The sequence below is a fragment of the Melospiza melodia genome, chromosome 3, assembly GCF_035770615.1.
Source record: "Melospiza melodia melodia isolate bMelMel2 chromosome 3, bMelMel2.pri, whole genome shotgun sequence".
Classification (NCBI taxonomy): domain Eukaryota; kingdom Metazoa; phylum Chordata; class Aves; order Passeriformes; family Passerellidae; genus Melospiza; species Melospiza melodia.
Window position 1 is genome coordinate 59520336 of NC_086196.1, and position 288358 is coordinate 59808693.

Consider the following 288358-nt stretch of genomic DNA (forward strand, 5'->3'; position numbering starts at 1 on the left):
GTAATTTTCTCAGAAATTTGTCTGGTTGAACTTCTTTACCATTTAAAGGCTATTTTCAGTTAACTGCATTCAAGTGTAGACCTCTAGTTCAGCATCCCTTTATCAGAATAGCGACATCAGTGTAGTTCTGTAGCAGGGGAAAAAAAATCTGCAGATGCCGATGTATCAATTGTACATACTCATAGAGACACCTATTTCCAAAGGACTAGAATACATGCAAACACTCGTCTGATGACAAATATTGACTAGGAAACTAAAATGTTGTTCTGAGCTCCAGTAAATATTTCTTGATGCACAGTGTGAGAAAGTTTTCTTGTCTATGCCTAATATAGCTTTACAGAGTGTGTGGGCAATTAGCGAGGTGGCTTTTCATAGTGTGAAAAAGGAAAGTCCTTTTTTTTGCTGAAACACGTTTGAGCTAAATAGCAACACACATCAACTTCTACTAAAAGAGGTGGCAGCGGACTATAGAAACCACCCTAGGTCTTTTTGTTTTATGAGAGAAATCCTAGATACCAGGGATCTACGAATGTGGGCATCCCAGCGACCCTGTCCATCGGGACCACAGAAGAGATTCGATTTCTGAGCTCCGGTGCTGGCTGAGCCGCTGCGGCGGCGGGGGCTTCCCGGCGGGACTCGGACCTGGACCGGAGCCGAGCCGGGGCTTTGGCCGGCTGGTCAGGCGAGGTGCGCTCCTGGCTGCCCCGGCGAAAGGGCCGGCAGCTCGGTCTGCTGACGGCCGAGAGAAGCGGGAGCCCGTGCCCAGGGACGGAGGGAGGGAGGGAGGGGACGCGGTGACGGCGAGGTGCTGCGGAGAGGCCGGCGCGGTGACCCCGGCGGCCGCAGCCCCGCAGCCCCCGGCGGCCGCGGCGGGGCCGGGCGGGGCGGGGGGCACAGCCCAGCCCGGGATGGGCCGGGCAGGGCAGCGGGCGGCGGCCCCGGGAGCCTCCGCCGCGGGCAGATCGGACAAAGGCTTCCAGGAGAGGGAGTGGCAAGCGGCCGCCCAGCCCTCGGCGGGCTGCGGGCGGGTCGGTGCCGCCGGGACGAGCGGGGAGCGGACGAGACAACTTCCCCAGGGGCACGGGGGGCCCAGGAGGGCGGCGGCGGCTCCTGTCAAAAGGAAGGGGCTCTCCCGTGCCCCTGGCTGCTCCCCCGAAGGTGGCTGCGGGGAGGGGAGGCGGGGGAGGAGCCGGGCTCATCCCCGGGCGGGCGGCGGCCCCTCCACTGCGCCAACCTGCAGGCGGGCTGGAGGCGGCAGCCCCGCCCGGCCTCGGCTGCCGGGGCCGCGCCGCCCCTCGCCTCCGTCCCGGGCAGAGCCGCAGGCAGCCGCTTCCCGCTGCGTCGGTCCTGGACTGCAGCTTCCTGGCGGCCGGGGCAACAAGCAGCGGCATCTTGGAGCGTCTTCTTTCCCGAGTGCCCCTTCATCTCTCCCAGCCCGCTCCTCTCTCGTACCTGCAGCCTTTCTTTCTCCCTCCACTCCTACCTTATTTCTGCTTGTCTCCCCCTTCTCTTACCATTTGCTGGTTTTAAGGGTTTTTTTGATTTCCTTCTCTTTCTTCTTCCCTCATCCTGTTCCATTTTGGACCATCTTCGTTTAGTACCTCTTAAATTCTTGATTTCTTCTGATTTTTTTTCCTTTGGACTTTGCCTTGTCATGTCAAGATGGAAGTCAGGCATGACTGGCTCTCCTCATCCCCCCATGAGGGCTTCGAGCAGATGAGGCTGAAGAGCAGACCCAGGGAGCCTTCCCCAAGCCTCACCAGAGTAGGTGCGAACTTCTACAGCACTGTCAAGCAGCAGGACTACAGTGCCAGTGTCTGGCTGAGGAGGAAAGACAAACTGGAGCACGTAAGCCAGCTTCTTTTTCCCCCCCACTTTTTTTTTTTTTTTTTTTTTTTTTTTTTTTTTTTTTTTAATTTCTTGACCTCTGTCTAGGTACTCTGTTAGGCTGTCTGCCAGCTGGGACTCCAGAAGAAAAGTGTTGCTCCAGTAGTTGGGCATGGCGTTTCCCAAATGATAGAGAAAGGAGCTATTTAGAGGTCCCATAGTGGTCAGATCTGAGGTAAATGGGATGCCAGTACTGTTCCAAACGACATGCAAATCCCCTTCTAACTGGAAATATTTTTTAATGTTCTTGGCTGATGCCTTCTTCTACTTCAGCAAATTCAGCACTGATGTGGGAGGAGAAAGATTGGGATGGTGCAGATGGAGGTTAGAACATTTATCTCATGGTGATTATAATGTAGTTCTAGAATAGCTTAAAAATAGCTGCTGGTTGGTTTTTTTATTTATTTGTTTTGTTTTTAATTTTAGATGTAATTTTCATTCTCCCCCTCCCTCATCTTTTTCTTCTCCATGCATGGGACTTTGAACATATTCTACCTATGGGGGGGGTAGAGATTTCCTTCAAGACTTTTCTTGTTGCAGCAGTAGTACATGACTTAACTGTGTTTGAGGCCACAATAGGACTGATACTGTGGATAGCTCTAGTGAATATTTTATGAGAATTTAAGGTGCTTCAAAGTGTTTCTGTCTCAGATGATGTTTGAAAGCATTCTTCATGTTACTTGTAACAGAAAGGAAATGGATTGAGATGACCTGCATGCTATGTAAGTTTCCTGAATAACTTATTAGGTGAAACCCATTGTTAGAGTGTACTGTACAATCAAGGCAGGAAAGTAGCTGCATTTACAGGGATGCAAAAGAATGTGGATGGGCTTGCATAATGCAACAGTCTGCTATTCTTTACATTAGTGAGTAATTTGCAATCACAGTCACATTGACTTCAAGAGGCACAGGAAAATATTTCTTCTGGTACAGCCACCTCAAGTCTCTTTGAATAGAAATGGTCTGATAAGAAGGATAAATTGTCTTTATTACATGAAAATCCTAGATGACACAGTAGAGTCCTTTGAAGAGGAAACCTGAAAGAAGGTCCTTTACCAAGCAGTTCATGGACTGTAACCCCCCCTTCCCCCTAACCTGCAGAGAGTATTTTATCTCTCTTAGTGAAATGTTAAACTTGAGTTGTTTATACTTCTGGGGAAATGACAAGAACTGATGATCTTTTGGAAAGATCACATTTCAAATGTTGAAGAAGGTATTGAATTCCATCTGCCTTTTAACACAATTTTGTGATTCTTCACACTGACAACAAAGCTTCAGTAGTAAGCTTGTAAGTGAAGTATTCTCCCATTGTCAATCAAGAATAAAGGTCAGTGCCTTATCTCAGTACAGCTAAAACATTGATAGCACAGAAATCTGAGCTGTGTCTTTTGTAACAGATTTTGCTACATGTTGATATCTGTGATCAAATTAATAATTATTAATTGCAGGGGGGATTAATCTGTCAACAGTTTGGTAGCTGAATGGTCAGATACCTGTATACCTGTATATTAAACCTTATCACAATATTATCAGGAAGAAAGAAAATAGACATTAACTTGTTTAAAGATTGAAAGTGCAAACCCTTTATTTTGTGTGTGGTTTTGTTGCTGGTTTTTTTTTTTTTTTTCCCCTTTGGTTGTTGTTATTCCCATTGTTAAGTCTGTATTTTGTTACAATAGTTGTTTTCAATATCCCTGCAGCATTTGTGTGAAAAGCTTTCTCTGTAATGCATGTTCTTGTGGGGGTTTCCCTCTCATTTGATGCAGTTATTTTTACTCCCACAGCCTATTTGAACAATGCAAGGAGAAAAAAATTGGAGCATTGATATCCCTTCCTTGCCATAAAATATTTATTTAATTTACATTTATTGTGACTACCCCAAAGGACACTGATATGCCAACAGCAGATACATTAAAATACTTTTTTTATGGTTTAAGGCAACTGCATTACTTATGAGTGTTTTAGCAGACAGGCTATTGCATAAATAGAAATAAAATGTCTGTTTATTTATAAATTCTATTTTGCTTATACAGTTTTAGAGCAAGTTTGTTATTTTTTGTTTTCAGAATAATTTTTGAGGGTTTTGAGTGTTCTCTTGCTAGAGAAGTTATTTCTTACACTCCACTCTTCCACTCCAAGAGACAAACCAATTTCTTTGAGATGCATCATTTTGAATGGGATAGTCATTGACATATGATCACTTATGGCCAATAATGAAGATATTCATATCCTCCATCCACCTCACAAAGTTTGCACAACATTTCATTACAGCTCCCTCTGAGATAATCATGTTACTTGAAAGCTGCAAAGAAAATGAAAATCCAAGGAGTGAGCATTCATGGAGGCACTGAATTTAAAAGTGTGTAATCCTAGGCTTGATGCTGCACAATGACAGGTTAGCCAGAAGAGGGGTATATAGTGAGTCAAGGTACACATGAACACATTTTGAAGTCTCACATGTACTCTTTCAGCATTGTGGAGGACACTGAGTTTTGTTTCATTGAAATGATTTCTTAAATTGATTTCAGTTGTAACAGGGATGAAACTGGGCCAGCATATTTTGTTCCTTACTCACAGTAAGACCTTATAGGCCACAGTATGTATTTTATACTGACTTTTTGTTGAAGTGAATAGCCTAACTTAATCACTTGCAATCCTTACTAATGCACATACAGTTTGATGGGTTAAAAAACATATTCTGAAGCCAATTTGTATCAAATTGTTTATGTAAAAAGATTCTCAAATATAGAAACAGTTTGTTTCTAGATCTCAAAACTGTAGCAAAGTTGTGGGTTTTGCTCTTGTGGGTTTTGGTTTGTTTTAGGCTTTTTGTATACAGATGTCAATTTGAGGACTGTGGTAAGGAGGTTCAAGAGTGTGGTAAAGAGGTTCAAAATTCAACTACTTTACCTCTTCTGAAAGCACAGAACAAGTTCAGATGCACAAATATGATCAGGCTTCTTTAAAAGTGATCAATATTTAATTATTGACTGACCATAGAGGAAGCAAAAATCTGTAACATCCTGCTGGTGTCTTGCTAATTAATTGTTCTTCAAATGGATCTTAATATAGTGTGGCTTATTGGCTAGCTGGTTTTGTAGAGCTTTCTTTATCCAAGTACCAGCAACAGAGATTGTACTATAAAATATTTGAACATAACCCACCTCTGTTCTTTTGTGAACTCAGATGCTGTATTTAGGATTAAATGAATTTGCTGTAACATATTTGAAGGCCCAATGAGGAGTTTTTGCTGAAGTGAGACCTCAGGGTACATGCATGCTCTACCCAGTGTGCTGAAGAGGCATATTGTTAATGGAGGAATTTGCAAGAGATGTGAGGAACTCCAACACTGTAGATGTGACCTCAGTGATGTTGCAAACATTTGCTTGAAATCCCTGCAGAGCTGAAATTTTTCAGATTCTATATATTTGCTTCAGCTAGTTCCTTGTGCCTCTTCGTGAAATTGTTTGCCTGGTATTGGACATGTTGGAGAGAAAACAGATGAGTGAAATAGTCTTAAATTCTTCTTTGCATAGTGGTTTTTAAATTTTTTTTCTTTCTCTTTGTCTGGTGTTGCCTTATTTAATTAAATGTGAATTCATTAAGAGAAAAAGGAGGTAGGGATTGGGGAAAAGTAGCTAATGTGGTAAACTTTAGCTGTTAGGAGTTCTTGGGTCTGGTTTAATTTGCAGCAGCTCTCCATCATGTCTCTGCATGCCACAGTAATGATGGTTATTGAATAGCTGCTTTCCTGGTACCTCAGCAAAGAATTCTAGAGAACTTAATTTTAAATAATAAAAGCTTCAAAACTGAACAGATTTCTTTCTAAGCTACAAGAGATATGCTTCAAGCATATATTTGTTTTTGAAAAATATAGGTATTCTTTCTCAAGGATGTAGTGGTAGTCTTTCTCTAATAACATCTAAATTTAATTATTTGCCTAATTATTAAAAGATTTAAAAAATTCTCTTTTAAGAAACTGGTTCAAAACTAACTTTTGGGGAGACCTGTCATCAGGACAGTGTTAATTCCTGGCAATTCTCAGTCTGTTATTTTTGAAGAATCATAATTAGGAGAAGTTATTGACAATTATTGCATCATTTTTTGGGGTTTTCTTACTGAAGATCCGATCAGCAGCAAGGGCAATGTTGGGGATTTTCTGATTCTAAGTGCTGTTATTTGACCAGTTGATGTTGTTGCTCAGCACACTGCTGTGTCTTGGCAGCATTGCTATCCAGGGAGAAGAGTGGCCATGAGGTACAGGGATAGCAGTGTCACTTGGCAGCAGAGGCAGAAATCTAATATGAAACTGTTAGGCTTAAGACAGTTTACAAAAGTGCCTGACAAGCGTGACCAGATTATTTCTCAGAGCTGCATGATCAGATCATAAATAAAATATAGCTTTAATTCACCTGTCATAATACCTTTCTAAAAGTTGAAATTCCAAATCCCATTTTGCCAGTTCATTTTATTATTCAAAAATTAGTAAGTCTGTTAGGCAGCTTTTGTTTTTCTCTTCTTTTTTTATGATATTGGAAATTTTTAACAAAACAATTGTTGGACAGTTTCCAAGTGCACTTCTACTCTTGCATTAAAATTAACAGTAATGTTAAAAGTCATAAGACAGATTTGTAATCTCCAGAAGGATGACAGGAAGACACCATGTGCATAGCTATAGCCGGCAACACCTAAACAAAGAAGGTGGACATAGTTTGATGTAAAGCACATAGTAGGAGTAGAACCCAGTGAAGCCAAATCAGTTGCTGGACAGTGGCAATGGCTTCAGTTTAAGGAAGAATAAGGCAAGGATGTAAATCAGAAATCAAAAAACATTCCCATATTCCCAAAACAGCCCTAGTCTTGAAATAAATGCAAACAAATATCTTTTTCTATGAGTTCACAGAATCACAGACTATCCTGATTTGGAAGAGATTCACAGGAATCATCTACAGGTCCAACTTCTGGCCCAGCATAGGACACCCTAAGGAAGACACCAAGTATCTGAGAGTGTTGTCAAAATACTTCTTGAACTCTGTCAGGCTGGTGCTGTGACCACTTCCCTGGGGAGACAGTTCCAGCCCAACCACCCTCTGGGTGAAGAACCTTTATCTAATATCCAACCTAAACCTCCCCTGACACAAGTTCAGGCCATTCCTTCAGGTCCTGTCACTGGTCACCAGAGAAAAGAGCTTGCTCCTCTACTTTCTCTCATGAGGAAGTTGTAGATGGCTTTGGGGTCTCCCCTCAATCTTCTCCAGGCTGAATAATCCAAGTGACCTCAGCTACCTTTTTTATGGCTTCTCCTCCAGGCCTTCCACCCCTGCCTTCACTGATCAGCGATGCTGTGCTTGCTGCACAGTTGTCAGAGTCTTTTGTACTAGGCAGGTATAAATAATTTGTCATCTGCAATAATGTTGGATACCAAAGTGAATGGCTTGTGCCATCTAGGAAGGTGCATAGACGGGGAAAATTCAGAGGGTTCTAGAGAATTAGTTTCCTATATTTCAACCTTTTTGATGGTGTAGTTGCAGATTATAATTCCAAATAACTGTCTGGTCCTGGAGATGGATATCTATATTTAGGTTTTGTCATTAAAACCAAAGGAACAAACTCAATTAAGTTAGAGGGATTTGGGCTTTTTCTCAACAGGGGACTGGTATGTGGATTGCCTGCCTGGAGCAGTGGTACTTAGCATGAGTTGTGATTCTTGCTGAAGTAGTAGCATGCAGTTTTCTTCACTGCTGACAGACTGTGTGTGGAGGGGAATTTTTATGTCGAAATGCCGTTTTCCTTGCAGGTGTCTTTCTCCAGTAATGTTCTGTAGACAAACATAATTAGAGAAAATAAATGTTCAGAAAAGTGGAAAAAAGGGACCAAAATAATTGAGCAGTGTTGGGAAGTACTGAATAACATTTGAAAGGAAAAAAATAGAAAATGTTTTCTTTTGAAAGTGGTATGGGGAATTTCAAATCCTGAGTAATTTATTACTGTAGTTACCACACACAAAAGTAATTTTGTGTTGCAAAGCAGTGAAAATATGATACCTAATAGTATTTTTTCTCTTTTTAGCTGCAGTGGGTTAACCTTGGTTTTCTGCCAGCTGCCTACTAAGCCATCCTCTCTCTCCCCCTCCTCAACAAGAGGGAGAACATAGATAAAAAATTTTTTAACTTGAGATAAAGATGGAGAGATGACCAATTACTATCACAGGCAAAACAGACTCAATTTGGGGAAAATTAATTTCATCTCTTTCCAATTGAATATAGGATAGGATAGTGAGAAACAAGGACAAGACTAAAATCACCTTCTCTCCTCCTCCCCATTTTCCCAGGCTCAGCTTCAGTCCTTTATTCTTGAATCTTCAACCTCTTTCCCATCAATCCCCTGAGTGGCACAGGATATTGGGAAATGGGAGCTGCAGTCAGTTCATAACATTTTGTCACTCCTTCTTCTTCACAGTTCCCTGCTGTGGTGTGGGATCCCTGCCATGGGATATTGTCCCTGTCAAACTGTTCCAATGTGGGTCCTCCATACAAGCTGTAGCTCTCCAGAAACTGTACCAGCATGGATCCTCCCTATGGGGTGCACTCCAGGAATGGACTGCTCCAGCAGGGGTCCCCCATGGGCTGCACTTCCTGCTCCTTTGTGGGCTCTCCACAGGCTACAGCTTCCTTCAGAGCACATCCACCTGCTCTGGCATGGGCTGCAGTGTGGATAGCTGCTCTGCCTCCTCTGGTGGGGTCCTCCATGGGCTGTGGGGGCACAACCTGCTCTCTTCGCGGGCAGCAGCAGAATCTCTGCTCCAGCAGCTGGAATGCCTCCTTGCTGTTCTCCTTCACTGACCTTGCTGTCTGCAGGGCTGTTTCTCTCACATTTTTCTTGCTCCTCTTCCATAGCTCCTGGGCAGCAGAGTTTTTTTCCTTATATGTGTTATTGACAGAGGCACCAAGCAGTCCTATTGATGGGTCCAGCTTTGGCAAAGAGCAGATTTGTCATGGAGCCAGCTGGAACTGGCAGTGTCCAGCATGGGGCAGCCACTGGTCTCACAGAGGCCACCTCTGCATTGTTTCCTTGTCCCCCCCAAAACCTAGCCATGTAAACCAAACACACTAATCCTAGGAGCAGCTCTTCTTTCTGTGGTGTATGAGAAAATCATTCAACGTTGCATTAATTTAACACATCAGTTCTGATGATTTCAACATCAGGCACTTTCAAAGTCCAAATCTTTAAAGCTGAATTTAAAATATTTCAGATGCATTTTCACTATGGCAAGCTTAATTTATAATGTCTGACTTTATACTGTTTCACAGGAATACAAAATAAAGTTTCAAAGTTGCTCTTAACATTAATTTTTATATGCATATCTAAATTAATTTATAATTTAATTCAGCCTATTCAAGACTTCTTAGAAATGAAGATTTCTGGTTTCTGAAAAATATATCTTAGTCTACCTTTTTTTCAGATGTTAATTTCAGTGTAGGTATAGGAAAAGTGCTTTCCCCTACATTTCTTGTTCTAATGCTACCAGCATTAAAGAAAATACAAATTAGTTTTGTGCTGCTGTCTTCCTTTATTTTAACAGTGTTTACCATCTTTGTTTAAGCATTTTGAAAAAGGAGCTGCAGAAACTTGCAACTTAATCTCCTTGTCTGTTACACAACCAAATACTCTGCAGTCTTCAATAATTTGGTCTTGCAGCTGACCATTGACTGTGACACATCTAAGGGCAGTAGGAATACTTAAGACACTAGGAGAGTTACGCTTCATTAATATCTCCTCACAAATGCTATCAGTTCAGTCTGTAGACAGTGCCCAAAGAAGCTAGTTGCTATGGCTGATTGTGTGTTAAGTTTAGGGCTTCTTCCATTCCATAAGCAGGAATGCTAAAATACTGAAGGTAAAATAACTTTACCAGACTATCAGAAGGATGGAAAAAACTGGCCAGCTCATGTCAATAAAGCCCTGCTTTATTGCCGTTCATGATGGGAAATCATATACTGTTCATTGTTCCTGAAAAAGAAAGTCCTCTGCTGGCAGTAAACTCTCTAGATCTGTCTCCCCTGATGGAATGTTTTCTTGAGGTGCAAGAGATGGGTTTCTAACAGCCCACCTCTTGCTTTGCTTTTTTTGTAACATTATTTCAGGTCTGATTTACATGCCTTTTTATGGTTTCGTTACTGAGAGGAAAAAAAATAGGCACCGTGCTAAGGTCTTACAAGGTCCATACATTCATATACACCAAATAGCTCCTCTGTTGTATTTCAGAGTCTGAAAAGAGATTTCTTTAAATTAAATTTGGACGGAATTTTTAAAATTTTTGCACTCCTCGATGACAGCTGGTAGAGCGAAAAAGTGTAACATTCATTTTCCCATGCAGTGACGCTCCTTCAATGTCTGTAAGATTGTGTAGTCTGAGTGGACAATCAAGTTGTTTTCAACTTGCCCTTCATGGTTTCTGGGAACAAAAGTAGATTACTTGAGGACCTATCTCTGCTAGGCAGTAAGTGTGTGCTGGGATCCATATTCCCTGAACAGCCAAGTCCAGGACATGTGCTGCTGCTTGCTTGAGACCTGCCTGCCCATGTGGCAGAGATGAGCTGGGTGTGTCCCTCGGGGCTCCCTAGCCTGGTGGGGATGCAGTTGTTCCATTCACTGAGAAATGAGGCACTCGCAGGTTCCCTGGTCATTTGTGTTTCAAGAGAAGGCAGTTAACCCACTTGTCACCCTCAAGTGACAAACGCTGGGCTTCTTGCGGCTGCTTGTGGAAGAGTGGCCACTCAGCTAAAGAAAGTGTGCAGGGAGTTGGGAGAAACTCAGAAATTCAGGAGTGGGAAGAGAGGAACTGAATAATACATTGGTGCCTGTTAAGTGAACTGATTTAATGAGAAAATATTTTTTATTAGATTGGAAACTGATTCCTAGGGTTTGAGTGCTTATCCATCAAAACTTAGTCTAATTTTTTTTCTTAATAGGATTTGCTCCTCAGAATTCTTTAACTTCTATAAAGGCTTTCCAAATATAACATAGTATTTGAATATTTTTATAGGGATTTGTCTTCTTTTGTTTTGATCAATGCACTGTGAATTTGACTGTGTAGATAGCATCTAGCCCTGGACAAAGAAATATGAGAGTGGTATTTTTAGTAATACTACTTTGGCTTGCTCCCTGAAGATGAAAAAAATTTCCCTATTTTTCCCCACTTTTGCACAACCTGTGAAATCTTCTATGTGCAGTATTTGTAGATGAACAAGGTGTATTTTGTTAATTTCTCATCTTAAAACCAAGATTTTTTGAGAGAACTTAGTAAGTTTCATTTTTGGCTGCATGATGTCAACATAATCAGCAGCTTGTTTTGTAACTGATAAAGTTGTTGCAGCTCATAAATACCAGTCATTCTATTTTTACTTTTGTTGTTATTCATGTATGTCTATTTACAGTTGTAATTAAAAATTTAATGGAAAAAAAAAGCTTATATTGTATTTGAGAATTGCTGCTAATAAACCAAATAGTAATTTAGATAATTCCTGCCATTCTGATACATTAAATAGGCTGGATTTCCCCAAGGCATTTTTAACTGTTTGGAGCAGAACCAAATGTGGAGCAGTGATGAGATAGTGATAGTGACCAACTTGAAATTTGTGACCCTGTTGTTACTGCAGGAAAGGCATATGTACTTGGGGTTGTACTCTCACTTAGTTTTCTAAAAGGCAGTTTATGCTGTAAAAAACCTGCCACAATGAGCAGATTTGCATTTGTTTTGGAACACAGGAGTGTGTAAAAATTAACAAGGTCTTCAGCACTTCCAGCCACAATAAACATGCCTCACTCTGCTTTTCATGTTGCAGAAATTCTGTTGCTGTCCATTAAGTTTCATGACTGATCTTTTCTAGGTGGAGTTTTTGCTTTTTATTTTTTTTTTTTTAATTTAATAAGGGAATATGCTTTATGGGCTGAACAAACTTCAGGCGTTACCTCAGTGGAGGCTATTTGCTTCTGAGAATGGTGTTTAAGGTGACACTATTTCCTAAATGCAGCTTGTGCACTTTTGTTTGATCTTGTTCCAAAACCACTATCCATTGACTTCATTACTATAGATTCAAGTTGTACATGAACTCCTTGAGAAAAGACTGTAAAAATTGTACATCAACTTGGCTGTCATGGATTTAGAGCTAAAAACCAAGTTCAGTATCTCATGCTACGCAGTTGGAGGAAAAATCTGTCTTGGAATCCTTACCTTTTCCTGAGCTTTAAGTCTCTAGATCTTCAGGCTGCTTGCTGTATAAATTATTTGAGAACACTTTGCACTTAGCACAGGGCTATCAGAAGAACAGAAGGCATCGTAATATAACACAAGGGATGTAAGAAACTGCAATATTTATGTGAATATGAAAAGATTATATAGATCCAGTTGTTCACCATTTAAGCCCACCTTAAGGTGTTTCAGAAGAGAGAATATACAAGTAAGTCAGGTGGGTGCTGGGTGCAGTTTGAAACTGCAACTATGTGCCAAGAGTAATGAATGGGTATCTTAAGAAAACTCAGCAAAACAAGCTACCTGGGAAATTATTTCTTTGTTCCCCAGTAGAATATTTCTGTACTTCTTTAGGAAGTGTAAGTGAAAAACAGTGCTGATCATGCTGAAAAACAAATCAAACCTAAACTGAAATATTATTTCAGATTAATGATAGCAGGTATAATCTGTTTTCATGTTTTGTGCTAATTTAAGTGGAAATGTGCACCTGCTTCAATGGTAATAATTGGAGAAAAAAAAGATAACAAAAACACTAAAACACCCTTTTGCCTCTTGTGAAAAATTTAATTAGATGAACAAATAGAAGATGTCCATTGGAGTGGCTACAATAAAGATGGGGACTCATGTCAGGTTCTACTATTTCCCCATAGTTATTTGTTAGAGAGGACCCATGAGCATCTAGAAAGGCTTGTATTCCTGGAATATTAAAAAGAAACACAAGTGATATGGGGTCTTTTAGAAATTCTTGTGGCTTTCTGGCAGCTGCTGACAGAAATTGGCGTGTTTAGTCTCTTCCTGGGCAGTGATAAAATAGCCAGCATAGAAAAGGTTGGGAAGATGAGTGAAATGAAATAAGTTTGAGCTAATGCTCTGTCAGTTTGCTATAGGGCTGGAACAGCTCTAACAACCTCTGCAGTACAGTGGGTGGGGATTTCTGTCTTCTCAGATAGAAGTTGATGTGCATTTGTGACCCTGTGCTGCCCATTTGCTATTACCTCATGGAATAAAGTCTTGAAAAGGTTTCAAGCCAATGGGTTGGCAGAGAGCAGACTGTTTTCTTTCTTCCCCTGAATCAGGACATTCCATAACTTCTTCCTCCTGAGTAAAGAATTGTCTTAGGCCTGCAGCCATGTGTTTAGTCCTATAAGCTCTAATACTGAAAGCAGCTTTCTACTTTTGTCATCTTGGATGCCTTGTGGAAAAGTAGTTTCCCTGAGTTTTCAGCAGGATACATAGTGCTAAATTTGGGTAGGATATTGATACTTGTAGCATCATTTAGAGATTGCTTCAGTCATGGTTTAAAGTGTTTGCTAAACTGTATAAATTCTCTATCTTTTAATGGAAAACCAGTAGGTTGTGTGACATCTGACTTTTGCTATTGACTAGGTAAAGAGTTGTTTGGAGTCATGCATGCAGTGCTGTGCATAAGTGCTACATAAAACAATATGGGATGAAGTATATTTAATTCTGCTTCACTTTTTAGATCCTCGAGAAGATGCATCTTTTGAGTAACTCCTGTTACATCAATAAAGACTACATAGCTCCCCTGGTTAGTGCAATGGATGGGATGGTTCTAAGAAAAGATGATAAGGAAATTACTTAAGCAGACAAAAAGATCAATGATGAACAAAACCCAAACAATTTTGAAATTATTTGCAATTTTAAACTATTTTTGAGGGAATTATTTGTAGAATGTGAACTAAATCTATGATGCTGAGGACTGATTGGTGCTTAATTGGGATATTGTGAGCATCAAAATGCATCAATACACCAAATGCTGTTTTCAGGCTTTTACAGTGTAAACAATTTATTGTCTGAATAACAATTTCTTTGTGTATAGCATGAAACAAAACCCTTAAGCGTTTTGGAAAACGTTACCCTTTTGAACAATGCAATTTCCTTTGCCAGTGTGAGCTGCTGTCCCTGCAGACTTTTCTTTCAATTCCCCACTGGGCTTGTGGCAGGCAGCTAACCCCTTCTGTGTTACTTTATCCCATTTTCTGCAATATTGTTCTCTCTAAGCCTTTTTGTCATGGCTTAGCTGCATCAAACTCCTGCTGCAGAAAGCTGGAATGTGCCCCACTGTATTCTCTGGCTCTTTGTATGTGGTCTTAATGCACATCAGCCTAAATCAATTTGTTTCTGCTACCATATGACAACTGAGACCTTAGTCTGCTGGAAATTTCAATTTTTAAAAAATACTTTTTTTTTCAGTTTGTGCCCTTTGTTCCTCTAGTGTCTGTCTGTGCCAGGGCTCTTTCAGGCATTCTGTTTGTCTTTAAATAACTGTTGCTCATATCCATTTTTTACAAGACACTGTGTTGCACAACTGTTTCCCTTTTTACTTCTCCAAGGTTCAGTTTACCTACCTAAGGCCCTTGGTTTTTAATTTTTTTCCTATTTATGTAATCTCATCAATTCTTTCATGATGCTTATTTTTAAATTATTTTTCTTTATTCCCTTGTCCCCATGCTCTTGCTCTGTCATCTCAAACTCCTCTAACAAATCCACAGCCTTGTTTTGGTATCACATGCCACATTCTGCAATGCACATTGTGTGAAACACTCAAGGAAAATATGATGTGCAAAATATATGTAGGATTTGCAAGAATGCACTTCTCTTATAAGGTTTATACATAATTTTTGTTCTGGCAGGGCAACACTTTCTGAAGTTCTTAAGTGATTTAAACTCATAAATTCCAAATATGCACTTCTGAAAACCCTGAAATTGCAAGGAAGATGGAAGTTTCTGAGTTGTGAGTGTGAGTTGGCTGACAGCCTTGCAAGTATGGTCTATGGATCTGATAATATAAAAGGAAATGATTACATGAAGAGCAATAAAAATTGTCACCACCAGTGTGACTTCGTCGTGTCAGCCACCAGCACGTTCTTTCAGAATGTCTTTTCTTTAAGTAAATAAGGACTCTAAAATTTTTTTGTGTGCAGAGAAATACAAGCAATTGTGCCTTTGTGTTTTGAAAGGGATGAAGAAGTTGTTTCTTGTTCATATGGTATCTGTTTTTAAAGTGATTGTACATTTATTTCTGTTTTTCAGGAATAGAAAACTGAGAGTGCATCTTTTCAAGTTAGTTTGTGCAGGTAGTAATTAGGATTTTCTCTGATCAAGTGAGAAATTTGTAGCAGATGTAGAAAAACCTCTTTATTATAGAAGTACTGCTGTATAGTAATACCTTCTGATTTACAGGCCACAGTACCTAAGACACACATGAAGTACTTAAAATTTTAGCTCTCAGGTTACCACTGTATGTTGAATTTTTGTTGTTTTGGTGTTTTTTTTAATACATTACCTAAATAAGGGAGGGTGAGAAGTATGGTTTTTTTTGAAAGGCTGTAAAATCCCTTCTTGTTTGGACTAAATCTGGTTGTTGTATTTAAGCTGATGCTTTCTATGATTTCATTTTTTTGCTAAAAGTCTCTCCCTAACAGCTGTTTGCATTTTGGGTTTTTAAAATGTGTGTTTCTCCAGCATTTGCAAGATTAAAAATAGATTTTATTTAAAAAAAAAAATAAAAAAAATTTATAAGAACCTTTGGGAATTTGCTTTGCTTTGTTTATTTACTTAATGAATCTGTGTGACATCAGATGTTCTTGGTTTATTTCTGGGCATTATTAATTTTTGATAACATATCTGGCTAATTTATTCAGGCTCATAGTGTGGAACTCCTGACTTGAGTAGAACAGCTTGATGAGGAACCACTTACTGATGGGTGTTCAATTGCTGCCACCACGAAGGAAACAGCTTCCCAAAACACCATTCAAGATAATAATTGTGTGTCTAATTTGAGATATGATGATGGAGATGTAGTCTGAAAACAGCAAAGCTCCTGGTAGTGGCCTCTCTTCTGTGAGTTACTTTGGTTTTACAGTAGCTTGTTCTAGCTCTGCTTAATTAACTTAAATTTCTATATATGTGCATACCTTTAACTATTGAGCATGATATTGTAACAGTTAGCTTTGTTTAGTTGTATTTATTGCCCATTTACTATTCATCGTGTTGCTTTCTTCCTTTAAAAAAAAACCAAAACGGCGGCTTGGCAGCAGAAGAAAGGCTTCTTGTTATGTTGTCCTGGCTGCTCTGCTATGAAGGGAGAGATAAGTGATTTTTGAAAGCAACTGAGCCATGAGGCCCAGAGAAACTTTTATGGTGCAGGTGGGGCAAGCAGAGAGGGAGAGGAACAATGAAGCTTGAAGAAAGCAAGGGAAACCATAGGCTGGAAGATTGCTGAAAGGAGCAGAGAACTTGGTTGTAGGAGTACACAGAAAGATGGAAGCTCTTTTAGGATTCTGGAGTGGAAAACATGATTGTTCAACTCAGCCTTTGAAAGCTTTTGACTTGGGTAGCCAAGTCAGAGGAAAAGACCTGCCATGCAAGATGAGAGGGCAAAAATCTGGTTTTTTCAGATCTTTCTATGCAGTGGAGTGAGTTCTGGGTTCTGTATTAGCTTAGTACTTTTGCGCAAGCAATTACAAATAGCGTTCTGTAGGTTTGTTTTTTTCCTTCTTGCTGTTTGGTTTTGTTTCTTCTTTTGCTATACTCACAATGGCAGACACACTGATTTCCCCTGAAGTCTCTGCCTGAAATGAAGCTCCATCATGAATCTCCACATACAAACTGGCCAAATATTGCAACAAGACAAAAACAGCAAAAGCAACTTTTGTGGTTGAGTCCTTGGAATAGTGGGGTCTAAAAACATACATAGATGTTGATGCAGAGATTGATTTTCTTTTTTCAATGTAATTGGTATCATGGACACTAGTATTTTCCTGAGACATGTGGAGTCATTGGCTCATTGAACTAGCTTCTGTTGTATACCTTTAAGTGAGGGATGTGGAAGCTACAGAAACCACCAAAAAGGGTAATGTTAAGTATTTAGAGTGAATAGGGGTCACTCTTACTTTCTACAAGCTGGGGATATTCTGAGTTAATTTGATCAAAGTCGTAATGCATCTGACAAGTTCTTTAGGATTTTCTGTTGGTTAAAATTATTTATTTGGAATTTGCTGTGTATGATTGGACACAAAGATGCTGTCTTCACCTTGCTCTCTATTTTTTATATTTTCTGTTTGTAGAGAAGGCACGTGAGTAATTTCTAGATGGCCATATGAACCCTTTAGACAAAAGTCTTTCCAATTGTACATTTGCACAAACATTTCTGAGGTGAGTTTTTTTTCAACCCAAAAAAAACCTCATTCCAAAGTTTGTATTTATGGATGTCACCTGAAAACAGAGGTAAAACATAATGGTCTCACCTGATTTGTTTAAACATACTTATTCTGAGATACAGGATTTTTGGTTTCTTGCTGTGGTCTTCATGTCAGGCAGGTTGCCATTTATTTATGTAAAGAGTCAAGCAGTTTTCATACCACTTTGCAAAGAAAAACTGCATTAAAAGTAGAATTCCTTCCTGAGGACTCCAAAGCGAAGATTACAGAAATTAACTAATAGTTTTTCTTTGTTATTCCCTACCATATTGTCTGTAAGGTTGTTGTTCTACTTGAAGCATGTAGGAAGAACAATGCAGTCACTACAGTCATGATTTTTTTCATGTCAATAACCCATTACATGCTATGACTAGTGTCTATTTGTCATTTGAGTGACAACATTGGCTTTCTGAGAGTTGAAATGCCTCCCTTTCTATTGTGTTTCATGAGCACTTTCACTTGATAAGGGAAACAGGAGTTGATGTTGATATTTCAGATAATCAGGAAGCTTTTATTTTCTTCCTTCTTCTATATGTTGTGGGACAGGAAGATATAAAGAGTACAGATAAGAACATCAGATCTGATGGAGAAATGTGTTTTATGACCTGGAGCTGCCTCCATATACAGTATCAATGCCACATATGGCAGTAGTAAGAGTTTCAATTCTTACATAACTTTCACTAAGTTTGCATTTTCAATAAAATTAATTGTTGGTTGCAGATAAAAAGCATTGGATTTTTGGGAACTTGAAATAATACCAGTTCTTTCCTTTTCTCTCAATCCTGATTCCTGACTATGTATGCATCCTAATGGACTAATTTCGGAGGGAGAGGAATGTATTATTTAAAGTCCAACCTGTTTGCAAAAAGTTCTTCAACACTCTTAGGAAGCTGCATTTTCCCCTGTGAAGGTGTGGATTTTAAACTGGCCTTTTCCTTTTGTCTCATCTTTTGGGATCTTAAACATCAGACTGGTGTATTTTCTTTAATATTCTAGAGGCAGTGGCAGATATCTTATTCTTGCAGACCTCAAGAGAAGTTATATACCACTTAGAAAACCTGTTCCTGAGCTTTTTTAAAGATTTTGTTAACTGATTTAATTTGGTGTGACTTCTAGAGTCTGTGGTGTTGTCACACCACCAAAACCTTTTATACTTGTAAGATTATATGGGAGACTGCCAGAAGCCTTGCCAATGTCCAGCTATGCAATATGATTGCTTTCCTCTTGTCCACGGAGTTCACAGTCATACTGCACAGAAGGCATTCAGGTTAGCTGAATACAATTTTCTCTTGGTAAATCCAGGTGATATCCGCATCATCTTCCTCACTTGTTGCCTTCTCTCTTCAAGTATGAAAAGTCTGGCCTCTTAGTCTGGCCAATTCCTGAGCTTGACCTCACTTTGAATGTGGGAAATGTTTGCCCATTTCCAACTCTAATAAAGAAGTGGGTGTAATTTCTCCCCTGCACCTGCTCTTAAGTGCACCTGACTATTATCTTTCTGGGATTACTCCCAAGGCAAGCTGTCTGCAGTTAGGCTGACTGTTACTTTCCTTGAGAGATTTCAGAACATATTCATGACTAATTCTTTTGTAGTAGAGAAAAAAGTATCTAACAATAGAAGTTCTTCTTTGAGAATCAAAATTTTGACCCAGTTTCCTCATATGCCAGAAGTTTCTTCTGTTGCAAAGTTAGCTTTGCTTAGCTTCCCTGAATTTTCCAGGAAAATGGCTAGTCTTTGAAAGAGCAATGGAAATAACCAGAGAAAGTATTACTCAATTTTCACTTTATTATGCTTTCATATTCAGTTTCTAGATTCAGTCTCTTGAAGTTGGCCTAGTATAAAGAAATGTTTTGGGCATAGTCAGGGAATAAAATCTCAGGGCAGCATCTCAGGATTACTCCTTTTAAAGATAGAGTGGAAACAGGTTTTTTGTTTTTCTTGTCACCTTGGAAAAGGTACCATACTCTTACTGCAACTTGTTTCTCTCTATGTATAATGGACTAATAGCATTACTCAGCTTTCGGTAAGGGTTCTGGGGACGTATCCAGTAAAGATGATAAAAGATACTTTTAGACAAGTTGCAAGCCATGTGAAAAGTCACCAGCTCACCAGAATAGATGGTACACTGGAAATTTTAGATGCAGTTTTAAGCATGTGTCCTCTGCAGGTTGATAAAGAAATGGAGTTAGCCACATTCCTTGTGTGGCTGCTGGTGATCTTGTGACCAGAGGCTGAGATGATCAACTTGCTAACTTTTATCGAAAGTTTAATTAGTTTTCTTGCCAAATGGAATTGCTTACTTTCTTTCAGATAGGTGAAATGATCTAGCATTCATGTTGCTGAAGAGTGAGCAAATTTGATGAAAAGAAGGGAGCAGGAATGTGAGAACAGGAGAGGAAATGATCATAAACCTCCCTTTTGATGGTCGTTTGAAATGCAAAGCAATTTGGCATCTTTAGAGATGTGTTTGACTTTATCTTGGCCTCACACAGAGTATGCTTTTTGGTCTCTTTTTTTTTCAGTGTCGGAACCTGGGTGGATGGCTGTGGCAGGCTATTGCAATACATAATGGTATTTGAGGACAAATTACTTCAATTACTTGTTTGTTCCATGTCAATATCAACATTAACCATTAAGCAATTAGCTTTTGTAAAGTGAAATTTTACTTACCCTAATCTAAAAGATAAAATATTTCCCAAAATGACAGGACTACGTGATTTTTGTAGATCTGCCTTCTGACTTTTGAGGTAGGGCTCTGATGTGCTTGGGACTTTTTGAATTTACAAGATGTGACCTCACTGCATTGTGGAACTTGGGGCTAAGAGCAAATTGAAGCATATAATTGTGTTCTGACAAGTGGAAACTTAAATGCTATCATAGTACTTTTTAGCATTTTGCTAGGGCTCCTTCTTAGGCTTATTTATCTGAACAAGAGCTTTTGTTTGGCTTTAGGGTAAAGGACAGTCTAGGTCCTAGTTTTGAAAGACAATATTAATATGAAGAATTCTTAATAACAGCTGCTTCAGAGAGCCTTAATGTGATGTTATGCAAGTTCAGATTTCTTGTCTTCTCTCATACTGATTTAGCTATTGTTTCCTTTCAGGAAGGGTGAAACTTTGAGGCATGTGTTATTAGACTTTTTTGATTAAACTTGCATTGCTAGTACAAATTCATATTACTTACCAGTCACTTCATTTCCCACATAAAGTGCTTCTTATCTGTCTCCTTTGAGGAGTGCACTTATTAAAGCATAGGCACACAGAACACACACGCTCCAATAACTTTTATAGCATTTATTAGTATTTGCATATTCTGTGTGGCCATAGCTTCACACAGGTGGGAGAGCTTATCCTCAAATACTTGGATAAACAATGCAAGATGTCACTGGACACCACTGATAACTCTGTGTCCACTGTCTTTACATCTGCTTCTCTTCAGACCTTTTTACATACTGATAAATTCCCTTAACTGTCTTCTTCATGGCTCTTTGCTTGACTCTCTCCAGTATTTCTGTTGTACTGGGAAGCCCAGGATTGGACACAGCACTGCAGCTGTGGCCTCACCATGGCCGAGTAAGGGGGAAAGATCCCCTCTCTTGACGTGCCAGCAGTGCTTCTTCTGATGTAGCCCAGGATACTGCTGGTCCTGCTGGCCACAAGGGCATCTTGGTGTCTGTCAGCATCCCCAGGGCCTCTTCTGCAAATCAGCTTTCCAGCTGACTGCCCCCAGGACATACTGACACAGGAACTGCTGAGGTTGTCCCTCTTCAGGCACAGGAATTTGCAGTTCCTTTTGTGGAACTTCTTAAGGTTCCTCCAGGCTGTCAGTGTTCCTCTGGATGGCAGCACAACCCTCAGGCATATCAGCCACTGCTCCCTGTTCTGTATCATCTGCAGACTTGTGGAGGCATTCTCTGCTCTGTTATCGACCACCACTCTCTGGGCTTGACCCTTCAGCCTCTTTTCAGTCCTCACTGTCTGCTCATCCAGCTCATATTTAATCAGATTCCCTATGAGGATCTTGCAGGGGACTGTGAAAGATCAAGCACCAAACCATGTTTATTCTTGAACAGATCTGTGAAATGGCAACAAATTGCCAGCTCATTTCATTTTTCTCAAGTCATTTGAGCAATTTAAACCAACAGGTGGTCTTTAGGACATAGTTATTAAAATATTTAATTACATTTCTTTGTAATTTTATAAAATACATTTTTTTTTCATTAAATTGTAAGCTACATTTGCAAAAAGTGTGTCACACAAAACTATTTACTATTAAGCTGTAGCACTGATCAGTGCAACAGCTGATCAAACTCAACAAAAATAGATGTAATAGGTGTATTTTCTGAGAATATAAAGGTTGCTTTGCTGGGAAATGGAAAAGAAGAAAAATTGCGTAATAAGATAATCTATATACTTTCTGTCAACTTTTACAGTTGTGTATGTTTTCCAGTTGGATCACTGGAAGCATGCCCATGAAATATGTCCCTCTTTTAAGTCAATCATAAAAAACAAGACTGAAAGGAAGGTTGGGAGTCGCATAGTCCATGCTTATACCTCTGGAATGCATTAGCTATAACTAAGTGTAATACTAAATGATGGATAAAATTATGTTTTGTCATCAATGTAATGACCATCATCAGGTTAAAGACTTAAAATAGTGGTTTATTGTGCAAAAATATTTAGAATTTGGTATTCTTGCATTTTTGCCAGAGTTATGAGTAATGTATCTAATCTTTTTCATTACAGTTCATATAAAAATGGTGATATTTTGTTCTTTGCTTACAAAATTACCAAGTCCCTGTAGGTTATAATACATTTATTATTACTTTTTATGTTTGCTTTTATTGTTTTATCTTGAAATAAGCTGAAGATCTGCAGTTCAAAGAAAGTTGCACGCAAATGTAGCCTGCGGTATAATTGTATTAGGAGTTTGAAATAAAGCAGGTGTGCAAATTGTTTCTCAGGAAATAAAGTAAGCTTATTCTTACTGTTAATGTGTTTTTCTGTTACCTTGTCTTATATTCCAGTCTGCCTGTGCCTGCTTATTTCTCTAGGACATAATCCAAAGCCACTGAAAACTCTGCTAATTCCAATGAACTTGAGATCAAGGCCTTAAAATTCTCAATTTTAAACTTTGTGGGAAGAAATGTTGATGGCTTATGTAGTGCTGATTACTGTGGAGCCCTTGTCTTGAGGGCTTTAGGCTGTGTTTCATTTCTAAGATTATATTCAGCACAGACACTGACTTGGTCTTTAATTTGTCATAGTTTGAAATGGAGTCCTTCTCTTAGTAAGTGTGTTGCATTACAGTTGGGGTTGGGGCTTTGGTAGTGGTGTGCTTTTTGCTTTTGTTTGTTGGTTTGTTTTCTTGTTATTTGAACATGAATGAGTAACCCTGTTCTTAAATTATACCTTTCCCCCTCTATTAAAACACTTTAACAATAACAGAAAGCCACAGAAACACTTTAATAATAACAGAAAGCCATGTTTTACGTGAGGCTGTAAACCAGAAACCTGACATAATTACATTACCTTTTTTTTTAGAAAATGAATGTTACCTTTATTTCATTAAACAAAGGATGCTAGGGCATATAGTTTTAAGTATTTTTACACTTCTGTGAGTCTGTATGCTAAAGCAAGCAAGTACTAGTTTGTGATTTTAAAAAATAAAATTTAAAAATATAGCAAGATTACCTGTCCTGCCTGCCTAACACCTACCTTGAGCTCTTCAGGTGATTTATAACCTGTTTACATTCTGCACTGTTTCCCATCTGGAGTCTCAGTGTTTCCAGTTCCTATAGGTTTGGATTACTACAGAGTAGGGGGTCATTATGCAGTAGGTGGAGGACGGTATAAATCAGGCAGTATTCAAAGCAACTTTGTAGTGGCTGCCCTCCTGTTCTTCAGAGAGATAATTCTGTTTATTCAATTTTTCAGAAAACTGATTCATTCAGTCATTTTTAGTAAGATGGAATTTGAAAAAGCAGCTTGGTAAAAATGTATTGTTATCAATCAGCAATTGTAGTTTTTGTCTAAGTAAAAAAAGGTAGAAACTAGGTAAAAAATGCATGAGTACAGTAATTCAAAGAATGATTGACTGTCTTGGGTTACCGACTGCAACAAATATGCTTTGCTACCAAAGTGTATCAGACAATACCTGTTTTATGTTCATTCTTATCAAACTTCTATTACAGAAAGAGTGGTTTTTCACTTTTGTTGTTGGGATTTTTTCATTGAAGACTAGTGATTTGTTTTACACCTCTGTGCAGGCACATATGCCAGTTAAAACAAAAACCAACCATTCTTGTCTCATTTGATAATGCTGTCAGACAACTTCAGGTTACAGGCTTCCTTATTCTTCCCTGTTTTTAAGGGTGCATTTTCCCTTTTTTCTTTTAAATTTTTTTTTAGAGCCTGTTAAAGATATCTGTGCAGTAACACAGTGTTTGACAGTTTTTTACATTACTACAGATTTGACCATGTTGTGGTAGATGTCCAAAGCACAATGTCACAAATAAAGGCAGAAAAGTATGAAAACCATGCCTTTATTTTGGAAAGAAGGAGAATCTGAACAATTTCAGATGATTCACTTTATCTTCACGTTAAGAAAAGCTCCTTAGCTCAGGAGGCTGTGATAGCCACTTCATGTAATATTTAGTATGTATTCAGTGGTTGGAAAATGGGAAGGTTACCATTGAAGCATCTGCCTGTTTGGTGAAATTTTTTCTGTTTTTTTATTCAACTGCAAAAGTTGCTTTGGTTCAAATTGAGTGGTAAACCTGCATTTAACTCTACAAATTTGAAGATTTTTGAAGGTAGACATCTATCATCAGTTTTGCACTTCTAGTGAAGATGGAAGAACTTGGCTCTGGGGTTATCTTTTGAACACATTCAGAAATTTGGACTAGTTTCACAGGTCATAGCAACAAAGTTGTAGTTTGACCCATGTGACGCATGCTCACTGAATGACACAATCTTAATTTATGAATGTATGTATCCTAATGACACAGAAATTGAGTTGTCTGAAAGCATGTAGAGATAGTTGGAGATCACCTTTATATTTTTAACAGCATACTGTATAATGTGGATTAGCATTCTGTACTGAAATTAGGGCCTTTTATGCAGTTTGCTGTGCAAATGCCATGAGAGGCCTTGTCAGGAAGGCTGAGGAAGTGAAATAAAGGCAGAGAATGGCAATTTGTCTCAGTTTGTTTGGTTTGGATTTAAATTAGCTTGCTGACTCCTAGATTAATGTCCTAGCCACTATATTTCACTTTTGGGCTTGTCTTTCTTTATTTCAAGTGTCTGTAAGAAGAAGCATGCTGCCCTCACTTTTCATCTGGCCCTAGCACTTGCACAGACTTATGTTTACAGTCACAAATAGTAGAGAAGCAATATAAAATATAAAGTACAATCATCATTTAGCTAAAAATAAATTCTTCAAGAAAACAAAGAATGGTTTGCATTTGCATAACATATCTTACAATTTCAGTTCATGGAATTGAAGCTCTGGTCCTTGGATTGGGGAGGATATGGTTTGTTTTTTCCACAGAAATATATTCTGTTTTCATCTTAAATCAGGACTGAGTTAGCTGGAGATTCTCCTGTGTTCAGAGGGCTCAATAAAGTTTTGAAAGCAGCCTACTGAAAAGTGGGCAGAAGAGATTTCCAATGGGAGTATGTCCAAGTATAACTTTTTTTTTTCTGAGAGACTGGTTTTCATGAAGTAATGAACTGCCTTGTTTTGAGAGAAAGAGATAGAATATAGAACTGGTGTCAACAATTCCCTTCAGATTATAAGAGATCAGAATATAATCCAAATGTAGTTAGTTTAATTGTAAAGACATAGCAAAGGAAAAATTCAAATATTTAGATCTGTGGGAAGAAATTTGTAACTCAGACTAGTCTGATTTGTGGTTTTTAGTAGTTCCTGTAAACTATGTGTTCATGCTGTGGCTTTTTCTCCAATTAGTGGTCAAATTATTTGTAGCAGATTCAAAGGCTGATACTCTCTTAAGTAAATTTATATATACAGGAAGCTTTATTTTGTTGGCTACATAAACATTACATGTAATTCTTGTAAATAATGAAAATTATTACATTTCCCTCTCTCTTCTGCCTGTAAAAGACTTAGCGAGGTAGGAAATATTATATTTATCATACAGAGGGTTTTCATTGATTTTAAAATTAAGTCTGAGCATTACATCTTTGAAGTTCTTTTTTCAAGAAGATGCCTTTAGGGACAAGCTTCTCTCTGCTGTAAAGCAATGTGTGCAGAAACCAGGTGGAATGAGGATGTATTTCCCATCACGTTTTTACTATTCAGATGTCTGACTTGTGGGTTCTTCAACCCCTTGTTTGAGTTATTTGGGTCTGTTCCCACTGAAGCTTATCCAGTAGAGGCTGAAAAGACAACATTAAACAAATGTAATATGGAGAGCTCTGCTGGATGCTGCTTTAGTATGCTGTTAAATTTAGTAGTCGTAGTTTTTGCATGTCATCAGGGCAGAATCTTCCAATACTTTGGAAGTAGTGGTGGTATTGCTCTTGCAATATATGGCATTTTCTCTGTATATTTCTCAGTCCTCAGTTTTTCAAAGGTTATTTTTTTTTCCTGGCAGGTGACTCTTGATCTCACCAACACCATATTTTTCAGCTGAGTAAACAATTGGAACATAGCAACAAGTGAAACACAGCCAAAACTACTGAGACTGCTTGTGCACTATGGCAGCAAAGAATTGGACCAGGAAGAATACCTAGGCCTTAATTACCTCTGGATACCTTAAAATCATTAGATGATTAAGCTATTAATGAACTTAAGCTGTACCTTTGATTCAGTTTGACCAGTAGTAAGTTCATTAAGTTACTCATCACCCAACATTAAATTTCAGCTACACTGTTAAAATGTGGGTATTCATTTAAATTACTGTAAATGCATATTATTCCTTTATTCCTCTGCCAGTACAGTGTAATGACTGTATGCACCAGGCACAGTATATTCTTGGTTTTGTATATTCTTTATTTGTCTCTTGCTGCACTGCAAATTTTTTTTACTTTGCTACTCAAGCACTATTCCACTGTCTGGTCACTTCCTGCTAGCCTGAAAAACACGGCCTTGCAAGCAGGGATCACTTTTCATCTGGAAGATGTGTCCAGAGAAGTCAAGCAGCTTTGATTTTGGCTTTGGGTTTTTGCTACCTTATTGATCACTTTTCTTTCCTAACTGAAGCTCTTATGTCATCCTACCAGCTGACTCCAGAGAACCACTAGAAAAATTTCATTTGAGAAGTAAGCAATGCTTTGGCAACAAAGAGCAAGACTGAGAATGTTCATGTATGAAGTTATATCTGATTTAATAATTTATTTCTCCATAGAGTCTTTTGAGCTGAACACCAACTCCATCTATGGTGGCTTCAGGCAGGTTGCAACATTCTCTCTTGTGTTAAGTCCATATTATCCAGATCGCTCTCTTTTTGTGGTTGCCTGTCCTGAGAGTCAACTCTCTTGCAAAAAGTTGTACTGTGTCCAGCTGGGATGTAATTAATTTTTTCACAGTGCTGTGTGGTACTGTGTTTTGGATATATGGCTAAAACAGTGTTGATAATGCACTAACTGGCTGTTGCTGAAGAGTGCTTGCACAGCACAGAGGTCTTTGTTTCTCCATCTCCCCTCAAATTCAGTAGGAAAGAAGGGGAAGAGGTTGGGGTGGGATACAGCTATGACTGCTAACTTGGCAGTAGAAACTGGGGGTAAAAGAAGGACGTTGTGGGGGTGTGTGAGTGTTTTCTATGGTGGTTGTTGCTCGAAGGGTATCCACACTTGTGGGAGGCAGTGAGTGACTTCAAGTCACTTGCTGCTTTGGAGATGGTGTGTCCCCTCTTTACCTAACCTGTTAAGCTGTCTTTATTTGATCCACAGGTTTCCTTCCTTTGTTCTTGGTTTTGTCTCCTGTGTTTTGCCTCTTACTTCTCAGGACACTGAATAATCCTTCTTGTGATCCTATGTGAAATGGACAGGTTGTAAGCTTGGTCAAATGAGTGAAAGATTTAGTCTGTTGATCTCAACTGTATTTGGCCCTAATTAGTTTAGGGTAAAACCATAACTCACTGTTCCTCCATCTTTTAAGCCAGTAGTCCGTTCCTTAAATCAGTTTTCTCCTTTTTGCAATATGGATAATATTTTGGTTAAAGAATTTAGTTCAGAAGCTTGTGCACAGTTTTTAGAAATTTTTCAAAGACCTTGCCACTAAAATCAGCTCTTCCCTATTCTTCCTACTTGTATTCTTAGCACAAGTGAGCCAGATTGTCATCCACTGCTATGATCAGTTTTTCAAATGATCTGTCATTTCCAGAGATTGTTTCTGTTTAGCTGTCTGACCACTTGCTGTGTCTTTTCACAAAATGCTGTCAGGTAAGGGGGATATTGAGCTTGCATATGTCTTTCAGCACTGTGCAGGTCCATTTTTTGCTCAGCCTGTGCTGGAGATGCATATTGTGTACACCTACACTTCTCAAGTTTTCACAAATCTGTAGCAGTCATTTGCCTGCTTGATTTCTTGCTCATGATTCTTCATTTGGAAGTGGGTTTAAATCAGCATCACCTGATTCGTAGTGTCTGGTACCTGAGCAAGTGGTGGTGCTGTTCAAATACTTTTCATTTCTATTTTAAGATTGGTTCCTTCCCTGAGAACCACTTGTGCAGACTCACGTGTTGTTCTTCAAAGTAGGTTTTATCTGTCACTGAGCTTTTTACACTGGAATAGTTTGGCACTCTCCTGGCCCTGTTGCTTGGGATTTGTCATGTCTGACAGGCACTGTGTCACGCAGGAATATGAGCCTTAGACATCCAGTGCCTTTCTGAGCAGTTTCTCATCCATATGACTTTGCAGTAGTACTCTGCTGTGCCTCCCATTTCATCTGAGGTGTTCCAGAGCCACCCATCTCTAGCATGTGTGTCAGGCATTTGCCTTTTCAGGACAGTTTTGGAGAGGTGTCATAATCAAGGAAGTCCAACAGAAATAAGTCACCTTTATCTATAGTAACCCTGAGGTCACAAAAAGCCCTGAAAATCTCCTTGGAGGTTGCTCCATTTTCTCCACTTCTGTATTTGACTGTTTTCAACTTAGTGGTAGCAACTTTTCTCTTTCTGCTATTTCATCCCTCTTCTACCAAAGTTTGAGACTGGCATTAGGCAGAGTATTGCAGCAGAATGAAATGTCTTTTATGATCCAGTAAAATCATATTAAGTGTAATTTCACATGGAAACAAAAGGTAATTACATCAACACAGCTAATGTTGTTACACGGGAGGCCAAATACTAATTGGCTATTTTTAGTGTCTGCGTTACGTGGGCTCTTTCCATAAAAACGCTGCCTCGTTAAGCACTCTCGGCAGCCTGTGTGGGGCCGCTCTTGCCCCGGCTGGGGCGGCGCTCCGGGTGCCGCTGCGGCCGGTCCTGCGGCCGGGCCCGCCTCTGCCCGCCCGCCGCCGGCAGCGCCCGCGGTGCTGCACCGCCCCCCGGCGGCCGCGGGCCGAGCCGACCGCCGCCGCTCCTGAGCTTCCCAGATGGAATGCGGACACGGGCCCCTGCGCCCCTGCAAGTTCGTAAAGGGAAATGCTGTCCTGGCAACCGCATTTCCCAGTGACCGAAAGGAGTTGTTTGCTGAGTTACGCTGATTGTGCTCTCAGTATTTAAAGGGTGTGTCCGATCTTCACTAACGATGAAAAAAAAAAGCAAATTTTTGTTTCCTTTTGCCTAAAATAAGAGGATCATGCTCTTTGTACTTGGCTTTTCTGGTAGAAACACCTCCTGAGCTACTTTGTGATGGAAGGATTGCTGCAAACTGGCAAAATAGTGATCTCTGATTGGTGCTCAAAACACCATAAACTTCTTTAAATGGAACTCCTTCAACATCTGCTTTTGGCTTTAAAATATGATTACAGTGTGTGCTAATTTCAGTGGTTAGATCAAGAAACGCTGTGCTGCTCTGAGTGGTTTGGCTGCAGCCTGCAGAGAGACAGTAGCATCCCCTCTGTTGACATTGATGTCAGGAAGTGGAAGCTGCCCACTCTCTCAGAGCAGCTCTACATCTCACTCTGTGCCCTGTCTCCCCCAGCCAGCTCCCTGGAGTGAAGTGGCTCTTGTAGCCCACCTGGCTGCTCCAGGTGGAGAAGTGGTGGGAGACCAAGTATCTGCGCAGCATTCTCGGGACCTGTGCAGAGAGAGGGTCTATTAACTCTGTTTTCCTTTATGAGATGTTGAGGGCAAGCATTCAGGTGCATATGAGAGAGAGAAATGAATTCAGCTCTGTTTTGAAGCCGATACCTGTCTGTGTTGTTTAGGCAATACACAACACATGCTCAAATCTATTGGAAACCTGAGCTGGGTAGGTGTGACCCCCTCAGAACAGTGGCAGAAAGAGAATGTAATTGTTGTTTCTCAGCCCTTAGAGATTTTCTTGGCCACTGAATCACTGTAAAAATAGAAAGACTTGTTCCAGGCAGCTGGACTCTGGGAGGCAGCACTCATATGTTTTTTCAGCTGCATCAGATAGATAAGGAGGCTTTCTATTTCTCTGTCTTCTTTTTTTTTTTTTTTTTTTTTTTTTAACACAATGGACTTTATTTTACAACTGTTCTTACCTTTAACACACACCTTCAGCTCCCCCAAAATAAAGGGAAAATATTTCTTTGAAATGTGTAAACATTGTTTGTGCCTGATGGCAATGACAGCCCATCATCCTCTGTGTATTGATACTGCCCATTTAAGTAGCTGCCACCTGCTCCAGTTACAATATATGAGCTGGCACATCAGTTTAGGGCTGGGTAATGTTAAACATCCAGGGCCATGTTTTAATCTTTGGTTACTGCTTGAGCAGAGTTGAATTGGTAAGGACCCTCTTCTATTCTGTAGATGCTGTACCAATTTCATAAGATCTGAATGTATTCTTGCTGCGTGAGGTCCAAACCTCTACAAGCAGAATTTTGCATAAAAGTTTTCTTTTCTGCAAGGCCAGTAGAACATCTTAATCTTTTTTCTGCTTCAGAACATTATTTGAAGTATTTGAGGCTATGCTTTTATAAGTCCTCTTGAAGAATAGGATTTTACCACTGGAAAGTTGCATGGATATTAATATATGAATTGTGAATGAGTGATTTCAGGATGTAACTTATATCTGAGATTTTGGTAAAGCTTCTTGCAAGGTGAAATACTGCTGTGTTTGTGGAAGAGTAACAGACTAGGTGGGGATATCAGGCTTTGATTTTTAGTGTTGTTGGTTGTTTTTTGAGCTAGCTATTTATTTGTAGATCCACCAAGTCTTGAAGATGGACCACACTGAGATAGGTGAAGTTCTGCCCCTCTCTGCACCCTACCCTGCCTCTGCCAGCTCTCTTCCATCTTTCTGCTTTCTCTCTCTTTCTTTCCTGCAACTTATTTTTTTCCTGCAAATCCTGTTGCTTTTCCATGTTGCTAATGAAACTGCTGAACAATGAAGAGCTGATACTGGCATTTATAGTTGTGTCATTTTGTTTTGGAGTTCCTGTTCTAGTTAGATTTTTGAAGGAATGGAGAATTTTTGTTTTCAGTTGACGTTTTTAGCCCATAGAATTGCAACATTTTACCAATTTACACTTAGAGTGCACTTTGGACATATTTCTTCGCAGCAAAAAAAAATCAAAGTCTTTTATTGATAAATTTCATGCTTTGTCTAGGTGCCTTTGAAGTTTTGTATCTGTTTTGTTTTGCTGACTGTGGGAACTCAGCACATCCCTCCGGATGTCCAGAGTTGCTGAGGACTCCGTTGGAGGGCTCGGAGACCCTGGCATTCTGCCCAGAACACCTGGTGGCTTGATTTTGATCCTTCCAATGAATTGCCAGCTTGGCATGGGGGTGTGAAAGCCACACAGGTTTGAATGGTATAAAAACAAGGTGTTCACAGGGTGAAAATGTAAGTTTTAGGATTTTTGGTATGGGGGTTATGGGGACAAGATGGAGGAATCAGGGTGTGTCTTAGTCCTTCTTCTTTCTTCTTCTTGTTCTCCATTTTCTGCTGTGATGTTGGCACTTGGGGATTGGTTTCGAATAGAAGTGCACTGTCTAACATAGGTGATAGGCATTGGGAATTAAAAGTAAATATGATATATGTAGTTTGTGGTATAAAAGGACGACACCGCCTCGGGGGTGGTCGGAGTGCCTGTGGCTGCCTTGCTGTGCAGACCTCGGCTGGGCAGAAAGAAAATTTTGTAGATAAGAAATAATAAACAACCTGAAGACCAAAAAACAAAGAGTCCAGACTCGTTCTTCGAAAGCGCAGGCTGCCGCAGAACCATCCCACGCATCTCGGGGCAGAGACAGAGAGCCGACCCGAGAGCTGACTTTTAGAATTCCTGCAGACATATATAATCTTGTTTGTCTTCATTCTGTAATGCCAAATAATATTGCATGTTTTTGTCTCATCACTTATCAAGCTGTGGTTTATTTTTATCTATTTACAACAAATTGTTTCTAGATACTTCTATTATTTTTTACACCTTATGGGGAGAGAAGATGCCTCATAACTCTAGGGACAATTAGGACAGACAGAGTGCCCCAAGACAGCCATAATTGCATGTCCCTGAGGCTTTGTGACATCTCAGGCAAACCCAAAACAACTCATCAATTCTTTATTTTAATTTATTAGGATTTTTCATTTAATGAAACCAGATTTTTTTTTATACTCTTCTCTCCAGTCAACAATCAAATGCCAAAATAAAAGAAATTCTGTCAGGACGAAAATTTAGTTCTTTGATCAGTTGCTTTATGTTTGGTACCCGTTAGTACAACCATTCAGTCGTTGCAGATTGAGGGGTCTAGTCTGAATGGTTACATGTTGCAAAGAGCACTTGTGAAATAACTTGTATTGCCATATCTAACCTATTTTCATCACAAAAGATAGATTACTTTTAATCCAATTTAAGTTTTTATAGCTTTATTATCCATTCCTTGATCATTTAGATTATTCAAGGGCATCTTTATGTCGTCTAAATAAGTGTTTAAATTATGTAGCCTGCTAACTACATTTCTACAGGGGTCTAAAAAATGTCTCAGATACCTTTCAGAGCTTTATTTTTATTTTTGAAATAGCCTCTGAAGCAAGGAGCTCATGTTGGCAGTTAATATGCTGAGAGGGGTAAAGTCTGGCAATAGGATTGTAACCAGTAAGCAAGGATTAAATTACAGGTTTTTAACTCAAATTTGGGAAGGAATTGGTTTCCTCAAACAAAAGGAGAAAATCTGGACCTTGGGAAGATTCTGGAAGATGTAAGTTCCCATTGCTTGTGGATTCTTCAAGAATTCAAGGGAGAAAAAAATTCATCTTTAAGGGTTATAGATGTTGAAGTTGGGGTTCACATTTAAACTTTTGCAGTTATATCAGTACATAACTCTTTCCCTTGGTGGTCACTTCTTTTTCTGTGTTAGTAGGAGTTCAAAGTAAATGGAAAAGGGGGCTTTGTTTTGAAGTATGTGTGTTAATGCTGAAGTAAGTTAGTCAAACTTACTTGTTTTTTTCTGCCTGTATAGGTACATGGTAGCATTTTTTCTGTAAAGAAATATCTTGTAGTTGAATTTAGGAGGCGATATTTGTGCTTGAATTTAGGAGGTGCATGTTTTAATTGTGAGATGACTGTGACAGAATTCATTCTGAAATGTATATGCATTCAATAATTGAATTACTTTTCAGTAAAAAATTGAAGTATTCTGCCTTCATTGACTGAAAGGCAGAGTTCAAGATTGTTTGTGCATATGAATAGGGCCATGCTGTCCTGTCCCATACACATTTTGTGTAGAAATATGCAGGAACACAACTTGGCTGCATGTACTTCTTCATATGTGGCATCTGATCGCTATCCCAGCAGACATCTTTGTGAGCATAAGGGTTTCATAAATTTCAAGGATTTCAGGAAAGGTTTGTGTAGACTATTAAGATGACTGAAAACTTTCTGATGGAAAAGTTTTTACATGTAAAAAGAGCAAGACCTCTGTAGCCAGATTGATTGCAATCGAATTGTTTCACAGAATTCTCTGCTGGGTCTCAGTGATATTAAATGTGGAACCTCTCTGATGGGAATCCCATTAGCAGTGTGACTAACAAAGCAGTGTGAGTTGTTTATGGACACTGCCCAGGTTCTGGTGTGGCACTGGGCACTGACCAATTCGTGCATCTTCTGCTCCTTCCATGCTGCTGATGTTGCTCATGACAGGGTATGTGTAGACAGCTTTCTGGTCAAACAATGAAACTAGGGCTGTCTACTGATTTTCTTTGTCCTGTAAGCTATCTTGTATACTGCTGCCCATTTTGCTGCCTGAAATTTTGTCTCTCTTGGTTTCATAGAACCTGATTGGCTTGTTTTTTTACCCTTCTATCTTCTTAATCAGTCTTACAGTACCTCTTTCGAGTTCATCTTGCTGTTTTTCTTAGGGATTGAACTGTGATCCTTTTATTTGCATCAGACAAGCTCATCTGTAAATACAAGTCAAATTCATCTTTGCCATGATGCCTTGCAAATGAATTTTTGTAGCTCTGGCTGAAGAAGAAGGGTCTGGAGTAAAGAGAGGTTCTTGTGGCTGTTCAGCTAGATGTCAACAGCTCAACATGGCTAAAACAGGCCTCCTGCAGACTCCTCTCCTGCTGCTTCCTTGTCGCTCTAGAAAACAGCCTAATCTTGCCATGGTGTTCATAACACGTCATTTATTACTTTGTTCTTTCTCTAAGTTCAGAAATGACACTGTCAGTGTTATTGATTAAATCTTATTTTTTAATGTAATTTCTTAAAGTAAGTTCATTGCAGTTTCAACAAACATTTGAATATTCCATCCAGCTCTTCTTCCCTATTAAACAGGCTTGCCAATTAGTCCAGCATCCTTTTCCTTGTGTTCTTCAGGTCAGTCCTGCACTTTCATACCCATTCAGATTCAGTGAAAATTATTATTCTTTCAGATTCAGTGAAAATCATTATTGTTTCCTTTGCAAACAGAATAGAAAAAAACCCCACAGGCATCTCTTCTGAATTTATTTTCCCTCCTTGCACAGAACATATTCTTCACTTTTCTAGACCTTTATAAATCCTTAGTTGTTGCAGAAGCATGACTCCATCCTCTATCATTATTCATTAAAATTTCAGGCTCAGTCTTATGCTCTCTTAGTACAATAATGTACTTTTTTCTTGAGAGCATCTCCATGGTAGTCTCCATAGCCTTTTGATACTCCTTTCTTTAAAACTCTTTATTGTGAGACCCAAAAATCTTGGGAATTATTCTAAGTGCTTGTTAAACTAGCCAGAAATCTGACTTGGTTCCTTTTGCCTCCCTCTTTGTCGCCTCTTACTGTGAGGTGTTATTTGATAACACCATGGAGTCAGGACTGCTTGTTTAGTTAACTTTTGGGTTTGTGGGTTTTTGTGGGCCTTTTATTTGTTTGCTTTGTTTTTGTTTTGTTTGGACTTTTAAAAAATTTTATTTTATCACACAAAACACAGAAGCATCCTGAGCTACCATTGGAAACCTTAAGATGGTTATAATGTTAACTGAGAAATTAATCATAATTGTAGCATTGCAGGGAAATTTGCTGTGTGAAATTTGTTCTTGAGAAGAGTGGCAGTAGAAGTGCCAGTTGATCATTTCATCCCTTTGGAACTTACCACCTTGTCTTCCCTAGGGAAAAAAGTGTTAAAAAGAAAAAAAAAGAAAAGCTGACAAAGAGCAAGCACATTGCAAACAAAAGATGCTCTTAGCTAATCTGAAGGGGCATTTGGCTGCCTCACAAAAACACTGTGTATTTTGGCAGTTAGGAGCTTTGGCTTAGGAAGATCCATGTTTGGAATAACAGGGTGTGTTGCAAGTCAAAATTCAGGTATCTTGGCTGAGATGTATGAGTAATCTGGCATGATGCCTTTCTGCACTGTGCCTAGCTATAGCAAATGCCAAAGTCCCTTGTGAACAATATATGAATCTCATTTTAGGGGAAAAAAAAAGAGAAGGAGGGAAAAGGGAGCCAGAATTTATTTTACCATTTAGTGGATATAAAAAAACAAGTATCAAGAAGCAAAACATTTCCGTGAAGCATTCACTGTGGAAATTCTGCAACTTCTTGTTGCAAACCTCTTTATCACTGATTTCCAGAGCATCAAGGCTAGGAATTGAGGGACTGAAATATAATCAGTGGTGATACATTTTAACCACATAAAACATTCTCTGCTTCCAAAGCCTCCAGTGTCTCTAGTAAGCAGTGCAACAGCAACAGCTCCTTGCTGCTGAACTCCAGAGACGTGGAAAATACTGGATCAGGATGGTAAGAAGCTCTTTATTTTTTTTCATCAAATCAAGGTTATTACCCTGTAAAAATGTTTAAAAGATGATGAAATTAGTAAAGTTCAGTATTTAAAACAAAAAAACAGTGTGTAAGATGCAAAGGAATTACGATTTTTTTTGCAAGAGAACAGCAATGCAAGTTGGTGACAAATATATCTGGCACTGAACATGTTGTGCAGCTTATATAAAAGCTTTTAAAACTGGGAAAGATTGCTGATGAGTATTTGATATAAATTGTAAGTCTGTCAACTTGGTTTATTTCAGAAGGACAGCTGTATGGGCTTTTAAAATTATTTTGGATTAATAATCTCTGACACAGACTTTATACATAAAAATATAAATAAACCTATGCCAATCACTCATGCAGGCTGTATGTTTATATGGTTACTTTTGTAGCGGTTTGGGATTTTGTTTTTTAGAAAGAAGCAGATCTGCTCAGTACATGCCTTTGACTTTAAGGGAGCTATGAAGTTTTTATTTTTCTGGGTTTTCAATCCATGAAAATCTGTAAATTACATTGTTTCTCTAGTGCATTTATTTGGTGGGAAAAATAACCAGGGAAAGTTTTAGTATAATGATTTTATTATTTGTACCAATTTAAATATTCTGATCTAAGCATGAAAACAATAGAAGTAGAGTATAAAGCATATAAATGTGGGATCTAAATATAGTGTAAATTGATACCAAAGCTATTAATGGTTTAAAAAATGCCTGAGAATAGGATAAAAATATGCATAATAGCATTTTTCTATGTATTAAAGAATTGGAGGGAGGAAATGTATCTTGGGAGTGTTTACTCCCAAGACTCATTGTCAAGACTGTTTTGTTGGGGTTTTTTGGGGGTTGGGGGTGGGTGTTGATTGAAATAAACATCAAGCCCAATCTCCTGTGTGGAAACTCAGGCATTCATTTTAAGGGCATTCTAAGTCCAGGAATTTATTGATTAGGACATTACAGTACGTCAAAGTGAGAGGAAAACAAATTGCTAAATAAGTCTGAGGGGCACTGAAATACATTTGCTTGACAGTCCAGCTTGATGTGTAGGGAATTATTCTCTTTGTGATTCAAATGGAAGAGGAGATTTTTAACAGAATAACTATGAGACTTTGAAAAGTGTACAGCAAGTGTGAAACAACATTTGATTTATATTTTCTTTGTTGTGTATTTGTTCCTTCTCAGCAGTACAAAAATTAAAAAACCCTAAAACTATCACTAAATTCTTTCTGATCTTTTCCTTTTCTAAGTGGTTTCACTGAAATAAAAGTCATTAAGCTAATCGTGTTATCGTAGCCTATATGTTTCATGTTAGACATTGTGCTTTGATGTGTTAAAAATTTATGATTTTCTTCCTTAGCATGCAGAATAGATTGCAAAATCAATAATTGAATGGCAACCAGGCTGTAAGGTTCTTGGAAAGATGATTAGTATGAATCTATGTGTGGTGGTGGTTGTTGTTGTTATTATTAATATTTGTTGATGTTATTAATATTATTATTGCTTTTTTTTGGACAAAAATCCCCTATATTGAGTAACCATTAAACAGTATTGTTGTACTGAAGAGACTTGAATATATTATTGTTTCTTGTCAGAGAAGACTGTGCCCATAGTTACTTTTATCTTACATCTAAATTTTCTTTCAGGAAAATGCTGGAGGTAGGATATCAGGCTGCATTTGCCTATTGTGGACACAGAACATAATTAATAACAAATGGTGTTACTTATATTTCCACTTTTGTGGTTCTCTAGTTCCTACATAAGTCAAATGCAGATTATGCTTTTGTACCAGCAAGTTAAAAACATTTCCTTCTAGAAAAATAACATTCATGTACTGCCACATACTTGCTTCTAATAAAGTTTTAGCCAAAGTAAACTAACATTGTGTCTTGCTTGACATGGATTAGTTCAGTAACTAAAGCAGTGAGTTCACAAGGGATCTATTTCTTTCAGTTTGGATGGCCTGGGCAAGGATCTTGCATAAGTTACTGAAGGGAAAAAAAAAAAGAGACTTACACCACACACATCCCCCAAAGATGTACCCTTAATAGTAGTCAGCAATGTAATAAATTACATTAATAGTCCAGAGGGAACAGCCTCTCACTTAAAATTTTTAGATGATATGATGTTTTGTAGAATTTAAATAGTAAATGGTCTTAAAGAAGCCCAAATTGCAAGCTGTCAAATGCATTAGATATCAGCTTTAATTATTTAAAGTGTTTTTTCTAGTAAGTCTAAAGAACAAAAGTAAAATTATAAATAATGTACTGGCTTTACCAGAAAAACTAAAAAGTTATAGACATGACTATCACAGTGCTAAATTCTAATAAAGTATAATTAGTGAAAGGGATATGTTTGGTATGGCAAAGTTCATTTGCAGTGTCTTCCTGGTGCAGAATTTAAAAAAGCTTATTCGACAATTGGATGTATTATATCTCTAGATTAATTTAGGCTAAACATTTTTTTTTCATTTCAGTAACTAAATTGAAGTCTGATAATCTGCCTGAAAATGTAATCCTTTTTTAAAGAGGTATATTATAAATATGTCAGCTGTGGACTTTATATAAAATAAGTTTAAGGAAAGGAAATGGAGCTTTACATCTGCTATGAACTTGATTCAAGATTTAATAATATTCTCAGGTTTTGTTCTTTTATGTTATTCTACCAGTTTTCTGATAAAAAAGAAGTTTGTTCATTCAGAAGTACTCATGCTGACAGTGGTCAGAAGGAATCGGCTGCAGTACAGCTTTGTGCATGTGTTTGGTATTAACTTATGTGTCCCAACTAACTTTTGGCACAGTTTGGTTTAGGTTAAAAAACTGCATTTCAGGCTGATTACCGTGCCAGTAAGTCTGGCACTCTTCTAGAGTGAAATACACTCTTGCATGCTCCATAAATATTGTTTGTGAAGGATGAAAATAAATCACATTGAAATTTCACTGAAATGTAATGTTGAAATATTTCCATATGTATATATGTATATATATGTATTAGCATTTACTTGTAATGAAGTAAGTTTGTATTTTAAAATCTCAGCATCTATGTTTATGGAGCCTGAATACTTTCAGTGGATAAAATATGTCACCAGGCAAGGTTTATGCAAAAGTAGTTCTTTAGGTGGTGGAGGATTATGTTTTTAAGCCATTTGGCCTTTGATTCTACAATTAACCTACTATGCAGATCAGGTTTTGCTCACTGAAATCCATCTTTTAAGCTGTGCCATTACACTGGTAGTATAACTTAAAATGAGTTGCTCTCAGGAAGTTTTAAATTATTTACTGTGTTTTACATAATGGATTGGCATGCCTGCTGCATCTGTGTTCAAGACAGGGTTTTATTCCTTCAGCCATGGGATATATGAAGAAACTATTGAAAATGGATGCTTTTAGCATTAGTCAATCCTTTTGGCTTTGTTCCTGTCATGCCATCAGAAATGAAGTTGATGAAAATGAAGGCAGGGAAAAAGGTCAGTCTGGTCTCTAGGTGAAATAATTGATGGGAGCAGCTTCCAGAGGAATACAGTTGTAGTGAGAAGGTGGCTGGATAATACATATTTTTCTACATCTGCTTAATGTTTGCATCATGGCATTTGCAGTGTTCTGAAATATCAGGACAAAATTGTGTTTCCCACATATCTTAGGACCCTTGTAGCAACATGGTATTTTGCCTCACATAATTGTTCTTGTGCTTCATGACTGTACTGAGAATACTGAAAACAATTAAGGTTGAGACTTACCATGGACTTTTTATAAAAGAAGTCTAGAGAAGATAAAAAGGTACTGACAACTTTATACTCACCTGATACTGTGCAGATGCAAGAAGAGCAAGTTATAGAGCTGTGCCCTGAAGTATAAGTTTCCAGTGCTTATATAAGGAATGAGCTCTAACCAGAGCTGAGGATGGGTAATATGTAGTGATGGCTAATATGTAGTGTTGGGAGACATGGTACATTTTGGGTAGATTTCCTGGTTTGCTTCCCTACACAGAGTGCTGATGAGAAGCTGCCATTCCTAAAGGAATTCTCTAGACATTGCACTAGAGGTTTTAGTCTACTGTAAATCTGCTGTTATGAATATTTCATTTAGATGTTTTCAGTGTTGTGGTGTGACCTGGGGATGCACAGCCCATAGGCAGCCCTATTGTATCTTTGATAATGAAGTTTCAGCTTGGAGGCGAGAGCTGTCTACTCTCCGGCCCTGTGTTAGGGCACCACTTCATTCTTGTCACCAATATACACCTTGCATATCTGACTAGAGGTTTTGGATTCACAAAAATTTTTGGAACCTACAGCAGAAGGTTGGTAATCTCTGGTGTTGATCCGTACTCAGTCAAAGATGGTAGGTAAATCTGGTGGTGAAACCTTCTGACTCCATTACCATAATAGGGCCCTTTTTTTAATAGCCGTGGCTTTAGCTCCATAGTGGCAACCTTTTGAATAGCTCAGAGAATTTGAGATCTTGTGTTGCAGCCTTTTCTCCCCTTATGTGATGTGGCTTTCATGACAGGATTTTTGTGATAATTTTCCCTGTCATAGGACAGGAGATGGTGCATGTGTGTCAGGCTAGCAGACTAGAGGCTCTAGAGGCTGCCGACATGTTCTTCCTGTTAACTGGATATGCACATGCCTGGTAAGAGGGAGAACTCTCTCTTAGCCATATCATGGGAATTTATTTGGTCAGGTGATGACTAAGACTACATAGTCATTTGGAAGAAATGTCAAGAAAGAGTATGTTATAAGACTACACCTCTGATTTACCTTCTTTTCCTGTAAATACCTACTTTTAGCACTTTTTGTTATGGTTCTTTCTTTTCAGAAAGAAAAAATCTGTCTAATGTGGTAGAGATTTTACCAGCAGTAATTCTGGAGATTAAGTTTTGAAAAAATATATACTTGATTTGGGACAAACATGCTGTCTGGGCCATTTGATCTTGACTAACTAAAGAGCTACTGCAGACCTCTATATCATTCACATAAAAATGATCTTTCAGCAACTCAACTGGCCTACAAAATTTATGTCAGAACAAGAAATGTTCCTCTTGTATTTTTTTCTTTTCATTGAAGAAATAGAAGGGACTAATTTTAGAGAGTGCTTGTTAACTTAAGGTCTTTTAAGTCAAACAAACTTTTAGATTATCTTTTGACTAAACTTGTATGCACTAATGTTAATTTTCTTATTTTTCTCTTGGAAGGACTGTCAAAAGTGTTAGGCATGTTTAAAAATATTTTTTTTTCTTCCTACTCCTCATTCCACTATTACAGGGGATCAATCACAAAATCAGCACTTGCATCTAATAATTCCTCTGCTGTGGCACAGGTAGAAGAAAAATGGTTTCCTTGTACATGCAAAGCATGAAAAAGTGAGTTCTGTGTGAAGGATGAATACAACACACCTAGGGATGTTTTAGGCAGAATATATTAAGGTATCTACTGGCATTTGTTTGCTGCAGAGATTGTCATGAAATGATGCTTGTAGCTGGCTGTTACCTCTTTGTGCACTGGGGCTGCTCATGGACTGCATTTCCTCTGCCCATCAGGGCTGGTGTGGTCCTGTAGTCAGCAAGTGGAGCTCCCTTGTCTCCAGCTATGCCTTTTGTTTTCAAGGTCATTCATGTATTCATCGTCCAAAGGCAACTGCATAGTTTGGTCTGCTAGGAAGTTGAAGAAGAGCTTGAAAGACTGGGTCCCAAAAAAGTTTTCTGTCTCAGTGATCCTGGTGGATTTGACAGGTTTGAGATTGACAGGTAGTTGCCATGTTGCTAGGTGCTGAGAAAGGAGGCAGTCATAATTCTGGGTTTAAGTGTGTTAAAACAAACTAAAATTTACTAGGAAGCTGGTATAGTGTGTATAGCTTTGTAGGGATTGAGAGCAATGCTGTAGGATGGCAGCAGTTTAACCCTTTGGTGCTTGCAATTAACAGCGTTTGTTGTGTGCCATAGAACAAATGTGTTGCTTGTTCTTTCCTTTTGAAGAAAAGAAAAACCAAACACCTCCACAAGTTTAATATTTGTAACATTCACCAAATGTTTATTTAGGTATTTTACTTCAGATAGGGATTAGTTCCATGGCCTAATAAGACACATTCATTTAGAGTGAGTAGCTTGGAAAAACATAGATTGAAGAGTGTACCAGCATAAACATGAATCCTTCTACTGCATCATTTTCAGAACTCCTTGAAGTCATGGCAAGTGCAAGCCAACTGAACAAAACAGTTTTGGTGTAGTGCATCATAACACAGAACATGCAATTTATAAACTGTTATAGAAAGAATTTTATTATACAATATTTTAAAATTTTATATGACTTTGTGAAACATTAGTTTTTGTAGCAGATTTGGGGTTGTCAGCATATCACAAGTCCCCAAAATGCTATATCTCTTTTATAAATTTACTAATGGAGTTGGCTTCACTGTTGATTAGAATCTCTTTTTAGTAAAAAGAAATGTAAAAATATTTGTGGGAGGATCTAGAAGGTGAAAAAGGCTAAAATACTTTAAATTCACATTCATGTAGGGTGAAACTTAATAGTTTTACTGGTTGTTTCAGCCTCATAGGTTTTCTAGTCCAGATTCATTGAAGTCATGCGTTTGCTGTGGATCATTTTAATGCTCCAGTGAAATATTCTCTCTGATCTGTGTCAGTGGGGGTAGGGAAGCACATAAAATATATGCTTCCAGTCAGTGATGGGAGAGTAGGAGGATTTTTCATGAACAATATAATTAAATTCATGCATGTAAAAGATACCTGCAAGATGCTGCTTGAGAAAGTACTTTATAGCAATAGATAATTATAGGGAAAAAATTACTTTCCTGGAATGATAGTACATAATACTAATTTATCAGTGGTATAAAGGTTTTCTAAGCAGTTTGTTTCCCATATGTAACACAGCATTTTTTTTCTAATAATCTTTGTCTTCAAAAGAATTTTTGATCAAAATTTTTGATGAACATATTACACTGGAATTTTAATACAGCCTTAATATAGACCACTGTTGTAAACATTTATTTAATAGCTTAAAAGTTATTTGCTCTTCCAGAAGTATGAGAACCATGGAATTCTCCAAAGTTTAGGTTTTCCTGTCTGTTTAATACAGTTTTAATTACGTGCATAGTTGCCACTGCTGTGGATCATACCCATGTTTGTTTAAAGGTATCCAGAAGAGGTGATGATATTAATTCACCTGCTGCTAAATACTCTCATACTTACAAAGTAGTGTATGACTCAGACAAGAAATGAAAACAGAGTCAGTTGCTTAGGTCAAGTGATTACTGCTGGGTATGGTGTGTTGAGAGTTTTCTGGGATTAATCTCATCCTAAGCCAACAAAAAAAATTAGTGTTCAGTTCCCCTTCCTCCTCCCCACTTCTTCTTCACTTTCTGTGGGAAGAAAAAGGCTTCAGTGGATTTTGTTTTTGCTGTCTCCAAACGAAGCTGTAGGCAGTGTGTGTGGTAACATTTTTGTAAAAATGGACAGCTTAGATACACCTGGAAATTCTTGGTCAAAAATACATGTTGTGGGCTGTGCTCTTGGTGTTGCCCAAGAAATCCTTGTTGTGAGGAGCTGGACTCTCCTGGGGGTGCTCTCTGATGCATTGACCCTCAGTTAGGAGCTCTGACAGGATATCAGGGGCCAAGGCTGCCGCTCTCTGCCCTGACCCTGCCTGGACCCGTGGCTGGGGCATCCTCACTAAGAGTTCACTGTGGAACATTTTGGTTCTAGGCCTGATTGAAGAAGTTCTGTGGAGAGTATATGGTGAAAAGTAATTGGCACAGCAGTTAATCTTTGGGGAAGGTTCACTGAGAGATGTTACATTGAGTCAACATTAATTTCAAGGAGGAATCCTCACCAAAACCATGAAGCTGATTTTTTTCAGGTATTAACAGGTTTCAAAACCTAAACCTATGTAGCCATCTCACCTTAAAAAAAGTCAGTGCTGTTGGTTTTAATGGTCAAAGTGAGACCCACAGCTGAATATGACAAACTTGCAGAATCTCTTCTATTTTCAGTAGTGACATGTATATTTTCTCCTGAGTCTCTGATCTCAGACTATGTTGTGTAAATGCAAATGTATTTTTTTTTTAAATCAAAAGCACAATTTCTGAATGGACAGTGTAGTCTAAGGAAATAGATATAGCAGAAGACCATGCTTAGCTTAAGATTTTTACTATCTTTAGGGCCTGGCACTCACTAGGCTGCAGAGAGAAGCATACTGTTTTTTGTTATAAACAGCCTTCTATGTTAAATTCTAAAATAGTTGTTTCCCGGAGGAGGTTTGGAATAGAAACTGATGTACCTGATAGTTAATTAAAATTCAGTGTTGTTTGTTCTTGCTTAAATTAGTGAAAAAACCCCCAAACCTTACAGGAAACACCACAGAGAATAACATTCTGAACATTTCAATTTATTTTTAAAGATGAGAATTCCCATGGCTTAATTCTTTAAAGAGTTGGAACATAATTCAAATGCTTCTTTTCCACCTGTCACTTTTTTTTTTTTTTCATTTTTAGCATGTGTATTTTCTTTCATAGAGAAATAAAGGGAATGAACACCTCATTTCCCTTTTTACACAGGTTTTTTCTGAATCCTAGTTACTGAACTACATGTACACATCACTTCTATTATAACACTGAAAACCACTTGCACAAATGAAATGCATACCTAGCATTTGTTTCATTAGGTTACACCAGAATCTGGCTGGTATTGTTGTACAAACCAGAGAAAACCATGTGTAACTGGCTTTGTTTGTAATGCAAAGTTGCTGATTAGCCAGCTAATATTTTCTTTCCCATGCTCACAATCTCCCACACACAGAAAGATACGAAAAACTAGTATAAAAATAAGGTTTTAAGCTACGACAATGAGATCTCCAGATGTCTGATTCCTTGGTTTAGAAAACTGCACAAGAGCTTATCTATTCCTGAAATAAAAATGATTTAGATAGTCCAAACCGTCTTTCACAATCTCCCATCTGCTAGGGTGTGCATTTCATTTTCATGTAAATAAAATTTCTAAGTAATTCTTCAAATCCTTGCTGTACAGTTCATTACAGACATCTCATGCTTGTTAACACTTACTGCCAGAAGGCAAAAGGACTGATAAAGTATGTGGGGCACTCATAGGAGCCTTACAAGGCAGGAACTCCCTCGTGGAGAGGGGAATATTTCAGTGGATTTATGTACAACATTAACCACTTCACCTGTATTATTTCCCTGTTCTCCCTTTCAAGAAATACAGATACCTAATGAGGGGGATGGTAAAGGAAATTTTCCAAGCTTCATTTTTGGATTTCTACCATGCTAAATCAGATAATTGGATTTTAAGCTGTGCTTTCATGTCATGTACTCTCTCACAGTGGACTGGATTCCTACCTGTGTTTAGGCAGGCAGGCCTCTAGTCTTAAAGCTTAAATAGAGAGTCTTACATTGTTCCGATTTTTGAAAGGTCCCTTTAGCTTCGGTCTGACAGTTAATGGGTGCTGGCATGTTGGCAAATTGAGCCCTATTTTTACTTTATACTGAAGTCACAACTGGAGAAGAGGAAGAATTGTACTGACTTATTTTTCCAAAACTGGACTGATTTGCTTACTTTGCTAGAGGTGCAGTTAATCAAAACAGCTGCAACTCAGAACACCTGGAAGTTGTGAAGTTGTGCAACTCTTAAATGTCTAAATGTAGATTTTAAGAATCTAATTTTAAGCAGGCAGATTTGATCAGTTTGCCCCATGGTTACCCAGGAAACCACTTAATTACTATGCCTTTGCTTCAGCCCTCTGCATGTAGCTTTTAAAACATTTTGTTAAAATTTTTCTTTTCTTTTGTCTTAAGCTAGTGTTTGTAGAAAGGGCTGGCTTGACAGCTCTGGCAAATGAAATAGTCTGCCTGCCCACGGAATATGTGCTCCCTAGACAGTGGCAGTCCAAACTTCCACATGCTGTTTTTTCAATGTGCTACAACTTTTCTTGGGGGAGTGGAGACAGGAGGGAGGAAAGAGGGTCCTTTTACATTCGGGTCTTTGCCACCAAAACGTGCAAGTGTCGTCAGGAAAAGTGGCCTGTATTTTCCTTCTAGCACAGAAGACAGGCGGCTAAAAAAATGCATGAGCTCAAGCTTTGGAAAACCCATATGTTTTCTGTAAACTGTCGTCAAGATCACAAATTCAATCCTGCTGTGTTGCAGTTAGTGCTGATGACCAGTGATCTCATGAACTGAACAGAGTTTTCCTTGCTCAGTGCCCAGACAAAAGGATTTTTAAAGAGTTTTGAGTTCTGCTGAGCCTTCAAGAAAAACTCCGGGAATGATATTTGCATGGAAGTGGGAAATAGAGTAATTTAAAATCTCAAGACTGGGTCTTCTTGTGTTTCCCTTTAAGAATGTTAGTCTCAGCACATACAGTTCATTACTTCAGTCTGTCTTGGTGATGACTTTTTTTGAGATACATGTATTAGATGAATTGTGATAGCTGTGAATCACCTAGGTTCCTGGAAAAATCACCCAAGACAGTCAGTCTTTTCAGCACAGGACTGTGTATTTGATTTCCAAGTGGTTTACAGGCCTCCTGTAAACCACTTAGCTAGTGTAACCTCATTTAACTAGTGGCCTGAAAATCGTGGAAGATCACAGACAGAATCATACAGGTGCTCTTGAGTGAGCAATGTGAATTCACAAACATTTCGACAAAAATTGCAAGGCATTATGAATTTACCATATCCATGACATCCTTTAATTTCAGAAATCTTTGCTCTACTATGACCTAAAATGGAAATACAGAAGGACCATTTATATAATCCAAAATAAAGCATCTGGGTTACATAGCTGCAATGCTTCATAAATACTTTTGTTCTCTGTAGTTACACAAGAGGTTATCCAGGAATTTGTCATCTCTACTCAAAGCAGCTGAAATGATCCAGTCCAGGCTCATGTTGCTGCCACTCCCCAAGCCGTGCAACCCCATCCTTTTCCTCCAGCCAATGCCATCACTTGTAATGAGCCAATTCCAGGAGCTGCTTGCCTGAAAGCTAAATGTGAGGTTTGGACTTTTGGGGTGAAAGACATTGTCTGTTGTGAGGAAGAGTTTTGCAGACTTTGATTTGGCAAGGAATCTGTGATTGGGCTTGTAAAGGTGAGAGTATTGCTAAGCAGAAATGAAAATGGCAGTATGTTAAGACTGTGAAAGCACAAAAGAAAACACTGGAATTTATTCTCTGGTCATGAAAGTCACTTGGCGTACTTTTGTTCTCTGAATGCTGTTTGGACTTACAGAATCGTTTCTCATAGCTTTTTGTGTCAGACTATGCTAGCAGTCTGAGAAACAGATGGAAATTCTACTGGTTTTCCTTCTGCAGACTGTAAAACAAAGCTGCTTAAATTACTGGTGCTCGAAACTAATGAACCTTTTCAGCATCTAAGTCCAAGATTCATTGCTGCTTTTAATGTTACTCTAAGAAATTAATGGTTCTTTTATAGAACTCTAACTGTGCTGTCAGCATTGGTCTTGTACATGCTGCTCTCCTTTAAATGAAGTAGGGACAGTGCATAGGAGAAAATGGAACACATCTCACTCATCATCTGGATTAGAACATCTGATTCCTACCTGAAGAATCAATATTTTAGAAGACAAAGAGCACTATGCTTTGCTGTCTTGATGCCTATGTATCATTCTTAAGTTTTAGAAACCAGTAATCCAGAAAAGAACTACAGAGTGAGTTTGCATTTGAAGGTATAAAGCATATGGTTCTGTTGTGGACACATTAGAATGTATTTATAAATTAGAATTGAGATCCTGCTTCATGACATTAAAATTTTTCATTTTTGAAACGTAGTAAACCCTTTTTTGTGTGTGCGTGAAACTGATTTTTAAATTTAAATTTGTTACATTTTTCCTGTTTTTAAATAATTTTATTTTTTACGTAGTTGGTTCTCCGATTCTAAAATTGTGGCCAAGTAAGCTCTGAATTATTCACAGAAGTGATGTAGATTTTGTGTTTTTACTGCTGGCTGGTTTGCCTACTCTAAATACTCCTCATACCTGAACGAGGAAGAAGGAGACTAGATTTAGAGCACGGGAGTGCTGAAGAATGCAGAATAGTCTAGAATATCTTCTTTGCTTTGTTGAGATTGGCTTTAAGAAATAACCAGAAATTGCCCATCTGCAATGGATTTCCTGTATTTATTTCTCCTGTGTGTTGGTCAACCATCAACAGACACATTTTACAGAGCCATAAGATGGTGATGACAGTTTTCTTCCCTATGCAGTTTATTAGTTGCTAATTCTGTTTAGTAGGAACTTGGATCAATTACAGCCTTGTCAAGTTTCCAGTGGGACTAGCAGATCTTTTTCATTCACTTTAATGATATTGACATAGTGAATTTTGTGCCAGTTCCATTAATTTCAGTAAAACTTGCTTTGCCCACTGACATTGAGTGTATGTTTTGTCCTATTTGCTGAGACATTTACAAGCCTTTCATAATTATACCAACTTAAGGAGCTTGAAACCTATCCTTTTAACTTTTCTTTCCCAGTAGAGATGAGTATCTCTTCCTTTTGTTGTAATCAGAATCTATTCAAAATGAGCAAAAACTGAGTTTGTAAAATATGTACTATAGGCAAAATAGAGAAATCGAGACTTCTCAGGTGGCTGTGGGGTACTGCCAAGATTAATTTATCTTCTGTTGTTATTTGGGAAAGAAGAGCAGGCCATATAGCCAAAGTACACAGCACCTTTGTGAATGCAGTTATTGAGACTCATTTGCATTGCTGCTTGTGTTTATATGAAAGGTTTATATATGAAATCACATAAATCCATAGACATAAGAGCTGTTCTTATGGTGGACAAACACTACTTTTTCTCAATAAACTTAATTCTTAAAGTAGAAAGCAAGGAGAAAATCAGTCTGCTGTCCTCATGAATCTAATGTATTTGCTATCTGGAAGCTGAATTTTGGCGCAGAACATGTGGCAGTGTGTGGCACTGGGGAGCTCCAAGGTCTTGTACAATAATAAAGAAAAAGTGTCCTCCTCTGAAAGCTAGGACTAATACATTAGTAGCTGGATTTAGATTGATACAATTTCTTCTTTGATATATAATATCAGATGTTGTTTGCATTACATCAGAACAGTGTTAACTCTGGCTTTATCTTTTAACATTTAAACCAGTTTGTTAAATTCATGTTGGTGCTGTTTGTATGTGGTAATTGATGTTGTTTTTATTGAAGTCATAAACTTTAATGAACCCATACAACACTTGGCATAAATTAAATACAAATGGTCTTAAATTTTGACAGATTTATGTAAAGGAGTTTCTCTGTCTTCCTTCTCTTCCTATGTCACGAATAAAATTTAGTGATCAGGCCTCAGTTTTAACTTTTTATGCAAGTATTACATCTCCTTTGTAATGGTGACTGGATAAAGCTGACAAGTTAATGTTCACTTTACAATGATGTGCAGGAAGAAAGTAATCTTGAAAATGTTCTTCAGAATAGGTATGCTGGAGGCTAGGAGAAGATATTTCCATGAAAGCCTCCTGGACAGTGACACTTCAGGCTGACAAAAAGCTTAGCACACTGATACCTAATGAACACTCTGAAATCATGAGAAATGCAAGACAGTTCAACTGAACATTTTTTGCCATTTATTGCAATCTCAAGGCATAGAAAGAGTGTGACTTCATTGATGTGCTTAGGGCAAATAATTACAGAATTAGATTGTGTGGTCATTCTTCACTAAAAACATTAGGGCAGCTTAGATGTCATCACTCAGCAGTGAGATCTCTGGATCCCTAAAGCAGGAGCAGCTGAAAGCTCACTGTCACCAATGACAGTGTGCAGTGCAGTAACCTCTCCCTCGTGCCTGCAACAACGTCTCCTCTGGTGCAGATTTTGAGGGATCAATGACTGCATTGCCTTGCTGTGGGAGGTGTGGGCTGATTTGTACAGTGGGCCCCACTGGCCAGGATGCCGCATGTGCCAGGGGCACCACTGGGAAGCAGAGTCCAGCAGGAATGGGGCTCTTACTGGTGGGGGTCTGTCAGGGCAGGGCCTGATGACCAGAGCCCATCCCAGCAGCCCAGCCAGGGAGGAGGGCTCCTGGGGGGCAGCCCTGGTGCTCCCATCGTGCTGCAGGCAGCCCTGGCCCAGCAGTGCCCAGGGCAGGGCTGTGAGGAGCTGCAGCCCAGCCCTGCTGGGGCAGGGACCAACATCTCTGGTAGCTGAGATGGGCTGCTAGAATGTGGGCTGGTAGGAGGAGCTGCGAGGTCTGGCTGGGACATGTAATGTTCTGTTACATTCCTTGAAGGTCTTGAATGCAAATTCTAGAAAATTCAGTGTTTGTATTTTTTGTCATAAGTGACTGTGTTACTAATATTGAGCAGGCAGTGTGTCTTACAACAATACTGCCCTAAAGTACAGTCTTGGAGTGTTCAGCCAGAGTTGTTCTCCAGGGAAGGAGTACCAAGGACCTCAAGAGTAGCTGAATTGTTCAGGCTAAACATCTGGCCAGCCTTGCATCCTATCTTTGATGGGACCTTGGCACACCGGGGAGAATATAGGCTCAATCACGTAATTTCCAGTTCCTGGGGTTGGCATTCCTCTTTACTAGCTCCTAGGGCTTTATTCTATTAAGAAAACCCAAAGATACTCACTTTCAAATCTATGTAAGCTTCTGTCAACTATGTGTCTCATGGCATGGGGTTCTACAGCTTCACAATGCCTTGAGTACCCTTTTTTGTTTGCTCATTCAAGCTTGCCAACAAAATTAATTTAATGCCCTCTAATGTGTTTATTGGAAGAGACAGTGAAACTGTTTCATAGTCCTCTTTTCCATGCTGCTTATGAATTCATAGTTCTGTCACATTCCCCTGTTAGTCGTGTCTTTTTCCAAGCTGAAAATTACCAGTTTATTTAATCTTTCTTTATCTAGACACATTCTATGCTTTGATTGTCCTTTTCACCTACTTCTATACCTCTTCCCATTGTTCTGTAATTTTTGAAATGAGTGAACCAGAACTTTGTGACTTTTAGGGTTTGGGTCCGCAAATGTATAAAAATTCACAATGTGAAGAAATTTTCTTTGGTGCTCTGATCTCTTTCTAGTAAATTCAGCTTGCCTTTTTTACCTCCAGACACTAAGTTGATGTTTCCATAAGTTTACTTGCTAAATCTGTCATCTTGCTCATAGATGGTTATAGTTTAAAAATAATTTTGAGGCAAATAAATTCAGAAATGTTATGTGCATTTTTCTGCATGATAAGTAGCATAGAGTGTTTCGATATTGGACTGGTATTTTGGAATTAGGTGTCACTGCTGCATAGGTTTTTATATGTTGTTATAGTCTTAATAAGAGCCATAAGAGCTGTGGTCATAGGCTGGGACATGCTGAAACTATTGGAAGTTTCCAGGTGTTTATTGAAAATGACAATCTAAAATGGTAGATGGAAATTTCTTATGCTACTCCTCCTGTTTTGACGCTGTCCTGTATTCTTAGCGGACTTTGATGTTGTTTTCTGACACTTCTGACAGCAGTCAAAAATTTTTTGTAGAACATACTGAAGCCTTCCAGGCTATTTGAGTGAAGGTGTTGAGGCATGCTACAAAGCCTCAATGTATCTTTATTCTCCTGTGCAAAGATATCTTTTCAGAGATGAGACAGGGAACTTGCTGGAATTGAGGGAGAATCAGTGAATGGTAGCAAAAAGATAATAACATTGCAGAAGAAATAGCAAAATATACTGTGATTGTTAAATGAAAAGATTGGAATTTATTCCTTGGGTGTGCCAGACGCTTATGAGGGGATATTTTCTGAAGATATATTTATAGAGGTATAGCACACACAGATAAACAGGGGGAAATAGATAAAAGAAATTTGAGCATAGCTTCTTTCTGGAAGAATTCTTTGAATATCAGAAGCACCACAACAGGATTTTTTTTCCTTCATATGCTCTATGCTCCAACATCAAGGCCATGGAGAGTGAGCACAGGTTCAGTAGTTCCTGTGATAGTGCTGAAGCCCTCATCTTCGGCATCCTTGGGGATACAAGCATGTGGCTTTAGATCTTTTGCTAGATTTGCCTGGAGGTCAATGTATCATTTTCAGGGAGATTCAGCAACAAATACCACTAATATTTTTGTAGTGTTTATCTTTTCACTTTTTTAAAACTAGTTCTTTAAATTACTTGCCTTGTCACTGTAGTTAGTGAGCTCCAACTTTTGTCTTCCTTTTCTCCTCAATCCCATAGACCTGTCTCATTCTAATCCACAGAACATGGTTCTGTCAGAAAGTCTGAAAAGGATGGTTTGGGACCTTTAATTTTACATACAGGAACCACATTCTTGATTTTTCTCGCTCTGTGTGTACCTTGGAGAAATAAATAATAAAGATTTTTCAATTTTTTTTTCTTAGCAGCACTGGCTGTTACAGACAGCCCACTACTTCCCATCTCAGTTTTAATCACCTTGTACAATAAACCAAAATTACTGTTCAGAAAGATGACCTTAAATGACTTCATTATCCTAAACTGCCTTTGGAATGCCATCATCCTGGTGAACATTAATTCACTTTGATGACTTTTGGTGTTGCCCCAAAGACATTGCAGCTCTTTGAATAATGATGGGGCAGGGCTATTCTCTTCCCCTGTCTTACCACAGCAGAGTGGCTCAGTTTGTCTGCACATTAGGTACCCTCCTTGAAGCAGCCCTGTGAGCTTTATGGCAGCTCAGCATAGAGGCTGGAGAGGACACAGGGCTTGCTTTTCAGAAAGGGTGCCATCCAAATCATTAGTTAAATTTTTAAACAACTGTTGGACCACATGCTGTGTTCAGTCCTGTGATTAACTACAGTAAGAAGATGACTGCAATTTTTTTCAAACTGTTTTTTGGGGGTTTTTTTTGGTTTTTTTTTTTTTTTTGGTTTTTTTTTTTTTTAATTCTGTTAAAGTTTTTTTTTTTTTAACCTTCAGACTGTTTCTTTTCTCTCTCAAACATGTAGATCTTCATTTCAGTCAAGAAGGTTACCCCGGTGCTTTCTTTCAGCTTGTGATTCTTCAGAGTCTAGCAGAGAACAGAGTACTGGAAAATTCTTGCATCAAGCCAAAAAACTTGAGATGCTTTTAGTCAAGTAATCATTTACAGTCTCTGAGCCCATTCTTACATAGCAAAGAGATAAATTGCCAGTCTTGCCATCTACAAAGCAATTTGCACAGCTACAAAACATCAGAAAGGGAATATATTAATTTCTGCAGATACAGCAAATAGATGCAATGTCCTTGGAGGGATCTCTGGATAAGCATGAGCATATTTATTGAATTTATAAATTGCTAGGTAATTTCTTAGTTTGAATTATTGTGGCTTTGATGGAAATGAATTATTTTTTCCCCTCATGTTTAATAAAATAGTTTATATGCTTCTCAGGCAGGACTGCTAAGCTTTATAATAACCTTTTGCAAACTACTTAAGTTTATTACTAATATGTAGTTGAGATAGCATGTGCATGAGATAGCAAGCTTAGTTAACTTCCAGTTTACCCATTGTTTGTTTTTTTTTATGTAGGAATTGAGCCGAAAGCCGTGCAAGAACCAGATAGATCAGAATGACATGAATTAAAATATTTTCATCTTTACTAAATAACTGTAGAGAAGTTGCAGCCATGAAGGCGCTAAGAAGAGCAAGGGCTGAATTCTGTTCATGTTTACATTAGCACAAATTTTGAAGTAAGTCCATGAACTTTGTAAGGTTAATATAGCAGTACCTATAGGATAGCAGTACACAGTTGCAAACAGAAAAAGGAGTTACTATAACACTTTATTGTTCAGGTTGTTCTCAGCAGCTGAGTGCAAAACTGATGTTTATAAAGAAATTGAGCTCGCAGTCCTAGCAGACAAAGGGAGTTGTTTTGCCATTTGGTGTTTCCCCAAGAGGAGCAATCTTGTCATATGAAAAACAAAATCTAGAACTTTTGCATGTTGTGGAAAGTTCCCTAAAGAGTATAGAGAAAAAAGGGACAAAGAAAACTGTAAACATGTTAGTAAGTCTTAGCAGCAAAGGAAAATGAAATCGCAACCTATGCTTGGTAATAGGTTATAGGGTAAATGTGTAATAGGATAAAATCTAAATATTCCATGAAATACCAGATGCTTTGAAGCATCAATTAAATTTTGATCAAGTCTTTTGTAGCCAAAGTATAAATCAAGCTGATGAATTTACACCATATCTAATAGTGTTTCTTTATATATTTAGTGCAATCTCAAAATGGGATCAAGCGGTTTGTCTAGCAGAGAGCCATGTTAAACAGAAATGCTTGAGCTATGAGTGTGCTACCTTCCTGTAGGATATGACTGTGGCCAAATAAATGTGGAAGATCATAGCCACAGTTTTATGTTCTTGGCAAAATCTGAATTTGAGCTCAGTGACATGGATGAGTTTTAGCTTGGGCATGTATCTAATTGTACATTTAGGGTCATAGGGAACACTGGGGTTTTCATAGACAGAGTAGACAGGAGAAAAGGCAAAGAATTTAAACAATGAATTGCATATTACCCCTGAAAAGGTTGTTTTGAATGAGTGACTTTTATGTGATCGTAGTCTGCATTTTAATGCCCCTGAAAAAGAAAGACTACAGTTTTATTATTTGAAGGAAATTTATCACATTTTTATAGTGTATTTATGGCTTTTGCAATATAAATCCAACTGTATTCTTTCTGAAGATTGATCTAAGTCTTGCGCCTTTTAAAGACAGTGGCAAAATTTTATTATACACAGAGGCATTTTCAAAGCCAATAGCAAATTCAATACCAAAGAAAGGTGGGTAGCCAAGAAAGGCAGGAGCAGATGGGCAGTTTGCCATCAGAATAAAAACAGAGAACATGAGAAATGTCATAGATCATGGCTCATACTGTGACTTAAATCTGCTTTGGGGAGGGCTAGCAAACGTGGTGGCTGTTTAGTAGGTAAAGACAGCTCTTCAGAGCAACCCTCTCCCCAGTGACTCCTTACTGAATGTAACAAGTGTGGTGAGCTTACTGCAGAGCAGGTGTCATTTTTAGTGATAGAATATTTTAGTGTGTTTGTGGACATTTCTGTCTGTAATGCATGCACATGCACATATTTAGGTCAAAGCTGCTACAAAATTGTGTCCTTTGCTGTTTATTTAGAATACCTATTCCAAGCATCTCTGCTGTATGTTTGGGGAGTTAGGTTGTAGTGAGGTCTGTGCATCTTCCCTATTTCTCCGTAGATACAAGAAAAGGGAATTTTGACCCTAGATCATTAGGCTCTCTCTGTGAAATTTGTTTGGATGTAGTCTGGACAGCACTGATGACTTACAAAAGTTATGTTAAGTGATCTGTAGCTGACTCTCTGAACTGTATTATGTATTACTCTTACTTGACTTTCATTGCAATTGCAATTTTGAAATAAAAAAAATAGTTGTGGGTTTCCATTGTAGCTCTTGATGTCTGGCAAGGTTTCAGTGACCAAGAAAGTTTGGGAACTCTTACATGCTTTTGATATACAATGACATTAGCCCAGAAATAAGCTGGTTGATTTGCATGGCTACCAGTAGTTCATTCAGTGCATGTTGGTCAACAAAATGTAACTTTTTTTTTAGGTTATGGGGCAAGGCTTTCTGTGTAACTGTTTTTGTGCAAATCTCTTAATAGATTAATATGGGAATAAATTCCTGTAATTAAAAAGTGATCTCTACATAGACATGAACATAGAGTATCAATCAGCTGATAATATGACCAGATGTGGGCTTTCATATAGCTTCTGCAGTAAGTCTGTTTTGTCCGGTTCAAATGTTGTCTGTTATCCCAGAAAAAAATAAGAATAGTTTATTTTGAATGTGCTGTGGAAGAAGCACATACCTAGTGTTTCTATACCACTGGAGAATTTATTATTGTTTTATAAGTAGCTAGGACACCAAGAAAAGCAATTAGAGTTGCATTTCCTATACCAAGGGAATCTGTATGTGAAGAATTATGGGAATCACTGTTGTGTCAACAAGTGTGTACAGGGACACATGGTGACACAGAGTAATCTGAAAATGTTACCAGTTTATACTATCTGAATTTGCTATTTTTGAGAAGTGGAGTGTCTATGTACATTGCTTAAAATTATACTTGTTAAAATATTACACATTCAGAAAACAAATATGGACCCAATTTTGCTTGAATTTCATAGGTTACTTTACCAGAATACACAGTAAACACTGTATTGATTTTTATTCATATGGAATATATTTAAGCCTTAAGCAACAAATGCAAAAATTATTAAGACTAACGTTTTTTTTTGTAAGTACAATGTGCATGTGTTACACAGCTACTGCTTTCAGGAAATAACTTAAAATGCAAATTAATATAACAGTGTAAGATCTGCATATCTCCAATTGCTTCCAAAATGCTAAAAATTAGTTACCATTTTGCTTCTCTCTGAGAAATGAGGAAACTTCCATATTTTGAGACCTCTTTGAACATTATTTTATTAACATTTCTGATAGTGTGGCAAAATAAATGCAGATGTCTGTGTAAATTTTAGAGAACATGACAAAATGGCTGCTTTCTTCAGTGAAAGCTTCTAATAAATTGTTGCTACTACTTCTAGACTGGGAATGAGTCTGTCACCCTGAGACTGAAATTTCAGAGATAAATCTCTACCTTTCTCTGGATGCTTTGCTGTGTTAAGGCCTGATACTGTATTGAAAACTTAAGCTGCACTTTATTTTTCAGTTTAGAAAGGGCTTGTAAAGTACTTTAAGACAAACCTGTGTCCGTAACAATTTTCATCAGTTGCTAGCCTGCCATAAGAGGCTTTTTCCCAGAAAATTTAGTTTCTTTTCCTCCTAAGAAAGTATTCCCAAAAAAGTTCATTGTCAAAAAAGAAAGGGAGGAGATAAAACACCTGCACCAAAAAAATATTGGACTTCAGAGTAGGATGAGAGGTGATAATGGTTTGTGGCACTCTTTAGCATGAGGTCACTCTTTCTTGGAACTCTGTCTGGTCCATCACCATCTCTGTGGTGAGGTGCAATACACCTCCTCTGCTTTCAGGAGCATTGAAACCTCAGTGAGGGATTTCTACCACCGCCATGTCAAATTGCAGTGTGGCTGTTTTATATTCAAGGTTTGTCTTCATCTCTCTCACTATTTTTACTTTTCTGAGATTATCTGCTATGGAACTGAGAATAAGAAGACAGAATTTCACTGTACCTTCATTCCATGTTTTATTTTACAGAATAATTAAAATTCCAAATTGGCAAGTCTTGAAAAAAATCTGTAGTGCTTGCCTACTCTAAAACAATAATAAAACTAGACACACATTCAGCTAGACCAGAATGTTGTATGGTTTTCATGGAAACAGCCATCTCCCTGAATAGATATTTTAATTAATTTATTTTTAACCAGTAATGTATGTTGGATATCATATTTAATCTCTAAGGTTGTCTTCCTTTTGAACTGAGAATTTTGTGCTAATAACTGCGCATGTAAATATGTATATTCATGTGCATTCATAGTTTTCCTTCTAAATAGCTTCTAAATTCATAGGTTGACTTAAAAATTATGTAATACAAAGGAAGAGTTCTTCCAGACATTTTCAAGTCAGATGTCATGATATTTGAAGGTGATATGAGGGAAAGATATTCTCTGCCACCTAGTAATGGGAAATGTTTTACATAACTGGGCTGTGTTTTACCTAGTTTTTCGATTATTTAAATGCAAAAAACATTGAAGGACAAATAGAAAATGAAGGAAGCCAAGTTAACATTTTTTATGTCTGCCCCATCAGTTAAAACGTTGATAGATTGTTATTACATATCTTCTTGAGGAGATTTTTATTTGTAAAAATGATTTTATTTATCCTATAAACAGTCTAAGAAAATGAAAATAAATATTTTTACTCCATAGTAGAACAATAGGCAATGAGCCCAATTCAGTGGAATGCTGTAGTAATATATTAAACAAAGAAAGGAGGAGGACAAAGCCTTTTCCGCAAAGGTAGCAAATGAGAAAAACAAGCTGTGAAATAAAACCTGACAAAGTGCTGTAAATCAGGACACCTTGATATCTCAACATACCAGGAGGAGTCTGACCTTATTAATATGGAGATAAGGGAGCACAGGAAGGGCAAACAGTGGGGAGCATTGCTGCTGATAGAAGAGGTATCTGGTAATTCCAGTGAGAGGTGAAAAGTTAATCAGAGTACAGTAGTTTTCACTCTGCTGCTGCAATGACCTGTTTACAGCTCTCTCTAGAAAAATAATCTCTTTGATCCTTCAAAACTAGATCCTGCTGGTGCTGATTTTTTTGTTCTCCCTTCAAGATACCTATTATCTTCTGCTGGTTCTGAAACCTGGTGTCCATGTTGTGCAGCTTTTGTCTGCACCATATGAATGCAGGAACGTGTAAAATGGCAGAATAGAGTGGGGGTTGTTAGTTGGAGTGAGACAGTGACAGCGAGGAATTGTTTTTTGCTGTTTGGTGAAACAGGGAAAGGGGAAAAGATGAATATAGCTGAAATAGTGAAAAAAATAAAACATCCAGAAACAATTTACTTTGCCCAGTTAACTTGATTCTCTTACCTGTATCTCCTCAACCCATAATGGTGTGTGTCAACTCCACTAGGAGTAGAAAAAATACTTCTACAACAATGAGCACGGATCTGGAACAGATATCACACAGAAAGTGACTGTGGTAGAGGGATGTAAAAGATGGAGGTCTTAAATCCTGCTGCTGTTTGTTTCTTGTCTTTATTTCTCTTGGTGCTCTTTTTTGTTTGCTTGCTTGGTATATATTTGTGTGCTTTTATATATATATATATATATATGTATATATGTGTGCTTATAAATTTATTGAATTTTTAAATATTCAAATATTTGTTCATTTCTTGAGATTCAGGGAAGCTGAAGTCAATATGGCAGTCCTATCTTTACTTGTAATATTACATATTATTCAGCCAGTAAAGGAAATTTCAGTCAAGTGGAGTTACTTAAAATATAGTATGAACATTGTCATTTAATTCAAATACAGAATTTTGTAGGATAAAAACCATGGTACCTAAATTACCTCTTGAGTCTTTCACAGGAAAGAAAGCATAGATCGGATACACTTAATCACTATAATTAACTAGTTTACCTTTATATCTCTGATTAGCTGGAGATCATAAGCCTCTGTTTTCCTTTATATCTCTTTACAGTAGAATATATATATTCCTATTGTGAATGTCACACTGGTTGTGCTCTTTGTGACAATGGAATTAACTTCTTGGCCAGATGGCAAATCTATTAGTTCAATATGTACTTGCAGCGTAGTTAAAAATTCAGAATGAGCTAAAATTAAATGCTTCCCATATGAGATAATTTCTTTTCCTGAACTTGTGTTAATTTATAACAGAGTTAATAGAACTTTTCTTTAAGTGAATCTTGTCAGAATGAGTGAAAGCAAACTTTAAAAAAAAATTAATTTGAAATATTCTCAATTTGCAGTTTACGCTTTATGGAAGAGAAACCGGCAATTTGTGGTTTATATAACAAAATTTGTTAGTACGTCCAGGTTCAGTTGCACCACCTGCCCTTGACTGTAGAATTATTGCTTTGTAGGAACTTAATGTGATAATGCTGTAATTGATGGTAGATACATTCTTAGCCTGTTCCAATCACCGGATTAAATGCTAAAGTCTAATTGAAAAGCTTTAACGTAATGTATTTTGCCTTGTTAATTTGGATAAGATGACACATACTCCAGGTAGAGTGATGAATTTGTAATTCTACAGAACTGCACTTGAGCTCAAATTTGTGTCTAACATGCTCCCTGATGGAATCTATGTGCCAGTAGCCACAACGTTTTATTTTTAGTCTTTTTTTTAGGTCTTGTCTCATTTTGAAAGTATCTTAGCAAAACAAAGCTGTGTGCATGAAGCTTGAGCAGACTGTACATATGATCATTTAATGTGCCAAAAAGGACGTATGCAAACACTGTGAATAAACTTTCTTCATTGCTTTAAAATTTCACTTAGTTTCTCTAAAAGCTTTATTAGTAGCACTGTTATATAAAACTTTCTTGAAAGAAAGTGACTTGTAGTTGAAGCTGTGCTGTCAGCATCTTGCATTACTTAACTGAGTACATTACTAGAATTTTTTTCTGCAGTTACTGATCATACAAAAGTAAATTGTAGTTAACTTTGAACATAACAGAGGCATTTCCATTTGTAAATTATAATATTGTAATGTAATGTAATTGTAATGTAAATTAGTGTAAATCAGTGTATTCATCTGCATAGAGTCTGGTCTGCCTTCATGCTGCTACTTCGCACTGCCTACTTCTAGTTTCTCCTTGTGATTTAGAGACAGATTTATGTTAGGTGTTAATGGTCATTATTACATGTCTGTTTGTGTGTATAAATATATATATTTAAGAATATAGATATATACACAGACACACACACAAAAGTTAATAACTGTTCTGGAACAGGATTCTACATTACAAATGCTCTCTGATTTCAGGAAACTTGGCAACATGTGAGTAAGACACACAGAGATGTTTTGGTGCTTTTTTGGCTGCCTCAGTGATATGGAGTGATCTGTCACAGATATGCTTCCACTGATATTGTTAGGTTTACTGTATTTTCTTTCCTTAGCACATAAAAATTTATTTATCATGTGCTCAGAAAATAGCTGCCCAACATTTTGCTGATCTCCTTTGTCAGGGAGTCTGAAACTCTTTGATGTTGCAGTGGTAAATGCCATGGTTTGCCAGAGCACACTCTGTCCTGTCCTCTGTTCTCAAATGCTTCCTGTCCTGTATTCAGCCTGTTCAAATATACTGAATATCTGGATGTTACCATCTAAACAGGTTGTCTCTAGGCTGGAATGTGCCTCAATAGCATGGCAGGGTTATAGTTAAAATTTAGAATATTTATAGCTGTTATACCAACTATGTTCTAAATGTTTAGAACATTTATAGCTCCTTTAGGAGCCTTACCTGTAAAGCTAAAGCTGTCTTAGTTATTGCAGTCCTGCCCAGTTTGGTGCAGAATTATGCTGCCAGAACAATATTTATTAGACTGATCGAGAGGAATTGGGATGAAGTCACTCTGGAATAATTGTAGCTAGTGGACACTTCTGTGTTCTAGCTCACTTTTGTATTCAAAAGTGACCAGATGAAAATAAAAGCTGAAATAAAACCTGAAATAAAAGCATGACTTCAAGTACTTCAAATGTAGGATGTCCTCCCTTTTCTGGTGAGACATTTAAAATTAGTCTGAAATATCTAAGAGGAAAAGTTTTGAGCATATTTAATGAGCAACTAAGAAAAAACAATTTTCCCCTTCTTTTTGACTTAGAACGTTCTGTTGAATTTTCATAGAAATATAGTTAATCTTTAGATTAAAAGTTGAACATGTACAATAAACAATTCATTCCATGAGAGATTTAAGAAATTCTTGAGTCAGAGTTAGAACAAAAATGTGATTTTGATGAATGCAAGCAAAGTATGGAAAAGACAGTATTACTGTAGACTATTTTTTTTCTGCCTGTTGATTTTGAAAACAAGGGAATTGTTGGCTAGGGACAGATGCAGTATGGCAAGTTACTGCAACTACTTATTTTGTGTCCATGGAAAATTCTGATTTTTATAGATTCTGATATTTCCATCTAGTTTTTCATTAGGAGTTAAGACTGTCAAGATCAAAATTAAACTAGGTGTTGAGAGAAGTAGGCCTACAATTCAGAGTATGGCTTTCTAACTGCTTGGTTTGCATGCTGTAGAATCCAGAAAGGTACATAGAGGGTGTAAAATTTGAAAGAGCAGTTTCTGCAAGAAATTTGCCTTCTACACTCTAGGCCAGTCTTTTTATCATCTGCTATATACCCCTCAGCCAGCTGTCCTCTGATGATTGTAATTGATTTCAAATGGACTGTTCTGCAATATATTAATGATTTGCATCTTCATGTGGTTATTAATTTCATTCTTTCTCAAAATACTGCCTTATGGGATCCAGCTCTTGATGGGAAATAATAGACCAAATGTTTGTTTGCTCAGTTATTAGTTGCTGAGTTTCACCTGATTTCTGAAGAGTTCCATTTTTAATTATATTTGTAAAATAAAATTATACATAGAAAGTCTGTCTGTACATAAAAGATGTAATATATTAAAGTACTGTATGTGTAACACAATTTTTTGTTCTATTTTTTTTTATTTTGTCCTGGTGAAGTAATGGCTGTAATGCTAGCTGTGGTAGGAGTCCTTACTTAGCGGGTTCAGGTTTAAAAATGCACAAAGAGATACTGGAATATAGAAATCTTATGCTGTTTTTTCATACTAATGAAGTATTAATAATCTTCTGAATTGGCTGTTCAGGCCAGATTCAGATTGTTCAATACCTTATTTCTTTTTCTCTTTGCAAGAGACAATAGATTTGAGTAGAGTGTTATTTTTAGGGTAGACAATGGCCTTTTTTTGACATTGCCAAATGATAATACTGCCATACATTATGCTGAAGGCTGAGTCGATATATCATGATGAGAAGTCAGGGCCCAATTTCAGGAAAATGGCACATGAACACTTCAATGTATTCAGGCTTTTCATCCCTTCTCTTATGCCAGTTTTGGTTGACAAATTGCATCAGAGGTTAGTTGGTTATGTGCTGGAAACCTTTTTTTCTTACAGACGTCACATTCTGAATGCTAATATCTTTCTGCAGTATAGAACCCTGCGTGGAGGAGGTCCAGATAAGTAACCTCTAAAGTCCTGGATTTCTTCCAAAGTAGTTTATTGGTTTTCTATTTATAGCCTTGTGCCTGTCCATGTGTTATGTGCCTGAGCTGTTGGATCAAAGGTTTGTTCAGACAGCAGTGAAGCCAAGGCAGCTGCTTCACTGTGTGTGCTCAGGGGCCACAGCCCCCTGCCCAGGGCAGGGATTCCTCCCACCCCTGTTCCATGAGGCTGTGTGCTCCTGAGCCCTGGGTGTGGGGGAAAGCAAACCTTTGGACTGTCTTTCCCTTGGTAGAGGCACTTATTTGTGTCTTTCTCAGCCAAGTCTACCTGCATATGGATCTTCTAAAATTTCAGATTATTATATTAATCTTTCTCTATAAATCAAATACAGATTCAAAAGACGCTGGGCAGACAGGGATACTGCTGGATAGTGTGTCTTCTTGTTTGCTTGGAAAACACATTAAAGAATGTGTTCTTTGGAGTATTAGTTGGTGATTCTCTTGTTTTGGTGGGTAACTATGGAACTAAATATTTACTGTTGATTCTGCATTCAGTCTTGAAAGGTAAACAAAATACGCCAATGTGAAGTAGAGGCTGAGGATTATTTTTGCCTTGCATTCAGTTCAGGCATTATAGCAGGATGTAGAGATCTAAGTCAACACAACGATCAGGTTGTTCTCTGCTATAACTCTTGATTCCTTCTGTGGAAAAATTGAACTATTTAAGAATGTAGAAAATACATTCTGCAGCTCAGACTCATGGTGTGTCTAGTCCTGTACTGTGTGCCTACCAGTGGGCACTGGCATGTTTCCATGCTTCCCATCATCTCTAGCAGAGGGTGCATCCCAGCCTTTTTCTCTAACATCAGATGAGAATGTATTTTTGAAAGCTTTGTCTAATCTCTTTTTAAACCTCTGCTAATCTCTTTTTAAACTTCCTGCTGCTGTTTGCTTTCATGGCCTCCTGTGGCAACAAATTCCAGGTGCTTAATATCATCTTCATAAAAAAGTACATTACCTTTTGGGAACTTAACTCCTGAAGTTTCAATAAACATCCACTATTTCTGGAATTGTAGTACTTGGTGGATAATTCTGCCTTCACTATACCTGATGTTCATGTGTAGGTATTGTACCCCTTGGTCATATTTCTTCTTCTCTCCAAACTACGGACTCCTGCCATTTTTTGTTCTGTCTTCCTAAAACATCTGTTCCAGCCTGTTAATAGTTTTGGTTATTCTTTTTCCTAGTGGTTTCTCAGTTCCTGTATATGTGCAACTACTTGGTCCTACCTGCTTGTAGCTCTTTTCCTTTATTGAAATTTATCTTGTTTTTGTTGACATACTCTCTAAAGAGTCAAGAACATTTTTAAATTTTAACCTGGTCTTCAATTTGTACTACTTTGGTTTTGACTGAAAACTTAATAAGAACTTTTTATTTCTATTCCAGAATTTAGATTGTTAATGGAGACATGAGCAAAACCAGATACAAAGCAGAATCCTCTGAATCCATTCTAAATGCTGAATCCATTCTGCAAAATGTCCTCCCATTTTTTCAATGAGCTCGATTTTTCAATCAGCTTTACACCTCTCCTGTGATAATCTGGACATAGTTGCTGTGGTTTGTAGGAAATTTTTTAATAGAGGTGAGAGTATACATTATTTTCAGCTTCTTCAGAAGGACAATAGGGCTTGTAACTAGGAAAGATAGAAATCAGACTTGATCAATGTCATGCAAAATCATGACTTTTGCATGATAAAGCTTTTTACCATTTACATATTTTCTAGAGACTGAAGCTAGAATAACTAGCTCATTGTTTCCCAACCTCTACTGGCCGATCACCATTTTTTCTTGAATATGGGTAGCACTTTTGCTTTTTCCAGGCTTCTGATACTTCACTCAAGCTTGTGAGTTTTCAGAGCTGAGTCCTAAAAGTTCTCTGTTAGTTTCAGCCACTACCTTAAATATCCAAGGATGAAACTAACTAGGTCCAGCCAATTTAAAAATATTTAACTTACTTTAGCAATCTGTTCCTTTTAAAGAAAATTTGAAGTGTTTATTGGCATTAATCATACCAACTGGGAGATTCAAGGCTGCAATGAAGATTATTAGTGTATGCAGATTGCAGATTAAGGGGAAACAGTATTTATAGTAATGTTTTTCTCTAGTAAACGCATGACCAAGGGTAATCCAGGAATGATTGCCAATTCTTGAAGTCCAGCTCCTTGCTCTCTTTGGCAGGTGTATTGCAGCACCCCATAGAACCTGACTCACAAACAGCTCTTTAAGGGCTGTCCAACAGTTACAGGTGTTGCAGACGAGTGCTTCTGTTGTCACATTTGTGTTTACGGGCGTTGCAGGAAGGGGCAGACTAATGAAATGACCAGAGATGTGAAAGCCTGCCTCTTAGAGTCTGTATTAGTGTGGTGTATAAGTATTGCCCTCTTCAGTCTGTAAATAGGTCTTAAAAAATGAAGCACAAGTTCAAAGCCATGACTTGTTTTGTTATGTAGTCAGTTTTATCAGTAGATGCAGCAATAGCATTGCAATTTCATTGCTCTTTTTTTTGGGAGAAGACATTCTTGTACTGCATTGGAGAAAGAATAAATTCCTGATTAAAATCTCAGTCTCAAAGAAATGACTGTTGTTTGAGAAGAAACTGAAAGCTTCAGGAGCCAGTGAAGTGTTCTTAACAGCTTTTGAGCAATGTGAGTGCAGTAAAGATGGAGGCCTTTTTCTTGCTCTTGTTCTCAATTCTGCATGGGTATCACAGGCTCTGATAAGCTTAATTGGCATAGGCTATCCTTTTTCTTAATAATAAACAAGCAGGTCCTTCCCAGATTAAACATTAGTCTGAATAGTACTGTACTGAATAACCATTGTGCAGCTTTTGGCTTTTCTTCTCACTCTCTCCCTAGAGGTATAACAAAATGAATGAATTCCCATGCTTTGTTTTAGTAATGCAGTGTTTTGGTGGATTTATTTTAAGTTAGATATTGTTTAAGCTAGTTGAGCCAGGTGAAAGAAACACATTTTACTCACAGTATTTTTTATAGTCTTTGTTCCTGCAGGAGTTTCTTTTCCAATCTTCTTTAAGCCCTGAACAAATCTTTGTCTCATGCAAGAGAATTTCTGGGCTTGCCTGTCAGTACAGTCAAACTTGTAGGGGGTCTGGCCTTGGGCCTCTTAGCATCTCTATAGCAGCCTTTAAATATGTAAGAGAGAGAATGAAATGCTCTGTTAACTGTTTTCCATGAGTACAGGAAAGAAAAAAAGAGTTGTTGCAGCATAAGAGACTTAAGTTAGGCATCAGTCAGGTGCTTAGATAAGGGATGGAGTTGCCTGAAAAGACTACAGGCTCTCTTTCGACTCTGGATTTTTGAGGACAGGCTAAACAAATATCTATTGGAATTAATATTTGTACAAATTAACTGTATATGGACAGATGGACTGCATAAGTTTTAGAGACCCCTGTATTCCGTGATTTTTTGGTTGAAGACTGAAAGCCTGAAAGCTGAGGCGTTTTTGTGGAGGAAACAGAAGGATAAGTCTGAAAAGCTGGGAGGGATCCCAGCTGCCGAGGGGGTGTGCAACAAGACAGCATCAAACGAGCAGTCTGCCCAAGGCCACTGACACAGAGGTCTGAGGAGCAGCCCAGCAGGTCCCTTCTAGTCTGCCAGTGGTGTGAGCTCATTGATTTTGGATTCTTTCATGATGCCTGCTATTCCTTGCACATAGATGCACACAGAGGCATGCACGGATGGTATAATAGAGCAGGGATATGGTCTATCCTAATCCGTTTCAGTTAGGAAAATGTTATTTGAAAATGGTCAGTTTTATGGCAAATTGTGTGAAAATAAAGATTTATTACTGTTGTGAAAAGACTTATTTCATGCAAGTTGCTGTTTTTTATTCTTTCTTTTCTAGTATAAATATGAATTTTAGTTTAAACATTTTCCAAACATTAACTATAATGTAATATACAGATTGAAAAGCAATGAAAAAAACCCACCACAGCAGGAATAAATTCAACATGAACTATGAAACTTTTAAAAATCTTCTTTACTCTCTTTAGTTTTTTTTTACTGGTCTTTACTTGACCCTTCAGACCTGTGACTGAAAATGTAGAGTTGGGAGAATCACAAACTTGGAATTTTTGCTTTATTTTATTTACTATTTTGTGCTATACTTAGTTCAAAGAAAAACTGTAGTCACAGGGGTGTTTTTAAATGTTGATTTAAAAGGTTCCCTATGCTATTTGTAACCATACTGTTAAGCTGGTACTTAGGGAAAAGTGAAATAATTAATCCATTATACTTGTCAAAGACAACTGCATATTATAAAGGATCTGTGAAATAGGAGCAGTAAAATAGGTTTGTGTGGTTCTGTCTTTATTTTTGTGTTTGTAGAATAGCAGTGTTCTTACTAATGGTACTAAGCTTGTGCTGCTCACAGTGAGAAGTACTCACAAACTGCAGAGCTTGACAAGCTGTATCCATGAAAAAACAGTGATTTAAACTTCATACAATTTTCAACTACAACACAGGGGTCAAGAAACCTTGAATATATTCCCCAAAATTATGTGGAATGGAAATTAATGTTTGATTAGGGGGATCCATTCAGAATTATTTTGACCTCCTAGAAATTGCTGCCATAAGATTTCCTGGTATTTATCTTTAAGCATTTGTTCCTTCTGCCCTTTTTCCCCCACATCCCCTCCTCCTTGTGATACCGTATGATTTCTGGTACTCTGTAGATTTTATATTGATTTGGCCTTCAAGCTTTAAGCAGGCTGAGAGGTTTCCAGAGGTGTGTTATGACTTACAACTCTGTGGCCACCTTTCAGTGAAGCATTGCCTGTTGTCTCTGTGAGTACTGGCCCAGCCTCAAAGGCTGATGTGGTTCCTGCTGGCCCAGTGGTCCCGCTGCTCTCTGTGGTTGCTGTGCAGCTCGCATGGCAGCGTGACAAGAAGATGGGAGTCACTCCCTGGAGCAATAGCATGAAGTCTTTCACACCATGTGGCAGCTAGGATGCTTTTGCTTCAAATTTATCCAGAGTAACTCAAAATTAGTCCCAGTGTGTAGAATAGTGGCAGTTAGCCTGATTTGGGAGGAAAAAGAGCCCTGTGGTTGTGAGCCCTGCTGGGTCACATCCCCTGCTCCTAGAGACTAGAAAACAAGCCCAGGCTCTTTTTGGTTTGCTGGTTATGGGAATTGCTTTGCTGCCTTGCTGCCATGGTGATACATTCAGTGCATGGAGGAACCTGCATCAAAGTGTTTCTGGGAGTGCACTTGCAGTACTGCAAAAAACATTGGTCATCCTAAAAGCAGCCTGAAGTGTTCTGATGAAGAAATGGCATACAGCAGTGTCCCAGACCTGAATGCCTACTTTTTTTTGGCAATTCTTAGTTTTTCTTGCTAGTAGTATGAGGCATTGAGAGTGTTGAACAATTTTCTCTTACGTCCCACTGTGCAGCCTTAGTTCTGGACACCCAGGTGCAGTAATTTACAACTCTTTTCAAATGTTGCCATGATTCTACCTAGGAGCAGGAAAAAAAAAAAACTTTCCAAATGTATTTCTTTAATGAGTTAGCTTTGTTATGGCTGAAGAACATTTTCTTATGCTGCATTCTGGTAAGATTTTAGTTACTATAATAGAAATACAGATTTAAACATATATGTGAAATGTATAAAAGTGTATAATATGCATTATATTTAAAATATGCTTATAACCTGAACCACGCATTTGGTGTTACTGATAAAGGCTACATTTGTCACTAAATTTCAGATTAGTTTTTCCTGTTTGTCTGAAGAAATTGTTTGCTGTGTTTTGTTTTTCATTGACTGAAATAAAGTGTTTATATCTGTTTTATTCTGAAATGAAACATGAGCATATTTCTCCTGAGTAGTACACTAGCTGGGAAGTATTGGAATTTTTTTTTTTTTTAGAGAGTTAGACCTTTTCTTTAGGTGTATGAGAAAATGTTCTTACTACTCTGAAACCTGTTGCTTCTTAAACAAAATATTTGGAACAATGGAAATACTGTGAAATTGGTTATCAGCTTCAAGTGTGATGTTGTTTCCTTTCCCATACATTTTTCATGCTTTCCCACTTTCCCATTCCTTTATGACGCATTTTCCTACATGTGACATTTTAATTATGGAGCAACAATGATAATTAAGAAAATGACTATTGCAACAGAAGTTAGACATTGATGTTTTTATATTTGGATGTGGTCTTGTTTAAATTTACTTCAGTAGGAAATTGCACATTATATTTGTTTGAACATTTGGTTTCAGAATGGAATATACTTTATGCAGCTATGTAAATTTCATGTCAAGAGACTGTCTTTAGGAGATTTCACATTTATCTAGGGGGTTACCAGCTGCATCTGATCTATTACTGCAAGATTTCATAAGGTAGTGCTATGCCATGTTTAATATTTAATCTGAGATGTGGAGGGCATTGCCTGTTGTACTGAGCAACAGTTTCCCATTGTTTCCTTGAATTCCATTTATCATCTATGAATTTGTGTTCATTATATTATAGATATTGTGGGGCAAGGACTTCCCAAAGTGTCTGAGTGGCTGTGACAGTCATAGTGACAATGTCAGGTACTTTTTGTAGCAATAGGAAAAAAAAGACTTTGCTCTTCAGTCTTCTTGCAATGACATGTTTTGTTCAACCAAACACAACAAAACTTTTAAGTGCCATCCCAAGTGTATACTTTACCTGTGAGCCGCAATCAGAAAATACTTAGTTAATGTAGGAGTCATTATTTTAATGCATAATGCTTTCCTTGTGGTACAAACAGAAAGCAGTTTGAATTATGAATATTATTTGTGACATGAATTATTAAACAGTGTCTGAGAGATTTAAAATACATCTCAAGGTGATACATGAAGGACAGTTTTGAGAGTGTTTTCATCTTGAGGTGTGTTTCATGTTGACAGCTATTGCAGTAAGGTCTTCAAAGAAATTTAGATCTTATGTAAAAGTTTCAGAGTCTCAAGTCGTTGACTAGAATGTGCTCATGCCATTAAAACTTTTTTAATCTTAATCTCTTTCAGTCCCAGCAAAGATGCATTGTGATCTTTGCACTGGTATGCTGCTTTGCAATTCTGGTTGCACTGATATTTTCGGCAGTGGATATTATGGGAGAAGATGAGGATGGACTCTCAGAAAAGAACTGTCAAAATAACTGTCGGTAAGAGGTAACAAACAAAACTTCTCTTTTGGGGTGGAGAGGAACATATGTGTGTTACGTAAGGGCATGAAGTAATTGCCATGGTCCTGTGGTATTATTGGGAAGAGTAGCTAACAGAGGAAGAAAATGGTTTCTCATTTTAAATTTCTGGTTTTGGAGGTTAGTTTAACAAAATTAAAGCACACTTTTTGAAGTTATTTTTGGTGGTGTGTTTTGAGCAAGACCTTTGTGTTAGATCAATTATTTTGTAAGCCTGAGCCAAAGCCCATTAAGTTTCAGTAATTGAGTACAGAGGTGGATCACATAGTTCCCAATTCTTTCGTGTCTATTTCTCATCAAGACCGCTTCTTTCTTTCTTTCTTTCTCCAGAAAGGTCACTGATGCCTTTTGACCTAAGATTGCTGTCCCTTCTATGTAGGGGGAGCTTTTCTATTTCCTGTTTGATGCATTCCTGTTATAGACACAGTGGCTTACCTGTGAACTGTAAAGGAAATTAATTATATGATCAGAAAGATGAGTGTTGACAGTGTTGAATTAAGATTTGCCTCAGACACCTGCCATAGCTGTGTATATCTTTTAACTTTTGGTTCTGTTAGTTTTAAGTAAGTGATTAGTTTTTTGAGCCTTTCATTTCCTGACTGTGAATCTCATTTTGCTGCTCCTTACTGTCAGCTTCCTCCATTAATCGGTTCATTAGTGATGACCAGTGTTTTTCCTGGGTCGTCTTCTGGGCCTCTTCTGTCCACCAAGCTGATGTAAAAATCATTTGTAGGCAATGGCTGGGTATACATTGGGTAGGAGATAATTGACATTTGCATTTTAGAATAATTTATGAAAGATTAATGTTTCTTTGAGCTTTTGATCCTTATTTCTGTTACTCTTTGTTCATTTTGTGCGCAGACTCTTTAGGGACAATACCTTTTTATGCTGCACCTGTTACATTACAGACAGCACTAATACAGAATCCAGAAATTTTTGTAATGTCTTTTCAATTATAATGGGGTCTTTAAAATATTGTTTGCATGCTGCTTAAGAAACAAACAAAAAAAACCCCAAAAAAATAACACAAGAGGATTCTTTAAATCTGTATCTCCTTCCAAATGGAATATACTTGCAGTATCAGGTAGCTTTGTCCTGAAACTGACTGTCCATATGGCACTTTTTGCCATAATTGTTTTTAGGTTTGGTTTTGTTCACTTCATTGTACTCCTACAGGTCTGGGCAGGCTTCTGATATCTTCTCTGAATTTTCTAGAGTTGAGCCAACTTTCAGCTTTCCTTTCCCCATCAAAGTTTTACTGTGAGATGTTGCCTTCCAAAATTTTTGAAGATACTGCATGTGTCACCTCTACACCCACTGTCTTCATGTGTGAATCTTTGACAGAACTAGGTCAGATGAGGGGAAAGTCTTTCTGCTCATTGGCTTCAGTGCACTGCACACGACTTCAACACAGTCAGAAACTACTGCACCATGTTTCCTCTTAGTTGTATCAACTCATGGTTCCCATTCTGTTCTGGGTAGCTGTGTAGGCCTAACCAAGGAAGGACTTCACCTTCTTTGCTTTTAATTCTTCAAAGGAGAAAACAAATCAGAGTAGAAGTCATACACAGTACTAAAAAACGGGTATATTCATTTTTTTCTGTGAAAAACAAGAGATTGATTTCTTCTGTCTGTATGGGTTTCAGCAATCTGTGTTTCCAAAGAATACTTACCTTTGCTCGGTATTTTGTTGTTTCACGTGTCATTCTTGTCCCCTCCTGGATTGTGTTAGAGGAGCCTGAGACTAAATTCAGCCCCTTGACTTTAAACATATGAGTCAATTAAACTGCTGTGTGTTTACAGGGCTAGGAGTGAGCCCAGAGCCCAGCTCTATTTTAAGGTGCCTTTCACAGAGTGATCAAGTGCGTGATCTAGCTACTAATGCCTGAACCAGAAGGCACATGAATGCTGTGCATACAAACTGCCGAAGCCAGTGCTAATAACAGTATCCAAGTGCTGGCAGCTGCTACCTGCTAACATTGAGTCCTTCTCTACGCCATGAAACTGGGGTCCTTTATGTGTTAAATGCATCACAGAAGTGTCACATTAGCTGAAGTGTCACAAATCAATGTCTGCCAATGGCATATATTTAGTACTTGGGCTAAGCACTTTTAATAAGACAAGAGTTACTGAATTCTTACATTTCTGCTGCGTGAGTACTTTCCCTGGCATTCAGCAAGAGGTGCTTACATTTGCAGGATGTGCTGAGACAGAATGGTAATAGATGATTTTTAAACTCTTTTTATAATGAAATGTTTGTCAAATGTAAGTTTATATGCCTGAGCCTATAACTCTTTTTTTGGTTTTAACTGATTGAATTTATGAAGAATGTCGTTGGGAAAGGATGCTGTGGATTTGAGAAGAACTTTGCTGATGGTTTTTAGTGGCTGTTTTCTTTGGAAAATTTAATTTCTGTGTTTTTTGTTTTAAAGGAAAGTACAACTGAAATAGAACTGTGGTCTGGAAAATTTCTCTGGCTAGAAATTTTTGGAGCTTGTGTGAAAAAATAGAATTTTAAAGAGAATGTAAGAAGACTTTTTAGAATCTAGAGGTTTTGCAAGTGGTGTTTTCAGTAAAGCTTACATCTTTCTTTGTTGTTGTGATTGGTTGGTTCAGGAACACAAATGCAGCTTTTCTGATCTGCTTGCAATTCATCATGAATTCCATAAACCATTCCTTAATTACATGAGGAATACTTACTGCATATGTTCCCAAAATGACCTTACTCTTTATCGATGTATTTATTTCTCTTGGGGGCTTTGTAACAAAAATAAGTCAGGGAATAGGAAATCAAGCTTTTTTACATATATTCTCTGATTGCTGGATTGATTCTACCCATCCTCTTAAAAGGAATGTCAACGGATTGAAATTAAAGGAAAAAAAAGTAGCAGTGACTATGAAAAGTTGAGGCTTTGCAGTTTGTGCTCGGTATGTGATGGAAATTATTCTCTTGAGACATCCACAGTAGTGTTGTTCGGCAGCCCTGATGGATGAGACTGGTTATGCTTAGCAGTCTGGGAATGTTGCCTGTCTTGCTGTGGGTCCATTAGACACCAAATCTATAAAATTAGATTATTGTAATTTGAAAATAGTACATTTTAATGGCTGATCTATTGTGAATAAATCTTGGCTAGCTTTTGATGTAACTCTGTGTCAGTTAAAACTTACTTTACTTTGTTGGAATTGACTAATAAACTCTAAAAATTGCAATTTGGAAAACAGAAGAAATTACAACTATTAAGAGATTGGCTCTGCTATCCAAACTATTTGAACCAAGGTTGTTTTGATTTATTAATGGTAACTTGAGCTGTTCAAGGCTCAACTTGAGCCTCTTGTCCTGCTTGTTGGTGCTGATAGGCATACTAGGGGTCCTACAGAGTTTGCACATGCCCTTAGTTATCCTTGTCTCACTGGCCTTGCCAATATCCATTGAAGCAGTGGTAGCAGCTGGCACAGTTCCTACCTCTGGCTGTGGGTTTGGCCCTGCCTCTTGAGAGGGACTACAGAACAAGGAAAAATGGGAAGCAATGGTAGCTACTTTCCATGCTTACCAAGCTAAAACTAAAACTGTTGTCATGATTTTTTTTCAATATTGCCTTACTCTGATGATAATTGGAAGGATTTTCTTGCTTTCTGTTTGTGTGTGTTTTCAAGGCAGATTCTGTCTTGCATTCTGTTCTGGTGATGCTGGTTTGGTAATTTCTCTTCTCCTCAGAGTCATACATAATGAAGGCACTTGCTCTTTTGTGTTTGGATTTATGTTGGAAGAATTTACTGTTGTTTATGACAGGAGTGGCAAAGCCTATTTAGTTCACTTCTTGATTGTAGGGAGGCTTTGACCAGTGCTGCCCTATAACAAGTAGGCCATGATACCTGAGCAGTGTTTGTGATTTCTTTAGGTATTGTTTGGATTGTTTTGGATAAGGATTGGTATCCTGGAAAGGAGCTGAATCTTCCTGTTGAAGTGCAAAGCTTTAGAATTCAACAGTACCCTGCAACACTGAATTTTAGAGATTAGATCTAGTTGCATACAATAATTACTTATATTGAACAATTACTGTGTGTTGCATGCATTGCTTTCAGTTTCATTAGATGATTATTCTCTGGTTGTGAAAGAGGGCCCACAATTGATTTTTTTTCTGTTGCTTTATAAATCATTCTTTCAACTACTCTGCTATTTCACTAAGTAGGGTTTTGCAGCACTGTTAAATAAGCATACTGCAGCACATGCTTACAGTCATTTACCTTGGAAGTGCTTTGCCCCTGGCTTATTGTGGAGGAGATTTTCTGTGTGCTGCGTGGGTTCTGCACATAGCAAGGTTTATATTGACTGGTTTCTATTTAATAAACTATGACAAGCATAATAGTTAAGTGTCTAAACAGAACAAGATGCTCAGATTTTGAAAAGCCTGTTAAAGAGCAACTGAAGATTTCTATTTACAAAACAACTACTCCACTTGGCATAAAAATGCTTTCTGTCAACATGATGGACTGGAGCATCAAGTCTACCCTCAGTCAGTTAGCGCACACACACCGATTATTGAGCAGGAGTGTTGATCTTCTGGAGGCTCTGCAGAGGAATCTGGAGAGGCTGGATCAATGGGCCAAGGCCAAAGGTATGAAGCTCACTAAGGCAAAATGCTGGATCCTGCCCTTGGGTCACAGCAACTCCTTGCAGCACTGCAGGCTGGGGCAGAGTGGCTGGGAAGCTGCCCAGCAGAAAAGGACCTGGGAGTGCTGGTTTACAGCAGCTGAACATGAGCCAGGCTGTGCCCAGGGCACCAAGGAGGCTGGTGCTCTGTACCAGCAGTGGTGTGGCCAGCAGGACCAGGGCAGGGATTGTCCCCCTGTACTGGTGAGGCCACACCTCAAGTGCTGTGTCCAGTTGTGGGCTCCTCACTGCAAGAAGGACATTGAGGTGCCTGGAGCATGTCCAGAGGAGGGCAACGGAGCTGATGAAGGGTTTGGAGCACCAAGTCATGGCTGAGGGAGCTGGGATTGCTTAGTCTGGAGAACGGGAAGTTCAGGGCTGACCTTATTGCTGTCTTCAGCCACCTGAAACAGGCTATAGCCCAGTGAGGGTCAGTCTCTGCTCCCATATGGCAAGTGGTAGAGGAAATGGCTTCAGGTTGTGTTATTGGTTCAGGTGGGATATTAAAAACTATTTCTTCACTGAATGGGTTATGAAACATTGAAACGAGTTGCTCAGGAAAGTGGTAGAATTATCATCCCTGCAGGTATCTAAAAGAGATATAAATACACAGCTCAGGGATGTAGTTTAGTGGTAAACAGGGTTAACAATGGTGATGGGTTAATGGCTGGACTTTGTGATTTTAAGATCTTTTCCAACCTTAACAATTCTAACTGTTTTCTTTTTGGTTTTGGGTGATACAGAGAATGAGCTATAAAACCTCCTAATTTTTAAGATGATGTCTACTTGTAGTAATTTTTATTTTTGCATCTAAAGAAGGAATACTCTTTCAATTGAAGTTTCTTGGCTGGGCACTGCAAAGCCCTGGTGTACCTCCTGCAAGTCCATTCAACGTCTGAAGCCAGGGAAGGAAATCAAAAACTTGCACAAGAAGTTCTATTTATCCTACCTTTTATTTTTCATTTTTTGAAATGCATTTAAGTGGAGAAGATAGTGTATTAACAGTTCAGTACCTGTACAGAGTGCAATTTTTCTCCTGTGTTTCGGCACAAAATACAAAAAACAAAGAATTTTTTTTGTTTGTTTTGCATTTATTTTCAGCTATAGAGAGTGTCTTCACAGATAAAAAAATTAGTGACAAAACTCATGATTGTGTAGATCTTTTTCTGTCTCTATTACTCCCAGTAGATAGTTCATGGTTAATTACGTTATATGGGCTTCCACTCATTTTATTCAAACACACAAACCTATTATTTTTCCTACTCTTTGTTCTGTCAAATCAAATTATTTTCTGTGGAGTTTAGGTCAGAGGGCTTTAGAGTCTCCTTAGGGCAGCTTTTCCTGCCGTGATACATGTTTTTAGGATGTAAAACAGAGATTAACAAGTTTTGTGTTCTTGGAAGTTACCTTTTAAAGTATGTGTTTATTTCTCCTTTTATGACTTACGGTTTGTGAATTGATAACAGAGAAAATGTTCCAAGCTAATAGAAATCAAGTTCCAATTACTTTAAAGTTCCTAGATAATGCAGGTGAGATAAAGGAGCAATTTATGTATTAGAGTATCCTATCTCCTGTGTAGTTTGCTGAAGCTTCTCTGTGATTAAATCTTTTTATTTTCTCTTTTTTTTCCTCTCTTTTTCCCTTCTGAGCTTAATTTGTTCTTTTCTCTTTTCACCTTAATGTCTTCAGAAGACTGAAATTACTTCATCCGAGCAGAACTCAAAAGATTTCTAAGGTCATTTTCTATACCAGATTGTAAGACTATACTAAACAGAGTCATTAAATCTAAAATTACTGGTCATTCTCTTGATCTTGAAAACTGATTTATGACATTTCAGAGTTTTTATTCTGCCTGGTGAGAATAGCCACCCAGTTTAACAAAGCTCCCTGATAAGTCGTTCTTCCTTTTGCTTGTGGGAAAGGCATTAAAAGTAGCTAAAAATTGTAGTAGAGTCTGTCTGAATTCATGCTCCATTTCAGGGTGACTTGTTCGTTCAGCCAGAGCTGACTTTGCATCAGATCCTAGCAAGCACCTGTTCCAGTGACACCATTTATTTTTAATTGCTTCTCCACCCTCAGAGCAATATATGAAAAAGATACTTATTATCCTGTCAGGTTACATTAGATGTATTGGGTTCTGCAGCTAATCCTAGGACAGCACTGTGAGTGTCCTCTGGGCTAGCATGATTTGATACTCATCAGGGGTGCAAGTGTATTGCGCTGGATGATTTCTGTGACCTGCTGAGCAGGAGGCTGAGCCTGCCTTTCCGAGCACCGTGGCGGTGTCACGTTCAAGGGGAAGCAGGTGTGGTGCCTGCTGAAGCCCAAAGCCTTGTGCAGAGTGGTGGGCCTGGTGGGCTTGAGCTGGCTCTGCTGTTCAGCCACGTGCAGCTCACTTTGCTGTGGTGGCCCGAGGCTGCGCACCGAGGGCAGCAGCTCCTGGCATTGATGTCCTGCTGGGAGGCGTCAGGGAGAGCTGCTGGCTGCAGTTTGCTAGGGCTGGTTTATCCAGATGCTCTTTACATGTACAGGTAGACAGCTTTTGGGGAAACGTTTGGAGGTTTTTCTTTGTTAGTCTGAAGATTTTCTTCCTGGTTTGTTTTCCTCTGAACACATGGGTGAAGTCTAGGTGAAGCCAGAGTCACCTCTCAGTGGTCTCTGGTATGGTGTCCATATGTCAAGGTCTCTCTAGTTAGCTGGAGCATTGTTGTGAGTAACACTTCAGATACAGATTGCTCTTGAATGTTGGGCAAGGTGTCGATCGCCTGTGTTAATCAGGAAGGTATGAGTTTGCTTCCTTTATTCAATTTACCCACATCCAATTGTCTTGACCAAGGGTAAAAAATACACTGGAGAAATGTTTCATTACCATTAGTATTTTTTCATTTTATGTTTTAGGGTTGTTTTATTTGGTTTTGGTTGGTTTTTTTTTCCCCATAATTAATTTGCTTCCTCTCAACCAGACTGAAAAATAAAATAAGGCACAAAACCAGCTTTGGCATGTGCCAGATGCAGATCTGTGACTTGTTCTCTATTTAATGACCAGTCCTTTCCAAATAAGATTATTTCAAAATTATTATACAGCTGAGAGTTCTTATGACTGACAGCATCACAATGTGGTAGCTTTAAAGCTGCTTTCTTTACATACTAAGTGTTGAAATGGTTCTTCTGAGAAGCATCAGTGATTTGCATGCCTTCTGACATGAGGGGGAGGATTCATCTTGCCTCAGACTAAACTTTTGATGGATATTTGATAGCACATTTTAAGCGTTGGCTTTGACTTTTTACTCTAGATCTGATTGTAACTCTTGGAATAAGTATGTGACGCATATATATGGCCACATATGTTATCTGATATCTTTTGTCAGTGTGGCAAGTATAGAGTTAATTGATTTTCACTGATTTATCAAAATATTTCTTTAAAGAACCTCTTGGGAAAATGAAGTGATTTTTAAAAATTTCCTTTGTTGTCATTTATGAAATAGCTCCTCAAGTTAGCTGGGCTTGAATAAGAATAATTTTTAGAACTTTTCTACTGGCTGAGTATTGGAGAAAATGCACTTTTACCAGTATTTTAGCAAAATATGAACATGCATAAGCTTCACTACTGATCACGACACTTTAAGGCAAGATGAATGTGTCACCATCATCAGGCAGGCAGCCGTGATTTGGATTTTGTTCAAACACTGTCAGAAACCCTAGTTCTTTTCTCAGCCAGTTTTGGGTCACTTGTATCAGCTTGGCAGTGCATGTTTTGCAGTTCATTGCAGATGCTGGTGGAGAGTATGATTCAATAAATGCATTAGAGGATACTTGAGGGGATGTATTTGGGCCAGTGGGGACTGAAGTGCAGGACTAGTGGAAGTGTCTCCTGAAAGATGCAGCCAGTGCCAGTGGGACAGTGACAGACTGCAAGAGCTGCCCCATCTGCTGTGTTTCATAAATCCATGTGAGCCACCTCAAAGATATCCCCACAGACCTTCCAGCCTTTGGGCCAAGACAGGCTGCCAAAACTGGAGGCAATCCATCACTACAGCAGCTTTGGGGCATGATGCAGGAAAGCAGAGATGTAACCTCTGTATGACAACAGGCAAGCTGTTATTTTCCCTAGTGGCACATCTGTTTGCATGCGAAAAGACTTCTTCAGGACTGGCTAGAGAGGAGAGAAGAGTGAATTTTTCAATTTGCTCTTGAGAAGAATCATGCAAATACCTAAAATGGGCAGCCAACTGATCCTGTGTCAGAGGCACTGCTCTGGCCATGTACACATGGTAGAATTTCCAGAGAAAAATGTGCTTCTGATATTTGAGGGGGGTTTTATGTTTTCAGACCTTTTCTGAGAGTCAGGATTTTGCTGTTAAAATGTGTTCCATAGGGTAAATACCAATAAGTCAGTTAATGCTTTCTATTAAGAGCTAAAGAGGTGTTTTGTTGTTTGGTAGTTTTTTGGTTTTTTTTCTTTGGTGTTTTAAAACGCTGCTTTATCAATCTAGATATCTTGTGTCTCTTAGGGAAAGAGGTTCATGACTCTGTTCACCTTGGCCAGAAATGTACTCATCAATTTTTCTTTTTCCCTCCCCCCCCCCAGTTTTAACTTGAATACAACAAGTTTTAAAGATGCATTTTTAATCAGATGCAATTCTAGATGGAACTAAAATTACCATTAAAAAAACACCAACAAACTCCACAACCAAAACCAAAATTAAACCAACAACAACAAAAGAGAAATACAAATAGATACTATGTAAAACCATCTGACAGTAGTTAAACCTATCTTAGTACTCCTGAGGTGCCCTGGAACGCTTCCATAGGTTCTTGCCTCTGTAATTTAAGCACTGCAGTGTCCTTTGGGAATGGATACTTTAGGTACTTTATTCTTTTCATCTGTGGATTTTTATTACTGTTCCTACCTTGACTATGTCTGCTGAATTTGCAGTGCTGATTTCAAATAGTTGCTGACTAAAGTTTTTACCTTCAATTTTCCTTTGTTGTTTTGCAAAGCAGTTTTGTTTGTTCTTGCTGGGCAGGAAGGGCATTAATTAAGTTTAAGGTATTGTTGGATTGTATAAATGCCAACATCATAGAATATAATTTAATTTCTATTCTGGATAAGAGAGCTCTTACTTAGAAAATTCTCATTCAATTATTAACACCATAAAATCATGCTTATTTATGAGGAAAAATAACATTTTGATTCTTTATTGGTTTCTGCAACCATAAGCTAACACATTTATCCATTCCAAGTCATACCAAGATAATCAGGGCCTTTTAGAAAGATGCATGGGCCAAAAGAAAAAAAGTAGCAACCAAATTCCCACTTCTTGTGTATTGATATGTGATTATTCAGGCCAAATTAATGTTGTTCTTTACAGTTACTAAGTGTCCATATGAGAAGATCAGAGGTGTATGGAAGGAAATAAAAAGGCAACATAAATTCTGTTATTTAAAAAAAAAAGCCTGTAATAATTTGGCGTATTCAAGCCATATAAAAAGGTTTAATATGAATATAGTCATAAACTGATTGTAGAAATAAAATAAAAACATCTGGTTAACTAATTAATGTATATGAGAGGGCTATTTATGCAATATTTGTTGTTCTTTTAAAGTTGTTATGTTAGGATATTTTAGTGTGTTTTACAGATGGTTGAACAGTGAATGGGCTGCTGCTTTAAAGAGCTAAATAGGCATAACAGCTGATGAGGGGCTCATGTGGCTGCTATATAGCTTTGTACAGGATTGCCTAAATACCTCAGCTGTTGAGTTTTACATAATTTGAAAGTCATGGTAATGGTATTAACTCAAGACTTGAACATGGTACAAACAAAGGAGAGAGGCTGAGATCTTTTTCAGTGACTAAACAGGTACCAAGTGAGCACTTACTGTTGTGCTGGGAAGGCTCAGCTCCTGATTCCTGACTGATGCGTGTGCAGGCTGTGCCCTGAAGTGTGCAGCTGAGTTTCCTTAGCCATGACAGGGGCAAGAGTGGCTTCACTAAGGAGGGCAGCATTGCTGTCCTCACCTCTGTCGGGAAGGAAGCTGCTGTGGGCTGGGGGCAGAGCTTCTCCAGCTGCCAATTTGGGTGCATTGCCTGGAGTCAGGGAGCAGGCAGTACACATGGACCAAACCTCTGTGTGTTGCTGTATTTGGAAGACTTTTTCTATAACATTTGTAGAGAGTAATCTTGAAAATTAAGAATTTTCAAGATTGAGAAATTTACGAACAAATAAGATCTTGAGAAAACAAACTTGGTAGTACAAGGGGTTTTTGTGTATAAACTGAGGATATGTTAGAACTGTGGCATCAGACTGAAGATATTTAGAAGGACAGGAATAAAACTAGGCCAGCCTTTCCATATTCCTGGTAAGGGGTCAGAAATCTAATGGGCAAAAAGAGATTAAATAAAATGGAAATTGGCTGGTCCTTTCTCAAAACTAAGAAGAAAGTGGGAGGGGTAAAATAGTATGTTTAGCAACTAAAACAGGGGTTTAAAAAAAGTTTCTGTTCTGATCATGTCCTTGTCCTTTTATGTCTAAAGATTAAACATAAACTTTTGAAAGATGTAGACAACGCAGTTGTGTGGGTTTTTTGATAAGCATATCCTGGAGATCTTCAATTACTGTATGGTAGTGAATAGAGAAAACTAAATGATGTAGTGCCTCTTGGTTAATGGTATATATGGCATTCTAGATAATAAACAGACATGACAGATAGATTTCTTATTCTAAATTCAACAGAATTGGGTCACTGTTTCTTTTTTTCTTTGGTAGAAGTTTTGCAAAATGTACCTTATCTTTTTTCATTTCAATTCACCTCAGATCCTCAGGATCCTCATGTTTTTGCAGTTTGTCCTTCAATGTAGCACCTAGCTGTCTACAATGTGATAATGTGAGCTACAGATCTGCTTTTTACAAGGGTGAGTTTTTAATTTTTTTTAAAGCACTGAGTAATGTAGCACCTTGATGTTATGAAAACAACAGAGGCACTGTGGCTGTCACATAGGCAGGATACTGGCAGGCCTTAGTGCAGGGAATACCATTTCTCTCATTAACATCAAACCTGAGAACCAAACTGGATTTCAAGAACTTTCATGTGAGTGTGGATGTTTTGAATAATGAATGGTGGTGTGTTAAATTGTTAATACTTTATCTACATACTCTGACTTGAAGTAGTTCATCTTACCGCTTCTGTGTATTTCATTTTTTGTGGCTTACACAGTGATTGAATCTTGTCATGCAATAAAGATGCTTCCTCATTGCTTTCTTATTTCTTGCGCTTTTTAAAATTTATTTTTCTTCCCCTTGACAGACATCTGTAACTTGTTTTTCTTCTCTCCTTTACCGTGGCATTTAGGTTTGGCTTTGTGAGATTCTGACAGTGCTTATCCTTCCCTTGGGCTTTTCATCACAGGCCTCCTTGTGGTCTTTCCCTATCCCCCAGTGATTTAGAAAGTGGCATAAACTCCATTCCTTGGAACGTTTCCAGACTGCCTCCCACACACATGCGCGTTCCCTGCCTAGATGAGCTATCTCCAGTCTATATTTGGAGACTGAGAGTGTCTGGAGGATAAATCTGTGTTGGCCACAGAGCTGCAAATATCAAATGAATTCACAGCTTTAAGTATTATGTTAAGACAAGAATTTGGCTAATTAGCTTTGGTGTAATTATTAGAAGAATGTGTCATAAGATAGTTAATCAAGTGAATATGCTTATGTGATGCCGGTTTTATTAGACTTGAAATCAAAATATATCAGCTCTTCTTACACCTGAGAAGGATTATATTTTATGACAGCAATTAGTTGGGTTTAATAAGGTGTACTGACTGAAACAAGGCAGACTCTTCTTGAGTTGGCCAAGGGATGTCTTTTGGGGTGAAATGTGTAGGATTAGTGTTTATCCAGGAGACACTGTGGAGAAGACATGCTATTCTGCTTTAAGCAGAGGGAAGTGTGTTTAATCCCTACTTAGACTTGGATTCCTGAACTTAATTCACACTTTGAAACTGAGCATCCAGATGCTGGTAATTCCCCTATGGAATGGCAGCTCCTGGTACTGCAATACTCCTCTGGCTCAGCATGGAGCTCTTCCAGAGAGATTCCATGAGCTTAGTCCCTGGCATTGTTGCCACCTCTCACTCTGCCCCTCACTTGCACATTTAAATAATGTCCTTTGAAGAAGCACCTTTAAGTCAGCCACGCTGCTGTCCCCATGCCCAGGAGAAACTTGGGACCCTGTGGTTCTCTGATTTTGCTCTTGCTTGCAGTAGTTACTGGGATCTGTGAGTTAAACCTGATGTACTAGGTGCAGCTTATGGGAGTGGAAGTTGCAATTGGTTATGTTTTTGTTCTTTGAGGAGTTCCTACAGAAAGCTGCTTATTTTGCTAAGAGCAAAAAAAAAAAAAAAAAAAAAAAAAAACAAAGTAAGGATTTTAATGTTCCTTGCTACACAGAGCCCATGGATCAGGAAGGGCCTTTGTTTTGGTACACTCACTGGAAGTGAAAGGTGCTGTTTGAATTTTCTGTGGAGTGTGAAGACTGGTCAGGTCAGCTGGTTTCTCCTGCCTCAGCACCCTCAGGCACTTGTCTCTCAGCAATCTGCCATAAGAATCCGCTGACCAGCTCTCAATTCTCCCCACAGCTGCAAAACCCATTAAAATCTTGTAGTGCTGACAGGCAGAAATGCTGTAAAAATGCAAATTTTCTTGTGCTGAAGGGCAAGATGCCAAGAAATGCTTTTCAAAATGTTTCACTGCTGCATAAGGATTTAGGGTGGTTGATACAGCTGGAATGCTAAGTTTTATCAATGGGAGGGAACCTTTTACCATTAGTAAGTTCACTAGTATTTTGGATCTTCAGTCACCTGGGGACTTTGGTGCAAAGGGTTTCCTTTATGTGCTTTTTTTTTTTTTAGTTTTATTTTTAAAGAGGAAATAAGAGGCTAAGAGGTGATGTTCTGCTCTGCTGGCACACAAAGGAAGGACTGCTTCCTAGGCTCACAAATGGCACTGAGGTCACCTGCCTACATGCAGCACTTAGAAGCTCTATAGAAGAGCCCAGGATAGAAGGGTCTGCTGTGTTTCAGCAGATAATTTAGCTACTTGTACCCACTGATGCTCTGTGGAACAGTGGCCAAGTCAAATGCACACAGTGCTGCCCATGACTCAGTCAGTAGAGTACTGAGCCAAGGAAATTGTTTTTTCTTTAAAAGCATGATGCTTTAACTAAGGTAATTATGTCTTTTGTTGCAAAAGAAAGTAGTGGTGAGTGCTTTGTGCAGATTTTAGAAAAGACAGTGACAGATCAGAAAATTTAAAAATTATTTTCCCTTTATCTCTCATCTGAAATAATGAACAGCTGTGTAACAGTTGACTATCAAGACTGTTTCAAAGGATGTTGTTTTCTTCCCTTAACTACGGTTTAAAAAAAGGGAGGAGTTGATGATATTTCTTATTTTTTCCCACTGTGGTAATGTACTTTCTATTGAAACAATACAATAATTTCCTTCTCTGCTAGTCCTCCTTTGCCCTGAATGAGCTGTTCAGGCATAATATGCATGATAAATTTTCTCTGAAGTGCAGTCATCTGCATTGATGTGCTGTATCTGTGTTGCTGTATTTATGTTGCTGAATTTTGTCTTAGCTCTCAGTTTTACATCAGATGATGCTTAACAAGGACAGGTAGCATTTGGAAAGGGCTACTGTGCAGTTCAGCAAATTTTCTAAAGATTGTCACTATCACCTTCAGAATGCTTTACAGAAGTGTAAATAATAAGCCAAAATAATGTATTTTCTGTGTACTTTCTTATAACACTACTGAAGTGCATTCTGAGTGTTTAATGAACATTTCTTAATTCAGCAATATCAAGAAACAGGAGCTCTTTGCAGTGAAGTTTCTGTAGTGACCTCAAGAGTACACAAATATGGGATTAGTATGTATACCTTAGTATTATCTAATTTTAATCTGAGTAGTGAAGAAAGCAGGATACAAGATTCTCAAAAGTTACTCAGACAAATCTAGGTCATATAGAGCTGTCTGCAGTGTTCCATGCACAGTGTGGAAGTCCCATTGATATCAGCAAAATATGAAAAAGGTAGAAAAAATTGTACCCTCCTCCAGGGGAATGAAACTGAAAAATATTGAATGTGGGATGTTTAACACTGTTTGAGAAGCTCAGTAGTGTTGGCACAAATGTATCCTGAAGGCGTGCACTAATTACAAAGGAGTAGGTTAGCTTTTTTTGATCTCAGCCACCACAGACTTGCTTATTTTTTTGTAATCCTTTGGTAATCAAAGATCTATCAGCTGGATAATCTGTTGCTGTACCAAACTTGTTTATCCCTAAGCTTATCTGAACAACCATATTGCAAGATAGAGGAGTTATGAGTGGGCCTGACTGAAGTTTAATTATCTGTCTTATGGTATTAAAGTTGTATGCATTATCTTCATTGTCACCCTGATATATTTGTGAAGCATTTGTGTGTTATAATTTAAAAAAAATTCTTTACGTTTTCCCTATTTATATTGACCTAGTATGCTATTAGATAAATAACATTTGTGAACCAATTCTAAGAATGAGTTAGTTGTAGATTCTTTACAAAAACCTTAGGTTTTAGTTGTTTCTATGTTATCTTTCATCTGGAAGTAAACTGGAACTGCCATGTCTAGAGCCTTAACTCACAAATTCTGACTTTACTGTTTTTAAACAAGATCAGTTTATTTTAAAAAAATACTAAAGGTAATAAAAGCATTTCATCAAATTCAAAGACTTATCTATAAACAACAAATGGTTTACTTTTAATTTCTTTGAAAGTCACACAGGTGCAGTGTTTAAACAGTAACAAAAATAAGAGTAAGCATCCATTTTCTAAATGCAACCTTTTATTTGGAACTAACTTATTTCATATGGAAAGTAAATTGTCCTCATAACAGTCTTTGTTGTTGTTGCATCTTCTCTTTTCCTCTCCTTTGCTCTCCAGATCCAGCAATCCATCATGATGATGGTATGTACCTTTTTTCCCCCTCTTCCAGGTTTCAGGTAATTCCATTCTTTGAACTCATACTCTTGCTAATAACGTGACAATGAAGAGGGACATTTGTTTGACATATTCAAGCTTAATGGACTTCCTATGTGTCTTGCCATCTTGCAAAGACACAAGGCAAGAATGCTGATTGGCCTTTTATTAATAATGACTCTAATGTGGGATACTCTTCCTACACATAAGTGACAAATTAGGAATACAAAATAACTGGAGTTAGAGTGGAAAAACAACTAACCTTTGGTTATTGCTCCTCAGTCCTCAGGAAATATTCTGTGTTAGGCTTTGTTCAAGGTCAAAAGCAGTGGCAAAGCATTGAGCTCTCCTATCCATCTCTCTTTTTTATAATGAGGTGTGTTGTAAATATAATTCTATAGTTTAGTGCCAATGTTTTAGAAAGCTAATACTAGAAGGTCATCACATTGCATGCACAGTGACCAGCCTTGAAATTGTGCAGAATACCTGATTGCATGAAATATAGCTAAATAAAAATTACCCATCTCTGTATCAGAAAAAGATGAAGAAAGGATCTTTGCTTATTTTCTGAGGAACAAATTCCCAGCAGGGATTTCTTTACTGTTAGAATTAGTTAAAAATCCAAGAAGGCTCTTTTCTGTTGTGTAAGCAGCTCAAGTTAACTGTTCTGAAAGCAAAGCACTGCTCACCTCACTCTAGCTTGGTGTGATGTTGGACCCATACTGGTATTAGATGAAAGTAGGTAGGATAGTAATCAACGAGAGCAGAGCACGGAGAGGAGTAACTGAATTCTCTATCACATTGCCAATGAGGCAATCCTGGTTGTTTATGTCCCTCTTGAGCCTTTAAATTTTACTGCCAGGCATTTTGCTTCTTTGGGGATCTGTGGTCTCCTCTTTCCTAAAGTACTTCTCACAACTCCCCTCCATCAGATCCATGGGTAGGAGAGGAGTGTGACTGTAGGAAAATGTGCTGTGACCGCTGCTCGCACCAGCAATGAGTTGGGGCTCCTTGTCTCCATCTCCACCCTTTGGGTGCTTATTTCTTGTCTCTGAGTCTCTCTCTGCTGGGGTATTGCTAATTATCTGAATCTGGAATTACCATGTTTGAATGCAGCAACTCCTGAGTTGAAAGTTGAAAATACTGCTGCAAGTCTGTACTGGAGTAAAGATTCTGATTGGTCTCTCATTTGAAGAGAGAGTCTACATCGCAAACTACTTCTAAATTAATCTAAGACACCTATGTTACCAAGTGTTTTCATTGTTTGAAGAGTTAATCTCTTAAATTTACTTTTTTCCCCTGCATCCACAAATTTACCTTATTTTGAATACTTAGCTGCTGCTTTTTGGGGGATTTTTTTATTAACATGAGAGTGAAATGAATACTTTTAATAACAGCGTTTTTCTCATGAAGACTAAAATTCAGTTTAATTTAGGATTTATTGAATATGCAAAGCATTTGTCATAAGCTCAGCACTATTTGGAAGTCTCCATTTTAGCATGGCACTAAAGTAGTGCAACAATAACACAAATTTTCCTATTTCATTGATCATTCAGTAGGTTTTTAAAAAACATATCCTATTTGCAGTGAAAAAGAACCAATTTGAGATAATAAGGTAGAAAACATTTTCAAGCTGATGAAACTTTACTCTGCATTTGAAGACAACAGTGGGAACGTGATTTTCATTACAGATGCCATTATTTTGTGTATGACAACTAACTAGCAGCAAAAAAGCTTCTGCTAATGCTTAGCAGTATCTTGCTGAAACATTGCAGTAATTTTCTTTTATTCACATGTGTTCATTCATGATTTTGTTGCTTCTTGTAGTACAGTAAAGTCCAAACTCCAGGTAGTTAATAATCAGCTATTCAGTTTTTGGGGTTTGTACAAGAAGGTGCTTTGTGTGTGTAGTTTCTCAATTTGGGTGTTGATAATTTTTCACAGAAAAATGTCTTCTGATGTCTTCTACCTACAACATATATTTTTTAAATTATATCCTCATGGAATGCTTGGGAACAAAGGCACTGAAAAACCCTAGGTCAGTCAGTCAGCCAAGTGCAGCTCAATACAGTTTTGATGTGTCACCAACACAGACTTAAACTGATAAAAGGTCCCCATTTTAATTTGTACAGAGCTAGTTGTTTTGAGGGGTGGCACATGGAGGGGAGATGTTCAGCATTTATTATAATGTCAGGAAGGCTTCTTAGTTGTTTTTGTTGTTGATGGAGGCTTTTGTGTTTGTCTGGTTTTTATAACAAACAACTATAGTTCTAATCCTCATTTTAGTTGCTTATTGTATTTTAGTTATTTGACTTGTAGTAGCAAGCTTGCAGTGTTTGATTTTCATACAGTCCCACCCTCATGGGACAGTCTGTTTATGAGCTGAGGAGAAGACAACAATGCCTATTTTTGGTTTTCATATGCTTTGAAGCTGAAGTAATTTCTTTTTCATGAGATCATTCTGTTATGGCTCACTGATATAATTCATAACAACAGTGTAATTACAAGCTATGTGACTATTGCTTCTTGGTTTTGGTAGATGAAATGACAAAATATAATAATGAGTAAATTTTTCATGTTCCCATATTTTAACAAAGATGGATTTACACTTAGCAATGTGATTCTCATGTATTCCAGTTCAGACTCTCTAGGGCTGAAAACCTGGCTAAAACTTCCCTCCATATTATGCAAGATAGGTGGTTATTTTAATTAACTAACGTATTACTTCTTTCACCAAAGCTCTTGAAATTACAATAGCAATGCTGTTATTAAATACAGAATTAAAATTCAGCAATAATGAAGGAGCTAAGGAAGAACTGTCTAGAAGATATATAGAGTTCATAAATGTAAAACAGTATTAGGAGCTTTAGTTGATACTGAAAACTACTTTTCCATATCAGGAGCAGGGGAATAATACATTAAAATGTAAAAACCAAACTAAAATGCTTTATCATTTTTTTCATTTAATTTTAATTTTCCAAAAACACTACACCTGAGTTCTGTTACCTAATTTTTTCTAGATGAAATGTCATATGTTTTTTAAAAGTCAAAGTATAACCTACAATATTTGGAGTAAATTTGATTAAAATATATAAAATCCTTCTTTGGTCTCATGCATGAGGCCTACAGGAAATCTTGCTAAGCATGCTACTTTGAAACGAAGAATTATTGAGATTTCTTTTACATAGAAAAATTATTTTTAAACTGTCCTTTCACTATTTTATTCTGCTGTTCTTGGGTTTTGTAGTATTATGCTATACTCTTAAGTTTTATGTTTGAGACAGCACAGGTGTGCTGTTCCTTTTTGGGGTATCATTAGAGGTTTATTTATTGGAGTCTGAGCAAGTTTAGGGATGTTCATTGTCCATGCCAAGCTGTGCTCATGTGTGTCTAAAAGACAAAACATCACTTTCATGCTACTGAAGACCATCTGTATTTTTTTTTTTACTGGAGTCTATTTGCTACTGAAAGAGTACGGTATTTTTTAAAGTATTTTTTAGACAAAATGTGCCCCTCTGTGTCATGCTGTTCACAGTGCCTCTAACTTGAGTCTGCATCTCATATTTCTCTGCTTTCATTGACGCTGCAGAGTGGAGAGTAACAGGAATAAGCCAAATCCATTTCCAAGTGTCAGCACCTAAAAGGTTGGTCCTAAACTTGAAAGCTTGAATGTATCATGGCAACTGGGAGTGCACATCTGGCTTCTTATGCATTCTGCCTGTGGGGTTTTTTGTGGGGGTGGAAGGGTGTTGACAGTGTTTGATTCAGATCTGTCCTGCTTTCCCTGCTTTTTTTTTTAGTAACCTCCATTGGAATTTATAATTTTGTAGTTTTCATTGATCTTATTGATCAATAGACAATAGTTACATGTTGACCTGTTTTTTGAGTTTTGTATTTACTTTAACTTTGTTCTTCCAGGGATCAAAGTAGTTTCTCAAAGATTTAGTAATTTTCCAGACATGCAGTTATAGACCGATAGCTATTTTTGTGTGTATGTTTGTAAGGTGCCAAAAAGCCCCTTTCTGTTATAAATAGGCTTGTAGTAAAAATTGTATTTTTCTGATTGTATTGGAGCTAGTGGCCAATAAAACAGTGATTTTATTAATCTAGTTACTCTTTGAAGCCAAATAGAAGGAAAAAATATACAGAGTATAAAATAAGAATAATTGAAATTTTTTATATCTGTTCTCTAAGTCACAGTAATGATTGTGTTATTATCCAAGTGCCCAGGATAGATTTTTTTGCCCAGGATAGATAGATTTCTAGAATGAACTTTCAAAACCTGGATAATCAAATAAAGCAGTGAGAATGTGCCAACATAAACTTCTGAAACTGAGTTGGTGAATTAATGTGTATTTGAGAAAGAAAATTGGGAAAGGAAGGTATGTTGCAACATAACTGGGGAGAAAAGGCAAAACCATTTTTTGGCAAAGAGATGTAACTTTTGACAAGCATTCACCATAAAAATTGTGATGAATTCAGTCAATACAGCTAATGGGGGAGAGAGAGCAAATAGGATAAAAGCTGTCCAGTCAAAGGAGTATTGTAAATTATTTATTTCTCATCTCTGCACTACTCAGAACATGTAAAACCCTAATTACCCAAGACTTGGTCATGATACTTTAAAACAAGTCAGTGGAATATTTTTATAAATTTCCCCAGACACAAGAATAAGTCCTGTCCTGAACAACTCTTTCAACTGAATTAGAATATATTCCTTTCAGTATTGTTTTTTGAAGTTTTTACTCCTGTGGCCAAGAAGTTTTTCACCATTTGATAATGCCAGAATGAGACCAGACAATCAATATACAGTGGTGGGTTGGCCTTGGCTGGATTCCAGGTGCCCACCAAGGATACTTTATCACTTGTCTCTTCAGCTGGGTGGGGAAGAGAGAATGAGAATGTAACACTCATGGGTAAAATAAGGACAGGGAGAGATCACTCACTGGTTACTGCCAGGGGCAAAACTGACCCTACTTGGGGGAATCAGTTTGATTTATCGCTAATCAAATCAAAGTAAGATAATGAGAAACAAACCCAAAATTTAAGAATGCCTTTCCCCCACCTCTCTCTTGTTCTCAGGCTCACCTTCACTCCCAGGTTCCCTACCTCCTTCATCCCAATGATGCTGGAGAGTGGGAAAGGGCTGTGGCCAGCTCATCCCACATTATCTCTGTCACTCATTCTTCCTCAGGGGGAGCACTCCTCACACTCTTCCCCTTCTCCAGTGAGGGTCCCGTTGGGTCACAAGTCCTGCCAGCAAACCTGTTCCAGCATGGAGCTCCTCTTTCCACAGGTTCACAGGTCCTGCAAGGAGCCAGCTCCACAGGGTAACAACCTCCTTCAGGCACATCCACCTGCTTTTCCCTAAGGTCCTCCATGGGCTGCAGGGCGACAGCGGCTGGGGAATCTCACCTGTGGTGCCTGGAGCACCTCCTCCCACTTTATCTCCACTGACACTAGTGCCCGCTGGGCTATTTGTCTCACATAGTCTCACTCCTTTCCCCAGCTGCAATTCCTCTTGCACTTGTTTTTGCCCCCCTTCTTAACTGTGTTATCCTGAGGTGTAACCACCATTGCCTTGCCTAGTGTTGGATGCATCTTGGAGCTGGCTGGCATTGGTTCCACATCCCAAACCACACCTTGTGTACTGAAATGCAAACTTTGCAGAAATTAGGAGCTAAGCACAGAGTATAATCTATGTTGTTGGTTGTTTTTTTGTTTTTGTTTAATCTATTAAAAAATTGCTCTAATGAAAAATGTATCCCAACTAGGCAATATTTCTTGTACTCTGCATTTCTAACACTGCTGCCTTTTTAGCAGAGTTCTCCATCTTTTCCTTCAGCAAAATTGGGTTTCACTATTAAAATACTCGTCTGGGCAATTACTCATCTGGGAAATATGCTCAGATAAAACCAACCAGAGCTCACACCACTGAGCTCATGACCTCTCCTTACCAGGTGAGGATGTTTATGCCTGTCTTTAGAGAGTGAGCAGTAGCTGGAAAGCAGATGAGCTGAGCTGTAAGCTTTTCTTTGCTTCTCCCCTTTTGGATGGGTGTTTTAATCACTGTATCAGGGATGTAGCCAGGTGTGTGGGTTGTGGTGTGTTTTGTGCTGTCTGTGGAAACTGTGGGTAGGAAATAATGCAGAGGTCACAGGACCTGTCGAATGAACAGCTGTGTAAAGAGAAAGTGAGTGATTTATTAAATTTTGTGTGTGTGGGCCCACTGATGAGGCTGCTCCTAAGTGGATCCTGTCTCCTACAGCAGATATTACACAGCCTCAACTGTTTTTTTTTCTACAATGCTTTTGATTATCAATAACCATTTAAACTAGATTGTTAAAAGCATTCACTTGCAACTTTAATTCCTTGCAAACTGAACATTTGTAATCCTTCTACATACTAATTATTCATTCTTTTTTTTTGTATACATAAAATAATGAGGCACATAAAATTGCTGGGCCAGAATTAACTAAAGTTGATTATTAATGAGATCAAACAGACAGTTAATGGATTTGAAAAGTGAACTACTACAGAATTCTTTATGTATATTTCCTGGAGTTTATTTAAAATTAGGAAGTTAGTGCTAAGTTCTGTTCCAAAGGAAATGTTAGGCATTTTGTTATTCACTTTAGGGAGCCTAGATTTTAATTTGTTTTGCTTCATCACAGTCCACCATCTGCCTCCTCAGGTGAGGGACACATGAGGGATCTGTGAACATTTTCCATAAACAGTTGGCTTGCACCTGGGAGGGCTGAAGGAAACCTATCATTTTTGTGAGAAGTTTTTGTTTGCCAATGGACAAATAGGAGAGACAAAGAGGTGATACTGTGTTACCATTTTTCTTTCTCCCATCACAATTCCTATAAAGTTTTTTAGAGTCTTTTGTTCTCTGTGGTTTTGGCTCCATTTCTATCTTTGGAGCATCAGAAAGGAGGGCTTTGTTTTGAAGCTGCTGTGCAGGTTATCAGTAATTAGTGTTATTTATTGGTAGTCACTGAGACCAAGGGACAGAGACATGCTTTGAGATGTTTTTCCTGCCATAGCATCTCCCTTGATATGCATAGTTTGATTAAAGAGTGTCATCAAAATTCTTCCTTCAGGACAGATATTATTAAAAAATTTATAATCAGTTATAACTGAAGTAGCACCTCACAGAAACAAAACTCCCCTGCTCCTTCTCAGCCCTGAGTTTTCTCTGGGTTTGGGAACAGAGATCTGAAGTCTTCAGAACAATATCCTCTTTCTAAAACATCATCTTCCATAGTGGGAGACTGGGAAAGTATCTTCAAAAGATTGTGTGACAGGGTAGGCATCTGCTCTGAATTGTAGGTTATTTGTTATGGCTCCAGGTATTTTTACCAGTAAGGCCTAGGAACAATAAATTAGTCCATTTGTAACCTATTATTTTTATCTGTCCTTTCATCTATCTTTCTATCTTGACATAGTCCTAATATGTCAATATGCAATGTATTCTTGTCCAGGATGTGTTCGATACTGCACAAAACCAGGAATGACACTATCTATAGCTGACAGTGTATGGCCTTGAACTTGTGAGAATGTTGGATGTAATAACCTGTCATTGTATCTCTAAAGTATCCACCAGAGGAATTATGCTAGAGTGAATGTAGCTCCTGAGAAGATTGACATGGAGCAAGGCAATTCCTATCTCAAAATGTTGAGTTTTCATCAGATGTTTCTATTTGAGAGTGGAAAAGTAAAATTTCAGCAATGTAGACTTGTCAGTCTTTATTCTTTGAGTAAGCATGGATAAATTGTTTACTAGAAGAAACTACAGCACACAGCTTATGAGAAGTATTAGAGACAGAATAAGAAGAGAATAAGTGGTACTTTATTCTATATGGGTACTGCAGGCAGTCCTGCTGAACTTGCCTTTAGTTGTCTTAACTGAGAAACTTTAGGTCCACAAAATACCAGAAATGGCAAAGTTAAATAATACTGAGGGGTTTTTATAGGGAAAGGATTAGTCTGAGTAATGAGTAACCAATAAATGTGGAGGTTTTTTTCTCTTTTTGAATCAAGGTAAGATGTTGTCATATCTAATCACTTTGTATTAGGCAAAATAATAGGACATTTTGTGTTCCTCTGATCTTGAACCTATTTTTATGTAGATATTTCTAGTTGTGAATGTCCAAATTAATTTATAAACACAAATGCTGGACTAGAGTATGTTAGGGAATATTTCTGCTTTGCTAGTTAGTGTTCCTATTCAAGTTCCTTTGAAATAAGCTTTATTTTTGGTTTTATGTATCAACCTTTCTTGTCTTACAGTTGGTTTTGTTCTGTAATAATTTAATTAATCAGCTTCATACATCTCATTCTCTGTCGCAAGTGAATTTTCTACGTCCCATCTGTATTGCTTTAATTTACTGATTATAATTTACTCATTATAATTTATGATTAAGTCAAGAAAAATTCTTTCATCTGTTGTGATGAAAGTCTGGTCTCTTTGGAATAGGTTACTTGAAATGTATGCTTCCCCAGGTAGTGTTTATAAGTTAACATATCTTCTGCTTTAAAAAAAAAAACCCAGCCTGTAAATTTTACTTCAGTGTTATACAATCCTTTAATGCAGATGTTGGGAAGAGGGATTAAAAATTCCCTTTATTTTGTATGAGGTAGGTTCTACCAGACTAACGTATTTCCAGTGATAAGGTAATTGACTACTTTAGCAAGGTAAGGTAGTAGATGTACTCTGTATTAATCTGAGCAAACCTCTTGGTGGGTGGGAAATTACCACAAGGGAGGGCAGCAGTGCTGCTGTAACATCATGAACAGGGAACATACAGCAGCATCTTTTGAGAATCAGTGATGCTCACTGTTGCATATAGGTAAAGCCTTATAAAATTATAAAATAAGGCCCTTGTTACCATTGTACAATCATGGCTCAGGCCTGCTGCTTCAGCTAAGTAGAAGAGGACTCTGGGAAGGTGACTCAGCTGAGAGGTAGAAAACAAGTTATAAAACCATTATGTGTTCTCATTGTGGTGTATGGTAGTTGGTTAGATTATGTTTGTTATGATTTAAAGCTATGTAACTGATAAAGGCCTGACTGCTTTAAAAGGCCTGGATTTTGCAATAAAGCAGCTCTTCTTTGCACTGCCTGGGGACTGCATTGCTCTACGTCTTACAGTTCACTATCAGTACCATTTCATATTCTAATGAGCGTATTTTTTGCTCAAGGATAAGGATGAGAAATATTGTGACTTTTTGGAAGAATTTGGGAGTTCAGGATAATATCATAGAAGGCAAGAGGTGATCTTATGGTCTGGAGTTATAGAAAAGTCACTTTATACTGCAAAAGCACAAAATCATTCATTTGCAGATGAAAAGCAAGAATGGGGATTAGAACAAGGCATCTTACTTTATTATTGACACAGATTCTTGGACTTTTCATATACTGGGATTGAATGAAGAGCCTTACTTGATTTCTTGGGTTGCTGGAAATTGCTGCAAACATTAACCTTTATCATAGGATCTTGTTCTTAAATTTAATTTTTTCTCCATTGTGAGAGTGTTAAATATCAAAAGAGATACACCCAGAGAGGATTGTGTAATCTCCATCCTTGGAGATTCGGAAAACTTTACCAGACAAAATGATGAACACCCTGTTCTAAGAGGACCTGCTTTGAGCAGGAGGTTGGCTGAATGACCTCCAGGGGTATCATCTAACCTGAATTATTTAATAATCCTATCTGCTGTTTTATTTGCTGGATTACCAGTTGGAGCTCATTATTCTCTTCTGCAGTGGTATTCTTCCTTATAGCCATGTGAGCTTTTTATGTGAATTCTTGGAGGAGTGTTTGCCTTCCCTGCAATTCAGTATGACGGAGCTAATTCTGGCAGTCGGTAATCTCCTGTTAAGGATTAATCCCAGATCTTTTCAGCACAATTTCTTAATGTTTTGGGGTTTTTTTCCTGCAGATCCCATCATGCAATTTCTTATTGCATGGACTGGGTTAACACCTCAAAGTAGTTCTTCACAGATTGTCTGTATTTTTACCTTCTTTTTGTTGTCCCTGCTTAACAACATGTCTCCTGTTTCATATTTTGTGGAGTTTATCAATCCTGAAGTTCTGAGGTTAGTCTGATCTTGAATTAGATGAAAATAATAATAAACATTCTCAGAAGCAACTTGGAGGAAAAGCTACTTCATGAGTCAGCTGTTTTATTGGAACATGTTGCTTACAGTTTTAAAACAGGGCTGTAGAAAGATTTTTTTCTTATGCCTGTTACACATCTCAGCATCATCTGGCTTTAGTTGTGTTACTTCTTTAGTTTCGAAATCTTTTTGCTTTATTTTTCTCTTTGAACTTTACAAACTACAGCAGTCATGCAGAAGCAGGAAATGACAATAGTAGGGAATGGCAGCTGACTGTAGAGCCTCCTGAAGATACATTTCCCTACAGAGATCATTAGAATTAAATTTGAACAACAAATAATTTTTTTTCTGAAGGCAGAAAATAATAGAATGATCAAAAAATGCCCTTTTGTCATACTGAGAATAGAAAAACACTTTATTCAAATTGTTGAATTTGAAAATTCATCTTTTGGTTTCTCATGGGGATATAAGTACCACTTTGGTTAACAGCTCAATTTTTGTGACTCCCAAGAAGTAGTCCATCTGACATTTTACTAGATTTTACATCTTTATGCTGCCTAAGGGAAACAATTCCTTAGGGAAACATTAATAAAAAGAGATAGGATTGCTTAGAGGTAGATGCAATGCTATTTATATCTGGCAAGAAAAGTGCCAAGTATTTAATGCCATTTTGAAAGGCATCAATAAGTTTTAATCTGGAATATTGTGTGTAAGTGACCATCAGTAATCAAGAAGGTGGAACTCGGGCTTAGTAGGAGAAGGTTCTAGAAGTGGAAAGTTGCTTTAATGAGAAAGATGCTAAAAGCACTTGGCTGTGCAGGGTGAAAGCTAAAAAGCGAAATTATTGTTATCTTTGAAAATAGCACAGGAGAGAGAAATACAGAGTGGGATCTCAGTTATTGAGGATAGAAGCTAGAACAGGTAAAAGGATATCAAATGAGGTAGGTTTCTGCCTAGGAAAGCAGCAAGATAAAAATATTCCAGTGTGACAAGCAGTGGTAAAAACTCTTGCTTGTCCTATTATCTTTTTCTTATCTGCATGCCAAGGTCACGGAGTCAATCCCTGTAGAGGCCATTCACTTAAAGTGTTGCACTTGATGGTCCTTGTGGGTCCCAAACAACTCAGAATATTCTGTAATTCTGTGATAATTTAAGAATGAAAGCATATGAAACATTGCCCAAAATAGCAAGGAGAGAGACTTGGTCACCCAGGAAATCTTCTCCATTTGAATTTGGAATAACTTCTTCAGGTCCTACACATGGTCCACAGGTTCCATTTTTAAAGCGATGTATTTGGTTTTGTATTTGCTACAACTAAAGGAAAGTTGCAGGAAACTTCCAAAGAGTTATCATTAGAAATAGTAACTAGAAGTCTTAGTTGTTACTACTGTGCTTCTTGTAATTAGAAAGCTGCCAAGTTATCTGCAAACCTCCTTAAAAAAAAACAAAATGAAAGAAAAACCCATACTCAAAAACCTGTCACCCAAAACAGTCAGCCAGATTAAACTTGTGTGAAGTATCTTGTAATGTTTATTGTAAGCAGAGTTTTTCAGAGAGCCTTGCTGCTTCTTTCTAATGTAGTAATTCTTAGGAATTTGCCAAAAAACTCATCCTACTTTGTCACTACTGCTTGAGTAAAAAGAAGTGCCACTAAAAAGAGCTTTCAGTCTACCTGGACAAATCAGATATGGTGGAGAAACAGAATAGAATGCACAGAAAGAGTGGTCAGATACTGGAATAATTTACCCAGTGAGGTGGTAGAGGCATCATCCCTTGAAGAATTCAAAAAAAGACTGGATGTGGCACTTGCTGCCATGATCTAGTTGAACAGTTAGAACATCGGCTGGACTAGATGATCTTATAGGTCTCTTCCAGTCTTGAAATTCTGTGATTCTGTGATTCTGTGATCTGTTCTGGAGATTTAGTGACAGTATTATGTTTTCTGCCAATTAAATAATTTGGAAGAAATTTATTGAGAGGAAGTCTAACTAGATGGAGCAAAAACAACGGAGGTCATCTAGGGTTTAATACACAGAGGGAGGCAAGGAGAGGAGGAGCCATGAGAGTGGTAGAGCTCAAAACAGGGCACATCTAGAGCAAATGATGGTGGAAAAAATAAAGCTGGCACATGGTTGGAGCAAGCTTTTTGAATGCAGAGAATGCCCAGGAAAAAAATACAACAGTAGACCTATTGTCTTTAGAAAACCCAATGATCCCCACAAAAGGACTTTGCTGATTCCATTCTGGCTTCCTCCCAGCATTTCTTTTCTCAAGAATAAGAAGAAAAAAGTCTCACAAGAATGAACAGTTCATTCAAAGGGATGCATTTTGAGCACTTACCAACAAAGTTTAAATTTCATTTTATAAAACATCATCACAATGAAGGATAACCATGAGAGAAATTGCCTTTGTTCCCTCTCAGAAAGTGCTCCACAAGGAGCTGGAATGAATAAGCATCTGGGGACAAAAATGAGGGAATTGATGAGAAATTTGGGAGCTAAAGAATGAAATAGTCATAGAGAAGCTGGTTAAGCTACTTGAAGTTTGATAGAGCAGATCTGAGCTCCTGAAGTGCTGCTGTGACCCCACATAAATTTCAGTCATATGCAAAATTGATATGACAGCCTTCGTTGGTGATGCATTTTTTTAATAAGACCAAAATGCAAGCTGTTTTCCCTCTGTTGTTTTTGAACACTGTTGTGAAATCCCAGTCTGAAAGGAAGTTGTTCTGGCACGTGATAGGGTGCTGAAGAGTTTTGTAGCACATTTTAGACATGATGAGGACAGGGGTGTATCAGAGACAAGTTTTTGAGCTTCTTGTCATGATTCGTCATAGTCTAACAATAGCCTAATGGAAGTGCCTTACAGAAGGCCCAAATATATACGAGGAACAGATGGCAGTTTCTGTTCTTAGTCTGCGTCCATTAAATAGATTTCACACATATCCCCAAGGCTTGTATCTGTTGTGCATAAAGAGAGCCATGAGCAGAGCACTGCAGTGTTTGACCTCTGTATTGTGCCTTCTTGTATGTGAAATTCAGCTACAGCATGCTCTGAAATGAATGATTAGTGTCTAGAGATACTGTTGCTTTCTTTGATATAAAAGTGCCTTGGTGTTTCATTTGAAAAAAATTTTGAGTAACTCAAACATGAGATTGTGAAATAAGAATTGTTTGAACACAAGATTTACTTGAACCTTAAGAATTTTTTTTTTCTGATTAAAATATAGGCATTATTCCATTTTAAAAGGGTGCAAATCAAAGCTCTGACAGCAACCGAAGAATAGCATGAATCCAGAAATGTGGTGTATGCTGCCTTTTCCATTGATTTGATGAATTTTGAAAGGTCAAATTCCATCAGAACATGGGGAAAGTGTGATGATGGCTGTGCCAGTTTGGTTCAAATAATGTCTTTTTGACATTTCTTGTGGCCTTATCAAACATTCCACTTTTCATTATGGTGTTTAGTAAATGTACTAATCTTTGTGCTGAACTTTTAGGTAAGTATGAAAGTTGTGGTATGCTTCAGCTCTGATTACTGATGAAACAGCACAGTGGGGCTTCAAGAACTGCCAACACAGGCTGGATTTAGACAGTAACGATCAAGTGCTCATCAGTTCCTGCCAGATTCACCTGAAGTTAAATTATTAGATGCAACATCTGAATGTTTCCTAAAATGGAAATCCATTCTGTGTCTTAGAAATTCAAATGTAGTTGTCACTATTGCAGCACTAGTTATCACTGTAACAAGTAATTCTTCCCTCATGGGATAAGGCACTGATTCTCATAGGTGAGGATGGGAAAGCTAGGACAATAAAGCGTAGTGTTGGAATAGTGTAGTGATTTTCCAGTCAAACCAGCCTTAACTAAGTCTGTGGTTAATCTGTTGTTAATTTCAGGTATTGAGTAATGTTATTCTTCATTAATTTATATACAGAATTGAAATTTAAGATCAACAATAGATCTGTATTATATAGGTTTTAGCTTTATTATATTTTTACACTTCTCTTTATTAAATGTAGCTATGGCTGCTTCTGTTTTGATGGCTTGGCTGCTCAGCTTCATAATGTAATTTTCCTTAGCTGGTGTAAAAAAAATTCTATCCAAGCCATAAACAATGCAATATTTATAATTATTCCATAAAATATTTCTATGTTCTGACATACTAGGTCTTTATCTGTTTGATCTGTATATATATAAATGGTTACAGAAGGTATAAAAGAGGATAAATTTTTCTGAGATTTGTATTTTCAGGACCTGTGAAAAACTTCTTTTACAACAATTGTATTTCTACATCTTTGTGTCAACATTTAGAGAGCAAGGGGCAGTTGGTAAGGATTATTTTGGTATGCACCTGGATATGTAAAAGTGTAGGGAAAAGATAAGTATTGAGTGGACTGTTCTACATAATTCACAAGAAGTCCTAAGTCTGCACAAACCATATGAAAAGTCCTAAGGCTACTTAAGGCTCTGTGGTCATTGTACTTTATTTATATGTTTTTTTGAACTGAGGCAAGTATCAGTCATGTTAGTAACATAAATGAAGGCCTTTAATGTTTGCTATTCATTCTTTCTTGTGCTCCTTTTTCATTTGATACTTTATATGACTGCTATCTAGGTTCCAGTATTAAAATGATTTTGGCAGGCTAGATCAGCTAAGGTTCAGATTTGCTTTGACTCCAGGGAAATACTGTCCCTAGTAGGGTGAAGTGACATTGTGAAACATCTGGTCAATTCTTTCCCTCTTTTGCACGCAGTTTTGCCTTTGGGAACTGAAAGCTGCATCTGAAATGCAACTGTGAAAATTTCATTTTATCACCTAAAATGTGTTTAATTAGAAATCATTCACAGGTTTAAACCTTAGATGACTGGTGAATTTGTATAGTGGATCTTTCTTTTAAAACTTCTGTGCTTACGGTGTGTTACAACACAGCTACTGTGTTATTCATCACAGAAGGATTTTATTATTTGTACGTTCTTCTGAAGATGATGGTATCAGAGGGAGGGTATCATCCTTTTTGCACATCCATGGGACAATCCAAAGAGAAGAAGTGTTCCAGGAGTGCTTCTAGTTATTTGTTCTATAGAGCTACAGAATTGAATCTAATCTTTAAGTGGTAAAAACCAATATTGTTCCACTGACATAAGTGCTGACTGAAAATCTTATTTTCTATATTGTATCAAGCAAGAATGCGGGACATGAAATCCGCCAGGATTAATAGATGTGCTGTGCGTGTCCACATGCTGTATTTGTCTTCCAGACATCGTGATGAGTGGGCACAAAAACAATTATGTGGGCACAGCAGTAACAGAGTGATCTTCAAGTTGATTACAAACAATATAAAAAGGCCTAAGTGGTGAGAAGTTTAAAATATGATTTGAAATATGGATATCATACTTCAATTGCTTCTGTGGACCAGTAAGAAAAAAAAGAAGCTAAGTGCAAAGAAGAGGCAGCTGTAGAAGGGGAGAGTATAACATCTAATTACAGGAATTAACTGGTGTGCTTAGGCTGGACTTCAGTGAATACTTGAAGTTGGCAAGGCTTTTTATTCTCACTCTTGTGCCACAGCCACTTTCTGCAGCTGCATGTTTAAGAGGATCAAGCCTGTGTCTTCTGAGTTCAGTCATTTTTGTGGTGTAAGGTGCTGGGACCCTTTCTTATGTCAGGGTGCCCTGGTGCCACGCTAGCCCACGTGAGCAGTGTGAGTGAGGAGTCACTGACTGGTTCCTGTGACACAGAGCAGAAACCCAGAAGCAGTGTGTCCTCTTTGGCTTGAGGCAGCAGAGTCTTTTATTTTAAACATCACTCTAGTCTGCTCTACCACATACTTGGAAATGTTCAAATGAAACTTTGTACCTTGCATGTCTGCAGAAAAATATACTTAATGTAATATCATAAACATGAATTTATCCTCATTCACCGCAGATCTAATTCAAAGAATAATCTTGAACCAAGCATTCATCATCCCAAGATTTTGTCTCTGGACATCAAGGTCTTCATGACTAAAATTCAAAAAGCAGACAAGTAAATGCCATCAAAGAGTTTTCATAGTGTGCATGTGCTCAGGCACTTGCACACATACAAATGCATACTAACACACACATGCGTGCCTCACCTGTTGAGACTGTCAGTGTTAGAGGACTGTTACAGAACTTGTGATGTGTTCTCAGATGCTAATAGTCCAGGTACTTTTGAGCACTGAGCTTGAGCTCACAGCCCATTGTAAATTCTATTTTAGCTGCTTTGCATTTCACTTCTAGCTCTGATGTTCTGTCTTGAGTTCCTTATAATGCGTCAAATGCGTTTTATTTAAAATTGAAATTCATAGCATAACTATATGATAGCACATTTTGTAACTTCCCATACTGGAAGAATTAGATGTAATTAATTACAAAGTAAATATTATATGCAATGCAAACTTTGATTTTACTTTACTGGATATACCATGTAATTATCCAAATATACTGGATACCTTTATGCTTCAGTTCTGGTCTCAAAGCAGACTTATTGCAGTTGATCTTCCAAATCATTACCACTGTCTTTAAGTAGAGTATCCAAATACAGTTGTGCTATACTCTTCCTATTTTTTTCAGATATTTTCTCTGTGAACCCAGAAAACAGTGTTTGTTTCACGTTTTTGAAATTGTAACTGTACCCTGTCTAGAAGGGCATTTCTTAATCTCTTTCAGAATCAAGATCTGGAGCTGTGGTTGGGAGAGAAGGTGATCTTAGCCAGGATGACAGCTAATGATTAAATCTGTGGGGGAAGAGTGGTAGAAGGGATGAAGAGTGGTAGAAGTGATGAAGAAGGATGTGGAGGGTTTAAAAGAGACCTGGTGAAAGCTTTAATTGAATAAGAGAAAGATGGTAGATATAATAAACATTAAGATTCTGGTGTTATAAGTGGAACTGGAACTCTGTGAGTAGATGTGGTCCTTCAGACCAGGGGATGGTAATTCCAGGGCTTCTGGGTTAAGAAGGAAAGAAAAAGGGGTCACAAGAGGGTATCTTTAAATAGGACTATAGTGTAGGAGCAGAACTCGCATACCTTTCTCAAAGATCTTCCCTTTTTTTTTTTTTTGTCTCCCTTGTCTGAAATAGAGCAGCCTTATGTCAAAGCCTTTTTTCATCTTTTGGGGTTTTTTGCCTCATACAAGTTATTGCAGTGTTTTCTTACTAAGTTTCTTTGCTTTAATGGTGAGTAAATTCAGATGATATCGGGATGCTTAAGTGCATGTCCTGGGTTTTCTTTAGTGGATGGCTGTGGATTGAGATAAACCAGAGTGAATAATGTTCCAGAGTTTGTTGTTTTAATATGGTGTGAACCATAAAAAATGTTTCATTTATACTAGTGAATTTTCAGAGCTAAATTTTCTGACAGAACTGTAAATTTCTGTGAATAGCCCCAGATTTTTTCAAGAGACAGACATATAGCATCTGTCTATTTTCACTATCCTAGCCCTCTCTACTTTAATTAACCCATGTGCTAAATTAAGAACCCCTGTTTCCTTCTGAGGAGCAAATTGGTGTGACATCAGTAACAAACCTTCTTGCTTTCTGACCAAAGAACTGTCAAAGATGAACAAGAATCCTTAACCAAGTATAGAATTCACTTGGAATTGCTAAATGCAAGCCATAGCTGAGCTCAGAAGAGTCTTATTATTGAGGTCATGGTCTGTTCTGTGGTAGGCACTAAATACCATTCTATTGCGCCATTTCTGTCAGCTGAGAGGAGCTTGGATCTCACTCTGACCCTTGTCTCTCTGTCCAACTTCACACAAATTGGGTAACATTACTTTCTCAGTCTGTTTGAGGTAGTTTTGAGGATATTCAGCCATAAAACTGAAGACACAAGCCTATGTTGGCATTGTCAGATGAAATAGAGCATCAGGGAATCAGAGCGGGAAAGGAGATCTTCATTCAACAGGTGTAAGGTTATATGCTAATGATTTTGAGGATAGCAAAAATCTGTTTTAATCACCATGGTACATTTATGTTTTGCTTCGTTAATATGCCATTTTTGCAGAATAAATTATGTCACTATGTCTAACTTTCCTCAAGGTCTGTGAGTGACCTTCTCTCCTGGAAGTTTTTGTAATACCACATTTGAAGAACCTCTTTGTGGGTCATATTGGAACAAAACTGAAAGCTAAATTTAGCTTTTATTGATGGGACTGGGGCTTGCAAACTCAAATTTTTGCACAGAAGTTTTACTGAAACTCATCTTGACTAAGCACTGGAACTTTGCTATTGTGCCAGACAAAAGGAGAATATTATAAAGGCAAAATCACTTAGTATAAAATCTTGCTGCTTGGCTTTTTGTATTACTTCTGAGCTTGGTATTGGGTTTTCACATTGGAAGTTTATGGCAGAATCAATTCATTATTAAAGAGAAATCTACACTCTGAAAAGAATATTTTAACTAATCCCTTAGCTAGATAAAATATCTTTTTCTTTTTTTTTTTTTTTTCTTTCATTTTTGCTAAAGAACGCAAAGTAGAATCATAGAATATGGTGAGTTGGAAAGGCCCCATCAGGAACATTGAGTCCAGCTCCTGGCCCTGCACAGGACATCCCAGGAATCACATCATGTTCCTGAGAACATTGTCCAAACCCTTCTTGGACTCAGGCTTGGTGCTGTGACCATTTCCCTGTACTTGCTATTTGGTAAAACGTAAGAGTAGGAAAAATATTACCAGATAGTGTCTTTTCTGAATAGCAGTTTTGTTAACTGGAATGCATTTGGCATCTAATGGACAACCAAACTCAAATTATACAATAGCAGAGCTGTGCAGTCATTTGTGTTATTTAGTGCTGATCTCATAGCCTAGTGAATGCTACGCAGATTTAGCAGTTGGGAGATGTTCTTCCAGTGAAGAGCAAGTTTATTTCAATAGTCAGGACAAATTTCCTTGCCAAGAGGCACCTTGTCCTTGGCAAGGGTCCTTTTAGGAGGAGTTTAATTCCTTATTGCCCAGTAAATTTTCGTTGTTACTTTCTTTGAAAAAGTAAAAAGTTTTAACACATGAGGAAGAGCCAAACTTTTATGAATATCTTGATGGTATCTGTAATAAAATGTATGTGACCAGCAATGACCCACAACTCTTCCTTCATTATAGCTCAGTGCACACCTAAATAATGTAAAGTCAGAAATAAACATGTATATGTTTGTCTGGGTCAGGTCTGTCATCTCAGATATGATGAGTTTTGGGTTTGAATATATTGGAAATATGCAAAAACCTGACTGGATAATGTCCTGATCGACCTGCTGGCATTGGCCCTCCTTTGACAAGGACATGACCTCCAGATCATCTTAGCCCTTCTGAGGCAGGGTTAGGTTTTTGGGGGCTCTCAACTTGCCAGAGAAAGAGACAGGAGAAGTGAAAGTCAAGCTAATGTTTTCCAGTGAGACACAAGTTCAGTTCAGCCTGTAGGAAACACTACTTAAAACCACTGGAAGTGACTGTGACAGATTCAGTCCTATCAGTTGTTTTGTGGGCTCCTGTGTAATTGATTTGTGTGGCTTCCAATAGAAAACGCTGTGTATGTCAGGCAATATTCTAACTCTGGAAAATTTTGGTCACTACTTGTTCAAGGGAGTGATGCACACTTTTAAATTCTAGCTAAATCAGAACTGCATTTGACATATTTTTTTTAATTATTTGGTATTAAGAACGTATTTGAGGCATATTCAAAATAACTCTTTACTGTATCTAGATGTGATTGAGTTGGGGATGGAAGATTTCAGAAAGAGGTGCATTCATTTCTGATGTTTGCAACTGGATTATGAGGGTGGTTTTGTGTCCTTGTAGTCTCAGCTTTAATTTCTTGCTCTTTGAAGGTGGCCATCCTACAACTCTCCATAAAGAAGTTCTGGAAACATGGGCATGCTAAGAGCTGCGATATGATTTGTAATTCAAACTATTAAAAAAGAACAAGTCAGGCTTTTGAGGGATCTAACCAAAGTTTTATGATGTTCTATAAACGTAAGGATTTTTGGCAAAAGTTAGCCTTAACCTAAAGTGTTAGAGTAAAATAGTTTATTTTTAATTGTTTTAAAAAGGGCACTTAATTTTTAGAGCACTGAAACTTTTATTTCAGAAAGTTTGTAAACAAGGTAGGTGGAATGTTTTAGAATAAAATATTCTTTAAAGACATTTAAAAATCTAGTTGTTTTTTTAACATTTTCCAGCTTGTTTGCTGATTTCCAACTCCATTACTGCAATGTAGCTAAGTTAAATGTTAATAAATAGAATAGTGTGTTCAAAGTAAGTTGTGGAGAGTGTCATTGGTAATTGCAGCTTAGTGATACCTGCATTGTTGACAGATTTGGAAGGGTAAGAGAACATACTGGAGGAGTTGTGTCTGTTCTGGTTTGGGTGGTGGGATTTTTTGCCAGGCCAGGAAATTGAGTGTGATAATGACCATGGGTTTACTTTATCACAATTCTTGCTGGGTTTTCTTAACATTGCTTAAGAGTACCAATCTGCAGTCTTTTAATGGGTTCACTTTACAAACATGCTTGATATTGTGAAATAGCTCTAAAAGTTGCCATGTGAACCCTCTAGGATGAACTGAATTAATAGTATATACTGCACTAATCTGAGAGTCAAAACATGTACGAATCTTTTTTACCCTGGAATTTTGTAATAATGATTTACTTAAAGTTTACAAATTTTATTCATATTACTGGAGTTGATAATTAACACTATTGACAAGTACAAAACCAGTGTGGAAATGCTTGATGTACTTGTATATAAGAGAGGAGTGTTCTCTGAGTTCCTATTACAGCTTTCCTACATCTGGTTTGTATCATTCGCAGTAGAAGTGGCAGATGTTTGAGGCATTTATATGAAAATTTATTCTCTTTACCTAAAGACAGAATTGAAGAACTTGTTTGACTTTATTTAATTTTAAAATTCCTCTACTGAGTATAGAGAGAAGCTTTACCTTTTGCCATTTAAGGAAATCTAGCAGTGAGGTGCTGAATGAAATGCATAATTTCATTCTCCTGAAGCAGAGGAGTGTGTTTTGAGCTGTTTGCTGCAATGCTTGTTTGGCTTCCTGGGTGTGATTGTATCCATATGAATTTGTGTACTCTAATTTGAAAATGTTTTGAATACTGTAGACAGTAAGATCAAAGAGCTTTCCAAAAAGAGCAAGAAACTAAAAGGTCATAATTCTTTTTTTAACCACTGGGTCCCAGTTAGACCCTTACACAGGTAAACAAAAGCAGAAAAATCAGGTAGCTTAGAGCAGTTGGAAAGGGAGAATTCATATTTAGAGATGTCCATGTAATAAAATGTCAGCTGTAAAAGCAGACCTAAGAGAATGCCAGGGAGTGTACATCTTGTCAAATTCCTTAGAGAGAAGAAAATATATTCAGAGATAAGAGCCGCAAAGCAAGAGGAGGTTGTTACACTCATCCTATGCTCACCTTAAGGACTGGTTCCCACTGACTACCTTTTCCCTGTGTAAGCTAATTTTGCAGAGCTTTGAAAGCTTGATTGGCTTTGCTGCATTCGCAGTAGGTCACTTCTGCATTTCATTGTTCTGGGAGGTGTGGAGCATGACAGTCAGATGCTTCAGAGAGAGTTACAGGGTGGCAAACTGCTGAGAGCCTCTGGGAGCAGATGTTGAACACCAGGCCCAAAAGCTGAAGTTCTTTACAATTTGGAGCCTTCTAATAAAGAAAAGTGCTTTTGTTAAGTGGTTATTTTTTCCTTATCTATTCTCAGGGTTGCTCTCGTGGAAAATATTCCTGAAGGGATCAACTATTCAGACAGTGCACCATCCCATTTGTCTCTTTTCCAAGGCTGGATGAATTTGCTTAATATGGCTGAAAAGTCTGTTGACATAGTATCTTCCCAGTGGGACCTCAATCACAGTCATCCATCAGCATGCCAGGTATGTTCTAGCCTAACAAAAGAGTGGGACCTTAACAGTCTGTTCTTGTTGTCAAACTTAATTTTACAGAACTAAAACCCTCCCCTGTAGCAGAACTATTTGTTTGGGTAGTCTAAAAATAATTTTCTTATGGGGATTTTCCTGCCAATACAAAAGTTTCTAAGAGCAGTGATGTGCTTGGACTAGACAACATTCAACATGTACTTAGAGCACTTCCATCTTAGGAAAGAAAGACATTGTGTAACCTTAAGAAAGCTGTCAAGTTGTATCTATATTAGCACATCTACCTATTTGATAATATTCATACGTCTATACAATTATTTTCTATTTGGTGCTACTGATGAAATAAAATGCAAGCATATGAATTAATTCTCCAGACAAATAGATGGGTAGAATTACACTTACAAAGAACAATATCGTATCAGATGATTCATAGGTTTTTGAAATTAATCTTGGGAGGGAGCAGTGTTCAAGATTTCTGCAATTAAAACAGCATGACAAATCATAAATCACAGTGAATAAGGCAGACGTGCATTGCAGTGATGCTGTGCCAACAAACACTTCATTCTTGAGAGCAATCCTCTTAGAAATATGGTCAGGAAAGGTTTCCATTTAGCATCATTTGTGAAACTAAGATATCAAAGAAGGGATAGGCTGAGAGTATCTCCTCTTTTCCACTGGATAGATGGTTTGCTGAAAGGAGCCACTCAGCTGACATGAAATGGTGCTAAAATGACAGTCAGGTAACTGTAATGAAACAACTCTGTTACACCATGGCATAAACTCTTTGCTTTTTTTTCTAGTTCTGTTTTTGTGGTGCAGTGAAAAATGCCTTTTGGTAGATGATAGGCAAATCCTGGTATTCTGAACAACTATATTCTGCTTATTTTGAAATAGACAGTAGCCCAGTTGAGCAGCATACATTAACTTTTCTTCAGAAAAAGTTTGCTGCATGTCCATTTAGAGTACTGAAAATATAAGATGAGCAGATGAATAGAAAATGTAATGCAAATCCTACATTTCAGGATGCTTATAAATATTGGAATGTGATTTGTGAATAAATTTATGTGGAATATCAAAATATTGACTTTTTCACAATGTAATTGTGCAGCTAAGCTTTATTTAAATGTATTGCCTATGTAGCTTCAATTCCATGTACTGTCATTCAAGCAGATGAATTCAAGGAGATAAGGCCTTAGATGTTTCTAGGATGTGCATGAATTGATATGTGCATGAATCTTTCAAAAATATTTTGTCTGAAAAAAATTTAGCATGTCATTTGCTTCGAAACTGGCAGAGCCTAACAAATCCCAAACAGAGGATATAAAATAGCAAAATTGAAATTGAGATTCCAGTAGTTAAGCATCAAATCCATTCCCTTTTCCACATTCGCATTGCAAAGTAAAAACTGTAAGATACCTTTCAGCAGGGAAAGGAAGGAGAGAAGTCTAAGAAGTGGATTTGGTCTTTTGTCCTCAAATGCACAGTTAAAGCCAGAAAAATGAAACATTTTTCATAATACTCTATTCTAGCTATCTTTTTCTGCCTGCTAGTAGTCTTACAAAAATGAGTAATTACTTCTGTTTAAAGGCTATTAATATTCCAGTCATTTTCTCATTTGTACAGCAGCGTGGGCTGAACAGCTGATAGATCTTTCTGTCAAGCTTGTCTATTCATGCTAAAACACTATATTGTTATTGGCCAGTCTGATTGCTAAAAAATTGCCAAGAGGCAGTGTTTCTTAGCAGATTGCTGTCCCAAAGAATGTACACAAAGCTCACTCTGTGAAAGGGAAGGGAGAAAACTTGTATCATTGCATCTGCTTTCTCCACTCAGTGAAGTGGAAGTGAAATTTCAGAGAAGTTTCAATAACTATAATCTGGTAATTGTTTGAAGAATAAGTCCAATGCCCTCAAGTCTTTACAATTTGAGTTTGGGGAAATTTGCCCAGCATAGCAGAAGCGTTATGAAAGGTAAGGGGATGAGATACAAAACTCCCAGGTAGTAGAGTGCTTAGTGAATGAGTTCTAGTTGTTCCTTGAAAGAGTCTTGTTTTTTAGAAATTAAGGACATAACCATTTTCCATATGGACCCACATCCTGCTATATAATTAGCAATTTCCATTTTATGAATATTCAAGTCATATTGGAGAGCAAGGTTCTCCACAAGAGCACTTGAACAGACATGGGTTTTTGAAGGAGAAAAGCAGAGTTGGCTAGATTACTTTTTCTCAGTTAGTTACAAGTTTTAATTACATTCTCCATATACATCTGTGTATTCCCATGCATAGATGAGTGAGTACATGTACACACACATATTAGCAATATACATATTGAAGAAAAATACAGCAGGAAATTCTGCAACTTTGAATGCACACATACATATATATGCCAATATATGTGTCATCTTTATGTATACATATTGTCTGTCTTGTCCAAATGTATACTGGATATACATTTGCATATATAAAATTGCAGAACTTCCTGCTGTATTTTTCTGTATTTTTGTTTGTGGCTACATTACCTGGTGTCCTTGACTCTTGCTTGTCTGTGTTTTTTTTTGTTATAAATCTAAATAAACATTCATTGCCAACTGAGCTGTCCAGGTCACAACAGCCGTGCTCAGTCATCTGAGATGATGAGTTTTGCTAAATTGGATTCTCTAAAGACAGACACATGATGAGACAGTGTTTCTGTTGTACAACAGATAAAGCAGTCAAATAAACAAATATTTGCTTGGCAAAATAGTGAGTTCTTTCTAGGCTGCTTATCTCATTCAGAAGAAATCCACATTTTGGCAAGTTTCTCTTCTCATATGTGTGTTTTCAAATAGCAGGCTAGTTGTCATGTAGTTGTCATTGAGTTTTTCGTCGAATGTGAGTATGTGGCTCTTCCTGTGGTAATCTATGTTTAGAGATAGTAGAGGAAAATGGAGACTTCTTTTTGAGGATGGTTTTTGATTCATTTTCAGTGCCAAGAGAGAGGTGAATACGAGATCATGCCAGTTCACAGTTTTCACAGTTCATTTCCTCTGGGTCGTCTTATGTTTTGAAACTTTAATTTAGAATGACCTTTTAGATTTCCAGCAAGTCCTTCACAAACTTCAGTTTGTTTTTCACAAATCAGAATCAATGCCATCATGGCTTATTGGTATTGCCATGAGTATGACACAGTTGGCCCTGGATGGATATTTGGATAAACATAAGATGATATGGGGTAGATCTGCATCTGATTTTTACAAGTATCACATAAAAAATAGATACTTCTGATTTTATTCACCAACCTACTGTGCATCTCCCATATGGCTTGGTGGGAGAAGTCCCCCATCCATCTGATACTCTGTTTCATGTAAGGCAGCTGTCCAGCTTTGTAATGAGTCTCTGGTGAGAAGTCATGAGTCACTCGCACATGCATTGCCCAAGGAGCTTAAGTGATTTGTTTGGTAGAACAAATGTTAGTGCAAGGGCTTAAGTTCCCTTCCTTGAAAATTATTTAAAAATGCAAATAAATACAAAGAAGAGATATCTCCCAGTCTAGCAGCTCCCAGTGGAAATTTGATGGGATCTGCTATAGAGATCCATAAGCTTATCTTTACATAAACATCTCTCCTCTTCAGGTGGTGGCATTTTCCTGGTACTGACTGAAAATAAATTCAATAAAAGGAGGGTTTTTAAAATGAAAGCATATTCCTTTCCTTTGCATTTGCTGTTTGGTTAGAAGAATTGAGGAAAGCATTTGAGTTTCTTTGTTCTGTATTAAATACCAGCTGTAAAAGTTAGGATTTCTTGATTTATTTGCTCTGTTGGTTTCTGCCAGCATGCTATGACTTTTAGTGATGTTTTAGAAATATACCCAGGGGCTTGATTATGGGAAAACTTGGGAAAAATAGTAGAAATATATACATAAAACCAGAAGAAAAGTCTATGAGATAACCAGGCTTTTTCTGTGGGATTAAAAAGATAAGCATTTTATAAACTGTAGGAATCTATGTTACTGAAGAATACAATAATGCAATTTGAGAGTCCTTCAGTAAATGCAGCATTTTCATATTTGTATCTCTCCATTTTATTTCTAATGAAGAATCTATGGTGTCAGAGACAGGAGCAGACAAGGGAACTCAGCCAGACTACAGTCAGCCTGTCTACAGTCTGCCAATAAATTGCTTTGGGGGAAATTTCAGGACCTTTTGGTATTGACAACTTTGGGATTGTTTTAATTCACCAGTTTTCTGTGGCAGGTACAGTTGGGATTGATGTTTGAGATTAATGTTGGTTTAAAGCCACCATGCAAAAGTAAATTTTTTCATGTGATAAATGCTTACTGCATTACTATTTTGTCACTTTTGATGTTTTTCAAACAACTCAGTGAAAAGTGTAAGAGAATATTTTATCAGGATAAGCAGACTTCTGGTGGTATTGTTTGTTAAAATGCAGATTTTGCTATAAGGTAGCCACAGTTTCATAGCACTTTGCTGCTCCTATTTGTCAGTGCTCACAAGCTGGGTATATAGCAATGCTTCTGATCACTGTCACGTAGTGGTGCAGCAGCCTGGTATTGTCTCACAAAGGGAATGTGGTCTGAATGACAGCATAAGGGTTTGTATTCAACAGAAGCATTTCAAATGTTCTGACAGCAGTAACAAAACATTTCAGACCTTCTGTGCCATCTTTTTTCCTTTTCATAGAACAAACCAGTAAAATTGCAAGTAAACATGTCAGAAAGTGTAGAAACTGAGTTTCAAATTAATATTAATGGAGAAGAAGTCTAGGTTCTTCAGCAGTGTGGGAAGAATTTCTAGTAACCCTATTTAGTGGAGTATGTACTTGCTTTTAAAAGCAAGTTGTGAATTTTTCATAGTTTGGTTCATCAAGCTTAAGCCTTGGGGATATGAATACCTGCTGAGGGATGATGCAGTGACAGGTGAGACAAAGGGAATTCTTTCCAATTTTGTCACAGGTGCTGGTTTTTATGTACCTGTATAAACGCAAGTGTTTGTGGTGAGTGCACTCCTTGTTTTAACCATCACTACTTAGAGATGTTGAATCAATCTGGGGTTTTACCATTCATAAACATTATTGGAAAAAAAAATGCCATAATTGAATAGCTTGTGGTGTCCCTGATGGGAAAACAGATGCATTTTCAGAGGAGATGGTTTCATTGGAATGCAGGGCTGCACTCCAAGCAATCTATGAATCCATAGGATGGGCTGTTCAGCAGGCAGCACGGCCTGTAGGAGACAGCTGTGTTGCTTACATCAGGGAAATCTCAGGAGGTGCTGCCAGATTCTTTTTTGTCCAAGCTGCAATTAATACAGAAAGTCCAGGCTTGTTTATCAAAGCTTTTATAAATCATGCGTGAATATAATCTCCTGCAGGTAGAAGTGACAATAATATCAAAAAATAACTACTGTAGTTCCCTGTATAAAATTAGGATCCATCCCCTGAAGCAATTCATTTAATCAGTTTTAGATATTAACTTTCTAAGCATTTCTTTGTCAAAACAGTTAACCCATTAATTTGTTTTGATAATGATAATAATTTTCCAACAAATGTATGAATGCATTTTCCATGTTTATTTCTGTATGCCAGAGTTTTCTGCTGTTCTTGTAGACAAAAATCAGTTTTTATAGATAACCTAGACAAAAACAGTGTTGATCAGTCTACTTAGTAAATGGAATCAACACAGAGAACCTGAGTAGCTTTTTCTACTTACATTTCTATTAGTTAATATGCATAATGCAAACCTTTTAATCCTTGAATTTCCCAGCTGACTTTTGCAAAGATGTAGCTAATGAAAACCAGAAGTGCTGAACCCACATGAAGCATATCCAAAGGCTGGCTGAGCTCTGGCATGCCAGGAGCCTGATGCTTCGGGGTAGCTGGGGGATGGGGCAAAGCAAGGGTTGGGAATTCAGCAGACAGCAGGACAACCATGGCTGTTCCCAGATTTGATTAGAGTCTAGACAGTAGCACTTGCATGAGAAACCCTCTTGGAGGGAGGAGGGCACTCAGGAACACCAGTCAGTGCCCCTCTGCTCCCCCAGAACCATGCTGGAGCAGCTGCATAACTCTGTATGGAGCATCCATCTCCTCCACAGTCTTATCTCATTAATTCTTAAATTCTCTCTAACATCTGCGCTTCTTCTTAAAAAGACCAAACATAATCTCTGGTGTAATAATTAAGGATTTTTTTCGCTTAATGAGGTATGTGATGGAAAGCCACTCCTTAAATTTACAGAGCAACTCAGGACTCTTGGGTGTGTGAGTTAAAATCATGGATGGTATTTTTTACGTATGGAAGCACCTGGCAACCTTGAGAAATGCTGAATCTGAGTAAAAGAAGCATTTGGAGCTTCATGCAAAGAATGTTTTTGTTTTTCTGTTCTGTTAGCTATTCTTTAATGCTTTCACTATAGCAGCATTGTGTTCACTGAAAAGTTCTTGCGAGCCCTGGGATGAGCAGGGAGCTGTACTATGGATTTGAGTGAGCAGGCAGGCATATATCACAAAAGTAAAGCAAACAGTAGTTCTGCTTCCATTGCAGCTTCTGCCTGATCGGTATTTTTGAGAAAGCTATATTTTAGGGGGATGGGTATTTTTATTTTGCCACATATATTAAAAATAAGTGAACATTAGAAAATAGGTCTGTACTTTAGAGAGGAGAAGCACTACTTTCTGTGACTGTGTAATGCTTAAAGCCCAGCAAGGCTCAAAGGATCAATCTGTCTAGGCAATTACAGGGCAAATTTCTAGGCTTTCCACTCTCTACTACTAATGGGTTTTTAGAGTGTTGGGAGGGCTTTTGTCAGAGGTTTTGTTGGTCCATGCTGCATTGTATTATATCAGCCTGAACTGCTCTTGGTTTGCTCATTTTTGTTGAATGTAAGGATCATTTTAAGATTCTTAGTTTGTACAGAGAATTATGTTACATGTTTCTGTGAAGAGCTTTATCTTCTACCTGTTTGTTTGAAAGTTTATGTATAGCTATTGCTTTTTTGTTTTAGGTTTACCCTAGGACAAACAATGCATTGAATCTAAAGTGAACTGTGTAGGTAGGGCAGGCATTTTGTCAGGTGCATAAGCCCAAAGTCTTTCTGTATTGGGCTGCTAATTGAACATGGTGTCTGCAGTACTAGGTTAGAATAGCACCAAGGAAGTGAGCTCTGGTTGTAGTTGTAGTAAACAACACAGGAGTTTATTCTTCACATGGTCTACTAATGTTTATGTTACTCAATTTTTTTTATTTAATTTAAAATATTCAACCTAAAATTTAAACATTTGCAATGCAATCAGAAGTTTTACTTCTGGTTTCTTTCTTCAATGTGTAAAAACATGGTGAATAAAAATTTTATTTTTTTTCATATGAAATTCCTGTTTTGACATGTGTCCAGCTCAGTATGGCTTTCCTTTTCTTGTTCTGTGTTAGAGATAGGGTTTAAATAGTAAAAATTTACAAAAGCATAAAAATTAAATACACATAAAATACCTACAGATAATTATTTTCCTTCTTGGTGTAACTCATCTGAAGATGAGCATGCAGATACTTGGGAATGTGTTGTACTGTGATTAGAACCACTTGAAAAAATATCACTCAATACAGAAAAAATGTAATAAACTGTTTTCCTTGAGAAAGTTAATGTCAAAATGTCCTTATGCAGCATAAAACCCCTGGACACTTCATTTTCTGCCTGACACCTGTCACCTTGTCAATATTGCACAATCTGGGAAAACTAAGAAATCTTATTGGCCTTCAGAACAATATTTCTCCAAGAAAATGAAATTTGAGGTGCAAAGCCTTAGAGTAGGTTTAATCATATCTAGGAACACAGTTACTCAGATGTTGTTTATAACGTTTTTGTTTTAGTGAGCTTTTTTAATTGGTTGATATACAGTTTGATCAATTCTGTGTCTAAAAGCTTCTGCTTTCCTTTAATGTCCTTCCCAGGGTCAGCGTCTTTTCGAAAAGCTGCTGGAACTGGCGTCCCGAAATATTGAAATAAAGCTCGTGAGCGATAAACTGCCCGTGGAATCCAAGGTATTAAACGACTTGAAAACAAAGGGTAAGACCAAGGTCTTTATGTCGTTCTGCCATTGGCTGCTGCGTGATGTTCCTGCTGTTTAAAATGCAGACTTGGATGGTGCATAAAACGCACGCTACTGGTACTGCACTATGACCCTGTAATCCTTCAGCTTTCTCTGGTTCACAGATGTCAGAAATCTGAAATTGTTACTGTAGCTGATGTGTACAAGTCCCATGCGAATAAAAAGGCAGTGCATTAGAGAGGTGTTTAAATTCCCTGTAGCCATTTTAACAGTAGGAAACAGAACCTGAGAGTCTGGGCTAATACCTTGTGGGACAAGATACTTTTCCTCTTTCGAGCAACAGCAAAGTAAATTAACAAAACAACTCCTGTATGGTACTGATGATCCTGAAGCACTGGAAAATAGACCATTGGTCAAATTTAACCAGCTGACAAGGTTCTTTGTGCTATGCATATTTCTTTGGTCTCTGGTTTCCTGATTGTAATTTTGAGGCTCACAACCCCCTATTCACAGTGGGATTGCACATTGGCACTGCATGAATGAACTTGCTTTGTGTAAAACAGCGTGGAAAAATAGTAAAGAGAATTCAAGCATTGCTGAAAGAAATTAGTCTCTCTTAGGAGTTCTAGCAATCTCATACACATTTCTCCTCTTAGTTATCTATATCTGATAAAATAATGATTTTAAGGATAAGATACACTTTTCAAAGATCAAAAAGAATGTGTTTTGATGGTGATCATTTTTGATGAAGATACCTGTACGGATCACAAAGGAAACTCTAAAGCATTTAATTAGGCAAAGGAGTTGTTATGTGTAGTAGCATCCTAACATAACATGACTGTTCATGGTGAAGAATAAAGGGCACCCTCCTTCAACAAAAATCAATCTATATTTGTTTAAATTCCTTGTAATCTGCTCACTGCACAAGTAAAAGAATATTACTAGTGGAAGTCCTTATCTCTCAGGGAAATTGGCTTTTAATCAAGATTGACATGTTATTTAAATTTAATAAACTTAAAATTAATTAAATAGTTAATAATTATAGATCCTCATAATTTCATAACACTACCTGTTCCAGGGATTTGATGATTTCTGCTACATAACCAAAAGAGATATTGATTCTTTGATAACCAGTAAGAATATATCAAATACTTTGTCAGATATGTGTGGAATGTCTTTTTCTGATATGTTCAAAAGAAATTGGTATTTCAATATCAATGTCAGTGAAATTATCTTTAGAAAAGTTGTTTCTTTTCCATGTGATTCTAATATCCCAAATTCCTATGAGTCACAGAATAGCAGAGGTAGGCCTGTACATTCATATCCATGTACTGGCAACAGATATTTTGAGTACCATTTATTAAAAATACCCAATACCAAAAATTATCCCCTTTCAAAAAAAGATGAGGAGAAATTTTTAGCTAGAAAAGGAGGAGAAATGTTTTAACACTTCCTTCTATTTTATGTGGGAATTAATCTAACCTGTGAAGTTAAAAAAAAAACCCCAGAACACAGGCTTTTACAATTTTACTAGCTTTAGTTTCCCTTATGCCTTTTTTAGATTTCTGAGACAGGAAATCTTACAGTATTTAAAATAAATTATCAATATATTTGTTCTCTAAGCTACAAAGGATTGGAGAAAGTTGCTGGTATTTTTTATGAGTTTTGTTGTCATCATCTTTGAACTCTGGAATTGTATATATCATTGTTTGCTATTGGCCTTTCTCAGACATCAATATTACAAGTTCTAGATTTTCCCACTATGATTTTTTTTCTCATCTCATGTTTTGGTCTGCTACTTTCTGCACTGATATTTTTATTAGAATGTCTTGGTTATGACAAGGTGATTGCCAGCTCTGTTGCAGTTATTTTACTCATTTAGGTCTGTTGTTTGGTTTTTATCTCCATGGAAGTTAGATAAATCTTTCTTTGGTTTTGCATTCCTGAAAAGAAATAAATTAGTTTTAAATTCAGTCAGATTTACTTGTATTAATTTTATGTTGAAATGAGTAGACCTTGTATGAGCAGGTTATGGTCCTGTTTGTGTCAAATAGAAGTTAAGTATGTGGCTGGCTTAAAAAAACCCAGATAACATTAATCTTTGCTATGCTATCCTGGAAAGCCTATCTACTAAAATTATTAATCTTTTTGCTTGTGAGGGGCTGGCTACCTGCATTCTCAGAAATCCATCAGAACTAATCATTGAAAGGGAACCGTGCATTGTCACTTGGACTTATATCCATGAAGACAAATAATTTTTTTTTTCCTGCAGCTAGCTGGTCAGATTTGTCTTTAAAATATGCCATGCACCCTTTTTAACAGATTCATTCCTCTCTTGGTGAAGAAAGCAGTAAACAAATCAGTAGCTCAGCCAAGTTGTGAAGCATCTCAGGATGGAGAACCAGAATACATTTGTCTGAGGAGACCCAAACCCTGACTTGTGGTGTCAGTCTGAATTGGGCAGCAGAGAGACCAAGCCCTGCTCTGGGGTTCATCACATGATAAAGGACTCTGATTGATCCTAAGCAGCAAACATGCTTGGCACCTGAGCCATGGGCAGTAGCATGGACAGAAAGCACATACACAGCCAGTGGGATGCTGGGAATTTCATCCTTTCTGGGTCTGCCTTCACCTTGCTAGGTGGGCATAGGTTTGGCTTTTCTTTCCAAGGCAGATTGTATGCACAAGTCAGACTGTCTCCAAGCTGTTCTACTGGATATGAGAGAGAATAGTATTGCATGAAGAGGGTGGAAGAGTCTTGCCTTTCCTTTCAGCAGGCTGAGTGATCAGAACGCCTGGGCTGTGCCCTCATGTGGTGCAGACTGGTTCCTAGGGCTAGGATGAGGGATAATTTGGCTGTTGGCCATGGATGTACCTGTTAATATATTGCTCAGGAACCTTAAGGGAATCTTCAGGCAGCATGCCCTGCCTGCTTTAAGAAGGAAAATAAAATTCCACCAAAGTGGAATTGCTTTAAGCACATGGGATTGCTTGAAGATCAGTACTTGGTTATCCATGTTTCCGTGCAGTGTTTTGGCTTTTTTGTACAGGGAACCATGGTAGGCTCCTGTATGGCTGCATCTCAACACAGGTGGCAAAATTATTTCTGCCAGGCAGATTATTCCAGCGCATCTTCCCTTTTTCCTAGACAGGCATGCATTGAGTCCCCTTGCCTCTTCTCCCCATTTCTGAAGAGTTGTAGAAAGCTGTTTTTATAGATCTTTTCCACCACAATGGTGCATCCTACCTGCTTCCTCTGCAGCAGCTATCCCTATTGATTAATAGAGGAGAAGGTTCAAATCTGACTTCAAATGTGGGCTGATGGGGTAAGGTAAATTATTTATGTGGAGTGAGGAGCAGAACTGAAGTGATGTGGAGTGAAATAAAATTAGTAATTCACAATCGCAATGCTAGTGCAGACATCTGAGCTACCTGTGAACCTGCAGGTTTGTCACCACTCCAGTAACTGGTTTTTAGCCTTTCTATGCTATCCTGACTTATTTGAGGTAACTGTGAAGCAGGGGAGCTTGATTACAGAAGTCCAGTGGCTGCAGCATGAAACATGGATTGATTTATTGTGCTAACACATCCCACTGTGTCAGCTGTGGTGACAGGATTCTCTGACTGCTGAGATAATGTACATTTGCCAATAATTGCTGGACTGTGGGAGTGTTATTTCGTTGCAAAACTAAGTATGCAAAAATGAGGAAATACTAATCCCATAGCATATATTTATGATAGACTTTAATTACGTTATCAGATTCTGTATTTTGCACAGAATACCTGGCTGGTATTTGTGGTAATATTAGCATATTAATCAGAGAGTTTTCCTTTCCATCATCCTCCTTGATGAGAATGCATCAAACATTCAATGCCTAAGGCAGTTGATGTTCATTCAGGGGATATTATTTCTGCTGGTAATGGCTAGAATCTTTTTTTATCTTCATATTTAATGTATGTCTCTAGGCTTTCTTCATTGCACATCTGCCAGATCCTGCACTGAATGCAGAATGATTAATTTCCTCATAGGCCTTTCTGTGCTGTTTCTCACTGTGGTATCTGAGTGCTCTGCAAATACAGTATTAATGAATTTCTTTTACAACATCCCTGTTAGGTGAGGTTTCTTGCTGTTTCTATCTCTTGGGGACAACCAATGATTATTAATGGCAACAAAGGCACCAGAAGCCAGATAAGGGCATTTGTTTTCTATAGTCACAATTAAAATTTTAAAAAGTATATTAGTAATTAAAGAAAAATAATCACATGTAAGTTTTCCCAGTGCATGTTGTCGAAATTATTACTGAACAGACTATAAACTGTGATATTTTATAGGATATATGTATGTCGTACCATGCATATCTCTCTATGACTCTCTTGTGAAAGGTAGGTCTGTCTTTAGACAAAATTTGCCTCATTGTGTAAACAAACATGTTCTTCTTTATCCTCTTTGTACTGTGACAGTAGCTTATTAATGCTTGTTTTCATGGTTATTGTTTTAGCCTTTTCTCAGCTGGGGCTCAGTCTACTAGACTGAAGTGTTTCTTGTAACCCTCCCCCTCCTTTCACATAATTATGTACCGGTCTTTGTTCATCAGTAACATTTGAATAGCACTGTCTCCAATTAGCAGGTTGTTGTATTATTTCTCACGTGTACAGAATCTAAATCCCTTACTAATTGCTATCTTATTTTAGCTGATAGTGTTCATGCTTTTTAAGACATACCAATGGATTTTCCTGCTTCAATTTGCATTGCTTCCTTTATTTTCTATTTTTTCCCTAGTACTCCTTTTTCATGAAGCATTTTTCATATATTTGCAAGGAATATTTTGTCTTTTGTCAGTGGTGGCTGAGGCAGATAAGAAAAGAGGAGTCTGTCCATGTCACAGTGTGATTTTAGAAAAATATCTTCTAAGTCCTTTTAGTAATCACTTTTATGTATTAGCAAGGAAAGCAGAGAATAATAGGAAGTCATTGTCATAGGCAGGATCCGGTCACTAGATCACATGTGCAGCTGTTATTTACTGAGCAGTGAATGCACATTTGCCCAGGATTACAGACTTTCCTTATCAGATACAACCAAAACAAAGAAACTTAAAAGGTACATTGTTGTAGAGTGATAAATAAATGAGTAGATAGTAAAACTCTGGAAATTTATTATGCATTAAGTTGTGCCCTTTAGATTACAAATACTAACAGATACCATTCCATGACAAATTTAATCAGGTTACATCTGGGCAGCTGCACAATCCCAGCTTCCTCTTTGCTCTCCTCACCCTGTATTGTCCCTGCCTTCTTCCTTGCACCAGTGATCATGTGGTGAGACAGTTCAGGGAGCTGATTTGGCTACAGACTGCTTTTTTTGGGGCTAGCTTAATTGTCATTTGCATTAGATTTCTGGATTAGTCAGTGTGTGATCTCACAGGCTGGGGGCAACACAGGGAAAGGAAACACATAGCTGGACTGGACAAGGGAGGAAGGACCACTGGAACCTGGTTGCAACAAGTTCAATCTGCCATGGCACCAGAGAGCTCAAGCTCATGTAATGTCAAGGGACTTCTGGAAGTTTGAGGGTTTCCTGTAGAGTCTGAACGTAAGTGTCACACAATGGACAGCAATAGTAAATATAGTTTATATAAATTATTAAATGTGTTTAATTCCATATTCTGTCTGCTTCTGTTGGCATACTTAAGGTGCTGTGTAGTGTTAGAGCTGGGTTGCTTGTGGGGCATGAATTTTTACTGTTGGCCACAATCATGTTCTCTTTCCCTGTCTTCTTGTGGAGGAAAGGAAGATATAAATTTTAACATACTGTAGAAGAACTGAAAGACATTTGCTATGTCATAGAAAAGATGGAGATCATCTGGGAGTATCAGAACGTTTTTTTCTTATGAAATAAACAGTGAATTTGGTGCTTTTTTTGAACTAGAGCCTTTGTATACTGCAAGCCCTTGAAATGTGAAATTGGCCATTCTGGAGAAACTGACATTTTTTCTGGAAAAGATAAAGCTATAAGACAAAGAGGGAACATTTCCTGATTAGTTTTCTTGGGCCTAAAACTGTTTAGGGTTTGGGTGACTGAAGTTTTTTGACAGCTAGGATAAACCATGATGACATGGATTAACTTTAAGCACGAAATACTTGATTCCAGTATTATAAAAAATTGTTCAAAATATGGGGGCAGTGGTCTGTAAAGAGATTAGACAAGAGCTATCACTGGCAATTTTAAGAATAAAATAGACAAGCTTCTGTGCCGAATGGCCTCATAGATCTGGTGCATGGGAAAGGTCTAGATTGATTTCAAAGCTGGGTTTAATCATTGTGTAATGATTTGGAAGGAGAACACAAGGAGAACATAAACTTATGTACTTAAAGACATTTATTTCAAGATAAGATGGATTTTTTTTTTTTCAGCAGAACAATTATTCACTGGAACAACCTTCCTCAGGGACATGGTAGAGTCTCCATCACTGGAGGTTTGCAAGATATTACTGGACAGGGTGCTGAATAATCTCATACAGGCTTCCTTTTTCCACAAAAAACTGGGTCAGATGGTCTTCTGAGGGCCCTTTTAACCTGGGATTTTCTGATTCTAATTAAGTCTTTAATTTCCTCTTCATGTGAAGATAATGTTGGGAATCAATGTAAATACTCTGCAAAGACTAAGAAGAAAATGCATTCTGTTCATATAATGGGAAGCTAGAATTCAGAAGGTGGATCTTGAAGAGATTTCTGCCTGTCCAGATGTCAGTTTTTGCACAATGTATCATAAGAATAATATTATCTGATGCATGTACCATTGGACTGTAAAGAGTGCTCTTGACAGCTGGTGTTCAATGGATGGTTTTGCATAAGGCATTGAATGGATCTGTAGCTCCATTGCTTTCTTCGTGCATTTCCTAGGCTGGATTCTCCAAGAGTGTGTGTGAGGGAAGGATGTTAAGATGGAGGAAATTCCTACAGCAGTACCAAAACCAGAGTGGCTTTTCCTTAGGATTTTTCATGAAGAAGTAAGCAGGATTTTTTGAGGGGTGAGTCTTCTTGAAGAAAGCAAATAATTTGGGTCTGAGTTCCGTAGAGATAAATAAAGGTGCATGTAAGCAGAGGGCAAGAAATCTCTTTCATTCCTTTCAAATCATAAATATTGACATTTTTCTAAAACTCTAAGTCACACTTGAAAATACGAGAGTGTACAAAAGGCAGATAATGAAAATTCCACTGACAACACCTTTAACATCTGATTTTAAAATTCATTTTTATATTTTGATTTATTATGAATCATGCCTTGTTCAGTTTTTATTATTCATTTAGACAGCTCGGATGCAAGAAAATAGTAGATGCAAGATTTGATTTATCTTATATTAGTTGCTATTGGAGAATGTTTCCTGATATTTTCTCAAAAACTTTAAGCCTGTGACAAGCAATCTTAAAGCCAGTTCCAAGATGGAAGATCTCATTAAGTTCTTTGCCTCTTAGAATGCGTATTAACTTTGGCAGTGTTCTATGTAGTGAGAATTACCAAGCTGAATTCCCAAAGCTAGCTGCAGCCCATCTGAAAGGAAAGAAGCAGGTGCTAGTTTTGCATCAGAGATTCAAGCATTCATACCTAAGATGCAGAAACTAGGTTTGTTTTTGGAGAAATGTCTTTCTGTTCAGGCACCTAAACTGACTTACCTCAGTTTATGTTGCACAGTGTGCACACATCCACAAACATCTTGATCACAAGGGAATGTTCAGTGCTGGTTTTGTGCCTAAATCCCCTGAGAACTCATATGCAACATTTCTTATTTGTTTCAGCTGGGGGGGCTGGGTAATGTAAACCACATCCAGCCTTATGAAACATGACTGAAAAGTGCAAGTGGGGACTATTTTTGTTACATGTGTTTCAATAACCAATCTTCAACACAGAACATCTGCCTGAGTTGCAGAAGATGATGTTGATAAATCTTGCTCTGTCTGAAAGTTTCTAATACAGCTGTCTGCCTTACCAGGCACCTGACAGAAAGCAAATCACTTAAGCTAGTATTGAACATCTTAAACTTCTTAAAACTAAGCTTACAGTCACAAAGATTTAGGAAGGGCAGAAGGTATTTTGTAGTGCTGCTCTCTTAGTTCTTCCTATTTGAGTTCTAGCAGTTTGCAGAAAATCTTTTAATCTGTTTGCATTTAAAGATGACTGTAGTAGTCACATATTCATTTGGGGTAGAAGAAACCTGGCTTCCAGTCCCTACTCTGCTTCTGGTCCTTCTATTGCCTCCAGATATATTTTGAAAGAAATTTCTTAGCCTTAATAGTAAGAGAAGTGTTTTAAGATTCTGATTGTAGGACAGAATTTTAAAACTTCATTGGATAACCCATTTTTTCTGTGCAAAAAATGAGGAACTGGTGTAAACAACATATTTTCCATCAGCATTGGCTGCTGCCTAGTTTGGATGTCTTTTAGCTCAAAAAATACAATAAACTAGTGATAATCTAGTTTTTATTAGAGGTTCTACAGGAAACTATATGCCTAATCTGGGAATTAAACTTTCCCTAGATACACAAATATCCTCATTTTAGGCACCACAATAGTTCATAATGTGAACAGATTACTTTCTCTTGTGAGCCTGAAGCACACTAACTTTAAAAAGATTTAGGCATAGCCTGACTTACAGAGTTATCTAGTAGGAGCAATTTAGCAGTATGAGGCTGTCACATCCACAGCCAATAGAGGGAGAAAAAAACCAAAACAAACTTCACAATCACTTAAATTCTGAAGGCAGACAGGGCCTTGGGTTGTACTCGCTTGTTTTGCAAAGAAAAAGGGGGAAAAGGTTCACTTAAGCCTTAAACTTAAAATCTGTCTTTTAGAGCCAGATATGTAAGCAATAAATTCTGATTCTAAGCTCTACAGCTTCTGTGTCTGTAGACTTAGAAATGTGTACCTTTGCTGAGAGAAATGGCTGTGTACCCAAAGACAGTACCCTCTCATTGCTAATGTGTACTTTGGCATTATAAAATACCAGTTGTGCTTTCAGTATCTGTGGTCAGAGCTTCAAAGATGCATAGGTAAATAATAATGCATTCATTTAAATAATTTTCTTCATTATTCAAATTCAGGTCTACTGTGATGTGTATTTGTTAGGGACAGGTGTACTGTGAGGTATATTTAAGATGTTAGGTGTTCAGTAGAAACAATATCATAATTCTTCTGCTTTGAAATTTGTAATGGAAAAGGTCTTTCATGGTAGATTGATCAGTATTTTACTACATAATTTCAGTTTGCAAATATTACACTCAAGTCTGGTACTAAGGTGTGTGTATTCATGGATTTGGTAGCAGTGGGCACTTTTGTATTTAATAAGCTCCAGCACAGCTATGAGCATTTGCAACCCAGCGATCTTGTAAACAGCCAAAGTGCTCTTGTCAGGTAGGACCTAGTCAGTCCAACACAGGAGCTTGTGCCACAGGGATCATCTTCAAATCTTGCCTGGTGGTTTACATGCTGGAATGGATTCTTCCCGTATGGCACTAGCTGCTCTGAATTGCTGACACTCTTTAGCACAGAGGAACCAATAACGGATGGCATGAGCAGAAATTAGTTGTGACATTTTTAAAGCATATGGATAGCGTGCAAGTTCCTACCTACAGCTACTGAAAGAGTTGGTAAGAGCTGCCAGGGCCATCTGAGCTCAGAAATCCTTCGTTAGGTAGCTGTGCTCCCTTTGCAGAAATTTTGGCATCCCATGCTTTCTCTTGTGTGCAAAAATACTAATGTTATCTCATCCTGCAAGGGCATGAAGGCTAATGATCCTAAAAGGGATCCAAGGAAAAGAATTTAATTTTGATCAATTTTGGTTTGTCCATTTCACATACTTAGTGTTCACTGGAAGCCTGACTGTTTCCTTGGAACTGTACCTTGGTCAGTCAAAGCCATGCTACTGGTATGATTTGGTGTATTTTGATTGCTGCTGATTTGCAAGCAGGCTCCAGCCTTCTCAGCGGGTCTCAGTGTTTTGTCTCTCACCCTGTTCAAGTTTTTTCTGTCATCTAGACTGAAGTGTAACTTCAAACCTGGGCAGCTCTGAGAAGACCATCACCTGAAGTGACATGACACAGACACTTGTATTATGTTCTTTTAGCTGCTTCACTGCTAGCTCAATTTCTGCTTCAAACCTGGTTAAATACTGTGTGCTCAAAGTTGTATAAGAAGCATTAACAAATGCCCAAACCCAACTGGCAACACCACTTGGTTTTCATTTGATGAACATAAAATGCTACAATTGTGCTGTACCATGCAACCAAATCTTGCTAGTTTATACAATATTAGTTTCCAAGCCTGATCTTTGTAACATGGATTTGCCACTATGACACTGATCTTTCTGGTAATCTCCTATAGCAATTTTCAAATTAACCTTCACTTCTGCAGCACTTTGGTGCGTTATGAATTTTTACACAGCCTAATGGTTGGAAAGCAAATTACATTAAGATAATTCTGAAGTTATTTAAACGGAAGCAAAGTTCTCAGAGGATATCTCTGTTACTCTCCATCTTTTCCATGTCTTTCTGCATGTCCTTACAGAGCAGTTGTTTTTAATGTTTATCCTTGAGAACAGAGTGATTTCAGCCCGTTTTCCATCCTTTGGACAAAATATTAACTTTTTACATTGTGTAAGTCTTAGTAATTATGTAGTACAGAAATTGACAGTCATTTCAGTGACTCAAAGCAAATCAGATCCCTACTCTTGAAGCTTTTAATCTCAGTAGTCTTGTTAGCATTAAAGTGATGGACAAAAGTGCCAGCAGTTATAGGACTACATAATTACTGTACTAAGCTTCAAAATCACTACAAAAGAACATTGTGATGATTGCAATGAGAAGCTTTCATAATAACAGTTCCTAAGCAAAGGACCACAGAGCAGCTGTTCTCAGCCATAAGACAAAGGATTGTAACCAAGTCCCTGATTTGATATTGGGATTTGAAGTGCCTTGCTGCCTTCTGTTCCTGCTTTCATAGAGATCCCAGTAGTCAACTGCAAGCAGTCCAGTTCCTGTGCACTACTGCCATCCCAACTGAACTGGTCCAGCTTTGTTTCTTATTGTCCTCAAGCCAATTCTGACTCTCCTGTGTGGTTTGGAGTAGAAAAAGAAGTCCTACAGACCTGGTTATCCACCAGTGCAAAATGTCACAGGGTAGTAATATACCTGTATTCCTGTCCTTCACAGGGAGTTGTTGATATTTACACTGGAGAAATGAAACAATATTTGTTTTGTGGTCTAGTCCCTCTGCGGTGCTTAAATCCTCCGTGATTTCAGTGTGCAGTTACTTTTATTGACTGTATATTGTGTGTGTCCTTCACACAGATAATAAGATAGAATCCGTGGGGTTGTGGGTTCCTTTTGTTTTGCTTTCTACATTTCAAGTAGGCTGTTTGGAAGAAAGTCAATCCATGTTAAAAATCTGCTAACTGACAAGCTATTGATATGTATCCCCTAGGTATTTCCTCAAATCGATGTATTTTTTCCCCATATATATTTTGTTTTTTCTCAGTCCACTGTCTGGATTTTTCTAATTTTGGCATCAGGGCATGTCCATTTTTCTCTTTAAAATGCCTCTGTTTAAATGAATGAAGTATCTGGGTGACCAAGCCAGAATAATGAAGCCCTCAAAAATGCATCTGACAGACTAGTTAGAACAATAGTAAATCAAGTGTGAGACTTCAGCCTGCTACAGCAGAGCTGCAGTGTGTAGTGTATGTGCTTACTTTGATAAAAAAGAGGCTGTAGACGTGTCTTGTTCTTTCAAGAACCTTGGATTCATGATAGTAAAAAACTCAGCTTCAGTTATTGTTTGGACTAAGAAAGCAAGAAGAAATTCCCTGAGTCCTAAATTGCAACAACCATCAGAAATCTATGTTTATTTTGGGGGTGTATATAATGAGTTAATACCTGTAGAAGTCCTAGCACATGTAAATAATGTAAAATTAGGACCAATCTGGGTATCCCAAAGCCATGGATAGCCTTAGAACTCTTAAGAAAATGTTTTTCCTTTCCACAAATTTATTTGAAAAAGCTTGAAGAATATACTATGCTGCTTATGTAGTTATAAAATAAAATATGTTCCTCAAGTAATTGGAGCAAGAGGGACTGAATGAATAATTGGATAAATATATATGATAAATGAAACAATGTAAGAGTAGGCAAGGGCAAGAGTGAAATTATGAACTGAGTGTGAAATGGAAGAGAGCAAAGGAGAGGGAGGATGAATGATGTTGGGGGAAAGTAGTGGGGGAAATGAAATCTGAGGGAGGAATGAATCAGATAAAACCAAAGGTCAGAAACTTAAAACTGGGTAATTAATTTGGGAAAAGATCAGAACAGAATGTTGTCAAAAGGTGAAGCATGTTATTGGTGGACTTTTGACAGCATGGAAAGTAAAATAATTGCCATTGAGAAAGGAATGACCTGAAAAAAATGAAGAAAAGTCAAAGGCTGACTCAGCAAGATAACAAGATAGAATCAAAGGAAGGAGGTGGAGAAAATTGCTTAGAGACAAGGGAGAAGTAGTGAAAGGAAATGTCTATGCCACTGGCAGACCCAGATTACTTCTGGCTGTGCCTCTGCTTTTCTTGTAGGGCCACAGCCAGGTCAGCTGGTGCTCTTGGCTTTCAGTAGCCTGAAGATAATACTCTGTTATTTCAGAGGCTGCTCAGAGAATCATCTAATGAAAGTTCAGGGAAAAAAGTAGATTCTGTTATGAAGGAATTGTAAAAATTAAAAGCAGTAGCCACCCAAGGAGGCAAACTCTGCCCTCAACTCTTTGCCTGCCCTGCAGCATCTCACCTTCCAGAACTGAGATTTATTTCTCCTTCAGGAGAAGGAAACTGACAGAACCCAAAGCAGAGCTCCAGATGTCTGAGGAGCACATTTTGAGAATAATGCACAAGTGTTGTTACTGCTAGTCAGCATATTTAGAAGAGACTGTTGCCAGTACTGATGATTTTAGAATATATAAATATCAGAATGAAATCATGTTGCTAAGTTAAAAAGAGAGATAGGGATAAATAGTCACTGCATTTTTCTTGGTAGAGATTTAGCCTTGTTCATTCATAAAAGGTTGTGATCTTAATTCCTCATGTGTAAGGATGAAAAATGTCACTGAATTCTTGGATGTTTCATCCAAGAAGTATATAAATAAATATAGTGGTTCATAATGCTAATCCAAGTAAAGAAAAGTCTTCACAAGGAAGTGGGATAAGCAGTGTTCAAGTTTACTAATCTCTCCATTATATTTAAAATGGCTTTCTTTTGTAGTAAAAACATATGCAATTATACTTAGGGAAAGAAAGAAAGCCACAATCCAACTTTAATAATGTTTTTACTGATTGTATTATAGTCTTCCTTTAAGTGGTAATATGCTTTGTCGCCTGAATCAACTAAGTAAGAAAATTACTTTTCCCAATCTCCAAAGCAATCACTTTTATAGCTTTGTCTAGTAAATGAGCAGTCTACTCTCCAATAATGAAGGGCAAAAAAAGATGTGGATTTTTTTTTTAATATTCTAGCAAACTTTGTTGTATATGAGTTCTCTTACAGACTCTACTGAATCATCAGACTCTCAGAGAAGATTTGTACTAAGAAAATGCTATTTAAAGGAATGCTGAGTTCTGCTAAGGGGAAAGAATTGAACTGATCATCAATGCTCTCATTATTCAAAATTTTATTTAAAATTTTCTATGATTTGATCTGAAATACTTCAAATAGCTCAAAAAGAAGTAAAAAATGATGTAAAAATACTGATATCAAAGTCAAGGCAGTAAAAAATGAGGATTTTTCTCAGATTTGCTACTTCAAGCAGCAGCACATGTTAAAAGAGGCAGAAATGTTTGCTACTGTCGATAAAATTACTAGAAGGAAAGGAAAAGCTGTTTGGAGCTTTTAAAATTACACTAAATTCTTGTGCATGGGCTCAATTCAATTTTTTTTAAGACAAACTAAAATGGGAGCCCTAAACTTTGGCCCAAACAGTAAGAGATTTTTTGGCAAATGCAGTACAGAAATCCCTGGTTTCAGAGGCCACATCTAGGTTGGAAATGTAGAGTTGAGTATGTCTTTTCCTGTCTTGTTCTATGTAGTGAGCTATACTGTTGGCTGCTGGCATCTTCTGCTGGGTGACAGCAAATGCCTCTCAAGGACATGCTGATACCCTGGACTTCCATCATGGAAAAGAGCAGAGATCTGTAGTTATATGAGTTTATTCCTTCTTTGCAGTCTAAAATTCTGTGTATAGGTGAAGTAAACACATCTATGCATGATTTATCAGGTGTGAGGATGGTGAGGCATTGGAGAAGGTTGTCCAGAGAAGTTGTTGATGCTTCATCACTGGAACTGTTCAACGCCAGTTTGGATGGAGCTTTGAGCAACCCGGTCTTCCATCTGCTGGAAGGTATCCCTGCCCATGGTAGAGGGTTTGGAACTAGGTGACCTTTGAGTTCTCTTCCAGCCCAAGCCATTGTATGATTCTATTCATGGGGGAGGTCAGGTGTTCTCCTGCTGTGTCTGTTCTGTGGGTAAAGAGGGGAATCTCTATCTCTGTGCTGTCATATTTGTGATGGACCACTGGCTGTTTGCTGGTGAATCAGAAGTGAGGTGTAGCTGGGTGGGTATTACAAGTATTACAAAGAAATACTGTCAGGCCTCTCTTTTGTCTGGCCTGTGAGATGGGATGGGAAGCACTTTGGTTAAATTTCTGGGATTTTTCTGCTGAGTAAATCAAAAGGGCCCAGCAGGCAGCACAAAATGCATTATGTGGGGGAGAGCTAACACTCCCACTCTGAACTCTAGCTACAGCTGGGTACTTAGCTGAGAAATCAGTGTTTTGATTACTTGGGTAGCAACAAAGGCCAACATTTGACTTCTTCAAAGCCAGTGTAAGGGTATATTTAGATAAATGTGACTTTGGGAACTAACTAGTTCCCAAGATGCCATTGAAGTTAAATCAGCAATTGCAAGAAATTAATTCTGACCTTTCTTTGTTCTCAAAAATCTGTCATCCTGTATCCAGTCAGCAAACTCTGCACACATGAGGGTCCCTGATGGGTCTTTTCTTGATTTTCTGTGTCACTGTTGACCCCTATGTAAGCACATGGGGAATGCCAACCCAAGCAAATGCTAGAATTGCCTTCTTATCTCTTTGCACAAGACAAATGATTATGCAAGATGAAAGGCAAACAAATTCTGGAGCTTGCCACCTGAAATTACTGAGGCCTGATTTTGAGAGGAGTGGAGGCTGAGGCTATGTGGGTGTACCTTTAAATGGCAGCACTGGCAGAAGCAGTTCCTGCATCTTGTTGCACTCAGCCACAGCCACTCATTCCCACACTTGCTCTCTGCCTTCAGCTGTGTTTGAAAAAATTGTTTACTGCCATGTGGTGAGCTGGACTAGTGAATTGTTCTACATTTGAAATACCTTTCTTATTTTTATTTATGTTTAACCTGGATCCATTTTCTGATCCAAATGATTCCCTGAAAAAGCTCCTTCAGCACATCTGAGGGGGCAGTGGAGGGATGCTGAAGGGCTGCTGAAGATGACATCTGTTCATGCTACTATTTTCTAGGGTAATTTGTGTTGGTTTTTTGGGGTTGGATTTTTTTTCCCTTTTTTAAACATGACAGTTGTAGTTCTGTAATACTTTGGTTTCAGAAAGAGCTGGGATTTGTAATGCTCATTTGTCACTATATTCCTTTTTCTTCCTGCTCTTTCCTGTCCCCATTCTCAGCTCTTGGCTTCCACAGCTGTGTGGCTGGAGCAGTTTCTGGGGCTGTACCACCTCACAAACATTATTTCAACCCACTGACTGAGTAAAAAACAAATCAAAAAAGCAATGGTGAGTGTAGAGGATATTTGCTCCCCTGATCATCCAGGGCAGAGCCCGTCAGCATGTTGCAGTCTGCTGGGGAGGGAAGGGAGCCAGGAAGAAGCTGGCACAGGGCCTGGAGAGGGGGCTGGGAAGTCAGCTGGCAGCGATGGAGACCTCTCTTCTCACGTCCTCAGCTCCACAGGGAGATCCTTGACTGCAGCCTGTCTGCTTAGGAGAGCTCTCTTGTAGCAGCCTTTCTTCCAAGCTGCAGCCAGACAGGGACACGTGAGCTGGCTGGGGAGCGTGCCAGTGGAGATGAACAGCAGCAGCACACAGGAGGCAGAGTGACTGTGTCCCTGAACACCCACACCACAGCCCCAGGCATGTGAGCCCATCCACTGCAATCCCAGTGAGTGCTGCAGGCACCTGCGTCTTTCCAGAGAGAGATCAGAGGGGCTCATGGGGCTTTGGTCACAGATTCCTCTCCTGGGCTTTGATTTCCTCAAAATTATCTTTGTGTCAGTGACCTCAGATGCTGTAAAACAAGATAGTAAGCATTACAGTTAATTTTTGTGAAAAATACCTACATCAGAAACAGCCCAGTTTTCCTAAAGGCAGTTTTGAGAAGCTACATGTCCACACAGCTTATGGCTGATTGTGCATAGGGAATAAGTGTTTCTCATGCAGGTAGGTTTGAGTCTAAGATGGGCCAAGATGGCATGAATGTAAATATTATTGCAAAAGCTTTCTGGAGATTACTTGGACTTGTGATAGAATGTAATTTCTTTGAGTAATTATGATCTCATTTTTCATATGTGTGACAATTGAATATAGAGCTGCTAGAGAAAAGACAGCAAGGTTTTGATTCTAGGCTGCTTCTTTTTTAATTTATTGTGTCTTTAGACTGATGAATAGCACATAATCCTAGAGTGACAGGATTCAGTCCTGGCAGTTTTTTAAAAGGACGGGGGATATGTTTAGAGAGAGAGAAGCAGAGGGCAATATAAACAAAACGGCTGATTCAAAGTTAAGGTATTACCATCAGAGATTTCCCTAAAAGTACTTGAGTGTTCTCTTTTAAAATAAATCTGAATCGTTAATCTTTCTGGGCCAGGCATATTTTTAAATTGCATTTCAAATCCAATATTCCATAAACACAGAAATAGTAAATAGTCTAGTTTGTCTTTTAATCATTCAGAGACTTAGTAAAAATAACTTTGTTTTCAAGTCGTGCGTTCTTCTGCTTTTGTATTTGTCTTCTTCTGAGTGGTGGCAGGTCACACTAATGGGGCTTCTGGAAGAAGTCCATACTTTTTGCAATCAGTTGAGAAAAAGCTTGAAAATTCATGGGGAGGTGATCCTCCACCTGGATCACTTGTGTCTACCCCAAATGAGGCAACTACTGCACCACTTGTGACAAATTGCATTGAAAACTCCGAATTTTTGTCTCAGTAGAATAAAAGTTATATTTATTCACGGGAGTACTTTGTGCTAAAGATTATTATCAAAAGCAAATAAATGAAGTTAAAGCATAAATTGCAAAATGTAGAGAAAGAGATATTTGTATCTATACAAATAAATAACTCTGGCTCTCCTTTTACTCCTAAAGTTCTCCCCCTTATTTTTCTTCTTCTCTGATTGTAAAACCACTGTAGTTAAAGTAAGAAAGTTGTGAAGACAGAAGACCAATTTTAGGCATGGTACAAGCAAATGCAACTTCTGTTTCTTGGGCGTTATGTTTGCTAACTCCAGAGTAAGTTTAGCCTGTAACTGGTACTGCTGAAAACTGTGGCAAGCAGAATTTGCATGTTTGCCTTCAAGGCAGCTGTGATAATAGCAGCCTAAATAGTTGCTCTTTCTCAGTCTGCCTTACAAAAATTATTTACTGCATCCACTAATGAAGGAACTTGGCATAATGATGGCCTCAGTACAGGGACAATATCCTAAGCTGCTTACAGGTGTTGGATCCAAAGCCTCAAGAAAGTGACAACTTCCAAAGAAGGTGCACCTTCTCCAGACTGTTCATAAACTTGATGTGGAGGCCGAGTGGCAGCCCTGTGAGTTCTGACCTCCTGCAGTCTCTCCCGTGAAGAAGAATCTCCCAGTTTATGTGACTGGCTGGTGACCTTGCTTGAGCAGCAGGAAAATCCACAGCCACCTCACAGCTGTGACAGGAATGTGGCACATTCATGACAGCATCTATGTGATGAGCTCTTGATCAAAGGGTCCTGCTTACAGTTTAGTGCTTTGCCTCAAATATGTAAAAAATGTCCTAGCTTTAGGTTCATAGAATCATTAAATGGCTTGGGTAGAAAGGGACCTTAAAGATCACCTAGTTCCAGCCCCACTGCCATGGGCAGGCAGAGCTTCCAGTAAACCAGGTTGCTTAGAGCCCCGTCCAACCTGGCCTTGAGCACTTCCAGGAACAGCAAATCCACAACTTCTCTGGTCAACCTGTTCCACTGCCTCACCACCCTCACAGTAAGGAGTTTCCTCCTAATATTTAATTCAAACTTACTGTCTTTCAGTTTGAATTCATTCCCCTTTGTCCTTCCTTCTTTTCAACATGCCCTTGGAAAAAGTCAACCTCCGTCCTTCTTGTAGGCTCCCTTCAGGCACTGGAAGGCCACAATTATGTCACCATGAAGCATTCCCTCCAGGCTGAATAATCCCAATTCTCTTCAAGTTCCTATTCTTGAAGTCAAGCTTGCCCTGTAGCTTTCAGACATTGTTAGTGAAGTATCTGAGAGCAGGCAGCTAGACCAAACAGGCTGTTGCAAGGCTAGAAATTGTAAATGACATTTGCTTGGCCACCCCTCTTCTTTGGGATTACTTTGGGAGTTAGATTTTCATTTTTTTTTTCTATGGATGAAAAGTCAATCTTTCTTACAGTACTACTGATACTTTCTGTGTTCTTCCTCCATTATGAGACAAAGCTAGAGGCTAAGTTGTTGTCTGGCACTTCCCAGGAGCTGTGTTGACATCACATGCAGAAGGTCCAGGCTCTCAATGGCAGGATCCCCTCCATACATCCCAGACTGCATCAGTCATCTACCTTACACAGTGCAAAAGAATTCCCCACCTAGAGGAAAAAGTACTCAGATAAATGTCTGTTATTTACAATATGCTTTGATCCCTACAGTGTCTCTTTTTTTGTGAGCTTTTTTACTGCAGAAAATGTGTCATCTGTCCCAGCCCTTAGAAGGCATAATTTTAAGGGACAGACAAATCCACTTGAGTTTTAAGTGACAGCACTGGTTTTCTGTAAGTTCTCAACCTGAATTTTAATCTCCAGTGAAACAAAATAGTTAGATTTATTTGGCATGTTTATTAGCAATCAAGCCTACAAATGTGCCCTTCTGGTTGAACTGAGTAGACTCACAGCTTTGTGTAATTGAGACTGCAGCATGACAGAGAGTTCTGTTATGGCTTCACATATTGATCAGTCCAATTTAATGTCCTCATGGGACCTGAACCACACTAGGGATGGTGGATTGTGTTGAAGGCTTGATTAGCCTGTTTTAACAAAGCATCTCAAGGGCTTCTGGAACAGGCAATTATCAATACTGATACACATTTCCTTTCTTCAAAAGGTAGAGGCTCATTAATAGGCTGCACAACAGCTACTATTTGCAACAAATGACTTTTTTTAAAATTAACTTGGAGATACTGCTTCCTCACCTGTTCACTTACTAGTTGGCTGTTTCCAAAAGGAAAAGAAATTGGGTTGCAGGTTTTGATCTTACTGGTACATGTGATAGCAGTATCTTCTGCTCTGCTATATTCACTGTTTTGGTAATTGAAGCCTAGATTGTATTTTAGAGTAATAGTCCCATCCCACTGCTTCTGCCCATGTCTGGGCAACCCACGCCAACAAATTCTGGTGTTTTACAACTTTTGAATTTTGTGTCAAGTTACTGATGATATCTGCTTTTTTTAATGTTAGTATTACTGGTTAAATAGTCTCCTGTTACAGCTTTGGCAGTCAGCATTTTTGTTTGTCACTGAATATTTCAAAAATGTTTTTAAATTGTCATTTTTTTAGGCTCTCATTTATGAGAAGGAAGCTCATTGTTACTTCCTATTGTTTTATCTTTACTATGCAAAAATCCTAACATTTCATTTATAACCTTTTTGGTGTAGGTGTGTTGTGGGTGTTAAATTCATACTGCTCTCTAATGCTGCAAATTGGGTGTATGGAAAGAAAACATCATCAAGGCAAACTGCTTTGTTAAACCGGATGTTAAACACAGTTTTCAGATCACTAGCTGGAAGTTTAGTGCCTTACAGAATGGTCATCCTTAGCTAATAGCAGTTGCTTTTGCTTTGTTTATTCACCAGGAAACAATTTAAACCGTTTAATAGCAGCTAGTGTGTTTTCTGATTTCTTTTCCATTTCACACTCATTTTCTCAATAATTAGCACAGTTCTGTTCATTAATGCATGAATTGAAAGCAGCAGCAATACATTGCAAGGGAATTGGAAAAATCTTTGTTTCTAAGCATAGATGAGTGTGGGTGAGTGAAACATACAAAGAATTGGAAAGGTAGCTGGGTTGCACCAAATGCAATTGACCAATGAGCCAAAGTCTGTAATGTGCTCAAAATGTTATTTTGCATGTTTGCTGCATCATGGTAAGTGGCACCTTTACCTGGTTTTTCTTATTTTCTTGATGTCTGAATTTTTAGAATATTTTTTTCAAGGAAAGTTGCTGTTTTCATAATAGTAAGGAAATATTTAGCACTGGTAGCTGTTGCCTAAAATTGCAAGTCAACTGTCTCTAAGGAGATAAAAAATAGGAAATTTGATTAAAAGAGATACATTTTAGTTCTCTATCTATCCTGGAGTTCTTTTAAAGTTGTGAGTCATTTTCAGCCATTGCTGGAGTTCATGGTACTGGAGGCCCCATGAGTGTTTAATAGGAGATGGCTGGTACCATCACTGTCCCCCAGGCTGATGTTTACTGTCAGATCTTTTCCCTGCTTAGTCATGACTGAAATGTGAAGATGAGTGGGTTACTGTAAAATGCCTTCAGCAGTGATTAATTCAGATTAATCACCTAATTTTGTAAACACTGGAGCACTGAAAGAACAGTGATGGTGTGAGAAATCCCCCAAACTTACCTAATATTAAATATATTCTGGATTTAGTTCTGCAAACATAGAGATGGGGCCAATTCAGAAATTCCTAGTGATGCAATGGAGCCAGCAAGGAGTGCCTTTGATTTCAGTGGCCTATAGTCATTAATAAAACTGTGCCATTCAGAGTGGTAGGTTGAATGTCACACATTAGCAGGATTAAGAGCAACTTCAACATAATTTTAGGGCTTTGCTTATTTCTTTAATTCTCCACCCATGTTCCTCTTGTTGGGGTCTGTTATGTGCCACAACCAGTGCAGATACCTGCTCAAACCATTGCACAGGGGAGGAGGAGCAGAGTAGAGTCTGCTTTTTAGGCAGTGGTTTTAATTGCATTCATATTTTAAAGGTCATTACTGCAATATGTGGTTTATGCTAGAGAAAAGAAGTTTAGAAATGAACTATTTTTAGGAACATACAGTGCTGGAGAAAAAATAGATTATTTGATTCTAAAGTGGAAGGCAATTATGTAAACATTATAACACATGGGAATGTTCCCTATACCTGGGACATGCATTGCATAAATATTTCTTCATAAAACTGAAATAGATGTTAATTAAAGTCTTAAATATTGGGACAGTAACAATGTTTATCATTGCTTTTAAACCTTAATGGTATGTTTCATCATGCCCCTCGCTAATTTTGGAAACTGAGGCTGTGAAATGTGAAATCATTTCTTCTTTTAATAATGTAAATTATCTCATATTAAGTAATGCCATTTATTATTTTATCCTTAAATCTCTAGGTGCTGAAGTGTTGTATATGAACATGTCAGCATACAATGAAGGTCGGCTTCAGTCGTCGTTCTGGATTGTTGATAAACAGCACGTATACATTGGAAGTGCCAGCCTGGACTGGAGATCGTTGGGACAGGTAACTGAATTGTAAAACTAACCCTATACCCTTTGAGAGTATAATGAGAAAAAAAAGTAATGTTTTGAGGACACTTGGATAGCTTGACAGTTTACTGGCAAAACTGCTGGCATCAAAAACTGTACTGCCACAATTTTGATGACTCTTCTGTGTTGGCAAGAATGTACTACTATAAATTTTGCTTCCTTTTATTATAACAGCTGTCTTCCATGGTTATGCTTGAATTTTAAATATTTGATTGTGTTTTATTGATTTCTGTGATGGTCATTATATGTTCCAGTTTACTTATTAAAAAAAAAAAATGGGAGCAAACCTATTGGTTAACAAACCACTTTGGAAACTCTTTTGTAATATCATGGGCAAGATGTAGTGCCTCTGATTTGCCATTTAACAAAGCAAACCCCAGATTTGGAAAGACTTCCAAATGGATAGTGGGTATTATACTGGAATACCCACTACCTTTCGGGAGGGTCAGATTTATGGGTATAGAATATCAAATAGCATAATGCTTTTGAAGGCTGAATGTATTAGAGAGAATTCCACATTTTTATTCCTCATAAACATGACAGTTGAAGCAGTGCTAAAAACTTTGTGCAGTCTGTGACCATTTTGAGGAATTCGTCAGTAACACAGCTTATTTACTTTTCTGTAGGTATGTGTGCCTTTTTTTATTTCTGCAACAGTTTCAGGATTATTAGTGGCTGTCATGTTCATTTTTGCTATATACCACTGACTGTGTGAGTCTGCTTTCAGCCACACTTACGGAGTGAAACCTGTACTTTGAGATCCCAGTAACTGAAAAGTACAACAGAGAGGGAAAAGCAGCAGTCCTAGATAGTTATTAGTTGCTATAAAAAAAAGCTTGCTTTCTAAATGTGAGCAGAATCTCAGAACACAGGAATAATTTTGAACATAATAATGTTCTAATGATTTTGTAAAGAAGAACGTGCGTCTTGGTTGTGCTGAACTTTATATTTGTTTTCAGCTAAGACTGGAAGTCTGACTGAAAGCAAATTAGCCAATTTAGTAAAGAAAGTGAATAAATGCATTTTTTCTCCTCTTATGATATTAATTTACTTAAAATGTATGTTTACAAAGGAATCTGGAACAGAGGTAGAAAAAACAATGTTGTTAGAGAAAGTCTTGGAAAAGAGGATGTTGTATTTCCAGGCAATGCAATAAAATGCAGTTTGGGCTTTTGGACAGTTCAGAAAATGTTTTTACATTATCTCTGGCTCATGAGCTAAACTCTTCTGTCATAACAAAATAGCACTTCATAGAATTTATTTAGCTTATAAACAGTTTGTCTTTGAAGCCTCTTCTATTTGGGGGTTTGAGTACCAGTAAAAATAATAAATGTGGGGGAAAGAAGCACATTTACCACACAGATAATTACATTATTTATATATTGCTTATGTATTTATAATCTTCATCACAGATTATACGATTCCATATAGGCTTACTCTTCTCATGCTGAAGTAAATCTTAAATCTTGTAACATACTTGCATTAAACTTTGATGCCAGTTACTTGTAGGCCAGTGTTTCAAAAGTGATTCCTTGATGTTAATTTTATCACTCTTTCCTGCATGCATTTGGACTTGTTTTAATCTTATTGTCATATAACAATATATTTTTATATGTAATTTTAAGATGAAGCTCAGAAGAATATTTGTACAATGCAAAAAGAAATCTCTCTGCATTACGGTAAAATAGAATCTGCTTTCAGTTAGTTGAGAAATGTATGCTGGGGTTTCAGAAGAGCCAAAGGAAATTAGATGCTTGGCTCCTGTTGATGGCAGATATGAGTGTCTGATTCCCTTACCCCAGAGTTGCAGGTTAATAAATCAGGGCAACTGTCAAAGAGATCTGATATGCTGTCCTAAAATAATAATCTGTCTTGAACTTTCCTTTTCATAATAAGCAAAATAAGCACAGAACTCTCTCATTTTATTTTGAGTTCTTTCCTCAAGCAAAATTCTTTGCACATGTGTGGGACTAAATCTTAAAACCCACGGTGAGCTGAGCCCTCACTGGGGAAATGTATCTCCCACGGGTTCTCATTATCAGAGTCTCAGTATAGCTGCAAATGAGGGATCAGCTCCTCGCCTTCTCTTTCTCACTTTCCTCTATTGTCCCTTTGCCTGATACTAAAAAAAAATCAAAAAAAAAAAAAAAACAAACAATAAAACAACCAAGTCTGTTTAGCATCATTTGTCTCTTAGGAGGCTAAATCTAAAGCTGAAACAATAATTTAACTTTTAACAGATCCATGGAAAACATCATCAGGACTTAGGGTTTGCAGTATTTGTGGAGAATTCTTTGTGTTTATAAGCTGGATACTATAAATCAATCACATATGAAGCTTATTTAGTTTTGTTGCCATTTTCTTGACTTGCCAGCACTGACAAGAAGCAATGAGAGTATTTTCTTAAAAGTAAATTTTCTGCATCAAGGAGAGATTTTCATATGCTGCAGATATTACTTAAGAATAGCCTTTAAAGTTGCAGATATCCTGTGCCTCTGCTAGCAAAGTTTTAATACTTGCCAGAGTCTCAGCTTTGAAATTATGAGCAAGGATAAGAGCACATTATTACTTTTCAAGTAAAACTATGTTTCAGTTAAATTGCGAGTTTGTCAAACTGTAGTAATTCTAGCTGAAATCATCTATGCCAGCTATCTGCTTCAGTCTGAAATCAAACCCCACAGGGAAATTTAAAGTACTTGTTTAGAGTTCCTGAGAGCAGGATTTTACAAAAATAGGATGGTTTTTTGTCCATAGTGGAATATTTTGAATTTTTCTTTGTACATGTCTGGATTTCTTGCATCTTTTTCTATTTTTATCGATATATCCAAAGATTACCTAATTACATAACCCATTGAAAGCTGAGGATTATGAACAACCAGAGTTTCTACTTTCTTAGATATAGTAAGCTCTGTAAGATTTTACCAGTGAAATCATCTAGCTTCTTGCTGGTAAATTTATACATACTGAGAAACAGCTAAAAAATTTGTCACTCAAACATGCTTAAAAGTGTGTATGTATACTGATTAATTTTTTTCCTGTGGCTTGAACTAATGGCAATCAAGATGGCCATGGTGCTGTATTCTAGTTTCTAGCTCCTTGACCCAGTAGCTTATTATTAATTCATAAAAGAAATTGGTTATATAAAAATTGTTGCAATCCATAAGCTAATGAAACATATCATATATTTCCTTTGTTCCATGACTCCCTCCAATAATTCCAGCAAAGCTTGAAAATGCATTTATCTCCTTAATTCTGTTAAGGAGCATGAGGTTTGTAATACATATGAACATTTCTGGAGCTTTTTATACTAACAACATTTTTGGAAAAGTTTTATTCACACATGAATAATTGAATCCAGTGGGCAAACAACTGTAATGGATTAGTTGAGCCACTTCAGAAAAATGCACTTATGTGCAAAAAATAATCAGCTTTTGGAAAATGCTATTACTGCAAATTCCTGAAACAAGTAAAATTAATTCAATTGTCTTCACTGGAAGTGAAATCAGGCTAATATTAGCTAGTCTTGTTGGCAAAAAAAATAAAATAGTTGAAATTATGAATACCACCAGTACCAGGTAGTTGAGTGTATGTGTGAAGATTAGTGATCAAATTCAAACCTTCAAGGTCTCAAGTAGAAGCTTGCTGTTTGCTCCCTGGAATTGTGGAGTCTGACTGTAAACATCTGGCCTGAAGGGAAGTGACTTGTCTGGGGCTCCAGGAGGAAGTGGTCTTGACACTAAGGAGGGAGACCCGAACGGAAAAAGGTGAAGTTCCTGACTGAAGGAAAAGTCCTTAAAATGGGAGAGATCCTGGAGATTAGAGAGCTGTGGGTAAGATGGAAGCCAGGGGATGCACCAAAACCACAGGCTGGTGATGCCTGAGACAGGTGAGCAGCCATGCAGCAGCGATGGACCCAACGTTCTGCTCAGCATCTGGGGCCAGCAGCCCCTTCCCTGCAGGAACAGAAGATATGGATGGATGGTGAAATATAATCAAGCAGTACCAGAAGCTCCCATTGTGTTAGTTCTTAAACAAATCCCAATATCTAGAGCCATCTCAGGTAGTCATTTGTCATTTGCTCTCTTGCCTAGCCCATCTTGAAAGCATTATCTCAAAAATTCCTGTTTAAATTTTGGCTCAGCTGATGTTATGGCAAAGTTCCTAAGCAATGTTTTTTTCTCTTAGCTGTGTAAAAACTACTAGCAGAGGATTTTTGTTTCTAAGATGCCTCTTAAGTCCCATATATTTATTGGATTTTTCATTCTTCTGATCTTTTAAATTCAGATAAGTTTAAGCTGAATGGCCGCTAGACTTAATTTTTTTAAGTACCAAAAACAACCAGGCTGTAAAAATCACAGGAATTTTTAATCCTTTTAAAGGATAAAAAAATCCAACCAGGCTGGGAAACATACTTATTTAAGGACAAAAAATAACCAAGTGATATTTTTCTCATTTTCCCATTAATTTCATGTCTCTGTTGGATTCTTTGTGTGATTTGTTTCACCAATATAAGTAAGACTTCAGAAAGGCATTTGATTTCTCTTAATCTTAAAAAACAATCAGGATTTCCTTGTCAGTTTCCTCTCCATCCTCCTCTTACTCTCTTGTTGTTATAAGTTACAAACTGCTAATTTTATCTACATAATTCAAGGCAACTGGGTAATTAGATAAACCGTCCCAACATTTTTTGTCAGGTTGGTGTTTAATCTGAGGAGGTAGTTTTTATTTGATGCACCTAAGATGTTAAATAAAATCCCAAGGGGGCAAAAGTACTGTAGAAGGTGAAATGTGACAGTGTGTGAATGAGAAACTCTCTGTGAGCTGTTTTTTCCTTATGGTTTTTAGTACTTAAAACATACTTGTCTCATTAGTATTGAGTCCTACAGCACATGAAAGTTGTAGCCATTATGAATTTTTCAGTTACATTTGAAGGATAAGGAAAGTTTTTCATTTATTCTGTTAATAATTCAGTTGAATCAACAGCCGAATTAGCTGAGTTGGAGAGCTATGAGAATTATTCAAAAAAAGATCTATTAAGCATCTGTAGATATGGTAGATAAACTAAGTTTTGTCTTTTACAATAAATATGAATAATCAAGTGCATACTTACAGAAAAATTATATTGGATTCTGGAATTTGTGAAATCAATAAGCCTGTACTCACTAGGAAAACAAACAAAAAGGCAGGGGGAATAAGGGAGGGAGGAAACCCCCAAAACTTAAGTTGATCAAAAGATAGACATTTTCTTTGTGTCCATTTTAAGTAAAAACTGATGAGCCAATATTTTATTTGTTTTTTATGAGTCTGTTTTTTGAACTAAGCTGTAGGAAGGCTTGCAGCAAGATGTCTCCAAGAGTGCTTGGAGTGTGTCTGCTTGTCTTGCCTGTTATCAGCCAACAGGACAGAACTGGTTTGAGAAATAATGGGGGTTTCAGTTAAGTTCTTCAGGCTGTCCTTCCTGAAACATAGAGAATAGGAAACAAAAGCAGCAGTTTGAACTCATCTGTACCATCTTCTCCTCTAATCTTTTGTGACAAAAAGACTGATAAAGCCCAAACTCTTTCACATCCTACTCTGAAATTACAGAGGTTGGTAAATGATGGTATTTCAGATATTAAGAGCTGCATTTGAAGGAGCAGGTTTGGGGCAATTTATGTTTCCAAGAATACTAGAGGAGCAACCCTTTCATTGATTGTGATGGGTAAAATCAATTGGAAGCAATCCACATGGTTCTTTACTCAAAACTCTCATCCCAATTATATTGATGATACTCATAAGGAGGAGATACAGCTCAAAGGCCACACTTAATGAGGGACAAAAGTCGCCTCAGAATTATCCCTTCCCCTGGTCTTAATTTCTGGGAATATGGATTCTAATAAAAACTTTCCCAAAATTCAAGAACCTGTGGAATGCCAGGAGCAAAGGCAATTTGTGTTTCTTTTTATGTATCTCTCCCAGGGAAAGGGGAATGGTGGTTTCCTCAAATTGTATCATTGAACACTGTCTTTTCTATTTATTTGTGGGAAAAACATTGTCCTCCAATAAAAGCAATATGTAATAAATACTGGATTTCTATATATCTCAAAAATACATCATGATGATCTTATTTATTTCCAGCTTCCCCAAAATCTTGCCATAGCAGAGCCACCTCTCAAAACTGATCACTGAGACAGAATCTGCACATTTGCAATTTCTATTGATGATCTTTACAGAACTCATAGAGCAAAAGCAGTCTGTAATCAGTCAGTAGTTTCTCTAAATTTTATCTGAGTCTCTTGAAGTTATGTAATGGTGCATCTGGTCCTTTTGAGATAAGATATTTTGTCTGACATAGAAATCCATCTTTTCAGTCAAGCAAAAGTTATATTGAGAGTTTCCATTTGATAGCGTGTTGTGCTAGTATCAATTACAGATTTGTCCCTAATGTGCACTTTGTCAGTTTTTCTCATATTCTTCTAATAATTTGCTTAATTTTCTTACTGTCCCAGTGGTGTTCAGTATCATGTTGTTTTTAGTAAACTGAACACAGTCTCAAGTGTCCTATAACATGAAACAAGGCTCTTTCAACTTCGTTGTCCACTGAGGTTCAATCAAGCTCAGATGGGTAAATACTAGGCTGAAAGTACAGGCAGGATAATACTGCTGTATTCTAAATTCATGTTTCTGGGTTAATAAATCTCTCTTATATAAGACAGAGAGTAACTTCTTCTAAAAAGTTTTGATATGCTGCTACCCATGTGATCCAATTCTTAAAAAAATCCTCATGGGTTTTCTGTCTATGGGATCATTCCCTGAGCTAGCTAATATTTTAAAGATAACAGAAAAGTGGAACCCGTATCTTCAAGCATAGGTAAATGAGGCAATATGGGAAGAAAGAAGGCATAGGGAGATATTACAGAGCTATACTGACAATTACTTCTTTTAGTAATTTATTGCTTAAACTATTTATTACTTTTTTCTTTTTCCTGCTGCATAGAATTCTAGTTGTATTGTCAGAACTTTGCTATGATGCTATTACAGCTTGTCCTTCAAAGGACAAGTTGAAAATACTTTTATTATTTTCACTGAGAGCTTTTGCCTAGGGTTTTTATCTTTGACCAAATCTAGAGCACTTTAGTGGCTGATACATATCTCCAAAATTGCAGCTTTTCTATTTTCTTTCCTCTTTTAATTTTTTTTTGTCCCCCAAAAGTTAGGGGACTGGTAGAAGATACTCTTGTAAATGTGCAGATCTCACAGCATGAATTTATCATAGTATAAAGTTTGCATTTTTGGAAGTAGAATGTTTTGTTTGATTCTTTAGCTGAGATTCTTTAACTGTTTTTTTTCTTGGTTACATCCAGTAAATCAGGACAGTCAGTGTTGTCCATTATGCTTACTCTGCTTGAAACTTAGTACTTATGCATCCAGTATTTACAGATAAATACCAGTGAAGCAAAAGGACTGTTTATCTCTTGCTCACCATTGCTATGCACTGCTCACAGAGGGCTGGTTAAACCTGGGCAGGAACGTGGTAATGTGGCTGTTCCACTTGTGCCTTGTGTGAGCTTCATTGCTGCCATTGGTTCCTCCTTACTGCTGTGGGCTTCTGGTTGTGTGATTTACTGACTGAAAACAGCATGGGATCTATATCTTCACCTTGCAGCTGGAGCCAGAAAGTCGTCTTAGCTTGGCTAGTTTCTCTGGGTGCAGTGCTGATTCCCAGCTCTGAGGAACTCAGAATGTATTCCCCTTTGTCATACTTCTCCCACTGTTGTGCTCCATTCTCACATGCACCAATGTATCATCTGCATTATGTGTCTGTATTTAGTGTAGGAGAGGGCAAAATACATCAACAGTTTATTGCATCCTTTTATTTGATTTCTGTTGACTGTAGGAATATGCTCATCACTCTGTTTCTGACCTTTGAAACTACAGATCTTGTCTTTTTGATTTTTTTGTTGATTTTTCAGTTGCTCTGAAAGTTCTGTGAAACAGGTTTATCTACTGTTGAAATAATCAATAGTAAATTGAAAATCAGTAAGTAATAAACCTTCAGAGAAAAATAATGGAATATTTTGAACAGATAAACTGACTTCTTTCCAAAGGAGCACGGCATTTTCAGGGACCTGAATATTGCCAAATGCCAGGTTTAATGTGAGTAGATTTAGATTGGATTTTAGGAAGGAATTCTGTACTGTGAGGGTAGTTGGGCACTGGAACAGGTTGGCCCAGAGAAATTGTGAATACTCCATCCCTGGTGATGTTCAAGGACAAGGTGGATGGGGCCCTGAGCAATCTGGGCTAGTGAATGGCATCCCTGCCTATAGCAGGGGGTTGGAATAGACGATCTTTATGGACGTTTTGAATGCAAACCATTCTATGATTCTATTTTCTTCTCATCTTTTTTTTTTAGTTGCTGTGGAAGTCCTGTGAACAGGTTTACCTGCTGTTGGAGTAATCAAGAATAGACTGAAAATCAATAAATAATAATCCTGCAGAGCAAAATTATGGAATATCCATTTTGAATTGATAAACTGTCATCTTTCCAGAGTAGCATGGCATATTCAGGTAGTTGGACCTCCAAAACCCAAAGGAAAATAGGAGGTTCTTTCTCCAGTAAAACTAACCTCATAATCATTTACTTACTTTTTAGTACTTGCCATACCATTACTATGTCTTAATTAGAGTCAGATGTTGCAAAGAGAGTATGATTGGTTCTGGTTTATTACTGGTCCCCCAGATACTTGACAAATGATATCAGTTTACTAGCATTATCAGACTTGAGAATTTTGGATGGGTTCTAAAAGTGTTTAGGGAACTGGAGACATGCAGGAATTATCCTGGTGTACAGGATACAAACTGTACACCACTGCACACAGGATAGAAGATCATCCACAAAAGTACATGCAAAAAAGGAGACAGCTTTTAAAACCTCTTCTGCTATCTTGAAGCAAATCCTGGTGAATAGACAACACTGGTGAGGTGTGATTGCACAAGTCCATGGCCTAGGGATAAGGCACAGTAGCCTAAGAGTTAAGTTGTTGAAATGTATAAAAACTGTTTGAGAGGATCTCCCAGAAATTGCATCACAAGTAGCTCACCTGGCAGTTGTCTTGCCTTTAAAATAAATCATCATAAAGGAAATGGTCACAGAGATGAAAATTGTTTCTAGGCACATCTCTGCAGTGATCTACCCAGGGGTAGTCTGAAATAACCAGTAAACTTACAGGGATATAAAAAAGGCAGTAAATCCACCACTTTCCCAAAAATTTGATTTATGTTATGGTGAAAGAAAACTTGTTTGTTTAACCTCAGCTGAATCTCTGCTGGGGGAGCTAATGCACCACAGTCTATTCTGTCATATTCCACAAGAATTTGCTGGCAACTAATCTTGGTCAGGGATGTTAACAAATGGAGGCAGATTCCTCTCAGAGGGATTTAGATATTAGCATACCCCATCAGATCAGTCTTGTTCAACTAAACAATTAAAATAACAACATTAAAATAATCATGAAAGTGTATTCCCAGTATGTCATTCCACCCACACACACACACTTTGATATTGCACAGATGACAGTTTCCCCCCTAGAAAAATGTCTTCATTCAGAACTGCCTTAACTCCAAAAGGTTCCCAGATGGAGCCCAGTCACCTTCTGCTTGAAAGTTTGAATCCTTTCATGGAAAACTGGATTTGGTATTGTCCTGTGAAAAAGACACACAGTAAATCAGGCTGAAATACCATGGCATAAATCTCCATGAGTCAGGGTAAGGAAGGACAATCATTTCAGTCATTTTATAAAAGACAAATGATTCTGCAGTTCAGAATAAAATCTCATCTTTCTTTACCCATAAGTCATCAAGCAGAACAAAATAGACTCTGACAAAGGATTCCTTCCATATGAATGTGCAGCATTAATGTCATCACTAACCTTTTCAGATTTTGATACTGTCATCATAAGCATCAAGGCCTGGTTTAGAAGTCATCATGCAGTCACCTTCCTTAGCTTTTCTATGCAAACAGCAGTCATCAAAACAGTGAAGTCACTGATGTTTCCCTGGAACTGCTCAGTGGAAAACTATTAATCCCTGCATGAGGGAGGTGTATTGGGCAGGCAGCCCCTGCAAACAGAGTTGTTAAGTGTGTCTTCAGAGAACTGTGGAAGTCAGGAATCCTGATACTGGACAGACAACTTTTTCTAATCAGTATGATGAATTACTAGGCATTTCTTTCAAATGTAGTGCTAGAGCACCTCACAAAAAATAGCTGAAGAAACTCACCCTGTTTAGCCTGGTGAAGAGATGACTGAGAGGGGATTTCATCAGTGTCTGTAAGTATCTCAAGAGCGGGTGTTGAGGATGGAGCCAGGTTCTGTGTGGTGGTGCCAAGCAATAGGACAAGAGGCAATGGCCAAAAATGGATGTACAGGAAGCTCCACCTGAATATGGGGAAGAACTTTACTGTGTGGGTGTCTGTGCAGTGAAACAGATTGTGCAGAGAGGTTGTGGTGTCTCCATCACTGGAGTTATTCAAGAACTGTCTGGGTGCCATCCTGTGCAATATGCTCTAGGATGACCCTGGTAGGAGGGAGGCTAGACTAGATAACCCCCAGTGGGTCCTTCCAGCCTTACACAGTCTGTCATTCTGTCTTCCCAATTTTACTGTTAGAGTCAGGAGGCAGAAATACGATGTATTAATTTAGCTACAATTTTTCTTCCTAAGAACCTATATCAGGATTGTATCTTTACAAGACAAATTGCTTCCACGTTGAAGCAGCCAGAAACCTCACAAATATCTAAGATGGTTACTCAAGAAAAAAGGACAAAGAGCACAGTGGATTTCTAAAATAGATTTTCATATTGACTAGCCATTGTTCTCAGGCTGCCTGTGTACCATTTGACTAAATTGCCTTATGTATCCAAACTGCTTGGATTTCTAGCTTACCTCAAGGTCCTGTACACTGAATTTAATCAAGGCTCAGCCAAAAATTAATTGGTGCCTTCAGCCCTCTGCTTACACCATGAAAATGAGTTTCCTATTCTGATCAGGTAGTCTGGTAAAGCTCAACAGTTACAGCAATAATTCATATGCAATGTCATTGTCCCGGTTTGTGTCCCCAGCATGCGTGCTACCAATCTCTATTCAGTTTGCAAAAGGAAAACCCACTGTGTGTGTCAGTAACATTATAAATAATGCATCCAATTAGTCAACTACATGCTGTTGCATTTCCCTGAAGGCCATGGATCTGAAAGCCCCAAAGAAACTGTGTGCTTTGAGAGAAATGTTTAGACATAAATACTGCCCTTACTCTGAGATGAGCCCTTTGCACTCTCCTGTCTCTGTTGCACAGCAGAAGACGTGTGCAGGCTGCCCTTTGCAGCATTGCCTGGCATGAGAACAAATGCTGAGGGCTCCTGCTGTGATTTCCTGCTGCGTGGGGAGACTGTGAGATAAGGGCAGACAGGACAGCCTCTGGAGCAGGGGAGATGGAAAGAGGCTTCAGGGAGGTGCACACATGTAGGTGGTGATGGGGAGTCCAGCCCTTTTCAGAAGCTAGCAGGGTCTTTCACTTCACCTGTTAGTTTTCTTATGGTTCTGCTGGAGAAGGGAATTTTTTAATGTCATGTGAATGACACCAAGACTGAAATGTGATGCAGCTTGCCAGCAGTGAGATGGGAGGCCAACACAACATGATCCTTTTCTTTCCAGCCTGCACTTTTCTTTGACAAAAGGAACGAAATTGTTTCAAAAGAGAAACAGAATCAAATTAGAATTCACATTAATTAGATTTCCTGCAGTAAAACAAGAAATAAATCAAACATGATCCTAGAAAAATGTTTTCTTGCAGTTGCAAGCTTCCATTTCCCCTAAAGAAGACACTTGCGCCTGCTTTGAGGGGATAATGAAACTATAAACTGAAAATTCATTTGAAAATTATAAATTAGGCTGTGATTATGCCAAGTGATATTAATTATGCTGATAGATTATATGGCAATGAATTTTTAACTGATTCAGTACTGCTTCTGGCTTGCTCTGACAATTAGCCATGTGTCAGGCTTGATTTGTTAGTGAGCTTAAACAACAGCAGTACAAAGCCCAGACTTGCATTCACAATTCTGTCGTAGGGTCTATGTAAACATCATCACAGAGAAGTCCATGGCTTAAACAAACTATATTTGATTTTTTTCTGCAAGCAAATTTATTTTTGCTGAGTTTTTAGTATCAATAGAACAGATGGCTGAAAAGAAAAATCGTGATGGGGTTTCTTTCTAATGTGATGAGGACACAGGGGATTTCTACTTTGAATATGCGTTGCTACCTCTTCATCACAAAATTCTCTTTAAACCACACTATTTTAAAATAAGTCCCTATTCTGCCTGGATGCCTAACTTGCTTTGTGTCTCAGCAGCAGTATTTTTCAGCAGAAATGAAATGCTAAGCCTATCTTTTTTTTTCTCAGCATGGTTTTCTTAAGATCAGGGTGCTGTGAAAAATAATGGTGTGGCTGAAGTGAAGTGAAAATTAGTAGAGCATCACAATGCAGTTTTGTGTTCTTTGCCTATGGACCACTGGAAAAAAAAAGAGAATACAAAAATTAGCAGCTCATCAAAGATCTTCTCTGCCTTATCATAGTAGTTTTTTGTCACTAGGTAATATTAGTAAAAATAACATATGAAGTTGTAACTTCTTGGGACTTTTATTCTGCATGGTCTACAGTTCCGAATCTATGAAATGTACTTTCTGAAGGTGAGAATTAAAGACCAGTGGACTGCTGGTGGCTGACAATTCAAATTTATCAACTTCAGTGGTACAGTCAGTCCACTTACACCACTTCCTTTCCTTTGGTGAAAACTTGTCATGGTTTTATGCGGACATTCAGTGCCGATGCTGGGTGCACTCTCTATCAAATGCATCACCTTTTCTTGGTCACATGCTAAGATTTATTTCCAGACAGTGGCTTGAGTGACAGTTTTCCATTTTCAGTGATAGATTGAGTTTCTGGCTCAGGTTGAAATTCCATTTTTTTGTCAAGTGGAAGGGCTTTTTTTCTAGTTCATTAGAACTTCTACCTGGCAATTATTTTCAAATTACTTAAAACCTACATGATAGAAAATTAACCTTTACCCTTAGATGACAGAAATGTAAAACCTACAAAACTCTAGGACATAGGCCAGGCACAAGAGAGATCCAAGTGCAAGACCCACAAGGTGATTAATTTGAGAATGGTTGAGAGCTGAATGTAAGATTTTAAAAATACCATAGATTCAGTAAATTGTCTATAGAAAACAAGAGTTGCACAATTAAACAATTAAATAGTTAATCTCAAAATTTAATCTGTTTGAATTCTGTAAGTAATATTCAAAAGCAATTTGTCACTGTCAAAATAACAGGGAATTCAAGTAAAAACATTTATTGTGCCCTAGATGATTTCTGACATCCAAAGATGCTGTTAATTTAGATTTATTCACTTTCCAATGGTTTAAGCTAGACACAGTTCTATTAACTTCCTCAGAAAACAGTGCTTTCCCATTTGTATTAATGTTTTCTGTTTAGTGTTTCCCAATATCAGTGTAGCTCCCATTTTCTTAGCAAAGGAAAAGAAAAAGTGGAACTTGCAGCAGAAGCAGGACTATGCTCTGTGGATTTGGATTTCACTAAATTACATTAGATTTTAACATAAAGTATGAAGTCTCTGTACCGTATCACTATCCAAGCATAGGAGGAGGATTTTTGTCTCAGGAGTGTCAGGGTAGGTTGCAGTTTCTAGAGAAGTGTTAGCTGAGGCACATCCCTTTGCTGTTGTGGTGCACTGTAATACCTGCAGAGGTTTTGTGAGAGAGGGGCCAGGCAGTGCTGCAGCCTTCTCAGCCTGTTCAGCATCAGGCTGCACGTTTGGCTTACATCAAAACTGGGCTGCCTGAATGGGGTCGTTACACCGAGTGCATTTGTGATGAGCACTGCTCCTGTCAGCCTCTTCAGCCAAGTGTGCTACAGCAGTCACAGCAAACAGCTCTGCACAGAGAAACACTTCTTCCCTTTCTCAAATCTCTGACTCTGTCTCTGTTGATGGGCACTCCCATCAGAATGTCCTTCTCCTCCTGCACTGCTGCCACAGGCCACCCCTCAGCTGTCACCTGTGCCTGGCATAGGGTGGGCACACAAATCTGCTCAGCAGATATTGGTAAAGAGAGGTAAAGAGTAGATGCACAGAGACAGCCTTGAGTGGTGCTGTGTATGACTGGGGAGTATTCACTCAGTATTAAAGGATACCACATGAAAACATAAGGGAGGCCTGCAGTAAGGATCAGGTAAGCCTGCTAATGAAAAAGAAAGTATGTTTGGAGTTCTGGGTAACTGGATAATTAGAGCATATTTTATAAAAAGATTAGTGTACTAGTGTAAATATCTGTGATTTGTCTTAAGCTGATAATGAATACATTGTATATTACTTTTATTTAGAAGCTATTGAAATCTGAGGCTTTAGTAATTGATTATCAGTATGGAGTGCTTTTTGTTACTGCATTAGTTTGCCCTGTTGTGATTCTGGCTTTGCTCAGTCATTAATTTAGAAACTCGTCATTAAAAAAATCAGAGGCTCAAATGCACAATTAAATACGTTTTCAAACACAGGCAAATGACAGATGCATACACTATCCTGTATGCCAAAAGTCTACTTTAGTAAACTTTGTGTGCAATGGGCTACCTGTAGTTAATCCCGAGTTTCTGTAACACAGGCAATGGATTCCTGGCATCTGCCAGTTGCCAAAGCTTTTGGGCAAGTGGGAATTCATGCCTGAGGAGAGCTGCCTGTTGTTTACAGGATCAGGTTTGGGTGTGAACAACTACGAAAAACTTTTTCTTTAAGCAAGGGGCTTTCTAGAGCTTCCTGCTACATTTGCCACAACTCAGATACTGCAAGCTGAGAACCAGATTGTGGCACTCTTATGTAGGTCAAATAGTACCTTGCCTACACAGCGGGGTTGTCTCTCAGAGTGGAGCTCAAGGCAAATATAAAAGGAGCTGTCTGGTCTGCACAGTGCAGGGTAAGGACACATGGAACACCCTCTCTGGCCCGTGACCCAAACGTACCTGAAAAGTCCTGCTAACTCTGTTTCTCAGTGTAAGAATCTTACAGTGCTCTGTGTTCACTGCCTGGATTGTTCAGGTTCTTTTCCCATGTTTTTTCTTCCTTTTGCATAGGATGCCTATAAATGTACATGGAAAAAGAATAAGGAAAAATTCCTGTTTGTGAAATGCTGCTTTTTGTCCAATTTAGGAAGGAATTTCTCTTCTTGTCATAAAAATTACCATTTTTCTATCTAGGCCATATTTATTACTTTTCATAGCTTAACTGAGATCTGTAGTTAGAGTATCACTGTACAGTGGGAGGAAACCACATTTCTTAAGCCAAGTATAATTATTCACTCTTCTGGTGCTTTAAGAAAGCCCTTATTGGCATGGAAGTCAAACAGTAATTTCATAGTTTTTAAGAGTTGCTCTACACAAAGGTAAATGGCATGGGGAAAAACAAGGAAAACCAGCTCCTATATTTTCTATTCTTTGATTAGAGCATGCATGGTATTTCTTTATAAAGAGGAGAAGAAATCTGCTCAAGAGAGGACACAAAATTCTCTGTGCAGATAACCATTCCTTTCCCCAGTTCCTGGCACGTGCCCTGGAAATGTCACTCACAAGCAACTGTACAACTTTACCTTCCAAAAACTTTTGTTCCATTTTGAAGTAATCAATTTGTGACTCCATATTTTCATTTCACATTTATCTTCCTTAGTTTCATTAAGCTTTTGATTTTTTGAGATCATCTTCACTTTAATTTTTAGTGACATTTTCATTACTGTATTAATTGCTCTTAAAACTGGAGATGGAGAAATACTTCCCTTGCCTGAAGAGCTTCTGCCCTGAAGGGTTTTACCTTAACAGACACCTCAAATGATGCACAGCTGAAGGTTTCCATGATGACAAGTTCAGGGAACAACACTCAGATTTTGATTCTTACAATATAGATGGGTTTTTCTGCTTCTCCTCTTGAGACTACTAAAAAAAAGTCTGTAATGACAGCAGCTCTCAAACAGAAGAGGAAGTCTTTTCCCTTATCTAGATGTCATACCACTTCATACTAAATCTGTCACTACCAGATTCCTGCTGCCCCCTGTGCCTCCAGGATTATAAGGCTTCATTATTAATAGGAAGAAGAGCAATTTCTCCTCACCTCAGAGTATGGGAGTAAAACTAGGCTCAGTATATTCTGAAACAGGTTTTGTTTGTTTTTATATTTGTCTCCAAACTTACTGGGGCTGTTACACAAGAAAGGAGGCTGGTGGGGTTTTACTATGTACATGTATTGTTTGCATTTCAAGGGAATGTATCACCCTAAAGCTGAGAGGGTCACAGAGTGACAGGCTGGCATCGAAACTGGTTTCTTAAGAAAATTTGGTTTGCGCAACAAGCATCAGAGTCGCTGTCTGCCCTCTTCCTATAGCTTTGAGTCTACTGTTAGGCTGAGTTAAATTTGAACTTAAGTTCATAAAAGCTTAATGAAAACAGGCAGCAGAGGATATCTGTGTTTTCCCAGCGAGGGAGAGGAGCTCTGCCTCTATCATGTATTAGGGACTCCCGTGGGGAAAAGCTTCAGAAGCAGGAAGAGCTTTGATCAGTGCTTTGAGAAGCCAGCTGCAAGACGCACACCTTGGGAAGGAAGCGTTCATTGCTGGCTGTAACCCCACCTCCGGGTGGCTTCCCTGCAGCCCGTGGTTTGAGCCTGTTCCCTGCGGGGGGGCGGCCGCACCCAGCCGGGCATCCCCGCGGCTCCGCAGCCGCTCCCGGGAGGCTCCGCTCCCTGCGCTCCCCGTGGGGAGAGGCCGGCGCTAGGGATGCCTGACGCTTCATTTGACACCCCGCACAGGGGCTGATCTGTGACAGGGGCATTTAACAAAACCCATTAGTGCCCCTGGCTCCCTCCCTATCTCTACACGAGGAACCTCTTAGGCAGAAGGGCAATCTCTTAGTTCACGGGGAGGGGACGCACTGCAGGCACTCCTGATGCGAGGAGAGTTGCTCATGCAGATGCAATCCTGGCAGCTTCTGGTGTGCAGTGAGGACCCTTTCATCTTTACTTTTAGTAGAATGGATAAAGCGGAATGGTAATAATGGGACTGATAAATGAAAGGAAAACTGTAACCACATAATTATGTCAGAATCAACTAACAGCCATGAAAAGCCGATTAAACCACATTATGCAGATAGATGTAACAGAGTACTATTAGCAAGTCCTCTGCAATGGCATGCCTGGCAATTAAGAGAGCTGTATTGGCAGCACACAGCGAAAACAGTGCTAATGTATAGTTAAAAATATTTGGAGACAAATAGTGCCCAGACTATGGGGACAGCCTAGAGCTGAATATAGGAGCATCCTCAAAGATACCAGAACCCAGGGGAAAAATTAAAGATGTTATTCCAAATAGAGTCTTCAGCTTGGATGTTGGTCATATTTATATTTAGCATCAAAATTAATTTACTGGCTTATCCAGAAATGAAAGACTGCAGTACGCTATGTCTGGTTTTCCAACTCTCTGCAAATTTCAGGTTGTGCAGGCTGACTGATTAAAGAAACTTGCAGAAATATTCTGATTTAGATAGCAATAAGATTAGGTCTTGTTCCTGTGATTACAACTATTTGGCAAATATTTCGGAACGAGATAGCTCAGTGTTGTGTATCCTTAGAGATGTGGTATTTCCAGGTCAGGGACATGAAGAATGTGTCACCCATAGAATTTCCTTCTCACTGGAGTATTGTGTTCACCCACCACAGAAAGAGTCAAGGTTCAGTTCTATCCTTCACTTTCCCTCTGCCAACTCCTGCAGAGTGTTTCTCATCTGCAGTCAGGGAGAATTGCACTGGAACAAGCTCTGAGATATCATCAGGGGTTCAGAGTTCCCACAGGCTTTACAGAAAGATATGCTTTTACCAGAAAGTAGTCTGTGTAACTGTGGAGATCTCATCTAAGGGAATAACATCAGTGGGAGTATTTTGGATTGAAAGGGTAAGCATGCTGGAGAGTTCATATTACCCTTATTTTCTTCTTCATGCCAGGCAGACTCCACAGGCATGCTACCAAGAGAGTTTGCCTGCAGAAAACCAGCATGGATCTTTTAAATATTTATCCTGCATATGGTTTTCCCACAGATACATGCAGATTTTCTTCTTGCTTTGTTTTAGAAGATGGCTGAAGTACTATTAAATACAGGTAGTGAGAGGTCAATAGCATCCAGGCCCACACCACTCCTTTCTTGAGCTGTTCTAAAGGAAGGGAGGAGAGTGAGCATGTGGTTACACTTTGGTTACAAAAGCCAGACTAAAATTCAGCATAAAATTCTGTCAGCAGCTTAGGTACTAGGAGTGTACAATTAATGAAATCTCTGCCAAAACAAGATTTATGATGATCAAGAGACATGCCTTTACCTAAATGAGAAGTGGGACTGTGCCTGTTGAAGGCTAAAGAATTTAATTGTACTCTGCTGTCTGTATTTACTTGGACTATTTTTCCTCATAATTTATATGTGAGAATGTTGATGCTTACAGAGTACTTTCTGTAAGAGAAAAGTATCATTATCAGCAAAAAGTATCATTATCTCCCTTTTAACATGTGAAGAAACTGGCACCCAGAAAGCTGGCGTACCCAAGGTGGGGTTTTTGTGTTTTTGCTGTATACTTCAGATCCATCAGCGAAAACATCACTAATGATCCAGCTTTTAATTTCACAGATGAAGGAACTTGGCGTCATCGTATACAACTGCAGCTGCCTGGTCCTGGATTTACAAAGGATATTTGCCCTGTACAGCTCATTAAGGTATAAGAATAAAGTACCTCCAAGTTGGTCTAAGAGACTCTATGGAGTGTACGATACTCAAAATAAACTGACGCTGCAGCTGAACGAGACAAAATCGGAAGCTTTTGTGTCGGTAAGTTCTGGAATGAGTTCCAGGGGTTGGGGGGCAGTGTAGGGAAGAAGTGTACTTAACCCACAAGATCTTTGAAAGACCTGGAAATTAAAAATATCACTCTTTTCTTTTTCAATTCTGGTTTCTATGACATGGAGTTTGTCAGGACTTTAGATACTTCAGGATTTCATTTGAGCATTATTCAATTTCCCTTTCTCTGCAATGTTCAGCACTTTTCTCGTTGTGTTCAGAAAACGATACAGAGACCCTTCAAATTAAATTCTTTTATTTATACTAATAGGTAGAATGTGAATGACTTGGGAGTAAATGAACCATGAATCAGATGTAGAAAATTATACAGAATAAGCAGAGCTTGCATTTTTATCAATGTAATTTATAAGGATTCACCCTATTGCAAAGCATTCATACTTCTGTACAAGATCATCTACTTCAGCATTATTTTTAAATGACATTTTAAAACTTCTAAAATCTAAGCAGTTATCCCCATGGAAGCACTGTCTGTGACTGTATTTTTAATGGAAAGAAATGGAGTCCTCCATCTCATCAGTGATGTAGCAAAGCTGGAAAAAAGTACCCAGTGAGATAGAGATGATGGAAGATGTGGAGTGTCATTAATTTCGGGGTGAATTACATGAGTGTAAACCACCCTTTCAAAATTAGGAATATAAACAAAGTTGCTGAGAGTAATTTTCCATTCTCTATAAAACAAGGGCAAAACCACCATTGCTTTATAGCCATATTGTGTCTAAAATAGCACAACACACGTAGCCCACTATTAAGCTGTACGGCCACGGACATCAGACAGTGCAGATGGGTTGTTTTACAGGGCAGGGTTCCCCTTCTGGGCACCAGGCAATATTCTGCTGTCCAAGATTGTTTCTACTCTTACAATCAGTGGACAGACAGAGAACTATTTTGGAGTGAAAATGTGGAAGTGCCTAAGACAGCCACAGTTAATAGTGGTCTGAAAAAATGGACACTTCCATTGATTCTGGAGAATCTTAAGGACTAGCTCACATGAGAGACAGAATTTTGGACAGTTTGCTAATGCACTGTGAAATTAAATGCTACTCCTTTCTAAGAAATCTTTAAGAAATTGAGAAATCCTGCTGAAAGTTGATCCTGGAAGTGAACACAGAATTGAAAGCTGGTTAAGGCTCAGGGTAAGGAATCTGGGATCCTAGACAAAGGCAGATGGAGAGAGACTCCACCTTTTTTTTCAGTTTGCAGAGTGTTCTCTTCCTCTATGATTTTTTCCTTTCCTGTTGGCATGGAAGCCTCTGCTCTTGGCACTTCACTTAAGAAAACAAAAGGAAGGACTCAGTGGTACCCAGAAGCTCAGATCACTGAAGTCCAACTCCGAGAACTGACTGAATTTGTATCCACAGCCGCTTGGGCTGACGTGCCCTTCTCAAGTGCAGTCCTGGAGTTGCTTGGGACTGACTTGGTGGACCGAGTGTTAATGCTGCTGTGTGTTCCTGAGCTAGTGATCAGAAGGAGGTTCCCAGGAGCCAGGCAGTTCCCCTGATGCTGTGGCAGTCCTGCCTGGGGCAGAAACAGGCTGCTGCCTCCCTGTGGGTTCAGGACAGCACACCCTGAGCAGGGGCATGGAAAGGTGCTGTTCTCAGCCAGAATACAGGCCTGTTCCTGGTAGGTGAAGAGGAGGAACAAGTGGGTGCTTGATCAGAACAGCAAGTGCTACACAACATGGAGACCATTCCTAAGCCAGTCCATGGCTGCGGGGCAGGGATCAGCTGTGCCACAGAGTAACAAGTGGAATGTCCCAAAGCACAGTGCTACAGTGAGAGTTTTTACTGAGATTTTTCTCCTAATTATCTTCAGGAAGTCTTTCACTTTCAGATATAAATAAATATTTGTATTGAACGCATCTGAAGAAGACAACTGCATGACAATTTCTTTCTTCAACTGTTCTGTAACTTTAAAGTTCAAGAAAATAATACAAGTGTTAAGAATAACTTCTCAGAGCAATAACCTCCAAAAAGTTCCAGATAATTGAAATAAGTTATATTTAATATTTTAACCATATTTAAATCACTTTACACTTTTTTCTTGAGTTGAAATTAATTTTTTGAAAACTTACTTCAATGTTTGTGCTATATAAAACAAGCGCCATACACAGTCATTGGAGTTTTTGTTATACTTGGGAATCATAGCTTAGTGTTGCTTAGCAACAAACTCATCTTTCAGACTGGCTGATAAAGTATAAGAGGTTTTGGTTTTTCAGTGTTCAGGAATGGATCTGGAATATTGGTCTTGAAATCTTGCTACGGTTAATTTTCTAGTCTTTTCTGTACTTAGTTGTAGTAAATCCTTAAGAACATCAGTCAGTAATAAGAAACCACTGCGACAGGCAGTGTACTGAAATTAAGGAAGACTAATAAACCCCTGGGATCTTTCCCTAAAGGAAAGATGCCCATCTGGATGCCAGCTGCAACCCCAGCAACTAGGTGAGAGGTGATACAGTGGCAGGAAAACACCTGTTCCAGCTGGGTTAAAGTGCCTATGACATCCTCTGTCCCAGGAATGAAGTTGTTGCCTGCAAGCAGCTTGAAAGGGGGGTTCACTTTTCTCTCCCTGCTTGTGCAGCAGAGTAGAAAGTCCTGGGCATGTCTGACACAGATGAGCAATTTCCACTGGCTTCACCTTGCCTTCAGCCCCAGACAGAAAGCAGAGCAGCTGCAATCTGGGCTTGTACCAGCTCTGTACTGGGAAATTCATACCTGAAGCTTTGTTTTAAAGATAAGTTTCTTCCAAAACTGCAGCATCTCCCTGCAACTGACAGAAAACAATTCCTGCTCACAAGTGAAGGATCAGGCTCATGTGGCAAGAACATATGAACACTCCATCTAATAGAAACCAGTCCTGGGGCTCTTTGGAATAAAGTTCTCTGAAATGTAACTTCAATTACAGCTTCTTTCATGACAGTGGATGTTTTGAAGTCTGTGTCTTTTGCATTTTACCCACAGTTACACCTAAATGGTGAAGCTTTTGAGGGCCAAGTAAGCAAGTAACTTGCCTTTGTAGCTTTGAGTATTCTAGCAGGACAGCTGAAGGTATTAGTTAATAATCTCTGCTAAAATAACAGATACTACTTTTCATCTCAAGAAGACTGAGGGGGAGAGAAAATAAATCATTTTTAATACCATATTTGAACTTTTCCTTTGACAGAACTCACCTAAACTCTTCTGCCCCAAGGACAGAGTCCTGGATATTGAAGCTATCTACAGTGTTATTGATGATGCCAAGCAGTTTGTGTACATTGCTGTCATGGACTACTTGCCCATTGTCATCGACACCAACGCCAAACGGTGAGTGTCCAGGCCCAGGGCCAGCTGGTTACCATAATGCCAGGGGGGTGTGCTGGGGAAAATGAACCCACAGGAGGTTAGTTACTACTGTGCACCTTTTCTTGGGGCCCAATTCTGCTCTTATTGAAATCAGTGAGAGTCCTGCCATTGACTTGAATGGGAGCAGAATTGGGACCTAAGAGGACATTTCCAGTTCTGGGTCCTAAGCTTTGGATCTGCCTGTTGAAGGAGATCAAAAATTGTCTAGTCTGACTATTTGCACGTGACTGGGACCCAGGAATATAACAGTCTGCTTATACACAAATCCTATTTCTTACACTATTACATTGACTATTCTGAGACCACAACTACGGGCATATTATGAGTATCATGCAGATATTCAACATGACAAAGTGTGTGTGTGTGTGTGTGTGTGTGTGTGTGTGTGTGTGTGTGTGTGTGTGTGTGTGTGTGTGTGTGTGTGTTAGGAGAGAAATAATGTGTGGTGACTTGTATACAGTGTGGGAAATGTCATTATCTTACTGGCATGCACATATAAATGAAAATTCCCAGTTCAGAATAGAGTACATGTGAACGATATCACAGTTTGGTTAACTGAGAGGTGCTAAAACAAACAAAACCACATACTTTTTGAACAGCCAGTTTGTATGGACCATTAAAAAGCATTCATGGGCCCAACACTAGAGCCAGAGTGCATCAAAACTATCCTGCTCAGGAGGCAAGTATCCACTGGTCCCTCCTACTCTTGATTATGCTTACAGTGAATTTAGGATCTAGCAAAGCCTGCTATTCCATTTATGCATGTTATTTGAACACAGTTAAGCCAAACTAAGCATGTGGTTATGTACTCTTTTCTATTTAGAGCTGTTCTGTTCAAATTTTTCAAAAAATAATTATCATATTACTGATACCAAGCATAAACTGCTCTAAGTCTATGAGAGAGCTTTTTCAATAAACTCATTATGTACAGCCTCCATCACAGGGAAAGAATCATGGGCAGTGCTGTAGGAACATCAGTCTCACTATATGTATCTCTCCTACTTCTCCTTTATGTTGGAAAGCATCTTTAGTATGGAGAACCACTACAGTGTTGTATGTTATCTCCTGTGCTCCTCCTTACTTTATTCTCTCTACTGGATTAGGGGCATCCAGGAAAGCCACCAGTGTGAATTCTTCAACGTTTTTCCTTCATCACGGCTTTGTGTTTGAGGCACTGCCCCAGCTTATCTGCCTTGCCAGTTCCCAGTTCGTGCTTCTAAGTTATTTTCTGGCATGGTAGAGCTCGGATTTCATTAGCCCAGGTGTTTTGATGCTACTGGACTGTAGAAAACATGCATTTTTCTTTGCTTAATTTTCCCTGCCCTGCTCCCACCAAATATCAGGAATACAGAGCTAAATGCCAATTGTGAGGATAGCACCATGGAAGCCACCATCCCATTCCTGGCAGAATTCCTGCAATCCTCATCACATAGCATCCTCCTTAAGCAAACCATCTCATCTGCTGCTCCTGAAGCACGCAGGCACCGTGCACAGCAGCTCTGTTTCCCAAGGAGAGATTACAGAGGGCATTCCAGCCCCCAGCCTGCGCTGTCCCAGTGCGGAGGGGTTAAACAAGGGATGCCAGCCAGGGAGAGAAGCGGTGTCCCAGTTCCCTGACCCAGGGAAATCAGGGAGATCCTGGGTGGCCATGTCTGGACTGGCCAGCAGCGCCCTCTGCCTGCGGCTCTCCCAAATGTTTTAAAGTTTTTAAAGTTCTCTGCAAATGTTATCTTCTTTCTCCACAGGTACTGGCCGTATTTAGATGGGAAGATAAGAGAAGCATTGGTTTTACGAAGTATTAAAGTACGACTTCTCATCAGTTTCTCAAGAGACACAGATCCCCTTACTTTTAACTTTGTTTCATCTCTGAAAGCTATTTGCACTGAAGTTCCAAGCTGTAGTTTGAAAGTTGTAAGTATAATCTATATTGCTTTAAAATAGAAGATATTCCCTACCCCCCCCCAAAAAAAAAGAATCAAGAAAATATAACAACTGAGATTTTTTTCTGTTATCTTTAAATTCAATTAAATATCAGGAAATGTAAAATATTGAACATAATTTACTGCTAGTAGTAACAGAATTCAAAATTAAGTCAGAAAAATACATTGGTGCCAAAAGACAGTCAGTGTGGTGGACAGCCCGTGCAAAACACCACCTGTGGTGTCTCACAGCAAAATCCACAGAGTGAGCTGTAGCCACTGGTCATGTTTATACTGTGAGATAAGAGTCAATCTGACAGCACAAAAATGTGATTTAATCTGCATTCTCGTAACCTTACTGTTAAGCTGCGTAAGCATCTACTTTTTCTTCATTCAAGTGAAAAGTACAGGAAAAAATAATGAAGATTTTACATTAAATACAGACTACAAAATGAAAACTGTGAAGACCAGAAACGCCACTCTGGGGCCACATTAGACATGCAGTACAGTGAGAAAAGTGAGAAAGGAAAGTGAGAAAAACCATACAAATGCATTAGAAAACAGAATGTATGGTAATTGCTACTTCCAGTGTGACACACTTCACTTTTATGAAATTGAGGCACACTGGAAATCAGCCACCTTGGATCCTGGTGGGGGGATTTGTGAGTTTTTTTTGGTTTTGTTTTGTGTTTTTCAGGTAACAGTTCTAAATAATCAGCTGGATTATGTTGATTTCCTAAATTAATAATCCCATAAATCCTTCTGGCTTTTTGAAAATTGACAACAATTCTAAAAAGAAGTACTATTTCTTATACACACAATAAGTGCATTATGCATATCTATAAATAGAGCTTTTTGTTATAATGTATGTTGTTATTATAAATTTCCTCAGCAAAAAAGCAGCCTAAAGTGTGGCTTTAAGTCAAAAAACCCCATACATAGCTGACTCTGTTTAAGCCACTTCAATTTTAAGTAAGTTCTAGCTTTTTCCACATTTATCATCAAAATTCTATTTACCTATTCAAAATTTTTTTTGCAAGTGGTACCTAATACGTATATTCATTGCCATCCATTTACAGCAGGTAAATCTTTTGTACAGAATTTATCTTGTCAAGAACTAAATGATAAAAGGAAAAAAACTCCTCAACATCTGTTCTAGGTGAATAGTCCAGCTACAATCTCTGCAATTAGAAAAGACAAAACCAACTTTCAGTAAAAAATCAGCTGTAGAGAGTTGTAAAGATACAACACTAAGTCAGTTACCTCTGTGCTGTGCATCACATTTCCCAGTCTGGGAAATGGAACCACTGTCTTAAATAAACCTTGGTATTTGTAATAGCCCAAGGGTCAGACTTTGCTGGTATCAATTTGATTTTGGCTGAAAACTGTGCCATAGGCTCCATCTCAATACTCTTTTAATTAAAAATGCATGTCAGATGAGCAACTGCTTTTTAAAGCTGCATTTCTTCTGTATTCATCTGTTATAGCCAGGATCAAAGTGAAACAAAACTATGTGTGTGTACGGAGGAGAAAGAATAGGTTAAAAAAGTAAAAAACTAACTTTTAACTATTGCAAACATTCCTTTTCCCTCTTGGTTCTGCTTTGGCGGTGAGAAAACATAAACTAACCTCAGTACAAAAAATACCGTCTTGCAGACATGTATTGTGTGTTTATATATAAAACCACTGCAATTTTAAGAGAAACCTGTTACAAATTCTGTTTGAAATTACACTTAAATTGCTAGGCTGTCACAATACCTCTGTATGGTTCTGACCAAAATGCCACAAACACCTGCACTACATGACCTCCTATCCCCCTGTTGTCCTGTTCTTTTGGGGATCTTACAAAGCATACTCAGTAACTTCTTTTTTTTTATTTACCTTTTGATCCTTGTGATAGGCCTTGCCTTGATTGTTTTTTTGGGTTTTTTTTCTTATTCCTGTGGAAAGATCAGTTTGGCTTGAAAGTTTGCAGTGAGTGCCAATGGCTGGCTGCTGCTGCAGGGTGCAGTGGTTTGCCAATGGTCGTCCCAGAGAAGGAGATGCAGATGTAATTTTTCTGTTGGATGGGAATCTCCTCCTGGTTTCTCCTGGTTTCTGACCAGGATAATGCAACTTTTGGTATTGCCTTACTGCAAGTATAGAGTTAGGGCGCTGCAACCCTGTTACACCTGGCTTTTTCAGCATCTCCAAATCCCATTCACAGAGGCATTAATAATTACTGTTTTCAACTGAAACTGTTTTGAGAACACAAACTCAATACAAGTACTCTGAAGAACATGATCACTGGAAGAACCTGCACCTAGAAAGCTTTGTTTGAGGACTAACTAAAGGCTATAAGCACACAGCCAAAGGGCAAGCAGTAACCTGCATATCAAACTGCTGCTGAAGCAGGGAGCTCTGTCCTATGCTCTGTTCATGTGCTCATGAAATTAAAGCTTGAATCAGAAAGGGCAGACTCAAGGCAAAGAGCTCACCATTGTGCTTCTTGGGACCTTAATTCCTGTATTCCTTAAGTTTTGTGTACTTTACCCTGTAAATGAATCTTGTGTGCACAAATGCCTGCTCCAACTCTGAAATGAGCAGCAGGAAGGGGCCAGCTCTGTTGGGTGCAGTGCTGAACAGAGAAAGGTGAGTGCTTTGAAAGGGCCTGCAGAAGTTATGACCTAGAACAAAACTGTCTCTAGACAACTGGAAAACACAAAGGAGTGGCAAGGAACATCTATCTACAGCTAAGTTATTCTTGATTGTCTACATTAATCTATTTTTGAGTTGTGCAGGTGTATTCTTGCTCATTTTTGTCTGTTACTGATCAGATGAGGAGGGCATATCGCTCTAAAATTATAAATAAATAAGCAAATAAATAAGTCTTGCTCATACTTCACTCTCCAGGGTAAAACATTTTCCTCCTGTTGCCTAGAAAATTTGATCTTTTATACCAAATTCAATCCTGAGAAGCTTCTAAATTTCTGAAATGCTGTTTCCTGTTGGAAATCACACATACAATGTGTGATTGCAGAGGTATTAATTCAGCTGTTGTTGTGTCTGCTGATCCCAATCCTGAAGCAGACTTCAAACCCCAGTGTCCCTTGAAAAATGAGGACATGAGTTAAAGAAAAGTTCCTGGCTCTCACTATGGAGAACAGAAAGATGTTGGGGGTTTTTTTTTCATTTTATAGCCTTTTCCACCTGGCACTGTATTGCTTTTAGCATGCAGTAGCCATATACTTTGTATAGTTCAGAATGCCAAGACAGGAGTATCACAAACTATGAGAATTGAATTAGAAATACAATGTGCAGCATTTTATTAAAGTTAATGCTTGGCAATAAACACTCAAGGCTCTTCTGTAATACCAACTAATTTTCAATAAAGATTAGGGAACAGACTGTATTTTTTCTGTCTCTTATGGAGCAATTCTCATTAACCTGTGCTTCCTTCTGTTTTATGGCAGAAATTCTTTGACCTTGAGGAAGAGAGTGCCTGCTTCCTTAAAGAACAGAAGAACACTTCCCTTCCCAAATTGAATCGTAACAAATACATGGTGACTGATGGAGCTGCCTATATTGGTAAGTAACCACATCTCAAGAAATTCTAGCTTGTATCCTGAAATAACAACCTTTTGTAGATGAGCAATCTACAGCTGATATGTTCCTTAAGTGAAGATAATAGTTAATTTCTTTGGGAACCTGGCTGGTGACTGAACTTTGAGACTTTGCTCATTTAAAACCGTTTTTCCCCTCTGAATCAGTTTCTCAAGACCAACATTCTGCTTTCAGTATATTAAAACAGACTGAAAACACAAATATAACACAATTTATGAAGCAGGTATAATTATTATCACATTCTCTTGTTCTGCAATCCAATGAAGGTGGAATGTTCTCCTTTTCCCATGTTATTAGTAAAGCTATGGTCAATCTTGACAAATACTGTACAGATCCTCTTCATCCTCATCATCCAAAGCCTTACTCCATTTACTATAATGCTATTTCAGACACCCTCCTAACATTAGGTATGTATCTAACTGGTATTTTGGGTTAAAAGTGTATTTAAGTAAAAGTGCTGTGTGGCACCTCACAAAAGGTTGTTTGTTTTTTTTTACTTGAAAGCATAGCAAAAATTGTCCCTTGTGATGAGGTTTCAATTTATCATCCCTGATAACTTTAAAATTCTTAATGTTTCCTGCTGAAGTAACAGCCTTGTTTGTCCAAAATTCTGCATGTGTTTTAAGTGTATAATTTAAAATACTTACAGTTTTACTGCAATAAAAAAAAGTAGCTGAAGCACTTGATTTACCTGTTTTCCATTAGTCCAATTAACCTTTTTGCCCTGCTATCCCCAGGATTCAAAGTGCTTATTTGTTACTTTAGATTTCCACAAAGATTGTAATAACTGGCATAAACCAGTAAAATCGATTTTTCTTTCCTCAAATAGTATCTGTCAACAGGTAAGTTTTAAAATATCTACTGGTTTGGAACTCTGAATTGTTTGTACAGGAAAAAAAATATTCATTTTTAGCACTGAAAAGGCCAGTAAGGAAAGTAAATGCAGTAATAATGTAATAGATGTAAAAAGAAGAGCAAATTGGTTTTGAGTAAATAGAAGAACCTGTTTTCACTTCTGAAGACTTAGAACTGTTAAAACTTCCAGAAGCAATCTTCACTACACATGGTATGTATCGGAGCTTTTTTTCCGTCTCTGCACTGGGGAAAATGGTAGTGTTTCATTCTGGATTGCCTTTGGGGAGATTGGATTTTTATTTGGCTCTTTTTTTAATGTTAGAAACTCACTGTTTATTCCTGCCTTTGCTTGCAGGTAATTTTGATTGGGTAGGAAATGCTTTTACGCAGAATGCCGGAGCTGGCCTTGTTATCAACCAAGCAGACGCGGGGAACAGCACAAGCATCATTAAGCAACTCAAGGCGGTTTTTGAAAGGGACTGGTATTCACATTATGCCAAAAGTTTACAACCAACAAAAATCCCAAACTGCTTTAACCACAAACTCAATAAAGGAACTTCAAATAAGACTTCCATGAGCAATGTGAATTAGAAAGACTATTTTACCGTTTAGTATGGCAACGAAGAATTATGTTGGGGTGTAGCCTTCTTTCATATTTACAGACAAAAGACTTAAAGAAAAAGCAAAAAAAAAAAAGAAGTTTGGTTTGGGGGGGTGTTTTTAGGAAAAAGCACACTTATATTAAATCTGTCTAACCTATATTCTCTATATGGATTATTTAAGACTTTCAAATTTGTTATTTCTGACACTGAATGTCATTTCCGCTTCCATGTAAATTTTAATGTTCCACATTTGAATTTATCAGCATGTGTCAATGTTTCTGTTTTAGGATTTTCCCCAATTGCCAACCTGGCTAGAGCAAACCTTGGGGCAAAATGAAGATTCAAGCTATGAAATGGCATTCTAAGATCAGTTATTATTGACTTGCAGATAGATGGTAGGTGTACTGTAATAGAAAATGTAAAGGAGTTAGCAAAGTTTCACCCATATAAATAATTCCCTTCAAATAACTACCCTCTCATAAAAATACTTACTGGTTTTGAGCATTTACTTTGAGTATCACTATTCCATGTCTTCTAACTAGCCTTAAAATACATTGGAGTTACAAGACTGGTAATTCTTTCATCTCCTAACAGTATGAGAAATTTTTGAGGGGTTGGAGTTGGCCTCATGAAGTTTGTCATATTCCCTAAAGCCTCTCAGATTTTTTATCAAAGTACTGTGGATTCCTTTCAACAGAACAGTTATTTCCAATTACATGCATTTCACCTAACAGTGAAAATCTCTGGGTTAATAGCTAAAACCTAGAACTGATTTTTTTTCATGTTTTTGTAATCTGAAGTAAATTTCTTCCACACATTAAAGATTTATCATGTGTGAGTCAGCAGATACATGATGACTCATTACTAAACCAATGCACATCTCAAAATCAAATACTGCTTTTTAGAAAGGCCAAGGGTGCAAAATCATGCAATAATTGTGGTAAAATGATTATACAGTAATGTTGTTGATTTTTACACCTGAAGAATTTGCTTTCCTAATTTCTACTTTAAAAAGAAATAAAAATTGTGAAGTGACATTTTTTTGTTAAAATGTCATCCATATAGGTAAATACACCTGCATGGACAGAAAGTGATGCCTTCATTTAGACCACAGTTTTAGTTTACTTTTAGTTGGTGTCAAAAGTGTGCCTCTACAATCACAACCAAGTTGCACCAAGAAGCAACTGTTCTATAAAAGTATGAATTTGCTCTTTGAAGAAATACACACAAATGTTTGACAACAAATTTTTCTCCAATCAGAGATGTAATAGCATAGTTTCATAATAAAAATGTTTCACTACTATGCCTCTGCTTCCATTGAAGAAACACAGCCATGAAAGCAAACTGCATTCTGTGTTTTGTTAAATATTCACAGAACCTTTTCCAAAATGATGACTTTTCTTCTCATCTCCTGAAGGCACACTTCAAAAGCAGAGGGCAAAAAGAGAAAAAAAAACCAACCACATAGAATGTATTAGTTTAATCTTATGAAGAAGTTAAACCCTCACCTTGACATTCAAAACATAGCTTACACTTATAAGGTAAAAAAAATTCAAATTTATTTCATAGTGAACACAACTTAGGGAATTCTAATAAATTAACATATGCACGACTTCAAATTGTCAGCTAGAGATACCCCACAAGACTAATTATGACCTCAAAAGGCACACTTTTGACAAAGATTTTTGTTTATTTTGGAATTGCAAAGATTTACATCATCTTACTGAAAATAATGATAAATCAAAGAAAACTTTTAAGATTGTCAACTTTTACAGAAAATATTTTGCACAACTCCAATCGTCAATAACATTTTCTGATATTCAGATAAACACATGGCATGTATTAGTCTCACAGACACATAGAAAAGCATATTATCTGACACACTGATAAGAAACAAGTGTTTTAAAAGAAAAAGGTTTCCTGTGTTGCTACGAGGAAAGATCTTTGTGAGGAGAAATTTCTGGATTTTCTTCCATGTGTATATAATTTAGAGTACGTACAGCATGTATGGGAGAGATTCCCAGAACTTAACTTACTTGTTGTGGATTTTTTGTTTTGTTTAAGAAATTAATATTAGTCCAGATTAATTACTGATGAAAATTTCAGCTGAGTTGTACCACCAATAACTTTAGTCTTGTGAGTCAAAAACCCACAAAATGAACAAACAAAAAGCCCACCACATTTTTAAAAGCTGGTTGAGATAATTGTACAGTTTCTGAGGTCCCTATGGATAGATGATCTTAAAGTTTGAGATAACCTTAATACCATGACCTTACATAAACCACAAAATAATTCATGCAAACAAAAACCCCCACTGCCTGGAGTTGTTAATTGTAGCACCTAATGGCAATAATACACAGTAATCAACCAATGTAGATTTTCCCTCCTCCTGCATTATGGATACTGCAAATGTGTTAAGTTTTTAAATGACATCTTGTATAAAAAAAAGGAGGATCTGAGTGGAACACAAATTTGTCAGACGATAAAGCCAAGCTGTTTACAAAGCAGGATTTATTGATGAAATCAGACTGACCATTGACTGCTTTAGTATAACAAATGATTGCTAAAATGGCTTTACTGCACAGATCCTAGGAAAATGCAGATCATGACTACTAACAAGATCTGTTAGTTTGCAAATATTTTCATATTGGCTAGATAAACAGATTCTTGGTGCTTCAATGACCCCCCTCAAAGAGCAGATACATAAAAGTATTTTTTAAAAGTGGCAGTATGTTTTGGTTTTATGAATGGAAGAATTTGGGTGGTTTTGAACAACTTTCAATGCAAAATACTGGCCAGCCATCCTAAAAATAGAATGGCAGACTTAAATTTCATTTGGTATAAAGAATGGATCAATACTGTAATAACTGTTTAGAATGGCGTCAGCTCCAAAGTAGTACATAAGGCCTTGACCTATTACATTAGCCAAAAGACAAAGTGCATCCTTAAACTTCAGCTAATAGGAAATTTAAAATACCAGATTATTTTTTGAAACCATATAAGGGGATTATTGCCAATTCTTTGGCCTAGGCAGCACTGTTGCTGTTTAACTAGATTTGCTAAAACTGCCTCAGTTTTGGCTTCAGATCCTTCTGCCACTGTAATAAATGGAAGCAAATCCATTACAGTGATTTCACACTAGTTTAGCAGGGATCAGAATCTAAACTAGTTTTGTTTTGCTTCCAATCTCCTGAGTATCACCACTGCACAGGCTATTTCCTAATTTAACAGGGGGTTAAATTCAGGGGGTTCTCACAGGCATAACCCAAAAGATGCACTTTCTCTAGGCCCTTCTAACAGGTATTGGTAACTCTGTCATATTAAAGGCAATTTCCTAAACAGAACAGTTTTATTCTTAAAGAATATAGACTGCAATTGTTGTTTGCTGCAAACATTTACTAGTGCCTTACTCATACAAGCTTTTGTTTAACTGTTCCTCACCTGAAGTCCTGCTAAAGATCCTGTGTCTAGTACTGAGGCATAGAGCAAACTTCCTAAGCAAGAAGACATTGTGATGTTTACAGTTTAGTACCTAAAACTAGAGCCACAAAAAGACAAAAACTGACTGCAAGATGTTGGTCCAAACCACAAGCACATCTAAACTGGAGCATTTTTACCCAATCCCAGTTAAAGAACTAAATTTCATAATTTACTCCTGGCTTCTTTATCCAATCATCTACAACACAGTTGAATTATTCTGGCTTGCCAAGCTATAAAATCTGAATTCTCCCAGTATGTGGCTGCTATGAAAACCATAATCACAGAAATTCCTGTAAGCACAGCTTGAAGTCCAAATATGACACAGTGGCTTTCCAGATCTTGCATGTTAAGTCTCAAGTTGTTTTGGGCCAGCTACTTTTTCTACCTGAAGCATGAACTAGGATCCACAACTACTCTCACCTCTTGTTTGAAGACCAGAAAGGCAAGGATTATGTGCTATGGCACAATGACTATAGCTGTACCCTAACAGATTGAGGTTTTACCCTATGTAGGACCAGGTATTCCTCCCAGTAAATTCAGGCTGTGCTGGTGGTTTAGAAGAGAGCTTGAGAAACAAGTAGAAAAGCCTCCAAATGCTATTTTTGTTTTTAAGACCTCCCCATTATTTGCTATACTACCAGCTACCTAAATTCTACTACTTTGTTGAGATTCACACACATAAAAACTGAAAAATTAAGTTCTGTTACCTTCAAGTTAACCCTAATCTAAGAAAAAGTCCAGAAAATGTATAGGGGTTTTTTGTGAGTTTAGCATGTACTTACTGGAAAGAGTGATGAGAATGCACTCTCATCAAGATGGTAAAAACATCAGTTGGCTCTTCCAGTTTTTCAATCTGAAGTTCTAAATGTCCCTGTCTTAGATGATTATACACTTGACTCCTGAGAATGGCCTTATAGAGTGCACTAAGTTATCTTCAAACTTTCTGGTCTTCAAAATTAACTCTTTATTTTAATACAAATATACTGACTAAATGTTTAGTATGTTTCCAGATGGTAATTTCTGGTGCTGTGTTTTTCTTCCACTCTTACCCTTTCTCTACCTACAGCTATCATATATTCATGGTTTTTCAGTCATCATTATTCCAATGAAATCTATGTAAAGAAACCAGAATGAATCCTTGGTGTGTTTAAAATTCACAATGATGCCTCCCAAGTTGAAGGTACCACTTCTAACACTGCTCCACTGCAAGGTATAGCAGCTCAACTGATACTGTAGGAGATTGATTTTCTTAGCTGTAGTTTTTCACTTTAATTACTGCTGGATGTTATTTATGAATTTCTCAGTATTGAATCAGGTTGCTCTTGGATCATCACTTTGCACAAATGCCTTAGAAGCTTGCCAAACTAGCATGTAAAGAGACCTCATTCAAAATAGTTTAGACAAGAAAAGAAGAACTCATGTGCTTTACACTCTGAAGGGTGCTGAAGTCAATGGATAAACTCTGGTCCTATAATAAAGTGGAGCTTTCTGTTGTACCTCCTGTTTAGATTAATCCTGCATGGGCTTCCAAGAAAGTCTGTGAGAATTGTTTATTTGAATTACCTTGCCATCAGGAATTTACAGAGAATCTGAAAATAATCCAGCTGTATTGAGTGGTTCAACACAGTAATGTCAAGTGGGTTTTCATGAAAACACATTTGTATTATATATCCATACGATACAAACTGCATTAACATGCTAATGTCAGGTTTTCCCTACAGTTCAAAAACATGTAGGACAAAAATCAAGCTACGGCAGCCTATTTCTGAAAACTTTGTTAAAAATAGATTTTAATAATATAATTCAATTCTGGCTGCAAGTTATTCTGCTATAGTAATGTAGTCAGCTCTATTTTGTTCACAACAAATTCTACACTGCAATTTTACAGGAAGACTCAATAACTTTTTAACCCTGTAAAATAACCATGATCAATCTGCCTTTAAGAACAGGAAGAAGGTTGATGGCCAATTCAGGCTGCAGACTATAATACAGAATATAATAAAAATAGCTGTCAACTGCAGCATTCCAGAGGATGATTTTGTGCTAATTCATGCTGCATGGCCACAACCATGAACAATATGAATGACATGTATCACAGTGGTGCTGCATGAACACATGGTGGACATTGACTCTCATGCAGTAAAATCCATCCCTCTTGTAACAGCATAAAATGTAGTAAGAGTAGAGAGGACGGGGCAAAAAGAGCCAGAGGAAAACTAACTTGGATCGAGTTAATGGACTGGATGCTGACATAAAAGCTCTGGACTGCATTTTTATTTTGTTCCTTTCTCGGCAAAATCCTGTGTTTCTTATGCATCCTCCTTGCTCATCTTTATACGAGTGAACTCCCATGGTTGTTTTCAGAATGAGGAAAGGACCTTTAAGAACTACAAACTTATGCTTAGCAGAAAGAAATCAACATGAATAAAAGTCCATTGATTTCTGTCCAGCAGGTACCAAGTAGTAAAGCACTATTTAAAATGGGACTCCTCCTTGGACATTAGAAGTTTCTAGTGTAATACAAGCAAAAATTGACAGCATAGCACGCGCCTGCAAATTTCACATCACACGCGGCATTTGCTTGTGATTTGTTTGTTCTCTCAATGTACAAATACAGTCATCAGACAGATACCATTCTGAACTGCTGATAAACTGGTGAAAACTAAGCACAAGTATCAAGCAATCCAACTTGACACACTCAAATGAGGTAAAGGAATCCTCCCAGAAGAGCTAACTGTATAAAGTTTATAAGTCACCTAGAAGCTAGAATGATTTTCAAATGTAACTTTTAGGGACTTGATGGCGGTTTTAATGGGGAAGGAAGGTTTCTGTTAAAGATTAAAGGCATGTACTGTTATATGTAGTGTCTAAGCAAAACAGCATAAAAAATGTAAAATGAGAAGCTCTTCAAATGGAAGTATGTAGACCAACTTTTTGCTGACTGACCTGCTAACAAGTATTTTCTAGTGGATCTCAATCTAGCAGATCTCAATGTTCAATTACTTCACAATAATCTCTTTAAATTACTCTGCAAGTATTCCTTATTTGTATTTCTTCAAGTGACACTGTACCTATATTCAGTGTTTTACTTGAAACTTGACAAAAAAGCAGGATGCTTCTGGAAGCAAACAAAGAACACCAAAGCTGTTTCTTTCTAAAGGTCAGAGGACTTCCTCTCATCTAACTTGTCCTTTTATTGTCTCCTACTTCTTCAGCAACCCACTCCAGGCTGACATTTGTCATGGCTCAAGTAGAAAAGAAAATGAAGTATTTTTAGTCACCTGCTGTTTCTGAAAACTGCTGGCTGCTCAACATGTTCTTGCCCTTTGACAGATCCCTCATCTAATGAGATACTAGAAGTATAATAAAGAAGGCCAAGCACATAATTCCAGGTGCCTCACGTAATTCTTGACCTGGAAAGACACATATGCCAAATCTGGAAAAAGAGATGGATGGTGGGGGTGGGGAGAATGCTTGGCCAGCTTTGAATGAGGTAGAGGTTCTTCTGATGATATAAATACCTCTTCTGGTGAATTTGCTTTATTCTAGAATGAACCACTCTTTTCCACACAGCCAGATTTGCAGTGACTGAAATGTGTGGCCAACTTCAGCATGAAAAGGTGAGAGGCCAAATGTCCCTCATCTCTATGAATTGAACTAATTTCTTCACTATGTAAGAGAGGTGGAAGAAGCAGGTAACATTCCCTCTTCTGAGGGAGTAAGCCAGGTTGCTACTAGAAATAGAGCTGCTAAGGTTTCTAAAAGAAGCAAAGATCTTGCGCATCTGACTTCTATTAATTCTCACAAGATGGTGCATCTCTACAGCTTTTGTACCAATTTCTTTGTGGCAAGCTGTCAGACTTCTCAGGAAAACTCTGTTTCCTCCTTCTCCCTATGCTCAAGACAGTTGTGACATCTGCTTTTAACAATCTCCAGATTCTTCAAAGACATTTCTAAACTAGGCTGTAAGAATTTTCCCTGTGAAAAGGAAAAATGAAGTGCAGGTTCAGTGAGGAATCCAAAGAACCTAGTACAAATATTAAAATACATAAGAAATCAGGATCAAAACCACAAGGCATTCTCATTTTTGCCAAAAAATGAGACTTGGGAAGGCAAACAAAAGGCTAATGCAGTACCTTAGATTAATGGGACTGGAATTTATAAACCAAAACTCTTACTTTTATGGACAGTCCCCACATCTGAACTGCTGCTCTCAGTATGCAGAGATGCAGTGAAGAATCAGAGAACTGCTTTGATGTGCTGTACAAAGGTTTCAGCATTCAAAGTGTTATGTCCATTTCTCAATGTATACAGCTTAAAAGATAGGCTAAAAAATGGGATTATGTGTATATTTATACAGATCTGACTGCCAAATAATCATTGAAAACCAGTCACTTCTCTTAGCATTTGTGTCTTCAGACGTCACCACAGAGATCTTACTGAATATGCCTGGAGAAAGGCAGAAAAGCAACATCTGTGGCAGCAAGTAAGCCAACCACAAAAAAGCTGCAAGCCCATTTTCCAAGTGCTGGTTGATACAATAAAAGCATTCAAGTGTCCCCATCCAGCTCAGATTCCAAATGTCCTTGTATCAGATTCCAAATACAGACTTGAGGCTCCTCACACACAGACTCAGAGACATGTCCTCAAAGGAAAAATCAGTATCTTTGCTAGAAGAGCTTGGAACATCTCTAGCACAATTACTTGTTCCACTGCTGTCCTACTCTTAAATAAGGCTGAAGGAAATAGTACAGCTGTCTGGAAAGGGCCACATATCCTTTACTAGAAAATGCAAATATGCACACAAAGAGACTCAGAATAATGAGTTACCAAAGTGGACTCCTGGCTGCAGCACAGAGGGACATCAGTGTCACCATTTCTGATAGCACACACTAAAGCCATCTGCTCACCTTGTCATTCCCACACTGCATGTGGGCCAAAGCTCACTTTTTAAAAAAAAAACAAAGGGCAGTATTTCTCTCTGAATGAAACATTCCAGAGAGGATTATACTTTTTTTTTTTTTTCTTTTTAATAGAGAGAACAGCAATCACTGCCCTACTTTTCTTCCCTTTCCACACTCCACTTTGCAAATTAGCAAATGTTTCCACCATCTCTGCCTCATCTTTTTCCTTTTCAAGCTATTTCCTGAACTCTGTTTCTGAATCCCTTGCTGCTGCTTTGTCTGCAAGGATGAATCCCTGCAACTTGCATTGTTGGTGCTCTAACATCCTACAAGGTTACTTCACTAGCTTTACCTGAAGTGCTCAGAAGGAGGAAGTGCATGCACACACTGTTTAAAGACACACAAATTACTATGTATGAAGACAAGGGAAGTCAGGGCAAAAGCAGAATGCAGGGAATACCTGGACAGGGAAAGGGTCTAAAGTCATACTCCTCAGTCCGATTTCACCTTGGCACACCCAAAACCTGTATCAGGATCTAGAGCTCAATTTTGCAAACCTTGCACAACTAACACAAGCCTTGCCTCCAGGTATTCTGTTTGCTGTTGGCCTGGAGTCACTCTCCAGGTTAACCTGCCAAGCTAGGCAATAACAAGCGAGTCAAAACCACAGACAACTCCAAGCCACGTGACCTCACCTTTATCCTCCAGGTGGCATTTGGCCACAGAGGGGTCTAACCTGGGTACTTGTCATCTTGTGACAGTGAAGATGGTCCAAGCTCACCATCATATACAACACCACTACATTCAAAAGAGCAAATGAAAAATATCAGCTCTCTGCAAAGGTATTTTAAATCTCTGTGTGTGACTTTGGCACTGCATTTTATTCCCCAACACAATCTAAAAGTATCAGGAGTCCTGCGCAGAGTTTGCAGAGCAAAAAGGGTGTGTACTATATGTTTCCTACTATACCTCTTCTGATGGAATAAATATCAAATAGAAAAATCTGTCTAAACTTATTTTGAAAACTGCATGGCCAGCTTATGCAGTAGCTAGATATGTGGCAAGGTTACAGCATTACTCTCTAAGGAGAATACAATTAATATGTGTATATCTTTTGTTCAATTCAAGCACTGTGTAGTCTCCAAGTTCAGCTATGAGAAGTAGGGATCACTTCTCATTATCCTTCCTATTCCAAACCACAGTATTTATCACAGATGTGTACAATACAGCAGCATAGCTTAGGCCTGTTATATAGGTCAGTCTCTGCAATGCACATGAGAACATAGTTTGCCACTGCAAAGGAGAGTGGCTGCAAAATCTATTTTGGATAATCCGATTTATATTTGAGGAAATCAATGTGTGGTCATTTCTAGAACTGTGAATATAAGGCAACTGCTGCATGCTTGTATATTTGATAAGTTTTATTATACTATATCCTTATATGAATGCCTATGCAGTGTAAATGCTTTAATATAAGATACTGAATGGTTTTTTTACACATTATTTTCTAAACAATGCTACATTTTACTGCATGTTTATTCACCCTTTTGTGTTGGTACAAAGTGCAAGCTGAAAGACACATGATTTTAATAACTTGCACAGCAGCTATTCAAATCCATTATAAAAACACGTTCTTATGTAAAGACTTAATTTGGCAAGAAATGTGCTTCCTTTAGACAATGGGCTTGGTTCACAGCAATACCTGTGTACTTAATGTTTATTTATTAAAAAAAAAAATACAGCATTATCCCTGAATCCATAAATGAGGCCATTGAGTCTGCTGAGAGCCACTGTGTTGGCATGCTTTTGTACATTTGAAAATGTAAATCTTCATTTACTAGGAAAACAGATGACCTGTCCTGATGCAAGCTGTAATCGAAAAAATCCAATCCTGAGCAGCCACTGTCTTTGGTGCTGCAGGATGATAATGTAGCAATCTTTTTTTTTCTTTAAACAACACTTAAAGTTCATACTCATGACCTTAATACAAATAATTCATGTTACTTGATTGTGAACTGGGCCCACTGTTTACAGCATTACTATTTCAAAACCAAAGTTCAATGCAATTAACAAAATTGATCAAATTTATTTGTTTGGAAGAAAAAAGAGAAGAGACCAATTTTGCTGATGCTTTGGAGAGCTGGCTCAGAACAGAGCGCTGCTTCTGTACCAATGCATTTTAAATGTAAGGAAATCACTGGCTGAAAGACTGATGGCTAAGACAGCATTGTCAGTGGTAATATACTGCTGGAAACTAAGTTACCAATGATATTGCATAAATCAAGGTAGTAATTCATTAATTTAAAGATATGTAAATACTGATTTTAATGCTGCAGCATCACAGAGATCATTTTTCACTGCTTTGATATCCAACGATTCCTAGTACTACACAAACGTATTTTATCTGCTCCATTTTTTTAGGTTCGGTATTTTCATTCAAAGCAAAGTAACTCCCATTTCTTTGTACTGCACTGAAATAAAGAATCTTGTTTCAGTACATAATGCTTTTCTTATTCTCTCTGGTCTGTTTGTTTCTATGAGCACGAGATCCCAGATATCAGCCACCACTGTCCAGCTCCAGTCCTGTGTACACACGCGCCCCAGAGGCAGAGCAGGTAACACTGACAGTGCACCTGGTGCCTCCCTGCAGGGCTCTGCAGGGCCTGAGCAGCGCTGGCACTGGTGCCACACCACTGGGACTTCTGCCATGGGATCCTCTCTCCTAGTAGATTTGCACTAAAGTTCTAGTTGGACTCTGGGAAAGCAGGCACTGCCGTGGATTTCTCATTTCTCAGGAAACTCACAGTCATTGTGATTTTCTGTTGCCAGGACTGCTGTCACATTCTGTTACAGGAGTCCTAACCAAATGAACATAAATTCCCCTCTGATTTGCATCTAAAAAGCTGCTGGCAGGTTTAGAATTTACCAAATTCTAAATAATTCGCTCTATGGAGACTCATGTTCCAAGTAGTTTGGAAATGAGAACACTCAGCAGCAAATAATACTCAAACAAAAAGGTGAAGACTGACGAGGGATGGGAGGAAGCTGAATTTCCCAAGATAAACACCAGCCCCGGTAGCTTGTGCTTTTTTAAGAGCTGTTTGATGTTGTACCAGCAAGGCAGCTTTTGACTGCACAGGTCCCAGTGGGTGAGCTGCTGCCCTGTGACCCACAGAGTTTCAAATACAACACCTGAACAGATTTCAGGTACAGCAGGAGTGATGAGGGCAGAACAAGGAGAAAGAATCAATTCCCATGAAGAGAAGCTTTACCTTAATTCCCAAACTACTTATATCCCTGTTTGTCATTTTGGTTTTTTTTTTACAATATCAGAGCACCTCCCTTTCACATTTTCCTTGCTTTTTGCAAGACAATTCTTCTACTTAATTATTATTTTAGCACCCATTTTTATGAAAAATGAAGTATACACTTAACAAAAATATGCATTTAGGAACTCAATATTCTTTTCAGATATGCAGCTTCACAACAATCATATGAAGCAAGAAACAAAATATTAGTCCTGTTTACAGACAATTAGGAACTGTAATTGTTTGCCGTGCACTGTATCACTTATTAGCCTGCAAAATACACAAAATTTAAATTCAGCTGCTGACATCTATTTTCATGTTAAATTTCCTTTCCAAATATGCATTTTCTCTGGAAATATGCTTGGAAATGTTCAGATGCATTCCATAAGAAGGCAAAAAAAAATTTCAATCCCAGTAGCTGAAAAGAAATCAGCTGCAATGCCACAGCTACAGTGCAGGCCACTGCCCTGGACTGATTCACAGAGAAGGAAGGGATTTTATCCTATTCCCTGCCTTTGATCACAACAGGATTTGTGCTTGTGTGGAATGAGATGATCATGGTGAAATGGATGGGTCCTCTCTCCATTCAGAATCACATGCACTAGAAAGGCCTCCTTTCAAGTAAAGCAGACATTGCTATAATGTTTTTCATAGGATACATCCCTTTCCAACTTGATACCCCCTCCAAGACAGCACACACATTTTATCAATTAAAGCAGGGCACTGATCCCAAAGATGTTGACATCTCCAAGAACTTCACAGTTTCCTACAAAAAAAGAAGCCCTCCCCACCCCCTGATCATTTTTTGAGTACCACTACTCATTTCTCATGGAGTGCCACATGTATTCAAGCAATACTGCACTGAAAGAACCCAGCAAATGACAGCACCTGTACCCCAGAAGGAGCAACAGCAAATCAGCTGTGCTATGTTCTTGGACTTTGCTAACCCCTTTGGTGCCAAGTAAAAACACAAAAAGTAGAAAAGCCATTTTCTTTCACATGCAGGTTTCTTAACAGTATTGCCAAGGTTTAACCCCAGCCAGGAGCCAGGCCCCCCAAGCTGCTCACTCACTGCCCCACCAGCAGGGCCAGGGAGAGAATGGGAAGGGTAAAAGCTGGAGAACTCGTGGATTGAGATAGAGAGAGTTTAACAGGGAAAGCAAAAGACAAACACACAGGCAAAGCAAGACAGGGAATTCATTCACCATTTCCCATGGGCAGGCAGGTGTTCAGTCATCCCCAGGAGAGCAGGGCCCATCACAGGTGCCAGGGACTTGGGGACACAAATGCCTTCACTGCAAGTGTCCCCCCACTGTCCTCCTCCTTCCCCCAGTTTATATCCTGAGGAGGATCTCCTATGGGCTGGAACATCCCTTTGGTCAGCTGGGGCACCAGTCCCAGCTGTGTCTCCTGTCCCAGCTGTGTCTCCTCCCAACATCCCATGCACACCCAAATTCCCTGCCAGGCACGGCAGCATGGAAAGCAGAAAAGGCCTCAGCTCTGTGCAAGCCCTGCTCAACAATAACAAAAACATCTCTATGTTATCAGCCCTGTGTTCAGCACAAATCCAAAACAGAGCTCCTGGGAAGAAAATGAACCCTACCCTGGCCACAGCCAGCACAAGTATGCTCTCTATAGTAGCTGAAGTGCACAACACATTAGTATTGTGCTGAGACAGATTGTCCCTGGTTAAATAACTCCTGAACAGCCTATGCTTATTGTCCCAGCACAAAACTCCAGCCCACTTAGAGAATTCTGCTAAATATAACCCAGGTTTTGGAACTGTATTATAGACAGAAGAAAAATATTCAGAGCAGGTGTTCAGCTCACTGCGAGAAATCTTCCAAATCACTTCATTCCTGCTGCCCCACAACCAATGGTGGAACAGTGTCATCAAAATGATGCACAGGAGGTCTGAAATCAGAGGGCAGAGAAATTGTCAAACAGCAACCAACTTTTCAGGCTCAATTTTTTCCTCTGAACCAAGTCCTATTCTGAGACAGAGAAGGGATGTCTTTCTTCAAGCCTTCCACAGCCTGCAGTTTAAAACTCATTCATGATGCTAGAGAACACAAAGATGAAAGCACAAATCATGGCTCAGTACCAAAGAGTCATGTTCCAGTCCCTACCCTGTATCCTTTTTATGGATGTAGCCACTAATGAACCAATATGGCAGTAAGCCCTCAGGTAGATATTAGTGCTGGTGTAACACAATATTCCCAAAGCCTGTGTTCAGCCTGCCAACAGCATGCCAATACATCCCCAGGCTCCCAGAAAGGTCATGTCTTCTACAGCAAAACCAGCTCAGTGAGCTCTGTGTTAAAGGCTCATTTAAAACCAAAGGATCAGCACATTCATTTCTGCTCATATTGAAGAATTGAATTTTGAGAGTTGCAAATACGGAAAACCTCAGGAATGGCTTTTTCAAAATGGACCCTGGTTGTATTAGAACCACAGCAAATACTTTACAGATAACCAAAGCAGCAAAGTCTACATCCAGTGGTTTTCAGACTAAGAATACTCTCCTGAACCCCTTCAATAAAAAAATATATTCTCCTCTACAAGCAGAGGAAAAAGAGTAAGGCTGTGGTATCAGCTTAATGAAAAGGAAAAAAAAAAAAAAAAAAAGGCAATATAGGCCTTTTTCATATAGGCAATGAAAATAGCATCCCAAGCTGTGGCTACCATTCTGAAAAGCCTGGTCCCCAGCTCTAAGTATCAAACTCTCAGCAGAATAATCTTTCAAAAACACCATGTTTTCAATCAGCTGACTTGGAGAAAAAAGTTGTTCTAACTCAGTACAGTGGATTCACCCATATCACAGGACACCGAAAATAGGCTGAGTGCTGCAGCCCGCCCTCCTTAGGTCTGTACATCAGTGCTTGCAAGGAAATGGTGCAGAAGAGTCAAAGTCTGCACCTCATCACTGATCCATACTCTGACCTAAGTGTACAGCAAAAGTCAGTTTCCACACTGAAGGGTGAAATTTATCTCAAGGCCTCACGTTTTTGCTGTTATGATGCCTTGTCAGAATCAATGCCTGCACAATGGTTATGGATATGTCTGATGGAGGGAGCTACTTGACATGCACCCTTCTTTCTGGTGACTTGATAAAAGTCAATCACACAAGTAAAAACCCTGCAGGTTACAGGGCAAGAAACATGTTACATTCTAGTGTGTGAGTAATCCAGGAAAACAAGCTGAATTCTACACTGCATCATAGGTGCAAGGTGGAAGGCAGGATAACAAACAGGAAAGTGAAAAAAATAATAAAATCTGAGGAAAGAGCTGAAAAGCACTTCCAGGTATTTGCTCTGCCATGAAGTGTCAGCCCCAACATGCTTGGAGTCCTAAGCCTTCTCCAAGTCTGAAAGCTCCTTAACTAAAACAATTTGTGGAACGAGCCAAGTAAGAAACAGGCAACAATAGAAAACTACTTTTCAAGTATAACCTTACATGCAGTATAACAAAAGATAAAGTAGAGACATAAAATTTTGATAAGGCAAAATCTTCAAAGGGTTCCATCCTTATCTACCTTTAAGCAGGCAAATGAAAAGTTCAGAACAGCTGCTTAATAGTATGTTTTACAGTAAAATGTTTTCAAATTATCTGTTTTTCCTGTGAGCTTTAGGTAAAAAAAAATAAAAATAAAAATAAAAGAACAAGGAACAAAAATGTTAAGATTATGATCTTTAGTACTTAAAGTCTGTATTGTCAGGAATTCACATTGCTGCTTCTGGCACACTGAGGCCAGACACATCACATTAATAATAAATGCCAGGACTGGAAGTTCAAACAAATTGGAACTTGTTCCATTGCCATTTCTACACAAAAGTTTTATTCATATATCCCATAGAACTGCTTATTTGCTATTCCAGTGAGTTTTGTTAGCCTGTTTTGCATTTCATTAGGTTGATGACCTGGGAGAGAGGTTTACTATCGTTATGGCTTCTGGAATGTCTACAGGAGTTGAACATGAATTATATTAACAGCAAAGAAATTAATGAGAGAATCTGGAGCTCCAATCTGGAAGTGAGAAGCATTAATTTAAGCTACTACCCAAGTGATTCCTCTTAATCTTCTGCCCACCTGATTCTCTGCACCTGTGGCACACAAAAGTCTCCTTTAGAATAAAGCAGATTCTGTAACAAAACCAGGACTTGAAGAAGGAAGCACACAGATGCATCCTGAGATAAGTCAGCATTCCCACAGGACCTGTACAAGTTTACAAGCAATGAAGGAAATTCTCTGCAAGGACCAGAAATGTTTCACTTGCCAGTCAGGTATCCCAGATCAGTTTTGGATGGGGGCTCAAGAAGGTGTCAAAGGGCCCCAGGGGATCTGCTTGCAGCCTGGCCAGTGGTGACCAGAGCAGTTTGTGGTGCTAAATGCTCAGAGCCCCACCAGACACATTTCCCTACAGGCAGAGGCCAGAACATGCAGTCAGCAATGGCCTCTTCCAGAGGCAGAACCTCGTCCTCCCGCAGCAAAGGTGTCTGGTAACAATTTGAAACAATTGATGTATTCCTCACAAACTTAATATCCCTCTCTTTATCTCAATTAGTGTTATTTTTCCTCAAAACTGCATACAGGCTTCCTGACTTCACCGGCAATGTGCCCATAATTAGGCCTGCCTGATTTCATTGCTAGAAATTTGTAGCAAAAGAAACCAATTTAACATTTTAGCCCAGCTCTGAGGTCAAGCCAAGGATCTTTGGAGCACCTGTTGATTAAACTCAAATCCCAATTGCCCAATGACTTAAACACTGTGCACAGTGACTGCAAGCCCCAGTGAGATTGTGCATCCTCCTGCTGGATTAGGAATTCTTTGCTCTCAAGAGTAACACTTGAGAGATTGCCAAAGATCAGTTCTGTCAGAGCTCAAAGGAACAGCAGCTCACATCAGGAATTTGTGTGTTGGTCATCACTAGAGTACTCAGTGACAAAAGTCTGAATAAATTCACTGCACATCCCTTAATTTATCTGGGCTATGGTAGGTCATAAAAGACATGAGATCAGATCCCAGACAAAAAATTACTAAATCTTAGAGTACCAGTGATTAAAGGTCTGACTGTGATTAGACAGAGGGAAACAGAGAGCAAGTTTTTACTGCTCGTTTAATCTCTCTCAAGAATACTTCAAGAAACTGTTTCTTCTTTAAAATAACAAAAAGAAATGCTTGTACACTGTGAAAAGGGAATTATAAAATGGTATCATCAGAAAAATAAACAACTTTGTTGTGGCAGCAGTGTGTGTAAAGAATTTCCAAGATGTCATGGCTGATACTAATAGCTTTCTCTGACATGCTGAAGTATTCAGGTACTCCCAGATGGCACAAAGATATTCTTACACACTTTGCTTTACCCTGGAACTAGATAAAGTATTTCATCCTATTTCAATCTCTCCTCAACTTACTATAGCAAGGGGTACCAATTTTCTGCCAGGTGTCCTAGACTTATGCACAGCTAGTAAAGCTCTTTTCCTCAAATTTGCTGGTGTTCCCAGATGAGCAAAACCTACAGGTAACCAGAATTACTTTGTACATACAGAATCATGGGTGATGAGCAGAAAAAGTGCAAAGCTAATAAATCTATGAAGCATAAATGACCTAATGTACCATGAAGCTCCTAACAGGTTTTTTCCTTGGCTCTGTGGCAGAGAAGTACCTCAGCTGTCACCAGAGCTTCAATTCAAATCCTACAAGATCTGCTGAGACACTTTCAGTTTCCAGACACACATTGTCCTGCTCCAATGCTTCCCCTTCCTGAAACAACAATGGAAAATTATGGGGAATTTGACAAAAAGAAACCTGCCAATTTGAGGATTACATCACAATTAAACAGGCATCACGTCTTTTAATATTGCTTTGCTTTACACAAAGTCCAAGCTTAGGCAAAGAAAAACATCTATTGTCAGCATTGTAAGGTACATTTCATCTCTCACCCCAGTACACCTCCACTGGCCTGCCTTAGGGGCTAAGGCCAGCACCAAAATGAACAGTGTCAGTAAATGCTGTTCCTCAACATTTAAAAACTGTTAGCTCCAGAGACAAAGAGAAGTAGCAATTAAGAAACAAAGGCATGCTCTGACTCAAGATAATTTCTGATCACAGTTGCCACATAAGGGTACCAGGCAGAATGTGCCTACAAACAAAAAAATCTGGAGGTTAGTTCATGTAGCATCATTCTCCTGGGCCTTTGTATGTTTCCATGAAAGGGTTTTACCATTTCATTTCATTTCAAACCCATTTAAAAACCAAATAAATCCCTAGAACAGGGACCACGTGCAAAAGGTCACAGCCCACGCTGGCGTCCCACCATTTGTGGGTGCTGAAAGGGGGGCAGGTGAGTCTAGCAGCTTCTAGGTATTTCCTGTCCAAAAATGCAGGTATTCTGAGAAGTAGTTCTCAGAATAAATCTTCTTCATAGTTTCAAGCAAAATTAAAAAATAGGCAGGTGCCACCCTTCTGGCAAGCTGCTGAAAAATGGCCTTCACAGCAGAAGGGTTGCGTGGAAAATGAATGATTCTCCCAGCACAATTATTGCTGTGCAGCCTGTGCAGTCCACTGGCCTGGGTACACATCACTGTAACAAAAAAATCCATGCTGGGGGAAAGCTTGGTGTCTGAAAAGTAAGGAAATGAGAAACCTAAGTAAAGCTGATCTTCCAAATGGCAGCAGTGCTTTCTGCTGGATGTCCCAGGGCTCCTGTGCTCCTTCCATGCCCAGCAAGGGAACAGAGCAAGGCACAGCACGGTCACTTTGCCTTTCATACCTGGGTCTCTCAGTGTGGAGCTGCTCTCAGAGCTCTTGGAGAGGGACAGAACACTGTCATTTCTTTGTGGGATAGGTTCCTTTGTTTCTGGCAAAGATGTATTCATATTTCATTTCTCTGGGAAAGAACAAAGACAGTTTCTCTGCAGGGTTTTAATTTTAGATCTTTTCAGTCCCCAGGCTTGCTCAGGCTATTGCTCTGGGCAACAAACTAGTCTATTGAAAAGAGTGCAATGAAAAGCTGGCATTGGTGAGGTCTGTTACAACAAGCAGGAGGCTCTGGAGGAATTTAACAAACATGAACAAAGCACAGGAAAAACACTGAAGGGAAAAAATCCTTTGCTGGCCAAGCTGACACCATATGTCATTTGCCCTTAAAAACCTATGGCCTGTGCAGACCTGAAGCCACAGGGGATAACATCATACCAAGTCTGGAGGCTGATTCAATAGGTTATCTAGGGCATTCTTCTTCTCCTTTGCAGGATTAAAAGTCCCTTTAAATCACATGTGCCAGGTCAGCACTCACTACCCCTTCTTTTACCACAACAGCAACCAAACTAATCCCTGCTTATTCACACTCCTCAGTCTTGACTGAGACAATCTGAAACATTTAACAGAAACTAGAGTGAATTTATTTCATTAAGTAATCACAGAAAGTTCAAACCGAGTTTGCAAACCCCTTTAATGATGCTAATCACCTTCTTATTTCTGTCTGTGTTTACTTGTTTTGCTTATCATTTAAATGCACAGAGTGCTTTGCCTCTAGGTGAAGTTCAAGCCTGCACAGAACATGCCTTAAACCAAAGAATGAGGCTGCAAAAATGATGAATCCTCACACATTGCTACTAAACTAGGTGCAACCTTTCTGTGCATTTACTGCAGCCCTCTGGGGACAGTTAGGGGATAAGGGGCTCAGAGCCAGCTTTACTCTATGCAAGAATCTCCACCAAGATAGATGCCCTTTTGCTATCCAAAGAAGGAAGTCCAGAAGCCCTGAATGTTTTCCTTTCATGCATATATTTTGTCCTGCCTTGAATAATAGCTAAGTGTTAGGGTATTTGCAGTACTAACTTCAGATTATGCCATTTTTAAATTTCAGAGCAAGATCACTCCAACTGCCTGAGCCAACTCATATTTCATCCTCCTCAAGCATCTGAAATGGCTTTTCTAACTGGAATGTGTGTATGTCCTACAAGGGGCAAAACAAAGGCTCCTACCATTATGCAATGTTGGGCTGGAGTTAACACATTAAAAAGAAGAAAGCTGTTCATGAGATATAAGAGTTTTCCCTCGGCAGTAGATCTTTTCACTTAACCTTTTCTGCTTTTATGCAGCGCTTCTGTTCACACAGATGCAGGGAGACCCACAGATGGTCACAGGGCTGCTGTGATACAGACCATAGCCAGCAGATGAATTAGCTCTCAGAGAGTGTTCACTGCAAACCTGTGCTGTGTTATGTGTAACTCTCTGCAAATGACCCTTAATAGTCATGGAAATGAGTTCCATTTGGCATGAATCACAGAAGCTGCCAAGTGAGGGCCTCTAAAATGGGCCTGTTAGGGAAGAGAAATGCTGAGCTGCTGTACTTTTTTTTAGCACTCATAAAGTGGGACAGCTGCTGTTTAACAGTTAACTGCAGGAAATAAATGCCAAAAGTCATAGATACTGCAGGTAAGGAAGGCTACCTGCCCTTTATCTAAGCAATTTGCATATCAGACCTGAACCACAATCAAAGGTTGGTATTCTTTGTAAACCATCTCTTAGTGAAGCTATCAGGTATGGCTGCTAATAAGAAGGTAGAAAATGCATGACATTAAAATCCTCAAAAGTTGTCATTGAGCATTTCCAGCCAGGCACAGTAGTACTAAGGAAGCATGCTGTGTGCCATTTCAGATCCAATATAATCACCATGGCTGGAACCTCTGGAGTGAGAGCCCTTAAAGCATATGCAACAAGCAGCTCATAATCCCTTACCATCCACCCCATGGCCACGGGAAGCTGCTGCTGCAGGTGCACAAACAGTGCACCTTACTGCTTTCACTGCGAGTCAGCTCTGCGTGCTGCTGGGCATTGCCTCTCTGGCCTTCTTGGCCAACAGTGAACAGAAAGCTGATTTATCACATATCAGCTCAGAAGTCCTGCTACAGCTGAGAGGCAGGAGCTGTGATTTAAATCCTTGTGGGCAAGGGCAAGAACAAGAGCCAGATCTCAGCTGCTTATGCCCTGAACATCAGGGTCCGGGACTCCAGTGTGAGGGAAGGGGCAGCATTACCCTCCCAGCAGCTTTAGCAGAAGCAGCAGGAGCTCTGTTCCTTTGGAAGCCATGTGCACATGGAGTGATATGAGCATCCTTTCTAGATCAAACCTCTGAGGAGGAAGAGCACTTAGTTTGAGATGTTTCTAGGTGTGCAGTAATGACTAAACTACTCCTCCCCAACAGACTCAGGCAGCTGAGGCAACAGGTTGCCTAAAACCATGCCTCCTCAGTAAAAAAAAAAAAAAAAAAAAAAAAAAAAAAAAAAAAAACAAAACAAAAAAAAAAACCTAAATCACAACAAACCAAAAACAAAACAAACAAACCCCCCCCCCAAACAAACATTAACAAAACACACCAAAACACACCTCCCCCCCCCAAAAAACCTAACAAAAAGAACCAAAACAACCAACATCTGCACTCAGGAGAATTTCTTCCAAGTGGGCTGTCATCAAACAAAATATATATGAAGAAACCTCTCATGGGAACAGCTTGGGAAAGTTCCCAGTTTCTCATCTGTCCTCATGTTACACGGCAGTTTTGTGCTAGGATAGGATTTGAACTCAGAGAAGTCTGGCACTAGCATCTTATACTTCTAATCATATAAGAGATCTCAACTCAACCAGCAAATGTGTATCACAAACCAACACGCTTCCAGGATCATACCTTGGGGAATTGTGGTGAGTAAGAAATCCTACCAGCTAGTCAGAACATCAATTTCATGGACAAGTCTATCCCATCACTGTCTATCCATTCTGCAGGAATGACACAGGAGTGACAAATGCACTGTTTAATGCACCCTGGACATAACAAGTGACACAGCAGTGAACCCAGAAAGTCTCAATTGCTCTTTAATGGTACCACATCTTTGGTTTTCACCCCAGAGGGAAAAGTCTACAGCAGTAATAGCCAGTCTGAATGTAGCACAGGACATATATACACCATCATACTCCATGGCAATGCGTGAGGCAGCAAGGAATGAAAAATCTCTAAAACCTGCTCTATTAAACCATATACAGCAGCTAACTGCAAATGTAATCTCGTTCAGTCTGTGCTGACAAGGCTGTGAGGCAGCAGGTGTGTTCCAGCTCTGCTGGACTTGCATCCCAAGTTCATTTGCACTGCCTCCTCTGCCAGAGCAAGGCCCAGAAGGTGGCATTATGTTACAGGGACACATTACCCTGGTGCCCCTTGCCTTCCCCTCTGCTATACAAGTTCAGAGGGGAAATCTCTTTGCTTGGGCATATCCCTAGCTGCTCCTTGCTCCCATTGTTTTGCCAAGCCTAGCATCAAGCTGTGATATTTCAGCTGGGTGTAAATACAGAGGAACAAAGCCAGAAAGAGATAGGAAAGTTTTGTGACTTGCACCTTCATTCTTTTAGCTCTGTTTCAAAATTGCTCACGTCCTTGTGCTGTTTGAGGCCAGAACAATCTTCATGTCAGCCCCAGCACGGTGTACAACAGGCTGATAATAACTGTTGTCTCTTGATATTCTCTAGTGTCTTCTCTAAGAGCCAGATGCTAAGCAAGAGTAAACTCTTGCTGAAATGCCTCTGAATTCAGGTGCCATTGAGACATAGAAGGTTTAATCACAGGCAGGTACAGCAGCCCCTCAGAACTGGTGCAACTGCTAGCACTGATAGTTCATCCTCATCTGCCTTTCCCTCCATTTTACCAATTCCCTGCTGATCCAGCTGTCTTCAGGACTTCTGCATGGCTGGGTTTGCTCCTGAGATCAGAAACCATCTCATGCAGATGGAGCAAAACACTGCTGTGATCCAAGCTAGAGAGGTGACAGCAGCACTCCTAGCTCAGTCCATGCTGCTGCCTGCTACTGACCCATAAGCACCAGAAGCTGCAATTACCATTGTGAGAACCTGGTGGTGACTCCTGAGAACAACCTGAACAATTCAGCAAATGTTCAGGACCACACAAAGACACAAGGGGCTGCCACTGTGAGATACAATTCCCTCATCCTTATTACACAGCTGGTGACCATGAAGGATCGAGCTCCCTAAGGACTGAAAAAACAGCGAGTCGAATGCATCAGCAAAGGACTGGAATAAACAGAATAATTTAAAAAGGCAGATATTTCACTGTAACCAAGCTGCTCAATTTTGGACATGCATGGAAGCAATGAGATCAGGTTAATTCTGGCTCACTAGATGGAGCTTCCTCAGCATCCACTTTGCTTAGTACCCTGGCAGGTTGTTGTAAGGCCCCCAAAAACCTGCTCAATGAGGTTCTTACATTTTTTAATGTACTCTGAGTTAGATGCAGTGGAGAAATACTGATAAGGTCTTCTCAGGAGGTCAAAATAGCAAAAAACTTTACTGGCAACTTTAGAAAATCAGAGAACTTCAACAAAAGGTTTAGAACATATAACATTTCACAAAGTATTAACTTAGTCCATTCAACTTAGTAAACTACAAGCCTGTCTGATTTTAAATTACTGAAAACTGTAAGAAGAAGGAATTAGAAGAAAGAGAAAGACAGAAACATTATAGAAAAGAACAAGTATAGTTCCCACTCCTAGTTCCAGCAGTATTTACCTCAGAGAGGTTCCAAGAGGAGGCAGGGCCAACACTGGTGCTTGCCTCATGCCTCAGTTTCAGTGTCCTTTGGGTTTCCAGGGCCATTCCCTGGGGTGGGACTTGCTGCCCGTTCTGGGGCAGGCTGGGAGCTCCAGGGGCAGGAGTGGAGCATTGCCTGAGCGTGCCAGGGATCGGCAGCCGCCAGAGCAAGGCCCCACCTGCCCCTTTCCCTCACAGCCACCCACCTGAGGTGTTCTGAGGCAGCAATCTCCTCCAGCTGCAGGCCCAGCTGAATTAATGCCCCAAGTTCAGATACTTATCTGATACATATTAAAACCTTCTAAGCACCAGTAATTGTAAAATGCTAAACAATCATAGGAACATAGTTGAATTTACAGTAGAAGAAAACACAAATTTTACATTTCAATCATGAGAGAAATTAACAAATTAACTTTGAATTAACTGCTGCTTTTCCAAGGGTTATATTCTCCTAGGAGCAGCCCACTTATCTTAGCACTACAGACTTGATTTTGTAGAAAAAACAATACATGCTCACATTACTTGCATGTCCAGCACACAACTCTACTGTGTTTTTAGCCTTCCTAAATATTAAAAAAATACAGTGAATTTTGCTTCCATAGCTGAAGAAGTTCTACTACTTAACTTACAAATATAAATGTAATAAAGATTAGTTCAGTGAGCCTCTGTTTAGGAAAATTAAACTTTCTGAGTTCTTTTATCTAGTAAAATTAAATAAATTGAAAAATAAAATTATATTTCCTCCTCATCTAGGCTGTACCTTCTGCATTTATGATGCATACATCAAGATGTAATCACATAATTTGAGGACTTTAATCAAGAATAATTAGAAATAATTATATCAATTGTCAACAAGTTATTTGAATAATTGATTGCACATATAGGAGTGAGGCCTTCTGTAGAAGCAGATTGTAAATCAAACTTTTTCTTTTGCTTTATCTGATGAGTGGGGATGGGGTTTTTTTCACTTCTAGTTTTAGGGATTTTTGCTACATCCAGCATTGCGATATGATAAATCTAGGACTGGTCTTCTGACCCAGAAATTTTCTCAGTATCTTAAAAAACAGAAAGTCTCAGAAACCCAGAGACACAACAATTAAACTGAAATTAAAAAAAAAAAAAGGTAAGAAAAAAGTTTTATTGCTTTGAGATAGATCTGGCTCTTTTTCTGCAAGTTCCTTCACTGGGGTTATTTGGGTACATTTTTCATCTTCAGTGTCTGTAACATGCGGTGTCACTGGAGTATTTCCGAACTGATTTGCAAGTTCCCAAATCAATGTGAAAAAGACAGAGAGAGGGTTGATATTAAACCTTCTCTCCCCTCTCCAGGCTGTAAGCAGGTGAGAAACACAACCTTCCCATTTGCAGCCTCCTTACCAGAAGGACAGTCACAGTAATTCTGTAGAGAAAACCCTGACATTTCTTTCCTCTCCCTTCTCCTCAAAGCAATTTTGGCAAAGTCATAAGGTCATGAGTGATTACAAGGGGACAGGTACCACGTGCTGCAGGGGAGGAGAGTTGCACCAAGCTTACAAAGGTTGTAACAAAGTGGTTTTCAAAAATCCTCAGCAATTCCCTGACACGTCTCCCTTTCTGATATGTGACAGATTGGACTGAGCTTTGAGTAGCACCAAAGGACAAAATTCAGTGTTTCAGGATGCAAGAAGAGGCAATGCTACAGGAAGGGTATTAGTTAGAGCCATTTGCAGCAGCTGAGAGGTGACAGATGCTCTGGTACAGTGGAGGGACAAGCCACTCTTCCTTTGAGGAGTCATGTATAAATAATTTTGCCCCACAATACATTCTTCCCTCCTACACACACACACACACACACTTGTACATGATCTGAACACCTGGCACCCAGCCAAGGCCAAACCACTGCAGTCCTTTTTGGCTGTAAAACTTGGAGCAGTGTGTGCTTATGGTGTGGTGGTGCCGTGCACTGCAAGACCACAGGTGATGCTCTTCAGAGTCCCAGCCATTCCTGCTCAGCTGCCAGACCCTGGCCAGGAGCCCATGGCCACAACAAAGACATCCAGGCACAGAGGAGCCTCCCCAGAGGGCTGGCCAGGCATCCCCATGGGGGCAGCTCCACACAGAGCGAGGCTGTGAAGGGTGCAGGGCGCTGGAACAGGCTGCCAAGGGAGGGGAGCCCGTGGGGGTCTCCCTCCCTGCAGATGTTTAGAACCCACCTGGATGATTCTGTAATCCTACCAGATTGCCTTTTAGGGCCAGCACAGGTGTGCCTAGGGTTCATTACTCACCTCTGCCACAGGGCTTGTCTTTGCCCCCACTCCTGACCTGTTGCTGCTGCTGTCAAGGGCTGCGCTTCCAGCCTGGCACCTGTGCTCTGGCTCCTATGGCAAAGAAACCTCACAGCTTTGCTCCATTCCCCCAGCCCACACCAGCTGGGGAGGCTGGGATGTGACCCCAAACCATGGGCCTGAGGAGGAGTTCTGTCCCTCTGTGTCCCCATGGGCAGTGCAGAGGGGTGGAAGACGCCGGGGAAGCAGGGGGTGTCACACAGCAGGGCTGGGGCCAGCAGGAAATCCATGGAGAAATCCCTGCTGGCCCGGGAGGGCCCTGTGCTTTCCACTGTTGGACACGGGATATCCAGGAAATTGCCACCATGGGCATGGCCTCTTCTCAAATGATTCTTGAGCTTCCCCTTCTGGCCACTGACAGAGGCAGGGACTGGGCTAGAAGGACCCACTTCATGTGTGTGATGCATTTGCATCCAAAATAAGGAAACCTGAAACATGAACTTTACTACTTTTGGTGGGTTCTCTTAGGACACTTTGCTGTCTCCATCTATGGAGAAGACAGGGCAATCGTGAGCCTCAGTCATAAAAATTAAATTGTGAGACTGCTTCAGATAGAAAAGATTTCTATCCATGAAATCTAAGTAATAGGGGAATCTGTGCTGCTTAATTCCTAAGTCTGAGATTCTGCTTTGCAGTCAGTGAGTTTTAAGGTGGACAAAGAAAAAAGGATTTCTTACAGCGTTTTGGTTTTGTCTTTTTTGGTTGTTTTGGCTTTTTTTTTTTTTAAGAGCGTAAATAAGGACATTTTAAGGCATGTGAATATAGCCATTCTCTCTTGAAGTTGAATTGGGGACCTTGAGCTCCATGACACAAGGATCTCTCAAACTTGAGGACTGAAAAAATTACACAACCAAGGCCACTGCTGTACATTAAGATGTGCACTGCAAGGTACAATTCAATATATTTATCATCACTGTGGCTTGCTGCTACTTACCATCCATAAAATCCTGGAACTGAGACTCTTGGGTTTTTCCAGTGCTGGTAAATAAGCTCGGTCTGCTGGTGGTTGTGCATGATAAAGAGTTAGGACTGAAGACATTATTCATTTTCAACCACATGATGATAAAGCTGAAAGTACTGACATAAGATATGTTGGGAAAAGTAAGTAGTTTAAGATTATGAAGTATTTTTTGAAGGTTTAAAATATTGTGCTGATTGTCCTGTCCCCAATATTCTGAGATAAACTGTAGCCAGGGCAATGGAGTTGTTGCAATGTCTTTGCTGTGCTTCACTCCAGGAATAGCTGCCTTTTACAGGAGAGGACATGATTCCTATCAGTGTGCAATGCTTGGAGTGCAGTCCCATCACCAGAGAGCTCTGTGATGATTAGGTCCTGTACTGCTGTGAGTTCATGTGGAGCCACTGTGCCATCAAAAAGAGCCATCAGCAAGAAGAGCCTGCAAATCCTTCCTCTGGTTTAAGTTCAACTTATTGCTACACTATAGCTGGTTTTGATCATGGCTATGCTTTGGATTACTTACCTTTAACACTGTGTTTCCCAAACAAAATTCAGCTCTCTTGAGGCTTCTTGGAAGATGGTATCCCTGACTGCAGAGGTACTGTAGTTGGACTGGATAATTATTAGCAACTAGAGGAAAGAATTACAGCCCATGTGGAAGGTAGTTGAAGAACCTGCAAGGTGCCAAGGTACAACAGGCTGTGATGTTTCCAGGAGACCATAGAAAAATTCTAATTCTCACTCAGCACTAGGAAAAAGCATAAAGGCTGGGGAAAGAAGGTCTGGCCAAACATCTTAGAGTGAAATTATCTAGAAAAGGAATGTGTGAAAAGGGCCAAAAGAGCTAGTTCATGCTGCAGAGAAAAGATACAGGTTGCTGCTCTCTCTCTAAAAGATTTTGACAATCAGAAGACCTTTTACTTCACATTTAAGGGATCACACTAAGGCCACTAATGCCCTGGGGCTAAAAGGCAACAAACTACCACTGAGAAATCTGAAATAGCTGAGATGTCAGGATCCTGTCTATGTACATGCAAAGAAGTGTTGCTAATTAGGGAGCTAGGGGGTTCCCCCAGGCACTTCCCAGTGCAGGAATTTTGTGGGAGCTCTGGTGGACAAGATCAAAGGTCCCAGAGAAAATCCTGCTCTGGGATGCTGCCGCAGATTGTCTGGTGGAAAACAATATTTTTTTTCCCTCTCTCTTACAACCTCTAGTGGCCAAAATGCACAAATCCAGGCAGAAACTATTGCTGGAGTTAGCAAGGCTGCCTTCTGCTGGATTTGATGCATGAGACATAAGTGGAAAGGGGAATCCCACAGGAAAGGATCTGCATAAATGTCTCACTCAGAGCATCTCCCTGTACTGCAGCAGGACCCCTTAGCAAAATATATCTCAGCAAATGTGTTTTTAAAAAGCCTCCTTGGAGCTCTGTTGGAAAGTTTTCTGCCTCTGTCACATTGCTGTGATTTTGCTGGTATAGCTGCTCTTCAGGCATGGGAAGACTCCAACAACAACATGAAAAAGAACAAAATAACCAGGAGAGAGAATAAGATTTTATATACTGTATCTCATTATTGCATCTCCATCTAAACTTTCAGTTGTTGCCATCCTGTAGCCTCTTTCCCACTGGTGTAATTTTATAAGGGGATTTAATATGTTTCCATTGCACAAATCCCACAGTAACAGAGAGATTGTTTCCTATGTTTTTGTCTCACTCTTGTCACTGATCTGCAGGATCACCCCTGCAGCAATGACAAAAAATGCACACATGGAACTGCATAAAGTATTTTTTCAGCTGGTTTTGCAGCTGGATACAAGCAGGAGGAGCCAAACACAACATAACCTGCCAGCTCTCCCAGGACCATTCACTGCTGCTGGAAAAAGCAAAGGCCAAGCAGGACTTCTGCAAAATGCTGGGTGCTCACTAGTGGGAGAGAGAAGCTTGCACTATGCATAATTCCACTTTTTTTTTTCTTTTTTTTTTTTTTTCTATTCAGGCACTTTTTTTTTTTTTTACTTTCTTCTTTCTCATTTCCAGTTGCATATAATCATAATCCATAAAGCTCCATAAATACTATTAATACCAAAACCTGAGACAAAAGAAGGAAAGCTGGTGGTTTCTGGTTATGAAATGAGCTCAAAAACACGGGTAAGAGTGGACCACAAAAGTTTCAAGCACAGCTCTTTTATAACCTGAGATGCTGTTGCAACTCAGAAATTATTATTTTGACCTTTGCAGTCATTGCAATGCCCTCACTGGGTGTTATGGCCCTGGCTGTAATGTGCTGCTCTTCATCTTAAAGTTCAAATGCTTTGCTGCATAATTTTCTTTTTTTTTTTTTTTTTTTTTTTTTTTTTTTTTTTTTAATGCACAAAATCAAGTTCACTGTCTTAAGAATATAAGCAGGGAACGGAGGGTGCTCAGTAACAGGGGATCTTCATGAATAGCAGGGACGAGCTCACCTGGTGAGTGGCCACTACCAGTGAGCTGCTGGCCAGTGATGTCTGAAAATTGAAGATCTCCCCTCTGCTCCTCCAGGCTTCTGCAACCCTGCTTGCCTCACAGTTTCACTTTGAACTTCACTTTCTTTCTTTGCTTTTAAGGAAGGTCCTTAAGGCTGACAAGGCTTTCCTTGGCTTCACTGGATATTTGTTCCCACAGCCCAGAGATACTGAATGATGCATTTCCCTGCCTAACTTCTGAAGGGGGATGGCCCCCAAGGTCCAATGGGTCCAGGCTGGGACAGTCCATACTCCCACAGGACTCTTCTCAATTGGTATTGTATGGAAAAAGCCCTGCCCAGACATGGAACTGCATGGGAAAAGTCAGAGCTTACCCACATGTCGCTGTGTCCTGGGGATTAAGGAATAGCCCCAAGCACATCACCACACCGCCAATGGACCAGAAAAGTGCTCCCCCTCCTCGTAAGGTCACAGGACATTCAGCTGGTTCGTGGGAGATTTGTTTGCACCCAAGCCTACTCCAGTGCTGAATGGCAGGCTCTGTCCTCAGCCTCAGTGATCACATCCTCAGAGGAAACACTGAGCTCCTAAGCACTTCCAAGCTGTTAATTCCTGAATCTTATTAACAAGAGCCAGCTCAAGCATCTGAGAGCCGATCGCAGCAATGCCTCGCTCCCGTCTGCACCGGCATTCAGCCCACGAGGCCTCCGTGTTTCCCCACGGTGCTTTACATAAAACTCAGGCTGCAGGAGCAATGGACAACTCGGATAATCTCTCTCATTCCCTCCTCCCCCTTCACAACTGCTCTTTTCTTGCCTAGAAAGTCTCATAATTTCTACAGGTACCTTTCCTCCAAGTTTCTCTTCAGTCCTGTGTTCTGCACTGCAAGTTGAATAAAAGTTAATGTTTTCCCAGCTGGGAACGGCCCCTTCTCTGCCTCTCTTATTGTCACGAGACCGCACAAATGTTTCACTGCTACCTCCAGGACTGGCCCCTTCTGCTGCTAATTAGGGAGCTCAGAGGTTCCCCTAGGCTCTTCCCAGTGAAACCGAGCCCATTAAATGAATGGCAGCAACATCTCTGGGGGTGGGGAGCCGGGTTACACAACAGCTGTTTGGAAACAGGCGGTTTGTTACGTGTGCTGGATTTAGAGACGTGGCATCTTTAAAAACAAAAGCAACTTTCAAGTCCAAACCAGTGTATTTAGGTCAGTGACACCCCAGGGATAATCCCGGGGATGTTGGTGAGGGGAGGCAGCAGGCACCGGGAGTTTGGGCTCAGAGCCGGGTGTGTGGAACGCGATGGTGCCAGGGTGTGCACGGAGCCATGCACTGAGAGTGGGTGTGCAGAACATGATAGTGACAGGGTGTGCACACAGCCATGCACTGAGAGTGTGTGTGCAGAACACGGTGGTGCCGGGGTGTGCACACCGCCATGCACTGAGAGTAGGTGTGCAGAACATGATGGTGCCAGGGTGTGCACACAGCCATGCACTGAGAGTGGGTGTGCAGAACATGATGGTGCCAGGGTGTGCACACAGCCATGCACTGAGAGTGGGTGTGCAGAACATGATGGTGCCAGGGTGTGCACACAGCCATGCACTGAGAGTGGGTGTGCAGAACATGATGGTGCCAGGGTGTGCACACAGCCATGCACTGAGAGTGGGTGTGCAGAACATGATGGTGCCAGGGTGTGCACACAGCCATGCACTGAGAGTGGGTGTGCAGAACATGATGGTGCCAGGGTGTGCACACAGCCATGCACTGAGAGTGGGTGTGCAGGTCCTGTCTGGGCCCCGGGACACGGGCCCTGCTGTTCTGCACACAAAGAACATCCTGGAGCACAAGGGGAGGCAGAGCCCCCTTGGGCCAGGATACATTGCGGGCATTTTGGGAAGCATAGTGGAGGCTTGAGGGCTTGTGCACCAGCTAATCCAGGTGCACAGCAGCCTGGACACAAGGAATTGCTTAAATAGAAGGAAACTCCATACAATCAGTAGAGAAACAAATCTAAACCCTGGTCAGTTTAGCCATTTTTATTGTCTTACTGTCTTAGCAGGGCACTATGTACCCCCTGCAATCATTGCTTCAAGCCATCTAAAAGTACCATCTTGCAAAGAAAGCAAAAATCATTAAAAACACATAATGCAACTGGTCAAATGCACTTAAGGGAAGGGCTAATCCTAAAATCTATGCAACAGTATAGCTCTAAATTTCTTATGGAAAATAATATCCTGGGTGATTTTTTCATTATTGCAATGACAGAAGTATTGGTGGCAGAAACAAAGGCTGTGTCTTCAACAAAGGGTTGCTGATAAATCAGTATGTATAGGGGGTCTATACTCAATAATTTATATAATTTACAAAATAAAATCTAAAAAAGCAATTATCATATTTGGCTAAATCAAAAAGAAGCAGCAGAGAATGATTTCCATCCTTCTCAAAGGGAATTACTGCTGCTGAGGATCCTTTAATAGTAACTGTTATCACTGGCCAGATCCCAAGTTCCTTTCCTCCATCCTGATCTTGGCAAACTCCAGGCGTGGCTTTTGGTGAGCATCAGTGGGATTTGTGGGGTGTGAGGGATAGGTGCACTGCAGGAGAGAGGCAGGTTCTCCGTCCTGTTGCTGTGCCATAGCTCCTCAGAGGCAGCTCCCCAAAACTGGCCCTTACAAAGACGGGCTTCGGAGGGGAAAGGAGAAGCCCAGATTTAAGCACGGTTTTACAGAGATATCAGCTGAGCATTAGGCACCCACAAGGCTCCCACAATTGGTTTGGGAGGCAGCCAAGGGGCTGCTGGAGCGTGAGCTCCCTTTGCAGGCCTGAGGAAATGCACAAGAGAAGATGTGTGTTTTGAGAAGTCGGTCTCATGATTTGTTCACTTCAATGGAAATTTTGGAGATTTTCTGCTCCGATTCAGTGCATTTTTCCCTCCCCTTTTGGGAACTGCACTAGCTGTCTGGAAATGCTTCTGTGGTCTTCTTTTTGAGTAATTATTTATTCTCTCTGTGGTAGCCCTGCTGTCCATTATTAGTTGTTATGCCTACATTGTATAACAATAACAACAACAGTAATCTGAAGAAACCCTTCAGGTCCAGAGGCATTAAGAAAATGAAGACTGAATCAGCTGAACTTCTAACATAAGGATATGATTTTCTTTTTTCATTAAAAACAGCTAGACTGGAAAACCAGGCATGTTTGAGTATAATGCAATAACAGCACTGCAGACATCTCCCCTAAAGAAAATAGCACTATGGATCCTGAGGCCTATATGAGGACCCAAAATACAACTGGGAAAATAGGTAGGGATTGTTTTTTAATGAATCTGTCTGTGTTTTTTAATGTATCTTTTTACTGTACTACTGAATACCATAAACAAGACACTACCAACAAGTCTGTAAGCATATTTTTTTCCCTTTATCTTTTCAGCATTCTTGCAAAGACTAAGCTAAGTCAAATCCCAGCATAAATAACTGACTGGCCCTTCCAAAAAGGCACAAAGATAAAGCCCTTTGCAAGTGGCTCTTAAGAAAACTTGGCAACAGCAGCTTGCAGGATGAATCCTTGCCAAAGATTAATAATCAGTTCCACAAGGAGCGGAACTAATGAAGCCTCATTTTCTACATGTATTTGCAGAATGCAGCTACTATTTGCAAACACAAAGACTTTGTATTTTGCAAGTACAAACACAAAAACTTTATAACAGAGTTGTTCTAAGACTTTGTTCTCTCTAGGTGTGCATATAAAATTCCCCCTGCACCTCCCAAAACCATCAGTTTTCATGAAACATGTAGAAACATCTTTCAGAACTATTTTTGAAATCTCTGCATGCTGAAGTTGTTGAAATTGGCAAACAGATCAAGACATTGCTAGGAGGACACACCTATAGACACACCAGGTGATTGTACAAGCATTGGTTCTGTGGGAAGCAAGGAACTAAAGTGAGGTTGTGAAAGAATGTACAGAAGAAAGCATCCATTTCTTAGCACTTAGGATTGATGGGATTTGTGAGGCAACTCACACGATCAAGGCTGAGACACAGTAGCCAAGAGTGATCCAATTCCTTTGGCTTCAATGTCAAAATCTTCAGTGCCATTAGGGAGATTAGAGTTTACTTTTGTGCCATATCCAAAGGATAAAGTGCTCAGTGAGGTGACCAAATTTATGGAAGATAGGAATGATTGGTAAAACCTTCCATAAACCCTAATAAATGCCACTCCTTTTAAACCAAGTGAGAGTTTTGGCATTTGCATTCAGTGGGAATGAACCAAAAGTTAGATAAGTGGGACAAAGTGATGGCAGATGGAGCTCTCTGTGTGCCAGCGTAAGTTAAGGGAAGCTGGAAAATTGTATTTCAGTTACCTAATATTTAAATGAAAAAAACTGGGGTTAAAGCTAATGTGCAGGAAAAGCTCTGGGCACCTCTGTGAAGAACAGTGCAGTGTAGAGAGAGGATGTTCAGTGCAGAGCAAAGTAAAACCAGAGCAGATTGCCATCTATTAAATGGTCAGGAATGTTTACAGTACCATAAGGACCTCTAAACAAACCAGCTGTGTGGCTCTACATTGAAATCAGTGATAGGTGTGATCACTTCCTTAACAAAGGGGCAGAGACGAATAGAAAAGGATGGAAAAAAAAATAGCACCATAATCAATGAGACAGTGGGGGATGTGATGGGAGAAGGGAATGAGTGAGAAGTATGGCTTAGCTTTGTGAAGAACTGAGTCAGGGAAGAGACAGCATGACTAATTCCTATTTAGACCTTTAGCAAAGTCTCTTGTCACCTTCTGGCACCCTCCATGACTTTATGTGAATTATAATCTAGGAATTACACAACACCTGGTGTAATAAAGAAAGGAAATCCAATTTTATTATGTATAGAGTTTTGAGACAAAAAGAATTACTGAAAAGTGTGACCAAGACAAGGAGCTGTAGTGATAAAATTAGTATTGCTAAAGCTGTTGATGGTGAAAGTCTCTCAATTCTTGTGCCTCTTGTCCTAGAATTCCCTTTCAGCTTTGTGTAGTTCACCAAAGCTGAGCTTCTTCCTCAGGCTCTTTAAGCACAGCAACACCCACATTAGGAAATACACTTAAAACTCAGAAGACTGGATGAGGAGCAGAAAAAGCCAGTGTAGTCCTGGTTTCTGTTGCAAAGGCACCACTTGAGAGCACAGAGTTACCCTTTCCACAGACCCTGTGCTGTTACAAATCTGCCCTGAAATACCAAAGGCTTTTTTCAGGCTGCATTTTCTCTCTGGAGTAACCACCTGAGGGCAACATCACACACACAATGGGACATGCAGGGCTCCTGGGTCTGGAATATTGCACTCATTGGAATACTGCTCTCGTTTTGAGGAATCCCATGTACCAGAAAATCATGACAAATGAGAAGCAGATCAAAGAACAGCAACAAAGATGATTAGGAGGCTGGAGATACTATGCAGAAAAACATTCCAAAAGCAAAATCTAGTTTGCCTAAGTCTAGTTTGATTAGGAGTAGAATCCTGGCCTCCAAGAATTTGAAGAGTGATGACAAATTATTCAGCATAATAAAGGAAGACAGAACTGAGTAATTGGTGGTGGAAACAAAACAAGAAAAATGTGTGTGTTTTTTCCCTTGTACTTTGCCTTCATGTGAGATATGAGATTGTGAAAGGGAAATATTCATATTCTGCTTCTCTAATGAAAGATCAAGGCTCTGTCAGAGTAAGCATAGTATTGGCGAGGAAGAGAAATTCTTGGTCAAGAAGAGAGCATGCTTGGTCACAGTATACTTGACTGTCAGGAGGGGACTGGTGGGTAAAGCCATCCTGTGACATGTTTCAGGGGGTGGCTCTAGAACAACACTGATCTCACAGGAGGGATGCTTTCCCACTTTCCAGTTTTGGTGTTTGAGCCCTTGGCTGGAGCAGTCCATTGGACACATCACCATTTGCTCTGACTCTGGAGAATTATTTTTCTGGTGAGGAGGGGAGCTAAGTTCCCTTCATTGATTTGAGATTCATTATCTTAAAAAGTGTAGAGATATAAAAGCTTCAGGATGATCTGAGGCCACTGGAGAGCCCTGGAAAACCTGTCCAGTGTGCAGAATGGCACATTATACCAGGACTTTGTGGAGGGATCCACAGGATGCTCCTTTTTAAAATGCAGTTGGAGAAGGGAATGTTGCACTGGCAGACGCATCTAACTCCAGTAAAGCTGCAGCAGGGGGGGCTAACAAGTTTGCTCAAGCCCCTGACTGGACTTGACAGGCCTCCCTGGATGTCTGTCTGACTGTTACTTCATCCCTGTTAGAGTTTACATGCAGTTGCTATGCTGCAGTTAAACATTGATGCTGGGGTAGGCATGCCCTGTGTGGGACAGAGCCTGAAAATTTGGGAAGCAAAACAAGCTTAAGTAACTAAATTGCCTCCAAACAGAAAGCAATAAAGGACAGCAATGCCTCCTTCCCTTCTTATATCCCATATTTAAGAAAGGAAATCCTAATTCTTCTAACAGTACCATTGTGGGCCTGAACTATATCACTGATCAGAGGTCTTAAAAAAAAGAAAAACAGAGGGAAAATCTATTATCTTGTCTCAGAGAAATTATTTGCCAACACACCCAACCAGACACCTTTCCACTGTCTGAAGCAATATTTTTTTCCCTGAGACTGAGAAGTCAACACGCAAATACATCAGCCTGTATCTCAGATCCTGGAGGCACTAATGCACCATCTCTAGCACAGCATTATCCCCACAGTCCACTGTTTACAGGTTTCTGTTAAAGATTAATAATCAAAGAACAAACAGCTTTTGTTTTGACTCTAATACTGATTCAAGCCTTCTGTTTAAGCAAAAGCAAATCAAGTGAGGGTTCACTTGTTCTGAGAACCACTGATTCCCAGGAAAGAGGACAAATTTCTCTTTACGTCCTTTGGATAGCTGGTGTGGATAGCTCTGTGCCATAAAGGCTTTCATGCTTCCATGGCACAGGAGCCAGGACCCAGAGCAAGTAAGTCCATATGACATGTCCCTAACCTGCAAAGTCACAAGCAATTGTTAGGGGGAAAAAAAAGGCAAAGTGATTTCCCAAGAGAGACTACTAACCCCTGGCCGTTCTGGTAAGTTAAAGCCCCATCTGTTCCTTATCAGCATCCTCTGCAGGTTCCCAAACTGGCTACCTCTCAGTGGAGAATGGGAAGCGGGAAGGAACAACCAGTACTGAAGTGCTCATTGCTCTGTGTTTGTTTCTCCTACTCTTACATTCTACTCTTGCAAAGCAACATACAAGGGGTGTCTGGCATCCAAGTACCTGATGTGTGCAGTGACATGGAGTAGGGGATACAAGCTGTTCTGTTATGGAAGACATGGCAGAGGTTTCCCTAGCTGGAGGGGAGGTCACTGCTACGGGACGGTTTTGTTTTTCCTGGCAGTTCCTTCTGGCTTTGTAGGGTCCTTGCCCATAGGCTGTTTTCCTGGGAGGAGCAATCAGAGAGGTTCACTTGATGTCATCACATCCTGTTTTCACTGGCTTCTGGAAAATGAAGCTATCATGAGCATGAAAGAAAAATCCAAAGGGTTGAGCCCTTGAACAGCCACCTGTGGAACAGCAATAGCTTCCACAGCTATATGTGCTCCCCAGCCATCACAACCTCCCCGATGCACAGACCCCAAGGGAGGACATGTGAGGAAGTCCAGCATCCTCCCCCCAGCACAGAGATGGGGACAGGAAAAGGTGCCCAAATATCCACTGGTGCATCATCAACAGGTCACAGCACCACTGGCTCCTGCCCCTTGGACATGTGAGCAGGTGTCGTGGTTCAACTTCGCGTGGGTGAAAGTGAAACCTTGTGGGTTGAGATAAAGACAGTTTAGTAGGGAAAGAAAAAGCCACAGGGGTGCAAAGCAAAACAAGGAATTCATTCACTCCTTCCCACGGGCAGGCAGGTGCTCAGCCATCCCCAGGAAAGCAGGCTCCATCATGCATAATGGTGCCTTGGGAAGGTAAACACAGCCACTCCAAATGTCCCCAATTCCTCCTTCTTCCCCCAGCTTTACACACTGAGCACGATGCTGATGGTGTGGAATGTTCCTTTGGTCACTTGGGGTCAGCTGTCCTGGCTGTGTCCCTGTCCAGCTTCGTGTGCACCCCCAGCCCCCTTGCTGGTGGCAGGGGGTTGAGGATCAGGAAAGACCTTGATGCTGTGCAAGCCCTCAGCAATAAAGAAAACATCCCAGTGTTATCAACACCATTTCCATCACAAATCCAAAACATAGCCCCATACTAGTTACTATGAAGAAAATTAACTCTATCCCTGCCAAAACCAGCACAGCAGGGCAAGCGGCTCAGCTTTCCAGGTCTTTTCTTGCTCCCTTTCGCCTCCTGACTTCAGGAGGAGAACACATCCACCCAAGCAGACATGCTGGGCTGAGTGATGTTGGTTTGGAAAATTTGGAAGCCAGCAGCCCCCTCTGCATAGGGCCTCATGTTTATTTATCCTCCCTTGCTCTGAGTTTTGGGACTATAGATCCAGCCAGCTTTGTCTTAGAGCTGGACATGGAGAAGGGTCATTTCACAATCCTTTGGAGCTGCTCTGGGTTCACTACCCTCCAATATCTGTCCCACTGTGTATTCCTGACATCCCTTTACCATCTGAACTGCTCTTCCATGTGCAATACTGCCATCACTGCTGCTCCTGACTGCAGTGTGCAGTCATGCACATGAAGCTGGTGCCTCACTACTTCAGCTGAGTTCAGTGCTGTGTATGTTCCTCTTGCTGGTGACTTCATGGATGACAAACATTTGTAAGGATCTCTCATGTTTCAAAAGGCTCAGAGGTGGAAAGTGATTTATATTGTCCTTATGTGCTTCCCAGCCTGGAGGAGTTGCAGGCACACCACGAAACACCAAGGAAGAAGGAAATTATGTGGAATTTCATACATTGCTTGGAAGGAAAAGAGCCTCCCCTCCTAAAGTCTGCCTAAACCCTTTGTTTCACAAGGAGCTGCCCTGGATGCTGCTTTGCGAGTTCCTTCAGGAAGGGGTTAAATGGAGAAATATGCCACAGAATATCTGTGACCACTCTTCTCATCAAAAAAACATCTTTAGCTCCCTTACCAGGGTCCCAGTAAAATTCCTAAAGCCATGGTGGAGGCTGAGAAAGCACAAGGCATTTTTGGAAGATGCAAATGTACTGTTGGTACATTATTCCCCTTCCCATTCTTCTAAAGCATCTGAGTGTATTCAGTGGCATCTGCATGAGGCGAGAAGCACCAGGGGCTCCAGGCTAGTGGACCTTGCAGGTGCTCTCCTTGCAGACACTGTGTAACAGGATGTGCATGAAAGGAAACCCCGGACATTGCCCTGACTTGCACCCCTTGTAATCAAAACAACTGGAAGCAGGGCCATGAAGGGGAACCAACTTTCATGGTTCAGCCTCTTCCCGATGGAGTCTGGTGAGCCCCGGGAATCCTGCCAAGTCCAGGGGGCAGGAGCTGGGCCATCAGAAACACACTGGAGTCTGCAGCCTGCACCCCCTCCTATCACATGCCAGCCTCTGAGCTCTGGCAGCACTGCCTGCTGAGGAGCCACCATCCAGGACAGTGGCTGGGGACGTGCCAGAGCATGCAACTTGTTATGCACAAAGGAACTACACCAAAACATAAAGGAACAAGAGATTAAAGGGGAACAGATGTTGGCTGATCTTGTCCACCCTGCTCCTGGGAGGCAGCCCAGTGCAGCTGCCGGCTGCCCCAGGCTCTGCTAGATCAGGGTAGCAGGGCTGGGACCCTTGCAGCCTCGCACAGCTCCCTGAATGACAGTACTGAGTGTAGCCCTGCTGGTACCCTTTTCTGGTGTGGCAGCTTGTTTCATATCCTTTTTGTGAAAATTCATTTAAATATTCCCCCACCATCACTGTGGGATGCTGTGCCCCACGGAGGGGAAATGTCAAATCCATAATGGCAAAGGAAATCTGAGCCTCTGGGTCACTAATCCCACACCACGTTAAACCAGGCATGATGCAAAGCGTGGCATTAGAAAAGCCAGAACATGCTACTGACACTGCTTGGCTGTACACACAGCTCTGCTGCCAAAACTGCTATTTCTCACTTAATGCATGAACTATTAATCCCCATTTTTGTATCATTTTCTCCTGTCTTCCTTTCATTGTTCATAGCTTTTCTTTCAATACTTGATCTATCGCTGCCTCCCTTATTCTACACTCTGCTGTTTCCATTCAGTGGTGAATTTGGCAGTGCTGGGTTAACAGCTGGCCTCAGTGATCTTGGAGGTCTTTTCCATCATAAATGATTCTATGATTCTATATAATGTCTTCATTCCCTGTCCTCATATCCTCCTTGCTGACCCTCCCATTTCCTAAATCCTCAGGGAAATGCTGCCACCAACACTGACATCTCTGAGGGATTTTTGAAGGTGTCTCAGCCAAATCTGGAGAACCTACTGTGCCATCCTGTCACTTAAACTGTACAGAAAGGCCCAGTTTTTAGTCATTTAAATTTCTTTCCCTATGGTCCTAATGGACAAGGATGAAAAAAAAGCCTAACCTAGAAGAACCCCAAACTGAACAGTTTATCCTTTTCAGTGTGTCTAAGCCCTTTCTACTGTTTACTAATCCCTCCCTTCTGCCAGTCCCCACCACTGGGAGCTATTGTCCACCTAATGCAGAGCAGACCATGCCAGTAAGCTCCAGCCAAATTCAAAAATTCATTAGTTATAATGTGTCTAACACTAAATATCTGCAAATAGCTGCGAAATCCCAGAGAATTAAGCTTGAACACTAAATATCAGAAACTGGCCTCTTGATTTTTATTTGCATATAATGGCTCACTCAAACACATCTGATAACTGAGGAACTGCAGCTGTGACTGTGCAGCAGCACTCAGCACCTTCCAGCCCCTGACAGCATCTTCCCCACAAGTGTGTCCTGCATCCTGCCTTCCCTGCTCTCATCAGAAACAGGAGAGGGGGCCAACCTTGCTGTGCACCTCTTGGACTGTCATTTTCCCCCCAGTATTGCACTCAGAAGACTCTGCTGAAAGCCCAGTGACACAGCTACAGCTCTGAGGTGGCACTGTGGCTTCCCCATGAGGGCACCTCAACAGCTCACTGTGCACCCCTGCTCACAGCTGGGCCTTCGCCAGCACCTCCAACAGCACCTTTCCTGTGTCTCTCCTGATACAGCAACAGAAGCTACCTGATCCTTGACAAAAAGAACATCTTTCTCAGCAGGTGTCCTGAGCCCCCCAGGAAGTGTTTGCTGTTCTCTGTTTGCAGATCTCTTCCCATTTATCAGGCCAGCCTGGTCACTCATCACCTCCTGATGTTAATGCTGGAAGATAGGGCCACTGAGTGCAAGAGTGGCAAAGCTGTCATGCTCCAGCTGGGCAAAAGTGGAGCCTCACTCAGTAAATATTGACATGTCTGCAAGCAAACAGAAAGCAGCTTTCAGCAAGCAGCTCTCAGGCTCCCTGAGCTGATGCTGGAGCAGAGACGCCTGATGCTTTGTGGTTATGAGCTGCTGTTTACAGAGGGCAGGATACAGGAATGGATCTCCAGCAGCTGTGATGACAGTGGCAAATTGATGGACTCACAGGAGCCACCAGCTGCATGCCCACTGCCCATCTGCAACACAACAAGTGGCTGCAACCACTTCAGCTTCTGGAAAAACAAGCTGTCTTTTCCATCCCTCAGCAACTTCCAGACAGGCTTTCTTCATGAGGATATTCAAGACAGGCTTCATTAAAAAACAGGTGGCTCAAAACAGATTTTTGTTTCAAGTCTTTAGTTCCCCTGCTTTTCTGTCCTAAAACACTGCTGTTGGTATTTAGGTGATTGCACATTCTGTAAGCTGTCAGATTTAGGCAAGTCACAGGTGCAAGGGAGTATAATGTGAATCCTTCCATGGACCTATGGAATTGAGTAGCCAGCCATTAGCAGTATTAGTTCTTACCCCTTACAAAAACTACATTTAACCTACATCCTAAAACAGGAGTTTTATGCTCCCACTCAGACTATTGCCTGGTGGTTATATGACCACATTCACTGCACAGGTGGAGCAGAGCCCTTATTTAAAGAAGAGATGGGATTGCAAGCAAAGGCTAGTGATGGATTGGGTTCATTTCCTGACCCACCCTCTCTGTGACTGGGCAAGTTATTTGATCTCTTAATGCTCTAGTTCCCAAACATGAAAAGGAAGTGATAATGTTTTCTTCTCTCCAGGTCTTTTTTTTAAATCTTCTTACACTGAAAGAAATTTTGGTTTGTTTTTTTTTTTTTTCTGTGCTTCTGTGTTTTCTGTTTGTTTGTATTTCTAGAACAATTACATTCTGACACACAGCACAAGTTCCTTAGTATGGCAGTAAATAATTGTCTGTTCTCATTTGGAGTCTGTGGGCACCATGAGCAGCCAATAAACAAATGGATGATGCAGATCCTTAACTGAGGCTCTATGGATCTTAGATAGAGCACTAAGGAGTGGAACAGTAAGTGCACAAGTGAATTTCAGGAGTCCCCATGTGTTTAATTCCTTTCAGCTTTTGTGAATGTGCAAGTTAATTCTTTACACTACTTTTCCACTCCCTGGTGTGTTCCTACTACCTGCTGCTTGCCTGCAGAGTAAAGACCACAGCTAATCCCCAGCTCCTTTCTCCTGCATGAAATAAAACACTCCAGGTAGTGCTCTAGGGAGAGGGCAGATCTCTGCCATGGAGTACATCTTTTCTTCCTCCCATTTTTCACTTCTAAATCAAGCTGGCAGTTTCTTAGAGGAGGAATGTTTTCTGTTTGAGGCATCAAGCACAGTGTATCTATAGCACTGCCATATGCTTCATTGGTGTGGCAGAGTTTCTCATTTATTAATTACCTAGAATAAGTCAGTCAGTCACAGAAAGTTTTCTGCCAGATAGCTCCTTTGCTGAACCAGGTGTTGGGTGACAGCAAGTATCAAAAGCATGGCAGTGGTGGGTGGAAACACAGCCTGGGGACAGTGGAAGGGAGACCAAGGGTTTGGATGGTGCAGGACTGAATGTCTCACTGCTACAACAGCTGCAGCCCCAAGCAGGGCCAGAGGGCACCTAAGTGCTGCTTCACCAGCACTGCTCTTCTGCTCCAAGCCTCAGCTTAGACAAAGAAACTGTTTGACAGCAAATCATTTCAGCTGTTCCTCTCCTTTGGTCACCCCTGCTCTGTGGGGCCTCTGCAGAGCCCTATAAGGAAACCCACAGCTCCAGGCTGGGGTCAGTTCTTTCGTCAAGATCACTGAAGTTCGCATCAAAGCCAGGGCCAAAACTTCTGTGTGCCTCCAGGCCTGGCAAGCCCACCAGTACAAATGAATTGCAGGGAACAAACATTACAAAGCACATTTCTGGAGAACCATGGGAAGGACAGAGGAGAAGAGAGAAACACAGCAAAGGATGAACAGAAAAAGAAAGGGACATAGCAGACACAAAATGGACCTATGGGTTAATAGAAGCACAAAGTGGTGACACCTTCTGTCAAATATTCATTGAAGGATGGTTTGCACAATTACAGCCAGAGGCAACACTAACAGCCCACTGAAACACGGCTGGCAAGCTGCATTCTTCTTCTAAAAGCCACCCATCCCTGCCACTGCCAAAGTATCAGTAGAGCGGTCAATTTATACAATGCAGAAAATTATTCCAGGCAAGTTAGAGAAAGTACACTGTATGCCACCTGTGCATTGAAGACAAAATGCACAATCCTGTTATTTGGTTGCTGGCCTCTCCCCTCAACACTGTAAAAAGTGGGCCTGCACCTTTGCCTTCAGAAGAAGATGAGCAGTAAATAATTTATCTGGAGGCTTCTTCTAGCACAGACAGATGTGTACAGACAGAGAAAGGAAACTTCTTGTTGAAAGGTCAGCAGATACTGATTATGAGCAGGGGAATGTTCTCACAGGAAACACTGAAGACTGTGCAGAAGTAAACATACCTCCAGTGTGGAGTGGCGTGGTGTGGTGATCCAGCTGAGTCCCCCTCTGGGGACCAGCTTCCCAGGGATGATGCACAAGGCCCTTGGGGTATTTACACAGCCTGTTTTCTAAAGACCAGCTGCCACTCAGCACAGTTTATCTTCTTTTCCTGATTATTCAATCTGTGTTTTCTTTGCTCCTTCTGGCTGCCTCTTCCCCCAGTTCCTGGAACTGTGAGCAGCTGAGGCCTCAGCAGCACCTGTGAGCGCGCCAGGCACAGCAGCTGCCGCATCCACGCACGCCGAGGGCAGTCCGTCCACCACACACATTTCCACACCACTGGGCAACAGGCTCCTTTCACATTCTTCCCATGCAGATTTGTTTCTAATTCAGAAACTTTGTGTTTTCCTAGAGTGTGAAAGCTCTTAGCTTCTAGTATGTCTGCATTTGGTGTTTCTTTCAGTGAGAAGGGCTCTCTGAAAAGACCCATCCTCTTATTGCTACCAAAATTAGGAGAGGAGAGGCTTTTCCAGCTTGTGACAAGCCTGGCTGAACTCTAGCAGAGGCAGAGAATATAACAAGTGAGGATCTCACTGGATCCTTGCATTTGGGTCCCTCAAATGCTCCAATCTCCAAGAGCCTTTCAACAGAAAGAGCATATGAAGCAAACACAGTTCTGGTGCTCCTACAGAGGATCAAAGCTTCTCTTCTGCTGGCAAAGGCTTGTGTGTCCATGTCTGACAGATGTCCCTGCAGGGACACAAATGTCTAAGCTCAGATATTTGTTGCAGTCTCTGCTTTGGCCTGGAGGAGCCCTGACTTGCACAGCATTTCCAAACACACAAAGATTAAGGAGAAGGCCAAGTTGAACAGCTGGCATCCCTTCAACATAGTTCTTAGCTAGAATTTTGCTTATTTCTTGCAGCAAGGTCCAGAGTGATGCACTCTTCTCTGTGGAACAAAGAGGGCACTGTGTACCAAGGTTTTGCTGTACAAAATCAGTTCAGTGAAATTTCCATTCCCATTTGCCTGCTCCTAGGCTGCTCAAAAGGCCTGCTGTCTCCACTGCCTCCACTATTTTTTGATCCAACAACTGTAACAATAAAAGACATCAATGAGTTATCCATAGAACACAATTGACATCTGTTTCTGAACACAGTACCTGAGAGAGAGATAATTTTGCATCCACTGCAGATCTTTTCTAGCCATAACCTTGCAAAAAAAATCCTTACAAAATATGATTTTAAAAGGAACTTCAAAAAGCACTTACTAAACAAACAAACAAAAGTTTCCCTTGCTACCTTCAGATTGTATTAGCATTAAATTTTCTGCTTAAAAACAGTGAAGGGGAAGAGAAATAGTAATGTTACTTACTATTCATGACTGTTCAGAGTACCCAAGGAGGTGTTGTTTAAACTAAACAAAAAGAGATTTCTTTCATTCTGCCTTCTCCCAAACCACTTCCTATAGGGTAGGAATGACTGCTTGATGTTCCTACTACTGAGGGAGCAGGGGGCTGCTCTGGTGGGTGCAAAGAATGTGAATATTTACTAGGTAGGATTTCTGCAACATACAAGGGAGCTCATCATCATCCAAGGTTACTTCTGGCTTAAGCAATCAGTTCAATGGACTTTAGTATTGTTATACAATTGTAACTAGAAGTCCTCTGGGGGTTTGAACCATGCTGTTGTGCTCTCACAAGTAATTTGTGAGGAATCTCTCCCCTTAGGAGTCTGCTTTAGTCAGTAATGTGAGACAGCTGTGAGTTTTGTTTGGGAGAGAGGATCTCCCGGTGGCCAGAGCCCAGGCTGTGCTCTAATCATCTCTCATGATGTTATCTTCTTTAGCTTCTCTGCAGAACAAGTAGACACCTCAAAATCACTTTTAACTTTCTCATCAAGGTCTGTAGGTTTGTAATTTTGTTTCTCCATATGAAACATTGACCACAGCTGCTTTACTGCTCTTTCTGCAACTGCAGTTCCATTGACTCCGCATTTGCCTTCTCCAGATGAGATCCTGATCCAGCAAAATTAATGAAAGCTTTAATACTGACTTCTGCTGGACCTAGGCTTCAACCAATTGCCTCTGGCTGTTATTAAACCTGTATTGTAATCTATTCCTGATTTCAGGTTTTTTCACAGCACTATTCTTCCAACCACTCAGCAGTGCACACATCTAACAGCATACCTGAGATCCTGTTTCTCTTCACATCAAGTAGATGATGTTTAGAAAATGGCGGCAGCATTTGCTTTCCCTCAGCCAATTTCATACAGCTGCGACCCAGAATTTCTAAGACAAATGATCTCAAGTTGAAAGGATGTGACTCTGGGTTAACAGGGGCAAAAATAAAGCTGTGGTCAAATGAAAAGGAAACTTCAGGTGGTGTTGTATTTTAAAATTGATCAAGCATTTGCACACAGAGACCCACTGAAGTCCTAGAACTAGGCAGATTGGTCAGAATTCACCCCAACAGCCCTCTCCCGAAACTATTATACCTTAGCTCATCCCTGCTGGTAATGGTAGCTGTAAAACAAAGAATGCTTGAGGATCCCTCGTGCTGGTTGTCTGGGAAAGAAAATTTGGTTCAAAAGCACTACCACAGTCCCAGTCTGCAGGTCTTAGGTGCTCAGAAGCTGGCAACAGCCCATCCCACAGCAATTCTACTGCGCCAGGTCAAGCTCTGCAATGTGTTGTTATTATTGAGGTGAACTGTGTGAAATTCTGAGGCAGTGGAGTCCACCCCACCACACACCCTCCTGCCCTCAATCTGTTTTCTTTCCAATGGAAAGCTGGAAGCAGGGTAGGGAGGACAGGGAAGAGAGGGCAGACAATTACACACCCAGCCGCATCCTGACAAACAAGCAGCGTGTGACTGCAGTGCACATCTGGGCCTCCAGGCTGGAAAACAGCCCCAGGCCTCACACTTCAGATGCACCTCTATGCCTCACAAGCTGTTTTAAGCAGGAAATTGCCCTGTGGCTGGCTATGAAGCCCAAATGACTGGCTGTGAGAGACCCACACCATCTTTCATGGGCATGCTGCTGTGCTGCTGCATTGACAAACTCACAGGGGGACTTGGGCATGTGGTTTCTCTTATTGTCATAAGGAAACTTCCTTGGCTCAGATCTGCAGTGACCTCCAGACCTTGCTGGAAAAGGTCACCCTGCTGCAGGAAATTCTGAGGTAGAGGCTGGTAGAAGCAAAGGCAAATGTAACAGTTACTGCAGGAAAGCAAGCTGGTACTTATAACTGTGGCACCACTTGTAATCCCAGATAGACTAAAGAACAGACTGGGAGGAGGATTCATTCTGCAAGGTGCCCAGCAAACCCAGAGTGACCTCCACCCTTGCAGTTATAAGCTGGTAAAGGTAAAGGAAAACCTCCAAAGCTGCAGCACTTCCTTGTTCACTTTTTTGTTTTTACTCTGAATTGTTTAAAGATCAAAGAACTGGAAAATAGATGAAACCAAGAAAGGCAGGAGTCTGAAAAGTATGTGGTTCAGGCCTACAAATTCTGATTTTATAGAGTAGATCAGATTTTGGGAGTGATGCAGACAATGACAAACAACTCTAGACAAGAATGAGAGAGGTAGGAAATGAATTTTAGGGGATTAGGACTGGATCAGGTTATTAAGAGGAGTCTTCAGGAATACATGCATGACACCAAAGATTGCATTTTCCCTTTAGACCAAATAGAAGCCTCTATACAGACAAGAAAGAAAAAGTACTCCTACCAGAGCTCTGTAAATAAAGAAATGTCAATAAAGGTTCAGTTGTTAAAACAATTTCCCAATGCAGAGGACAAAATACTTTTTAGAGGGTGGTCTATTACTTCTTTCAGTGACAACCATATTCTCTCAGTTACAAATTATTACTAAGCTTTTCAATAATAGCTATGTTGACAGCACATATCCATTTAACATTGGGAATTTTTCACGTATAATTCCCTTATGAATGGGAAATGTATGTTTAAGATTACTAAATGAACAGAGACAAATTCTGCCCTTTGAAAATTTGATGTAAAGTATCTGCCCTAATATAGATTTACACTTGTAGTTAAATCAGAGTAAACGAGAACAAACTTCGGCCTCATGATATTCAGCACAGTGGTAGGAATGCAACACAAGAAAGGGTTACTTTCTAACTGCTTGCAGGATTTAAGGCAGATAAATAAATAATAATAAGCCTCTGTTTCTGAAAGGAGATATTGAGTCTACCCAAAGCACCATCCAAGTCATTAAAGGATTCCCAGGTGCCAGCATTTGCAAAGGGTATTATCTATTCAAACAGTTTAGGCAGAGGTCTCTGCTGCTCTCTCTCCTGGGTCATCTCAGATTTCCTCAATCTCTGCCCAGAGCTGAGGCAGGAAAGAAAAGCTGGAAATTTCAGAGGAGTAACATTTTCTCCTGAATTAGACAGAACATATTTTTCAGTCTTGCAGTAAAAATGAGGAAACCCCTCCTTTGTTAGTGCAGCTGCAAGGCTGCCTGGGTGAGGGCCACACACTGCATATGGAGGAACAGCCTCTGCAGCAGATGCTGGGCAAAGAACCCTCTTTTCCACCCCTTTTTTGATATAATTTACCTGGCTCATCTCTATTACTGGGAATAGAAACCACATATAAATGTCAGCACAATGCAGCTGGGTTTTTGAAACAAAGTAATTCAGCAGCAGGTGGAAGAGTGAATCCACACAAAGGCAAAAGGCTTGCTGAGGAGATGGCTGAGCTTTGCTGGCAAGAGTCAGTGCCCCAAAGATGGGGATGCAAACACCTCTCTGCGTGTTTGATGCTTGGAGGACACAGACAGTTATCTGAAGCTGCACACCCCACCTGAGCTGGTCTCAGGCTCCTGTACATTTTTAAAGGCTAAAAGACATAAGCAGGTGCCTTAGACTGAGTAGAAATTTCATATTTGGAGGTATTTTCTCAGGGAAAAAAACCCTGTTGAAAACAACAATCACTATAGAAAGTGACACTGAGAAAAGGCCAGTGGTCTCTGGCTATCTGGCAAAGAGAGACACGCAGATGTCTCCAACAGGAATAAGCTCTGCCTGGATAAAAACCAAGAGTACTACAAGGAGAATATTTTCTGGAAACCGTATCTTTAATTAATGAGATCTGCCCCGTGATCATTCTGATCCCATAGCTCCCCTGCATGCACGTCCTCACTTCTGCTCTGGGCTCTCAGGTGCTAGGCCATAAACACCCATCCCATCATCAGCTTGCCACATGCATCAGGCATTACCCCAGTCTTCGTTGCTTTTTTGCTTAAACACTTTAGAGAGATTTTGTCTGGAGATACCTGAAGGCTTTAGACTTGTTGAGCTCTCTTCCAAGGACAAGTTGATTAAACCTTGTTACACCAAGAGTGTGGTTACTGCTGGCTGCTGATTCATTCCACTCTGTGATGTGCAGTCTTTCTTGGTCATGGCTCTGAAAAGCCGAAATCAGCCAGGTCCCTGAATTATAAGGCATGCTTTTCTACCATTTTGCTGTAGCAACTGCAGTTTGTAGAGTTGAGTGTCAGTCCTAAAAACTGAACTTATAAAGACCAGGAAATGTCATCAGCAGGTTGCTTCCAGGGAATTGCCAAAACAATTTAGCAATCTTCCATGCACTGCCCATCCTTGTAGGATGTCTGAAAAATCCTGTATTAGTTATTTGTAAATATATTAAATCCTAGTGCCAAGACACTAAAATGATGCGCTGGATAATACCCATACCAATGTGGATAACACCTATAGCAGTGGATTAAATCCTCCTGAAGCCTAACCACAGTCAGAACTACACTGACATAGCAATTTCTCCCTGCGCTGTTCTGTCTTTCCCAGGATTCCTCACCAGCACCTTCCTGCTCAGGCTGTCAGCAGTCCAACTGGCAGCATGATATGTGCAAAGTCACAGTGCTACATCTCACCCCTCTGGGCACCTGAAAAACAACCAAGACAGACATGTGTGCTCAGCTGTCAGCTAGAAGTATCACAGCAACTCGAGTGATGCCCAAGGAGGATGATGTAATAAGCACATTGGTTTTTCTTACCCCAGTAAACTCTACCTGTCCCCTGTGCCAAGAGCAGTCAGTATGATAGATGCTATTAGGGGAGTGATGAAAAGCATGAAACAAACCTTAAAGACATAGAAAATTTCATGTCACAAAATGACAAAGCTCTTTGGCTCTCGTGCTTCTCTTTTCCTGAGTAAGGCAGGATAACCACTTTTTTTGGGCACATTGCCTGCCCAGGATTATGCCAAAGAGAATCTCCAGGGAAGGCTTGTGACAGTCATCCTGCAGATTTTCTCTATATCTCAGCACATCTGCTCCCATCCTGACCTACTAGCCAAATTTCTTGCTGAGTTGTTACCGAGAGTGATATTGCAGGCATTCCAGAAGTGGAGGAGTCCAGCTCACAGCACACAAAATGCATACTGCATTTTCACCCCCTCCTCTCTGTGTCTCCCCATGACCGCACACAGCTAGCTCAGGACCCACTAATGGAGGAAATGGCATTGGTCCTGGACAAGCCAGAAGACCCACACTCTTCCTTTGAACAGTGTGCAGTCAAAGTATTTCCAGCATTTTTCCATGTTTAGTACAATCTCCAAGAGAGAGGAAAGTGTCTGCACTATATCAGGTAGGAACACTCCTGATCCCTTCTGTTGCTGTTAAACAGTCACTTGGCTCTAGTTCCTTACTTTTTATGCTCAGCATAGCTCAAGGCTTCACTTTGCAGTTTTTGAAGTTTGTTCAGCTGTTTGTCATCCACCGTCTCGTCCCCTTCTGACAAGCAGCCATCTATCTTTCCTTCCTTACTGAGAAAAATCCCATACTTTCCTCTCTGGCTTACAATCTTTTACTATCCATAGCAGTAATGACTTACAAGCAGGAAAATTATTCAAAGCTGAAATGTTTATGAAGTCAGAGACAGTCTGAAATTTTGGGATGATTTGAAGGAAAATTCGATTTTATATTCAACACGCCTGGGAGGAATAATGCTTATCCATTTTTGCTGCATCAGAACAAGCTGCTGATTTGTCCCCACCACACAAAAAAGCAGGTGATGTATGGCACTATACCTTGTGATCAGTGTCAGCCCAATGGATGCCCAGGACAGTGCAATAATTGTTCTGCAAGGGGATTTTGAGGACAGCCTTATTAATCTGCACCAGCAGAAATAGAAGTGACATAGCTAATTTTCTTTCTTTGGAGATGAGGTATACTAAAGGACATGTAGGAAGAAGAGTTCACTTCACACATCACTAAAAGTGTTTTCAAATGTTTTGTGAAAAGTGTGCAAGCATCCAGGAGCCGCTGTGCACACAGCAGCAACTCACACATATTTCAAGATGCTCAGTTCTTTAAGCTTTGCTACCTTGCCTGGGATGAGTGGAATGGAGCCTGAGACTGTTTTCTCCCGCAAAAGGATGCTAGCTCTAAAAGGTGGAGCTGAGAGAAGCAGAAGCTGTTTGGCACACAGGTATATGCACATTCTGTGCAAAGGCACGAGAACTCAGTTCTCTGATGGGAGCTGCTGGGCTGTGGACCTTCCCTTGCTGAAGCAGGTATCTCAGACATGCCACCTAGCCACCTGCCAGCTGAATGATGCCTGGTGCCTCTCTTCCCTCCTGTCTGCCCAGTGCTGAGCAGCTCCTTGTTTCAGCCTGGGGTGGCAAGGAATGGGAGAAACTGCTTTGGAACTGTTTAATAACAGTGATGGTAACCTTTGACCTTACTGAATAGCAGCGCTTTTGACCTTTCATTTGTTAAATAATGCAACCACTTACTTCCCGATCCTTATCAGTGTTTAGTAATTGGGGTCAAGACAAAGGGGAGCAGAGTTACCCACCCGACTTTACTGAACCAGGAAGTATTTCCTTAAGCTATAGATATTATTTGTGATAATCTTCAGTCAGGGCAGGCAAAGACTAGAGGCTAGGTGGCTTGGAAGATCCATAACAGGCTAAAGAGCCTCTCAGCTGTTAGCATCTGGTTTGAATCCAGCTGTGGTTGACAGTGGCAGAAATTCATTATGATCTTGTGTTGCCTCTCTGACTCATGTGAAATGAGCCTGGCTTGCAGTTCTGCTGTTCACTGGACAATCATAGCCCTAACATAAAATACTAACCCACACTCCTAGAGAAATCAGTGATTAAATGAGTCTACAAAGCCTGAAAATTCCTATTCCACTGAGCAAATCAGGCACAGGTAGGTGGCAGCGTGGACAAAAAAGTCTGCGGTCACTCCTGTATGTTCTGCCTGATTCCCGTCAAAGAGAAGGTGGTTAATCTTCAGAAATCTGAGTTGCCTTTTTGTACAGGGTAAGTAAAGCTAATGGGTCAGCTTGTGTGCTGTACAGCCCATTAAACATCTCACTTGACAAAAACTCAGGTAACAACTGTTACAGGCAGCGGTCCCAGGATCAGTGTTCTCCTTAGAAGTGAACAGGAAACGGATGAAAAAGAAAGAATTTATGACTTTACAATGGATTTAAATGTAAGTGCATGCACATATTTATTTATATAACACACATATATAAAAGCTTAAATTTCCTGAAGACGTCAAACAGAAATTCTATTTGTCTAAGCAGCTGCACAATCTCATTACTTATTTATTGTATTTTGTGTTAAGCCAGACGGCAAGATTTTTTAGGGCAGGAGCTGTTTCCTGGATGTCTGTGATTCAGCAAAATGAGCTGCCAAAGAGCAATCCAAATGCTGTAATTTATAAATAAGCCATTTATTTATAGAGGTACATGAGCTAGATAAGATCACAAAATCATGAAATGTTAAGGGAATGGACCTTCAGCTCATCTAGTTCCAACACCCTCTGCTATGGGCAGGGGCACCTCCCACTAGACCAGGCTGCTCAAGGCCTTACCCAACCCTATCCAACACTGCCAGGGTTGGGGCTTCCACAGCCTCTCTGGGCAACCTGTTCCAGTGTCTCGCCATGCTCACAGTAAAGAATTTCTTCCTAATACCTAACCTAAATTTCCTTTCTTTCCGTTTGTACCTGACACTCCTTATCCTATCACTACAGTTCCAGATGAAGAGTCCCTCTCTGGCTTCCTGTTGGTAGTGGAAGGTTGCTATAAAACCTTCTCCAAGCTAAAGAGTCCAAACTTTCTCAGCCTGTCTTCTTCGGGAAAGTGCTTCAATCCTCTTATCAATTTCGTGGCGCTCCTCAGGATCTCTAAGAGTGACATTGTAAACAGTCAGCTTCAGAAGGGGTTATTTTTCCCTGTTGTTCGTGTAAGAAATAAAGCAAATGGACCCCTTTGATGTATCCTGGTGAAAGTGCAATACAATTGTACGCCCGCCTGATTTTGGACTTGGATTTGGATTTAGGCCTCCTGAAACTGGGAGCACAGCGCAGGCAGACACCCATAGCCGCATCCCTGTTGGGATGCTGCTCGCCAGCGCCTCAGGGTCCCGGGCGGGGCGGGCTGAGCCCGGCAGCTCCGGCGCCGCCCGCCTCGTCCGTGGCAGCGGCGGCGGAAGCGCGGGGTGACCCCGGCCGGGCCGCGGTCTCCCGGCAACGCGGACGCGGAGCCCATGGAGGCGCTGTCGCTGCCCGCGGCGCTGTCGCTGGTGGCGGGCGGCGGCGCGGGGCTCAGCCCGGAGCTGCGGGCGGCGCTGGGCGCCTCGCTGCCGCTGCTGCAGCGCGACTACCGCTTCGAGCGGGTCTGGTTCTGGGGCTGCATCCAGGGCGTGCGCGGCGCCTACTACATCGCCCAGGGGCTGGGCCCCGACCGCGCCGCGCCCCGCAGCCGCCTGTACAGGTGCGGGGGTCGGGACCGGGGAGAGGGGCCGGCCTGGGGCCGTGCGGGTCGGTGGGTGCTGTCCGGATCCGGGGAGGGAGTCTCAGGGAATCCCCTCAGCGGCCTGGCGAGGTTGCCTCGAGCCCTGTTCTTTACCGGGCTCGGCCCTGAGTCGTGCGTGTCGTTGGCAGCTTGAACTGCTTGGACTGGAGCCTCCTGACGCCAGCCACCGAGGAGATGCTTGCACTGGCTGAGGAGGTGAAAGGCCGCTTTCAGGGGGATCCTTCCTTTGAGTACAGCTTGGCTGAGATAAACCCAGAAGCTGCTGCAAGACTGGTTCAGAGTGGTAAGGAGGTAAATACAGCAAAACGTTTTCGAACTCTGTTCACTACATTTGTGCCCCTCACACTGCGCAGATGGTGGCTTCTCCTCGCTTGTAATGAGCAGCATGAGCGTGTGGTCAGGCAAAGGATACCTAATTTCGTCTTGGTTAGAGCACAGTGCTTATAACCAAGGTTGCTTATAACCAAGTGCTTATAACACCAAGGTTGCAGTTTCAATCACTGTATGGGCTGTTCACCTAAGAGTTGAATTTGATGATCCTTATGGGTCCCTTCCAACTCAGAACATTCTCTAACTCTGGTCTGTAATTCCGTGCTGTCATTGTGTAGCAACAGCTTCTTGACTGAACTCTTACTTTGGTTTTTGCTGGAGTTCAACAGGCCTCAGAAATACTAAATATGTTTTATTATGCACAAGTGGTATAGATCGTCACTGCGGTTTCTGAAGTTTTAACAGTAACTGCAGGCAGCATTCTTTATAAATGAATACATAAATCATAAGTAGGTGAATTGAGAGGGAGGAAAGAACAGATGAAGGGATGGATAGTTAGATGTCTGGTGAGTCTAAACTTTCTGCTCCTAACTGTGTTTTCTGTCCTATGTGATGAAATGTCTTTTGAGGTCCTCTTAGTGCCATGGGACTCCAAGATGATACGTCTATTGTGTCACCTCAAGTTTATTTTCAGAAATGAAAACAAGGAAAGCCCTGCCTTTAAAATTTCCCTATTTTTCTTTAAAGCCTGTGATGAAGGAGGAGGCCCGCCTCATAGCTACCATAGAACAGATAGACAGAGCAGTTGGTATCGTTCCCCGGGGGGCATTTGTGAAGACTCCTCTTGGGTCTGTGCATGAAAACAGACACTTTGAAGGTAAATTCTTGATTGTCTTTATCAGGATCAACTGTACTTTGATCATAAACTAAGATGACTTTCTCTAACTGATGTTTTGATTTCAGTTGGGTTTTTTTTCCCCTTGGATAAGATGAACAGGGAGGAGAAAATCCAATGCCACTAATGTTCAGGTGTATGAAGGTGGGAAAAGAGTCAGTAATAGTTCTGAGTCATTAAACTGAGTAATTTGTCTGTATAAGCTGTAGTTCATGGCAGTGTTTAGCAATTGCAGAAGTAGTGAATTGTCCATTTAGATACAGGATATGACCAAATGGGCACAGAAAGTTGTCCTCAAGCCGGTACCCATTGGTTTATCTGGAGCTGCAGTCAGTATGGTCTCCAATGCATCAGGGAGTGCTGACCCCTGTTTCTGACAAGCCTTCTGTGGAGTCTGTTAGAGAAAGATTGTGATTCTGTTCTGGGCTGTGGGCATTAGAGAAACAGTGTTATACTTGATAGTATAATGTGTGTTATCCTGGTTCATTCATGTATGTAGTAATGTTCACCAATGGCTGTTCACAGGTCTGTCTTTGGTGGAGGCAAAAAAGTTAAGTTCCTATTTCCATTTCACTGAGCCGACTAACCTGAAGAATAAAACCCTGCTGGAAAAGGCTGACCTGGACCCATCCACCGACTTTCTAAATTCTCTGGAGCATGATATCCCACAAGGCAAAGGTAGTAAAATCAACAGATGCAATGAGAGGGAGGGCAATAGGGATGTTGAGTAGCCTTGGAAACACAGGGGACTGGTGTGGGTTACTGTAGAGGTGGTATGAGAAGCTTCTGTGACTCTGTAAAGGAACTTTATCCTTTACTAAATATTGTCATTACTTCCTATTTTAAGCAATTCTAAATGCTTAAAATGGAAAGATGTAAGTGTACCAGGGCTGTCACATCCTCTCAACAGGTCTGACCACACTCTGCCTCTGCCATATTCCCTCCTGACTTCTGTAAAGCCTGTGACAACTGGTGACCCTATTGGGAGAGATAACTCCACGAGTGATAGAGAGAATTTATGTGGTTTGAAGTATTTCACACCTCTTGTTCCACCCAGTATTTCTCTTCTTTATCTAAATGGGCTCTCATTAACACCAAGCTGATATCTCAAAGAGGGTGAATTCAAATGTTCCTTGGATAAACTTTGTTGGAATAGTCTGCACTGTGGCAGAATTATACACTGTGAAAGGAGAAAAAAAAACCAGGCATACTGGATTGTATCTTCAATTTACATCTCTGCTGTTCTGCTGGACAACTGCAAATATATTTAAAGTCTCTTCCAGCTATCCCTCTGGCAAGATATTTCTCTAAAGACATGGGAGCGGCTTGTTATTTGTTTCTGTCTGGCTTTGCTGATTTGTTGCAGTTTTTTGGATTGGACTGAGTGTTTTCATGTCCTCTGTTGAGGGAGATTCTAGGGAAACAATTAAAACTTAGATTTTTTTATTTTATTCCTGTCGAGGTGTAGTAGGATAGGATAGTAGGTGACTGTGTCAGATGGAATTGAGTGGATGGACAGTGAATTGCCAGTGTTGTAAATAGCTTTTGAGATTCTCCCTCCCTCCCTCCCTTCCTCTCTCTTCTTACCCTCTCCTCCCAATCGTCCTTTTGGCAAAAAAAAAGAACTGGGAATGTGAGCTCCTGCCTGAATTCTGAACATTTTTGACAGAGCATAAACTGCTAAAATCTAAATCGCTCTTCAACTTACTGGGAGTGTCCTTATGCAGCCGTTTTCCAGAGATGTAGTCTGGACAGACGGCACATTTTTACATATACTGGCTCATTGAGGTGGCCCTTTTGACTCAAAGCAGAATTGCAAGAGGGATTAGATCCTAGATAGCTCCTAAGAAAATTTTAGCCGCACTTTTGTATGGTAGTTCAGGTTTTGCTACTGCTTGCCGTCCCGCTGCTCCCTCCCTCCCTCCCTCCCTCCCTCGTGGTAGGGAGACACACCATGTGTTAGACATGAAGATGGTGGCTTTGTTAAAGTCTTCAAATCAAATTAGTCTTGTATTTTACCTGGTAGCAGATAGAAAGTAGGGCTCAACTGTGCCACTGTTGTGATGGTGTTCCTGTGGCAGATTGATGTCTGTGTAAGCATGAACCTTTAGCCCCTTCCTGAGTGGATGTTGCTGTTAGTGTAGATTTCAGTATCCTTGAAAAAGTTGCCTTTGAAAGACTACCTGAGTTAAAGTGCAGCTGAGGCAAGAGAAGATTCTTCATGGTGCCCGTGCAGCTCTGCTTGCTTTCTCCTGAATTGGGGGATAAGGTGAAGGAGGTGAGAGAGCTAAGACAGGAATTGGTTACAGGATCATCAAGGCATGTAGCCTCTCTAATTGCATTCTATCACATGCAGATGGGAGCTCTGACATTAAAGAAAGATCAACCCAGCATCGTTTAACAAGCATTCAGTTTGCCTAAAAGTACTGGTTGCTTGTGAAAATGGGGTGGGGGGAACCAGGACAGACACAGGCTTTCTGCTGATTTTATCAGCTTGGCTTTGCCAGATTCACTCCTGGTTGAGATACTCAAACTCTGGTTCTCAGATTACTTTCCTTGAGCTCTGACAGTGCATGTTGGTCCTGACAGAGACGAAAAAGTAGACAGTGCTTTTTCTATTTACTGACATGTTCATAGTCTAGCAAATCCCCTCATTTTGACCTGAAGTTTTTCTTGCCTTTCCTGGTTAGATCCTGTCTTGAACAGTTACTGTCAGAGCAGAAGTAGGAATTCTCAAATTTATTGCGTCTAGAATTGTGACTGAAGCTAGATTCATCTCTTTTCTCAATAAATACATAAGAAGTGATTTGGGAGTAAGCGACATTGGAGTGACGCTCCCAGCCTGCATTGGCTAAATTCCCCTAGCATCTCAAAAGACCTAAAGAACAGAACTGAGAGATTAAGGGCTGATTTTAACCTGTCTAAAAGTAACAACTCTGTTGGAATAGTTTTCTCTATTAATTGGAGACAGCATCTGTGATGGCTGTCAAGGGGGTAACTGTCATAAGATATATGGTGTGTCATTATAGGAGAGCAGAGGTGTCTTACAGAATGGAAAGTTGGAGGCAGAGAGAACATTTTATATGACAGCTGAGAGGTGGGAAGAAAGGAAATTAAAATTGGTTGAATAAAGGCAACAATGGTAAAAGCAGAGTTTAGTGCAAAATTGGAAAACCTGGAGTTTTGTAACAAAACTGTCTGCCATTCTTATCTTTACCAGTGATATGTGGTGTTTGCAGGTTCCAGATTCTGTCTGTGTGTCTATCAGGTTATCTGTGTACTTTAAAAGTTCAGAATATGTTGCTGCTCCTCCTTTAATCATTCTGTCTTTTTTTTTCTTGGTGTCTCAGCTCCCACAGACAAGTGACTGACTTAGCTTTTTTTTTAATGCATATTTAAAAATTATTCTAGAGAAAAGTGGGAAATGAGAACCTTGTCTCAATAGCATGAACATGGAGGGGTTGTGATACAGATCTTCTGTCACCACAGTATCAGATCATGTAATGCTTAATCCTCATCCAAATGGCCAGCTGGCCAGAACGTTGCATGCTGGGATCTGTAGGTTTTGCTGGCCATATGTCTGCATTAAAGATAAGCTTGTTTGCTCTAGTCTAAGCAGACAATCTGCTCAACTTTATGCACAATTAGATGTGGCCTTTCAGCTGCTGGCACATTGCCCGAGCTGTCCTTTCTGCTGCATGGAGTTTGGAACCCTGGACATAGTATTTCAGGAACTAGGGCTGTGGCAGTTTTACATCTGCTTGTAGATAATGGAATGGCAAAGCAAATAGCAATAATTCCTAGCATGCCTACGGCATTTTCACTTGATGACTTAGTGTTGTGAAGATATGAAATAATAGACATATTTAAGGCATTGATAATAATGGGGGAAGTGAAAATGGAGGGGGAAGGTTAATCTCAGTGTGACCCTGGTATCAGATCAAACTGTGCCCCATTCTGCAAGGATAAAGAAAGGGGATGAGTGAAAGCCTGAGGTAGGAGTAGAGAATGGAAAGCTTGGAAGGAAGTGAGAAATGGGATGGAGAATTCAGGTCTTTGGCACTTTCAAACTGCAATTCAGAAAAGCAATAACTTGACTCTGAGGGTTTGTTACAGATTACTGAATCAGATCACTTTGATATGGAGATAAGGGACACCAACAGAGCACTGATAAAAACTGATGTAGGCGGGGAGGTATGTCTAGATAGGAAAAGATATGAGTGGAGATAGGCTTTATATGAGAAGACTTTCTTCAAAAGTCATGACCCCCAGTTAGCGAATAGCTGCTTTTGGCTGAAAACCTACCACAGTTCACTTGTAGATTAAGAGTAGAAATTAGAATAAAAAAGACATATAAAAGGAAATGCAGAAGGTTTGGAATGATTAATGATTGATATAAATTGGAATTTATAATGAATAGAGAATGACAAAGGGAGCCAGAATAACTAGAGTAGTCCGTGACAATAGTAAGGCAGATATTTTTTTAAACTATATTGAGAAGAAAAGAAAGCATAGTAAAGGTACTGGTAACTATCACTAAATGGTGATGGTAAAATGACTGATAAGCATGTGGAAGGGCAGAAGAGCTCGATTTTTTTCTGTTTTCTTTTTGGAAAGAATATGGACTTGTATCAAGCAAAGACAATGAAATACTGTTTCAGACAGTTTTCAGACTGTTTGCTAAGGGAGGGTAGAGTTAAACAACATTTACTGTGGATCAAAAACATTAAAATGGAAGAGTCAGATCAGTTACTTCTGAAATCATTATCTCAGGAGACTTGCGGCATAATAATCTTTAATAAATCCTGGCATTGCAGAATTATTCCCCTAAATTGAATCTTCCTTAGCAGCTGTGATTCAGAATTCAGTGAATGGGTGTTTCTGGGAGAGGTCAGAAAGGGACCAGTGCCAATATTAATATCCTTCAACTTATTTATAAATGATCTAAAAGTAAAGGGTTGGTGGAGAGACAAATAATGACAAGGCAGGATGGATACAGACATCTGGAAAACTGGGCTTACTTAACTACAGTACATTTTGGTGTACATACCTGCAAAGCCACATGAGGCAAGTAAGGACTGAAAGTCAGAATCTGGGAATTGTATTCTAGAAACTGTGACTCTGAAAGGAAATCCAGGCACAAGCCACTGAACATCAGCTCCCAGGCTGATCCTGAGACTTTAAAGGGTAACTTGATCTGCAGACACATAAACAAGGGTGTAGCAACTAGGAACAGGGGGGTGACTTTACTTTTGCATATACTGTAAGTGGAATCATAACTGGATTACTGCACATTGAAAAACTGGAAAGAGTCACAAAGTGATTCAAGGGCTGGTGAGAGACATAAACAGTTCAATCTGTTTATCTTGAGGAAAAGCCTGTGAGAATGGCTGTGTTACACTGTGTAAATACTCTGTGGAGTTTAAGTATTAGGTACTGAAGATCTATTTATTATAGCAGAGAAAGGCATAGCAGGAATCAGCAGCTAAAAATTATATCCAGAACTAAAATGAACAATGAGATACAATTTCTAAGAGTGAAAAGATTACCAGTTAGCAAGGGTAATGGATGAGCCTATGTCTCTTGGTATCTTAACATCACTCTGGATGTCTTCCTGGTAATTGTTTCAGTCAAATGCAAATACACATTGATAGTCCCAGATATGCATAAGTGACTTCAGTTTAATGGGCAGTGGTTTGTAGGAGTCCAGATTCCTGGTATGCCTGGCCATAAACTTGATGGCAGCCATGGAGGGTGATGTTCAGCTTGGACTTCTTCATTGTCAGTGACAGTAACACAAAGGTGACAATGGGTTCCAAGTGCAAGTCAGCTCATTTCAGCTGCATTGCTTTCTGAACTATATGTGAGGGCTCAAAAGAGGGCTGAGGAGATTCCTGACTTACTGCCTGACTTATTGCTGGGAGAGATTTTATAGCATCAGTCTAAATGGGTATACAGTGGCAGGATGAATCAGTGAGTCTTGTCTACTTGCCATTTCAAGATGAAGGTAAGGTAGAAGAAGTGCCTAGACAGAAGATCATTCCAGCTCCTTAACCATTTGACTGTGGAGAAAGTGACAGCCACTTGGATTGTAGCTTTTTCTTCACCCAAAAGTGCAGTGGTTTTGGAGCACTCCTTGTACAGCATTACAGACAAAGAGATTTGTGGCCATTTCTTTGGCTGAAAACTTTGAGCATGAGCTTTTCTGTAAGCTTGCTGAGCAGTGGCCTTGGTTAGAACAGTAACCTCCTGTCATCTGAGGTTCATTAGCACAGTCTTTATCAGTTTAGGAAACGCTGGTGCCTAATGGGTCCTTGAAGATGGAGGGGCTGCCTTTCTAAGTGGGAGAGAGTTTCTGTGGCTGCTCTCAAGGGCCATTTTGGTAGCCCCATCGTGGCTGTCCCAAAAGTCAGGGTGCAGGAAGGAAGAAGGCCAGGAGGCACGACCCTGCTTTATCTCCATACATTAACACAGCTAATTAACTTGCTTTCGATCCCCCTCCCTCCTCCCTCCTCCCTTCAAGGCGATTAATCCCCTATCAGCCTCGGTCTCCAGCCATTTGAAGAGTCTGTGTCTGCAGAGGTATTTACAGCCCCCAGCCAGCCACCAGAGGCAAGGGCCCTTTATCAGGGCTCTAAGACAAATGGCTGCCTATCTCCCTAGTGGCCTTGCAAAATCCAGCGAAGTGCTACGCTGTGCTGGCCACCTACTTTCACCCAGCCTCCCTTCTCCACTAACATTTCACAGATGTGACCTGAGCCCTCCCCTTTCATTGCTTAACAATAAGCAGCACCTCCCCAGCTCTGTGAAAGCCGAGAGCAAGAGCACTTTACTCCTTAGCCTGCCAAGAGCCACACGGGGACAAGGCTTTTCAAGCTGTCTCACTGAAATCCAAACGAAAAGACTCATAATAAATGAGAGGGCAGTACTTGTTGTTTGCAAGGACAAAAAGAGGTAGCGAAAATGTAGACTGAAATACCTAGCATGGCTCACAGCTATCCTCATTCTTCGCTGGGAGATGTGATCCTTAGGCTTGGTGAATGTGTGAAACTGAGCTACAGAATCCCATGGAGTTACCTGACATTAATACAAGTAGTTTTGACAAACAAGCTTTAAAACACAGTGTTAGAGAATGAGAAAACCAGATGACTGTGCATCAGAACAGTAGGATTTCTGATCTGAAAATCGAACCCAGTAGCTGGCTTAGTGGATTGTTAGTAAAAGCATTGGTACCTGAATGTCCCTGTTCAAATTGAAGTCAGCCATCCCTAGAAAGAATTCCAGCATGACTCTAGCTGCTGCCTTCCAGCAGGGTGCACTATGGTGCCAGCATTGTCGGTGCTGAGCACAGAAAAGGAAACCACGAAAAAGTAAAATGAGAAAGAAAATCACCCAGAGCGGCATCAAATCAAGAAAGAGGTATGTCCTGAGTTTCCAGACTGTGTGTGGCATACTGGCCTCCTGAACTGAAGGTATAGAGAAGATATTCTCTCCCTTTCAAGCTTAGCCAGTTTCTGGAATGGTCACTAAGCTTTTCTATGGCTTTCTCAGCATCCTTAGAGATCACATGCATGTGAATGGACATACACAATATATGTCCCCTACATTCTTCAACAGTAGGGTCACTCTTAAGTTTTACCAGTGATATGTAGAGGCTGTTAGGGGGATTCCTGCAGTGACCCAAGAAAGTTGTCTGGGAGCAAGACAAGATGCTATTCCTCCTACCAGCTGGGGTGCTGCCAGTTCAGGAGTTCAAGATCTGACTGGAACCTCTCATGTGGCAGCATGGTAGGACTCCTGGGCCAGCTAGTATTAGAGCTTCTGACTGGCTGATCATGGTCTGCTTTGATTAGGAGCTGTTTTCCTTGGGCTTTGTGACTATGGATAATAAAGCAGCATATTCACTGCTTTTGGGTCTTGGGTCTGTATCACCTCAGGCTCTTGTTTAGTCAGACCTTGGATGAGTTTATACTGGAACAGGGCTGCCCATCAACTGAAAGCTGTGGTGGAGTCCTTCACCCTCCAGACTGCTGTAGGGAAAGAATGAGGACAGAAGCAGAGTTTTCATAGTAACTTTCCGGGGTTGAAAAGGTTTTTTTTTCTCCTCAGTGAAAGAAATCATGACCCACCCTGTCTCCATTTAAGCTGCTGGTTCCTTGGACATGAAAAGGAGATGAACTTCTTGCTAAAATGATGGGAAATGCTGGTAAAGCCTTATAGAACCAGAAGCTGCAGGTTTATCACCACATCAGTCTGCCTTGGCCTAACCTATTCTCTAGGGAATGATGAAAAATTACTTGTGGGGAAAATCCTAGGACAGTTTGTGTGTCACTGAAGTCAGAACGAGGTCAGCTTTTGCTAGGAGGGATCTGTTTCTGAAGGGGCTCCAAGGAGTGGCAGCTCCTGCCTGTGCAGTCATTGGCATTGGTGCCAGCCCTGTGTACAGCTTTGCTTTGCTGTTTGCTGCCCATTTGGCCACAGCGCTTTTGAAAGGAAGAAACCACATAGCATCATCTTGTTTTACTGTACACAAATGTCATATGGATTGAAAATCTACATGCTGAAGGGATGTGTGGCAGTGTATAAAGGGAAAAGGACAAGTGACAGTTCATCTTTGGGTATATTTGTAGAGCAGTTATGCTGAGCAGAAATAGCTAGGCTATCACAGGCATTAAAAGATGCTTAGACTTTAGTGTTCAGAATTAGCACTGCACTGTGCTATGTGGAAATGCTCAGTGTGACATTTTTCTCAGAAACTGGTAAACTCTTTGGGTAATTTGGTCATGAATCCGTATCTAGTTTAGTACAAAAACATCAACAGTTTATAATCCATGCCATCTGTTCCTCATCCCAAGCTCTTTTAACTAGCCTTGCTAATTTGATGATGAGGTAAGAATTACAACTGGGGGACTGAGATGGCTTGTGGACTTGCCCCTCCTGCAGGAAAGCGAACTGGATGTGCTCTAAGCATTTGGTGGGTTTTGAATCCCAGCATCGACTCCTTTGTGTTTTCTCAGAATTCAGAGATCAATGTGAGGTTCTTTGCCCCTAATCCAGCCCCTGTTCATCATTATCACCTCCTCAAAGTGGCCAGTGCTTTGTTACCAGGAGAGGAAAAATCTTACAAGGTGGCCATAATCTCCTCTGAGAGTCAGACAGATATTCTCCCGTGGGTAAGAAAGTGACAGTGACCAAAAGCTCTAGGGGAAGCAGGCTAGAACAAAGCTGCGCATTGCATCCTTTCATCAAACTGTTAATCTTTCTTTCAAAGACATCACATTTGTTTGGTGACAAAAGCCCCAAAGAAGCTGAATTGAGCCTGAAATCCTGTAGCAAGATTTAGAGGAAGCGTCTTTCATTCAGAGCAGGGAGGGGCGAGAGACTCCTTTTTCTTGCCACCAGCCAATGGGCTCAGAGAAACCCACGAAGGTGACGGATTAATGCAGGGGCTCCCCAGGTAGATGCTACGTGACTCCTGGCACGCTCCAAAAACGTTTCCACAGCGACCAGCTGAACAAGAAATATGGAGTGTGATGAGACCCAGCATAACTTGTGCTTTGGAAGGAGCTGATTTGCCACTCTGAAAGATTTCTAAATTTACTACAGAAAACCTAAGATTCAGTGATCTGTACTGTAATTGTCAGAATACAAATAGCATGGATTTAAATCAGTTTTTCCTACTCTTTATAAGTTTTGATTTCATATGGTCTTGCTGTTTCCTCTAGTGCACAGCCCTATTCCAAGTCTTTATTCTAATGCTTTCTGTGCAGTCTATGTCTTTCTCTTAATTAGAATCTTTTTGTTTGGTTTTGTTTTGTTTTATCAGGTGGATTTAGGACTAAAGGGCAAACTAACAGGGCAATAAGGGAGGCTCTAATTTGATGTGTATTACTTCAGTGCTAGCTTTTCCAGTCCTTCCCATCCTCTGGTGCTCATTTATTTCTGTGTATTGTCCCTTCTTTTGTGTTGGCATTGCTGGCTGTGCAGATTCCAGCTGGAAAAATAATGTTATTTCTCTCTAGTATATTTTTCAGCCAGATTATTTTCCCTACCTGACTCACTAAGGAGTAAATAAACACTTTTGTGGTCTCTATGATGGAAGAATGATGAGGGTGGGGATAAGGGCAGAGGTTGCTTCAGCTGGATTAAGCAGCACTGTTGTCAGATGTCTAAATATCATTTAGGCCTGAATTTCATTTTTACTTGGAGGTGCCTGAATACCGTGTATCTGGGACAGCACTGCAATCCCTGGGTCTTCCTTGTCAGCAGGAAACAGGTTCTTCATGTGTAAATAAAAGGCCTGGGCCTGTTGAAATCATTTCTACTGCACAGGAATCCCCAGTGGAAGAGGATAATGGAGAGGAAAAGCCTCTAGAGTATGACCATTTTGCTTTGGGTTTTGGGCATGGTGGTATTTGTGTGTCAAGGACATGGCAGGCATTAGGACCATGCCAGAGCCACTTGGCAGCATCTGACTGTAAGCTGTGCTTTCTTGGCTCTGGAGGCTTTTAAAAATAGTACTGAACCTGCAACCAGTCTGTGTTTTTATTTAATTATTATTAAATAGTTATATGGGGAATTGGAAATATTGACAGCAGTGTTAACATATGGGGTGCAGGTGGTGTGTCAAGCAAATGGAAGAGATTTAGTTTGCAGCCAGTAAGTGGCACGAAGGAGTTTGGGCCCCACACAGGACTGTTTGGATGTGTCCTTATGGCTGGTAGGCTGTGCGTGAAATGTCGGTGTGGCACAATTTATTGAGAGCCAAAGCACGGTGACCTTTGCTTACAGCTACTCGGTTTGCAATTTGTCTTTGTTCCCTACAGACAACAAATTAGAAGTAGGAAGCTCTTCCCCGTGTAGGATTTTCTGTTGGAGGGAAATGGCAGCTAAATCCCACGGGTGTAGTGAGGCTTTGTCAGCTCTAAGTGCCTGGGGTCATGCAGCCAAGCAGCAGCTGCTTTTGCAGAGGGAAAGGGTTATGTTGTCCCTCTCCGGGTGTTAATATTAGTCCTGTGACTCCATACTTCACTCTCACTCAGGACTAACTGCAGCAATAGATGTTGTAACCTGCTCTTGTGGCAGAATAATGTGTTAATGGTATGTGCAGCCATGCTGTGGCTGCTTTTCCCTTGAGACATTTGCTCCTTTGAAGAAGAATTGATAATGTCACTTTTATGACCCTCTGTGAGCTTTTGCAATGTGGAGCCTCTCTATCAGGCTGTCTAGCTCTTAAAGCTGTTTCTTCTCAAGCTTGCACTGAAATGAGGCACTGCTGAATCACCTCCAAAGCAGCAGTGTTATGAGAGGTCATACTGCAAGTGGACCAGTTACAGCAGGAAAGTTCTTCTGCAAACAGCCCTCTTGGAAGGATTTTATTTAAAAGCTCATGTCTCACGCACCTTATTGCTTCTGTGGATTACAAGATTCAGCCCATAGCTGAGGCAGACATGGGGGATGAGACAGGGATTTCTATTGGCGACTGGAAAGGAAGAAGAAGCTGAGAAGGAGGTTGACTTTTGAAATTCAGCCCTGGTGTTCTGGCAGCTGTTGAAGGGCCATAAAAAAGGCAGTGGTTTAACACAGGGTGAGCATCAGGATCTTCAAAGCACTTTCTTGTTTGGGAAAGATGTAAGGAACTCCTCAGAATTCCTGCCTGTGTTTGGAGGGGTGGAGGCTGCAGCCTGATCCAAAGTGGGATAGGAAGCTCCAGATCTTCATCCAGCGGATACTTTTCCCATGCTCTTTCCTCCCACACAGCAGCTCCCTCCCTTCCCTTCTGGAGCAGCAACAGGCAATACTTTCAGCACAGAAAGCCTGCTTGACTTTCTTAAGTTTGCTGGGTGCAGTCTAAATATTAACTTGCTCTTTTAAGAAACGTATTTTGAACTTTGGGAACCTCACCAGAGCAGTGTTACTGGTAGGAATCTCTTGTGTGAGAGCAATGAGCAGTTCCCTGCACCTCAGTGAGCTTTACATGATGTGTGCAGTTAACTCTGCTGCCTGATTTAGAGACAGCACACATGGAGAAGCAAGTTAAAATCGGTATTTAAGTCTAGGAAATCCAACCTTAACTTGCTGTCTCCTAGTTTTAGTTGTATTTTCTCCAATGAAAATAATAATATTTTAAAATCTTTTTTTTCTTGACAACTTTTATCTAGGAATCTTGGTGTACCTTGCAGGCTGATGGTTTGAGCTTCCCAGTCTCTCAGTAGGAGACATATTGTCTGACACAGGGACTGCCATGGAATATTCTCAGCCAGTGATGGAAAGGATTTGGACTCAGCAGCCTAATTCTACATTTTTACAGTAATACAGACCTGAAGCTATCTATGTGATGGTTTTACCCCAACAACCATCTGTAATAGCACAGAAGTTTAAAAAACAAAAGAGAGAAAAAGAAAAAAAGAGAATGAAAGTAGCATTTAATTTTCATAGTTCTCATTCCTTTTTATATTGCATTATTAAATGCATTTCTAAGACTTTCTCTTAAGGAAGAAAAGGTAGTATATTTATTTTAAGCTATTATTGCATACTGTTCAATAGTTACTTTCTAGAGTGATTTAAAACATTTCAAACTCCAACAAGAAAGGTGGGCCCTCCCAAAAAAAGGTAGGCCCTCCCAATATGCTCAAACAGCATATTGTTTGAGTATTGTAGTATTGTGAGGTTTGAGCTGTGACAGAAGACAACATAAGTGTCCTGTATCTTTCTGAGAGAACAACTTTCTCCATGTTTCACGAGTTCAAATTTTGTTTTATGCAGCATCTCCTCAAATAGAGCTGATGTGGTGAGGTGTGGGGAAAAAAAAGTAATGAGATAACAGGCTCTAATTTTTTTCCTTTTATGAAAAAGACTAAAGAACCCAAAGAGGTTCCAGAACTTTAATGTAATCTCTTCTTAGAAGATACACCAGCATTGTGTATCAAATGCCGTTTCTGAATGGGTTTTGTGTATTACACAAGTCCAGTCTGGAAAAGTATATTGAAAAAACACCTTTGATGATTAGAATAGAAAAAGGTCTCTAGGGATCCAGTTAGTAGAAGGTGGAAGATGGCACTGCTGCTACCCTTTGGCTCTGCAGAATAAAGAGCAGCTCTAGGATTAATCATCATTCTGGCTGAAAACAGGATGCCAGTGAAAATGACATTACAGTTCCAGACAGTTTTTTGTAAATTTTTCCTGTTCTCAACCTGTGTTGTGCTGGTCCAGATGGGATTGCCCTTATGTAACCTGCCTGTTTTTGTTCAGGCCCTCACTTCACAGGAAGGCTTATGCAGCTTCAGCAAAACTTTACTGTTCATATTTGTGTAGAACTACATGCAGAATGAAGGGCCAGAGAAGAGCTGGAAAGTATAACAATAATAATTAATATTCCCCAAAGGTCTCACATTTATGAAATGACATATTCAAGCTCTTTGAGAATTGGCAGCTTGGACAGATGATAGGGAAATGTAGAAACTGTACATCACAGCCTTCAGAGATGTAGGTGAAAGTGAATGGAGCCATCTTCAATTTTATCTGTACATTTCTGCCAGGTGTGAAGGTGCATGGGAAGTTCCTTTGATCGGCAGAGTTAACTGCTGATGAATACTCTGCTGAGATTGATAAGCCTGTGTGTCACTGGGTAAAAGTTCTGAGGAGATCATGGATCCATGTACTCTATTGTCCCAGAGCACAGATATGGGCATTTAATTATGTTGAACTTGATTTACTCTACCTCCTCTGTGAATTTATCCAACAAAAAGATGTCTAAACCCAGATACAGTTCCTAAGAGCATTGAAAACCCTGTTTTCCCTCTTACCTTTCCCAGTTGTCATGCTCCAGGCATTTCCTTTTGTTCTGTAAAAATGGTTTGGGGCAGAGGGTTCATCTGTGTAGGTGAACATATATAAGCAAGCTATCACACGTACCCAGGTTGTTAGATGCTTCCAGTATGTTGAGAGGCATTAACAAATTAGATAATCCCTAAAGGTTTTCACCACCCAGCAAGGCAAGGCATAGTCCTATTCTTGACAGACTTGCTTCTCAAAGGACTGGTCCTAAATCACAGACATTTAGAGTTCCTTATTGACTTATCTTTTTGTCAGAGAAACTTAATGAAAAGTTTACAGTGTGTCATCATCCCCTTCCCCAAAAACCAGTGTGTAAAGCTGCAGCAAGTACCAGCAATATTTGGAAGAAAGACTTGTAGGTCATTTATACAAATTCAAGCTGAAGAACCATGTGCTGGGAGCAATCATTCAGAGGAGAAATTGAGAGTTACTTGTCACTATTACATTCAGACCTAGTTGCCTGCTACTTGTTGATTAACACTCCTACACATGCTCATGCTACTGTCAGTAGCAAATGCTGGAAACTTTTAGAGACAAAGATGAAGAAACTGAAAGCTTGTCCTTTGACAGGGAATGGCTGCAGTGCTGCAGTCACTGGATGATCTGCCTTGTAGCAGAAGTGTTCCTCATCTGGGTTTCCATGCTACCCAAGTGATGGAATTTCTTAAGAACATACTGATCCCCTCAGTCAGGATTTGTAATCCCAGTGGCTGAACCATAACAGGCATTTTTACTCCAGGTGTGAAAAAATCCAGGCCAGTTTGTGTCCATAAGAGTGGCACTGGAGAGACTGGATCGGAGATTGGGATTGCCTTGTATGTGAAACCGCTGCTTGTGAAGATATTAGCTCATGTTGTATCTAGGACTTGTGTAAAGAATATCACAAGTGGAAGGTGGAAAGATGGCACACACCTGTATTGACTGTCTGATATTAAGCAGTCCTCTGTTTTACTGCAACCCTAGTTGTTTGTCTTTAGTGGAAATGTGGAAGAGAGTGAGTTAGAAGTAAGTTCTCCAAAGCAGAAATCTCCTGACTGCGAATGTCTGTTTTGTACTTCTGTCCAGTCTGTCAGGAAGGAGGTAGGCATTCTTGCTGTTCACTGAGTTCCACATTTGCACATGACTGAAGAGGGTACTTTGAAAGGCAGCACATCAGAGATGACACAGGACTTGCATGTTATAGTTTAACAAACGTGGAATTTACTGAAGAAGGAGGCAGAGGAAACAGTGGTGTCCAAGAAACTTTTGAGAAGTACAGAGATAGGAAGTGAAGAGTTAGGTAACAGTGAGCAGCACAATTCAACACCTGGTTTTACAAGGTTCTGAACTGTATTGTTCCTTTCTGATTCTGTAGCCACCACATTAACATTTCCCCTCAACTTCCCTCCTTCCCTCAGCTACTGTAGTTTGCCATGAACTGCATGTGAGACAACGTCTACTGCCAGGGAGCACACAAGAGCCCGAGGCTGCACGAACGCGGATTGCCCAGCTAGCGGCTGCCAGGCAGGCCTGACAGCCTGTGCTTCCTTGCAGCTGCTGGCAGACCAAAGCTCCAGGAGCTGCAGTCAGCCCTTGGGCCACATCCCAGGGAAACCTGCTGTAGGAACCTGGGGTGTTAAAGCCCTTCAGCCCTTTGCTGGATGTGACTAAAATTGGCCCAGAGTCACGAGTGAGTGGGAGCAGGAGGACACGCAGCTGACAGCAATCACAGAAGCCCTTCCCCAGGCTAACCATGACATGAGTAAGCATGAATCATAGCATAAATTGATGAGCCTAAAATTAATGAGCCTAAAATTATCTACAAAGATGAATACTGCCTAAATAGCTCAACACATTATGTGCTTTCTGCTTATTCTGGAATTGGCAGATTTTGGCTTTGGGTACAGATAGGCTGATTGCTTGACTCTAGGCCAATGGTAGCCTGACAGTTCCAACTACATTTTTTTTAATTTGGGCCTGCTCCTGTTTTTTTTAGATGGAGATTCAGAAGCACCTTTCTTCCCTACTTTGTAGCCTCTAGGTATTACTGGTGCTGAAGTTGGTATTTTCTTCTCCTGGCAGCTCCTTGCCCTCCAGCACTGAATCCAAGCTGATTCTTCAGCCCCCTCCCTCTGGCACAATTCCCAAGCTGTCATGTCAGATGCAAAATAAATACTCAGAGGCTCTGAGCTCCTTGTATCCAGAAGAAACTGCATTTTCACACTGGCTCTGAACCTCTTCTGTGGAGCCAAAACAAAATTAATGTGGAAACTAATCCCTTTGCCCCTACCACGCACATCCTCTTCAACGGTGGAGCCAAGAAAGACTGAAGAGAATTAACCTTTTCCATATATTTCTCAGATAGGAAATACCCTACTTTTCATTCTCTCATTTTTTTTTTTTAGTTGCTGCATCAGAGAAACCAGTGTTCCCTGAAGGAGGAAAGCACCTTCTTTCTCTTCCCACTACTAATGCTAGAAGTTTATTTTAAGGACAAATTTAATTCCTATGCAGGATTGCTATAGCTCATCTTGGCTCTCTACAGCTATTAGCTACACCAAGTAGGTGGCAGAGCTTGTTGGAGTAACTGCTGCCCACTCAGATAGAGCCAAGAATAGCTGCAGCCTCTCCTGGGGATCAGCTGTACCAGTCTGGAGCTTGAGGGTCCCTTCCTGTGACGCAGACATCACCACCATAGCCATGGGAATATGCTACGATGTGAACCCAGACAGACATCTGGAAATGAGGGCAGCCTGCAGGGCTGAACTGACAAAAGGAAAACAGAGCATCGACGTTTAAGTTCTCCCCGACTTCCCTCCTTTCAGGTGTCACAAACCCCAGTGCAGCCTTGTGCACTGTTAACAGGTCAGGCAGAACCCATGGCAGCCCTTCTCTCAGCTTAGGTTAACTTGCTGCAGGAGTGCTGCCTCTTTCTCTTTTCCAGTGATTCACTTGCACATCTTCTCACACAGGCTCCTGGAGTATCCAGCTGGAGAAGGGGGGCAGTGTGGTGGTGCTGCGGAGCCTGCTGTGGCTGGGACTCACATTCTACCATGTCCCAATGACCAAGCAGTTTGGCTACGTCTACTTTGGCACTGGTGAGAAGAATCTCGATCTGCCCTTCATGCTGTGACTCTTCTGTCTGGGAGAAGGACTCAAGAACTAGAAAATATCTACACTTTATACTTAGGAAATTTTGTTTACTGCTTGTTCTAATAAAAATGTGAAACCTCTGCACTTTGAGCAGGATTCTTCTGTGCCTGGATGCTGGCCCTGATTCTTTTCCTAGGACTTCACTGTATGCAATCCTCCCTGAACTCCAGATGGAATTCAGAGAATCACAGAATACTCTGAGTTGGAAGGGACCCACAAGGCTTGTCGAGTCCAGCTCTTAAGTGAATGGCCCATATGGGGACTGAACACAACCTCGGCATTATTAGCCCCAAGCTCTCCCTGTGATGTGTCACTGCAGATCTTATAGATAGTGACAAGTGGCATTTTCTTCCCTGACAGGCAAGCTCTAGGTCAGAAATCAAACCTAGGCCATCTGTCTGATTACAAAAGCACCTTGCTTACACAAGAACTAATTTGGAAACATGAATGAATACCTGCTGTCATCTATGAATGACAAAAGCAGAGGGAGTCAGGGCAGAATGCTGATGTATACTGTAAGAGATCTGTATTAAACCCTGAACTCTAGAAAGGCATATTGAAGACAGTATTTTGCTTTTCAGATGTTAAGATTTCACCAGAATTAGAGGGGTCTTTCCAGCTCATGTCACTAAACTGTAGAAAAAAAAACAGCTGTAGGCATCACCTGGTCTTGAAAAATGTGCTTTTTCAGGTTCATCTCAAGACAGTGGTTTAATCCAGTGCTTTTCTTTTAGCAAAGCTCACTGAGTAGAGCTACCTGGGCTAGAAGACAGAGTAACTTCTGTGTGTATAAGAATAAAGAAAAATATTTTCCTTTCTGAAGGGCTGTAGCTTTCAAAGCTTTATAAAACAGATCCAGTCAGCCAGAGATTTTATCTCAGTATGGTTAATGAAGTCTTGGCTCTGTCTCCCAAAGCAAAAGGTCTTGGCCAGCTCAAGGGGGCTGAATCTAGGGCTTTTATTTCACAAAATAAGGCTAAAAAGAACCATTTAAATCTAATTTGATTTCCTGGATAATACAGGTTTATCCTTACCTTTTGTTCCTGTCCATGCTGATGGTATTAGCAGATGATTCCAATAAAAGCAATACAAGGTTAATTGGCATAGTAGTACATAAAAATTTTGTATTGATTTGTAGCCCCCAGATAAATACCAAAGAAATGGAACCAAAGCAATAATGACCATGATAAATTTAATGAGCCTTTCATACCAGGCCCATAATTAGCAATGGTGAATAGGTGGAAGATCTGTATGTGTACTACAAAGGGAGAGAAATGGTGCCACCTTTTAGTTACAAGATGGATAATCAGTTCCAAACTATCCCAGGAAGCAACCATATCACTGATATGGAAGATTTATGAAAAATTTATTTGCCGGGGAGAAAAAACCAGGCGGTCATCAAGGATGTCAACACTGTGTATTTGCCAGATTCAGGAGTGAAGAACAAGCCAGGAATTCTTAAGGGGACAAGTAAAATGCACACCTCTTTGCCACTGCCACAGGTGTTCTGCTGAAAATTATGGATAGAACAGATGATAATTAAAAAAAATTTAATTTCAGTAGTCAGTAACAATTTCTGTTACTGCTGAGAAAATACAGTGCTGCAGAGAAATTTTTCTTCCATCTGTGCCACAGGTACAAAAGCCCAAATGAGGCAAATCTGACTTGAAACACACCTTAATGGGGAAACACCAGTCACTGCTGGGAAGAGAAGGGAACATCCTTTTCCAAAGCTATTTGTGGAACATAAAGAAACAAAAGCCTACAGATGCTTTCTGGCTTTGAGGTAAAAGTCTTTGACCCTTGCTTTTATCAAATCATCCTGCACACTGAACTTTGCTTTGATGGCTCTTGTATTCTCCCAGAGGAAAAGATTACAGCTGTACACAATATAGAGTACTAAAGACAATTTTGGAATAAGAAAATTGGAGATATTAACAAACTTGAAAAAAAACCCAGCAGAACAGTGGACAACATGTGCTTACTGACTATGCTAGTTCTGGCCACTAGTGGTTTAAACAGAGAGGCTTTTGTGTATATTTGATATTATCCTTCAGCAAAGGGTGTCCAACTGGATAGGGCTTTTTGCACCACTTAGGGCCCCTCTTCCAAATGGGCTTTGCAGATCTGACGGGCCAGCGGGTCAGGTACCTGTCAAAACAACACAAACACATTTCAGTTTGAGACTGATCACTGAGAAAATGTTCCAGCTGAAGCAGAAGCAAGGCACTATAGCCTTTGCCTCCCTAACATGCATCTTTATAAAAGGAATAACCATGAGCAGAGCTCCCTCAATTCAGAAGGGACCGCGGGAAAGGAATTTTTGTTTGTTTTGGAATTTCTAAGCTCATCTCTCCACTGAACCTACTGGCACCTGCTTGCTTCCATTTTCACAAAACAAATCAGGTGTAGTCTCCAGGCTGCTGGCAAGTTGTCCACCTGCAGCTAAACAGGAGTGCCAAATCCCTTCATTGCAACTAAGTCCAAGACTGAATGCGTCCAGCCTCTAGGGGAAGTGTTATTTCAACAGCTGGTCTCAATAAGGTAAACTAATTACAAAGGCTAAATTCTGTGAGAAAGCATCTAAAAACGAATACATTTACTTTGGGGGGATAATTAGCTATTACTTCTGCATGCAATGGGTTTCTGGCCTAGTCTTGTATTTTTATATCTCCATATTTGCTCTAGTGTTCTCTGTACAATGCTATAAGAGCTTGCTAGTGCAGGAAGTCAGCACCCACAGTGTAAGAGGTATTAAAATGGAATTATCATCACAACTACAAATCTCTGTGAAGAGCAGAGTCTGGCAAATATCCTCTGCTTTTTACCATTTGAAGTTTTAGACTTGGCTTTGCAAACAGGCAGGGGATTTCAGATCCAGAATCAGTTACTGGAAATCTTACCCTGTGGCTGGGTGGCCTGGAGTTTTGTTAGGCTTTAAATCTTTTGCTACCAGTAGAGAGGGGAATAGAGGTCCTTAGAGAAAGAGGAGTCTTTTCAGACAATGAAGATCCAAAGTAAAACCTTAGCATAATCTGCACAAACAATGCTCCAACAAATTAGAATTTGGAACAGACTGATAAACTTTGTCCAGCGATGTTTGCACGCCTCTGTTGAGTAATCCCATGGTCTTAATGTAACCTCAATCACTCATCCTCTCCACAAAAAGCTTTGTTACCTTTTATTTGCATCGTGCAAATTTGAGATATTAAGAACTTTGGACAGAGACATTTGTTTGAAGGCATTTGGCACATTCCTGAGAGCTACAAAGAAAGCCTGCTATGCCAGGCAGCCACAGACTGCAGAACAGCAGTCCATTTAGCACTTTTGTTCCTCAGTTCTCCCTAATAGCACAAACTGGAAAATTATTCACATGTGGAGCTTTCTGCCTCTGAAATCAAGGCACTTTCAAAATGCTTTGCTTTGAGGACTTCATGACAGTTAAAACACCTAGAAGCACCAGCAGGAGGGGTCTGGGTGACGACACATAGCAAGATCCAGCCACTTGTTTTCCTATATGTGCATTAAACTCCTCCCTTCTGACCTGTAATGCTATGCTAGTGCATTAGTGGAATCCCTTACATAACAGCATTGGGACAGGAAGTGGGAGAGACTTTCCTGTCTCTAATTTCACATGCAAGGGGAGTTCAGAGAGACCAAACACAGTCCCTAGTTTGGAATGTGGCAAAGGACCATGGCAAGACAGCTTCTTTAGGAGAAGCTGTAGAGCTATTAGATGAGCACATGGGCTAGGTCTTCCTTTTCATATTCCCCTTGCTGCAAGGGGGGTGCTGTAGCACAAATTTTGCTATTGCAAGACTACACTTACAGAAAAGGAGGGAAAAATCCCAAATTGTTTTAATGCATCAGTGTGCCAAGTGCAATTTCTGGTCACGTGTCCACACGATTACGGGAAAGTGCTCCTGTGATAATAAATGACCTCACTGGGAGAGTAGTGAATGTGTGATACACATCAATGCTGCATGAAGGTTTAGACAGACAGTGGCTTTTTAAGAAATCCCTCTGTTTCTGTGTGGGGGCTGGAAGTGCACACCCCAATTCTGCATAGGAAGGAGGATTTAGTAATGGCCTGATTTTAAAGCTTTTGTTATTTCTCTTTTGAGCAGGTCTAATCCAGCCCTCTGGTCCAGGCTTTTGGCTTCCTTTGGGGACTGCAGGCTGGGGCTTTTCATTGTTAGCTGAAACAGACATTTGGACGCTTTCCCTTCCTGGAGCACATTTGCTTTTAGGGCTTTTAATACTTGCTTTGTCCCAAACTCAAACTTGTCCTATTTTGTTTGCTGCCTCTTTTTCTTTTTCTTTTTTTTTTTTTTTTTTTTTTTTTTACCTTGATTCAGCAGTGCAAAAGCCTGATGCCTGGGAGCAGTCAGCCTACAAAGTTCCTTCTCCTCTTTGACTAACTCCGTTTCCTACTATTTCACAGATTTGGTTTTTTTTTTCTGTGAGTAAAAACAATCCACAAAACTCACAGAGGAATGCTTCAAAGCTCAGCACACACGACTTCCCTGCAAACTGTGCCATCCATGTAAGGTAGGGCACACCCTTTACTCACCAAGTGCCCCTACTTTTCTTTGTATCTAATAAGGTTTGTCTTGGGGAGTTTTTATGATCACCTACAAACACACACTGGCAGAGTGTTTGAATTTTCTCAAGTAGCTGAAGGTTCTCAGGAAAGACTCTTCAGGTGGATGCCAAATGAGGCTGGTCCACAGTGTCCTCACCTGTCACTTCAGTGTGCACAGCTCCCACTCTAGGCAAAGGGGACGTAACTGCCAGTCTTGGGAATTGTGACTCACCTCAGGGCTCTGCTTGCCCCCTTGACTAAGACAGGGTTCTGAGCAAGAACAAGAATTCCTGGACTCCAAGTGCACAAATTTATGCAAAAAAACTGTGATAGGAACTCTGGTGGGATTTCCCTGATGGGAAATGGCAAGATATAATCAGGATGGAAACAACTGTGGTTAATTCACCTGCAGTCTTTGTAATAGCCTAAAATCTCTGTAGCATGTGGAAGTCTGTTTTCATGGATTCTATTCAGTGGACAGGCCTTCCCACTAGGAAGCTGCCACTTCAGACCTAGGAGTAGGCACAAGGCTTTCATGTGCAGGGTAAGGGAAATGGGAAAACCACATACACAGCTCAAGCAAAGGCCATGTTGGTACAATTCAAGCCTGAACTTCTGAACCCTCACTGAATTTTTTCAATATGGCTTTTGTTTGGATTAAGAGCAGAAGGCAGAGGGCTACAGACTGCAGGAAGCACTCGATCAAAGTGCTGGCGAGACTGCCTCCTCCCTGCCACATCCCTTCCCATGACACCTCTTGGCTTTGCTCACCTGCAGCCCCTCTGGCTCTTTGCTTTTGAGTACACATGCTATGCACAACACAGTTCCCATGCAGATGAGAGGAACCACATGCTGCTGGAGTGAAATGCTGATAGCAGGGAAACCAGATTCTGCTCCCAGGGACAAGAGGTGTCCACAGAGCCTGAGAACTTTGTAATTCATGAGGAATTTGTAGGGAGCCTGCCTCTTGCTTAACACAGAACAACTCCTCCAGTTCAGGTGATGCAGGCGGGATTGACTAAGATACTATCTGTGCCAAGTTATGCTCTTCCAGTAGGATGCTGGAAATGGAGAGGCAGCTGAGCAGTCAAAATCAAGTACTCCATAATCTAACAGCACCTCTTGCTGACAGACCCCAGAGTCAGGGAACCTGTGATATGCCCTCGTCCTTTTGGATAGGGAACAACTTCACAACACAGTGTTGTGTTTTAACCAATACTCTGGACTTGCCAGAAGAACATGAGTGCTACATTCATATTAAAAGAGCATCTAGATGCTGGCTTGAATTCAGGGACTGTTCTGGATAGACTGTTAGTCCACATTTTCCATGCAAAAACTTCCATGCTGAAAAGAAAACTGCTGAGCTATTCAGGTTTCCATTACTGAAAGGAAGACGTTTGACCTACAGCTGAGCTTGACTGTTTCCCAAATGGTTCTGGTGTGTGGTGGCCTGCACATACATTACTCTGGAGTATGAGAACAGTCTGTCACCCTACACAATGCTGGTGAAATCGCTTAGAACTCAGCCTCACAGGCTAGTGAAAATATTTTGTTGCTGCAGCACTTAACTGGAACATGCCAGGCTGGAGCATGAACAAATGCAGAAATAACAGCAGGAAGTTTTGAAAGGGAGAATACAGGCTGAGGATGAGGGAACAATCCTTGGCTGCATGACAAATTTGCTTGTGAAATGATCCCCTGGAAAGAGCGAAAGCCCCAGACTGGGCCAAACATGAGGAAAATTAACTGTAGGGAGTAATTCTGCATTGACAGGGTAAACTTCATTTGTTTTCAATGTCCAACTTCTGCAGACAAATGATACATAAGAGAAGGTGAGGACATGAGACTCAAGAGTTCATGGATGATGTGAGTTACTCCCACGGCCAATTCTTCAAAAGCAGCATAGCTAGTAAAGCAGTTAAGTGGTAACATTCATGAGCTATCACTGTCAAAAATGAATCAGGCAGAAAGCAAAAAGGCAAAGAACTGAAGTCCAAGAAATGAGAAATATCATGGCAAGTCTCACCTGGACAGTGTTCCAACTGCAGAGGCTAGAAGAGGGAGATTGGGAATGCTCCCCAGTTGAATTCTGACCACAAGATGCTCTTATATATTTCCTACCACCCTCAGCTTAGCTGACCACAAAGCTTAGCATTTCACTTTCATCTTCTGCCTTCTTCTGCAGTTCCCAATCTCCTCCTTTGTGTTACATTACATCATGGATGAATGTTCCATACTATGCTAGACAGCTATATAACCAAGTACAAGGCAGGATTTGCAGGTCAGATATTCTCAAAGCATTCTGCTCCTCTTGAATTCCAGTAGTGGAAACAGGATAAGGAGATGGAGTGGGTAGAGGAAGCCAGCTGCCAAATGACCCAATGCAAAGCAGGGAAATCCTTATCGCTTTGCAGAGAAATCTGGGGCATGTAGAAGGGAATGTCCAAAGTTCGTACAATTGAGATAGTACAACCAGTTCAGAAAACAGAGCAGGAATTCTGCTTTTTGGAAAACATCACTGAATAAGCATCAGAAGAGCACCTTCTTGAGAGGCAGAGGGGCTCTGCATGATAAATCCACACTTCACAACACTAAATCAATGGCATGTCAGCACCCCTGACCCTTGTTAAAACAAGGCAGTTTGCTGATAGCTCCATATGGAGGCATGATACCTTTTAATCCCAGCTAGGTGCTAGCCAGTGCATGCCAGACTCTTTGGATTTGAAGTAGGCTCACTTTAATCAGGGTGACTGTGACATGGGCCACACATTCTGGCCAAGACAGCCACAACTGCAGTAAAAATATAACTGAGGAACAACTTTTTTTTTAGTGCTTTCAAAAGTATACATTAATGCAGCTCCTCAATTCTTTATATACTTCCTTAGTACATTTGCCCAGGAGCCATAGAGTTCCTCCTGTGTAGCTGGCCTTAGACAATGCACACACTGTCTAAGGGACACATCAGTTTTTCATCAGGCTCATTTGTCCCTCTTTTGGCAACAAATGAAGCTGCTCTCAAAAATAATGACACAGCCTTGGAAGAAGCCTGGCCACAGGGAGCACCAACCAGAACTCTGCCAAACAAGAAAAAAAATCCAAGAGATGGCTCATCCAAATGAAATAATCTGCCAGACTTCAGCCAGGCCAGAGTTGCTGCTCCTAGTCTACATGCAGTAGTTCAATGCTCTGTATCATGGCAGAGGCACTGGGTTCTGAGTCCCAACTGACACTGAAGTGATGAATCTCCTTCAATCTCAGGTGGTGTGAGTGGAATCAGTCCCTAAGGCTATCTTAGGCTTTAGTTCTGTCATTCTAGCCATTGATGGTATAGTATGTCAAGAGCTCTACCATAAGCAAAACATTCTTCACCTCAGTGTAAGATGGCAGGCAGCTCCCAGACACAAATTCCCACAGAAGTGTGTGAGGTAACATCTGGAGTAGACAGTGACTTCTCAGAAGCCCTTCCTTTACAAAAGTGAAAACTTTCTCCATTCAGAGTAAAGAGACAGACAACAGATTACTTACATTACCTGTGCTTGTCTTGGAAAAGCTTTAACAAACTAATAACAAACATATTATGAGGCATCTCAGTTTCTCCCTGTTGACATTCCCAGGGCCATAGCAGCAGTGCAGAAAGGCACTGCTACCTCTCATCTAAGCAGAGTGGTAAAGATGGCTAGAACAGCCAATACAGTGATCTCAAAAAGAGATGAAGCTCAAAGATTTGGAAAACACATCACTTAACTGTGTAATGCACTGCCTCCTATAATGGGCTCTCTTTAGATCCTCTTGATGTCTTCTTGGCACTTAAAAATCCAGTGGACATAAACACAATGAAGGAACAAGCCAAGCCAGTTGAACAGCCCTGATGTTACATGGTTAAAGGATGATGCAGACATGTTCTGATGGCATTGAACAAGGCAGCTTGTTTGACTCCAGAGTTCAAGCCCACTTTTGCCCCCTTTCTCCCCTGTCAGTTCACTTGCATTTAGCAGCACCACAGATTGAGTGCTTCCCAAGTTACTGCAGACTCACAGGAAGCTTTGGAAACAAGTACAGAGGCAAAGACAAGGTAAGCTTGGACAAGTCATTTATGTGGGAAACTTCTGATAAGAGCTCTGGCTTCATTCCCAAAATAAGTACCAGCTAAATGACTTCAGTCATTCAGCATGTGGGTGCACTTCAGGCTAGAGGAAGGAAGCAATTTGTAACTCCTGCCTTATGCCATGCCAGCTCCTGCTCTAGAGAGCAACGAGGGAAGTACAGGTGGGGGTTCACATGGTCGAAATCCTTACAGAATGGCCAAGATTTTGCAAGGCTCCAAAACACAGAGCTTTCCCCTTCCAACAGGCTGATAAGACAGTATCATGAGGGACCAGGAGAACAGAACTCCTGAAGTACTCATGCACTTTATCCTTATTCTTGGGACGCATTTGTATAGTGTCAGCCCCACCATCAAAACTTTCAATCCCATTTTTTGATCTTATTCTCTTATCTCCACTCAGACCCCAAGGTCTGCCTACTTCAATGCTACTCCATATTGTCAGCAAACAGCTCTGCTCTCTTTTTCTAAACTGCTTCCACTGGGCCTGCTACATTCCCTCTTTGGGAAGAGAAAAACAAAGGTAGTGTAGGGAGGGGCTAGCAATGCAGTAATCTCTAATTGAATTAATTTAGAGGTGTAGCACACCTACTTGCATGCAGAATGTATCCGGAGGTATTCATTCTTTGTTCTTACTAAAGGTCTATAGAACAATTTGTAAGAGTCAGGGCATCAGATTTGGAGTCCTGGTGTGATTTCAGCAAGATACTGCATTTACCATTTCCAGTCTCAACCTGCTACTCAGGGTTGCAATGTGAATGCTAACAAGATAATATGCTCCACCCCACAGCTGCCAGATAAGACAGAGCTACTAAAGAATACTCAAGACTTGTAAGACACAAGGAAGAAGTTATTACAGTTGAAGTATCTGATGGCTACAGGGCTGCATCAAATGTAGAGTCCTCTAATTTGACCCTCACTGATACACATTATGCAGCCTGCCAGCATTTCCAGGAGCCTCTCTCAAATCTCCACTGTAGAGTCAGACCTGAAATGCAGGAGTCTCCAGCCTTGCAGTCTAAGCTCTCCCAGCGACAGCCCCATGGCCTCTGGTAACCCCACGGTTTGCTAATGCGAGGTTCGTACACAGCTCTGACATCCCCATGGAAACAAAGTGTGAGGTTATAAACAGGGGATTAGCACCTCCAAGCGCCCAGCACGGAGCAGGAGGCGGCTGCAGGCTTTCCCTTTGCCCACCAAAGGCCAGGGGCCATTCAGGCTGGGGAGGGGGAAGAGCGGGCAGAGGGCAAATCGCTGACTGGAGGAAACCAGAATGGGGCAGAAGGGAACAGGCCTGTGATGGGCCCCTGCTGGCTGCTCAGCCTGCCCTCCTCACTGCTGCTATCACTGCCTGGGCACCCTCCTGCTGTTGGGGGCTAAACAGGCTAGGAGAGAAGGGACTGCTCAGCCTGCAGAGAAGAAGGTTCAGTGAGGTCTTACCAATGTTTCCAAGTACCTGAAGGGACGGTGTAAAGAAGAGAGGGAGGGCTCTCCCTCGTCACTGGTGCTCAGTGACAGGACAAGAGGCATTGGGCACAAATTAAAAAAGAAATTCTGTCTGAATGTAAGAAACACTACCTTGCATGAGGCTGGTTCTCTGGAACAAGCTGCCCTCAGAAGAATCTGGGGAAGGTCTATCCTTGGATGTACTCAAAACCTGGCTGGACATAATTCTCAGTAAGCTGCTCTAGGTGACTTGGCTTAAGCAGGGAGCTTGGACTAGACAATCTTCAGAGGCCTCCCTCTTCCAACCTCAGCTACTCTGCACTGCTGTGACTCCATCTGTGGCATCCTCCTGTGACTGCCTTACTGATTGTTAGTGATGAGGAGGTGAGCACAGCTGAGGAAGGGCAGGCAGACTCCAACATGTGTGGCAGTTTTAATCTTGTGTGAATAAATGGTTTATATGAGATATGACTTGTCCTTAAAAGACTGCCAAGAAAATACTGTGACAGATCTTCTCCAAAATCCTGAGTACACTTGATGAACCCTGCTGCCTGAGGCATTTCTCACCCAGTTGTAAGGAGCTGCTTTTCCCCTTCCAATTTATTCCTGAATAAGAGAAATGTGGAAAGACAAGACTATTCACCTGTTCAGCTTGGGTTTCTTGGGAACATGCCCTTCAGGAAGTGGAGGCCTATGGTTTGGCAACAAACCTGAAACAGAAAAAGATGTGAGAATATTTTGCAGTGTCTCTTTGCTTCTACTGCATTCAGAAGTCACACCTCATAAGCCAGGCAACAGCACAACAAAAGCTTAAGTACATTAGAAAGGGTAGTTTATCTTCAGTCACTGCTGACCCTGCACCCTAGCCAGAGAAGCCGAGAAGTTGTGCTGGGTATAGGGAGGAAATATACACTAAAGACACTGTCACTTGGGCTTATCACAGAGGCTTTTAGAGAGGACACGGGCCACTGGTGTCCCGTCAGATTCCATCTCCAGGATGGAAAATCTGACTATTAAAATTCTCAGTCCATTTAACTTGGATACAACTCAGGTACCAGGCACAAAGATCAGCACAATACTCTTGACTGTGTCAACCTGGGAAAAGTAAAAAAGTCATCACATGGCAGATGGCAGAGCTGCACGTTACTAATGGGGTAGGTCAAGCTTAGGTAAATCAAGTAATTTCAGAAGCAGGTGTTTAATCATTAGTTACTGGAGACTGAGCCATTTCCTAGATCTTTCTGCAACATTTGTCTCATCTACAGGGATAAATGTCTTCTGTCAAGGCAAGAGTCAGGACACAGAGAGAGCAGAACAAGTAGTCTCTGTTCCATCACCCTGTCCCAGCACTTGGACCATAACAAGTTTGCTGGGTGACTGGACAATGACATCTCACTGAGCTATACCAACTGGGCAGGAGACCCCTCTCAAAGGGTCCAGTAGGTACCCTACAGTCAGGGGTTGTGTACCTGCACGGTGAGCCATCTGCACACACACAGCAACCTTCTTGTGCTCCTCCAAGCAGAGGCCTGTGATCCTTCGTGGCAGCATCCCGCCATCTGAACGGATAAACTGACTCAGCAGCAAGACATCCTGAGGGAGAGAGAAGGGCAAAACCATCAGTTCTCCAGCTACCTTCACTGCTGTGATGCAGGTGTTGTGCTGAGCCTTGTGTTGTGTACAGAACTCAAAACAATGTAAAACAAACAATGATTCCTCCCTACGCATTTTGTCTGCAGCTTGGCAACAAGTGGCTTTTGCTTGCTGTCACTGCCTGCCAGTTTAGCTTAGTAAGGTCACTCAGATGGTTTGAGTCTTCCCCTGACTTCACTAGTGTAAACACATGATGTCAGCTGCAATCCCTGCTCCTTCACTGTTTCTCTACTTGCTCCAAGATTCTTGCTAAGATAATGTGTCCTAGGTACTAAGAGTTGCACAAGACCTACAGATGCATATTGTTTACACAACTTGAAATGCCATCACAGCTGCTGTCCTAAAGTTCACAGATATGTTAGATCACCTCTGACTCCCTTCTTGTTCCCTCAGAGCAGGATTGTTCTCTGCTATCTCCTCTTCAGACTTTTATCTAGTTTCCCATAGTGGAGCTTCCCTCAGGTCTCTCCAGAGGGGTGGAGATCAGGGAAATAGTCCAAGATGTTGTATGAGGAAGCTTTATGTAAGAAAAGAATATGTGCTGATGAGAAAGGACTAATAGGATAAATTGCTGCAGTCAGTCCTTCAACTGTGCGTGCATTAGGTGGGGCTGTGACAGTCATGGTGCACGAAAGGAGCACTTGAAGCATGCTGAGGGCTCGTCTGTGATTCAAGAACAATTTAGACTACACTGCTGTCGACCTTTACAATTAAAAACCCTAGAAATGTAAAGCAGCCCTTTTAATAAAAACAATTTAAAGGGATCTCTAGGATCAGATAGTATCACAGGGCTGGAATGACGAATTTTTAAACACAGCAGCAACAGCTATTGCACAAGTGTCCCATTAACTGTACACAGTACAACAGCCCAGGATTCAGATCCATGCTCTCCATTTCCACACCAGAGCTAGATACCCCGCAAGTGGGTATTCAAAGATACCCCTCAGGCTAATATAAGCAGGCATTCTTGACATCCTGACATCAGCATAAGTTGGCACAAATGGACTCCAGAGACTTCCCACTTGTTATTTCCCCTTCAACAGACTTGTTGAGAGTTTACTTCTCCATGGCTGTTCTAAGTATGTTCCTAGTGGAGGCAGCAGGACCATGCAGAGGCTGCCTGCAGGCTGAGGGGAGCAGCCAGCAAACGAGCATCCTGACAGAGTGAGTTCAAACGGGGCATGGCAGAACTTTGCACCCCTCAGCCAGGGCAACAGGCAAGAACAAAGAGTACTTGTTGCTTTTCATGTTGGGTGATCCTGACTGCCAGTTCACAGATTCACAGACCTGCTCCTAACCCCCCACCCTTGCTGTTCTACAAAGAGCTCCCTGGAGCATTCTTACCTTCATATACTGGCCTTGCAAAAGCAAACAATCACGAGTGAATATAAAGTGAGTATTCAGAAATCTAGGTAACCAGGAATTATTCACCCAGCCCACTGCACAAGACCTGCTCAGCTGTCAAGGGGGCTGCTGGAATTTAGGACGCCCTTCTGGTAATGATGGATTCTGACAGATGCTGTCATAGAATCATAGAATGGTTTGGGTTGCAAGAGACCTTAACAATCATTGAGTTAACCCCCTCCCTTGCCCTGATGGGCACTCTTTGTTTGATGCAGCTCAGGACAGAAGTGTGTTTCTAGCCTGTGAGTGCACATTGCTGGGTCATGTTCAGCCTCTCCTCCATCAGCAGCCTCAAGTCCTTCCCAGGGCTGCTCTCCATCTGTTCATTCCCTGCCTGTCTTCATAGTGAGGGCTGCACTGACCCAGGTGCAGCATTTTGCACATGCTCTTGTTAAACCGCATGAAATTCCCACAGGCCCACTTGAACTTGTCCAGGTTCCTCTAGATGGCATCCCATCCCTCAGTTGTGACATCTGCAAACCTCACAAAGGTGCACTCAATCCCTTTGTCTATGTCATTAATGAAGGTACTAAATAGAACTGGTCCCAGTAAGGACCCCTGAGTCACACCACTTGTCACTGATGTCTATCAGACCTGAGCAGTTGACCACTACTCTCTGGATGTGACTATCCAACCAATGCCTTATGCATCTAACAGTTCAGCCATTGAGTCTATCTCCCCTCCATTTAGAAAGAAAAATATTGGGGACCACATCAAAGTCTTTACAGAAGTCCAGATAAATGATATCTAAAGCCTTTCCCTTGCCCACTGATAGAGTCACTCCATTGCTGAAGGCCACTGGGTTGGTCAGGCAGGACCTGCCCTTGGTGAAGCCTTGTTGGCTGTATCAAATCTTCTTCCCTGTCATCCATGTGCCTTAGCACAGCTTCTAGGGGGATGTTCTGTGATCTTCCTAGGCACAGAGATGAGGTTGATAGACCTGTAGTTCTCAGGCTCCTCCTTCCTACTGTTTTTAAAAATGCATTCAAGTCACCTGGGATAAAATGCTGGTTACAAGTGTTATAGACAAAATGTTGAGGGTTTTTATTTGTCTGGGGGTTCTGTGGTTTGTTTTTGTCCTTCCCACCCCCAATCAATACCATCCTCACTAATATCATGACATGCAGCTTCCCTCTTCCCATGGTTCCTGCTTTCTGCATCCACTTGTCTACAGTGAACACATTCAGACTGATTCTCAGATCCAGCTCCTTTGAAAACATGCCATGTCATGTGGGCCCACTGACCTTAATATCTCACTGACACAAAATTACTGACCAGGCACCCTACAGAACTATGCTGCATCCAAAGGAGAAAAGCCAGCTGAGCAACTAGCAGAGGGCTCCTGGGAGGCCATCCATGGTTAAAGAGAAGCAGAGTATCCCTCAGCCCAGCTAAACATGGCCCTGCCAGGGAGAACAGTAACCAGGCACCAGATGGTGCCAGCTGCACTAATAGAAACTGGATGGAGGCCAACCAAAATGTCCAAGAACATTGACTTTTGACCACTCCTGAAATACACTGGATTGGATTCAGGAAACCAGAGCACGACTCTATCCCCCTTTTTCCTCTTTTTTAGCTGTCTGGATCTTCAAATCACCAACAGCTCAATCCGCCATTTAGCACATAACACTTCCCTAAGTGAAAAAGGACTGTTCAGCTCTAAGTACCTAGAAAGAGAAAAACTTGCAAGACCATGCTACTAGCCTGCTGCAGTACTCTGTGGAGAAGAGGAAGAAAGCTGATGGCAAATTTGAGGCAGTTTCAGTCTTTGCAGCCATGAAAGCCTAAGTAGGCCACACACTCTTTTGAAGGGTGCGTGTGTGGTCCAAGTGATTTCTCATATTACCACCACACCTCATGGAGTCACAGGCTTGTTATCAAGTGTTTCCATGCAAAGGGGGTGGTGGGAAGCAAATGGAGATATTTTTTTTCTCCCTATGGGAAAAAAAAAAAAATCAAGAGAATCTGTTCTCTGTTATCATCTCTGACCAACAGTGTCACCAACTGACCAACACCCTGGTGTGGCAGTCATTTCTCGACTGAAATCATCAGTCATGTCCCAGCTGCTACAGCTCCAAATCACAGTCACGCTGCTTGGCTCAAAATGCTGCACTCTTGACCAAAGGTTTGTCCTTTTCTGAAGATTCCCCACAGTTAACAGGCCAGGTGCCTCTCCCAGAATATTAACACAGATGTATCTTACCACTGGGACAAAGCAGACAGGTACAGCCAACTTCATGGGGCAGCTGTGGAGGGAAGTGAACAAGTACATGGAGTGGTCAAATTAAAAAATATGTCTGGCAAGTTCTCATGGTGCCGTCATGTTCCATGAAATTCATATTTTGTGCTAGTGGACAGCCAAGCCTGTAACCACTGATTTGCTTTAATCACTGGACAGCTCCCATGAGGCTGGATCCAGATTCCCACCCCTGTAATCTGCAGCATTTGATGAAAACAACTTGGACTGAATTAATCTAGGGCTAATAGGCAAAGCCTGCAGTTCGATTTCCCCTAAATGTTGCCAAAGCAAGATGACATATTTACTGCCTACTCAAACTAATGATGTTTGAAGTGGATAAGGGGGGAAAATGAAAAACAAGTTTAGCCTCCACTTCTAAAAGGGCTGGACAAACTTGCTAGATGGAGCACTATATACCACACATTCTTGTGAATAGATGGTAACCAAAATGCAGAGGCACCTGCATTTTAATGTCTGCAGACACTTGGAAAAGCAGGATCCTTGACTGACACGTGATTCATTAAAACTTTTATTTACTGCAAGAACAGTTCTATCTGTGCAGCCAAATTACTACTGGGCTGTATCAGACAAGTCTGTCAGTCATTATTTCCAGTTATACAAGAATCTAGTTTTTCCTCTCTCCCTTATTCCTGGGAGCTGTACGCCATTCTCCACACATTTTGTAAAATTGCAGGTTTCAATCCAGTTGCATTTGTACAATGACCAAAATAATTTTTTTTATCTCTGATGGATATGAAAAAAAAATCAACTGAGATCTCAGTTTCACTGGACAGACAGACACATGCAGACCACAAACTGTGGGAATTTATATATTAAGCTCTGTTATCCTGAGCCACACCAGAGGATCAGGATTGAACTAGGAAAGACAACTGCAGCCCTCTACACCCCAGCTGAGGCAGGTTGGAATCATGACCTGCTAGGGCTCACAATGCCTGTTCAATTGATTAATGACTCTGGAGACACTGGTGCCCCAGTTCTCTGACAGCCAGAGTAACTCATTATGCCACTACTTTAGACTGTGCTAGCTGCACAGGACAAAAGGAAAGTCCTGTGAGGTCATATTACTCAACTCCCTCAGGGGCTAATTCAACACTTCCCTTTTCATAGTGCCTCATTCAGTCCAATTACAAGCGTCCCAAGCAAAAAAGCTCACACTTTCCTTTCTGTGCAACAGACTGATCTCAGCTTATCAATCTCAAAGGAACCACCATCTATTCCAATCTCTCACCAAGCTCATCTTATAGGTTATGCTGTATGAATTAGGTTATATCTTTAACAAAAATAGCTGCTCTCAATTTACAGATACTTAGGACAATTAACCATCATTGAGAAAAATGTCCCACTGTTTAATTGCCCACAGAGTTAAATGCCTGCACTTCACTAAAGCATCTCAAGATTCTGCTGCTCACCACAGCTGCAGCAGAGAATAAAATAGCAGAGAGTACTTTAGTGCAGAAAAGGGAGATTTTAACATTTGAAAATCCTGAAAATATGCAACTAGTACAAAGCATTCAAAAACATAAGGGACAAGTGAGAAGTGGTCTACCCCAGAACTCAAATTTCTCCTAGTTCTAATCAGCCCCACAGAGGGATGCTTCTAAATATCAGGTAAGAAATGTCTACAATTTCAAAATACCACTTCACAGTGCTCTCTTTAGCTCTTTGTCCAGAAAGAACACTGGATATATACACACTAGATGCACATGCATTCAAAATCTATATGACAGCTGAGATGAATCTACATTCATAGATCGCCTCCCAGCACCACAATTTCTTAGATAAGAAATTATCTTAGTAATGATGCTCAAGATTGGCTGCAGAATCTCTCTTCACATTTTGTTTTCTCTTGCCTCCTTAATACACAGTAGAAATCAGGATCTAAGAATCAAAGTGAAGTGTGGAAGAAAACTCATAATTTAGTTCACCCTACAAACACATGTAAAACTCGTGTTTCACACTGTCTGTTGTGACCAATTTCTAATCCTGGAACTCAGACTCTACAGAATCACATTGTCTAAAACATCTTTGGTTCTTGATGGCATTATCTCTCCAGATACTCACTGGAGTCTTCTACCACACATGGCAGCAGGAACTGAATCTATGTAAGTCTACATATGTGTTTCCAAGATGTAATCCGCTGCCATAACTTATTTCATCCCTGAGCATCAGTTTATAGTTTCTCAATGGTTGTAAATGTGTGACTCATGGAAAGCTTTCTGTAAATCTCTAGAATTACTGAGTTTAATGATGCTGTTTATGTCTTGCATTTATAAGTCACATAAAATGATATGAACCTTAAAAAAGTATTTTCCAGAGTAAGCAACAAGTTGGTTTTGATCACTACACAATTCAGTAACCATGAAAAAGAATTGTAAGGAATCTCCGCATTCGAACACGGGCCACACAAAACAGACATCATCCGGTTTTGTAGTACTTTACAAAATGGTATTTGTCATTTCACCTCATTTATTATGATCTGCAAATTCACTGTATATCCAGGTTTCCCATGTTGTTGAGAAACCAAGCCAGGAAACACTAAATACTCCCATGCCCCCAACTTATTTCACTGTTTAATATTGTACCCAGCCTGAGTAAGAATCACCGACAACATCAGATTCTAAATGTCTCCATTTCTGCAACACAGGCTTGGAAAGATACTAAACGTATTTCATTTACACCTCACATCTGTTGTTTCACCTGACTAGAGTAATTGCAAAATTGCAATTTTGTCTGGTACTATTGCTGTATTCATATTCTTCATAATTCATGAGTCTTAAATAGTCCTATCCGACAGGTTATTTGCTTTTACTCCTAGTTGACACCTTTTATTTCGAATTTGCAATGTTTTATTTACCAATCAGCAATCATCAGCATCATTGTCCCTCCACTCTTATCTGCTTAGGATGTCACTTGCAGTTTTCAAACCATTTGGTGATTCCCCAGAATTATTTTTTATGCTTTAAAAAAATCCTGTGAGTGAAGTAATGTATTTGCTAGCTAATTCCTTCAAGACCGTGAAGCAACATGCAATCCAGGCCTGCTGGTCTGTACCTAATTCAAAGCTTAAGTTATTTCTATATTTGTTTTTCCCTGTTGTTTTACATTTGCAAATTTCCATCAATATACAGATAGTAAAACATAATTTTTCCTTTGCATGTGTGCACTAGGACTACACACAAGCAGCACAGTCATTTTGCAACCAAAGTGGCTTTCAGTCCCCTTCTCCTCTCAATAACGGACTTTCTCACAAACATTTCTTTTTCTCCAATTTATTTGTATCCCCCTCTCTAATCCTATTGACATTAGCTTATTCTGAGTTTTCTGTTGCCTTATGTTAGTTACAGCATGTTCCTGTCTGTTTTTCCTCTTTTCTAATTCCAGTTTTGGGTTTTGAGCATGCAAGGAGGTAATTTAGTCCTTTTGTAAACTTGTGTCTGAGTGACCTCTTGTAAAGTTACATTCTGCATCTGCTATATCATGCTTCTTATTCTGAAGCATTCATGACTGTTGTGCTTTTGGTTTATAGCACTACAGGATTTCCTTCCCATATTCTAGGTTTAGTGTTAGTTATCCCCTTCTTAGTTAATAAACTTCTCATTAGCATTTCCTGCAAAATGCTTGAATGAAACCTGGGTTTTTTTCTTGCAATGTAAGTAAAAATGTATGCTCCTTCACACTCAAAAGGAGTTTTAGAAGCTGTATGAAACAGTTACTAACTTAGTGAACCATGACAAATGAGAAATCGTAGTGCTTGAAGTCATATAAATGACCTGGTCAAATCTTCTGGCCTCTCTGGAGCTTGGCCTGTATCCACTGACTAAATGCTACATTCCAGTTTGATTCTCTGGGAAGTGCAATGGTGAAAGACAGCTGGGCACAGAAGAGCTATGGCATGTCAGATCAGATGGCCATGTGAGTAATTCCAAATCTCCTATTTGATACAAGCTCATCCTTTTCCCCAGGAAAACCATCAGCCAAGGCATGCAATTACTGTGTAGGAGGCTCTTGGGGCAGCCAAGAGAAGCAGAGCTGGAGTCAAGTATCTTTACTACACCCAGGAAAACTCGAGAGGGGCAGGTGTGTAGATCTGAGAGCAATACTCGTCCAGCAATGAGGGTTGGAGGAATTCCTCCATTAAACTTACCACATAATCGTACTTATGCTTCAGGTTCCAGCGACAGATGGGACACTGGCCAGAGGGGTTTGGAGGAGGTGGTGCTTCAGCATCCTCTATAATTCTCCCTTCAATCTAGGAAACAATTCAAAGCATGCAATGATCAGGCACAGCTTACAGCTCTACCTGCACCTGTGACTCAAGGAATACTGTTCATTGAGTCCACAGTAAGCTGACCAGTCCTGTGAGGATGTAAGGGGAACAGCACCTGCATCATTTAACTCACTTTTATAGAGATACAACAAGTCCTTTGGAATGCTTATGCCACAGACTATGGGGAGAAGGACAAATTCAAAGCGCATAAAAAACCCTTCAGCAAATTCTTGTGTATGTTTTTCTAAATGTAAACTAGTTCACCTCAGTGTGAGGTCTCATATTCACCTGAATTCCACTTATTGCAGTACTCTTGAACCACCATGCCTTGAAAGTGTAGAGGCCCTTTAGCCAAAAGCTTTAAAAGAACTTTTCTTCTGGAAATATGAGAATGTCACAGAATAGCAGATGCATATTATAGCTGAAAACATATAGGAGCTTGCTGGACTATAAATCACCAGCAGGGAAAACTCTGAGCAAAATTTAAATTTAAGAAAGGATAGTGAGGAAATGTCTGTGGGGCTTGTAGATTTATTTTATAATACCAATATTTTATCCCATTTAATTCTCTGAACAATTCTTTTACAAGATTATAAAATTATATTTTGTACATCACTATAAAGTGCTGGCATCTAATACTGAAATTTTCTCACAAGTAAAATGCAAAGAGATGTACAAGGTGTGTAAAGGAAGAACTTGACAAATTTGTTTCCTATTTATAGATGTTTTACAAATGCAAAGTCTATCTGCATGTGCACTTGTCTTTTTTTTTCTTTTTTGAGGACTTACAAATGGAAACAAGAGCTATCTCAAATTGCACCCAAATGAAGAGAAAATATGGACGGATTCCAGACTGATGCTAGGATATTACACAGCAAATATATCCAGATCTCCAGGAAGAGTTATTTTCATAAAGGGCTCTGCTAATGTAATGCTTACTTTTTCCTACTTCAAGCCTCAGTTAATGTTTTGGACTTTTAAGAATATAATTTACATCCCCTTTGAAACTGATTGAGTGCAAAATACAGCAATCCACCGAGTGTGTTTTGTTGGTGTGCATACTCCCCTGTTGTTTTGGTTAAAACAACCTCAGGTCACACTTGCAAGCTCTTCTCTTCAGGTTTCTGGGCAAAGATTAGTAATTTTGCACTTGAAGGCAAGAAATAGATGCCTTCCATCGTACCTACTGCTACCCCTTAAACTTATTTTTTGTCAACAGTCTTAGGACATCTTGCTAACTGCCATATATTTTAGATACGTAGTATCAAATAGAGCAAGTTTTCTGCTCCATGCAGGTTTCAGACATGACAATGTCTGCTAGCACAAATACAACAAAACTTTCAACAAAATATATTTTTGACAAAAATATTTAAGAGTTTCAAAGGCATGAACAAGCAGGTTTAGGGGAGTCCATCCCCCTCCTATTATTTATATATATACAGATTAACATTTAAGTGCACTCTCTTCTAGCTATTTCCAGATTCCTTCTTCACTCTCATCTTATATATATATATTTATATATGCACATGTATATATGTATATAAAATATAAAATAAAAAACCTGTGTTATCTCTCTCCAGCCAAGGCATATAGTGCTACTGCCATATGCAAAGTGAGCAGAATAATGCAATCCCTTTCCCCTTCAGTAATTTCTGTGCTTCTAAAAAATGACAGTTCTCTTGATAAAAGTATAACACATTAGATGGTGCTAAATACGCAAAGTTCTAATTCTACTGCTTTAATCTTTTCCTTCCTTCCTTAAACTGTAGCTAAGGAGATGGTCTTGTTTATCAGTTACTTCAGAACTTCTGTTTCATTTTCAGGAGCAGTTTTCCTTCCATATTTAAGGTCTTCCTTTGAAAACACCCCTTTCACACTATTTTTTTTTTTACCAAGTGTGTTATGAGATGTATCACCTGAAGCCAGTATGGCACACGCTGAGGTTAACAAACACAACACAGATCAAAGGCATGAGATGCGTGTGGCATGTAGGGGTACAGACACATCCTGCAATGCCTCATCCCACTGCCAGCACAGGATGAAGTGACAAAGCCAATGGCAATCTTCCCTAGTGCCTGTCCACACTCAAGACGATGCCAAATGGCACCAGTTTAGGAACAGAACCGTCTGAAGAATGGCCTCCAGTGTTTTAGACCCTGGATGCCTCTGGTCAGGGATTCCGACTTTACCCGGGCCGCAGCGAGGGGTTTGACGCTCATGAGGGCTCTGACTGGAGGTACCTGTCACCAGCAACAGGTGACAATCCTGTCCTTCAGCAGCCAAACCCTCCACTGCTAACTTGCACTCGCAGCAAATTCCTACCCTGGCTCTGCATTCACACCCTGAGAGCTCTTTCAAGCAGAAAAACGTCCCCGTTTCTCCTTTACTTGCTAGGTAGGGCACGGACACACACATGGCTGAAGGAGGGAGAAGCCACGGCAGAGGCAGCTACCAAGGAAAAGGGGTGCAGGGACTTACTGTTGTCGTGTTGCCTTCAGTCACCTCCACGACTGCAAAAGAAAAAAGAGACGGGAAGCCACAATGAGACCCATGCAGCCTGAACGAAGTAGCATTTGGGAGGGGGCGGGAGGAGAGGGCAAATTACAGTGACCGCAACCATCTCTCAAGGACAGCGGCGAGGCAACGGGGCGCGGGGCCGTGCAGAGCCGCCTGCGGACTCACCCTGGCGGAGGGCGCGGGCCGGCGGCGCGGCCCAGCCGCTCCCCAGGAGCCCGGAGAAGATCCGCCGCAGCCCCCCGCGCAGCAGGCTGGGCGCCGCCATCTTGCCGCGGCCGGCGCTGCCGTCACGCCGCTTCCGCCGGCGGGGGGGGCGGCGCTGCCGCTGCCGCCATTTCGGGGCACGTCCTGCCCGCCCCGGCGCCCGAGGGGCAGAGCCGTGGGGACAGGAGGGGAGGAGTGTGTTCTCCTGCCCAGCGTCTTCTCCGCGGGGTGGTCCTTCTCGCTGTTTTCTTTTGTTTCTTTTAAGTGTATTGTGGTTGGTGCTGGGCTTGGGTTTTCCTGGGGTTTTTTTCAGTTGGTTGGTTGGTTGGTTGGGGGCTTGGATTTTCCGGCGGTTGTATCAGCTCGGGATCACAGCACCACAGATTCAGCTAGGTTGGAAAAGACCTCTGAGGTCATCGAGTCCAACCCATGACTGAGCACCACCATGGGAACTAGACAATGGCACTGAGTGCCACATCCAGTCTTTCCTTGAGCACCTCCAGGGATGGTGACTCCACCACCTCCCTGAGTAGTGCATTCCAATGTCGAATCACCCTTTCTGTAGAGGAATTCCTCCAGCTGTCCAACCTGAACCTCCCCTGGGCAGCCTGAGGTTGTGTCCTCTTGTCCTGGCACTGGTGGCCGGGGGGAAGAGGCCGATCCGCACTTGGCTGTGACCTTCTGGGAGTTACAGAGAGCGATAAAGTCATCCCTGAGCCTCCGCTTCTCCAGCCTAGACACCCTCAGCTCCCTCAGCCATTCCTTACAGGACTTGTGCTCCAGACCCTTCACCAGCTCCACTGCCCCTTCTCTGGACCCTTTCCAGCACCTCAATGTCCTTCTTGCAGGGAGGGCCCAGAACTGGACACAGCACTCGAGGTGTGGCCTCACCAGCACAGGGGGACAATCCCTGCCCTGGTCCTGCTGGCCACACTATTGCTGATACAGACCAGGATGCCACCAGCCTCCTTGGTCCCCTGGGCACAGCTGGCTCATGTTTAGGAGGATGGAGGTAAATCCAGTGGTAGTGATGCCTTTGTGTTGTGGAAGCCTGAGCTACACTCCTGCCACAGCTCCTGAATCTCCTAGCTCTCCAGTGAGAGAAGGCTGAGAGGTGGTTTTACTTCAACTATATGGCTCCTCTGTTTGGATGGGCTCTGGAGTGCCTCCTGCATCAAGAAGGGTTTCAAGCCAGCTGTGGGATTTGGGGAGGGGGTTTGTTTCGAATTACCATTATCACATCTGTATGTTCCAGGGATCCTGAGGTTCTTGCCTCTTCCTGCAGTGGTTTGTGCATTTCAGCAGGTGACAATTTGAAGCAGCGTGTTGCCCGGCTGTAAGTCTTGTAAACAGTCAGTCTAGTTTAAACACTTTTCCATTTTTGTTTGAATATCACTTGTCTTTGACAGTTTGAAGGCTGCTGAGAGATCACTTTATCCATCATCTTTCTTAGCATACCTCATCGCTTGACTTCTCACACCTGCCTTTGGTGCAAGGTAGCCTAGAGGTGCTGCTCAGACCCACATAGTCCACTGGCATTTCAGATACCAACAAACAATTTGTCTTAGATGGTAATGCTGCATCTTCGTGAAGAGCGTACTTGAGTTGAACTGTACTTGAGAGCAAAGGTCATTCATGGATTTTCTCCAAGTGCTTGTTTGTTTTCTGTCATTTCAACTCTTTAAAAAAATCCAGAAAATGAAAACTAACAGAGTAAATTAAAATCACTTGTGACTCATGCACACTGATGGACATTCATGCCATTCTGTTTCATAAGTGGTCAACAGTGTTTATCCAAGATGTTCTGTATGTTGTTCTGAGTTTGTATCTAAAATGTGGTGCAAAATGTAAACTGCAACATACACGTAAAATTTCTTGTAAAATATAATTTAATCTTTGTGTGGCAGGAGGTCCTTCCATCTCCTTCCTCTTGTGTGTTGCACTTGTTTCTTGTTATAGTCTACTTTGCAAATCTCTTTCAGTTACAGGTCTAAGCTCTCAACTCTGGGACTTTCCAAAGAAGTGGGAATGAAGGCAGGGCTTCTGTCCAGATTCTTGTGCTTTATGCCAAGCAGTGAAAGCAGGGCCATCCCATTTATTCAGAGAACAAATTGAGTAAGAATGCTTGCCGGAAGAGAACTCTTCCTCTCTCACCGCTTTATGCTATATAATGATTTCTAGAATCAGGGTGATTTTCAACTTGTCCAAAAGCTTAAATATAAGAGCCAAACAAAATATTTACTGCCATCCAGTCTGGGAATTATTTCCTTATGAGGAGAAGGAACATCGCTGGGCACAGTGGTGTAGTGAAGTCACAATTTTATGGGTTGGTTGTTGTTTTCTTTTCTTTATTAAGTGAGTTTTATCCTAGGGGAAGAAACACCCTAACAGAAGAGTTTATTCAATGGCTTAAAATAAATGCAGTTTCTTCTGCTGGCTTTGTTGCCTCTTGTGAGTGGGAAAACTTAATTTATGGGATGGAAATCAACAGTTGATAAGCACAGTGCTGTCTCACCATGGTAAAGTTATGTAGACAGAGGATTAGTGGCTGTTCAAAAATTTCTCCATGTCATGGGACTTTTGAAGCAGATACTTAAGCAGTGGTGTGGCTTTTGGTCAGACAGAAGGAGACCAGCGACATGGTGGTAGTTCAAATGCAGTAAGTACTCCACTTGCTTGCCTCACCTTCAAACAAATGCTGTCTCTAAAGGAGTTTAAGTGACAAATAATTTAATGCAAAGAAGGAAGATTGTTGCATTCTTAAAAACCTGCATGCTTGGATTGAGCTATTTGTCTCTTCTGAGAATTTTTTTTTGTCTTGTGCATATTTCTACAACTTTTAGCAGTGCAGACCATCGAGTCCCAAGGAGAAAAACAAAGCATGTGCCAATTTGAGTTGAAGCCCATAATCTCTTTCCAAATTTGGAAATTTGACATATTTCTGATTTCTTGCAGATAATTTTTGAATGTGTTTATTTCATCAAGCCCTTGTGTTCAGGGAAGAAGAAATATAGCCCTGAATACGATGTCCCCGTACATGAGAGAAAATAAAGTGATTTTCTTGCTTAAGCTGGTTCAGCTGTAGTCTGTGATTTGTCAGCACTGTGGTGGGTCATGCAGTTTAGATAGAACTGGACGTTTCCAAGGAGCAGAATGCAATGTCACTGGCACTTGAAGAATTAGTCATTTTCCTTTTGAATAAAAATTGAACCTATGCTTCAAAATGTGGATCTGGTCAGGAGCAAGGAAGTACCATATTTTACTTGAGAAACTTATGCCCTAACTGCTTACAGCCTCCAGAGATTTTATGGGACTGTTCTCAAAGAAATTGTATTCTCTTGTTTGAGCTGCTTTGGGATTACACATTGTCGATGTTCTGTAAGGCTCCATTTTTCTTTTCATACTAATCTGTGTTATGTTCTTGTCTGAAAATGGACTATGTTTTGTTATTTTTCTTGTTTCTTGTAATGTATTAGTGTATCTGCTTCCATCTATAAAGAAACTTTTCTGGTCCTGTGAGCCTTTTCTGGTCTGCTGGATGTTAATGGATGACATGTATATTTGCTCCAGAGCCTTACCCATGCAAATAGCGTCTGAAGGCTGAGGCTGTTCCAACCAAACATGATTAAAAGTCATAGGAATCAAGATGGAAAAAGCTATTAGGTCAAGTAGTTCCCACACGCACCCCCAGGACCAGTGCAGGTTTGTTTCCAATGGTACATTCTTGGTGCTTTCCAGAAGGGGTCAGTGCAGGTCAGCGCTCACTTTGCATCCAACAGCCCTTCCCCCTTCTTGAAAAATTAGGAAACCTGAATCTGCTTACAAGTAGGTTGCAGAACGTCTAGAATTTATGTTAAAGTCTGTAGTTTGATGTTGGGCTATCAAAAGCCAAAGAAATGTGCTCCAATCCAACAACTGATAATCCAAGATTTTAAATGAGGGAAATTAGTAAACTCTTCAACATTACTTGTTAGATATGTACTTACATTAGATGATACAGATCCTGAGAACTGTTCTGGGGATGCTCGGCTGAAATGAGAGGGACACAGATTCACAGGTTTATCCTGGTGAGTTGTTCATACTTAGAAAGACCATATTACTATAATATTTTGTAGTTACACAAAAGCCTGGATAATTCAAAATTCTGATCATAAAAGACAAATGTGACAAAAACTCTCATGAGTCTAAATAAGGGACGAGAATAACAATCATCGTGCACCACAATATGGTTGTGTTGTCCTACTCAAGCACTGAGATACAGTAATGTCCTTGAAGGTTGTCCAGTGTCATTTAGGGCATGGAGGCTCCTGCAGGGTTCATCACATGTGAATCAGCTGTCTGGTCAAGAGTGGCCAGAGATCATCAGCAGGAAAGGCTGGCCCATTCCACACCACTGTAGTGTACCCCAAATGCCTGTGTCCATGAAGAAGTGACATCTAGCTTCTCAAGCTGACTTTAGATGGTGGAGAAGAATGTCATTGGGAGAAAAATTAATAGTTGGAAGTGTGAAGGGAGTGAAAAGGTGGCTGGAGATGGTAAGAAGGAAATGCTGCAAAGGGAGTAGAGAGAGATGGCACTGAGATAGAAGAACGAGTGACTCACTTGAATACAACTTGTTTATATTTTTAAGGTTTTCTTGTTTTCCCAGTGGATATGGCTATTTTTCAAAGTAAAATAACCAAGGAATAATTTCATTACGTTTCCTTCCAAGATTTCAAGCTAAGTGTAAACAAGAAAAATCCAGTGGGAAAATTAATCTAACTTCCTTTTGCGAGAGCATTTCAGTTCTGTTTCTCCCCCCACCACACTCCTTATATATTTTCGCTGCTACTGTTATACCCAATATCTGTGGCTTTGCTGACACCAGCTAAAATACCTCAGTGATGGCATTTATTAGAGTGAGAAGACTTTAGAATCACTCAAAATTACTTCTGATATAAAAATGATAAGTTCTGAGCCACTCAGTCCTTAAAAATATTGATGACTTTTGATGCTTTGGGAATGTTCCATATGGGCAAGTTGAAATGATAGAAAACAACTGAACCACTTGCACTGGATTTGATCTCTGGCAATTCATATTTGGGCTGCATGAAAGAATCATAAGGAACAAAAACTCTGTAACAACACCATGGCAATCAGACCGGCAAACTTCCAAAAGCTTTAATTTTTCCAGATGTTACGGGCCTTGATTTTCCAACCCAGGTAAAGGAGGGACTTCAGAAAAGCAGGCAATAAAAAACCATTAAATTTGTAGTGGTTGGCTGGCATAAAGACAACTCTATTGCTGAGTGTTTAGATACCAATGTTCTGAAACACAAGCAGTCCTAATTTGCATTAAATGAAATCAGAGGTTTTATCTGAGACATAAATCAAGATATGTTTTATAAGTTTTAAAATACATTTGTATGTTTTTCTAATAAAAATATTGCTTCTTCAGATGTTTCCAGGCTGCACTGTAACAAATGCTGCATCTGCCTTCTACAACAAACACGCTTGTAAATGGCCAGGGTGAGCAGGAGGAGACCGGAATCCTCTGGTTCGTTCACATTAGGAGAGCCCTGGGGTGGTCTTTCACTGGGGAGTCATGGAAGCCTGAAGGCAGCTGTTGGTGTCAGTGTTCTCTGCTGTTGGCTGCAGCATGTAGAGACTTGACTCAGTTTCTCTCTTGTTGCCACCAAAGCTTGAGATTTATTGGAGAGGCCTTGGGACAACATACTTTGTGAAAAGAGTAGGGGCTATGTCATAAGGATGAACTTTTCAATCCTCTTTTTGCTCATCTTCCCATATTTCACTCCATGAGATTGGAGTGGGGGAAGCCTGTGCTGTGCTCTGATGTTGGACCATGATGGGACGTGATGGGGAGATCTCCAGCAGGGTTTTACTCTTATGGCTCCTCCAGCCAGATGGCTTCAATCTACTGACCAATTCTCTGTGCTTTGTGTGAGGTCTGTATGCAATTTAAATGGAGCCTGTTCTCAGCTAGTTTTGCCTTTTCCTTGTCCCCCTCCCCCACATGCACATATATTCCCAACTGACCCCTTTCATGCTTCCCTTTTTCTTTAACCATTCGGGGAAATTATGCTGGCACCATACTGCAAATATATCAGCTGGATTCGCCTCAAAGTCCTTTACTTTTGGAGATTTTCAGTCATCTAACTCCTCCAAGTATTTCTGAGAAGAGTGCTCACTTAGCCAACTGTGCTGTTGATGTAGTTCTCAGAGTGGTATTTCTTTGTGATGCTGCTGTTTTCCAGCTGGATAGAAATTTTAAAACATGGCAGTTCTTGTACACACCTATATGTGCTACCACTCCGAGTCTCAGCAGATTTGTCTAATCCACAGAGAATTGTTATCTGAATCTTGATTTATCTTTGCATTCTGTAAATCTGGAAAGAATGCATTTGCTTTCTAGGTTTTTGGGTTTGTTTGGAGTTTTTTGTTTGGTTTTTTTTTTTTTATTATTTTATTTTTATTAAATCTTCCAGTATTGTTCAGCATGAAAAGCCTCAAATATCACAACAAATAAAAGCAGGGAATGCTCTTCTCAATGCATTTTTATCACTTCGCATCAGAATTGCACTGAGTAGTAAACAATAGGGGACAGTCTTATTAGACAGTTGTATAAAGAGACAACAATAGAAGAGTGATAACAGTGCAAGACAGTAGGACATCTCAGTTTTGTTTTGTTTCAGTCATCATCAAACTTGCTTCCTGAACTGGCATGTTGGAAAAAAAGTTATATGAGCTGAAGTGATTATTAATGGTCCATTAAAATCAGTTTTACTTCCTCCCTAACTGTATGTACTTTCTGCTTGGCAATCTGGTGCATTACATTTTTAGTCAATTCTGTACTTTTATTAGTCATCAACTTGGAAGAGACCTGGTGGCTGCTGGAAAACTGTAGTGATGTCCTCCTTGCCATCAGGTGAAAACACAATATGATCTTGCATTTCCCTTTGTCTTCTAGGGTGGATGGCTGGATGCCTGACCTGTTTAGAGACAGATAAGGGAAAAGAGAATTTCCAAAAGAGTAATTTCATGACACTTTTCAAATCTCCTGGTACATTGGACTGTAGGATCTACATGGGTCATGTTGTGCAGCTCAAAAAGCTATTCCACTACTGAGGATTACCAAAGTGTATTGCAGTGTCGTGCTTTTCATTTAATGTCTGTCAGTTTGTTTTTGGGAAAGATATTCTGTGCCTGTTTGTGTGAGTGATAATGACAAACAATTCCCATGTTGACATCCAATACATGGAAATAAAATCCCTTCCTGGCCTCAAAGATACTTGTTTCTGGTATGCTGCAGATCTAGTATATAAACTAGGAATTTTGTTTGTGTGTGTGTGTATGTGTTTGTGTGTGTTTTTCTCCAAACAACAAAACAAAACGATTAACTGTAATCTCACTGAGTGCATCAGAGAAGAATACGAGTTTGGCGTGCAGCAAGAAAGCTGAGGCAGTGCTCGGCAAAGATGAAAGTGAGATGCTGATGGCCACAGTTTAACTGGGTTTTCATAAAACATGCTGTTCTTCACAATTTGGCTAGCACTTGATAGTTTATTTTTATGAGTCTGGCAAGACAATCAAACTTCAAACCATTTGCTTTGCAACTGAAAAAATGAGCTAGAGAGATATTCAGAAGAGCACTAGGACTCTTTGTCTCTTGTATTAAGAAGAAGCAATTCAGCAGCGAGGGAATGAGAGCCTCCAGCAAACATACAAGCACAGTTTAGCAGTAAATCAGTTCAGCTGCAGTCCTTACCACGTGATATTCTGTAGTTGCCACTGGGGGGAATTCTGCTCATCTCCAGACAAGATGGTGACTTGAGTTTAATATTTATTTCCGTTTTTACAGATGTGCTGTCCAGTGATGGATGGGGTGTGTTAACCTTCTACTTTTTCACACCTGGTCCACACCTGTTTGGGATCTCATTCTCTGTTCTACTGGACAGCAGCTCTTGAACTTTGTTGGATCCTGGATCTCGTGCCAGTGGAGGGTGATGAATAGCTTTGAAACTCTTGGCCAGAGGGCTTTTTGTTTTTAAAGTCGGAGAGGTTGGTAGGTTTTGTTTTGTTCTTGACTGAATATTCATTCTCATGACAAAAACATTTCACAATAAGCTATTTCCATTTGACAGCTTTTTGGCAGTACATGTGTGAAATAAGTTGTGTTTTTTGTAGTCCAGTTCTTATTGAGAGAGAATATCCCTTTCTCTAAAAGGCCTTGTCATTGACTGTTTAATCAAAAAAGTTGTGGAGTAAATGTTACTCGGAGTCTAAACTCACTAGGGAGCGTAGAAGTCGATTCTCCACCACACTGTGAAGAATCTGTGCAGCTCCTTTTGAGTTAAGAAGGGAACTTTGGTCTCCAGGGCTGTGGATTCAATAGCATGAAATTCAATACCAAAATTTTAAACCAAAAAACAAATAGTATTGTTTTGAATCCTTTTATAGCATGTTTTTTTCATTTGCACTGCATGAGCTTTAAATATTACTATGTACGCACTAGCCAAATTTAGGTTGATCAAAACTAGAGAGGAGTTCAGAGAGACCCAGCTAAACTTACTGAAGAGGAGGCTCCATGGCAAAGAATTTCCCTGTAGAATGCCAGGAGACAGTGCATGGTTTGAGAGAAAACTCATTTTTTCAGACGTCTTGAATTGTTCTAATTTAATTCTATTAGTTTAGGAAAAGACCTGAGTAGTGCTACTCAGAGCACTTATAGTATTACTGTTTACTTGGTTGGGCAGTGTGTGAATGGCAAGTATGTGGAGAATCACTGTAGTTATTAACAACATAATTGAAAGCCAGAATAAACATGATGACGATTCAGGCTTCTAAGCTAAGGTCAGTTCAAATTCAAATGGCAGACAGGCTACTATGTGGATTTTAAATCCTCCCCTCTCTAGTCTGGTAGCTTTTTCAGGAGGAAAAATACTGAATTATGGGCACCTTGAGACTGATATAGCAGAGGGACTCACATGTTCCACATCTGCTGGTTTCTGTCTGTATGGGCTAAAGAAGGTGGTGAATTGGGACTGAAGTACATGGAAGGAGCTGTGCTGTGAATGAGGGACATTTGAGGGAAGAGAGGGAAGAGGGAAGAGAGTCATGAGGGAAGAACAGTTGGGATATCATGAGCAAAGGCCCAGGTGTGCAGCAGAGATGGGTTGTGGGATGCCAGAGCTGAGCTGTGATTAATTTTTGAGTAGACCAGCATATCACTGTCACACTGGCTGTTGATCAAGGCTCAAAGACAACTACTGGGGACAATATTGTAGTCCCAGGGCTGGAACAGTAGGGAGAGCTGCCGGTCAGCAGAGATTTTGTGGTGACATCAGGGAACAACAGAGAGAGGAGGGGAGGTGCCAGTCAAAAATTATAGATGTTAGCAGAGCTCAGTATTTGGACTAACTGGTTAATCCTGAGGTGCTTTCTTCTTCTTTGGATGCCATTATGTGTCAGGTTTCCCAGGTTTTTGGAGTTTTTTTTGCAATTTTCCTTTAATAATTGGAATCTCCTTGAGCAGCAGGTGATCTAAACTATAATATAGAGGAATAAGCTTGGGAAATTTTGTTAAAAGAGAGTGGGTTACAAAAACAACCATCTCTGCATGGCTTGAAGCTGTCAGCGTGAGGCTGCCGACGCTGCAGCTGGAGGGGAACGTGACGGCTCCACAGCCTGAAACAGAGCAGCCCACACAGCCTGCAAATGTTATGGGCCCGACGTGGGCTTGGGGGAGGTGTGCCTGCTTTGCCAGGTGGGCCATGCATGGAAGTCAGATGCTTAAGTAGCTGTAAGCCTCTAATTAAAGCAATAATTTTGAATCACAGTTCTGCCAACAGTTTGAGAGGGGTGAGGAAAGGGCCTGAAAGTCCTGTTGGCCTCATCTCCAAAGTACAGCATGCTTTTGGGTGTCTGTTTCGAGCCTAATTTTTTGGCCCCTTGCTAGATGAAGGAACTCTTTGTGAGAACTGATAGCTCTCACTGCAAGTGGCTGCAGCATGCAGTTGTGCTAGTGTCCAGGCCTGGGGCAATCAAATAAAGCTAGAAGGAAAGTGGCCAGGGGCTGGGAAGTTTTGTGTCTCTGTGGCATGGGATGCTGGTCTGCCCAGGATGTCTTGGTGTCCGGCTCAGATGCAGTAGCTTTAGAGGAGGGGTTCCTGCAAACATTTTCATCCAGACAAATTGACTCGGTTTGTTCCTGTTGGCTTTGTTACTGTCTCCTCTGTGTTCCAGAAAGGGAGAATTTACCCTCTGCAAATGCAAGGCTTACACACAATTTTCCTGGAGCTCAGTCAGTCAGCCAAATCAGCAGGAGCTTTTTGGAAATGACAGGAGCCAACTGAGGTCAGTTTTGATCTGGTGGGAATTTTACTAAACCAGTATTGGGTAGGAGTCACTTTCATTAGACCAAATCAGTAGAAACTGCAGAGAGCTGGCTGAAAAGGTGTAATTCCTGAGGAGCTCTTGGATGAAAATCACCTCCTAGATGGAGTCAGGGCCGTGCCCATTTATTACGGCTAGGAGGGTCTTTGTTCTCAACCAGCTGAGCTAGACTAGTCTCTTCAGGATTTTTTTTTCAACTTTCCTCATTGCATACCAAGACCCTTTCCAAACAGGCAGCAATGGCCCTACAACTGTTGTGTAAGGAGCATCAGAAATTACTGTGCCCTTTGTGGGTGCCCAGAGGCCAGGCTGGAACCTTCTCTGCTCCCAGCTGCTGTCTCAACCCCAGTGTGTGGTCCTCACTCTGGCTGTGTGGAGGCTTCTCTTGATCTTCAGGGATACTGCAGGAAACTCTTTGCTCTCACTGTCCTCAGAGCTGTCCATTTGGAGAGGAGGTATCATAGCCTGGCATGACACACCAATGTAGGGAGTGTTATCCTGTGGAATATTCAGCAAGCCATGTCTCTAGCCTTGCAGCACCATGTGTAAGCATGCCCTGGAGTCTGTTGGTTGACGTAGCTGATCCTTTCTCCCAGGATTATTTTGTGTTCTGTTTTCTGGGTTACATTCTGATGATGGCACAAATTTTCCTGGGGTTCTTCTAGGCTGTCCTGCTTCTCATGCCTTATCTGATCCATGTTCTTAGGTGACCATATGGGGACACAGACCACCTGGCCTCAATTCTCTGCTTGCTACAGACTTTCTGGATGACCTTGAAAAGTCATGAGGTGATTTTTCCAACATGTTTTTCTTGTGAGCAATTAAGGGACACATTTTTAGAAGCCAAAGTCAAACTCCAAAAGAATAGCAAGAATAAACTTTTGCATTCATGAAGAAGAGAGCACCTACAAAAGTGTGGCTTTAGTGGAGGAATAATAAGTTAATTACTCTGTGATCTGCATAAAACCATTGGCTGAGCCACCTAGGGGGAATATGGTCTGCATGTCTAGAAGCTGGACTGGGCATTATTTATTGCCTTCTTTTCCCAGCCTTGGGCCTTTTCCTTGTTTGTCCAGTGACAAAAATGGGGACAGTATAGGGTTGCATCAGTTTGAAGATATCTACATGAGACATTTTGCTGGCACACACATCAGCAGCCCTCTTTGGCTGAATGACCTTTGCAGTGTGGGACAAGCCTTAGTCTTTTGAGTTTGTCAGGGACTTGACCATAACTGGGACATGAGTGTGCCTCTCTCTCCTGTAGGTCTGTATGAAGACGAGCACATTAAAATTAAGAGTTGCACAAACTGTAGCCTGGAAGGACCGTTGAAAAACTTGGATAGGTGCAGTATCATTTAACCAAGACTTCGTAAAATGTACAATTCATAAGATGACTTGAAACACGTGCACTTGATAAGTGGAAGTAAAAACAAGCAAAAGGTGTAAAGGTAGATCAGTTCAAACATTTCCCTAATTATAAATATACTTTGCAACGCTACTAAGTCACTTTTGTTTGTATATGAGGAAGGAAAATGTAAAACAGAAGAGCATGAAGGTGATGTGTTTACGTCTAGCTACTCACCTAGCTTTAACATTGCTTTGGTTGTTGGTGCTCAGTCTTGTCTCTCAACCAGTAAAATCGTTGAATTCGGGATTATCAAGGAGCAAGTGTGGAAAATGCTACTTTACTGCAAATTTGAGGCCTTTCAGCAAATCTTTTTTAGTCTCTGCTACAGGGCTAGTAGTTCTGAGCCTTAGTAAGGAATTAGGTTTCTTCCAAAATAAAATTGTGAAATGGATCAAGCTTTATCCTTGAAAGCTACTGCTGGAGGAAGTTCTGTGACCTGATCCATTTCCCCACAAACCAGACTCTGTTATAGAAGCTTTTTCCAGCATGGTCTGTGAAAGCAGCTCTTTCTCATTAGCCTAAAAACTGATTGTCCAATTGACCTACCACTTTTGGCTTCAGGGAAAGGCCCTGATCCCACTGATTCCAAGAAAAATCCACCATTCCTTGTGGCTGCTTCCTAAACTCAGCATTTCACATCAGTGCATACTTGGCCTTTATATTTTCAAAGCTTTTTTTTTTTTTTTTTTTCTCCTTCCAGATACTTGGGAACAGGAGGTTCAGAATGTTTGGTGATGCAAGAGCAGGGTGATGCCAGGGGCTGTATGGCTGGCAGCATAAACACCCTTGATGTATAAGCTGCTGGCAAATGAAGTTCATAGAAAGCCACGGAAAGACTATCTGGAAAATCAACAAAGGTATAACATGTAAATTATCCACCCTCTTTTTTGTAGCTCTCAAAACAAATCCTTCTTCTGCAAGGTGGTTTGGGCATTTTAGGGAGTGGTAAGTGAACCACACCTCTTCTTCCAAATTCTTCTCACTGACCCACCACTAGGCCTTAATTCTGCCAAGCAAAAGTCTTTTAAAGTTCAATGTCAACAGACAAGTGTTGTCTGTTCTCTGTAGGGACAACATGTATCTGAGTGATCTAAAAATATCATTCAGCATTGAGAACAAGAAAATCTGTGTTCTTTATAGGCAGGCACCCAAGTTACACAGAGTAAATGAAATACAAAAATTATTAATTTGGTTCAATAATTAATTGCTGGTAGCATTTGAGGACAGCATTTCAGGAAAGACCTGTTTTCATTCTTGGTTTCCTGAACTGATATAATGGAACTGTCTGTCTACTTCCCTGCCTACCTCTACTGGGCATGCATGAGATTATGGTGAAGAATACAGACCTCAGTTAGATTCTGAGTTAGATTCTTTTCATATCAGCTATGCCATGCACAGAAAGCTGGGGGAGATCAGGGAGCCAAATGCAACTTTCTTGTCATATGGGACAATCACAGTGTGAGTACGCTATGGGCAGTTCTCTCTTACAGTATTGATGGTTAAAGTCCATGGATTCTTATTCTGATGAAGAATCATGTAATAAAACAGAATCTGGGAAGACTTCTGCCCTGTTAAAGCTTCTCTTCACTGTCCCTTTACACTCAGAGTCTTGACAATATGCATTGAGTTATGGAGAATGGCAGGGATGGAAAAAAGACTGATGAGTGATATGTAGTTTCCAGGCCGTTTATCCCAACCCAGAAGTCTTTCCATCACACCTAACTTCCTATGTTTTTATAAATGACAGGGAAGAACTGGACTGTAGCATACAAGTCATGTTACTTTCTGTTGCTTTTTCTGTTAGTATACGTTGTACATTGAATTGTGACATAAACTGCAAATGTTCTGTAAAGGGCTTTTTTGCCCTTCAATACAAAGATTTCAGTCTGTGCCCCAGTACAGCTCTGCCTCTCTCTTTTAATGGGAGGCCTCAACACGGGGAAACACATCTTAAGAAAGCAGAACAACAGGGCAGGAATTAGTCGGATGCAGTGGAGAGCGGCTCGATACTAATGGCCAAATAGGCTCTGACAGCCTCACACCAACGAGCCACTCTCTTCTATGGGGAGTTTATGAGGCCTTGGCTTGTGTGGCCACCTCCACTTAGGAAATAAAATCAAAACCAGATTGATGCCCCCCTCCCAACAGCAGCTGCCTGTTTTTTTGCATAAATCATGCTCCCCGGCCCCTCTCCAGGGGAGCTCCATAAAATAAATGGATTCATTACATGCGGATTTCCTTTTCCTTCTTCTCTGGAGAAACAAAGAGCCTATTAGACACAATATGGAAATGCACATACACATGCACACACGTGCAGACAACATGAAAATGTGCACGTGCACATGCACTGTAGAAGCTCCCTCCCACCTCCCTGCACTGGCCAGTGCCATAAAAAACATGGGCAAAGCCCCTTCTCCTTTATATGCACAGCTCTGCCGAACACACAAGCCTGCATTCATTCATGCAGTTCTGCAACTTGACTTCTAAACTAACAAGGACAGGAAAGCCCAGGGCAAGTTGCCTCCTCCCAAAAGGTGAAGGACTGCAAGTAAGCTGAGTGGGGTTTGCTTCCTTTTGCCAAAGCCTCCCCTGTGCCCAGGAGTTGTGTTTTCACCAAGAGCGTACAGCCCCGTCCTTCACAGAGCTAGGCTTGCTCATGGGATATCGTAACCACAGAAGCTGGGAGGCTGCCAGCTCTCCCTCCAGCTGAAATAGAGGAGGATGCTTTGTGGCTGAGAAAAGGGAGAGGGATGAAGGTAAGGAAATGGCTGGGAGCCCTTCATTCCTCTCATCTCCAGGTGGCGGCAATACTGGCACAGAAAAGAGCTGGAAAACACACCTTTCCTGGAAAGCTGTGTCTGTGTGCAGCAACCACAGATGCAAATCTCACACACCTGGTACTGGGGTGAGGGAGGCACTGGAAACCCCTTGCTAAGCAGGTTACACGAATTTAGGAGATGTGTATATTCACCTTCAAGATGCTGCTGTAAGATATTGGCCCCAGGACAAGACTGTAGTATGTGGGCATGTTCACACTGGGTCAGAGCCTGAGCTTGAGCATTAAATTGTTTCCCATGCAAATTATGAATGCCCTAACCCCAGGTCCAGCTCCAGTCAGAAAGCCTTTGGGGTTCCAAAAGCCAGGAATAGAGGGGAGGAGGAAGAGGAGAGCTGCTTTTGCTGCCTGGCCAGGGGATGCTGTGCCCTGAGACAAGGGAGAGAGACCAGAGTTCAGCTGGAGGCAGACACAGCAGTGACATTTGCTGGGACAAAGCTCAGGGCTGTACTGAGGACATACTACTAGTGCCGGAGCTGGACTGAGTTTTGGTGTTCAAGGGAACATCAATGTCCTTCTTTTATCCAGAATCTATACTTCTGTGGAGCAGTTTAGCCTTTTAAGGAAGCAGCAGTGTAAATTTAGAATGGCAAATGGCATAGCATCAGGCTGGAGGCAAGAGAGACCCATTCAAAATCGAGGGCTGGGCAGAGCAATGTTGCCAGCAGAAGGAGTTCAGATTCACATGATCCAAGACCCGAATCTCTCAAATCATAAATGTCTCAGTAGTCTAAGAAGATACTGGTGTTTTTCTCAGACCTTCAGTATCGGGCTTTTGTGTTACAGTGGGGCCCTGTTGCCAGCTTTTCCTGGCAGCTATAAGGAGTAGGAACTTTTCCTTATATGATGTAAGTTTTCACATAATTGAGTGAGTCTGAGAGCTGGAGCTTTAAGAAAAACAGTGACTTCAGCAAGATGTCTGATGAAATCTAGGAAGTCAGCAGCATGGGGGGAGGCAGACACTGCAGAGGAGGGCTTCTGAAGAGCTGCTGAGCTGCCCTGCAAACTGAAAGAAGCTAGAAAGAACTGAGATATGAGGGAGCTTACAGCAGGTTGCATTGCCTTAAATTCAGTATTCTAAGCCCCAAGGGCTCAGATGTTTTAAGCTGGGATGACAAAAATTTGTGATAAGTGTAAAGTCATGAGCTTCGATAAAAGAATAAATGCAACATATTGTCTCTTTGCCTTGGTTTCTAGGCCCTAGAGTTGCCTTTAAACAGCATTTTTTAGTTTTTACGCACAGCGAAGACTACGAGAAACTTTCTTGTGTAGAAAACATGTTGCATTAGTATCACAATTTTCAATTTTCTTCACTCACAAACAGACTAGAAACTTGTTTTATGCAGATAATGGTTTCTCACCTAATCATCTGTCATCAGGTTCTGGAGTTTTAAGGAAAAATAGGAGCAGTATAATGAGATCCACAATCCATCACAAACACTGGCAATGCTACTTTAAATGGCTTCACTTCCTTGGTGTCTGCAAGGATTTTGTAGACACAAATATGGAGACTGCAATCTTGACCCTGGAAACACTGGAACCTTGAAATGGTCAAACTGGATGAGCCCCAAAATCCATTTATTTCCAGATCCTGTCACTGATTATCTGATGCTTTCTCTGATGCCTTTGCCAGATGCTTCAGGGGAAAGTGCAAGAACATTGCAGTAGGCAGATGTAACATAATCTGTTCAACAATTAACATCACTTTCTGGTTGCTCTCTGTTGAGATGGCGTTGGGACCAGGAGGGTAAATTTTAGCATATTTTACAAAAGTGTTGTTAGCTATCATTAGTATGCTTTTTTGTTTCTTCTCATTCACATCATTGTCCAATCTTTTTGTAAGATTTGCTAAATTCTTGTCTTCTGCATCTTCTTGTGTTCAGCATGGCTGGTTAGTCCAGATGAGTGAAGGAAATCAGTTACTTTAATGAAGTTTGGACTGGTCACTTCCTTATCTAATTGAGTATCTGTTTGCCCTTGTGTGTCCAGGGACAGCAGCAACGCCCAGTTGCCTTTCTCTTGTGAGTATTTTGTATACTTTCATCAGAATGCCTTCTGGTTGCAAGAATAAATGATGCTGGGGATTTGTGCCAGCGAATCTCTTTGCTCAAGTCTGCCACGTACTTTACCTGCTTTCTTTTACAGACTCTGCTTCCCCTCAGTGTTTTTCTCTCCCTACTTGTGTTACCCTATAGCTGAGCGCTCAGGTTGGACTGAGACAGCCTCTGATGTTTCCTGCTGGGACCTTTTCATTAGTATCTGGTCCTCCTTGGTCTGTAAGCTCTGAGGCAGGGATAAGTTTCGGTGTGTGTGTCTCTGCCTGCAAACCATGATTTCCACTGGAGCCCCTCTGTTCTGCTGCAGTGCTCACAGCAATTAGGAACAACTCACACCTAAATAAACCCTGCCCTGCAGTTCACAGGGTTAAGTTGCAAGCTCCTTCTTTGTGACCTGGTGTCCAGGCTTGGTGGTGGAGCTCATCCCTGGAGTACAAGGAGGCCAGTGTCTTGGAAGGGATGCCTGATGCTGCTGATTCTTCTTGGGAAAACAGAGGGCATGCAATTCTCTCTAGAAACTATCCTGCCTCTGGTCTCCCTCCTTTGCCCTTTATCTCAGAGGAGATTTGTATGCAAATAGGGTCAAAGGCTCAGAGATGTGACGCAGACTGAATATTCAAATGAGCAAAGAGGCAGGGGATCAATCCGTGGCCCTTCTCTGACAGTCACCTTTCTTTCTTACATTTGGGAGGCACTTGCTGCCAATTCTGGGACCAATACCTCCCCTGTGAATTGAAAATCCAGCTGGAGATGTGCCTGTGATATCTGACACTTGTAATTCGTGGTATGTTGGTCGGTTCTGCAAATTGGATTGGGAGCACAAACATCCCCTCATGACTTGCCAGCCACGTGTGGAATTCAGCAGTCACACCGTGTGTGGGCTCCTTGGAGAGGAGAAACCTTTCCAAGTACCTGTGGTGAGGGCAATGGGTGGGCGGGGTGATCTGAGCAAAAAGGCAGGTGAGGGTTGATAACTTGCAGATTTGCGCAGGTCCAGGAGCTGGTGAGGATTTGGAGGTGAGGAGCTGAGCAGCTAGCTAAGGAGACAATCTGATGGAAGGAGGAATGAAGATTTTGTCAGTGCTTGTGTCGAACTTTTTTGTCTTCCTTCTCACTGCAGTCTGCCTCCAGAATCTGGAACTGCAACTGCCACCACAGTTCAACCTGGGCCTCTTCTTGAAAAATAACTTGTGGCTTTGGTCAACCATAGCCATCCATCCCTGCCTGCTCCCTGAGCACGGAATTCAGCTGTTCAGCCAAGTGGCAGCTTGGCTGGAGAGGGACATGGGCCCTGCTGCTGTGACAGCCCTGCCAGAGCCAGCACTTACTCTCAGGGCAAAGAGGAAGATGCTGGCCAGCCCAGCCTCTGGTGTGCAATGGGTGTTCAGCTTCAGTAAATCAACTCTGCTGCCCAGACCACCCCACAAATCCCCACGTAGGAGGAAAGGGCCAAAGTAGCCTTGGGGACATCAGTGTCCCTGGTTCTTAAGGGAGACTGGGGCGGTTTGTAGGGGTGAGACAGAGACAAAAATGACCAAGGCAGCTGGAGGGGACCGTGCTGTTTCTGCCAGCCTCTGTCTTCTATTCCTGGCCTACTGAAGGCAGCAGAAGGCTCCTCTTATGTGTATGCCATGTCCTGGCAAATCACCTGTGTGTAGTCATTGTCCCTCAGCAGCTGGGGCGTGCAGCAATAAAATCTGTCTGCGTTTCAGACAGAGCTGTTTTCAGGTTCATCTGTTCCCTGTCCCAGCTGATGATCCCTGGAGAAGAAGGATATAGTAATGATGGGATGTTTACAGTCTATGAAGATCGTCCCTGCCCTTCACACCCATCACGTACACTATGCCATGGCACATTGGAAACCACCCTGGGTTGTGTTCTTTGGGCTGCAGTGATACTTGGGTGCTACTCAAATTGTTGAAGGCCTGAAACCTCAAAGTTTAGAGCTCTTACTGGCTTCTGGATAGGCCCACTGGCCCAGCCCACATCCAGACACAAAGCCATGTCTATCCTCTGGTTTGCAGACAGGATGTTTTTTTCTCAATAGTTTGAAGGTAGACTCAGGTCTGGCAGCCTGCACAGCCTATTAAAAAACAGCCTTATAAAATATGAGCTAGGAAGCAAAACTCAGCACTGTAAGAGAAAGAGGAGGAAACCACTAATTAGGAACAGCTCCCGAGGGGATGTTTTCTTAGGAGCCAAGAGGCACTCTGCCAACAGGGCTTTTGGAACAGTATGGGGCTGGCTGGGGAGGGCAGAGCCGGGGGTACCTGCCTTGCACAGAGCTTTACTGCACTCAGGAGGGCTGCTCCTGCAGCCCAGGAGCTACTGCCCCTGAAGCAAAGCAGCAAGGGATGCTGGCTGGCTGGCTGGGCAAGGACTAGCACCCAGGAGTGGGGAGGAAAAGCAGGAGGAACACCAGGAAGGTACAGCCCTCCTTAGCCTATGGCAACCAGCTAGCGATGAGGAATTCCTTCTGCCAGAAAGCAGCTTTGCCAAGGTGCAGCTGGGAGCAGCTTTCAAAGCTCTCCTGATAGCCAAGCTTCCCACACAATAGCAGACACGTGCCTGACCACAGGGCACCTGCAGGCAGGCAGAGGCTCTGTAGCCCTGCAGTGAGGTCCTCTCACGAAAAATAAACCCACAGCTGATGTCCAGCTCCACAGGAGGCATCTTACACCACCAGGTATAGGTTGGTAGAGAAAAAGGACACGAGGTCTGAGCTTCATAGTCAGAGCATCCTTCTGGTGGTTTGGTAAATGCCGGGGCATTAGTGTTTGTGTCTTGGCCTGCAGGGCTGTGGTGGCTGTGGGCGGCAGGGCTGTTGTCTCTTGGTGGTGTCAGAGCACGGCTGGCGCTGGGGGCTGCACTCGCTGCACTCGTGTTGGGACTGAACAACCAGGATGTGGCTTGTGGACCGTGTGCTTTCTCATGGAGAGGAGTGGGTGTGCAGTGTCCTTTTATTTGCTCCAGTCTATCTTGTTCTTCAGTTTTTGTGGAGATGACAGCTGTTTACCAGCTGAGGAACCTGCTTAGGCAATGGGATCTGGGGGATGATGAAGTAAAATACTTGCCTGGGGCCACTAGGTGCTGCTTATAGGGACTGTCCATGGCCTCCAGCAGGAAGCCTGAAGCACCTGAAATCCTGTCTGCTTTTTGGGGTGCCAGTGGAAGCCTTTCAGGACATTTAGGCCCTCTTGTTTTCTCAGCAATGAAGTGAAACAGTTTTCAATATCTGTGGTCATCATTCACTACCCTGTAGGGGCTCCACACTTTTCTTCAACTCTTTTAACAACTGGTTATGTGCTTCGGCAGCAGCTGAGCTGTCCTTCCTAATCCCCTGAGTGAAAGGACACATGAGCAGGGCTTCAGGTCAGACCTGCCAGGCACGGGTCACTGCAGTGACCACCCAGAGTACTGTGGGCAATGTGGCACAAAGTATTTTGAAGATGCTGTGTGAGAGCTGCTTAAATATTTCCTTGAATTGAAGCAGAGACTGAGATCTCAGTCTTTAGTGTCCCAGACATTTTTCCCATCCTGCAGGTTTCTGTGCGGAAGTGGCTTCCCTCTTCCCAAGGAGCTGTTTCATGTTATGGAAAGCATTCACTATTCCTTAAGTGAGGGATAGGCCTCATCCTGGCAGAGGAACCACAGCAGTGTCATGAATCAGTCTCTCTGGTCCATTTGATGCAGACTGTGAATCTGGGTCTTCTGCATCCTTCTTGCAGACCTTACCTTGACCCATGTGATCGGTCAGCCTTGATAATTTCCACAAAGCTGTTAATTTCCAGTAAATTGATTTTTTTCAATTAAAAAAATGGTAAGAAAACTTGCTGAGAAATATCAGGTAAGATGGAGTCCAGACACGTCAATCTCCCACACAACAAAAAATCTGTACCAGAAATCATCTTGCACCAGATGAATCTCATAGAGAAAATATGCACTGCAAAGTTACTTAGTAAGCCTTTTGCCTACTAGTAGACGCAAGTGAAATTAAAAAAAAAACAAGAAAATGGATCTTTAGTTTGACAGAACAGGTAACAGAAATCATGCTGTGTAATATTTTCTGCCTGACTACCCTTATCTAATATGAACAGCATGGTGAAAAGGGAAACAAGAAATTGATAGAATTTAGAAATATGTCTTCTGAGTCACTGTGGAGTGAACAGGAAGTCCTGATGATTCAAGATTTGGCACTTTCCCTTGCTGAACCCAATGGCACATCCTAGTACTAGGAGAAACTAGGGTGTAGGAAGTGCAATCTTTTGGCTGAGATAACAGCCCTGTGATCTTCATCAATAATGAGTCCAATGGTATTTTTCATAAGAAAATAAAGCCCTGTTCATAGAATCCTGACTAAGACTGTGTAAGTCTTCATCATCTCACTTTCCAAAATGTCATGAAATCTCTCCTCATTTCAAGCATATCTTGCTCTGTTGTAATGTGCACATAGATCAATTTGTTGGTCTATTGGGGGAGCTAGTTATTTTGCTCATTAGGCCAAATAATGTTCATCCTCTTTATTTTGTTACACATAGCTTTAATTTTTCTCTGTTTTTCAAGTGTTAAGTTGCAGAGCCACTCTCATTGGCTATTTGTAGACAACACCATTGTTTAGTGTGTGCATTTTGCTCCAAATAAAGTCAAATCTGTGCTCATTTTAACTTCCTTTTGGAAAGCAACATTTCTGGGAGAAAGAGTCTTGTGGCCTCTTGTTTCCTTAATGGATTCTGTGGACCAGTGTGGGATGTGATAATGTTAATTTATAATGGCAACCCTTATTCTTTCTCTGCTATTCATTTTTTGAGCAATGGTGTGCTATGGTGCTTGTCCAGCTGTCTCTCCTCCTGTCTCTTTCTCCTTCTCCTCCTTTCCCTTTCTTCTCTGCTCATCCCACTTGCCTACTGTCCAGGTATCTTTGGGGAAGCATAGATGTGTGTACATCCAAAATCCTGCTGTGAGTTGTTGGTAGTATTCCAGCAGTGGTGAAAACCTTGTATTTCATAGCCAACTCAACAAAAAGGATGGGCTCTGCATGGATGACTCATTTCATTTTCCTTTGCCTATAGCAGAATCAGCTGAAGAATTTCCAGTTGGTTGCTCCTTTAGCCAGGATGTCTTGCTGTAAGTGTGTTGAAATTGCATACGTAGCAGCAGTCACAGTTATCGCACTAGTGAGCTAAAGAGGGCCCTTGAGGTTTTTAAGCAGCAAAGATGGACTTCTGAGGAAGAACTGAAATGTGGAAACCATGCTGACCATCCCCAGGCTGCTGGCTGGTCTGGGCCTCATCCCCATTGCCTGTGCCAAGCCCGCCCATAGCAATGATGTCAGTGAGTCGCTCTGTGGGGTTCTGAAGAGCAGTGAAAGGCACCCAGTGAAGTCAATGATGACATTTCCAGTCCTGGGGGGGTTACATGACCATGGGTTGCTCCTGTGCATGTTCTGTTGGATGCAGATCTGGCAGCAGGACCCCTCAGCTCCTTGAATACAACTTGTTATATCTGGGAACAGAGGCAAGGGGGAATGAGGGAGACTTCAACTGGTGTCAATCCAGCTGCATCTCTGCTTTAGCAACACAGGTTTTTGTAAAATACATTGTCCATGGCTTTGCAATCTCTGCTTATTTTTTTTTCTTGCAAAAAGAGGCCCATGTGGGTGCTGAGGCCACCCCTAGGACCATCGACCCACTGTGGCCAAGAAAGTTTTGGAAATGGTAAATCTATCAGCCTCTGAGCACTAGCAGCCATCTCCCAGGTGCTTCTCCTCATGACTGAACAGCAGTGATTGCCATGGGTCCTGCAGCAAGAAGGGCAACAAGTCTCTGTTCTTCTTCCTAAGCAGCCACTCAGTGTCTGCTGCACTCTGGCTGCATCTGCTGCAGTGCATAAATGCCAGATGGAGGAGACTTTAAGATCAGACAAATATTTGAGGAGAAAAAACCTTCGTATCAGAGACAATGTTACTTTACTTTCAGTTTGGGTCAAAAACTCTTCCTCTATCCTTCTAGGATGGAGGTGCTCTACCTCAAATCCTGCTGGCATCAAGCTGGGCATGAGCTGAAGACCCTGTATCCATGTTTTGAAGGGGTTGTGTGTATGGACAAAGTTAGTGCCATTTTTTGCTTTATCCCTAGGTGTCTCCACAGCCCCTGCAGGGTTCAGTGGGTGGAACAAAAGCTCTTCCAAATACTAAGAGCAGGACTCCAGAGCTTCCCTTCCAGCATTAGGAGATGAATTGACCTAAGAGGTGAAGCAGGCCCCTGGAAGGCGGGACTGCTGAAATCATATCCTAGCAGCAGGAGAGTTGAGGTTGGCCAGGAGAGGGGATGAGGAGCCAGGATTTCTAGGCTGTAGCTTTATCCTCAATGAAGAGTCTTTTCCTGATTGTGGTGGCAGAGAACTTGGGTTGGGACTGATCAGTATTATGGACAAGCCACCCAAAAGCTTTGTTTGCCTTTGATTCTTGTCTGGGTTCATTCAGCTTTTGTCTGATGCCAGATCCGGTCCCACTCCTTTCCCTTTGAAATGGTTTTCCGTTACTGGTGCAAAGGAGAAAAAAATGACTCAATCATCTCACTGAGTAAACAGTTCCCACTCCATCCTCTGAAAACAAAAGCTGAAGATTGATTTTCCTCAGGTCCATGGCAGATGAATCAGAAGGCTAGGCTTTTTGTGTGTGTCTGAGTGGGCTGACAAGAACAAGAGCCAAATGGGTACGGCAGAAATGGCATCAGAAGGTGGCACCTCTGTGCACTGAGAAAGCACTGTGTGCTGGAACACAGCAGGAGGATGGCCACTTCCAGCTCCTGGCCTCCAGAAAGTTCAGCTGTCGAGTCAGAGGCTTTACAAAACAGTGAGGGGGCAAGGGTGAGCAGAAAGCCAAGAGCAAGAGTGTGCAAGAAAGATCTTTCACGTCTGGCAGCAGGCCAAAGGAACAGTTGCTGCAGCCCTTGGACAGACTTGCACACACACAGGCTGGCTTGCACAAACACACTCTCACTCACACACACTACCACTAACAGCACAGGGAGGCTGCTCCCAGAGGCCAGCCCTGCTTCACACTGGTCCCTGTTAATGACCAACATCTGGAGAGGTAGCTGGGGTGGAGAGACAGCTGGGGCCCAGCAAGCCCTTTCAGTGGCGAGGAGTGAAGGGGAGGGCTGAGGGCTGGGCTTGGGTGGGCTTCTCTTCTCTAAAAGCAGCCTGCAAACACTCACTTCTGCTTCCTCTGTGGAGAGTAGAGGTTGAGCAGCTCTCTGTTCGTGTTTTGTATGTTCAAGAGGTGCTGAAAGACGATCATGTGAAACCCCCAAACCAAAGGTCCCTAGCTGTGCCAAGCCATAATGGCCAGGGCAAGTTTTGCCAGGCCAGCCTGATTTTACCTGGTTTTAGCTTTGATGCACAGCACAGGAGCAGATATCTCAATATATCCTTTTAGGAAGGATGAAAAGATTTTTCAAAATGGATGTGGTCTGTTTACAGATTTAGGTTTCTCTGACCTTACTGTTGGCAAAACTGGGAGGAGGCAGCATCTATCCCATGGCCCTGCAGCAGCTCTCCTCACAAAAAATCAGTGGTGTTTTGGGGGATCATTCACTGGTGTGAGCTGGTGGGTGATGGTGATACTGCCAGAGGGTGTGTGGGTTTGCCCTGCTGCTGCCTGTCCTGTGCCTTGTGTGCTCCCCAAGGTCTGACCTTAACCGAGGTAGAGTAGACAATGCACTGGTAGGGAAATATGGGAAAACTTTGCATTTTTTAAACTACAGCCATTCTTCATCTAGAAGGATTCCCCTGCCAAGCTGGGCGGCCGCCCCCTCCCTGGTCCTTAACAGCTGCACCCCATCTCACCCCTGGAATTTATCTGCAGGGGCCCAGTCTGCTCACACCTTTCCCAGTCTGGAGAATCCAAATCCTCCCCACCACATCTCCAGGCAGCAGAAACCCTCCCCCGTGTGTCAGCCTGCCTGAGAATGGACTGCAGCTTCCCCAAGACAGTACTTAGCAAACATACCAAAGGCTTTCTGGGCATCAGAGAGGTGATATTATCCAGCTCTGCTGTTATCATTGCCTCCTCCTTGGGAGTACAGGAGGGCTGTCAGAGGTGGGGAGAGAGAGATGGAGGGTATGGAAAGGCAAAAGAGAGAGAAAAGGTCTTCTATGAGCAAATTTTGGAAGATTTCATCTCTGCCTGTCTAGCATGGGACATGAACTGGCTACACCTGCTGGAAAATGCCCTGCCTGACGTGCCACTGAGCTGAGGATCTGGGGAGAATGATGGAGGCAGCTGGGGCTGGGAATGGTGCACCCTGGGGACACGCACCACAGGGTCTGGTGCTGGGTCTTGGGAGCTGAGCCTCAGCAGCATCCTTACCCCTCTCATCATCCATCCATCATCTCACCAACATTCATGGTGCCTGTAAGGTTGGTAAGGGCTAAAACGATCATCTTTTGTCCCAGGAGTGTCCTCAAACTGGAGGTTTCCCCAACCTGGGGTCAGCAAGGCAGACTATGCCCTCGATCTCTGGCTTCCAGGTTGAGTGTGGGACCACAGAGGAAGGCTGAGGTTAGAGTTTGGCCACAGATCTAATTGTTTCCCCAGATGTGTGTATGCATGTCACAACATCACCAGACACAATCTGCACGTCGCCAGTTGCTCACCGGTGAGTCACGACAGACTGGAAAAATCCAATCCCATTCTGTGGGATCTGTGAGTGCTCTCTAGTAATACGTGAGTAGTGGATGTGAGCAGCCAGTCAGGACAGTCAGCATCTGACGCTGCTGCCTTGAGGAGTAGGATGTTTACTGTACTGCTATGTTGAGTTCAGCTGGGAATGACTCAGGGCAGATCTCCAAGACAAGCTTGAGGCTTCTTGGGGATGATGGTCATCAAGTTCTGAGGACACCAGCTTGACCTCCCTCCCCTTCCCTTCAAGCCCATCACACAAGCATTGGGCAATCAAAGCCCTAAATCACAGGTATTAAGGAAACAAGGGAAGTCCTGTTTTATCATGAGACATTTCTGCTAAGAGGGAAGGAATTCATCCTGGTGGGGGTTTGGGGAGAAGCACTTTCTGGAGTTTGACCTGTCTGGGGCACTGTGATGAGCTCATGAATGAGTTAGTGATCAGGGAAAAAGCAATGTCTCTCTACCATCCTCCCTCCTAACTGGATACTCCTTTGGAGTGGCATCCAGACATGAAGTCCTGCTGAGTGGGATTCTTCACAGAGGACCAGGCAGCTCCTGTCTCACAGGCTGAGAGGGGTTACCAGCTCCTTGCTCAGAGTTAGAGGAACAGCCAATACAGCACACGAAGGCTGGCAATTCCTCTGCCTTCAGGAGGCCCTGGATGCTGCCAGTGCTGCCAGCTATGCACAGCTGGGTTACAGATGTGTAGTTGTGGAGCACACCCACAACATGCCCATGTCTTTGCTGGTGGGATCGTGAAAGAGCCCACAGTTATATGAAGGGCAGGCAAGAAACTGAATATACCTGGGCTCTGTGGCCTTTTCTTCAAAGGCCCATCTGTGGAAGGAGCCAATGCTGACCCAGACGTGGGATCAGCAGGAATGCTCTTTAGGCCTTTACATGTCACCCCTTTGCACTTGCATATTTAAGGGCTTAAGAGTTGGACAGCAAGGGGAAGATGGTCAGGTCTCCTGATGTGTTGAACTTGAAGGACTAGAGAGGCAGAGCCTCTACCTGAATCCCAGCCATGATCAGCTGGTGGGAACCCATTCTATAGCCCATGGCATTTATATGGAGTAGTTAGGAGGCTGCAGGGTGTTGCTGGGGTACAGTGCTGTGACTGAGGTTGCTGTACCACTGTTCTCACCCCTTGGCCTTCCTAGGCAGAGGAGACAAGGTAAGACTTCAGTGAAGAGAAAGGGAAGGGAGCTAGGTGGACATTCTGACAAACCCGTGGTGGCACTGGGCTGCCATGCAGTTGGAGCAGCGCGGATGAGTTTGGTGCTGCTCTGTGTCCCATTGAGATAGACCATTCTAACCCTCTGGCTCTGCACCTCTGACCAGCTTCACCACAAGTGCCAACTGTTTGCCTTCAACCAGCATAATATCCTACCAGCCACTACTTCTTCCTTGCCACTGATTCCCGTTTCTTATTGTTTGGATCCATCCACTGCTAAAAGCAGGTCATGGAATAATGGCAAGCCATTGACAGAATGGTTCACGTTGGAAGGAACCTTAAAGATTATCTTGTTCCAACCCCCCTGCCAAGGGCAGGGACACCTTCCTCAGAGCTCCATCCAGCCTGGCCCTGGACGCTTCCAGGGATGGGAAGCTGAGTCTGTGTGAGCTGCATTAAACTCCAGTGGGAGCGAGCACCTCAGTATCAGGCCTAGGGCAGACCTCCAGCGGCAAAGCACTACAAGCCAGATCCACACAACCAGTTTGGCATCTAAACTGCTTTTGAAAATAACTCTCTTGTCTCTGAGGTGAAGCTCTGTGCTATCTCATCTGCTCAGGTCTGCTGGTGGAGACAAGACTGGGTCTTGTTTCAGAGAAATGATGGAAGACAGAATAATATAGGAAAGACACTGAAGCTGACACAGAAATCAGAAGAAGCTTAGAAGCACCTGGGTCCAAAGAGTTGTCATCAAACTCAAAAACCCTGCATGAAAGCATGGCAAGAGATATGTTCCTGGGTCAGCTCCTGACTCTGCAGTTTTGGGTAAGGGCTTTCTATGGCTTGGCATGCTGCTGAGGTGCTGAGCACTGGGGTGAATTTTACTATAGTCTCAATCAATTTGTCAAGTCACTAGTGTAAAATGTCTCTCTTCCTCAAGATCATGACACCTCATCTTGCGGGGCTGCAGTCATAGATTTGAGGGTTTGGTGGTTGTATAAGCCAAAAGCAAGAATAAGCCCCCTGAGTGAGACCCAAATAGCTGCTGATGGGTATCCAGGGACTGATCTGAGTGGTGTGCTTTGTCCTTTGACATCCAGGTCTGTCCTGAGCATCTGGACTTGGTAAGCGAGAAAAGAGGAACCTGGGAAATGGGGGAGAGGGGGAAAAACGTCGCAGGAGGCAGGGAGGGCTTAGCTAGCCTGGCATTGGGGTGAACTGATAGCATCCTGGGTTATCCCTTAGCAAAAGGGAACAGAATGCTGAAATGTCTTCCTCCCACCGTGGTGCCTCAGGCTCAGAGCCAGAGGATGTGCTAGGACTGTTTCTAGCTTGGTTGTCTGCATCATGGGTGAGTGTCCAGGTGCGTGACTGGGTAGGGGTGGATCAGGTTGCTGCGCCAGAGCAGTCTGCTTAATGCTCTCTCCACTGGTATGAGGTTGTTACAGAGTCAAGGTGGCGTGTCAGGCTCTGGGAGCTTTGGTGAGACCACTTGTGGGGGCAGGGGGCTGTGTTTAACCCTGCAAGTGGCCAAGCGTGCTAAGAGGCTGCAGTCTGTGGAGACAGCCCCGCTTCCAACTCCGAAACTGACTGCGGTTTTCTGCCAGCACGAATAGGTCTGTGTCTGCACGGGAAGGAAGGAAGGAAGGAAGGAGGCGGGAACTGCACGATGCTGTTCCTTACGCCTCCTAAGCGTAGGGAAGGATGAGGCAGGCCGAGGTTTCCCCCGCGTCGGTGACGCTGACGCCGGGCTGGCGGAGCCGCGCCGGGCCGCGGGCCGTGTGCGCGCCGCTGCCGAGGCACGCAGCAGCGGCTCGGCCCCCATCCCGCTCGCACGTCAGCTGTCCCTCCGGCCACCTGCACCTCTGAGTCACAGCGCCCTGGCC

At 40.5% G+C, this 288358-nt stretch overlaps 3 protein-coding genes across 7 annotated transcripts; 2 read left to right on the forward strand and 1 right to left on the reverse strand.

Moving 5' to 3' along the window:
• The first annotated feature begins 1329 nt into the window (after positions 1-1329).
• PLD5 (phospholipase D family member 5) lies at positions 1330-171232 on the forward strand. 5 transcript variants are annotated; one of them, XM_063151942.1, is made up of 10 exons: positions 1330-1848; positions 69463-69599; positions 107166-107334; positions 115278-115392; positions 137095-137222; positions 156009-156206; positions 159396-159535; positions 161320-161485; positions 164946-165060; positions 166307-171232. In XM_063151942.1, exons 1-10 carry the CDS (start codon positions 1663-1665, stop codon positions 166540-166542), a joined length of 1590 nt encoding a protein of 529 aa, XP_063008012.1. In that variant the 5' UTR covers positions 1330-1662; the 3' UTR covers positions 166543-171232. The 5 variants fall into 5 exon arrangements, with proteins under 5 accessions (XP_063008012.1, XP_063008015.1, XP_063008013.1 ...); XM_063151943.1 differs by lacking the exon at positions 1330-1848 and adding an exon at positions 35552-35689; XM_063151945.1 differs by lacking the exon at positions 69463-69599 and having other exon boundaries at positions 1760-1848.
• A 47844-nt stretch (positions 171233-219076) lies between these two features.
• RSPH9 (radial spoke head component 9) lies at positions 219077-237558 on the forward strand. Its single transcript, XM_063151947.1, has 5 exons — positions 219077-219303; positions 219474-219636; positions 220363-220492; positions 221036-221188; positions 237298-237558. The coding sequence occupies exons 1-5, from the start codon at positions 219077-219079 to the stop codon at positions 237456-237458; spliced, it is 834 nt and encodes a 277-aa protein (XP_063008017.1). The 3' UTR covers positions 237459-237558.
• Positions 237559-238653: 1095 nt separating this feature from the next.
• Positions 238654-259982, reverse strand: MRPS18A (mitochondrial ribosomal protein S18A). Its single transcript, XM_063151948.1, has 6 exons — positions 259878-259982; positions 259674-259705; positions 257073-257177; positions 249081-249204; positions 248255-248321; positions 238654-239629 (listed from the first exon to the last, which is right to left on the reverse strand). Exons 1-6 carry the CDS (start codon positions 259975-259977, stop codon positions 239485-239487), a joined length of 573 nt encoding a protein of 190 aa, XP_063008018.1. The 5' UTR covers positions 259978-259982; the 3' UTR covers positions 238654-239484.
• Positions 259983-288358: the final 28376 nt, after the last annotated feature.

Excerpts from the sequence above, each read along its gene's own strand:
- MRPS18A (XM_063151948.1), bottom strand. The coding sequence starts at position 259,977 with ATGGCGGCGCCCAGCCTGCTGCGCGGGGGGCTGCGGCGGATCTTCTCC. Across the intron at positions 257,178-259,673 it reads CTGAAGGCAACACGACAACA|ATTGAAGGGAGAATTATAGA; the intron begins GTAAGTCCCTGC and ends ATTGTTTCCTAG. Across the intron at positions 248,322-249,080 it reads GCAGATGGCTCACCGTGCAG|GTTTGTTGCCAAACCATAGG; the intron begins GTACACAACCCC and ends TTTCTGTTTCAG.
- PLD5 (XM_063151942.1), top strand. The coding sequence starts at position 1,663 with ATGGAAGTCAGGCATGACTGGCTCTCCTCATCCCCCCATGAGGGCTTC. Across the intron at positions 1,849-69,462 it reads GGAAAGACAAACTGGAGCAC|TCCCAGCAAAGATGCATTGT; the intron begins GTAAGCCAGCTT and ends AATCTCTTTCAG. Across the intron at positions 115,393-137,094 it reads AAACGACTTGAAAACAAAGG|GTGCTGAAGTGTTGTATATG; the intron begins GTAAGACCAAGG and ends TTAAATCTCTAG.
- RSPH9 (XM_063151947.1), top strand. The coding sequence starts at position 219,077 with ATGGAGGCGCTGTCGCTGCCCGCGGCGCTGTCGCTGGTGGCGGGCGGC. Across the intron at positions 219,304-219,473 it reads CCCCGCAGCCGCCTGTACAG|CTTGAACTGCTTGGACTGGA; the intron begins GTGCGGGGGTCG and ends TGTCGTTGGCAG. Across the intron at positions 221,189-237,297 it reads TGATATCCCACAAGGCAAAG|GCTCCTGGAGTATCCAGCTG; the intron begins GTAGTAAAATCA and ends CTTCTCACACAG.